At 46.8% G+C, this 212103-nt stretch overlaps 8 protein-coding genes and 3 long non-coding RNA genes across 17 annotated transcripts; 8 read left to right on the top strand and 3 right to left on the bottom strand.

The window, feature by feature from the left end:
• Positions 1-648: 648 nt before the first annotated feature.
• LOC113428899 (uncharacterized) lies at positions 649-6799 on the top strand. Its single transcript, XR_015748408.1, has 3 exons — positions 649-1049; positions 3251-3316; positions 6431-6799. It is a non-coding gene; the product is annotated as an uncharacterized LOC113428899 (long non-coding RNA).
• A 4761-nt stretch (positions 6800-11560) lies between these two features.
• On the top strand, positions 11561-18959 carry LOC113429890 (waprin-Phi3-like). Its single transcript, XM_026692393.2, has 3 exons — positions 11561-12228; positions 15176-15310; positions 18678-18959. The coding sequence occupies exons 1-3, from the start codon at positions 12132-12134 to the stop codon at positions 18686-18688; spliced, it is 243 nt and encodes an 80-aa protein (XP_026548178.2). The 5' UTR covers positions 11561-12131; the 3' UTR covers positions 18689-18959.
• A 19491-nt stretch (positions 18960-38450) lies between these two features.
• Positions 38451-81040, top strand: LOC113427911 (waprin-Phi1-like). Of its 3 annotated transcripts, XM_087959102.1 has the most exons (5): positions 68806-68980; positions 69262-69411; positions 77330-77497; positions 79568-79720; positions 80884-81040. In XM_087959102.1, exons 1-4 carry the CDS (start codon positions 68878-68880, stop codon positions 79717-79719), a joined length of 573 nt encoding a protein of 190 aa, XP_087815228.1. In that variant the 5' UTR covers positions 68806-68877; the 3' UTR covers position 79720; positions 80884-81040. The 3 variants fall into 3 exon arrangements, with proteins under 3 accessions (XP_087815229.1, XP_026546251.1, XP_087815228.1); XM_087959103.1 differs by lacking the exons at positions 68806-68980; positions 69262-69411 and adding an exon at positions 38451-38679; XM_026690466.2 differs by lacking the exon at positions 77330-77497 and having other exon boundaries at positions 68720-68980.
• Positions 81041-83943: 2903 nt separating this feature from the next.
• On the top strand, positions 83944-96029 carry LOC148131043 (uncharacterized). The gene is made up of 9 exons (XM_087959023.1): positions 83944-84010; positions 84373-84377; positions 84631-84904; positions 85383-85523; positions 85986-86129; positions 89620-89687; positions 90534-90774; positions 93991-94122; positions 94923-96029. Exons 1-9 carry the CDS (start codon positions 83944-83946, stop codon positions 95096-95098), a joined length of 1248 nt encoding a protein of 415 aa, XP_087815149.1. The 3' UTR covers positions 95099-96029.
• Positions 96030-105624: 9595 nt separating this feature from the next.
• Positions 105625-131418, top strand: LOC113427913 (papilin-like). The gene is made up of 12 exons (XM_087959095.1): positions 105625-105771; positions 110366-110461; positions 111370-111510; positions 111884-112018; positions 112862-113107; positions 119953-120120; positions 125486-125632; positions 126829-126993; positions 128312-128449; positions 128890-129066; positions 129639-129806; positions 131260-131418. Exons 1-12 carry the CDS (start codon positions 105702-105704, stop codon positions 131301-131303), a joined length of 1695 nt encoding a protein of 564 aa, XP_087815221.1. The 5' UTR covers positions 105625-105701; the 3' UTR covers positions 131304-131418.
• Positions 131419-136309: 4891 nt separating this feature from the next.
• Positions 136310-143156, top strand: LOC113431718 (actinia tenebrosa protease inhibitors-like). Its single transcript, XM_087959096.1, has 7 exons — positions 136310-136543; positions 138724-138891; positions 139725-139871; positions 141025-141192; positions 141961-142098; positions 142204-142386; positions 142956-143156. The coding sequence occupies exons 1-7, from the start codon at positions 136441-136443 to the stop codon at positions 143138-143140; spliced, it is 1092 nt and encodes a 363-aa protein (XP_087815222.1). The 5' UTR covers positions 136310-136440; the 3' UTR covers positions 143141-143156.
• Positions 143157-146675: 3519 nt separating this feature from the next.
• LOC113428486 (BPTI/Kunitz domain-containing protein-like) lies at positions 146676-154144 on the bottom strand. 2 transcript variants are annotated; one of them, XM_087959100.1, is made up of 5 exons: positions 153825-154135; positions 151119-151289; positions 149075-149242; positions 147279-147415; positions 146676-146822 (listed from the first exon to the last, which is right to left on the bottom strand). In XM_087959100.1, the coding sequence occupies exons 1-5, from the start codon at positions 153928-153930 to the stop codon at positions 146814-146816; spliced, it is 591 nt and encodes a 196-aa protein (XP_087815226.1). In that variant the 5' UTR covers positions 153931-154135; the 3' UTR covers positions 146676-146813. The 2 variants fall into 2 exon arrangements, with proteins under 2 accessions (XP_087815226.1, XP_087815224.1); XM_087959098.1 differs by lacking the exon at positions 146676-146822 and having other exon boundaries at positions 147166-147415; positions 153825-154144.
• Positions 154145-161225: 7081 nt separating this feature from the next.
• On the top strand, positions 161226-161846 carry LOC148131042 (uncharacterized). Its single transcript, XR_015748406.1, has 2 exons — positions 161226-161468; positions 161545-161846. It is a non-coding gene; the product is annotated as an uncharacterized LOC148131042 (long non-coding RNA).
• Positions 161365-170768, bottom strand: LOC113428350 (eppin-like). Of its 2 annotated transcripts, none has more exons than XM_087959107.1 (4): positions 170663-170768; positions 167789-167965; positions 163234-163404; positions 161365-161871 (listed from the first exon to the last, which is right to left on the bottom strand). In XM_087959107.1, exons 1-4 carry the CDS (start codon positions 170745-170747, stop codon positions 161867-161869), a joined length of 438 nt encoding a protein of 145 aa, XP_087815233.1. In that variant the 5' UTR covers positions 170748-170768; the 3' UTR covers positions 161365-161866. The 2 variants fall into 2 exon arrangements, with proteins under 2 accessions (XP_087815233.1, XP_087815232.1); XM_087959106.1 differs by having other exon boundaries at positions 161365-161844.
• LOC148131040 (kunitz-type serine protease inhibitor homolog dendrotoxin I-like) lies at positions 166855-191311 on the top strand. Of its 3 annotated transcripts, none has more exons than XM_087959113.1 (3): positions 166855-166919; positions 190206-190379; positions 190717-191311. In XM_087959113.1, the coding sequence occupies exons 2-3, from the start codon at positions 190301-190303 to the stop codon at positions 190887-190889; spliced, it is 252 nt and encodes an 83-aa protein (XP_087815239.1). In that variant the 5' UTR covers positions 166855-166919; positions 190206-190300; the 3' UTR covers positions 190890-191311. The 3 variants fall into 3 exon arrangements, 2 of the variants coding, with proteins under 2 accessions (XP_087815239.1, XP_087815238.1); XR_015748405.1 differs by lacking the exons at positions 166855-166919; positions 190206-190379; positions 190717-191311 and adding exons at positions 179618-179723; positions 180641-180828; positions 180897-181441; XM_087959112.1 differs by lacking the exon at positions 166855-166919 and adding an exon at positions 179630-179723.
• Positions 173461-179677, bottom strand: LOC148131041 (uncharacterized). The gene is made up of 3 exons (XR_015748407.1): positions 179555-179677; positions 174463-175083; positions 173461-173937 (listed from the first exon to the last, which is right to left on the bottom strand). It is a non-coding gene; the product is annotated as an uncharacterized LOC148131041 (long non-coding RNA).
• Positions 191312-212103: the final 20792 nt, after the last annotated feature.

The following is a 212103-nucleotide window of genomic DNA, read 5'->3' as shown; positions in this document are numbered from 1 at the left end:
CTTTGACATATAACAAGATCCTAAACTCAAGAATGATAAGCATCTTGAGACAAGGACAAGAAGAAGTTGAGAAAAGAAGAGCAGACATTATAGTAAAGTGGGCATGTAACTTTCACACGAAAGTTCCCATAAGTGGCATTTATGAAGGGCAGCAGTTAACCTTGATCTGGACAATACCTAACTGAGGTTCCATGTCCAAAGAATAAACAAATTCAAGGTGACCACTATTTTCACGTTGTCTAGATAGAACCCTACTTGTTCACAAGTAGCCTGTCTTTCTCTACGAAGGTTGAGAGCATAAAACAGGAAATAAAATCTATCTCAAAGTAGAAGAAATACTTGTAGAATAAACTTCAAACATCTGGGAACAGATGCTGAGGTTTCTTCTTTCACCGGAGAAAAGGGGTCTCTTACCATGCTTCTTCCATCCAGAGATTGGTGTCAGCTCAATCCAGAGGCTGAGGAGTCCCACTAGCAGGAGAAGGCTAGCAGAGGGCATCCTGACTCAGTCTGCTGGCCACCAGCGATCCCTCCCTTATAAGCCATGTTGGGGTGGGGGTGGAGTCCTTGGCAGCTGCAAGCAAAAGGGGGGAGGGAGGGAGGTTTACTCTCCCTGGAAGGGCAGAGCCAAAACTGAGGTGGACCTTCTTCATTTTCTAAATGTGTGGGGTGGAGCAGGAAAGATTTTGGAATCCGGTCAAACTGAGAGAGCAAAGCCTGAAGAGGTATATGTCTCCAGATCCCACCTATGCTCAAAGCATGGCCAACCCTCAGAAAGCCCATCCTGGGAGCAATTCCCCGAAGAAAACAAGGGGTCCAATTGATCCATCAAGGCCCTCTCACCATTTGTGTTGGGTCCAAACACCACCTTGATTGAGAACCCTTCTTCTCCTTCTTGTTCTTTTGATATTAATTAATTAGTTCATTAATTCATTGATATGCCTCCCCCAACTGAACCAAGTACCTCTGGTTTGCATGCAAGAAAGAAGAAAACCATAATCCATACAAAATGACGTCTCTCGTGAAAACGTTGAAGAGTAATAAACTAGGTAAGAAAACTCAGATCTTTGGTAGAAATATGGAGAAATTTTCTGATAGGGAGAGCAATTAATTAGTGGAACAGAGCTTCAGATATTGTGGGTGCTCCAACACTGGAGATTTTTAAGAGATTGGATAGCCATTTGTCTGAAATGGCCTAGGCCAGGGTCTTCTGCTTGAGCGGGGGGTTGACTAGAAGACCTTCAAGTTCCCTTCCAACTCTGTTACTTTTGGTAAGTCATCAACTGGGGCACTCAGTGTCCTTGAAGCATTTAGAGGTTTATCTGTGTCCTCGGGGCAACCTGAGTGGTGCTTCTGGTTCCTGTAGTCTGCATTCAAAGGGTGTTCATCCCAAATTGTATAGCTAAAAATCTGTAGAAAAAAGGGGGAAATACTTCTTTCAAAAGAAAAAACTAGGAAATCGAGTTCCAGCCTCCTGAAAAAGCAACTTTGGATGAGTGAGAATCTCTACAGAACAGAGTTAGAAGGGACCTTATTGGTCATCTAGAAGTCCAACCAAGCTGGAGACCCTGCAACATTTCTGACAGATGGCAGTCCAGTCTCTTCTTGAAAGTTTCCAGCGATGAAGCTCCCACAACTTCTGAAGGAAACATCTCTTCCATTGGTTTGGTTGTTCTTACTGTCAGGAAATTTCCCCTTATTTTTAGGTTGAATCATCCATCCATGGTGGAGATCCAAGGACTTGGTCCTTTCCCTCTCCACTGAAAGAGGTCAGCCACCAGTTTAGTATGAGGCATCAACAACATAGTGCTGACAATCATCTATCTCTTCCACAGAGAGGAGGAGGGGGTCAAGCTATTTTCCAAAGGACCTGAAGGCCAGACAAGGAATAATGGATGGAAACTGGACAAGGAGGGATTCAACCTGGAAATAAGGATAAATTTTCTGACAGTGAGAACAACCCACGGAACAGAAATTGCCTTTGGAAGTTGTGGGAGCTTCATCACTGGAAGCTGTCAAGAAGAGACTGGACTGCCATTTGTCATAAATAGTGTAGGGTCCTGTGCTTGGGTGGGGGGTTGGACTAGATGACCTACAAGGTCCCTTCCAACTCTGTTAATCTAATCTAATCTCTACCCTGAGCTGATGCCTGATTCTGGACACTATCAGGATCAAGACAAAGAAAAATAGGCTCAGATTTAACTTAGTCCAAATAGAACAGATGTTCATTCATCATTCATATCAATCGAACCAGGATAGCAGCTGGAGGAAAGAAAAAAAAATACAGAGGGAGGCCACAGGGAGGTATTCTTTCAAGTCTGGATTTCCCTTGGTAAGCTTCCACCTGTTGGTTCTTGTCTTGTCTTGCCCTCAGGCATTACAGAGAATAAATCACACTATCTGCTTTTCCCTTCATGTTTTGGAAGGCTCTATTATTATGTCTTGGCTCAACTTTCTCTGCTGTAGGCTAAACATACTAAGTTACTTTCACTGCTCTTGGAGAGAAGCAACCTAGAACTAAAAAGAAACTTCCTGGTGGTGAAAACAATTAACCAGTGGAACAGCTTGTGTTCAGAAGTTGTGTGTTGCTCCCGGCCTCCTTTTCGCTGTCAGAGGCCTTCAGGAGCTTCTTCTTCTAACCCTAACAGACCTCTGGATCGATCCAGAGCTTTGTTCTCAGCTCCAGAGGCCTTCAGGGAAGCCTGGCCAGCCTTGCCGGCTGCAGAAGAAATGGGCCGGCAAGGCAGGTGTCGGGGGCGAGTGCGAGGCCTGGCTACAACTGTCCAAAGGTAAGTAGTAGGGCAGCTCCACTCCTCCATCCCCACCCTCCATCCCCACCAATTTTACCTGTGCACCCTGGAGTGGGCAGGATCTTAATTAGGGCTTGTTTGGGGGGTAGGGCTTATGTTGGGAGTACATGTAAAAATCAAGCTATGACTTACTTTCAGGGTAGGTCGTATTTTGGGGGAAAACAGGGTAGAAGACATCCAAGATCCTTTGCTACTCTATTATTTTATGTTCTATGATTTAGCTGCAATCTCTTCACCATCTTTGTCACTCTTCTCTGCACTCTTCCTTTGTGTTCCTCTTGTATTGTGATAACCACAACTGGACACATGATCCCAGGGGTGGTCCCAGCAGTGGAGCCAAGAGGAAAATGTCTGCATTGACGACGATGATGATGGTGGGGGTGGTGATGATGATGATATCCATTCAGTCATGTCTGACTCTTGGCGATTTTCTTGGCCAGGTCTTTCCTCATCTTCTGATCTTGCCCTACTTCCTTGAGGCGTTTGCTGCTCTGTCAGCTTTGATGGTATGTAGACACCGAGTTCTTTGGTGGCCTGGTGGCCTTTTATCCCTAACTCTTCCCAACATAATTGCTTTCTCCAGTGAATTCCACCGCATGACATGGCCAAAATAAGTGAGACACAGTTTCATGATTTTGCTTTCCAGTGACAGGTCTGATGTTATGCCCTTCTGTGCTTGCTTGTTAGTCATCTTTACTGTCCAGGGAATATGCAGGCACCTTCTCCAGCACCACAACTCAAATGAGTCAATTTTCTTCCTGTCTTGATGTTTGAAGGTCCAAGTTTCCCAGCCATGGATAGCTAGGGGGAACACAATAGAGATCTTGGCACTAGGGCTGCTGTTGATGCATATCAAGATCACATTGGCTCTGGCAGTTGCTGCACACTGTTGACTCATATTTAATTAATGGCCTACCAAAACACTCAGATCCTTCTGAGTGTAATATTACTGATGAGTCAGGTACTACCTATCTTATACCTAAACATCTATTTTTTCATACTATTAATATGATTTATAACTGTAGCCTCCCATCTCGTACACATGACTCTGGGTGGCTTACTGTGATGACCCAAAGGGGTGTGGCACAAAGGCAACACAATTGGATAATCAATAAGAGTTCCTTTATTATCTCCAACTTTGACTCCAATGTCCAGGTTACCTTCTGGCTGGAGAAAAACTCTCCCTGCCTTTGACTGCAGAAAATTAAGTCCAAACAAGCCAAACTGAAGTAATTAGTTTGGCAGGGCAGGAACAAGAATTTCAGACTTGAAGACATGGCAAAACTCACATGGTTGGGAAGATGCCAGGAACAGAGATAAGCCACTACAACACAAGATAAAGTCACATTTGCTCCCAGAAGTTGCCACACGCAGCCTGTCTTTCTTTTAAACTGTCTTCCCAGCTATGGCTAATGAAGGGAATCAGGGCCCTTTCCTCCCCCATCAGCCATGCAACGCACATTGCTCTCCTCTCCGTTCCTCCCTGCGCACCCTAGGATGAAGTGGGCCTGGGTCTTCCTCTGAACTCCCTCTCCCTTGTTCTACCTCTTTCCTGCTCTGCCCAGCCTGACTTTGCCGTTCTCCAGCCTCCTCCACAGCCAACAAAGCCACACGCTTGCTCCCTTTCAGCTGTCCGGCTTCTTCCTTGGATTCAGACTCTGACAGGGGCATGACACTTACACAGAAAACCCGAAGTAGTGGAGAATCCTGGAGTTCTTGGGATTGAAACATGTTTCGTTAGGCCTGATGTTCAAGTTGGCCTTCTGAAATGTTAGCAATCCCTTCCACTTTGGGTCATCCAAACATTAATGTAAACACAGACGAGAGAGGGCTGTGATTCTCCCATTGTGGTCACCGGCTTCACCACTGTGAATGCCTCCATTGGGTAGCATCAACTCTAGTTCTCAACAGGGTTGTGAGACATAGAATAATAAGGTTGGAAGGGACCTCAGATATCAGCGGATCAGTGGATCTCAACCTGTGGCCACAAAAGATATTTAAAGGGTGTCTCTGGTGAAGAAAAGTTTAAGAACCATTGTTCTAATCCAATCTCCTGCCTATACCAGGAGACCCTCTTCTATTCTGGACAAATGGCTATCCAAGCTCTTCTTGGAAATCTCCAGTGATGGAGCACCCACGACTGCTGGAAGGAAGCCATTCCACTGATTAATTGTTCTCACTGTTCTCACTTCCCAGTGTGTGTATTTCGAATATCTGTGGATGTCTTCAAGCCCTTATCCTGCCTTGTCTCATCAATTGCTTCAGTGTGGTTTGTGTTGTTGTTTTTCTATTTATAATTTATATGTATGTTGAGTTTGAATGGAAGTTCTTCATTTCCCAACTGTTTGTGGGGGAGTTTTTTTCTCCAGTCAATGATAATTGGACCTTTGAAGCCAAGTTGAAAGAATTAAAGGGACTTCACCCGTTTTTGTGACTTTGTTGCTTTTGTATCCCACCCTGGGTCATCACAAGGACCTTGGTCAGAGGTCTTCGAACTTGGCCACTTTAACACTTGCAGACTTCAACTCCCAGAATTCTCCAGCCAGCCATATGGGCTAGAGAATTCTGGGAGTTGAAGTCCACAAGTCTTAAAGTGGCCAAGTTTGGGGACCCCTGACTTAGGTCAAAATCCCTGGACTCTTCTGGAAGAGCGGAGTGGAAGTTTTTGTTCTACTAAAGGAGAATATTTGTAGTTCAGGGTTGACATGAGGGGTTCTTGGCGCTCTCTGAGCTTGCTTGCTTTCCTGCAGACATTTCATTACCAGAACCAGGTAACATTAGAGGAAGTTGTCCCAAAGGTGCTTTTTTAAAGGGGGCAACTGGACTTTCTGGGAATGTTTTCTTTGAAGATGTTTTGCTTCTCATCCAAGAAGCTTCTTCAGCTGTTTGACTTCGTCTCTTACTTCATTTGGATAACCATGACCTGGATGACTGAGAATCTTCATAGGCATTACAGGAAGTTTTTTGGGGGGTCTAAAGCCATCTCACCTGGAGCAGGAGGCACTGAAGAGTTTCACTCGTGCCGTGGTCATCTTTTGACTGGGATCCCTGTAATTCTCCTAACATGAGGCTATCCTTGAAAACTTTCTGGGGTCAGGTTATGATAAAGGAACTGCATATTTAGTTTTAGATATCCTGACAGCAGCAAGGATTATATGAGCCAGCCGTGTGCAGCGGCAGCTAAAAAAACTAATGCAGTCCTAAGTTGCATTAACAGAGGGATACAATCAAGATCAACTCCACAAGCATAGCTGGCTGGAGAATTCTGGGAGTTGAAGTCCACAAGTCTTAAAGTGGCCAAGTTTGGAGACTTCTGACTTAGAGTCAGTATGTTCTTTCTTCTGCCCCCAAAGGAAATGGGCGACCGATTGTATGTGTTTGCCCAATATGTTTGCCAAAGCTGGACCCCCCCCCCCCGTGGCCTCCGTTTATGGGTCACACTTCCTGAGAGTCAACAGCATGACGACGACAACATTCCTTGCCTTTTTAATTTCTCACCAAACAGGGACATACCTCAAACAGGTACAAAATGCACCAGCTAGACAATAGTGAAGGAATGCGCTTAAGGAACAGTTGCAAATGGTTAAAAGTTAATATCCAACTTGTTTTTTTCACCCAAGAATGTAGGATGTGAACTTCAAGACCTTCTCCTGCTAGGAGGTCCAAGGGAAGAGTGGACCCAACAGGTGAGAGAAGACTATGGCTCTGTCTTCCAAGAGAAGGAGCAGCAGCAGCAGCCAGGAGTCCTTGGATGGTCAGCAGGGAGAGTTCCCAGGCTGCCCACATCTGGGGAAATGAACCCTCTGCTTGCTTCTTTAGGAACCCCGGTGTCAATCTCAAAGAAACTTTGGTATTTAGAATAGAATGGGATGGCATGGAATAAAATAGAGTAGAGTAGAATTGAATAGAATTAGAGAGAAGAGAAATAGAGGGGAGAGAAGAGAAGAGAACATACAGAATGGAATGGAATAGGATAGGATAGGATAGGATAGGATAGGATAGGAAAGGATAGGATAGAATGGGAATAGGGTAGGGTAGGGTAGAGTAGAGTAGAATAGAATTAGAATAGAATTAGAATAGAATTAGAGAGAAGAAAAATAGAGAGAAGGGAAGGGAAGGGAAGGGAAGGGAAGGGAAGGGAAGGGAAGAGAAGAGAAGAGAAGAGAAGAGAAGAGAAGAGAAGAGAAGAGAAGAGAGGAGAAGAGAAGAGAAAATACAGAATGGAATAGAATGGAATGGAATAGAATAGAATGGAATAGATAATAGGAATAGAATAGAATAGAATAGAACAGAATAGATATTAGAATAGAATAGAATAGAATAGAATAGAATAGAATAGAATAGAATAGAATAGAATAGAACAGAAATTAGAATAGAATAAGAATAGAATAGAAATAGAATAAGAATAGAATAGAAATAGAATAGAATAGAATCACAGAGTTGGAAGGGATCTTGGAGGTCTTCTAGTCCAACCCCCTGCTCAAGCAGGACCCCTATATCATTCCAGACAAATAGCAGTCCAATCCCTTCTTGAAAAACTCCAGTCATGGAGCTCCTACAACATCTGGTGGCAAGCAGTTCCACTGGTGAATTGTCCTCCCTGTTAGGAAGTTTCTCCTGAGTTCCAGGTTGCTTCTCTCCTTGATGAGTCTCCATCCATTGCTTCTTATCCTGCCCTCAGGTACTTGGGAGAATAGGTGGACCCCCTTTTGTCTCTGGCAGCCCCTCAAATACTGGAAGATGCTATCATGTCTCCCCTGGTCCTTCTCTTTACTAGACTAGACATACCCAGTCCCTGCAACCGTTCTTCATATGTTTTCGCCTCCAGTCCCCTAATCATCTTTGTTGCTCTTCTCTGCACTCTTTCTAGAGTCCCAACATCATTTTTACATCGTTTTTTTTTTTACATACATTAACCCTTCCCCGCCCATAGACCATGCGACTGATTCACAGTTGCTCTCTTACCCATTCCTCCCTGCATGCCCTTGGATGAAGACAGGATGGGCCTGGGTCTTCCTCTGAATGCCCATCCGGCTTGTGCCCTTCCCCAGTTTCCTCCACAACCACCAGAGCCACACGCCCACTCCCCGTCAGCTGTTCGACCTCCCGCTCGGAATCAGAATCCAACAGGGGCAGGACAGGCTGCCCGCAGCTCTTGGGAGCTCCATTTTGGGCTGCAGCAGCCTCCTGCAACCATCTGCCAGCGAAAACAGAGCCCCTTGAGTTTGACACCCCTGTCCTACAGTCTCCCTGTCAATCTTGAAAGAGTTGTCTCCCTGAGAGCACCGGTTCAGCTGAACCAAAACCAACATAAAACACTGCTCTTTTGGTGGGCAGCCTCGTGTCTGCTTTCAAGACACCACAAGCAGGTTTTCATCCATGGTTCCAAGGAGCTGATCTTCATCTTGAAGATATGAATCTCCTCTGTGGCCTTAATAAGAAAGGGGTGGGAAGAAACATTCAGGCAAAAAAAAACCTGAATGCACAGGTACAGCATAGGTGGTACCTGGCTCAATAGGAGTGAGAGGGATCTCGGAGTCCTAGTGGGCAACCATGTAAATATGAGCCAGCCATGTACAGGAGCTGCCCAAAAAGTCAACACGGTTCTAGGTTGCATCAACAGAGAGATAGAATCAAGATCATGGGAACTTCCGGTTTGTCGGCCGCGAGCGGCAGGGATTTGCGAAGCTGCGCGATCCCTGCCCCGCTAGCCGTTTTGGGGCTCCGACCCAGACGGAGTGCGGAGCTAGCTGCCCTGCAGGGGCAGCTGAAGGTAGGGGATCCGGAGAAGGGACTGGGGGTGTTGCAGACCCCCTTCCCGGCCGGCAGAACCCCCTTTTCCCAGGACAGTGCAGCGGCGGTCTGTAATGGCCGCCACAAAGAAGCTGGCAGCCGGGTAAGAATGCGCAGGAGGAAGTGGAGAAAGTGCTTGAGAGGAGAAAGTTTTTCTTGGCTCCTAGGACTCTAAGACATATTTAATAAAATTCCTGAAAAGTATGACTTTCTGAATAATACCTGCCAGAAGAGGAAAAAGCGGCTGTTTGAAGGTGCTGAAAGGATAGCTTTCCCTCTTTTTCTACGGAATAAATAACTGGATATTAAGAAACCTATTTTTTTAGGTGAAAATTGGTTTTAAGCGATGAGTGGGAAGAGAGAGGATTAAAAAGAAAATATTTGTATGCTAAGACTTTGTTGGAGCAGATGCCTTAAGGATTTGAAGACTAGAATATATTGTAATAAGATTTTAAACAGATTTGGACTTTCTTTCTCTTTGATTGATATTACCCCAGAAGGAGAAAGTGAGAACTCTGCCTTGGTTTGAACTGATTGATAACTTTGGGATTGTTTTATCTTTTTATTTTCTTTTGAATATTCTGGTTGTTGTAAGAAGAAAGAAGGAGAAAAGAAAAGAAAAGATTTATAATGGCTCTTTCTGTTGAGGAACTAAGAAAAAGAATATGAACAAGCAAAAAAAAAATGGTAAAGATGGTGTGGAAGAAGCTTTCCTTTTCTTAGAAATGGCGCTTACTAATTATCAACAAACATTACAACAGATGAAGACAGCAGAGGAACAAGAAAGAAAGGAAGGAGCCATCTTTAATGAATCTCAGAATTTGATCCAGAAAGAAGGAAGAGAGAAAGAAAAGAAAAGAAGAGAAAAGAAGAAAACTAAAGGACTTAAGGACTTAAGATCTAAAAAACATTTAAGAAAGGGAAAAATAAAGTGCAAAACCAATATGATGATAGTAAACAAAAGGGAAAAGGAATACGACAGAGAAGGGAAGCCGGTAAGGCAGAGACTAGAAGAAGGGGGTAGAAAGGTTTGTTGGGAGAAGAAAGAAAGGGAAAAGGTGGAGAAAAGCTACAATGTTTTGAAATTAAATGAAAAAAGGAATTTTTATGGATAATGGATAAAGTATAATTTTTTTAAAAAAAAAGATTTTGCAAGGTACATAAGATGAGATGGTAGTATTGCAATGGTTTAAGAGTTGACAAGAGATTAAAATGTTAAAATGTTTAAAAATGATTGGCTTTAAAACTTAATAATAGGAGAGGTTTAGAATATTGTTTTAATTAAAGAGTTTAATAAGATTATGGTATTGATGTTATTATAAAATTTTTATTATAGTATCTTTTTTTAATATTTGGATTTATTGTCTAATTATGCACTTAATTATGTTGGATGTATTAGTTAGATAGAATGTACCAAGCAAAATCTGATTGGGTATTAGATATTATTTTAAAGATTAATTTGATTAACTTAGGGGGAGATAGAAAGGCATCATACTCTGATTAATGATTTCAGGAGAAACTGATTTTTTTTTTTTTCATAAGGAATGAGACAAAGGGATGATAAAAAATGGACAAAAGATACAAATATAATGATTCAAACTAAGATGATTAATTAAGGTAGAATTAAGAAGTGTGAAATATGTGGAGAAGTTAATATAGAAGGCTTAGAATAGTAAATAAAATAAGTAATGATATGTAAGATGAGCATGAATATAATTGAAGTCCATGAAGAGAGAGACACCTGGGTCCAAGTTACTTTCCAAAAAGATTTTTTTATGTTTTGTGTGTTGTGTGTATATGTCTTTTGGGGGAGAATTAGTAAAAACTTGTAGAAATATAGAATGAGAATAATGGTAACTAAGTCAGAAAGAAACAGATGAAATAATAATAATGATATTGAATAAGAGTAAAGAGAAGTAAAGAGAAATTGAATAAGAGGTTTTGGTATGTTATATGGAAATGGTTTAAAACAGAATCATAATTTATCTGACTTGTTAAATTTACAATGGAAAAAGGTTTAAACATGTAATGAATAATGATAATTTGTGTGTTTTAAAAATTAATAAAACTTGTTTAAAAAAAAAAAAAGAATCAAGATCATGTGAAGTGTTAATTCCACTTTATAAGGCCTCGGTAAGGTCACACTTGGAATATTTGCGTCCAGTTTTGGTCACCACGATGTAAAAAAAGATGTGGAGAGTCTAGAAAGAGTGCAGAGAAGAGCAACAAAGAAGATTGGGGGACTGGAGGCTAAAACATATGAAGAACGGTTTCAGAAAGTGGATATAACTAGTTTGATGAAAAGAAGGTCTAGGAATGACATGATAGCAGTGTTTCAATATCTCAGGGGCTGCCCCAAAGAAGAGGGAGTCAAGCTTTTCTCCAAAGCCCCTGAAGGCAGGACAATAAGCAATGGGTGGAAACTAATCAAGGAGAGACGCAACCTGGAGCTAAGGAGGAATTTCCTGACAGTGAAAACGATTGATCAGCGGAACAGCTGGCCTCATGGAAGTTGCGAATGCTCCAACACTGGAAGTTTTTAAAAAGATGTTGGATAACCATTTGTCTGAAGAGGTGTAGGGTTTCCTGCCTGGGCAGGGGGTTGGACTAGAAGACCTCCAATGTCCCTTCTAACTCTGTTATTCTATTCTATTCTATTCTATTCTATTCTATTCTATTCTATTCTATTCTATTCTATTCTATTCTATTCTATTCATCTCTATTCTATTCTATTCTATTCTTTTCTATTCTATTCATCTCTATTCTATTCTATTCATCTCTATTCTATTCTATTCTATTCTATTCTATTCTATTCTATTCTATTCTATTCTATTCTATTCATCTCTGTTCTATTCTATTCTATTTTCCATTCATTTCTATTCTATTCTATTCTATTCTATTCTATTCTATTCTATTCTATTCTATTCTATTCTATTCTATTCTATTCCATTTTCTATTCATTTCTATTCTATTCTATTCTATTTTCTATTCATTTCTATTCTATTCTATCCTATTCTATTTTCTATTCCTTTAGAACAAAATATCTGAGGATGATCTTTGGCCCAGAAAGAGTGTAGTTCTCCAGAGTTGGAGGCCACCTCATCCCCACTTCATTTGGGGCACAACTCAACTGGTGCTGAAGGCCAGCACCAAACAGTCATGATCCAGTAGTGTAGGGGCTTCAACCCCTGTTGCAGTAACTGTAAATTTCCCCCTCTGTCTTACATCTCCTTGGGGTAGATAACTTTGACATGCAAAGCATGGAAAACCCAGACCAGTGCAAGACACAGAACAAGGAAGGTCAAGAGATTGACCAAGACCAGATTGACCAACAGAAAGTTCTACTCGGTTTCAGGCAAATATTTCCTCTTCTGGATACACCCCTTTCTTGCACACAACATGTCAGAAATCCATGTTAGGATGTTGCATCACCTGACCCTCCCTACAGAACAACCCCAGTCCAAGTGACTTTAGAAATATACAGCAGAGACAAAGAATTCTTGCTGCAAGTTGGACTAGAAGTGCATCATGAAACCTTGGATTCTTCTGTTCCTAGCTGGTCTCCTCATCCTTTCAACTCAACTGGCAACAGCAAAGTCCACCAAACAACTTTGTCCCCCAAAAGGTAAGCACCACAGCCTGAGGGTGCGTCCCACACTTCTGCTCAATCCAGGACTTTGAAACGCACTAAGAATACTTTTAGTTTGACTAACATGGGATTGCAATTGGTCCACCCAAAGCCAGGTTATTCATCTTTCTTTGCAGAAGGTAGGGTCTAGCCATTGCATACACTCTGGGTGGACAGAATCCCATTAATTAATTAAATCCATTAGAGCAACAAAGATGATTAGGGGACTGGAGGCTAAAAGATATGAAGAATGGTTGCAGGAACTCTGGGCATGACTAGTCTAGGGAAGAGAAGGACCAGGGGAGACATGATAGCAGTCTTCCAATATTTGAGGGGCTGCCACAGAGAGAAGGGGGGGTCAAACTATTCTCCAAGGTACACAAAGGCCAGACAAGGAATAATGGATGGAAACTGATCAAGGAGAGATTCAACCTAGAGATAAGGAGAAACTTTCTGACAGTGAGAACAATCCACCAATGGAACAGAAGTTGCTTTCAAAAGTTGTGGAAGCTTCATCCGTGGAAGCTTTCAAGAAGAGACTGGACTGCCATCTGTCAGAAATGGTGTAGGGTCTCCTGCTTTGATGGAGGTTTGGACTAGATGGTTTACAAGTTCCCTTCCAACTTGTTATTCTGTTAATTTTAGAGAAGGCAGACTTCAAATTTGCTTAACGGCCACCTGGATGGAAATCATGAAACCTTTGGTTGGTTCACAATGCAACTATTTTTTAATAGCAAGCACATTATCTGTATTGAGCAGGAACAAAGCGCAATAACTAGATGGTAGCAAAGGAAACTGATTAAGAAAGAGCCCAACATACTTCCTAGAATGTGAAGTTCATATTTAGTGTACGCTTCTCAATCAGGCGGTAGGACATGAAGCCAGAAACTGTCATATGAAATATCTTTGAATATTAGTAACTCAGGCTAGTAGTTGGGCTGTTGGTTTGCATTCCAATCTTGGCAATTTGGTTGCAAACGTTTTGTCACCATTCGAGGAGACATCATCAGTGTGCTTTGAATTGTGGTTTCTCTGTCAGGATGCCAGCCTTATATACCTTTTTATGTGATGCAAATTTTATGTGATGTACATTACTTACTTCAGAAGTATGTGAACAAACAACACTAATGCTAATTTGTATCACACGAAAAGTATTTAAAGGCTGGCATTCTGACAGACCAACCCAATTCAAAGCATGCTGACCATGTCTCCTTGAATGGTGATGAAACGTTTGCAACCAAATTGCCAAGATCGGAGCTCAGACCAACAAATGCCTCTTCCTTTCTTTGCAAGTATGCAGCCAATCTGGGTTCTTCAGACAATGTCTTTAGAAGTGTTTCCATAAAGACTGAGAGGAGAAAGTGCTGTGTGTATGTAGATGGTCTGGTGGTCCCCAGTTCAGGGTGGCTTTCATGATGCATGTCAACTTTTCAGGCCTAGCAAAGCAGGTTTATAGAAAATATGGGGTGTCTGTGGGACATGTGTTCAGATATTTAAACTTAGCAGTTGGAAGAGTGGAATTGTACAATGCATCACAGCACACCGTTGTGGTTAATTAGTTGAAGAGCACTGGCTCTGTCATGAGGCAATCTGTGATGCAACTGTTTGCTGTGGGTGTGGAGGGGGATGTTCCCTCCCCCCTTTTCTCCTGTGTGCTCTGTAATTTACCTCATGATGATTTTCTGTCAGAGTGTTTGCAGTGTGACACATACCAGGCAAGCAATCCATCTTCTTTACTCTGCATGGAGAACTGTAATGGAGACAGAACACAAGGAGAGAGAGAGAGAGACGCCCTCTCATGGCTGGCTATGTATATACAGTTTCTTAAAGTGGTAAAACCCTGTGGGACCCATCCTCAGTCTTAAAGCACCAATAACCATGCTGATTCATCCTCATTGCATCAGCCTTACAGCAGCTCTAAAATCTTCAATACCTTAACATTTTCCTTGGTTGATATACCTCATGATGTTCCTGTTAGCCTATCTTGTCTGTTGTAAATATTGATATAAGATGTATTTGTTTAAATAAAACTAAAAATTCATGTCAGAGTCCCTGATTTCACATGGACACCAGCTGCACAATTCCCTGAGAGCATGGTGGGAGGGAAAAAAACCAAGACGGTAGTAGCCAAGGGAGTTTCATTGAAGTTCAGCCTGTTGGCTTTCTCGACCATGTCTATGGAGGTTCTCAGAGGACACAGATTAAACCTCCAGGTGCTTCAATGTCCCTCTAAAAGGATGCAAATGACCAGCTGTCTGCAATGAGTATAAATCCTACCATTCCCCACCATCCTGTCTGAGCTGAAGAAGCTTCTTGGGTGAGAAGTGAAACATCTTCAAAAGAAAAAAAAGATGTCCAGTTGCCTCCTGAAAAAGCACCTTTGGGTTTTCTTGCAGGTGCCCCCTGCCCAGCTGATCATACAAGCAGTCAGGGATCTCCCTTCCGTTTGAAGGCAAAAGATTGAAAATGAGATGCACTCATGAAAGGAAAGTGTGCCTACCACGTCCAGACTGGGGTCCATTTTCTGGGACGAAGGAGCAAGGGCTCCTACGTGCACATACACACTACAGTCACGTGTAACATGCAATCATTTAGTTTGCATATGATGAAGACGTGACAAAGAGAAGTAAACATACACGCACACCCCACAAAATTACATGGGGGTAAAGCAGTGGCCTCATGACTGGACGTTCAGTCCAGCTATTTGGGTGATGGCCTCTGGCGTTGCTTCATGCAGATCTTCTAGGGAACCAGAGAGTCCCTATTGTGGACTGTCTTGCACAATGTAGTTAATTGTTTGCATAGTGGCACCACGTTTGCAACAAGGAGGCGGGGGTCCAACACCAAGCCATTAACTTTTAGCAGAGAAGCTGGCAGAGGGGCTGTTGAGCAGCACTGGCCATCCTTCTGGGCCAACCTCAGAGTTCATGTTCTCTTTTTCCAGTCAAGCCGGGCGAGTGTCCCAAGGTCAAAATTGGTCCTGACCATCCATGTAACCAAGACTGTGCCTGCGACTCTGAATGCGAAGGGAATAAGAAATGCTGCCCAGTCGGATGCGCCAGGGAGTGTTTCAGCCCAGGTGAGGGGAAGGCCCAGACTGCGAGACTTACTCTCTCTCTCTCTCTCTCTCTTTCCTTCCTTCCTGCCTTCCTTTCCTTCCTCCTTTCCTTCCTTCCTTGCTTTCTTCTTTCTGTTCTTTCCTTTTTTCTTTCTTTTTCATTCTTTTCTTCCTTTCATTCCTTCCTTTCATTCCTTTTTCTCTTTCCTTATTCCCTTCCTTCCTTTGATCCTTTCCTACTCTTTCTTTCCTTCCTTCCCTTCTTCCTTCCTATCTTCCTTCCTTCCATTCTTTCCTTCCTTCCTTTTCTTTCTTGCTCATCTTTCTTTCTTTCCTTTCTTTCCTTCTTTCCTTCTTTCCTTCTTTCCTTCCTTCCTTCCTTCCTTCCTTCCTTCCTTCCTTCCTTCCTTCCTTCCTTCCTTCTTCTTTCTTTCTCTTTCTTCCCCTGTCCTATCCTTTCTTTCCCATCTCGTTCTGAAGCCTTTCGTGACCCCTGAAGCTCCCTTTCCCTCCATTGTGGGGTTTCCTTCCTGGCAACAGCTGATGCCAGGGTTTGGCAGAGCCCACCTCCAGCCCACAAAAGAACTGGCAGCCACGGCCTTTCCCAAGAGTTCATCCTGTCCGCAAACACTCCCAGGTCACACAGCAGGTTCTCCTTCCTTTATTCTGATATTACATCTTTCTGAGCGGCTTCTCTCCCTCAGAGGGGAAATCTTCCTGCTCATCCAGGCCTTGCTCCTCCTGCAGGGCAACCGCTCCAGCTGCCCAGGGAATGTCCCAGGAAACACGAGGGGCATCCTTCACCTGTTTTCTTCCTGCATTGGAATGAGAATGAGTCTTGACACACACACCCCTCCCTCCCTTCTGCCTTCCAGGACCCAGAGAATAATCAGTGGGGTCTCTGGAAGGGTCCCTAACTCAAGGCAGGGCCTCTGCAGTGAAGACACTTTGGGACATAACGCAGTGGTCCCCAACCTTTTTTGTACCAGGGACCAGTTTCAAGCAGAAACACTTTTTCAAGGACCGGCGGGGGGGATTCTATTTTCCATTCCCAAAACTTTATGTTTACCCTACAACTAGCATTAAAGACACCTGACTGCAGTCTCTCTAGTTCTAGGTCTTGCCCAGCTGTGTAGCTACAAAATTTCATGCAGATGTTTCTCTTATCTCTGTTTGGTGAAAACAGGAATTGAATGAGGAGCATTTAGTCCGTGTGTTTTCCCTAGGAAGCTCCTGTAGTCCTTGTTTAGGGATCATTCAGAGCTATGATGAACCTCTAACATCCAGCCCAGGAAGAAACTGCTTCAAAGAAGCCGGGGGTGGTGGCTTTTCCTGTCGCCACACCTCCTCCGAGCGCCGTTCACCCCACCCCGCCCACCGCCGGCAGTTCAATCCAGTGCTCCGTTCTGCCTGCCTGCCTGCCTGCCTGCGTTTCTGGTTGTTTCGGAGCAGCCGGCTGATAAAAAGAGGTGAATAGTTATTATTCTCAGCGAAGCTGCTCGAATCAACCAGAAACAAAAGGCAGGCAGGCAGGCAAACGAGGAGCACTGGATTGAACCTGGATTGATTGGCGGCGGGGTGGGGGTGAACTGGGCTTTGGGGGGCTGCGGCGACAGGAAAAGCCACCCTGCCGGCTTCTTTGAAGCAGTTTCTTCCTGGGCTGGTGGAGCGAGAGGGCGACTGAGAGAGAACGAGGCGGGGGGAGGAACCGAAGCCGCTGAGCCGGAGAGCAGGACAGGCTTGGTTTGCTTCCTCCCTCCCCTTCTCTCCTTTGGGTTCTTGATCCCTGATCCCAGCAGCATTCACTGCCATTTTTATTTTATTTTTTATTTTTATTTCTTTGCGGCCCGGTACAGAGTGCTCCACGGACCGGGACCGGTCCACGGCCCGGTGGTTGGGGACCCCTGCCATAACGCACAGAACGGGAAGCTGTTTCTCAATCCAAGGACTCAAAGAGCTGCAGAGGCCTAGGGGGAACTTCTGGCTTGTCTCCTGGCGAGCAAAGGACATAGGAATGAATGATGAAACCTCATCCCAGGTGTGGCTCTGATATCCAGGAAGGCCCAGAGGAATGGGGGGGGCACAGGGGCCTATTTCATTCCTCAAAACCAGAAGGAGACCCTCAGGCTCTCAAAGACCAGAAAAACATGTCGTGATTATTCCAATTCAATTTCTTTCTTGTTCTGCACCTAGAGACAGAATCTTGCCGCCCTAAAGCAACCTGCTATCTACACCAAGGATATACTCTGAGAACTATTGAGGAGGGGCTGTCTTCATCCTCTTTCTCTCACACAGACTATCTGTTAGCTCTTACTCCTCTGCAATGCATTCTTCCCTCTTATGATCCCCCCTCCTTGCTATATTCCATCACATCATGTGTGAACTCCCAGAATTCCTTAGTCCACCCTCTCTCAGGCCCCGAGCCAAGAATAAGACAGGATGATTCTTCCAAGATGAGTATTGTTTCGCACCTATAGACAGAATATGGCCAGATTAAAGACTCCACTATCTGAATGCACGATATCCTCTGGGAACTATTCAAGAGAGGCTGTCTCCACCCTCTGTCTCTCACACAGACTATCCACTGTCTCTTACTCTTCTGGGGTGTCTCTCCCTCCTGGACTTGTCCCCCGCTGAATAAAAGGATAGAAAGGAATGAAGAAGCCCCAGGTGTGACTCTGGCATTCAGGAGAGTGAAGGAACTGGAGGGGCCACAGGGGCCCTTGTGGGAATAAACTTTGACTTGGGTATTGGGTAATGATTAGTCTAAGACCTTATACATACATGTCTGCCTAAAGGTCACTGAGATAAAGCAAGGAAATTAAAAGCAAACACTAGAAACAATTAAGCAACTTAGACAACTGTAAACAAGTCTGTGTACTATATCTAATTATTGTAATCCACATTGTGATTATGCTTACTATGTACTAAAATCTCAATAAAAGGGAGCACTGGAATTTACGCTGGGCTCCCATCCCGAGTACACACGCTTGTGTCTCATTCTTTCCATGGGAGACCATCACAGGCCCTATTGCTTTCCTCAAAGTCAGAAGGTCAGATACTCAGACTCCAAAACCCCAGACAGACAGGCAATAATTCTTCCAAGCACATTTCTTTCTTGTTCTGCACCTAGAGAGTGAATCTTGCCACGTTAAAGCCACCTGTTTATATAAAACCAAGGAACTATTGAGGAGAGGCTGCCTTCGCCCTCTTTCTCTCAGACTATCTGCTGCCACTTACTCTTTTGGGGTGGCCCCTCCCTCCCGGGACTCTGACCCAATGCATTCCATTCCGTGGCGCCTTCTGCTGACCGGGAAGACGCAGCTCCATTCCAGCCGAGATGCATCTTCTGTTCCTCCTTCTCAGCTCCCCTTTTCTCTTTCCTCAGGACCCCTCTGAGCCCCAAGACCTGATGGAGGAGCCAGCCGGAAGCAGCTATTCCATCCTCACATCCAACCCGGCCAGATAAAGTCTTCCTCCTGCGTGGCCCATTCCCCTTTGGCCTCCCTGACTGCTGACCACTTTCTCACGCTGGATAAAGTCCTTGCTCCAGAAAGGAGGCGTCCTCCATAAAGTCAGCATTGAAAATTCTGGTGTCTACTGGCCTTTTCTCAAAAAGTGAGAGCGGTTTGCAGCAAAGGAGGGGGAAGAAGACTGTGGGGTCCTTGATATTCTGAGTTTGGGTGTTTCCTTGCAAACCTTTCATGACAAAACTAGGGAACATCTTCAGTGCTAGAAGGGAGGGGGGGTTTGCAGATAAGAGGGGGAGAGAGGAGAGGAGGACTGTGGGGTCCTTGGTTGCATCGTTTTCAGTATGTTTCATTGCCCAGCAAGATAACATCATCAGTCTTAGAAGGTTGGTTAGTTTGGTAATGAATCATCTGCAAAAAAAAAATCTGCCAAGCTCAGAGACCACCAAGGATTCCACTATTCCTGAACTAATTCCTGAACTACAGATATTCCCTTCTATTAAATGCTTTCTTCTTCTTCTTCTTCTTCTTCTTCTTCTTCTTCTTCTTCTTCTTCTTCTTCTTCTTCTTCTTCTTCTTCTTCTTCTTCTTCTTCTTCTTCTTCCTCCTCCTCCTCCTCCTCCTCCTCCTCCTCCTCCTCCTCCTCCTCCTCCTCCTCCTCCTTCTTCTTCTTCTTCTTCTTCTTCTTCTTCTTCTTCTTCTTCTTCTTCTTCTTCTTCTTCTTCTTCTTCTTCTTCTCCTTCTTCTCCTCCTCCTCCTCCTCCTCCTCTTCTTCTTCTTCTTCTTCTTCTTCTTCTTCTTCTTCTTCTTCTTCTTCTTCTTCTTCTTCTTCTTCTTCCTTCTTCTTCCTTCTTCTTCTTCTCCTCCTCCTCCTCCTCCTCCCCTCCTCCTCCTCCTCCTCCTCTTCTTCTTCTTCTTCTTCTTCTTCTTCTTCTTCTTCTTCTTCTTCTTCTTCTTCTTCTTCTTCTTCTTCTTCCTCCTTCTCCTCCTCCTCCTCCTCCTCCTCCTCCTCTTCTTCCTCCTTCTTCTTCTTCTTCTTCTTCTTCTTCTTCTTCTTCTTCTTCTTCTTCTTCTTCTTCTTCTTCTTCTTCTTCCTTCTTCTTCTTCCTTCTCCTCCTCCTCCTCCTCCTCCTCCTCCTCCTCCTCTTCTCCTCCTTCTCCTTCTCCTTCTCCTTCTTCTCCTCCTCCTCCTCCTCCTCCTCCTTTTCTTTCAAGTGAGATTCTCAGTCATCCAGGTCATAGTTGTCCCAAAATTGCTTTTTACAAGAGGCAACTGAACTTTCTGGTTTCTTCAGCTCTGACTGGATGGAGGGGAATGGAATGATTCCATCCAGCCAGAGCTGAAGAAGCTTCTTGGATGAGAAGTGAAACTTCTTCAAATGAAAACCAGAAAGTCAGGTTGCCACTTGAAAAAGCACTTTTGGGATATTCTTTTGAAGCCTGCATAGAGTCTTTCTGAGTGGCAACAGTATTGTTAAAAACCAAGCACTGCATGTGAGGCAGGGGTACAGGTAGTTCTGGGACTTAAGAAGAATAGAATAGAATAGAATAGAATAGAATAGAATAGAATAGAATAGAATAGAATAGAATAGAATAGAATAGAATAGAATAATTTATTAATCTTTATTCTTTATATGCTAGTGTACATAAAAGAAAAGATACATTCGTCAAGAGTCAAGAATCATCAGGTCCAACACTTAATGAGAGTCATAGGGTACAATAAGCAATCAAATCATACTAGCAAACAGTCAATATAAACCTTAAGGATACAAGTGACAAAGTTACAGTCATACAGTCACAAGTGGAAGGGGATGTGTGATAGGGAGTGAAGAGAAGGTTAATAGTAGTGCAGATTTTGTAAATAGTTGGACAGTGTTGAGGGAATTATGTGTTTAGCAGAGTGATGGCATTGGGGGGGAAAAACCATCCTTGTGTCTAGTTGTTCTGGTGTGCAGGGCTCTATAGCGTCGTTTTGAGGGAAGGAGTTGAAGCAGTTTATGTCCGGGATGTGAGGAGTCTGTAGATATTTTCACAGCCCTCTTTTTGACTCCTGCAGGATACAGGTCCTCCATGGAAGGCAGGTGGGTAGCCATTGTTTTCTTCTGCAGTCCTAATTATCCTCTGAAGTCTGTGTCTGTCCTGTTGGGTTGCAGAACCAAACCAGACAGTTGTAGAGGTGCAGATGACAGACTCCATCATTCCTCTGTAGAACTGGATCAGCAACTCCTCGGGCAGTTTGAGCTTCCTGAGTTGGTGCAGAGAGAACATTCTCTGCTGTGCCTTAGGCCATGTCCTGCTGGATGGGACGTGTGGCAGTGAGACCTCACAGGCTCCCACCAAGACTGCTGCGAATGGGTCCAACCTCTTTTTTGAGGCCCATTCAGCAGGGAGACACACCATCTATCCAGCTTGCATCTTGCACGAACAGTTCAGATGTGAGAATGGCAGCTTGCCAGGAAGTTATCCCTTCCCCCATTTCCCACCTGCCAGTTGGAAATGCTAACGACCAGGTGACTGCAAGGAGCACAAATCCTTCCAGCGCCCACCTTCCAGCCAGAACTGAAGAAGCTTCTTGGATGAGAAGTGAAACGTCTTCAAGGGAAAACGAAGTCCAGCAGCTTTTTGGGGGAAAAAAAAAAAAAACCTTTGGGATTGCCTGTTTGAATTTAGCCAAGGCTTGGCTTATCCTCCCCTGCAGCCCAGAAACCCAGAGTGGCACAAGGTGAAGAGGGCAGGCCTGGCACCCTTGTGGAGGTTGGGCTGGCGAAGGGGACCTGCCTTCTCCCCAGTACACAATTGCACAATTCAGGGTGTGGCATCCTTTACTCCCATTTCCACTCCCCGCGGGGTGGAAAAATGCCATCTTCTCAGTCCAGCAGTTCTCACAGGGTGGGCTGGGTTGGGGTTGTCAGAACCTTTTCAGGAAATATAATATTCTGCCTTTTTTAATATTCTCCCCCCCCTCTCTCTCTCTCAAACACAAACACACACACACACACACACACACACACGGCTTCTGCAGAAAAGCGAGCAAGGGGCTGTTGTTTCTCGCAAGGAGCCGTTTGAGGAGAAAGCTCTCATTCCTCCGATTTGACGGCCGTTCTTCTGAAAATGGCTTTTCTTGTTCTCTTGCCGCCTTTTGTTGTCGTTGCTGTTGTTCTTGAATTGTGGCCAGCTGCCCGGAATCGTGACGGTCGGAGGGACGAGCAGATCAATCGAAACAATGACAATAACCCCCATTTCATTGTTTTGGTCGGGAAAGAAAAGGCAGCCGGAACGCAAAGAGTGCGTAAAAGCCCGGCGGAGCTCCAAAGGGGGAGGAGTGCTGGACGGCGCCGCGGAACCGACCGACCGGCCAGGGGGGTGGGGGTGGAGTGGGGGCTCCAAGGGGGATGGGGGGGCCCTGCAACCCGGGTTGGGGCAGACCCCGGGGGCGAGGGAAGAAGCAGGGCCGGCCGGGATCCCACAGCCCCTCCGCCGCAGCGCCAAGGCGAGCGGGTGCCGCGTCCCTCCCCCGCGGGCGGAGACTTCGGTCAGAAATGGTGTAGTAGGGACTCCAGCTTGGATGGGGGGTTGGACTAGATGTCCTCCAAGGTCCCTTCCAACTCTATTAATCGGAATCAACCTTCCCCGACCAGAGGCGGGCGGATTTCCCCACCCCATCTCCCCCTCCCTAAGGAGTTCCTCCTTCTCTTCCCCCTTTTCTCTCCCCCCACGAGGGGAGACCCGTCGAGAGGCTCCAACCCGGCGCGACGAAGGGATGCCGGGCCGCTCGTACCCGCAGCTGGGCGACCCTCACCCCGCGGCGGGCCAGCATTTCGGAGCAGGGGTTCTTGACCGCCTCCAGGGTGGGAACAAATGTCCCGCTCCTCCCCCTCCTTCCCCCCGCCCCTAGAGCCACACGGGGGAGGGAGGGGCTGCTGGAGAGGTCCACCTACAGAGGGGCGGCGGGGGCGACGGGTTGAGGGTGCCCGAGGAAAGGAGGTCGTTCCCCGCAGGGTCGGGGGCTTGCAATACCGGGGAGGGAGGAGGGCGGGGTCCTGGCGAGGGGAAGGGTCTCCACCAGCGCGGAGCCTTCCCGGTTCTGGGAAGAGAAGGCTGGGGACTGCGGGAGACCCATTTTAACAGATTAACAGAGTTGGAAGAGACCTTGGAGGTCATCCAGTCCAACCTCCCCGCCCACGCAGGAGACCCTACTACACCATTTCTGACCGAGGGCAGTCCAGTCTCTTCTTGGAAACCTCCAGGGATGAAGCTCCCACAACTTCTGGAGGCAACTCCTGCTCATTTTTTGAGGGGTTTCCCCCAAGGAATCCCAAGCCTCTTTTGAAAAAACAGGGAACTGGGGGGGAAGGGGGGGCAAGATGCCCAGACAAACTGCAGGTAGTCCTCAACTTACAACAATTCATTTAGTGGCCATTCAAAGTTAAAAATGAAAAAAGCGACTGGCAGCGTGGCCTTGGTCGGGGGATCAAAATTCAGCCGCTTGCAACTGGTTTCACAGTTATGATGGTTACAACATCCCGGGGGGGGACGCGATCCCCTTTTGCGACCTTCAGACCAATAAACGGGGAAGCCAGATTCCCTTAGTAACCAGATTACTTTTGGGAAGTGCAGCCCTTCACTTAAGAAAGGGGGTCAACGGGTCGTTCCGATTCATGGAATAACCGTGGGGCTAACTCTCGCAACTGCAAGGGATTCACTTAAAAACTACGGCGAGGAAGTTTGTAAAAACGGGGCAAAACTCATTTAATGACCATCTCGGAAATGTTGGGCTCAATTCAGAGGTGGTCTTCAGCCGGTTCGGACCAGTCCTGGAGAACCGGTAGCAGAAATGTTGAGTCCTTCGGAGAACCGGCCAACCCCACCTCTTCTCTGCCTCCCATGGAGTCCCAGCTGATCGGCTGGGTCTCCTTGGGTTACCCTGCACAGGAGAACGGAGCTGGAAAGCAGGTTAGTGGGGTGGGGAGGGAAGGGGGATTTTGCAGTATATCTTTCCCCTGCCATGCCCACCAAGCCATACCCACAGAACCGGTAGTTTAAAAAAAATTGAGTCCCACCACTGGCTCAATTGTGGTTGTAAACTGAGGACGACCTGTGCATGGAAGCAAAACCTCTGCATTGGTGCAGCCCAAGTCAGACTCTGGTGGAGCCAGGAAAGAGGAATTGGGGAGGGAGGGATGGTTCAGGGGTAGATTGAGAGTTCAGGAACAGCTGCCAAGTTCTGATACTTGGGTTTATATTACACCAGCCCTTATGGGCACCCAGTGCCCCTCGGCTGTGCAGCTGAGAGCGACCAATGGCTTATCCCCCAGTTTCTGGCAATGCTACCCTCCTGTGTTTATTATTACAATCTTGATAAGCTGCTCTTTGTGTAAACATGGAAGCGGAACAGCTGCAGAGGTGACCTTCTGGGTTCTTGGTGGGGGTTTAGGTCTCCTCCCCCTCCTCCTCTTCCTCCTCCTCTCCTCTCTTGGAATTTGCCATGTTCTGTTTTCCTTGGGAATGCCCAGGCTTTGCTCTCGACCCCTTTCCCTCTCGGGTGCAAGAGAGACACACCTTTTGGCATCAGGTACACAAGGCTGTTTATACAGAAGCATCGCGTGCCAAAATCTTGGCTCCTGGCCGAGTCAGGGCTCCGGTTCTACCAGGCCCACCGTGCCCTCTCTGACCTCGGCCCCACATCACCTCTTCAAAGTAGCCAAGACACGAGAGAACTCCCATCACGCCAAGGTCAAAAACCAAGGGCCGTGTATGCGATTCCAGAGGTGGCATCGGCACTTTTGCAAGCCAGACTCGGCTGAAAGGAGGGGAAACTCCCAGAGTGAAAGCTCTGAGCCACAGACTTCCATGCCCACAGATGCCCTGTCAGCACCCTTTTGGCTTGGTGGGGTGTCGTAGAATGACCGTCATGGAAGAAAGTGCAGGTTCTGTCAATGGCTGGAGAATAAAAAATGGAAATTAGAAAAAAAATTAAAGAAGGCTAGCGAAAAATAGTAACACGTGAATAAGAATCAAATATGTTAAGAAGGAGATTGTTATAATAATTAGATACGTTATGTGTAGTAGTATGAAGTAAGAATAGAGCACTGATATTATAGTAATGAATATGTATGACTTGTAATGCTTATTGCACAAGATATTTGTACCCAGAAAACACACTGTTTAAACCAGGGGTCCTCAACCACCGGGCACTCTGTACCGGGCCGCAAAGAATTTTTTTTTTAAAAAAAAAATGGCGGCTTTCTTCGCCTTCGGTGAATGCTGCTGGGATCGGGGATCAAGGACACAAATGGGGGAAGGGGAGGGAGGAAGCAACCGAAGCCTGTCCTGCTCTCTGGCTCAGCGGCTTCAGTTTCCTCCCGCCTCGTTCCTCTCTCAGTCGCTCTCTCGCTGCTCCACCAGCCCAGGAAGAAACTGCTTCAAAGAAGCCGGGGGGGTGGCTTTTCCTGTCGCCGCAGCTCCTCCGAAGCACCCGGTCACCCCCACCCCGCCGGCCCGCGCGCGGTTCAATTCAGTGCCCCGTTCTGCCTGCCTGCCTGCCTTCTTCGTTTTGGAGCAGCTTCGGCTGATAAAAAGAGGCGAATAGTTATTATTCTCAGCCGAAGCTGCTCCCAAACAACCAGAAACTAAGGCAGGCAGGCAGGCAGGCAGAACGGAGCACTGGGTTGAACTGCGCGCGGGCGGGCGGGGTGGGGGTGAAACGGGCGCTTTGGAGGAGCTGCGCCGACAGGAAAAGCCACCCCCCCCGGCTTCTTTGAAGCAGTTTCTTCCTGGGCTGGTGGAGCAGCGAGAGAGCGACTGAGAGAGGAACGAGGCGGGAGGAAACCGAAGCCTCCCCCCGCCCCCCCCCCCCGTCCTTGAAAAAGTGTTTCTGCTTGAAACCGGTCCCTGGTACAAAAAAGGTTGGGGACCACTGGTTTAAACGGATGACAGATTGCTTGCATAAAATAAAATTTTAAAAAACTAAAAAAGAAGAAGAAAGCATAGGTAGGATCTATAGATATAGGTGCCTTGGGTGCAATCCCAAAATAGCTGGAACCAGGCTCAATAGCAGAAACTATGAGAGGGATCTTGGAGTCTTAGTGGACAACCAGCTAAATAGGAGCCAGCAGTGTGCAGCAGCAGCCAAAAAAGCCAATGCAATCCTAAGTTGTATTAAAAGAGGGATATAATAAAGATCAAGGGAGGTATTAATGCCACTCTATAAAGCCTTAGTAAGGCCACACCTAGAGTACTGCATCCAGTTTTGGTCACCACACCATAAAAAAAGATGTTGAGACTCTGGAAAGAGTGCAGAGAAGAGCAACCAGGATGATTGGGGGACTGGAGGCTAAAACATACAATGAACGCTTGCAGGAACTGGTCCTGGATAGTCTAGGGAAGAGAAGGACCAGGGGAGAAAGAAGAGCATCTTCTAATATTTGAGGGGCTGCCCCAGAGAGGAGGAGGGGGTCAAACTATTCTCCAAGGCACCCAAAGGCCAGACAAGGAACAATGGATGGAAACTGAACAAGCAGAGATTCCACCTGAAAATAAGGAGAAACTTTCTGAGAGGGAGAACAATCAACCAATGGAACAGAAGTAGCCCTCGGGAGTTGTGAGAGCTTCATCCCTGGAGGCTTTCAATAAGAGATTGAACTACCATCGGTCAGAAATGGCGTGTAGAGTCTCCTGCTTGGGTGGAGGGCTGGACTATATGACCTACAAGGTCCCTTCCAACTCTGTTAATCTGTTAAATCATGAGTGTTGCTCAAAGAGGGTTCAAGAGCTGGACCCAGGGGAGTGGAATCCTTCAGGAGCCTAGAGTAGCTCTCCAAGGTGCTATCAGCCCTTGGCTTCATCTCTTGACTTGTAGGCCTGCAGCTCCCCTGCCTGCCCCCTGCTCCCAACCTCACCAGTCTGCGCTGCACCTGGACAGGCGCAGCAGAATTCAGCTTTCCCTCTTGTCTTTGGGGATTCTCCATCATCCAGGCCATGGTGGTCCCAGAGATGCTTTTCAAAAGGCAACTGGACCTTCAGTTCTCTGAAGAAGCTTCTTGGATGAGATGCGAAATGTTCAGCCGCCTTCAGAAAAGCATCTTTGGGCAAGATTGCTCTCCTGGTACTTTACCTGAAGACCTCGTGGTTGTCTAGAAAGTGTGCAGAGAAGAGCTAAGATGATCAGGGGCTGCCACAAAGAAAGGGGGAGTCAAACTATTCTGCAAAGTACCTGAAAGCAGGACAAGAAGCAATGGATGGAAATGGATCAAGGAGAGAAGCAACCTGGAATTAAGGAGAAACTTCCTCACAGGGAAGACAATGAACCAGTGGAACAACCTGCCTCCAGAAGTTGTGGGTGCTCCAACAATGGAGGTTTTCAAAATGAGATTGGACACTCATTTATCCAGAATGATATAGGCCGGGTCTCTTGCTTGAGCAAGGAGCTGGACGAGAAGACCTCCAAAGTGCCTTCCAACTCTCTTGGACACTTGGCTACTCAACCTCTTGACCTTCCTCTGCAGGCTTTGCTTCTATGGAGACATCATCCATGCTCCGTGTTCTTCTCCCACTGGGACTGGAAATGCCTCTTCTCTTCATTTGGGACCCAGAGAGCCATCACGGTTAGCATTGCCCCAGAGACAGGACCTCCTGGAATCACTGTCAAAGTCCACGCAAGCAGATGTTAGAAGACCACACCAGCTTGTGACTTTGTTAAATGATTAACTTTATTTACTGAATGAGTTTACGTGGCCACCCAACTCAAACAACCTGATTCTGGGTGGTGCACAGCAAAGTAAACAATAACAAGGAACCAAGTGACTTCAGCAGAGTTTTATTAGCCAAGCACCATGAGAAAAAATCACCCTCTCCCTGTGCATTGCAATACTCGTTTGAGCATTGTTAACAAGCAATGTGTGTCATGCTAGAATTTTGCAAAGATTGACTTTAGGAGCCCATAAAATCCAATTATTTTGGCTTTACAAACCAGCCGTTTGGAATTTCTTTCTAAGCATAATCACGACGGAATCAGGGTTTAGAACAAAAGTCTCCAAACTTGGCAACTTTAAGACTTGTGGACTTTTAACTGTAGCTAGAATTGTATTTGCACAATATTGGAAAAGTGAAGAGATTCCTACTGATGAGAGGATGATCAGGAAAATATTAGAATGCGCAGAAATGAACCGACTAACCCTTGCAATGAAAGAGAAGGAGCAAGCGGAATGTATGATATGGGAATCCTTTTATCAGAGAATAAATATGAACATTAGAGACTAGCAAAAAGAAAATATATATATAAAACAAACTATTCTAAAAATATGAGTTCCAGGTATACTTGTAAGAGGAGAAACAGACAACTTGTGATCTTTGGAACTAAAATTATATTTATTATACTTACTAAGTTTTCATCAGCTTCTGCTGACATCGTCAGAGTATTAAATTACCATTACAGAGATCCATGCCTTTATATATCATTCATTAATTTAGCCCTCCAACTGCCTCCTACCTGTAATTAACTGTTGTTTTTGCTTCTCTCTCTCTCTCTCTCTCTCTCTCTCTGTGTGTGTGTGTGTGTGTGTGTATAATGAACTAAGAGTAGAGAACTAATACTAACATAATGATTATGGCTTGAATTTTAATTGCTATTGCACAAAATATTTATACCCAGATGGCAAACTGTTTAATGGATGATGGATTGTTCGTATTTAAAAAAAAATGTACAAAAAACCTCCCATCTGCCAGTTTTAATTCTGCCATCTTCCTGGTCTTTTATATGAGATTTATAAAGAATATATAAACCATGTTGGTTTTATTGCTGGGAAGCCAGTGCAGATACGCCTTATGAAGCCACGTTTCCTGGTAGGGCTGATCATAATTATCCATATTTCACACCTGCCATGCCAAATCTCACGTAGACTCATAAACTCTCTGTCCCACAACAAGCTGCGTTCCAAACCCAGCCTAAGGAAACATGAGGCCCAAAGAAAGTATTTTTTTTTTTCAGAATGGGAAGTTTGTTGTCTCCAACTTGCAACGTTTTCCTGCAACATACAAACTCAACCTCCTTTTGGGTCTTCGGTGTTGCGTGGAGACAGGCATGGCGTTGTGGTGCCTCCATGCCCTCTCCAGAATCTGGTTGTCCTTTCCTTGCCACATTTATCCAGGGTGATTCTCAATCCTCCAGGTCATTGTTGTCACAAAAGTGGACTTTCTTGGTTTGTTTGTTTTCTTGAAAACTTTTTGCTTCTCATCCAAAAATCCTTTTGCACTTCAGAACTGAAGAAGCTTCTTCGATGAGAAATTAAATGTTTACAAGGGGAAAAAAAAACCTGAGAAAGGTCATTTGCCTTTTGAAAAGCACTTTTGGGACATGCAGCTATGATGTCCATGTCAGGGTTCCAAGGAATAACAGATAACAGATAATCAGAGTTGGAAGGGACCTTGTAGGTCATCTAGTCCAACCCCCCCGCCCAAGCAGGAGACCCTACACCATTTCTGACAGATGGGAGTCCAGTCTCTTCTTCAAAGTTTCCAGGGATGAAGCTCCCACAACTTCTGAGAGCAAGGTATTCCTGAATAGATCCATTGTGAGCAAGAACTCCGAGGCAGGTAGATTCATCAAAGAAAACCTTTATTGGAAATATCAAATTGGCACATTTCTGGTGAAAACCAAATCTGAAGACTCCCACCGTTTTCACCTAATTAAAAGATGTGACCATAAACAAGGGACCCACTTTCATATGTGGTGGACCTGCCCCAAAGCTAAGAAATATTGGCACAAAATTAAGAATTGGCTAGAAGAAATTACGAAACAAAAGATCAAGATGAAACCTGAGATATTTTTATTGGGTATATTTGTTAGGGATATACACCCTAGCAGAATCTGCACGGCAGGCAGGCAGGCAGGCAAATATGTGAGATAAACGTTTTTGTAGCTTACACTCAGTAAAACAGATACACTGTGCTAGTTAAATAGTTTATTCCAGTAAGATTTATAGCATAGTCAAACAGTCCATATATCATACACTAGTTCAATCTGTCCGGGGATTATTCAGTTGCAAAGTCCAGTGTCGAAAAAGAGGTCATTAAACTTACAAATATCAGTCCAGTAATATATCTCCTCACAGTAGAGATATGAAGAAGTCAAACCTCTTTTCTTCTTTCAGCAACAGCAGAGAACACGCAGTTATCACACCATCAATCCATCATCGTCAGCAAGCAATCCAGTAAGCTAGCAATCAATCAAGTTCTCTTGCTCCCTCTTATGGCGATTTACAGCCGCACCCAAAATTACATGCTTTGGAGTTTAAAGTGACACACACTTAAACTCACTATCATAGTTTATATATATTATTTTACCCAAACTACGTTAGGTAACCATGTTATTCCTAACATACTCCCTTTTGGTAATATAATATAATATAATATAATATAATATAATATAATATAATATAATATAATATAATATAATATAATATAATATAATATAATATAATATAATATAATAATATAATATAATATTATATTATATATATATATATATATATATATATATATATATATATATATAGATAGATAGATAGATAGATAGATAGATAGATAGATAGATCGATCGATCTTTGGTTATTTGGGTTTTCTCCCGCGTAAGATTCAAAGTATCTAGGCAACGCTTGCGAGGTCCCACTCGCCATCTTCAGGCTGGTGCTTTGCTTAGTGCCAGTGCAAGCAGTATATATATATATATATATATATACACACACATACATACACAACCTTAAACCATAGTTGTCACAATTTTCTTTATGTTTGACTGAACCTTGGGCTTTTGTAAACTGATCAGCAAAATTTTCTTCAGTCATACAATATTCCAATCTTATTAAACCATTTTTTACAGATTGTCTTACATTCAGATATCTAAGGTCTGTATGCTTAGATCTCATTTTTACAGCAATATTTGTAGCCAACCGTATGGCTGCTTGATTGTCCTCATAAACTACAATGGAATCATTAACAGTCATTCCCATATCTATTAACAACTGTTTATACAGAATTAAATCAGTACATAATAAAGATAGACATGAAAATTCTGCTTCCATTGTGGACATACTTATGTGTTGCTGTCTAATTGACCTCCAACCAATCAGTGCTTTTCCTAATAGTATAGCCGTACCTGAAGTTGATTTCCTAGTGTTTATGTCTGTTGCAAAACTTGCATCAGCATATGCACTTAAAATCAGATCATCTTTTGGCTCCAAATACAATGCATAGTGCATTGTCCTTTTAAGATATCTTAATATACATTTTGTCGCTTGCCAGTGTTGTTCAGTGGGTTCAGCATTGAATCGTGCCAATTGATTAATGCCATAGGCAATGTCTGGCCTTGACCAATTACTAATGTACGATAAACTACCAATTAGTGATTGATAAATATTCTTATCAAATTTTGGACTTTGAGCATCAGTGTGGCCAAATTCCTGACTCATTGGAGTTTTAGCCGGTTTACAAAGTTCCATCTTGTATGTTTTTAATAATTGATAAATCTTATCCTCTTGAGATATCTTATAGCCACCTTTGGTTTTATTTATTGTCAATCCTAGATACTGTTTTATCTCTCCTAATTGCTTTAATTTTATCCTCTTACCTAATAATGATATTATTTCAGTAGTTTCATTATTATTTTTTGTAATTAAGGCAATATCATCTGTAAACAACAATAATAATGACACTATTCCATTTGTCTCTCTCTTAAATACACATGGATCAGCTAAACCTGCTTTAAACCCTATATTGTTTAACTCCTTAACAATATATTGGTTCCATTCGTAACCAGATTGTTTTAATCCATAGAGACTCTTTTTAAGCTTCCAACAGTCATTATTTGTTTTATCATCCTTAATTGCTACAGGTTTCTTTAAGTATATAGTGTGCTGCAATGGTGCATGCAGATAGGCAGTTTCTACATCTAAGTGATTTATAATATAATTCTTCTTAGCTGCCCACACTAAAGCTGCTCTCAAGGTTGTTGCTTTTAGACTCGGTGCAAATACTTCATCATAATCACATGCAGTTTGATTAAATCCTTGAGCTACCAACCTAACCTTATGCGTAACAGCCCCATTTGTACCTGTTTTTAATTTAAATATCCATTTACAGCCAATGGACTTTTCTCCTGGAGGTAATTTAACATTTTCATAAACTTCCATTTGTTTCAATGAATTTAATTCTTTCTCCATTGCTCTATGCCAATTTTCTTGTTCCTTTGCTGGATACATTCTAAGTTCTTCAACAGTAGTTGGAACTTTACTAACTTGGCAAACTACACTTGCTTGGTACCTGTCAGGTGGTCTGGTTTCACGTGATGATCGTCTAGGTATTACAGGGCTTACAGGTGGACTTTCATGTACTACCTGTTCCTGGTTATCTATTTCTTCCTGTTCACCTATTTCTTCCTGTTCTGGTCCTATGTGCTCTTCCTGTACTTCCTCTTTAATTGTACTCTTCTTATTACTGATATGTGATTTTGGTCTTTTGTAGGTTTCTATGATTACTTCCTTACTTGAATCTTGTTCCAGTTTTTCCCATCCTACATGTTCAAGGAATTGTGCACTAGCACTACAGTAAACTCTAGGTGTACCTTTTCCCCAGAATCTGTATGATTTGTGATTAGATTCATAACCTACAAAGAATAACTTTTTAGCCCTATGCTGCCCCTTATGTCTCAGTTGTGTAGGAATATGCACCCATGCTGGTGCCCCAAATGTGTGCATGTAGTTTAGGTCAGGTTTTCTACCATGCCACCGTGTGAATGGTAATTCACCTGTTGTTGAGTTAACAACATTATTCAATATATGATTACCACACATTATTGCTTCTCCCCACAAAGTTTCAGGTAATCCTGAATCCGACAACATAGTATGAGCCATTGCCTGTATTGTTTGGCCTCGTCTTTCTATAAAGGAATTATGTTGTGGCCTATATGGTGCAGACTTTTTATGTTCAACACCTGCCATCTTCAGTCTATTTTGGAATTTATTATTTATAAATTCCGTACCATTATCAGTTACAAGAGTTACTAGTTTCCTTTTAGTTTTTCTTTCTGCAAACTTCAACCAATTAAAGAAATTCTGATATGTTTCCGTTTTACTCTTCATTAAATAACAGAAACCATATCTAGAATAATGATCCATTATACTTAATATATAACGAGCACCTCCCACACTTGGTTTTTTAGGACCTATAATATCAGCAAATACGACCTCTAGAGGTTCCTTTTAAATCCATTAATTCTATTTGCTGGTATTACCTTACTTTTTTCTTGACTGCAAGCATTGCAGTGCAAATACTTACTGCAAGGCTTTAGTTTTATACCTTCAGACAGTTCAACCGTTTGTTTGAGCATTTTAAAATATATATGCCCTAAACGTCTGTGTAACAAATGTATGCATTCATCATGAGGTTTAACGTTATTATACACTGTGTTAACTACCTCTGACTGATTATCATTTAACACATACAATTCACCTTTTAAAGTTGCAGTCACTTTTTTACCTTCCTTTTCTATTATGCAGTTTTCTCCCCTAAAGGTAACTACATAACCTAGTTTAACCAAAACTCTAACTGAAAGCAAATGAAACTTAAGTTGTGGTACATATAACATTTTTACATTTTCTTTTATGCAAGAACAATGTGCAATACCTTCAGCTTTTGCTTTCATTTTCCAGCCATTAGCTAACGATATCTGCTGTGAACTCGTGGACATCTTAACAAATCTTTTCTTATCTTTCGTTATGCAGTGCGATGCTCCACTATCTACAACCCATAAATTATTATTCACAGTTTCATTGCTATACATGGCTAACTCTAAGCATTTTTCATCCTTTTGATGCCTTTTAGCATTCTGGCTGGCATTTTGGCTTTTTGCTTTCTTGCAGAATCTGGCCAAATGTCCTTTTCCTCCACAATTAAAACATTTTCTAATTGTATAGGCTGTCATAGATTCTTTATCTTCTTGTGGTTCCCTTCTGAGTTGATCCCTTTCAAGCCTTCTCCTGGCTTCTTCAATTAATCTGCCAGTAATGTCAGTTAATGTGAGGTTATCTTTTGGCAGTACTTCCAGTGAAATTACATAGTCGTCATAGCTCTCACCTAACAAAGACAAAATTATATAAACCTGATGGAGTTCTGTGAAGATAAGTTATTTTTCATGCAGTTCCTGAAAAATTCTCTTCATAGTGTTTAAATGAGTCAACATGTCTCCATTCTTTTGAAGATGTGTTCTGAACAGTTTCCGTGTAATTTTCCATGTGCTCCTACACTGTCTCGAACATAAATCCTCTTTAAATTCTCCCAACATTTCACAGCTGTTTCTTCTCGACGAATATGGACAAGCTGCTGGTCACAGAGTGTCAGTCCTATTATACATAGAGCTTGCTCATTTTTCAGTTTATATTCTTGTATTTTCTGGGCATCATCCTCATCTTCCAGATCCCAAGCATCTACTTCTGGTGGGTTTTGAATTATACTCCACAAACCTTCTCTGCATAGAAGTAGGCTGCATTTCATAGACCATGAAACATAGTTTGTTCCATCCAGTTTGGATATTTTGTAAATTGACTTCTGCTCCAACTGCTCCAACTACAGACCGGTCAGGTTACTGTCACACACTATGAAGATCTTGAACGCGTTCTCGATAAGCGCATTCGGGACATCGTCGACATCAGCGCCAACCAGGCCGGATTCATCAAGAACTGCGGCACCACCGATGCCATCTTCGGTGTGCGGATGCTGATGGAGGCTCACAGAGAGAAGAAAATCCGCCCACACCGCCTTCTTGGACTTGGAAAAGGCCTTGACCGAGTCCCGCACGATCTCATCTGGTACGCACTGCGAGATCACGGCGGCCCGAGCTACTCGTACAATGGGTCCAACTCCTATACAGATGTCACAAAAGCCATGTAAAAGCGGCAGCTGGGATATCAGAGGAGTTCAATATCACCGTCGGGCGTACACCAGGGCTCTGCTCTCTCACCACTGCTGTTAATTCTGGTGATGGACACAATTACACCCGACCTGCACACGCCCGCCCCATGGACACTGCTCTACGCCGATGATGTGTTCCTGGCCAACCTGCGCAAGGCTGAACTCGAGCACCTAGTCCAACAGTGGCACGACCGCCTCGAGCAGTTCGGGCTCCGGTTGAACCTAAAGAAGTCCGAATACCTGACCACTGACAACGAAACGACAGGCTCCATCCACGTGAACGGGCAGGAGCTACCGCGCGCCTCCACCTTCAAGTACCTGGGAACTACTCTTGGGGAAGAAGGCCTACTACAAACTGAGGTGGCAGCCAGGATCAACGCAGCGTGGGGCAAATGGAAGTCCGTCACGGGTGTCCTCTGTGACAAGAAGATGCCGATGCGCCTGAAGGCGAAAATCTATAACTCTGTGGTGCGCCCGTGGCCATATATGGCGCAGAGTGCTGGCCGACGACCAAAGAAGTCGAAAGCAGACTCCAGACAATGGAGATGCGAATGCTCCGATGGTCGGTAGGCCTCACCCTACTCGATCGCGTCAGGAATGAAGAAGTGCGCAGAGCGGTTCAACATCGTGCCCATCCCCACGGTCATGAGGCAGTCCCGGCTACGATGGTTCGGCCATGTGAGTCGCGCCAAGGAAGAATCCATCATCAAATCTGCGATGAAGGTGATTGCCGGAGGAGCGAGACCGCGTGGTAGACCTAAGCAACGCTGGATGGACACGATCAAGGCCGATCTAGAGATTGCGAAGGCAGACCCGACATACGTGGCAGACAGAGAGGCGTGGAAGCAGTACTCAAGGACATTAGCGGACCTCGCCAGAGCACGAGACAAAGCGCTGAAGAAAAAGAAGAAGAAGACTTGTGCCATCTTTTTCCAGTTTTTCCAATTGTCCAGTTTGGACAAACTTTGTAAATTGACTTGTGCCATCTTATTCTGGATATTAAACTATAATTAATAAAACACAGCTGTCTGTTTACAGTATTGTGTAACTACACAAACTCTCACTTTATATAAGCCTGTTATATCCTGGTTAGTCTGACTGTGCAGCCTGGGCCCATAACCAGTATTAGGGATATATACCCTAGCAGAATCTGCACAGCAGTCAGGCAGGCAGGCAAATATGTGAGATAAACGTTTTTGTAGCTTACACTCAGTAAAACGGATACACTGTGCTAGTTAAATAGTTTATTCCAGTAAGATTTATAGCATAGTCAAACAGTCCATATATCATACACTAGTTCAGTCCGTCTGGGGATTATTCAGTTGCAAAGTCCAGTGTCGAAAAAGAGGTCATTAAACTTACAAATATCAGTCCAGTAATATATCTCCTCACAGTAGAGATATGAAGAAGTCAAACCTCTTTTCTTCTTTCAGCAACAGCAGAGAACACGCAGTTATCACACCATCAATCCATCACCGTCAGCAAGCAATCCAGTAAGCTAGCAATCAATCAAGTTCTCTTGCTCCCTCTTATGGCGATTTACAGCCGCACCCAAAATTACATGCTTTGCAGTTTAAAGTGACACACACTTAAACTCACTATCATAGTTTATATATATTATTTTACCCAAACTACGTTAGGTAACCATGTTATTCCTAACAATATTAAGAGATAATATTTGTAAAAAATTCCAATACATAATGCTTCATATAATAACTGTGTCCAGAATTGCCTTTGCCCAGAACTGGAAACAAGACAATACTCCTGATATAATGATAATAAAAAAAGGTTTTAGAATGTGCAGAGATGGATAGGTTATCAGTGGAATTAAAGGGTTGAGAAGAAATGGAGATTTGGAATTTATGGTACAATTGGTTGGAAGGTGGATGCAAAGCGGATAGATGAAGGGTATGTAGAATTAGAATTCTTTATTGGCCAAGTGGACAGACAAGGAATTTGTCTTGGTGCAAATGCTCTCAGTGTACATAAAAGAAAAGATACATTCGTCAAGAGTCAAGAATCATCAGGTTCAACGCTTAATGATAGTCAGAGGGTACAATAAGCAATCAAATCATACTAGGAAACACGTAGAAGCTATAGTAAGTTGAGATGTATATTGTTTGTAAGCCTGTAAATATTTGGTTTATGGTTGAATGTAAAAACAAATATGTAATATATAGTAGCAATCTGCATAATTAGATAATATGTCAATGTGAGTGAATATCGATATTGAAATGCTGTAATGTGGAAATGTGTCTTTATAATGAAAATATGATTAACAAAGTTATTTTTAATTGAAAAAAAGTGAAAGTTTTCCCCCCAATCCCAAACAATCAGTCCCATGGCCCAATCACTGCAGTGCCCACTTGTCTGGTGACATCACTACTCCTTCCTCCAGCCAGATCTGAGAAAGTCCTTGGTTCCCAAGAAAAAGTATTTTGTTTTGACTATACAATCCCAGCTACGTCTAATCCCCCCTCCCTATCTCTCAACTCTAGTGTGGCAGCACTGACGGTCCAAGATGGCTTCGGACAGGACAGCTTCAGGGTGGACAGTCACCACACAGCAGGAGTGTGATTCAACTGGTGTAACAACTGGTTTGGTGAGCGCTACTGAGGGTTTGCTACTGACCTTCTGCAATCCTGCAATCTCCCTATGTGTTAAGCAGCTGACGCTTGAAATCCACAATCCGCTATGCCGCGCAAAGCAGCTAAGCTTGAAAACCAGGAAATAAAGCTCAGAATAGTTCTGGGGCAGGCAGGTGGGCCCAGCAGTTGATTGTCGGAGCGAACCAGTTCGCTCACAGATGATCATCAGAGCTACCAGTTTGGCTGAACTGGGCCAAACCAGTAGAATACCACCACTGGCCTGGAGGCTAAACCATACGATGAATAGTGGAGGGAACCAGGTATGTGATGGTGGTGAATATCTGTAGCTCGGGTGGATCTGTAGGTGCCACGTGAAACAGCTGAGATTGAAAACCAGGAAATGAAGCTCAGAATAGAGCTGGCCAGACGGGCCTTGGGCAGGGGGGTTGGACTAGAAAACCTCCAAGGTCCCTTCCAACCCTAGGACTCCATAATACACAAGTGTTGGGGTACTTGGGCATCTCAAGGCAAGATCTTTCCAAGAGGCAAGTTAGACATGGCTGCACCTCAGGTCTCTCAATTCAACCTGGATGCCAAGTGCCAGAATAAGAGGGGAGTTCGAAGGGGCCTCTGGAGGTCTTCTAGTCCAATTCTGAGAGTTGAAGTCCTCCAGGCTTAAAGTTGCCAAGGTTGGAGACCCCTGTCCTAGTCCAAACCCTGCTCATCTTTCAGACAAATGGTCCTCCAATCTCTTCTTAAAAGAAGAACAGAGAGGATTTTAGCCAGGAAAGCTCTCCAGGCTGGGCTCAGCCAGGGGAGATAATGTGAAGGTCACAAGTCCTCCCGGGGAACCATGCAGCCCCTGTTCTGGTCAGGAGTTCAGTTGGGGCAGGGAGGCTCCCGTGCTGCCCCAGGGATTCTCTGTAGACCGAGGAAGCAGGATGCGCCTCCTCGGTTCCTGCAACAAGCAGCCTGCCAGTGCCAGAACTTTATTGACACAAACTCTGCAAACCCATGGGGGGGGGGTTTAAGGAGGTGAGGGATGCAGATCACGCTTTGCTGCAGAAGGAGGTTGCGTGTCTGGAGCCTAAATGCCTCAGGCAAGGCTGCCAGCCCCACGCATGAAATGATTTGCTCCCGGGAGGGGGGGCCAAGCATGAGTCATTAGCAAAGCACATCTTGGCTTCGCCCCTCCCTCCCCTAATGCTCTCCCCCCATCTCCCCCACCCGCCAAAAGGAGCCCTTTATATGCCTGCCCTGCTAGCCTGGAAGGAGGTTTATTTCTTGAGCAGCACCATGCAGGCCAGATTCCTCCTCCTGTTCACAGTGATCCTGCTGGGGATGATGGGGCCTGTGATCTCCACTGAAAATGGTGAGCGCAGATTGCCAGAGGGATTGCGAGAGGCCTGGGTGGGGGGTGGGGGGGACAGGGATCTTGGACAAAACTGCAAAGAAGTCCTTTGCTAACGCAGGAGAATCTTTTCTCAGCTCAGGGTTGAACTGGTGGGACCCTCAGCGCTCTCTCAGCTTGGTTGTTTTCTTGCAGACGTTTCATGACCCAACTAGCAAACATCATTAGGGTTGGAAGGAGAGGGGGTTTGTGGAGAGGAGGAGGAGGGTTGCTTTTCTTTTTCCTTTTTTTTTTTTTTTTAAAAAAAACAAGTTTTATTTCAGTTTTCCACATTTTAAAAACGTCTCTTTTTAGTGAACAGCATGATTACAGATTTCCACATTAACGTACAAATATGAGCATAGTTGCATATTCAATTTTTATATTCAACTTCTTAACTTAACAATGCTTTTATACATTTTCTATTTTATTTTATTATTTCAAATGCTTGCCTCTTATTTAATTCACCAATGGTTTTCATATCTTCATTGTTATTGTACTTTAATACTTTTAAATGTCACATATGCATATTTCATTGCATTATTCTTATTACCGTGTTTCTCATAAAATAAGGCCAGGTCTTATTTGGTTTTTTTGGTTGTTTTTTTTAAAGATTTTATTGGTTTTTAAAAACAAACATAAACAAACAAAACATAAAAACATCAAGCCATCTTCCATATGTATACATACAGTGTGCTGGTTGGTTTACAAATTGTTTTGTGCTTCCATTTCGTAGTCTTCAATTACAATTACATATAATCTCATATTGTCAATCAAAAACTAAATACCTTAGTATCATTATTAATCAGTCATTTGACTATACTTTTATTCATTCATGTTTTACAAGATAACCATAATTTACTTAATTTATTGTATAACAATTCATATTATCATCCCAAATCTATCCTAAAATCATTTTGTAGTTATAATAAAAAAGAAGTATCATCTTTTATATTTATTATTTTCTAAAAATCTACATATTTCATTACTGTACTTTGTTATCTAACCATTTATAAAAAAGATCCCAAATTTTATAAAATTGTTTATCCTCTTGTTCTCTAATTTCAAATGTCAATCTACTCATTTCAGCACACTCCAATATTTTCTTAATAATTTCCTCCTGTGATGGTATCTTCTCATTTTTCCAGTTTTTAGCAAATACAATCCTAGCCGCTGTTAATACATTTACAATCAGGTATTTCAAGTCTTTACTATAAATTTCAGGTAAAATTCCCAATAAAAGTATCTCTGGTTTCAAGTCTATGTGTTTTTTCATCATTTTCTCCAACCACATGTGGATTTTAGTCCAGTATTTTTTGGCATCCGCACAAGTCCACCACATATGGTAAAATGAGCCAGGTGTCTGATGACATTTCCAGCATTTTTCGGATTTATTCTTGAACATTCTTGCTATTCTTGTCGGGGGGAAATGCCACCTGTAAAACATCTTATACAAATTTTTGTTATATGCTATTGACATTGTCATTTTATAATTTTGAGACCACAATTTTTGCCATTTCTCTAAATCAATCCCATATCCGAAATTCTTCCCCCAAGCAATCATTGTTTCTTTAACTTGTTCTTCTTCTAATTGAATTTCTAATAAATATCCATACAGTTTTTAAATCACCTTTTCATCAGTACCTGTCAAAATCTTATCTAAATCAGTCAATTTATCATAGAAAATGTTAGGAATAACATTGGTTACCTAACTTAATTTGGGTAAAATAATATATATAAACTATGTTAGTGAGTTTAAGTGTGTGTATCACTTTAACTGTAAAACATGTATTTTGGGTGCGGTTGTAAAATCACCATAAGAGGGAGCAAGAGAGCTCACTGTTTGCTGGCTTTTACTGGATTGCTGACAATGATGGATTGATGGTGATAACTACGTGTTTTCCCTGCTATTGCTGAGAGAAGAAAAGAAGGTTTGATTTTCTTCATATCTCTAACTGCAAAAGAGATATATTACTGGACTGATTACTTGTAAGTTTACTGACCTCTTTTCGACACTGGACTTTGCAACTGATTAATACCCGGATGGACTGAACTAGTGTATGATATATGGACTGTTTGACTATGCTATAATTATGACTGGAATAAAAACTATTTAACTGGCACAGTGTATCTGTTTTACTGAGTGTAAGCTACAACAACGTTTATCTCACATATCTGCCTGCCTGCCTGACTACCGTTGCACATTCTGCTAGGGTGTATATCCCTAACACTGGTTATGGGCCCAGGTGCACAGTCAGACTAACCAGGATATAACAGGCTTATTTAAAGTGAGTTATTGTAGTTACACAATACTGTAAACAGACAGCTGTGTTTTATTAATTATAGTTTAATATCCAGAAAAAGATGGCACAAGTCAATTTACAAAGTTTGTCTCTAATATCCAAACTGGATGGAACAAACTATGTTTCATGGTCTATGAAATGCAGCCTACTTCTACGCAGAGAAGGTTTGTGGAGTATAATTCAAGACCCACCAGAGGTAGATGCATGGGATCCGGAAGATGAGGATGATGCCCAGAAAATACAAGAATATAAACTGAAGAATGAGCAAGCTCTCTGTATAATAGGACTGACACTCTCTGACCAGCAGCTTGTCCATATTCGTGGAGAAGAAACAGCTGCGAAATGTTGGGAGAATTTAAAGAAGATTTATGTTCAAGACAGTGTAGGAGCACATATAAATCTTACAAGGAAACTGTTCAGAACACATCTTCAAAAGAATGGAGACATGCTAAATCATATAAACACAATGAAGAGAATTTTTCAGGAACTGCATGAAAAAGAACTTATCTTCACAGAACTGCATCAGGTTTATATAATTTTGTCTTCGTTAGATGAGAGTTATGATGACTATGTAACTTCACTTGAAGTATTGCCAAAAGATAACCTCACATTAACTGACATTACTGGCAGATTAATTGAAGAAGCCAGGAGAAGGCTTGAAAGGGATCAACTCAGAAGGGAACAACAACCACAAGAAGATAAAGAATCTACGACAGCCTATACAATTAGAAAATGTTTTAATTGTGGAGGAAAAGGACATTTGGCTAGATTCTGCAAGAAAGGAAAACGCAACAATGCCAGCCAGAATGCTAAAAGGCATCAAAAGAATGAAAAATGCTTAGAGTTAGCCATGTATAGCAACGAAACTGTGAATAATAATTTATGGGTTGTAGATAGTGGAGCATCGCACTGCATAACGAAAGATAAGAAAAGATTTGTTAAGATGTCCATGAGTTCACAGCAGATATCGTTAGCTAATGGATGGAAAATTAAAGCAAAAGGTGATGGTATTGCACATTGTTCTTGCATAAAAGAAAATGTAAGACTGTTATATGTACCACAACTTAAGTTTAATTTGCTTTTGGTTAGAGTTTTGGTTAAACTAGGTTATGTAGTTACCTTTAAGGGAGAAAACTGCATAATAGAAAAAGAAGGTAAAAAAGTGACTGCAACTTTAAAAGGTGAATTGTATGTGTTAAATGATAATTCATTAGAGGTAGCTAACACAGTTTATAATAATGTTAAACCTCATGATGAATGCATACATTTGTTACACAGACGTTTAGGGCATATAAATTTTAAAATGCTTAAACAAACGGTTGAACTGTCTGAAGGTATAAAACTAAAGCCTTGCAGTAAGTATTTGCACTGCAATGCTTGCAGTCAAGAAAAAAGCAAGGTAATACCAGCAAATAGAATAAATGGATTTAAGACAAAGGAACCTCTAGAGGTCGTATTTGCTGATATTATAGGTCCTAAAAAACCAAGTGTGGGAGGTGCTCGTTATATACTAAGTATAATGGATCATTATTCTAGATATAGATAAATTAGGTTATGTAATTACTTTTAAGGATAATAATTGCATAATTGAAAAAGATAACAAAAGGGTAACTGCAGCTTTAAATGGAACATTATATGTCTTAGATAATAGTAAGAAAGGGGAGGCACAAACTGTATTTAATAATATAAAACCTCATGATGAATGTATCCATTTATTGCATAGGCGTTTGGGGCATGTAAATTTTAAAATGCTAAAACGTACAGTTGAGTTATCTGAAGGAATAAGGTTAAAACCTTGTGATAAATATTTTGCGTTGTAATGTTTGCTGTGAAGATAAGAGCAAGGTATTGCCTGCAAATAGGCTAAATGGTTTCAAAACAAAAGAACCTTTAGAAGTGGTATTTGCAGACATCATAGGTCCAAAGAAACCCAGTATGGGGGTGCTAGATATATACTGAGCATTATGGACCATTATTCTAGATATGGGTTTTGCTATTTAATGAAAAGCAAAACTGAAACATATCAACATTTTTCAATTGGTTTAGGTTTGCTGAAAGAAAGTCTAAACGACAACTGATAACCCTGGTGACAGATAATGGTACGGAATTTATTAATAACAAATTCCAGAACAGACTTAAGATAGCTGGAATAGAGCATAAGAAGTCTGCTCCATACAGGCCAGAACATAACGCTTTTATTGAAAGAAGAGGCCAAACACTACAGGCAATGGTTAGAACAATGTTAAATGATTCTGGGTTACCTGATTCTTTGTGGGGGAGGCTACAATGTGTGCTAATAACATATTGAACAACGTTGTTAATACAACAACAGGTGAAATACCATTTACCAGGTGGCATGGCAGGAAACCTGACCTAAGTTACCTGCACACATTTGGTGCACCAGCATGGGTGCATATTCCTGCACAACTCAGAAAAAAAGGGCAACATAGAGCTAAACGATTTTTCTTCGTTGGTTATCAGGCAAACCATAGGGCATATAGATTTTGGGAGAAAGGCACATCTAAAGTGTTATGTAGTGCTAGTGCCCAATTTCTAGAACATGAAGGATGGGAGAAATTAGAACAGGATGCCAATAAAGATGTAATTATTGAATCCTATAGAAATCCCATTAGTTATCCCTGTAACTTTAAAAATAAAGTAAAGAGAAAATACAGGATGAAATAGTGCCCATAAAGGAAGAAACAGATTCAATAGCTGAACAGGATGAGGAAGATGAACAGGTAGTAGTTCAACAAAGTCCTCCTGTAAGCCCTGTAATTCCCAGAAGAACTACACGTGTATCTAGACCGCCTGATAGGTACCAGGCTAACACAGTGTGCCAGATTAATCAAGTTCCTAATTCTGTTGAAGAAATTAAAAAGTATCCTACTAAGGAAAAAGAAAGATGGTATGCAGCAATGAATAAGGAACTGAATTCATTAAGAGATATGAAGGTGTATGAAAATGCCAAATTACCTGTAGGTAAGAAATCCATTGGCTGCAAATGGATTTTTAAGGTAAAAACAGATAAAAATGGTAATTTAATCCATAAGGCAAGGTTAGTAGCCCAAGGTTTTAGGCAGAATGCTAATGACTACGATGAGGTGTTTTCACCTAGTCTTAAGGCAGCAACCTTGAGGGCAGCTTTAGTGTGGGCAGCTAGTAAAAACTATATAGTTAACCATCTAGATGTGGAAACTGCTTACTTGCACGCCCATTAAAACATACTATTTATATGAAAAACCTGTTGGTATTAAAAGTGAAAATAAGGATAATAATGATTGTTGGTTGTTAAAGAAAAGCCTCTATGGTCTAAAACAATCAGGCTATGAATGGAACCAGTATATTGTAAAGGAACTAGACAATATAGGATTTAAAGCTGGTTTAGCCGATCCATGTCTGTTTAAGAGGGAGACAAATGGGAAAGTATCATTATTATTACTATTCACAGATGACATTGCATTGATAACTGAAACTAATGATGAAGCAAATAAAATAATAGCATCATTAGGAAAGAGAATAAAGATCAAGCAATTAGGGAGATAAAGAAGTATCTCGGTTTGAATATAAAGAAAACACGGAAAGATTTTAAGATATCTCAGGAAGATAAGATAAGCAAATTGCTAAAAGATTACAAGATGGAGCTTTGTAAGCCAGCTAAGACTCCAATGAGTCAGGAGTTTAGCAACACTGATGAACAAAGCCCGGAGGTTGATAAGGTGATTTATCAATCTTTAATTGGTAGTTTGAGTTATATTAGTAATTGGTCTAGACCAGATATTTCGTACTGCGTGAATCAGTTGGCTAGATTCAATTCTGCACCATGTGAAAGACACTGGATTGCAGCTAAGAGGATATTAAGATATCTTAAAAAGACAATGAATTATTCATTGTATTTAGAACCAAAGGGTGATTTAATCCTGAGTGCTTATGCAGATGCTAGCTTTGCATCAGAAAGAGACACTAGAAAGTCGACTTCAGGAACAGCCATAATGCTGGGTAAGACATTAATAGGCTGGAAGTCAATAAGACAACAGCATATAAGTTTGTCTACTATGGAGGCAGAATTCTCCTGTTTATCACTGTTATGTACAGAATTAATAATGTATAAACAAATGTTAATTGATATAGGTATAACTGTAGATTATCCTATAATTATACATGAAGATAATCAGGCAGCAATTCAAATGGCCACAAATATTGGAGTAAAAACAAGGAGCAAGCATACAGATCTAAGATACCTAAACGTGAGACAATCTGTAAGAAGTAAGATGATTCAGCTAGAGTACTGTATGTCGGAGGACAATTTAGCTGATAATTTTACTAAAGCCCAAGGTGCCAGTAAGCACCAGGAGAGTTGTGAAAATTATGGGGTTAGATTGTAAGGTATTATATATTTTTTCACCCAAAAGGGGAGTATGTTAGGTATAACATTGATACCAAATATGGTTTGGGTGAATAAATATATAAAACTTAGATATCATGGTTTAAGTGCTTATCACTTTAAGCACAATGCAGCAGGCAATTAGCCGATTAAGGGTGCGGTTAGAAGTTACAATATAAGGAAGCATTAGAAGCTGGAAAACTAACTGTGTCTTACTGCGACTAACTGTGTCTTACTGCGACTAACTGTGTCTTACTGCGACTAATTGTGAGTGCCTGAGATGTTCCTGTCTGCTACTGTTTGCTGATTTACTGCGTAATTCTACTGTTCTACTGTTTGAACGTCTTGCTGAATATCCAGCGTTTGTTCCTCTGGAGAGAGGCACCGGAGGAGGAGAAGATATCTTTATCGGCTGATAAAGATATTGCAAGGACTCTTAACTTGGACTATAATAGTGAGTCTTACTGGATGGAAATACTGTGAATGACTTAATGGACTGAATGACAATGCTTTAAACTCTAAATGGATTAAAAACTATTTAAACTACAAACAGTGTTTGTGTTCAGTGTGTGTATACTCTGGGGCCCTTCCTGGCTTGACTACTGCTGCAATACTCTGCTAGGGGTTAATCCCCAAACACTAACAGTTTCTGTTATTTAATGAAGAGTAAAACGGAAACATATCAAAATTTCTTTAATTGGTTGAAGTTTGCAGAAAGAAAAACTGAAAGGAAACTAGTAACTCTTGTAACTGATAATGGTACGGAATTTATAAATAATAAATTCCAAAATAGACTGAAGATGGCAGGTGTTAAACATAAAAACTCTGCACCATATAGGCCACAACATAATTCCTTTATAGAAAGACGAGGCCAAACAATACAAGCAATGGCTCGTACTATGTTGTCGGATTCAGGATTACCTGAAACTTTGTGGGGAGAAGCAATAATGTGTGGTAATCATATATTGAATAATGTTGTTAACTCAACAACAGGTGAATTACCATTCACACGGTGGCGTGGTAGAAAACCTGACCTAAGCTACATGCACACATTTGGAGCACCAGCATGGGTGCATATTCCTACACAATTGAGACACAAGGGGCAGCATAGGGCTAAAAAGTTATTCTTTGTAGGTTATGAATCTAATCACAAATCATACAGATTCTGGGAAAAAGGTACACCTAGAGTTTACTGTAGTGCTAGTGCACAATTCCTAGAACATGTAGGATGGGAAAAACTGGAACAAGATTCAAGTAAGGAAGTAATCATAGAAACCTACAAAAGACCAAAATGGAAACAAGACAATAAGACAGATAACAAGACAGTAATAAGAAGAGTACAATTAAAGAGGAAGTACAGGAAGAGCACATAGGACCAGAACAGGAAGAAATAGATGAACAGGAAGAAATAGATAACCAGGAACAGGTAGAACATGAAAGTCCACCTGTAAGCCCTGTAATACCTAGATGGTCAACACGTGAAACCAGACCACCTGACAGGTACCAAGCAAGTGTAGTTTGCCAAGTTAGTAAAGTTCCAACTACTGTTGAAGAACTTAAAATGTATCCAGAAAAGGAACAGAAAAATTGGCAAAGATCAATGGAGAAAGAATTAAATTCATTAAAACAGATGGATGTTTATGAAAATGTAAAATTACCTCTAGGTGAAAAGTCCATTGGCTGTAAATGGATATTTAAATTGAAAACAGGTAAAAATGGGACTGTTACCCATAAGGCTAGGTTGGTAGCTCAAGGATTTAATCAAACTGCATGTGATTATGATGAAGTATTTGCACCGAGTCTAAAAGCAACAACCTTGAGAGCAGCTTTAGTGTGGGCAGCTAAGAAGAATTATATTATAAATCACTTAGATGTTGAAACTGCCTATCTGCATGCACCATTGCAGCACACTATATATTTAAAGAAACCTATAGGAATCAAGGATGATAAAAATAATAATGACTGTTGGAAGCTTTAAAAGAGTCTCTATGGATTAAAACAATCTAATATATTGTTAAGGAGTTAAACAATATAGGATTTAAAGCAGGTTTAGCTGATCCATGTGTATTTAAAAGAGAGAAAAATGGAATAGTGTCATTATTATTGTTGTTTACAGATGATATTGCTTTAATTACAAAAACTAATAATGAAGCTACTGAAATAATATCATTATTAGGTAAAAGGATAAAATTAAAGCAATTAGGAGAGATAAAACAGTATCTCGGATTGAAAATAAACAAAACCAAAAGTGGCTATAAGATATCTCAAGAAGATAAGATATATCAATTACTAAAAACATACAAAATGGAACTTTGTAAGCCGGCTAAAACTCCAATGAGTCAGGAATTTGGCCACATTGATGCTCAAAGTCCAAAATTCGATAAGACTATTTATCAATCATTAATTGGAAGTTTATCGTATATTAGTAATTGGTCAAGGCCTGATATTGCCTATGGCGTTAATCAATTGGCAAGATTCAACGCTGAACCCACTGAACAACACTGGCAAGCAATAAAACGAATATTAAGATATCTTAAAAGAACAATGCACTATGCATTGTATTTGGAGCCAAAAGATGATCTGATTTTAAGTGCATATGCTGATGCAAGTTTTGCAACAGACATAAACACTAGGAAATCAACTTCAGGTACGGCTATACTGTTAGGAAAAGCACTGATTGGTTGGAGGTCAATTAGACAGCAACACATAAGTATGTCCACAATGGAAGCAGAATTTTCATGTCTATCTTTATTATGTACTGATTTAATTCTGTATAAACAGTTGTTATTAGATATGGGAATGACTGTTAATGATTCTATTGTAATTTATGAGGACAATCAAGCAGCCATACGGTTGGCTACAAATATTGCTGTAAAAACAAGATCTAAGCATACAGATCTTAGATATCTGAATGTAAGACAATCTGTAAAAAATGGTTTAATAAGATTGGAATATTGCATGACTGAAGAAAATATTGCTGATCAGTTTACAAAAGCCCAAGGTGCAGTAAAACACAAAGAAAGTTGTGACAACTATGGTTTAAAGATGTAAATAGATATATATATATATTATTATATTACCCAAAAGGGGAGAATGTTAGGAATAACATAGGTTACCTAACTTAGTTTGGGTAAAATAATATATATAGACTATGATTGTGTGTGTCACTTTAAATGCAAAGCAAATGTAATTTTGGGTGCGGCTGTAAATCGCCATAAGAGGGAGCAAGAGAATCTTGCTAGTTTACTGATTGCTGGTTTACTGGATTCCTTGCTGACGATGATGGATTGTTAACTGCGTGTTCTACTGCTGTTGCTGAAGGAAGAAAAGAGTTTTGACTTCTTCATATCTCTACTGCGAAGAGATATATTAATGGACTGAACTTAGTGTATGATATATGGACTGTTTGACTATGCATATAAATCTTACTGGAATAAACTATTTAACTAGCACTGTGTATCTGTTTTACTGAGTGTAAACTACAACAACGTTTATCTCATATATTTGCCTGCCTGCCTGACTGCCGTTGCACATTCTGCTAGGGTGTATATCCCTAACAAGGGCACACTGCACTTTATTTAATTATCCAAGCCTCTTATTATAGCTCTCTTCTCCAAAGACTTATCACCTTTTTTCCCCCTACATTTCAACACCAGACTCCAGTTGTTAATAGAAACCCAGAAGAGCACCTGCAATAATACTCTCTCATGCTCTTCCCTCTATTTTATCAAATAGCAATGTCCTTGAAAAAGAGTCTCAGTTCTTTCTTTCTCAGCTTTGTTTGGTCAGAGGGAAAAAAAATATTTTCAAGCCTCTAGTTGGCAGTGTTACAAAGTTTCTTCGCTCTCACTTTCCCCCTCCTTTCCGAGCAGGATATAGTGAAAGTTGATAGGAAGAAAAAAAAAGATATTTTTTTTAAAAAGTGAATTAACTAAAGGGAGGCTCTAGCCTAAAATATTACAAAGTCAAAAAGGAGAAGAAGAAAAAAATAGATATGAACAAAAAAGCCAGTCCAGTTTCAAAATACAAGATCGTGTATAAAAAATCCAGCAATGAGAAAAAAACAAAACAAAACATTACTTTGACACTCCTGTTTAAAATCGCCGCTTAATCACTTCTGTCAAAACTTTTACAGATTCTTTCTTTCCCTTAGGGTGTCCTTTCAAATCTTAGAGTAAAAAAAAGTTCTCACCAAACCGGCACACTTTCTCTTTCTGCTCTCTTCCGTTTCGGAGCTGTCCCAACTTCAGCAGCTTTAATGGCTGCCTCTTTGCCGCTGGCAAGAAGAGCTTCTCCTGGATCTACCAGGGACTTTGCGGTATCCCTGGGATCAGCAGGATGCACTCTTCACTTTCACCATCTCTTCAGGATGGTTTAGGTCCAGTTGGATTGTCCAGGAGCAAAGATATTGGCAGCGATCTCTGACCTCCAAGATCACATGCCGTATCGTCACGACGCAAGCTCCGCCCTCCAGGCCAGGTCTTATTTGTTTTTGAGCCCTGAAAAAAAGGCTAGGACATCTTTTCAGGGGTGACTTAATATCCTCCCCCACACGCACCCCCACCTAGAGCGCCCCATGCGCACTCACCTCTCCATGAGGCTGCTTCTATCGGCCGAAGGAAGCTCCCCAAAGGCAGAGTCATCAGCTGCTTCTATCGGCCGGTAGAAGAGGCCTCAGGGTGAGTGCCCACGCGCACTCCCCTCACCACGAAGCCTTTTCTATTGGCCAATGGAAGCTCCCCAAAGGCAGAGTCACCAGCCGCTTCTGTTGGCTGGTAGAAGCAGCCTTGGGACGAGGGGAGTGTCCGATAGAAGTGGCTGGTGACTCTGCCTTCGGGAAGCTTCCATTGGCTTCCTCCTGTCAGGAGCACCCCGCTGGCAGCCATGCCTCACCCCGAAGCAGCTGGTGACTCTGCCTTTGGGGAGCTTCCATTAGCCGATAGAAATGGCCTCGTGGTCAGGGCAGTGCACGTGGGCACTCACCTCTAGGCCGCTTCTACCGGTCGATAGAAGTGGCTGGTGACTCTGCCTTTGGGGAGCTTCCATCGGCTGATAGAAATGGCCTCGTGGTGAGGGAGTTTTAATGGGGTGCTCCTGTCAGGAGCACCCCGCGGGCAGCCATGGCTCACCCCGAAGCAGCTGGTGACTCTGCCTTTGGGGAGCTTTCATCAGCCGATAGAAATGGCCTTGTGGCGAGGGGAGTGTGTGTGGGCACTCACCCTGAGGCCACTTCTACTGGCCGATAGAAGCGGCTGATGACTCTGCCTTTGGGGAGCTTCTATTGGCCGATATTCTATCAGTAGTAGATCAGGCTATTCTAGCCTAGGCTACCTACAGGGCGCTCCTAAAGGCAAGTTTTCTCCCCCCCTTCCCCCCATTTCTCTTTACCTCGTGTACTTCCAAGGAATGATGTGAGAAATGGCAGGGAAATGCATGGATTAAATAGGCCTAAATTTTGGGGGCAGGACTTAATTTCACCTCATGCCTAGAAATCATGCTGGGCCTTCCTATTAGTGGAGGCCGTATTGTTGGAGAATCACGGTACATCCTTTCATAAATTCTAATTTAATACAATCATTCTAAAGAATAGTTTCCCCCCTAAATTACCATTTCAAGTGTACCACCTCTAAGGTTTACATATTCATTAATTATCTCCCCTTTTAAATCCCATTAAACATTTAAACTTTTATTACCTGAAAAATTGAAATTAATAATCCCTTTAAAACTACATAGCATATATAAATCAGATTCTGCATGGTTTTCCCCTTCTTAATTTCATAAGACTTATTTAGAATTTCAAAAAAAAGTCATATTAATCTATTCATTTAATCCTGAACCCTGATGTTAATTCCATTTCAGCTCTCCTCCTATATCGTTTCAATTATTTCAATATATTTAATATACATATTCCGTTAATTATTCCATTCATCTTTATACATTTAATCAAAGGAGCCTACATTCCAATACTAGAAAATATCTACTCCATTACAACCCTTCTCATATTTCATTTCGATTATTTCAATATATTTAGTAAACATATTCCATCAATTATTCCATTCATCTCTATAGATATGAGGAAAGAGCTTGCATTCCAATACCAAAGAGTATCAGTTCTATTTTCCATCTTAATAATCTATATATCCATATTTCCTACAATATTCATAACTTTAAGTATATTTATGATACCCCCATCACCTTGCAGAATCCCCTTTTTGAATATTAATCAGCCATTTTCTCTGTGTCTTCTAAATAGACAATTTTTTTTTTATTTTTTTACAATTCCCATATTTCTTTGTTTCCAGATCCTGTTTCTTATCCCTTCTTTTCCCTTTCATTTTCCCCTTTATTCTTCCACTCCAGTTTTTATCCCCCTCCCTATTTATAGCTTCCTTCCACCCTTCAATTTTCTGCTGTTTCTTTTTATCTTTTTTAATTTGCAAATATTCCCCTTTTTATTTAACTTCTTACATCTCATATTTTTATTTCCCACTCTTTTCCTCCTTCTTTTCAGAATTTTTTTGTTTCTGATGATAGTTAAAAATGGCCTCTTCTGTAGTCAGCTCCACCTCCTCTTCCGTCTTTTGTCTTTGTTGTTCATATTCTGAAATCGCATTTTCCAAAAATTTTAAAGCAAAACCCAATGATTCACCTCATTCTTGTAAGGTTTCTTTCATATTTCTAAGTTCCATTTTTAATTCCAGAAGAGATATCGTCAGTTTACACACATTTCTGTCTAATAGTTTAATCCAAGTAGTGTCTATGAGGTTAGTTTCCAACAATCAGCTTTTATTTTATTCCTCTCAAATTTTTAGTTCACAGCTACCGTGTTTCTCCAACAATTCTCCCCCCACAATAGGAAGGGCCAACATATTTTCTAGGCGTAATGTGAAATTAAGCCCCTCACCCAAAATTTAGGCCTATTTAAACTGTGCATTCCCCACCATTTCTCACATCGCTTGAACTATATGAGGTGAAGATAAATGGGGGGGAAGGGCGGGGGGGGAAACTTGCCTTTAGGATCCCCCCACAGATAGCCTCAGTGGGCAGATTCACCTCTATCAGCCAATAGAAGCAACCCACAGGCAGAATCGCCTCACCACGAGGCCGCTTCTATTGGCCGATAGAAGCGCCTCAAGGGCAGAGTCACCAGCCGCTTCTATCAGCCGATAGAAGCGCCCTCATGGAGCGCCCTGTGGGCAGCCATGCCTCACCACAAGGCCGCTTCTATTGGCCGATAGAAGTGCCTCGAGGGCAGAGTCACCAGCCACTTCTATCGGCCGACAGAAGCAGCCTCATGGCAAGGCATGGCTACGCATCGGGTTCCCAACTGCAAACTCAACCACGCACATATACCATTGTCAGAGTAAATATCCCCCATTCCTAGATATTCCAGGACATTCAAAACCTTGAGAAGAAGGTAAGAGAAAGGTGGGCTGTTTAGTTCTCAGTTTTACGGACAGCAATCTCCACGTTCCCCCTCAAAGCACACTTTCCCCTTCAAAGACGCTAGTGGATGGCAAGGGGCACAAAGATCCCCCCCCCGATCTCCCTTTGAAACCAGTTGAAGCAATTGAGTAAACTGCGAGTTCCCTTAGTTGGCAGCCTAAGTGGAGGCGCCCAGAACTGCCCATTGCAGGTGATAGGTGGAATCAGCTTCTTTAGTGACCCTCCTGCGACCCATTCTGTCCAAGTGGTTGCAGTGGGAAACCGGGGGTGGGGGGAAATAGGGCTATCTGAGGGGACGAAGAAGAGCAGCTGGCTTGGGAAGCAGAAATGCAGCGGGAATCTTGAGATCGTCTGATATTTACTCTGACAACGGTATATGTACGCGATTGAGTTTGCAGTTGGGAACCTGATGTGTAGCCAATAGAAGCGGCTGGCGACTCTGCCCTCGGGATGCTTCTATCGGCTGACAGAAGCAGCCTCGTGGCGAGGTGGGTGCGTGTGGGGCACTCTAGGTGGGGGTGCGCATGGGGGGAGGAAATTAAGTCACCCCCCGAAAGACAGCCTAGCCGTTTTTTCGGGGCTCAAAAAAAAAAAAAAAAAGACCCAGCCTTATTTTGTGAGAAACACGGTAGTCCAATACCAAGTCCATGCCAAAATCAACAGTTAATCCCAGGGCAGAATCTTCATGCTTCTTTCTTTATTTCAATGTTTCAATTTTCCAAAGTTCTTGTTTTATTGTATCAATATTCCTTAGAGCTTTTAAGAAAGAGTCTTTTAAAAAAAACAAATTAAACTTAACCACTAGGTGGCACTCTTTATTATAACAAATCTTCACCTCCCTTTTTTTAAAAATTCATTTATTCAGAGCTTTTTTAAACCACAATCTTCCAAGAAAAAAATCAAATCCAATTGATATTAAGTTTTCCCTTTGACAGTCTCAAATTCAGCCTTATTAGTGCCTCTGTAACATCAGAGTATATTTATCCAAATTAGTTAAATGGTTTCTTCTTCCAGCTTCTACCTTTCTCGGTTCAAAGCCCCACTGCTGTCAAAAACAATTCACACCTCTTTTCTCCTTTCTCTTCCCCGCTTAAAATCCTTTCTTAAAGATTAGTCCTGGGGTACCTTCCATTTAATTATAGCATCCGGTTTCTGCTGCTGTCCGCTTCTTTCTCTTTCCTGCACAATCTTATTCCACTTAACTCTTCCCCTTCAGGGTGGCCATTTTAGACCACTGCTCCAGACGTCTTCGGGAGGGAGCATTTGCCACGCCAGGGAAGGGATTTGCAACTCCCCTCTACCCGGCTGATGGTCTCCCCTTCCTCCGCCGCCCCTACAAGGCAGCTCCTGCCCCAGATCTAGCCGATCAGGGCTCTCCAACGAAGAAGCACGGACCAAAGCCACGGACGATCGCAGTCAGCAGTCTGTCTTTGGGGAAGTCCAAATCGAAAGCCCAAGGGCTGCTTTTCTTGCAGACATTTCATGACCCAACTCGATAACATCATAAGTGATGTCTGATGATGATGATGATGATGATGTTACTTAGTTTGGGTAAGGAAACGTCTACAAGAAAATAACCAAGCTCTAACCCCTTTAGTAGCCCCTGGATCTGGGGCAGCCTGCTGCAAGCGATGAATGAAGGCCAGGGGGCTCCCCGCCATGCCTGGGCATGCTTGTTCTAGCACAGTCAACACCCTCCCCCATCCCATTCTGTCTCTGGATTTTGGGAGTCCCCAGAACATCTGGAGGACACCGGATGGAGGAAGGTGATGGAGAGTCAGAGTCACTGAAGTGCACGGCAGATGTCCCACCTCCCTCTGGGTGCAGGTGAGGCAGGGAGATTCCCAGTCTGGCATGAATGACCTGGTCTGGGGAAGGGGAAGGGGTTTCCTGTGCTTGACCCACAGCCAGAGGGCTCTGCAGAACATGATCAGAGAACAAGATGGTGCTAAGGAGGAGATCGAAGCTCCAGCTGTTTCTCGGGTGCCACTCTGACCACACCTTCATGACCATCACCTTGCAGAACTCTTTGCCCAGAGCGTCTGCTATCAGAGCTGGGGAATGGCCTGAAGAACAGAGTGGGGGAAAGAGTTACAGTGGGTGGTCAAAAGCCGAGGAGACCTGCGCTGCCCCATGGTCCCACTTGGTCAGGGGCACCTTCTCGTGGGCATAGGCTTCCATCATTCAGACGAGGAGCATCTGCCCCTGAGACCTTGGCGGTCTGGGTTCTTCTTGGCTGCTTGTTGGTGAGGCTTCTGGGTGTCCTCTTCTTCCTCTCCATCTCGGTCCCATTCCTGCTCCTCTGAGGGAATTGTTGCACCCAAGGGCAGATTGGAAGCCACCTGAGGACTGTAAAGTTGAGGGTGGGGCAGCAATGGCTGCAGAGTGATCTTTCTCTGTGTGGTCCCTTCCAGACCACCTTGGACCAAACCCTCATCCTTTCCATCCCTGGTGGCCAACAGCCACAGTGAGAACTTGAGTCCCACAGAGGATCTGAAGCTGCTGGCTTCATGGCAAGTGTGCACACAATTCTCATGTAGGATCTGGAGCAGTCTTTGTACCCATCACCTGCTCTCCTGATCCCTTCAACCAGCAGTCTCAGGGACTGGATCCTGATGATCTACCACCGCAGCCAGTCAAACCTCTGGGATCAACCTTCCACTGTTGCTCAGTCAGAAGTAAGGTAGCTGGGGAATCCTTCAACTTCCAGGATTCATCCGATCACTGGCAGATTGGCCAGAGGGAGGAGTGGCAGGGTGTGGAATGGCTTGGTGCTATGGCCACGGAGCTGTCCCGAGAGGAGTTGGGATCTTCTGGACTAGATGAGGCTCCGCTGGGCTGAGGTCCACCTCGGCCACTGTCAGAAGCCCTCCTGCAGAAAGGAGTTAGTGAGCCAAGACAATGAAAATGGATTTTTTCTCTGTACTAAATGTTGATCATATGAATATTCTTGTTGGGCATCTCATCCCTTCCACGTTGTCCTACTACAAATTAGGATTCAGACTCAGTATTTTCAAACTTCTGGGGGGCAACCAAGGCTGGAAGAACTTGAGCTGGTGGGTGCCAGGGGGATTTAAGCCCACTCCAAACAGGGAAGGAGCTGGGCACCCTGGGTTCTGGAACTCTAGAGAGTGGGTTCCTGCAGTATCTAGTCCAAAGGGAGTTATTGCTGGGGCCTCCCTGAGTTTCTCCTGTAGCTGGTTTGGGTCTACAGTTCTCTTGGGTGGCCAGCAGGAAGGAGAGCTGTGGTTCTTGCTTGCTTTGAAAGCCAAGGTGCACCATGAGTCTGTTCCCCTCCTTTTGTCCTCAGTGACCCCTCACCTCCCCAGCTGGCTCAGGAATGTGGTGGGACAGGAGCAGGAGGAGGGAGTGAAAGGGGGGGGAAACGGTCACCAGGTTCTTGTGAACATTAACTGTTGCCAGGTCAACAAACATTGAATCACTCCCTGGCAGGCCCAGGCTTCTTCCTGGTTTGATCACTCCAGGGTCTGAGCCCAGGACCGCCTCCAGACCCTCCCCAACCTCACAGGAAGAGTCAGTAGTCACTTAGAATCCTAGGGCTGGAAGGAACCTTGGAGGTCTTCTACTCCAACCCCTTGCCCAAGGTAGAGAGACCTTATACCATCCTACTCAGATGGTTCTCCAAGCTACTTCTGAAAACCTCCAGCGATGGAGCAACCATGACTTCTGGAGGCAAATTCTTCCACTGATTGTCCTCACTGTCAGGAAATTTCTCCCTATTTCTAGGTGTTCCTCTCCTTGATTCGTCTCCATCCATTGTTTCTTCTCATGCCTTCAGGTGTTTTCGGAGACTAGCTTGACTCCCTTTTCATTGGGGCAGCTCCTCAAATGTTGGAAAGCTGCTGTTGGGTCACCCCCTAGTTCTGTTCATTGGGTTAGACATACCTCATTCCAAGGTGGGTTTCTGAATGTTTCATTACCAGCACAGGTAACAGTGGAATTTAGGGGAAAATATCCCCCAATCCGAGCCCCCATTGCTCCAGCATGCTTAATCCATTCCCTCCCATCTGGCTACTGTGGGGTCCTTGGTGCTCTCAGAGTTTGATGGTTTTGACTCTCACCAGACATGACCTCCCCCTCACAAGACCCTCACCTGATGTGACCTCACCTTACACGAGTTACTGACCACACAAGGCCCTTATAAACAGGAGAACACCAACACTGACCTCCCCTAAACTCCACTGAAGATGTTACCTAGCTTGGAAACAAAACATTTGGAAACCCACCCCCACGAGCTCGGAGAACGAAACTCCGTCCTCATCTTCCACCTGAGCTACAGATATTCACCACCATCACACACCTGGTTCCTTCCACCGTTCATCATACAGTTTAGCCTCCAGGCCAGTGGTGTATTCTACCTGTTTGGCCCAGTTCGGCCAAACCGGTAGCTCCAATTATCATCTGTGAGCCAACCAGTTTGCTCTGACAATCAGCTGCTGGGCCCTCCCACCTGCCCCAGCTATATACTGACCTTTATTTCCTGCTTTTCGACCTCAGCTGCTTCGCGCGGCACAGCCGATTGCCGGGCGTCAGCTGTTGAAGTCACAGGGAAAAGTGTAGGATTGCAGGAGAAGGTTAGTAGCAAACCCTCTGCGCGTGCATGATGCACGCATTTGGTGGGTGGGTGTGCACGCAAAGTGCATGCGCAAAGCACGCCCACAGAAGAAGTGGTAAAAATTTTTGAAACCCACCAGTGTTCCAGGCCCCTGGTCATCTCTGCTGCTCTTCTCTGCACTCGTTTTTGACCAATGGCTGAGTTTGTGATGTCTCCATTGCATGGGCTTCTTCAGTGTGGCATCTGTAGCTGTTTTGGGGGCTTTGCCACTGCTTCTCACTGCTTCGCGCTTGCAGAGAGGCAAGTAAATTTATTACGGCTGGAGTTTTCCTTCTCTCCTGCGACCTTAGTTCCCTTTTTTAGCTCTTGTTGAAGGATTTCCAGGTGGGCTGAAGCTGCCAGTCTGTGCCAGCAAAGCCAAGGATCCTGGGTACCTAATGCCTGGCACCCTTCCCAAGGGAGGATGATTGTGGCACAGGAGCTGCAGTAGCAAACATATGGATGGGGGAGTCAGCCCCGCTGAATTCAGTGGGGTTTATGCTTGGGAGACTGGAAGGAAACCTTGGGCAGCTTGCTCTCCATTGAACGCTGGGGTCCAAACCTCTCCAGGCTCCCTCCTGGTCACCATTCATTCTCTGCCCCCTCCTCTTTTTTTCCATATGTTAAATGCTTTGTTACTGTCGTTTACAAAACACCCACTGAATCTTTTCCCCAAAGATCCCTTTAATTTGATTTGGATGGGCAGTGGATGGATGGATGGATGGATGGATGGATGGATGGAAGTTCCCTTTGTTTTGGCTTACGTTATTGGATGGATGGATGGATGGATGGATGGATGGATGGAAGTTCCCTTTGTTTTGGCTTACGTTATTGGATGGATGGATGGATGGATGGATGGATGGATGGATGGATGGATAGATGGATGGATGGATGGATGGATGAATGGATGATGGATGGAAGTTCCCTTTGTTTTGGCTTACGTTATTGGATGGATGGATGGATGGATGGATGGATGGATGGATGGATGGAAGTTCCCTTTGTTTTGGCTTACGTTATTGGATGGATGGATGGATGGATGGATGGATGGATGGATGGATGAATGGATGGATGGAAGTTCCCTTTGTTTTGGCTTACGTTATTGGATGGATGGATGGATGGATGGAAGTTCCTTTGTTTTGCTACGTTATTGGATGGATGGATGGATGGATGGATGGATGGATGGATGGATGGATGGAAGTTCCCTTTGTTTTGGCTTACGTTATTGGATGGATGGATGGATGGATGGATGGATGGATGGATAGATGGATGGACAGACAGACAGACATGCAGTAGTCCAGCCTGAGGGATGACTGTGGACTTTCAGAATTCTGGCAAGCCCTGTACAAACCCCTCATTTTTCCATAGCTACCAAAATCTGGCAGGGATCAGAAGCCCTTAGCTTTGGGTCTAGAAAAGGGACCCAGGATGGATTCTCTAAAGGCAGGAGAAAGTTTTGTGGATGGATCGCCCTGGACTTACAGCCATTCACTTAGCAACTGTTCAACGTGATGACAGCACCGGAAAAAAAATGGACTTGCAACCGATCTACAGACTCGTGGCCATTGCAGAATCCCTAGGGTCATGTGATCAAAATGTAGTCGCTTGGCAACCGGCATGTATTTAGGATGGTTCTGGCATCCCCAGGGTCACATGACCGCTAGTTGTAATCTTCCCTGGGGGTGAAGGGAGGGAAGGGAGCACAAAGAAAGTCAGAGGGGACGTCAGAGACACAAACAACAACCCCATGCGATTCACTTGGGAACCGCAATTTAAAAAATGGTCATAAAAAATGGGTGTGACTCAATTAAAAACCAGAGCGCTTAGCAATGGACATTCAGATCTCAATTATAGTCATAGGTCCAGGACTCTCTGTGCTGGGCAGGAATCCACACATTGTGCAAACTCAGCCTCTAGGCAGAGACGTAGCTTCACACTCTAGGCTGAGGTCTCTGTTGGAGGAGGTCCAGGCACTCTCTGCCAGCTGCTCTATTTAATCAATCAATCAGAAATAGCACTGGAAGGGACCCTGGGGGTCTTCTAGTCCAACCCCCTGCTCAAGCAGGAGACTATTTGAGACAAGTGTTGCGGCCTGTTAACCACCGGCCCTTCCAGCAGCCGAATCAGAGGAGGAGGAGGAGGAGGTGGTGTGGGAGTCAGGGTTAGCATCAAGGCAACCTGGGAGCTCCGAGGGGGAAGAAGGCATGGAGCTGGCCGAGAGAGAGAGACAGAGGCGGAACCTGGGCCAACCATCAGATGGAAAGTCAACAGCCCCCAGGTCTGGAAGTGGCTGATGGGGAAGAGGAGGAACAGCCGGGTCCAGTGTCTGACTCGCAGCTGCACAGAAGGCAGAGGAGAGGAGAGCAGTGGAAATCTATGGGCTGGACCTTGGGATGGAAGAGCCAGGTCTGGAGGTGGCTGATGAGGAAGAGGAGGAACAGCTGCGTCCAGTGCCTGACACTCAGATGCACAGAAGGCTGAGGAGAGGAGAGCAATGGAAATCTATGGGCCGGTCCTCAGGACAGAAGAGCCACTGCTGCTAGCAAAGCCCCACCCTGGCTCTGGGGATCAAAGGCAGGGGGCAGAGATGAATGGATGTGGCAGACAACTGTTCATCTCCCGGCCTGATGGACTTGTTAGCCCGCATTGAGAGAGAAAGTTTTTGCTGGGGCTGTTGGCGCTCCTAATAAAGGAATCTTTGAGTTCACTTCAGGGGGCTTGTCATGTTTGGGCAGCTGGTTCAGAACAATAAGTGACTGTCTAGTCTCTTCTTACGAACCTCTACTGTTGGAGTATCCACAGCTTCTGGAGGCAAGTTGTTCTACTGGTTAATTGTCCTCACTGTTAAGGAAATTTCTCCTTAATTCCAGGTTGCTTCTCTCCTTGATGACTTTCCTTCTGTTGCTTCTTCTTCTCCCTTCAGGTGCTTTGGAAAATAAGTTGACCCCCCTCTTCTTTGTGGTAACCCCTCAAATACTGGAAGACTGCTGTCATGTCACCCCTAGTCTTTCTTTTCTCTGGACTGGCCATGCCCAGTTCCTTATTATTCTGTCTTCAGAATTTTAGTTCTAAAACTGGGAGCTGGGAAGACAGCATATGTGAGCTCCCAAGTCCCCCCAAAAAGCTAGATTAACATCTCAGGAGCAGAGTGACTGGAAGACACCTGTCAAGAATGAAGTTCAATGCGCAAGAAGTCCTTCCAGAAAGTTCTTGGCTTGTTTGCTAATCACTTTCTCCTTCCAATGGTTGTGGGAAAGCACAAGAGAATCGGCTGACCTTGACTAGATCCTAACTGATAAAGAAAGTTGAATTAGGAAGTGAATCATCGGCGGAATGTGCCTGGTCACGCTGGAGGTTTTGATGTTAAAAAGGAACATAAATCTAAATGTAAGTCTCTTGGCTTGGAAACAAGGTGGATTTTCAGAAGCTCAAAGCAAGGATAAGAGAGCCAGTGGGGAGAAGAATGCAGAAGAACAGAGGGACCTTGGAGGTCTTCTAGTCCAACCCATTTCTCACGCAGGAGACCCTAGAGCATGGGTGTCCAATCTTGGAACTTTAAGACTGGTGGACTTCAATTTCCAGAATTCCCCGGCCAGCTGTGGAATTGAAGTCCACCAGTCTTAAAGTTGTCTGATTTAGAGACTCCTCTACTGAGTTCAAAATAAATAAATAAGGAAACCAGCTGCTCCACAAAGAAGTTTAAATCTACCAGAAATCAACAATTTCAGCTTTTTGGGCTGAGTCTTCTCCTACAAGAGGAAATTGTTAAAGCAGGATGATGGGACAGGACTGAAGTTTGAGAGCAGAAATATTTAGGTAGTGATAGAAGAGAACATGTGCAGCTCAGGGTTGAACTGTGGGGTCCTTGGTGCTGTCTGAGCTTGGTGGTTTTCTTGGAGATGTTTCCTTACTTAACTACGAAAGTGCTAGAAGGGAGTGGAGTTTGTGGAGAGGAAGGAGGAGGAGGAATGGGGAGGGAGCTTGGTGGTTTCTTGGAGATGTTTCATTACCCAACTAGGGAACATAATCAGTGCTAGAAGGACTGGGTTTGCAGAGAGGAGGGGAGGAGGAGGAGGACTATGGGGTCCTGATGCTCTCTGAGCTGGTGGTTTCCTTGCAGATGTTTCATGCCCAACTAGAGAACATCATCAGTGATAGAGGAGTGGGATTTGTGAAAGGGAGGGGATTGATGTTCTCTAAGCTTGGTGGTTTCTGAGATGCTTCATTACCCAACTAGGAACATCATCAGTGCTAGAAGGGACTGGGGTTTGCAGAAGGAGGAGGAGGAGGAGGAGGAGGAGGTGTCCCTGATGCTCTTGAGCTTGGTGGTTTCTTGCAGATGTTTCATTACCCAACTAGGGAACATCATCAGTGCTAGAAGGGAGTGGGATTTGTAGAAAGGGAGAGGAGGAGGACTTGATGTTCTCTAAGCTTGGTGGTTTCCTTGGAGATGCTTCATTACCCAACTAGGGAACATCATCAGTGCTAGAAGGGAGTGGGGTTTGCAGAGAGGAGGAGGAGGAGGAGGAGGACTATGGGGTCCCTGATGCTCTCTGAGCTTGGTGGTTTCCTTGCAGATGTTTCATGACCCAACTAGAGAACATCATCAGTGATAGAAGGGAGTGGGATTTGTAGAAAGGGAGAGGAGGAGGACTTGATGTTCTCTAAGCTTGGTGGTTTCCTTGGAGATGCTTCATTACCCAACTAGAGAACATCATCAGTGCTAGAAGGGAGTGGGGTTTGCAGAGAGAGGAGGAGGAGGAGGAGGAGGACTATGGGGTCCCTGATGCTCTCTGAGCTTGGTGGTTTTTCTTGCAGATGTTTCATGACCCAACTAGAGAACATCATCAGTGATAGAAGGGAGTGGGATTTGTGGAAAGGAAGAGGAGGAGTTGATGCTCTCTAAGCTTGGTGGTTTCCTTGCAGAGGTTTCATGACCCAACTAGGGAACATCATCAGTGCTAGAAGGAGCACAGTGCTAGAAGGGAGGGGGTTTGTAGAGAGGAGAAGGAAGAGGAGGAGGAGGTGGAGGTGGAAAAAGGGGAAGGAAAAAGGAGAAGGAGGACTGTGGGGTTCTTGGTGTTCTCTTAGCTTGGTGGTTTTCGTAGAGAGTTTCACGACCCAACTAGGGGACATCATCAGTGTTAGAAGGGAGTGGAGTTTGCAAGGAGGAGACCGTGGGTTCTTGGTGCTCTCTATGTGATTTTCTTGCATAACTTCCATTATGAAACTAGTGACATGGAAATATCTGCAAGAAAACCACCAAGCTCAGAGAGTGCCAAGGCCCTCGTGTTAAATTCAGAGGGAATTTGACTCTCTTGAAAGGGACAAATTGCTTTCTCAGTTCCAGAAAGATCGTTGACAGCATGGCTGAATTTTTACGGGTTATCTCTGAGTCTGGGTGAAGTGTCCAAGAACTGGAGGAGATTTTACCCATTGCTCCTGCTTTAAGTTGGGTGGAGGAGGAACCCAAGACCGGTCAGCCTGGAAATGATGCTTGCCAAGAGGCTAGAGAAAGTCATAAAGAGACAGTTGGGCAATCAGCTTGAAAACCCTAGAAGCACAGATTGTGAAGAATAAATCTTGATAGATTAACTTCTCTTCTCCTTCAGTCTACTAACTTCCTTAATAATATTGTGGCGGTAATATAAGCAGAATAGATATTGATATCAGAAAAAGAATCCACAAAGTAAATCTTACTCAAAGTGTACTCAGCAGTAGTTTCTTATCCATGGTTGCTTAGGCACAAGGGGAAGCCCCAGGCTTTACAGATTTACAGAGTTGCAAGGGACCTTGTAGGTCATCTAATCCACCCCTCCACCCAAGCAAGAGACCCTTCTACACCATTTCTGACAAATGGCAGTCCAGTCTCTTCTTGAAATCCTCCAGGGATGAAGCTCCCACAACTTCTAAATGCAACTTCTGTTCCATCGGTTGATTGCTCCCACTGTCAGAAAATGTCTCCTTATTTCCAGGTTCTCCTTGGTCAGTTTCCATCCATTATTTCTTGTCTGGCCTTCGGGTGCCTTGGAGAATAGCTTGAGTCCTTCCTCCTCTCTATTGCAGCCCCTCAAATATTGGAGGACTGCTCTCCTGTCTCCCCTGGTCCTCGTCTTCACTAGACTAGCCAGGCCCAGTTCCTGTAACCGTTCTTCATATGTTTTAGCCTCCAGTTCCCTAATCACCCTGGTTGCTCTTCTCTGCACTCTTTCAAGAGTATCAATATCTTTTTTTATAGTGTGGTGACCAAAACTGGATGCAGGACTCTAGGCGTGGCCTTACTAAGGCTTTATAGAGTGGTATTAGTACCTCCCTTGATCTCGATTGTCTCCCTCTCTTAATGCAACTTAGGATTGCATTGTGTTTTTTTTTTGGATGCTGCTGCACATGGCTGGCTCCTATTTAGCTGGCTGCCCACTAAGACTCCAAGTTCCCTCTCCCAGTTCCTGCTATTGAGCCTGGTTTCACCCAGTCTAGATGTGTCCTTTGGGTTTTTCTTGCCCAAGTGTAAAACTTTACTTTTCTCTACACTGAATTTCATTTTGTTGATTGTGTGGCTGTCATTCTGACTTTGTCTCGGGCGGAGAGATCCACTGGACAAGGACACAATCCTCTTGAGGGGGCTTCGGTGGATCTCTCAACTGCAGCCTCTGGGGCCCTCCCCTTTCTCTCCAGCCTCTCCCCTTTCAGCCCCCTCCCTCCCCAGGGCCCAGACTGTGCTGGGCGAGTTGCGTAAGGCCACTTCTGCAGGGCAGGGCAGGGCAGGGAGCTCTCCAAACAAAGCGGCACATTCAGATCTTGCCACATTGTTGACTCCAGGGCTGCCAAGCGACCTTTCGCGCACCCACAGGAGTTGCCAAGCCCATCAGCCACAGCAAGCACAGGGGAAGCCCAAAACCCTGAGGGTGCAAATTACTCAGGAGTCAGGAGGGGGTCAGGCCAGATCAGCCCCATGTAAATTGCATCTATCCATGGCTTTGAATCAGCCTGGCTGGGCTGCTGCATGTCCGCTTACCTGGGGCGGGGGGGCTTAGAGGGGGCTTCCCAAACATGCAGAGGGTCCCCTCTTTGCCTCCCAGAATCCTAAACAAGGGTGCTGGGGGGGGGGGTTGAGATCCTGATTTTCTACCAAACAGAGCACAGTGTAGAAGCGATTCAAAAGTAGAAAAAGTTTTTCTTTATATATATATTTAATATAAAGGTTTTTGTGCCATAGTATTTAGGGTAAGAAACACATGTAACAGATAACAGATAATCAGAGTTGGAAGGGACCTTATAGGTCATCTAGTCCAACCCCCTGCCCAAGCAGGAGACCCTACACCAGTGGTGGCTAACCTTTTTGGGCTCCCGTGCCAAAAATTGTGCACGCGCTTGCATGCTCGTGCTCATGTGCCAGCACTCAGAAGGCAATGTGCGCTCCCCCACGCCCCCTACGCATGCACGCACGATCCCACCCACCCACCCTGCCACCCCCTTACCTGCACTGCACCTCACAGCTGATTTTTGGCTAGTTTGAGTCCTTTTTCAGCCTCCCAGACATTACAGGAAGGCTTCTGCAGGCTTCTGCAAGCTTTGCAGGCCAAAAACTAGGCCCATTTCTTCACTTCCGGTATTTCCGGAAAAACAGGAAGTGACGAAATGGGCCTAGTTTTGGGCCTGCAGAAGCCTGCAGAAGACTTCCTCAAGCCTCCGGGAGGTCGAAAAAGGTGTGCCAGCACAAATGGCTCTACGTGCCACGTGTGGCACATGTGTCATAGGTTCACCATGACGGCCCTACACCATTTCTGACAAATGGCAGTCCATTCTCTTCTTGAAACCTGTAATCCTACTCAAATACATCATGGTTTTGATTGTATTGCTTTAGATGTTCTGTTGCTCTAAATAGCCACCTGATAGCTTTCTGATATCTTTGCCAGCAACCATGGAACAATTTCGTTTTGAGCAGTTTGAAATTAACTATTCCAATCAGATTGGCAAACCTTGCAAGCAGCTTTTATAATTAAGCTTTCTCTGGGCACCAGACCTGTAGTTGGCATATATTCTGTTGTACGTTAAACTTGAGAACAAGCTACCACGTGGCTGGAACTTGCTATTTTTGGAAGAAGTGTATTACCTCATGTTTATGTATTGCACTGCTCAGTATATGCAGCTTTGGAAATCAATAAATTATTTGGATGTTGGGGCGGAAAAAAAGTAGAAAAAGTAATACCAAGTGCAGGCAGTCCTTGAGTTCCGACTTACAATAGAGCCCAAATTTCCATTGCTAAGTGAGACCACTGTTCAAGTGAGTTTTGCCTCATTTTATGACCTTTCTTGCCACCATTGTTAAGGGAATCCCTGCAATCTGATCTTAGTATATGTGCTGCCGAAAAGCACATGTAAAAATCCTGATACTCATATAGGCTGACGATGCTGCTATAATCTCACAAGTGCCCATAAGGACTGAAGAGAGAAACTGCAACAACATCAGGATACTGTAGACAGAATTAAGTGTGTCCTTAGAGGGAAAAGGGAAAAGGTTCCCCTCGCACCTATGTGCTAGTCATTTCCGGCTCTAGGGGGCGGTGCTCATCTCTGTTACAAAGCCAAAGAGCCAGCGCTGTCCGAAGACGTCTCCGTGGTCATGTGGCCGGCATGACTAAATGCCTTCGGAGGCGCACGCAGCGCTGTTCCCTTCCCACCAAAGGGGTCCCTATTTTTCTACTTGCATTTTTTACATGCTTTCTAATTGCTAGGTTGGAAGAAGCTGCTGGGACAAGGAACGGGAGCTCACTCTGTGACGCGGCACTGGGGATTCGAACCGCCAAACTGCTGACCTTTCTGATCACTGCATCCATTGTAGACACGCTCAGGTGACCGCCAGGATGCTGCGACACCCGTCAGTGTGCGAGGACCAGCCATAGGTCCCTTTATTCAGGGCCATCTATTCTATTCTAATTTAGGGGACTGAAGGTTAAAACATGTGAAGAACAGTTGCAGAAATCGGCTATGTGAGGGACGTGGTGGCTCAGTGACTAAGGCGCTGAGCTTGTCCATCTGAAAGGTTGGCAGTTTGGCGGTTCGAATCCCTAGCACCACGTAACGGAGTGAACTCCTGTCACTCGTCCCGGCTTCTGCCAACCTAGCAGTTCGAAAGCATGTAAAAAAATGCAAGTAGAAAAATAGGGACCCCTTTGGTGGGAAGGGAACCGCTGGCCACATGACCATGGAGATGTCTTCGGACAGCGCTGGCTCTTCTTCAGCTTTGTAACGGAGATGAGCACCGCCCCCTAGAGCCGGAAACGACTAGCACATATGTGCTAAGGGAAGAACCTTTACCTAATCTAGGGGTGACATGACGTTAGTCTTGTGATGTTTGAGGGACTGCCACAGATAAAAGGGGGTCAACCTCTTCTCCAAAGCCCCTGAAGGCAGGACAAGAAGCAACGGATGGAAACTGATCAAGGAGAAAAGCAACCTGGAATTAAGGAGGAATTTCCTGACAGTGAGAAGAATTCACCAGTGGGACAACTTGCCTCCAGAAGTTGTGGATGCTCCACCACTGGAGGCTTTGAAGAAGAAGCCATTTGTCTGAAATCATATTCGGGTTCCTGCTTGAGCAGGGATTGGACTCCAAGGCCCACTACCAACTCTGTTGTCCTGTTCTTCAGTAATCACAGAGTGTGGTGAGCTGTTACCCTTTGTTGAGGATGCTGCATTAGTCTAGACACTGCTCATCTTTGCCAGATCTATGAAAGTCAGCCGCCACTCCACAAGTGTGCCAAGACAATTGTTTATCTGGCTGTTCCCACCACTTGGGTGTCCAAGATCAAGGACTGTGGCTAAGAGAAGATGTGGCCTTCCTGCACTGCGCCCATCTCAGATTTTCTGCCGACCACAAGGCATTCTGTCTCTCAGGATTTCATTTCATCCAAGACACCTTCACCAACTTACTTGTAGGTGAGAAGGAAGAACAGGACTCACCCAAGTGGCATTTCAAATCTTCAAGTGATCTCTTTCCAGCATTTGGGGTCTAGGCTAAAGGATCCAGATATCACAGAAAGCAAAATATCTCCCCTGCATTGATTTCTGGAGGCAAACCGAGAAGATGGCCCAAATCCATTTATGATACCTGTGGTTGAATCCAGCCCAAAGCTCCTTTCCTGCACTGACTCATTCCCTTTCTGTGCTCCTCCTTGTATCTCCAGAGGCTTCTGGAAAGTCCACCAGCAAACGTGAGCCCAGCATCCTTCTTGTCCTGGAGTCTGAAGCATAGGAAGATCACCGTGGTCATTCCAAGCCAAAATCTTCTACACTGTGGTCTCCTTGCTGAACCAGAGAGTGTCAAGATAGGATGGAGTGAAGATCTTCTCCACTCTCTGCTGGCATGACATGTTCATCACCCAAGGTCTTCTTAAGCCTTTCCTGTAAAATGAGAGGTCCATAGACACGTCCTCCCACCTTTTAGGTGCACCAATATTTCACTTGACCCCTTGAGCACCTTCTCCATTGTGTGGACACCAAGAGCAGCCTTTCATCCTCCTGGCCAGGGGTGGGATTCTACCAGTTCGCACCTATTTGCTAGAACTGGTTGTTAACATTCTAAGCAGTTTGGAGAACCGTTTGTTAGAAGAAATTACTGGTCTAATCCTGTAAGGAAGACAGGAAGGAAACATTCTGGTGTTGCTTGCAGAAACTGCCTCTCCGTTAACCCTTGTGAAGATCCGTGCCTCAATGTGAGTGATATTGAGTTGGCCACACCCAGCCAATAACATGACCACCAAGTGACGCCCACCAAATAAGCCATGCCCACAGAACCGGTTGTTACAAAATTTGAATCCCACCCCTGCACCTGGCCCATTTTTCCTGCTATCTCACTGGCCTCTCTGAGGTGCCCTACCCAAGAGCTCATTACAGGAAGCCACCAGCCCCCATTGCCAGCAGCCAGCAGCCACAACGCATGGGAAACTCCTTGGAGCCTGTGATGTGGCCAAAGGCTCTGCCCAGTTGCATCACCTCAGGGCCCGGAGCCACCCCAGGCATTGACTGGGGCTCCTGCTTCTCCTCTGGAAAGCCCCAGGCAGGCTGAGCACGGCCCATGCCGGGAGGCTGCAGGATCCACCAAGGCTGAGGAATCCGAGAGCTGATGCCCAGCAGGTGGAGCGAACTCTCCTGGCACGTCTGAATCACCTGGTTGGTCGACCGGTCAGTTCCAGCCTGCGTTCAGAACTGGCAGCTTCCTGGTTTTTGCATGGGGTGGGGGGTGGGGGAAGGAGAACCAGCTGCGACACCTGATTCCTTGCAGTTGCACAAGAGCTGAGAGCTGCTTGCTCACCCGGGTGCTGTCTTTTCCCTCCCCTCCCTCCACCCTCCCCCTCTGCCAGCCACACCTGGGAGAGCTTAAAGCTTGGCCTGAGGCAGGCCGGATCCCACAGCTTCCTTCGGCCACAGCCACTATGACACCCAGGAGAGGCAGCTGCCCCCTCCTCCTCTTCTCCCTGGTGGGTCTCCTCATGACCTGTGCTCAGGAGCCTGGCGTGGCTGGACAGAACACTACAGGTGGGTGGAAGGGCCTCCCCAGGAGAAGGAAGAAGGAGGCCTCCTTCTCTGCCCCCTGGCCCCCGAGCAGGCTCGGCACAGGCCTGCTTCCTCCAGGGATGGGAGGGTGGGCTGGGGGGAGATTCCATGGGGCACCCGGGTGGACCGAGGGCCCTCTCCCGCTCTAGCCCCTCTTCTGGGGGCATCTGGGTGGCAGCAGTGGAGGGGGAGAGAAATGCCCACCAGCCCTGGCAAGGGAGCTCCGTCACCAGGTGGCACCCACGGCTCAACCTCTCTTCCAGAGGTCGCAGAGAAAGCTGGCATCTGTCCCCAGGCAGAATTGGAGAGGCCCGATGGGAACTGCACGGAGGAGTGCCAATCTGATGCCCGCTGCGAGGGGAACCAGAAGTGCTGCCGGACAGGATGTGGGACTTCCTGCCGGATCCCAGACGGTATTCCCAGGCGGCTCTTGACGGTTCCAGCTGCTTTTCAGCTGGTCAAAATCACCCCTCTTCTGCCTTTGCACAAAACGCTGAATCACAGGCTAGCAATTGGCCAGAATTTGTGCAAGGGGTTAAGACACACACACACCCACACCCACACTTGCTCGGGAGCATAGAAAAACTTCACCGCAGGGACTGCAGGGACATGATCTGGGGAGGAAGTGGAGTCTGGCACTGATCTGGAGGAGGGCATCCTGATCATGCCAACTTAGGAAACTCCTTTAGCTCATTTAGCACTGTGGGCAGCCCCCGTGGGGATGCTGTGGCTCATGGGACCACTGCTCCTCTTGCATTTCTGCCCTTAGTGTCATCTCCAAGAGGCTGGGTTTGCTGGCTGCCATCATGGGGTCCAGGAGCTCTTGATCTCTTGAATCGGTCGGTCTCCAAGGCATTCTGGGCAGCCCCTGCTCCCGAAGACCTTTTCCAAAAATTGGCCAAGTGGAAGGTCCATGGGTTGAGCCACCTGCTGTTCCTGGAGCTTCTCCTGAGCAGCTGGCTCTGAGTGGCTCCATTGGGCTCTCAAGAAAGAGAGGATCAAAGGGGACCACCTGGATCTCTTGAAGATCTTCTCCCTTGAAACAAAGATTTGGGACTGGAGGGGTCAAGAGAAGGGAACAGATTTGTGCTTGATGGGCATTTGCATTTGATGTGGGGGAAGGGACGTTCTCTAGGGCAGGACTCGTTGTGGGTGGCAGAACTGGCATGCCATGAAAGGGGGGAGGAAATGCCCCAGCTACCATATGGATAACTTCTAAGGCTTTCAATAACTGACCTCAGTTTAGTTGTTGTTATGAGGGGTCCCTGGTGCTCTCTGAGCTTGATGGTTTTCTTGCAGACGTTTCATGACCCAACTAGGGAACATCATCAGTGCTAGAAGGGAGTGGGATTTGTGGAAAGGAAGAGGAGGAGGACTTGATGCTCTCTGAGCTTGGTGGTTTTCTTGAGGATGTTTCATGACCCAAATAGGGAACATCATCAGTGCTAGAAGGGAGTGGGATTTGCAGAGAGAAGGAGGAGGAGGAGGAGGAAGAGGAGGAGGAGGAGGAGGAGGAGGAGGAGGAGGAGGAGGAGGAGGAGGAGGAGGAGGAGGAGGAGGAGGAGGAAAGCAGGAGGAGGAGGAGGAGGAGGAGGAGGAGGAGGAGGAGGAGGAGGAAGAAAGCAGGAGGAGGAGGAGGAGGAGGAGGACTAGAGGGTCCTTGGTTCTCTCTGAGCTTTGTGGTTTTCTGGCAGATGTTTCATGACCCAACTAGGGAACATCATCAGTGATAGAAGGGAGTGTGGTTTGTGGAAAGGAGGAGGAAGAGGAGGACTGTGGGATCCTTGGAGTTCTCTGAGCTTGTTTATTTTCATGACCCAACTAGGGAACATCATCAGTGCTTTATTGGTTAGTTGTTATTTAGTTGTTTAGTTACAGATAGTCCTTATAATGCGTCACAAAGCAAGGGCACGCAAGAGGTGCCAGTTAGGAGGGGAATTCCAGCGACCCAGTTGTAAGCCTCATTCAGCATCACCCTGACTTCAAACAGTTAATGAATGAAGGATTGTAAATCAAGGACCATTCGTTCTTTAGAACCGTGATACAGCCCTCAATCTTATAACCATTGTTGGCTGCTTCCCAATGAATGTTAAAGGTATTTAGCTATTTTCTGCATGTTTATCCTGCTTCCTCGCAATGGTGACATCTCAGAATTCCCCACCTCTTTACACAAAGGAAGCTTTGCCCTCCAACTCACCCACTGTAGAGGGAGGGAGATGGGCTTGCAGGAGCATCTCCCAGGCAGCTCCTGTAGGGGGCATGCGCAGCGCTGTATTAACCACTAAACGTCAATATGTACAAAGCAGGAGGGGCACCAAGATTTGTCAGTGCTTAGGGCACCAGTGAGCTTTAATCTGCCACTGGGCACATGGGTGAGGCCCTGCCACCCTTGTGTCGATCCCAGGCAGAGGAGCAGGCCCCTGCTGGAAATGACCAGGTTCTGCTGACCACTGGACCCTTCTTACTCAGGGAGAGTGGTTGTGAAGCCTTCATGGTCCTCAGCTGCTGGTCAGGTGCCCTGCTATAGGACACACCCTCCCCTTTCCCCAGACAGACTTCCTGGCAAGGGTGAAACTATGCTGGCTCCTTGCCAACTGGAAGGGACCTTGGAGATCATCTAGTCCAGGGGTCACCAACCTTTTGGACCTCAGGGACCGCCAAACTCATAATTTTAGATCCCAGGGACCACTAACCGGTTCTGTGGGCATGGCCTAATTTGTGGGTGTGGATTGGTTGGGCACGGCTTGTATGTAAATATTATAAATATTTATATAAATATTGAATTTTCTATTTAAAAAGAGCAACTTTTACCCAAAACCAGGCAAAGCAGGCAGGCAGATTGAGTTGCTCACATTCATTCAGAAATCTATCTGCCATCGGCTAGCTCAGTCTGTCACATAAAATTTGCCAGTAAGCAAACTCACAAAATTAACTCACAACACACCATGTATGTAAATATTGAATTTTTTATTAAAAAAAAAAACAATTTTTACCCAAAATCAATCAAAGCAGGCAGATTGAGTTGCTTACAGAATCATTCAGTGATCTATCTATCTGCCATCGGCTAGCTCAGTCTCTCAAATTTGCTTGCCATGAGTCTGCACTGAATTTGCTTGCAAGCAAACCTTCAGTCCTAAGGGAGGTTCGGCTGTACTTAAAAGCAGAGCTGAAAATCTAAAGACTAGCTAGAAAGCAAGAAATCCAACCATTTCCTGCTTCCTAGCTAATCTAAATCTCCCGGCACAGCAGAACAGATGATGGTCGGAAAAAGGAAAAATAGCAATTTAGCAGGCAAGTTTGCTGGGTAAGGAGTGAGTGGGCAAGGAGGGTTCCCGGGGGCCATGTGGGTAGTGCAGCCTTGTGTTTCTGTGCAGCCTGGATTAATTGCTTTGGGGGGGTGCTCTTGGGGTGAGATTTCTCTGCAGCCCACCAAAATTTTCTCAAGGCCCACCAGTGGGCTGCGGCCCACCAGTTGGCGACCACTGGTCTAGTCCAACCCTTTGCTCAAGCAGGAGACCCTAGACCATCCCAGATAAATGGCTGTCCAGTCTTTTCTTTAAAAAAAAAACACCAATGTTGGAGCACCCACAACGTCTGAAGGCAGAGAATTCCACAGATTGATTGTCCTCACTGTTCGGAAGCTTCTCCTGAATTCTAGGTCAGTGAGGGCTAACCTTTTCGTCATTGTGTGCATAATGCAATGCGCACGTAACACACACACACACCCCATGCCCCCTGCTCATGTGTGCTCGACACCCCTTGCACCGGGGTGGGATTCTACCAGTTTGCACCTATTCGCTAGAACGGGTTGTTAACATTCTAAGCAGTTCGGAGAACCGGTTGTTAGAAGAAATTACTGGGCTAATCCTGTAAGGAAGGCAGGGAGGAAACATTCTGGTGTTGCTGACAGAAACTGCCTCTCTGTTAACCCTTATCTCTGGGACTTCTCTGGAGATTTTTTTCCCTCCTTTGCTGGTACTTTGCTTTTGTGGAGTGACCATTCAAAGTTACAATGGCACTGAAAAAAGTGACTTATGACCATTTTTCACACTGTTGCAGCATCCCCACAGTCACGCGAAGCCAGGCGAGGAGATGCGTGCCTCGATGTGAGTGATGTTGAGTTGGCCATGCCCAGCCAGTCACATGACCACCAAGCCACATCCACCCAGTCACATGACCACCAAGCCATGCCCACCACCTAAGACACACCCACAGAACCAGTTGTTAAAAAAATTGAATCCCATCCCTGCTCCTGTGTGCACTGGGCGTCGCGCATGCACGGCAGATACCTGATGATCAGCTGGCTGGTGGGAGGCGTTCACGCATGCACAGTGGACCTGATCCAAGGTGATGGCTTGCGTGCCAGCAGAGATGGCTCTATAGTGCCACTTCCGGCATGTATGCCACAGGTTCACCATCATGGTTCTAGGTTGCTTCTCTCTTTGATTAGTTTCCAACTTTTGTTTCTTTTCTTACCTTCTGGTGCTTTGGAAAATAAGTTGGTTTCTTTTTGGCAGCCGGTCAAATCCTGGAAGGCTGCTATCCTGTCCCCCTTACTCCTTCTTTTCTCTAGACTGGCCAAACCCAAATCCTGCAAGTCTTTTTTCATGTGTTTTAGTCTCCAGGCCTTTAATCCTCTCAGTGGCTCTTCTTTGCCCCTTTTACAAAGTCTCAACGTCTTTTTTTGTAATGTGGTGACCAAAACTGGATACAGTATTCTAGGTGTGGCTTTACTAAGGCTTTAGGAAGCAGTACTAAGACTTTACGGGGTTTTGATTCGATGCCTCTGTTTATACAACCCAGGATTGTGTTAGCTTTTCTGGCTGCTCCCACACATGGCTGGCTCATGTTTAAGGGATCGTCCACTAGGACTCCAAGGTCCCTCTCACAGTTCCTGTTTTTGAGCCAGGTTTTGCCTAATCTGATACCTTTGGTTTTTCCTGCCTAGGTGTAAAATCTTGCATATCTCCACATTAAGCTTCATGTTGTTGGCTAGGGCCCATTTTTCAAGTGTGTGTGTGTGTGTGTGTGTGTGTGTGTGTGTGTGCGTGTGTACATGTGAATGCATGTGTTTGTTTGTGGTTGTCTGTGTGTCTGTGTGAAGTTTTACCTGCAATGAATGCACAACTTTAAAAACAGGCAGAACTCTGATTATGTTGTTGCCTTCTTGTGTGTTTGGACTGTGCTCTGCAAGTCCCCTGGTAGATCCCTGTCTGGGATCCTTTGATTTGGGATCCTGTGCTGAGCACCAGGTTGCTCTCCATGGCCCCGAGCCAACGGACTCTCTCGCATTGATTTCCATTCGTGGTATTTTCTGAATCTAATTTGAACTAAATAATAGTCTTGGGCTAGTTTCCCAGCTCCCGATGTTCCAGCCGTTGCTGTACCCCACCCCAGAAGTGATATATATATATACGTCCATATGTTGCTGAGCTTTACCCCACACTCTGCTTCTTCTCCCCAAGCTTCCCCCTCTGCCCCCCTTCTCTTCCCCCAGCCTCCTTCCCATCCTGGAGCTGCTTCTCCACAGACCTAGCTTGGCATTAGGGGTGTGGGTGGCCCAGGAGCTCCTGGCATGCTTTCTCCAAGATTGGAGGCTTCTCTGGAATTGGGCTAACTCTCTCTTCTTTGCAGAATTGCGAGGCTCTTCCTGGGACACTGTGTGCTTTCTCTGGCACACAGAGAGGACTTCCCTGGCCAAAAAAAAAAAAGCCTGCCATCCTTTCCCAGCTGAGTCAGAGCTGAACTGAGGGCAACAGAGCTTCTGGATTGTCTCCAGGCGTGTGTTTTTCCTGGGCGGGTTCCTCCGGTCTGGTTTCATCTGCATTCCTTACCATAAGAACAAGGGGGGGGGGCATGGCTGAGGGGGGGAGGAAGGAGGTTCAGAGGAGCCTGGCAGGATGACGGTAGTGCCAGGACTGGGGTGGGGAGTGGTCTAACCTGGAAAAGGCTGGTCTCCTCTTCCAGCTGCAGCCCTTGAGTCCTTCTAGGAAGTTGGCCAGGAAGAAAACCATCCACGGTTGGACTTCTTCTTCAAGGAGCAAAGGTGATGAATATAGCTCATCCCCTGTCAGGTGCCAAGAATCAGGGCCCCCAGGTTAAGTTCCTGTGAAGCTGATTTATTCCTCACTACGTGAATCTAATCATCTAACGGTCAGCACTAAATTGGCGCTAGATAAGAATCAACAGAATTCAAGAAGGGTTTGACTTAGATCATTTATGGAAGCATAAGGATTCCAGGCTGGTTCCTCTCTTGACTCCACCCCTGTTTCAATCTGTCCTTTTTCCTACATCCCAAGAGTAGCTAACCAAATCCAGCCACCGAGATGGGGGATGATCCCTTGAAGATGTCTCAGCTTGTAGGGAGATGACTGAGGACTCGGCTTCTTGGGGCAAGTCAACTTCCCTTGGTCCTGTAGCTTCTTCTGTGTAGACAGCAATGTTCCTGAGCATATCTGGATATTCTACGTCACGGTCCTTATATCGTGCCAGAGCAGTTTTGCCTTTGGATGCCAGGCCTTGCTTGTATTTCAGCAAGCAAAGGACAAGACTCTTGAAAATCTTCCCCGATGGCCCTTTGGAAGTTCTGGGAAGGGGCAGAAGCCTCAGTGTTCTTCTAGAATGGAGATGTTTCTTCATGCAGGGGCTGAGATGTGGTTGGCACTTCTCCGGCATCTTCTATGAATTCTTTGGAGAAGGAGATCCATTCTCATCCCTGAATGATAACGGACAGTGTGGTGGGCCTGGATGAGCAAACAGCAACTGTGTCCTGCTTGAATTCAGCCCATCTCTTTCCATTGAGACCCGTACAGCCTTCAAACCCTGACTCCAGATGTTACCAGTGGTGCCTGGGGTGTGAGGCACCGTTGGGTATCCTCAGCATCTGTTGATGACGTGTCCCTCCGAACCAAAGACTGACATCTTCGAGAGTTTCCATGTCGTGTTAAAATGAATGAGGGAGAGAACAAAAATCTTCCAAGGGAGAGCCCATTGGGCCAATCTCTCCTCACCCACAACCCTCAAAGGGAGACATTCACAGAAGAAGGAGGGGAACTGCTCTCACGCAGGGCCCCCAACCCAACAGTGTTCAAGGAGGATGCCTGTCAGCTGTCCGATGAATAGATCCAATAAAAGCAGGTATATTCAGGAACTCTAAAATACTCAAAGTGCATCATTCCGACACGGAAGAAAGCAAACCCAACTCTAAATTTTCTCGCGCAACCCTGTAAAGCTAAACGTAAGTTTCATCCCCTCCTCCCAGGGAATCGGTCCCATTGTCCAGTTAGGAATGGGCCTGTTGTTTCGATAACAGTCCACGTCTTGGCAGACGCCTCCAGAAGCGTCCTTGGCTCTCACGGTTGGAGATTGTAGCCTCCGTATCCCGTCTCACCCTTCCTTTCCCCCAAGATCTTTGGCAACTTGAAAAGCAATAATGGTCACCAAGAAGCTGAAGCATTTTTCAGTCTTGACAATGCCACGAGCAACAGTTACAAAAGCCGCCCAAGAAGTCTTATGAGATCAGGACGGACCTGCTGCCCCTCCCCCCACCGGTGGGAACCACTGAGGTTTCTCTCCCATATCAAGGCCACACCCTGATTGAAAGGGGTCCAATTAATCTGGGGGTCCAGGACAGCCGAATCAGGAGAGCTGGTGACACTAAGGCCAGGAGATCTTTGGTATAAGTAAGTCTGCTGAAATGATGGAGAACCTTTTGGGCTCAATGTATCAAAAAAAAATTGAAAAATGCCTAACTTGACACACCTATGCCTATGCACACACACACACACACACACACACACACACACACACACACACGGGAAACATATTTTTTTACATACAGGTAGTCCTCAACTTACAGGAATTCATTTAATGACCATTCAAAGTTTCAATGGTGCTGAAAAAGTGACTTATTTTTTTTCCCTTTTTCACCCTTATGACCATTGCTGCATCCCCATGGTCACATGATCAAAATTCAGGCGCTTGGCAACTGACTCATATTTATGACAGTTGTACTGTCCGTGGGGAAGGGGGGTGTTATGTGATCAACCGTTGAAACCTTCTGACAAGCAAAGTCAAGGGGGAAGCCGCACTCACTTAACAACGGTGTTACTAACTGAATAACTGCAGTGATTCACTTTAATAACCGCATCAAGAAAGATTGCAACACGGGGCAAAGTTCACTTAACAAACGTCCCGCTTAGCAGCAGAAATGTTGGGCTCAGTTGAGGTCGTAAGCCGAAGGCTACCTGTATTCATTCATTTATTTATTTTTAAATACAGCCCTATTGTGTATGTGAGCCTCAGGATCTGCTGTGTGCCACTTCCCTTCAGGCGCTGTTATTTCTGTGAAAGACCCTTGCAGCCCATCCGTGCCCACTCCAGGTGGAACGGGGTTTACCTTACTGGAGCTGCTTCGAAAACAGCTTTTCTATGAGAGCTGCAACACGTTAAAACTGCTAAAGAGGATAGAGATGATGAAATTAGCCAAGCGGATGAAAGGTGAGTGGCTCCAGAGGCCACAGAGGGCACGGCGCTCCCTCCTGCAGCTTCTGGTGGGCACTCTGCCTTCTTCTCCAGCAGCCTCCGCAGCCTCTGAAAACCACGTGAGAAGAGGGCATGCTTTCAAGGACAGTTGTTGGGGGCCATGAATGCTCATCCCAAGGCGTTGTGTCGTGTCACCTGGGACACACGTGCCATAGTGCGTCAGCCGTGTCCCTTCCTGAGATGGGAAAATTCACTGGGGCCGTCTCACCATGGCCAAACCAGTGTGGCAATCGGGCCACGGCCATCTCAACGCGGCCAACTCTCCCCACAGGACAACTTGCCATGGGAGAATTCCATGCAGGATAACTCCACACGATAAATGTCCCCAAAACGGAAATAATGTAGAAGAAACAGGGGCGGGGAAACATTTATCACATTGAGTTACCCCACGTGGATTGTCCCGTGGTGAGTTATCCTGCAGTGAGTTGGCCGTGGTGAAATGTCCATCCGGAGTTGAGCACGACAAAATGGCCACAGGGAGTTGGCTGCAGCAAGTTGACCCCTCTGAGCAGCCCAGATTGGGTGACGCTTCTCCACCCCTTAACGTCTTGCTTCTGTTCTTGCTTCCGCCCACACGAGGTGCCTCCTGAAGCCTATCTGGAGTTGTGCCACAAGCAGCTGTTTGCAGGGCACTCTGAGGATGCCAGCAGCTGCTTGTGCTGGGTGTTCTGTTTTGGTTTCCGGCGCCTGTCCAGCTGAAACTAACAAGGTTTGAAAACTCTACATGGCTCAGAGCCAGTTGTTTAAGGGGGCCCCTCCCCCCAATCTGGACATTGTCCAGAGTTGCAGACGAGGCCTGGAGTTTCTGCTGCAGAGCTTGAAGCAGGCTGGGCTGCCTTGAGTCCAGGTAGCCTTCTTGCCAGAATGGTAAGAAATCACCAAGTTGCCCTCAGTCTCACTTTTAAACAATTTGTGGGGTTGGGGAGTTGGGGGGGCTGTTTAAGGCATGGCATACCCAGTGCCCAGACTAGGGCCAGACTGCACGATTTCTCAGCCTCTGGAGCACACAACAAAATAGCGGCTGCAGAGAGCAGGTGTGGATGAGCTGGGGGTCAGACCCCAAATGTGCTTCTTGCAGTGTCAAAATGGGGGTGGGGGCACCTAGAAATCCCTCTTGGTTGTTCTGCTCTTGCAGCTCCTGCCCTGCTTTGTGAAGACCGTTCAAATGAAGAGGCTCCTGGTTCTTCCTGGCTGGGACTTCGAAGGACCCTCCAGGGCTTCTCTCGAAACAGTGGGTTCAAGACAGGGGTGGGCAGCTTGGGGGGGGGGCTCGCAGGGGCTCAGGAGAGCCCCCAGCTAAGACTCTGCAGGGCTCAGAGAGCCCCCAATAACTCAGAAAGACAAGCAGCAAGGGAAAGCTCTTAATAGGCTTAATTGAACTTCTGGGCATTCAGCCAAAGCATTTCACACCTTGTAAAAGTGTGGCAAGCTAGATAAACAATCCACTCAGCGCTTATGAGGGAGAAACATTGAGAAAATCAGACAGCACAGCCACAAGCCTCCGAGGGGATTAATTCCAAAATAATAAAAATCAGCTAACTCCCCAGAAACTCCACTAAGACTCCCAAGATCCCTCTCACAGTCACTGCTGTTAAGCCTGGTTTCACCCGGTCTTTTATTTAAGTATTAAATGCACAAAATAATAAACAACATTTGGGTACATTATCTTTCTTTAGGTAATTAGGGCAAAGAAGCGGTCGAGTTGGCCACACCCAGCCAGCCACATGACCACCTAGCCATGCCCACCCGATCACATGACCACCTGATCACAGGACCACCCGATCATATGACCACCTTGCCATACCCACCCAGCCAGTCATTAGGGCAGAGAGCCCCTTGCTAAAAAATTTGAAGCCCACCCCTGGTTCGGGACCACCACCCCCAGGCTGTGCCTACAAGCAGCAAATCCCCCTAGAGCAGGGCCAATAGATACTCCCCCAGGGCTTTTGCAGGCCCCCTCTGATTTCTGTGATGTCCCCCCAGCAAGGACTCCCCAACTCACGCGTTGCTCTTCTCTCTTTGCAGAGAAAGCCGGGTCCTGCCCAAATGTGAACGTGCCCATCCCACCTCTGGGCATTTGCAGAACCACGTGTCAAACAGATTCGAACTGTCCAAACATCAAGAAATGCTGCAAAAATGGCTGCGGGTTCATGACTTGTTCAACGCCCGAACCCTGAGGTGAGCATCTTCGGTTCGTGGGACACCCACGGAAGGGGGAATGTCTTGGGGTGCAAAGGGCCCCCTTGCCAGAGAGCAGAAAAAGCCCCCCCTGGCTCAGCAGAAGCCCCTCTCCCCAGACAGGGGAGGGAACACCAACCCAGAGCCTGGACCCACCACCAAGGTGCAAGATGGAGTACAGAGCAGAGGTGGTGAATTCAGCCGGTTCTGAGCAGTTCTGGAGAACCGGTAGTGGAAAGTTTGAGTAGTTCGGAGAACCGGCAAATCCCACCTCTGACTGGCCCCGCCAACTCCATCTATTCTCTGCCTCCCGTTGAGTCCCAGCTGGACAGGAGAAGGAAGCTGGAAAGCAGGTCAGTGGGGTGGGGAATGCCACGCCCACCCAGCCACACCCACAGAACCAGTAGTAAAAAAAAAATTTGAATCCAACCACTGGTACAGAGAGAAGCAAACCCTCACAAGGAAAAAGAGGTCCAGGAAAGGAGACAATCTGGAGAAAAGAAAGAGTAGGAGTGGCATGATAGAAGTATTCAAGTATTTGAGAGGCTGCCCCAAAGAAGAGGGGGTTAACTTATTTTCCAAAGCACCTGAAGGCAAGACAAGAAAAAAAAGAGTCTCAGAATTAATAGAATAACAGGGTTGGAAAGGACCTTAGAGGTCTTCTAGTCCAGCCCCCTTCTACAGCAGGAGACCCTATACCTATACCATTACAGGACTGTCCAGTCTCTTCTTTAAAACCTCCAGTGATGGAGTGCCCATGACTTCTGGAGATAAGTTCTTCCACTGGTTAATTATGAAATTTCTCCTTAATTTCAGGCGGTTTCTCTCCTTGATTAGTTTCTATCCGTTGTTTCTTGTCCTGCCTTCTGGTGCTTGGGAAAATAGCTTGACCCGCCCGCTCCCCCTTCTCTGTGGCAGCCCTTCAAATATTGGAACACAGCTCTCCTTTCCTCTCTGGTCCTTCTCTTCCCTAGACTAGCCAGGCCCAGTTCCTGCAACCGTTCTTCATACGTTTGAGCCTCCAGTCCCCTCATCTTCCTGGTTGCTCTTCTCTGTACTTTTTCCAGGGTCTCAACCTCTTTTCTTATAGTGTGGTGACCAAAACTGGATGCGGGACTCTAGGTGTGGCCTTACTAAGGGTTTATTTCTCCTTTGTTCTGCAGATACAGCTCAGGCTGGGGAATCCAATGCATTCACAGGACTGGACTCTGAAGAAATGGCCGTGATACCCGTGACCTCCTTCCTGCCCAGGCCCACCCAGGCCTCTATGCTGGAGACCCTCCAAGCCTCCCTCTTTTTCAGTAAAGCTCTCATCTCTCACAGCAGCCTCTGAGTCTTCTTGTTTTGTGCCAACTGCTTGGCTAACCTTCCCTTTGGCAGCAGGGGCCCCTTCTCTGCTTAGCTCTGGCCGGGGAGGCAGAACAAGGGGGACCTTCCCCTGGTGTCTCAGCCACAGAGTCAGCAACTCTATTGACTTCTGCCCAAGATACAAGAATCTCCTTGATGCCTGCCTGCCATTGGAAACACCAGATAAGGTTTCATGGAACTCAGAGAGGCTCTTGTGGCCGCACAAAGACTCCAAACTAGATCCCCGCTTCGCCTCTCCTTCCAGCCTGTCTGGCTGTTTCACAAAACCTGGCCATCCCTTCCACCCCCCAAACTTTTCCCTTTTGAAATTGAAGGTTGTAGTCCAAAATGTCTCAAATGTAAGAGGAAAAAGTCAAGCTGGCTGTTTGACGGGCCCCTCTGGTTGATTCAGGGAGCCTCCAGCTGTGATGGAAGCAAGCGTGGCAGCTGATAAAGGAAGGGCAAGTAGAGGCTACGGATGCCTCTCTCAATCTCTTCATCCTTAGGGATGAAGTATCCTTCATGATAGGCGCACCTAGCAGTTTGAAAGCATGCAAATGCGAGTAGATAAATGGGTACCACTTCGGTCGGAAAATAACAGCGTTCCATGTGCCTTTGGCATAAAGTCATGTAGGCCACATGATCACTGAAGTGTCTTTGGGTGACGCTGGTTTCTTGGCCAAGAAATGGAGATGAGCATCCAACTGGGCAGGGACACCTTTACCTTTACTTTTATGTTTTTTCTCTAGTCTTGTACATCACCCAGACTTGGAAGGCCAATATTTTAAACAACTGCATCAAAATCCACCCAAGAGTGGTTGGAGGACACTAGAAGATGCTATGTCTCCAGTGGGCATCCTGCCAAGATTTTCTTTTTTATGACTACAAAAACAAAAACAAACCCTCTGAATGTTCTCCTTTCATGCACCACCAGGGGGCAGCACGTGACCAGTTTTCTCTTTCCTTGAGACTCATCAGACATCTGTAGCCAAATATTAGATTTAAATCCTCACCTGGGACCCCCGTGCTTAGGGGCACTCACACTTTTAAAAAAATATAATCGTATGAAACTTATCAAAGTATAAAATACACATAAAAATGAAAATGAAGAGATCCCTTTGCTTTAGGGAGCAGGCCGTAGAGACCAAAGATACTGGAAAAGATAATAAAAAAACAGATCTGCCAACATCTAGAAACAAGTAAAGTAATAACTAGCAGTCAGCACGGGTTTGTTTAGAACAGATCTTGCCAAACCAATCTTATTTCATTCTTCAACATGGTGACTAAATTAGTAGACCAGCAAAATACTGTGGACATAATATATTTAGATTTCAGCAAGGCACTCGACAAAGTAGACCACAACCTACTTCTTAGTAAGCTAGAAAAAAGTGGAATAGATAGCACCACCACTAGATGGACTCGCAAACTGACTGGCAAACCGTACTCAACGAGTAGTCAGTCCTTAGTGGGTCTAAGTCTACCTGGAGGGAAGGAAGCAGTGGGGTGCCACAAGGTTCAGTCTTAGGCCCAGGACTCTTCAATATCTTCATTAACTACTTAGATGAGAGAATAGAAGGGGAACTTCTATTCTATTCTATTCTATTCTATTCTATTCTATTCTATTCTATTCTATTCTGTTCTGTTCTATTCTGTTCTGTTCTGTTCTATTCTTATTCCATTCCATATATTCTATTCTATTCTATTCTATTCTAATTCCATTCCATTCCATTTCATATATTCTATTCTATTCTATTCTATTCTATTCTATTCTATTCTATTCTATTCTATTCTATTCTATTCTATTCTGTTCTATTCTTATTCCATTCCATTCCATATTTTCTATTTTATTCTATTCTATTCTATTCTATTCTATTCTATTCTATTCTATTCCATTCCATTCTATTCTAATTCCATTCCATTCCATATTTTCTATTCTATTCTATTCTATTCTATTCTATTCTATTCTATTCTATTCCATTCCATTCCATTCCATTCCATTCCATTCCATTCTATTCTATTCTATTCTATTCTATTCTATTCTATTCCTATTCCCATTCCATTCTATTCTATTCCTATTCCTATTCCTATTCCTATTCCTATTCCTATTCCTATTCCTATTCCCATTCCATTCTCCTTAGTTCTAGGTTGGATGTCTCCCTGATCAGTTTCCATCCGTGGCATCTTGCCTTCTGGTGCTTTGGAGAATAAGCTGACCTCCACCCTTCCTTGTGGCATCCTCCCTATCCCGTCATCCATGGTCCTATGTTCTCTACATCCAGTTCTTGCAACCGTTCATCATGAGGTTTAACCTCCAGTCCCCAAATCACCTTTGTTGCTCTGCTCTGGGCTTTCTGCCCGAAGTGATGCCAAGCGGCTGGGGAATGGCAGCCTGGCACAAACCAAGGCTCCTCACAGCAGGAACTGCCCTCTGAATGTCTCGTTGCACCCAAGCAATGGAGTTCCGGCCTGCTGCTGTGGGCGCCGCACGGACTCCCTGGGCGAGCCCTCGCCCAGGATGCCAGTTCCCTCCGCAGAAAGGGGCAGCGCTGCCCGTGGGAGGCAGGTCAGAGGCCCGATACCAAGAAGAGTGGCAGGGACACGCCGGCCTCCAGCACGGGGACCTGGTGGCTCTGCTCCCATCCGGATGAAAGTGCCATCCATCACTTCTGCCCAGGGAGATGCCAACCAAGCCCTGGAGGAGGGCAGTGTGTCAATGCTGGCGCTGCTCCTCTGGGTGGGAAACTCCGGAGCCCTGGCTGATGGAGAGAACTGCGGGGGGGGGACCCAGCCCCACCCCCATTGTCCGGCCAGGTATATAGGGCAGTCAAGGTGGGCTGGCTTGGCATCTTCCAAGCCTCTTCTACATCTACAACACCATGAAGTCTCCGTCCTTCTGGCTCCTCCTGGGGATGGTCACATCCACGGCTGAGCAAGGGAGGGGAGGTGAGTGGGTGCCTTTGCAGCTCTCCAGTTGGTGGTCAGGCCCAGCCGAGAGGGTGGTCCTCGTACTCCAGACCCTGAAGGCCCTCCCCAGGGGCATGGCACCTAATGGGGCTCTGAGCCTGATTGCCATGCCAAGGAACCAGCAGTTTCTGTGAAAGGAGTTCCTGGGTGTGGCACCTCCCTGGACGTGGTAACTGAAGGGGGGGACCCCAGAGGAAAGATGGCACTGGGAAGACAGAGCGGTGGGGTCTCTGGCAAAGAATCTACAGCAGGGGTGGGATGCCGCTGGTATAACAACCGGTTTGGTGAGTGAGCACTTTCAAACGCCCCCTTTTTCAGCTAAAACTTCCCTTCTGCTGCAGCTGCGGTGAGTAAAAACAGCCGATTCGCAGCAATCCACTGTGCCATGCAAATCAGCTGGGGTGAAAAACAAGGGAATACAGGACAGACGGACCGCAGGGGTGGTTGGGTGGGGCCAACTAATTGCCAGAACTACCGGTTCGCCTGAACTGGTCCATACCGGCTAAATCCCACGCCTGATTGACAGGAATCCCTACCCCAAAGCAAGAAGCCAAGTCTTTGGCATCGGTGCCCTCCAAAGCCTTTGGGGGAACTCCTAGGGCAGCAGGGGTGCTGCTGCTCTTCCCAGCCTTGGCACCCCCGTTCCACCAGGCCTGACCCCTCTCTGCCTCCCCTTCACAGCTGCCAAGGGAGCAACCCCGGGCCCCTTCTGGTCTCAGGAGTCGGTCCCAGGAAAAGCTGGCCGGTGCCCAGCGGGAAGTGCCCATCAGCCCCTGCCCTCCAAGCTGTACTGCCTCTCCGACGCCTCCTGTCCGGGGCACGAGAAGTGCTGCATCCTGGGCCGGATGAGGATCTGCGTGCAGCCTGCGTTGGGTAGGAGGGCTGCAAGGGAGGGAGGGGCTGCCTTGTGACTCACCCCCACAGGGCCCCCTTGCCAGCCTGGTTTTGAAGGCCGAGTAGAAATGGTTTGGGAGGAGAGGGCAGTGCAAACCGAGTTGGGCTCCCCGCGTGAGGGGGGGGTCAGGGTCTCAGTCGGCCATGCAAACGCTGCCTGTTTCTTATGTTCATCTCACTTTGTGGCTGCCATCCTGCCTGCTTTGGCCGTACCTGTGAACCAGGCTGGTCACATTGTGAAGGGGATGCACCACTCTGGGCCTCTTGAAGGGTGGGGGGAGGGCTTCTGACCCCATTGGCAAAAGGACTCGGTCTCTCTCTGCCCAATGCCGGGCCAGGCCAGCCTCTCCCGGGGCTGGGGGCAGGAACAAACAGAGCCCAGGGCGCTGGGGTGCAACCTGCATCCCAGTCTAGGACAGGCCAATAGGAACCTTCTCGTCTACCCCTTCTCTTACAGTGAACCCCGGCTACTGCCCCACAGCCTGCCCCACAGCCCTGGAGCCCTGCCGGGTTTATTGCCTGGATGATGCCGCCTGTGGCCCCGGGGAGAAATGCTGCCTCCAGGAGTGCCAGCTGCGTTGCGTGGTGGCAGAGCAAGGTGAGGGGGCTTGCCAGTGGTGGGGTTCAAAAAAAATTACTACCGGTTCTGTGGGCATGGGTTGGTGGGAGTGGAAGGGGAAGAATATACTGCAAAATCCCCCTTCCCTTCTCTCCCCACCCCACTAACCTGCTTTCCAGCTCTGTTCTCCTATGCAGGGCAGCCGATCAGCTGGGACTCAATGGGAGGCAGAGACTGGTGCGGCCAGTCGGAGGTGGCATTGACCAGTTCTCCAAATGACTCAAAATTTCTGCTACCGGTTCTGCAGAACCGGTCAGAACCGGGTGAATTCACCACCTCTGGGGCTTACCCTGGCTGGGGAGAGGGAGGGTCTCCTGGGGGAGGGGGGCGAGGGAGAGGGGCAGCTGCTGTACCAGCTAGCTCAGGGTCAAGACCCGTAGGGCAGGCACCCACCCTGGGCCAGCTCTGCTCATCCCTGGCATCTTCCTGTCTCTGCTGCAGCCCGACCAGGCCTGTGCCCGAGGAGGAGGGTGCTGCCCAGCGGGAACCCCTGCCCAAACCAATGTGAGGACGACAGAGGCTGCTCCCTGGGCCAGAAATGCTGCTTCAACGGCTGCGGCCTGGAGTGCCTGCAACCCAGAACAGGTAGCACCCCACTGAGAATCAACCCCTTCTCATTTTTTTTTAATGAATAAAAGTTTTGTAATATTTTTACAAATACAAACGATTCATCTTCCATTTAACAGTGTGTCATCTGGGTGCAGATCTCTTGTGTGACAATAATCGAAATAGCTACCATATTCGTTACATCGATATCAGTTCTCCGTTGTTATCTTATTAGTCATCTACATAATATCTGTTACACTATAACCACGATGGCGAACCTAGGGCACACGTGCTACAGGTGGCACGCAGAGCCATTTGTGCAGGCACACGAACCCCAGCCAAACCTACCTGCACGGCGCATGCGCGCGCCTCCTAGCTGACTTTCCAACCCTTTTGAGGCTGTTTTCGCCCTCCCGGAGGCTCGAGGGAAGCCTCTGCGGCCTCAGGAGGCTGAAAAATGGGCCTTCCGGAAATGCCAGAACAGCCAAAATGGGCCCATTTTCAGCCTCCGGGAGGGCAAAAATGGCCTCAAATGGGCCGAAAATCAGCTGGGAGGCTCACGCATGTGCAGTGCAGGTCAGGGGGCTGGGGGTATTGTGCACTCATGCGCAGGGAAGGTGGGGCACATTGTATTGTGGGTTGCACACGCGTGTTTTCGCATACCGCAACAAAAAGGTTCGCCAACACTGTACTATAACAACAACATGTTTAGATCTTCACTTGTTATTAGCGTGTATAATATATCTATCATTATAACAATCCTCTTCTTACCATGTTTAATTCTATTAAGATATTTTCCTGGAAATGGAAGACAAATTGTTTGTACTTATAAAAAAAAAAACAACCTTCTATTGATGAAAAAAAGAAAAGAACCAACCCTCCCTCCCCTCCCCGCCTTCCTGACCTTGGCACCTGAGACAATGGCCCCACCTGACTTTTGGGGGGGACTCAAAACCAAAGAGAGAGAGAGAGAGAGAGAGAGAGAGAGAGAGAGAGAGAGAGAGAGAGAGAGAGACTGCCAACGTTTTGCAAAGAAACGCCCCTTGGCAAGCCAAGCAGAAAGTACTCCTTGCCTCAGGGGAATTCTTTGCAAGGGATTTGGGTCTTGCAAAGGGGCATTTGGGCCTCTGCCCTCTGCCAAGAACACAAAGGCACCCTGGGAGGGGAAAGATTTTGAGCAAGTGGAAGTGTTTCTTTTATGTTTTTTCCTTCACCACCCCCCAAGCATTTTTATTAGGTTATGAAGTATTATCAAATACAAAATACAAAAGTAAACAAAAGAAAAATGAGGAGGGAAGATTTAAAACCTGAGAAGTTTCTGTTGGGGATTATACCTGAAACTTATAGTAAAGAGCATGCATATTTAATTACTCATGTATTAACTGCAGCTAGAATCATATTTGCATGAAATTGGAAAAGCGAAGAGATTCTGATAGAAGAAAATGTGATTAGGAAAATATTAGAATATGCAGAAATAAATAGGCTAACACTACTAATTAAAGAGAAGGAACAAACTGAATATTATATGATATGGGAATTATTTTATCAATGGCTGGAGAATAAAAATGGAAATTAGAAAAATTAAAGAAGACTAGCGGCAAATAGTAACAAGTGAATAAGAATCAAATACGTTAAGAAGGGGATTGTTATAATAATTAGATATATTATGTATTAGATCGCGGGAAAAAGAGACTGGAGACCAGTGTGACTTTTCAGCTCTTTATTTCAATGTGTAGATCTGTGCTAGATCTTGGAGCCACGGCAGCCCTTTTTATCAGGATTTCCCGCGGCTCGCAAGCAATGACAGTTCTTTTAATCTCCCGCGATCGGCCGTGCCAATCACGGGCAATTCTTAGCGAAGCAATGGTAACAGGGCATTTGAACCAATCATCATACAGTGTCTCTTGACCAATCAGAAAAGGGTATTCCAAGTATGCTAATATAGAACACCCCTCCCCTCTTGGTCCAGTCCAACCTACGTAACATAGTCCCGTAAGTAGGTGGGGCTCTTCGTGTTCCTACTTGACCTGCGCAGCTCAGTTGTGTTGTTGCCTTCGGCGGGTTTGGACGGTACCGCTGTTTCTCCCGTCCTCCTCGGTGGAACCTCCTGGAAGGGTGAGTCAGGCCTGCTGCTGCTGCTCCCACCCGGTCTACCCGGGTCAGTCGAGTCGGTGGCTCCGCCACTCCTGCCTGGTCTTTCCGGGCTGGTTGAGCTGGCTTGGCTGTTTCTTCCAGGAGAGGCTTCGTGTTGGTAATCCGCTGTCGGTTCCCTTCTGCTGGAGTCATCTGCCGGTAAGTAGTGTTGGTTTATTTTTGGGCCTATTGGTGTTGGTGGGGGGTGTTCAGTTTGTTGTTGTGTTACCGGAGGGTTTTCTCCTCCCTTTTGGTTAATGTTTGGGGATTCTCCCCCCCCCCTCTGGTTTTTTTATTATCCTCTATTTGGTGTGGTTTTTGTGTGTGTGGTGCATCTGCGTTGTCAGTGTTTCTTTCGGCTGTTCTCGACCTCAGTTGCTCAATGTGCCTTTTCCAGTTTCTTTCTTCCGTTTCCAGCCGGTACGACCGGGGGCCCGTTACCTGGGTTATTCTGGCTGGTATCCAGAGTGGGTCCCCCGTAAAATTCTTTGCATATACTAAATCTCCTGGTGTAAATATGTGGTATTTACTGGAAGAATCTGGTGGTTTTTCGGAGTTGTATGTTGGGTGCAATCTGTCTAATTGTGATCGTAGTTTCCTGCCCATCAGGAGTTCTGCTGGGCTTTTGTTTGTTGATGTGCTGGGTGCTATGTGTTGTATTGTCAGCATTTTATTTATTTTGTCTTGTATGTCCCCTGTGTCCATTTTTTCTAATGTGTCTTTTGTGTACCTAACTATGCATTCCGCCCTACCATTCGCCGCCGGGTGAGTGGGCGCTGTTAAGGCATGCCGTATGCCTCGTTCGGCTAGGAATTTTTCGAATGATAACGCCGTGAATTGCGGCCCGTCGTCTGAAACTAGCAAGTCCGGTAATCCATGGTGGCGAACAGTTTTGTTAATTGTTTGATGATGGCCTCTGTTGTTGTGGATTGCATGACGCTGACCTCCAGCCAATTTGAGTATGCGTCAACAGTTATTAAAAATGTATGTCCCTTTGTAGGTCCCGCAAAACCTATATGGACTCGTGACCAGGGGCCCCTAGGTGTCTCCCACTCGAGGGAAGGAGCGCAAGGGGGATTAGGCCTGGATTTCTGGCATTTTCCGCATGTTGCCACCCATGCCTCAATGTCTTTGTCCATCCCTGGCCACCAGACGTAACTCCTGGCCAAGGATTTCATTTTGACGATCCCCAGGTGTGCCTCATGTAACATGTCCAACACCCTTGTTTGTATTTTTTCCGGAATTACAACTCTGTCCCCCCACAGTATGCATCCCTTTAGAATTGACAGTTCGGTTTGTCGGTTGCAGAAAGGTTTAAACGTCTCGCCGCCCTCGGTTTCCGGCCACCCTCTTCCTACCCAATTTAAAACCCGCGCTAATTGTCTGTCTTTTGCAGTCTCTTTTGCAATGTCCGACGCGGTCATGGGTAGGTTGGGTAATGTCTCTATTTGTAATATGGACGTGGTCGGTGCCAGGTCGTCTTCCAGGTCAGGTAGGGGGGAATGGCTCAGGGTGTCAGCGTGCGATATGCTTTTCCCTGGCTGGTGGATTAGCTGGTAGTTGTACACGGCCAGGAACTCGGACCACCTTGTCATCCATGGTGACAATATGTTTCGGGTGGCCTTGTTCCCTGCCAGTATTCCCAGGACTGGTTTGTGATCGGTGATGAGGGAGAAAGTCCTACCGTACAGGTATTCATGGAACTGCTTTACTCTGGTGATCGCTGCTAGTGCCTCCCTGTCCAGCTGGCTGTAGTTCCTCTCTGCCCTGGACAATCTCTTGGAGTAGAATGCGATTGGTGCTTCTCTCCCGTCCGGTAGTGTGTGGCTCAGGATGGCTCCGACGCCGAATGGAGATGCGTCGCAGGTCACGGTCAGCGGTAGGGTTTTGCTGTATTGTATAAGGACCGATTCTGATGTCAGAAGGTCTTTTACTCTTTGAAATGCTGTTTCTTTCCGCTTGCCCCAGGACCAGGTGGCAGTCTTGTCTAACAGTCTATGTAGAGGCTCCGCTGTTGTTGCCTTCTGTGGCAAGAAAACATTATAAAAGTTAATAAGTCCTAGGAATGCCTGTAGTTCAGTTTTGTTCTGTGTTCTGGGGGCTTCTTTGATGGCTTTAATTTTTTTCTCGGTGGGGTGGATCCCCTTCTTGTCAATTAGGTACCCCAGGAATTCCACTTTCTCGGTGCATAGCTGGCACTTTTCTTTTTTTACCTTGAGTCCTGCCTCTTTAAATTTTTGCAGGACTTTTCTGAGGCGGCTTTCCAATTGGCTTTTGTCTTTGGCAGATACCAGCACGTCATCAAAATAGGGCACCACCCCTTTTATTCCTTGTAACAACCATTCCATCAAACTCTGGAACACTCCTGGGGCCACACTGACTCCGAATTGGAGCCTTTTGCAACAGAATACCCCCCTGTGGGTCACAATGGTTTGTGCCTCGGCTGTTTCGGGATCGACTGGCAGTTGCTGGTATGCCTGCGCCAGATTGAGCTTTGCGAAGACCTTTCCTCCCCCAACGAGTGCAGAAGGTGCTGTACCACTGGCACGGGGTATGCACTCTGCTGTAATGCGTGGTTGAGGGTGGCCTTATAGTCTCCACAGATTCTCACAGACCCATCTGGCTTGATTGGGGTTACTATTGGGGTTTCCCACCATGTATGGTCTATTTGTTCCAGGACCCCTTGTGCGATGAGCTTGTTCAATTGCTCATCGATCTTTGGTTTGAGTGCAAAAGGGACCCGCCTAGGCTTTAGATGGATCGGGGCTATGTTGGGGTTCAAATTAAATGAAATAGGGGACCCACGGTACTTGCCTAGCTTCCCGTCGAATACTTCCTGGAAGTCCCGCATTAGGTTCTCCTCCCAGTCCGTCTCGGTGACGCGGTGGATGCCTGTCACTTCGATCCCCAATGGCGCGAACTATTCAAGCCCCAGTAGGCTTGGGCGGTCTCTATCCACAATGGTTAGTGGGAGTATTTCTGCGTGCCCTTTAAAAGTTATGTGAAAGTGTCCGATTCCGACTATGGGGATCCTGTTCCCCTGGTAGTCCTTTAGGATCAGTCTTTGGTTTTCTAGCTCCCGTCTGCGTATGCTGGGTACTAGATGCTTTATGGTGTCCCAGGATACCATAGATAGGTAGGATCCGGAATCCACCTCCATGTTACACTGCTGGCCCTCAATGCCGACCTTCACATGTACCTTGTGGGCATCGGTTGCACTCGAGTGCCCGATGGTGACTGTCTGGTGGGTTTCTTCCCTCCGGCAGTTTTCGCTGAGCCACTTGCTTCTGCCTTCATGGCTCCAACGGCTTTCTGCGTGCCTGTCTCTGGTCCTGGGGGGGTGGGTGCTGTCATGTCGCCTCGGGCTGTAATTCTTTTTATTTTGGCAGACCCTAGCGATGTGTCCCCGTTTTTCACAGTGCTGGCAAATGGTGTCTAGGAACCATCACTCTGAATGGGGGTGGTCTCCTCTGCACCTGGCGCACTGAAACCCCAACTTACGACCTCTCCGCTCCCGTCTGTCTCGTTCCGATTGGAGTCTGTGGATTTCTTCCTCCTCATCGTCGGTCTCGGAAAGGGAATCGACGTCCTCATGGTGTGCGGTCGTGGTGGTGGCTTTTTGGCTTACCTCCGATCTCTTTTCCGGGGGCGGGCTTGCTTCTGTCGGTGTTTGCTGGGCAACTGCATTCATTTGCCGCATTGTGGCTGCTGACTTCTTCGTGGCTTCGGCTGCGATGGCCTCAGCGATGGCTTCGGTGACCGTGATGTCTGGTCGGGTCATCAACCGGCTCTGGAGTGTGGAGTCTCTTAGTCCGAGAATCACACGGTCCCTCATGGCCTCGCCCATATTGGAGAACCCACACGCACCTCCGATGTTCCTCAGAGCCACTACGAAGTCTCCGATGCTTTCCCCTTCTTTCTGGTCCTGTTTATAAAACTCGTGCCGCCGGATGAGGTTGGGGACGGCCGGTGCATAATGGTTCCATAGTAGCCGGTCTAGGTCTGGCCATGCCATCTCTTTCACGTCCCGAGGCTTGGCCAATGCCTTGGCCATTTTGAACACTGCGGGCCCGCAGTGTGTCAGAAACACGGATCTCTTCCTCTGGTCAGTTGCGTCCTGCAGGTTGTTGCTTTCGAGGAACATGAGGAACCAATCGATGTATGATTCCCAGTCCTCTGCGGTTTGGTCGAATGGTGTGGGTGGCGAGTTGCTGCCGGCCATCTCGTCGGTTGGTCAGTCTTGGTTGCCACGTGCTCGACTAATCTCCTTTGTCTCAGAATCCCACCTTCGTCGCCAGTGTTAGATCGCAGGAAAAAGAGACTGGAGACCAGTGTGACTTTTCAGCTCTTTATTTCAATGTATAGATCTGTGCTAGATCTTGGAGCCGCGGCAGCCCTTTTTATCGGGATTTCCCGCGACTCGCAACCAATGACAGTTCTTTGAATCTCCCGCGATCGGCCGTGCCAATCACGGGCAATTCTTAGCGAACCAATGGTAACAGGGCATTTGAACCAATCATCGTACAGTGTCTGTTGACCAATCAGAAAAGGGTATTCCAAGTATGCTAATATGGAACATTATGTATAATGGTATGAAGTAAGAATAGAGTATTAATACCAAAGTAATGAATATGTATAAACTGTAATTGTTATTGCACAAGATATTTGTACCCAAACAACATACTGTTTAAATGGAAGATGGATTGTTTGTATAAAATAAAATTTAAAAATTACAAAAAAAAAAAAAATGAAGAGGGAAGAGAAAGGGGGAGAGAGAAGCAAAGAAAGGAAACAAAAAAGAAGCATTGACTTCTGACTCTCTCTGTTACAGTAAAGTAAAAGCTAGCATCAAATCACAGTTTTTTGCTTTTCCATAATAATATGAAGAAGTCATTTCTATAAAGATCTATCAGTCTAATCACCCACTTCTGCACCCCAAGGTCACGGCTGGCCCTGCCCCTCATCCCCTCATTTTTTTTTCCTTGAAGTGTCAGATCCACATTTATTTTCCTCCACAACTTCACACCAGATCAGGGTTCCTTAGGCATCACCATTTTAAGATTAGATTAGATTAACAGAAGGGACCTTGTAGGTCATCTAGTCCAACCCACCACCACCCCACCCAAGCAGGAGACCCTACACCATTTCTGACAGAGGGCAGCCCAGTCTCTTCTTGAAAGCCTCCAGGGATGAAGCTCCCACAACTTAGGAAGGCAACTTCTGTTCCATGGGTTGATGGTTCTCGCTGTCAGAAAGTTTCTCCTTATTTCCAGATTGAATGTCTTCTTGCTCAGTTTCCATCCATTATTCCTTGTCTGTCCTTCAGATGCTTTAGAAAATAGCTTGACCCCCTCCTCCTCTCTGTGGCAGCCCCTCAAATATTGGAAGGCTGCTCTCCTGTCTCCCCGGATCCTTCTCTTCCCTAAACCAGCCAGGCCCAGTTCCTGCAATTCCATTCTTCATATGTTTGAGCCTCCAGTCCCCTCATCATCCTGGTTGCTCCTCTCTGCACTCTTTCCAGAGTCTCAACATCTTTTTTATAATATAGTGACCAAAACTGGATGCAGGACTCTAGGTGTGGCCTTACTCAGGTTTTATAGAGTGGTATTAGTAAGTCCCTTGATCTTGATTTTATCCCTTTGTTAATGCAATTTAGGATTGCCTTGGCTTTTTGGGCTGCCACCGTACATTGTTGGCTCATATTTAGCTGGTTGTCCACTAAGAATGAATTGTGTCCTCGAAGTATCTCTCTTTTTTTCTCCCCCAGAAGGTCCCGGTGTTTGCACAGACCCACCAAGACACAAATGCCAAGATCTCTGCAGAGATGACTCTGATTGTGCAAAGGAGGAGAAATGCCACCCCACAGCTTGTGGCTTCCAGTGCCGTGGGCCTCCTCCAGGTATATTCCTAACTTTAATTACACAAGCCTCCCAAGGACCTCCCTCCAAGTCTAAGAAAGTGAAGGGGAAGGCACCTAGAGGGCATGGACAGCGCAGTCCTTGATTTCTCCAAGGATGTTTCAGAAGAGCATAATGTTCTTGAAGAACGGACATAAAGTTCTTGAAGGAAGTTCAGAAGAGCATAATGCTCTTGAAGGATTAACATAAAGTTCTTGAAGGAAGTTCAGAAGAGCATAATGCTCTCGAAGGATTAACATAAAGTTCTTGAAGGAAGTTCAGAAGAGTATAATGCTCTTGAAGGATTAACATAAAGTTCCTGAAGGAAGTTCAGAAGAGCATAATGCTCTTGAAGGATTCACATAAAGTTCTTGAAGGAAGTTCAGAAGAGCATAATGCTCTTGAAGGATTAACATAAAGTTCCTGAAGGAAGTTCAGAAGAGCATAATGCTCTTGAAGGATTCACATAAAGTTCTTGAAGGAAGTTCAGAAGAGCATAATGCTCTTGAAGGATTAACATAAAGTTCTTGAAGGAAGTTCAGAAGAGCATAATGCTCTTGAAGGATTAACATAAAGTTCCTGAAGGAAGTTCAGAAGAGCATAATGCTCTTGAAGGATTAACATAAAGTTCTTGAAGGAAGTTCAGAAGAGCATAATGCTCTTGAAGGATGAAGCAAGTAGGAGGGGAGGAGAGGAGAGGGAGGGAAGGGGGCTGGATAGGATCTGAGGCAGAAGGGTAGCCTAGGTGCTTGTTAGGCGGTTGGGGGAGAGGCAGGGGCCTCAGGCTACTCTCTGGTTGCAGGGAAGCCTGGAGTGTGTCCCTTGCTGTTGCGGGGGTCCCTGGGACCATGCCTGGAAAAGACGCAGAGGACCTGCACCCATGACTTTGACTGTGAGGAAGCCCAAAAGTGCTGTTCAAACGGCTGCACGATGGTCTGCAAGGAGCCAGGAGAAGGCCAGCTGGCCAACTGGGGGTAGAGAAACCCTGAATTCCCCCCCTCCTCCCTCTCTTTCTCCATTCCTCCCTCTGTTCCGGCATCTCCCCCAAAGCCTCCCCATCTTGACACTCTTCCAAGACGGGTTTCGCCAGTGGGCCCAGAGACCCTAGGGGGACACGGAGCCCATCAAGTGGTCGGTTCGATCCTTGTCACCAGCGGTCGAGGGGGGTTCGTGGGGTGGGGGCTTGTAGTTTGGGGTTTTACCTCTGTAAGCTGCCTGGTCACCATGAGGGAGCTGGGCAGCCAAAGAAACAAAGAAACAAACAAATACTGGAATGGAATGGATAGATAGATTTTATATCTACCTATATAAAAGCGGAATACCACTCACGCATCATCAACATCTCCAGAACCGTCAAGCCTACAAACTTGAAATTGGGCCCATAGGTTCCTCTTGGCTTCTAGGTGGCTCATTAAGAAAGGATTTTTCGAAATGACCATCAGAGCATCTAGAGTATTTCCTACATTATTATTATTATTATTATTATTATTATTATTATTATTATTATTATTATTATTATTATTATTATTATTATTATTATTATTACTCTCTGATGCTAAGGAGTTCTACTCCCTCTCCCCACCTGAAAAGAAATCTCTTCCAACTGCAAAACACAAGCAGAGGAGTTTCAGTTTCAGTTTTACAGCACCAAGCAACTTTAGTACACAACAGTTGAGCTAAGCCACACCCAGGCTCCTTGCTGTCTCCTTGCTCACACAGCAAATACTGCTTCAGTTTCCAAATAGCCCTCAACTCTCTCACACACTGACAGGACACTAGCCACTGAATACCAATGGATACTGATAGGCAGGGGCAGATTTTTTTCCCCCTTATTTTGCTCCCCCAAAAAATAAGCCTGACCACATTGTTTTATAATGAAGCACAGGTATCGAGCTTACACACACACACACACACACACACACACATCTATATGGAAAGCCTCCGGAGCCTGGGGATTGACTAGGCCATGCCAGCCATGGCCCACCCAGCAATTGGGCAGAGGACCGGTTGCTGAAACATTTGGATCCCACCCCTGGAGGTACCCACAGAGGATGATGTAATTTTAAAAAAATTAGATTGGCAGAGATGGATAGATTGACATTAAAAAGAAAAGAAAAACAAGATCCAGAGTATTTCCGAACGTGGGACTTCTTTTATAAATGGTTGGGCAGCAGAGGTAGAAATTAAGAGTGGGAAAAGTATTGTGGTATAAAAATAAATTGATCCAGACAATATGCTGTTCATTAAGCACGTGTGTATGTAATGTGAAAATATATAGATAAACTGTTAAAAAAGAAGACGAAGAAGTATTGGAACAGGTCACAGAATTTATAAAGAAGGCACAAGTAACACAATAAAACAAGAGCAACGAATGAGAAAAAGGCACATTTTCTACCTTACAGCTTGGTCAGGAAGTCCAGTTGCCTCTTGAAAATGCACCTTTTTATTTATTTATTTTTATTGATTTTATTTGGTTTGTCAGTTGCTTACAAGATAACAGGTATAAGTAAAAACATAGTTATGAATACATGGATACATATAAGAAAAATAAAAGAAACAATAGGACGGGGACGGTAGGCACGATTGGTGCGCTTATGCCCCCTTTGGGACAGTTCATATCACTAGATTAAAACAGGGGTGGGGTAGGTGGTGATGTTGTAGGACCCAGGCAGTGAATTGGGGCACCCCATCATGTTAAGCCACAAAATGGGTGATGCATGATGATGTTTGTGGAGATTCTCCATCATCCACGTCTTGGTTGTCCCAGAGATGCTTTTTCAAACAGAAACTGGACTAGGTTTTTCCTTGAAGATCTTTTGCTTCTCATCCAAGAAGAACTGAACTGAAGAAGCTTCTTAAATGAGAAGGGAATCATCTTCAAGGAGAAAAGGTAGTCCAGCTGCCTTTTGAAAACATGAGACCTGTGAATTATTAACTCGGGTTTTGGATTCGCTTGTGGCATGAAATCATCCACAGGGACAAGGGATGATCTGCACTCTTGGAATTCCACTTTAATTGCAACATGATTGGCCTCAGGTCTTTCTGGAAACCTTCTGAAGACTCCCGGAGGAATCAATCACGTCCCCCAAAATAAGGAGGGCCAATGCACTTCCCATCTCCAAGAAGTGAAAGGAGAAGGGCCAGGGGGACTATAGACCTGTCACCTTGATGTCTACACTAGTCCAACTCTATGAACGGATTATTATGCAACATCTTTTCTTTTTATTAAAAAAAAAATTATTTTTGAAACAAACAAACACAGACAAAACATAAAAAACATAAAAACATCTTCCAGTGATACACATCTACAGTGTGTCAGTTGGTTACAGATCTTTTGTGCTATCCTTTCATAGTCTTCACTTACAATTTGTATAGATTCTCACATTATCAATCCAACATATATTTATACATTATCAATGATGAATCGTTCATTTTATACAAAATATTCTAAATTTTATATGAATTTATATTATGCATTCATCCAATGGTTACATATTTTTATATTATATTCTATATCATTCTACTAGTCTTATATTATGAAATTTCCTAATATTTTTCATTACCATGTCTTTTTGTCTAACCATTGATAAAATAAATCCCATATCTTGTAAAATTGTTTATCTTCTTGTTCGCTAATTTCAAATGTCAATTTACTCATTTTAGCACAATCCATGATTTTCTTTATAACTTCCTCCTGCATAGGTATTTTTTCATTTTTCCAATTCTTAGCAAATACAATTGTAGCTGCTGTTAAGACATTTACAATCAAATATTTCAATTCTTTATTATATATTTCCGGTATAATTTCCAATAAAAATATCTCTGGTTTAAAGGATGTGTTGCTTTGTCATTTTTTCCAACCATGTGTGGATTTTCGTCCAATATCTTTTTGCATCCAATATTATGCAACATCTTATCAGCTTGGGCAGATAGGTGACAAATAAGGGAAGTCAACATGCGGTAGTGTCAAAGAGGTTGTGTCAGACTGAACTTGATCTCCCTCCTAATGGGTTACTAGATTAGAGAACTGTTGTATGCAATGGATTTTTGCACAGCCTCCAACAGAACAGCGTTGCTTTTCTGCTGAATAAAATGATATTTTTTTTAGCTTAGATCGGGGAGGGGTGTGTGTGTCTCCAAATCTGGCAACTTTGAGACTTATAGTCTTCAACTCCCAGAATTCCTCGGCCTTTCTTCTTCTTGTGCCATATCTGTCATTGGACGTTGGCAATCCTATTTTGATCAACAGCCCCACCAAAAAGGGCTTCTGAATTTTGTCCAAAACGGTCCCTTAGATTTTGAAGCCACGATGTTCTTCTTCTGCCTGGATCTCGTTTGCCTCCTGTCTTTCCCTGGAGGATGAAGTGAAGGAGGTGGTATTTTTCCAAAATAGTCTAACTCTCGCTTTTTTATGCTCTGGGACGGCTGGGGTGAAGAAGCTGAAAGATCCCTATCAAATCTGCAGATGAGCCCGAGGCAGGAAGGGACCAAAGGAAGCTTTGGAATACGACGAGGCACATCCCGAAAAACAAATGGCTCTGATATTCCTAGATGCACAGAAGGCATTTGATAACGTGAACTGGCGATTCATGTTATTACTGCTGGAACAGATGGACTTTGCTAGAAAATTTATTCAAGCAATAGAAGCTATATATCATAAGCAGACGGCAAAGGTAATGATAGAGGGAGAACTGACAGAATCTATCAATATAAGAAAAGGAACAAGACAAGGGTGCCCACTATCACCTCTGTTGTTTGTGTTAACTTTGGAAGTGCTAAATAGAAATATTAGAGATGAAAAGAGTATAAAAGGGATGAAAATTAAAAAGGAAGAATTTAAGTTGCAAGCATTTGCAGATGATCTGGTTTTTATCTTAGAAGACCCACTAGAAACAGCATCTAAATTGATAGAAAAGATACAGGCATATGGCAAGGTGGCTGGTTTGAAAATAAATAAAGATAAGACAAAGATCTTGACAAAGAATATGCTATCAAGACAAAGGGAAGAATTGGCAGACCTATTGAAAGTTCAGGTCACAAATAAGATCAAGTACTTGGGGATATACTTGACAGCAAGATGCAGTACACTAAAAGAGAATAATTATATCAAACTTAAACAGCAGATAGCGCTAGATTTGGCGAAATGGGAAAATTTACAACTGTCATTAATAGGGAGAATACCAACAATCAAGATGAATATATTACCCAGAAATTTATATTTGTTTCAAACAATTCCAATTAGGCTTGGAAAAGACTATTTTGAAGATTTAAATAAAATTGTGTTGAAATTTATATGGCAAGGCAAGAAAGCGAGAATAAAGTTAAAATTTTTGCAAGATGCTAGAATAAGAGGAGGACTTGGTTTGCCTAATTGGGAGTTGTATTACCAAGCTACAAATTTGATGTGGGTTAAGGAATGGATAACATTAAGAAATAGTAGATTGTTGACATTAGAAGGACATGACCTGCTCCCTTCCCCCCACTCAACCCTACTTCGGGACAGAGGAAAGAGCACACCGGAAACGTGGGTTGGCATTTCCAACACGCATTTCTCCAGCGCTCTTTAAAAAAAAGAAAGATTGTAAACATATGTAATTATAAACCCTCATTCCATTCCAGTTCAATTCTATCATTAATAATCATTAAAATCTTAACATCTTTAACACTTTTCAATTAAATATCATACTTCCTTAAAAACACATATAATCTCCATAATTAATTTTTCCCTTATTTCTCTTTACATATGTTTTATAAATCATTAAATATACCTTTTGTTACATTTATTTATTGACAAGCATTCCACTGAATTACGATAGCTATTTTATCAGACATTTTAATCATACATTGTTTCATATTTTCTAAAATTATTTCTGTTTCTAATATAACCATACTATCTTTTTTTTTTAAACAAATTTTATTAGTTTTTAAAGACAAACAAAACATAAACCTTGTAAACATTAAACCTCTTTCCCTTATAAATTTTTACAAGGCAGATTACCTATCTTAATTACCATTCTGTATCTTCTTTATAACTTCTCCCCGCTTTCCACTCTTCTTAATTCTATTTTGTTTATTATCTTAATTTAAATCATTATATTTCTATCCTTTGTCCATTGTTTTCCAATTGTCTATTTATCTCATTCCCCATAATAAAATAAAAGAATTTCTCCTGAAATCACAAATCAAAGTATGATGCCTTTCCATCGCACCTCTAAATTAACATTTAAGGTAACTCCAAGTTCCCTATCTGATTCTGCTTAGTACATACTACTTACAAAAAAGAAAATAGCAAATCCATAACATAATTATATATATAATTAAACATTAAATCTCATAACATTCCAATTATCTATTTTAAAAACAAATATTACAATAATATATTCATACTAACATCCACACAATAGTCAATTAAAATCTATATTTAAACTAAGTATTTTAAACCTTCCTTTTAATATTTTATTAAATCTTAAATTCTACCATTATTAAACCTTTAATATTTTAGTCTTTACTCAAGTCTTATAAAATTATAATTTTCTACTTCTAATACAAATACAACAATACTATCTTATGTACCTTGCAGAATCCTTTTAAAACAAAATTATATTACCCTTTATCCCTAAAAAACCATTTCTTTTTCACATCTTGTTTCATACCCTCATGGCCTTTTCCCCCTTCTTCCTCGCTGTCTTATCCCATCTGGTCTTTTTACCCCCTTAACTTTCCCTCTCTGTTGTATTTCTCTTTCCTTTTGCTTTCTAGCCTTATATTGATTTTGCATCTTATTTTTCTCTTTCTTAGCTATTTTTTTAAGTCTTATATCCTTCTTTTTTTCCTCTCTTTCTCCTTCCTTTCTTAAGCAACTCTGTGGGTTTGTTAAAGATGGCTTCTTCTTCTTCTTCCATCAGTTGTTGTATTTGCTGATAAGTAGCAAGCGCCATTTCTAAAAAGCAAAAAATTTCTCCCACATCGTCTTTCTTTATTTTGCCATATTCCTCTCTCAGTTCATCAGCAGATAAAGTCATTGTAAATCCTCTTCTTCTTCTTCTTAAAACAGCCAAAGATATTTCCCAGCTTAAAACAATTCCCAAAGTCCCAAAATCACCAAACAATCCAAACAAAGCACAAAGTTCTTCCCTTCTTCCTGGGTTAAAATCAGTTGCAAAGGGAAAAAAAGGCCAGTCTATATTTTAAATTCCTAACTTCCAATCTCTAGAATCTTCCAGGCATCTCCTTCAACAAAATCTTAGTATAAATTTTCCTTTTGTCCTCTCCTTCCCATTTATAACAAGAAGCTTTGAATTTTTACCTTTTATAGAATAGTAGTATTTTCAGCATTCATTTGTTAGTTCCATGTGGAAGGAGAGTAAACTTTCACTTTGAACACTTTCACTGCCGCTTGCAAATCTCTTCTGGAAACAAAGTATCTTTCGGAAAAAAAACAAAATCTTAGATTTCAGGTTATTAAATGTATCTTCTAGTCCCAGTTCAGCCAAAAAAACTTTCGCTTCAAAAATTTCTCCTTCTTCCTCCAGCACGATCTTGTCCAGTTGCTGGCTTCTTTGTGACGGCCATTGCTGACCGCCGCTGGACCGACTTGAGAAAGGAGGTTGTGCCGGGTGGGGAAGGGGTCTGCGAACACCCCAACCCCTGTCCGGATCCTCCTGTCTTCGGTTGCCTCTACGGGCAACCTTATCCTCCAAACCCGTCTGGGTCGGAGGAACCAAGAACGGCTAGCGGCGGGATCGCGGGGATCGCGAAACCCGCCGCTTCCGAAGCCTGGCAAAACCGGAAGTTCAAATATAACCATACTATCTTATGTACCTTTGCAGAATCCCTTTTTCCATTAAATTTTCACCCATTATCTCTAAATAGGCCCTGTTTCTCTATATTTTGCTTCTGTCCTTTATAACTTCTTTTCCTTTCTTTCTTCTCTCTCATCTTCTCCCTCCCCTTTTTACCCCCTTGTCTCTCTACTTCTAATTCTCTCTTCTGCATTTCCCTCTTCTGTTGCTTTCTGATTTTATACTTATTTTTCACTCTTTTTTTTTTTTTTGGAGTTGTTTTTCCCAATCTTAAACTTTCCATTCTCTTTCCCCCCTTTCCTTTTTTCCCCTGATCTAAGTTTACTTGTTCATTAAAGATGGCTTCTTCTTTGTCACAATCTCCTTGTTCTGCAGGCATTTCTTGTTGTTTCTCATAATTCCAAATCTCCATTTCTAAAAACTGAAATACAAAGCCAAAAGAACCTCTCCCTTCTTGTGCATCTTCTTTGTACTTTTTAAGTTCCATTTTCAGTTCTTCTAAAAGTGGAGCCATTTTAAACAGTTTTAAACAACCACCCGATTGATTTTAGTCATTCAAATACAATAACCAAGAATCCAGAAATCATCAAGTAATCCAGATAGTCCCGAGTTATATCTTCTTATTTCTTTTTTGACTTTCTCTTCCTGGGGTTTTTGTTGCGATATTTCAGTTAGAATGTATCTTTTGGAAGTCTTGTTGAGATTTTGCTGTAAGTTCTTTTTATTCCAGGCAGTCTCCTCCCTTCCAGATCCTGCCCTTTTATTCTTTTTCTCTCCTTTCCTGTTTTCAAAAGCTTTTGATTATCCAGAAATCTTTATTATCCCCTTGACTTTTTATTTTCAGCATTAAATGCCTATTGATGTCAAAGTGGATTTTTTCCCAATTTCTTGCTTAACTCTCTTAGCTGTCAGTATAGGAAAAGGAGAAGAAAAAAAAACCAAACCTTTTCCCTTGTCTTTCTCCTTTGCAGCTTAAAAATCTTCTTAGGAAACAATGTTATTGGTTTTTTTTAATAGTTTCAATTCCAGGGTACCTTATTTGTTGCTTTTGCTGTTTGACCCAGTCAACCAAAACTTTCTCTTCTTATCTTCCTCCTGCACATTCTTTCCCAGTCAAGTTCTTCTTTGTGGTGGCCATTTCTGACCACCGCTGCAACCGCCTTCGGGAAAGGGAGTAATGGCCAGCTGGGGAGGAGAGATGCGGCTCTCCTCAACCCTGCAGGCAGTCTCCCCCCTCTTCACCACCTCTACGGGGTGGCTTAGCCCCGAAGCCAGCCGGCTCGGGGCGCTCCAGCGGCGAGCACAGATCGAAGACTCGCAGAGACGAGGTTTCGGTCTGTCGCTGAAGAAGCTCAAACTGGAAGTCCGCTGTTTTGGATTTTCTTACCCCAAAATCATGAAGAGGGACTTTAACTTTGTGATAGGTACTCAACAGAATAACAGAATTGGAAGGGACCTTGGAGGTCTTCTAGTCCAACGCCCTGTTCAAGCAGGAGATCACATATAATTTTCAGACAAGTAGTTACCCAGTCTCTTTTTGAAGGCCTCCAGTGCTGGAGCACCTACAACTTTCAGGAGAAAAGCAATTCCATTGATTAATCATCCTCACTGTCTGGAAATTTCTTAGTTTTAGGTCGCTTCTCTCCTTGATTGGTTTGTTCTCGTACCTTCATGTACTTTGGAGATTAGGTTGATCCCTTGTTCTTTGTGGCAGCCCCTCAAATATTGGAAGAGTTCTATCATGTCAGGGCAAGAAACAACGGAAGGAAACTCATCAAGGAGAGAAGCAACCTAGAACTCAGGAGAAACTTCCAAATAGTGAGGACAATTAACCAGTGGAACAATTTGCCTCCAGAGATTGTGAATGCTCCAACACTGGAGGTTTCTAAGAAGAGACTGGGCAACCATTTGTCTGAAGTGGTGTAGGGTTTCCTGCCTAGTCAGGGGGTTGCACTAGAAGACCTCCAAGGTTCCTTCCAGCGCTGATATTCTGTTATTCTGCTAAGGCCAAGGGTCTTCAAACTTGGCAAGTTTAAGACTGGTGGACTTCAACTCCCAGAATTCCTGAGCTAACATGACAGAAGAAGGAATTCTGGGAGTTGAAGTCCACCAGTCTTAAAGCAGTCAAGTTTGAAGACCCCTGTGCTAAGCTCACCAGAATCTGCTTTTGGTGAGGACAAAGGGAAGGAAACAGAGGCTGGGTTGTGACTGGCAGCCTGGTTGTGTAAACAAGTCTTCCGTCTACCTCCTGCAGTTGGCTTGAAGATGTGGAGTGGGGGTGGGGTGCGTGAGAGAAGAGGGTGTCTCACATTTTGGGAAAGAGTTGATGTCCCAAGTAAGACACTCCAATTAACTCCGACGAAAGAGCTGCTAGCAGAATCTGTCATTTGACACAACTGTTTTGGAGGAGGAAAGAGGTGTGACTGTTGTGCTTAAGAGCCTGCTGAGAGAATAAGCAGTTGGTTCCACATGGAATGGGTGCCAAGCTGCCCTTCCCTCAGTGGGGTTTCTCACAGGCTGGATGCCAGCCAGGTTGGCTCAGCTTCCAGGAGGCTGAGAAGGCTCCGATGGGTATCCAAGGTTGTTCAGAAATCTACTCTCAGCCGAAGAAGGAATAACAGAGTTGGAAGGGATCTTTGAGATCTTCTAGTCCAACCCTCTGTTCAGGCAGGAAACCCTATAGCAATTCAGACAAGCAGCTGTCCAATCTGTTCTTAAATCCTCCAGTGGTGGATTGCCCGCAACTTCTGATGGCAAGCTGTTCCACTGATTAATTGTCCTCACCGTTTGGAAATTCCTCCTCAACTCCAAGTTGCCTCTCTCCTTTATTAGTTTCCATCTGTTGCTTCTTGTCCTGCCTTCTGGGGCTTTGGAGAATAAGTTGACCCCTTCTTCTTTGGGGCAATCCCTGAGATATCAAAACACTGCTATCATGTCCCCCTTACTCCTTATAACCTGATTATGCAATGCATTATGACGTGGTGTTCACCTTACCTTGATTCTGTCCCTCTAGGATTGTGTTGGCTTTTTTTGACAGCTGCTACACACAGCTGGCTCGTATTTAAGTGATCGTCCACTAGGACTCTGAGATCTCTCTCACAGTTACTGCTATTTCTACCACTTATGCATTTCTACCACCTGTGCATTTGGGTTTTTTTTTTTTTTGTTTAAATGTAGAATTTTATACCAATTTTATCACCAAGCTCAGAGAACACTGAGGACCCCTTCTCCTCCACTTCTAGCACTGATGATGTTACCTAGTTTGGTAATGAAACGCCTGCAAGAAAAGCACCAAGCTCAGAGAACACACGGAGCCCAGTGGAAATCTTTGTCTTAGAGGAGCCCCTGGGTTCCCCCCCCACCAAGGATTTGGAGCTGGTCACAGCACTCCGGGCAGTCTGTGGCTTCCCTGCTGCCTTACAAGCCTCCCCGGTTGTCTCCCCATCAGCACATTTGCATGGAAGGCAGCCACAATTCATGGCCTTGCAAAATATTGGCTCTCCGGAGTGGGCAGAGCTGCCTGCTGCCAAGAATGAAGTGGGGAGATCTACGTGGCAGGAATACTCCCCTACGTGGTCTTCCTCCAGGGGTCAACCTGACATGCCCCACAATCTTTGGGGAATATAAGATAAGCCTGTGGACACAACAAGGAATCCTGGGACTTGGCACCAGCAGGGCGAAGAAAAGCAGACTCAGCAGATCTGGCTTTGGCCTCGGAGGCTGAGGGGCGGATATATTGCCAGCTCTGTCACATAGGCTGGACCAGTAGAACTTCAACCATGAAGGCCCCACTGGTCTGCTTCCTGCTCCTGGCGGTTTCTTTTGCTACGGCAACTGAATGGGATACTGGTGAGTGCAGATTCTTTTCTTCACTGAGGGAGTAGTATTGGAGAGGCACAAGGCAACACCCCCATTCCCTTAAACCTCCATCCCAGTAACCTGGGAATTCAATGATCCATTCTGGGAAGAGTTGCAGAGAAGAGCAACCAAGGTGATTAGGGGACTGGAGGCTAAAACATACAAGGAACGGCTGAAGGAACTGGGTCTAGCTAGTCTAGGGAAGAGAAGGACTTGGGGGGGGGGGACAGGATAGCAGTGTCCCAGTATTTGAGGGGCTGCCCCAAAGAAAAAAGGAGTCAAGCTATTTTCCAAAGCCCCAGAAGGCAGGACAAGAAGCAATGGGTGGAAACTAATCAAGGAGAGAAGCAACTTGGAACTAAGGAGGAATTTCCTAACAATTAGAACAATTAATCAGTGTGGGAGAGCTTGCCTCCAGAAGTTGTGGAGGTTTTTAAGAAGAGGTTGGGTAACCATTTGTCTGTGATGGTACAGGGTCTCCTGCCTAAGCAGGGGGTTGGACTAGAAGACCTCTAAGGTCCCTTCCAACTCTACTACTCTAACTAATTATTATTATTAATATAGCTCCTTAAGCAGCCCAGAAGGTCTCTTTTGGGCAGAAGCAGCCCAGGTGACCAACGCTTGCTCCACATTTGTGGAAGAACTTCCTCCTCCCACAGAATACAGAATGCTGGAAGGGACCTTGGAGGTCTTCTAGTCGAGCAGGAGACCCTACAGACGGAGGCTTCCAGAGGACCTTGGTTCCTCTGACAAGTAAGAGTTTAGACCAGGGGTCGCCAACCGGTAGGCCACGGCCCACTGGTGGTCCATGAGAAAATTGTGGTGGGCCGCAGAGAAATGTCCCCCCAAAGCAATTAATCCAGGCTGCGCCCTGGCTTATGGCCCGCCCACCCGCTGGCTCCCACCCTTCGGCCGAGCGCAAACCTGCAAAAAGCAGCTCAGCCCTGGCCGGGCAGGACGAGGTGATGGTGCTGTTGCAGCAAGAGGGGGCTGGCAGCACAGGCAGGCTGAAGCGGCTATGGAGATGGCCGGAAGGTGCAGGAATGCTGCGCTACTTGCATATACATAGTTATGAATACATGAAGTGGGTACATATAAGAAAAATAAAAGAAACAATGGGACAGGGACGGTAGGAACATTGGTGCGCTTATGCCCGCCCCCTACAGGCCCCTTAGGAAAGGGGTGACTTCCGAAGGCCAAAGGGTCAGGGCTGCTCTCCCCCCTCAGCAAGCCAGGCCTGGAGGAACATGAAGAATTATGGGCGAGCGCTGGAGAAATGCGTGTTGGAAATGCCAACCCACGTTTCCAGTGTGTCCCTCCTCTGTCCCGAAGTAGGGTTGAGTGGGGGAGAGGGAGCAGGGGGAGGGAAGGAGAAGCCCGGCTGGCTTTCCTTTGGCATGGAGCAGAAGGGGGAGGGTGGGAAACCAAATGCATACACCAAAAGAGCGCAGAGGAAGACGGGCTCCTAATAACCAGCCTGTTTGTGCAGGCAAGAGCTTGAGCTTTTCTGGGCTCGACTCCCACCCCCCGGCCTCCACACAGGGAGGGGCCCTTCTCTGCTTGGAAGCGGAGGGAGAAACATGGAGCTTAGCCTCAGGGGGTCCTCTTCTTGTGTGGAGGCTGGTGGGGTGTTGCCTGGTTATTAGGAGCCCATTTACGATTTGGTTATAATTAAATAAGCATTTTTATATTATATCTATATCTATACATATACATATACATATATCTATAGCTATAGCTAGCTATAGCTATATCTATCTATATGCAGGTCTTGGCGTGTTCAGATCTTTTGCTGTGTAAGATTGAGAGTATCTTGGTGACATTTTGATGAGGTCTCACTCTCCATCTTCAGGCTGGTGCTTTCGGCTTCATGCTTGTGAGAGCAAAATAAGCACAAAATAAGTTCGCACAAGCACGAAGCCGAAAGCACCAGCCTGAAGATGGAGAGTGAGACCTCATCAAAATGTCGCCAAGATACTCTCAATCTTACACGGGAAAAGACCTGAACACGCCAAGACCTGCATACCTGTAGCCGTGAAAATCTAGAAAAATATCTATCTATCTATCTATCTATCTATCTATCTATCTATCTATCTATCTATCTATCTATAGAGATAGAGATAGAGATAGAGATAGAGATAGAGATAGAGATAGAGATACTGCTGTCCAGACAGTTTAGAGTTAATGGGATTTGGGATAATTAGTTAGGAATTGTGAGCTGTCCCCTTAAGGGAATGCATCATGGTAAATGTAGTTAAGGTATCCTGGAAAATGTAATCCATGTCATGTGGTCACATCTGTAACCCTGATTGGTCACTGAATTAACCCTTGTTGGGTTGGGGGAGGTTTCTTCACCCTTGCCTGAACACATAGCCTCGTGGTTGCAGCTACCCCCTGCCTCTACTACTATGGGATGAAATATGGAATAGAAAGATTACTATCATTTTACACTACGATTTCAACTATGCAAAGAATTGGACATTAGATGCATCTCGACATAACTGTGAGTCACCTTGAGGATACCTAATATAATCCAATAAAATAAACTTTGTATGGAAGAATTTGTAGAGTTATTCTACCTGTCTTTATATTCAGCAAGTGAATCAAAAGACAGAATAGTAAAATGATAGTAATCTTTCTATTCCATATTTCATCAGAATAGAATAGATATAGATATAGATATATAAAATTGATATTTAATATAAAAAATAAAAATTTTATATTAAATATGTTATCTTGTTTTAAAAAAATTGTATTAGTGGTCCTCAGGATTTAAAAGTATGAGTTTGGTGGTCCCTGAGGTCGAAAAGGTTGGCGACCCCTGGTTTGGACGCTTGACAGCCCAACAGAACTAAGGTCCTTGTTGGATCAGACCATCCAGTCCAGTTCTTGAGCCCCAGGGAACCTTCTGAATGTATCTCAGATTGGGGTTAAGAAACCTGCTTCCACCCCCATTAGATAGCCTGGCCCTGCATGATCAATAGCTACTAATCATCAATCTACCATTCTCTTCCGTCACATCAGTGTTGACATCCATCTCCACAACGTGTGAGAGAGAGAACTCTTTAGCCTAAGAAGGCCACACAAAGCGGCATCTCCACCATTAGGTCCTACCTACTGATCCATTGGGTCCCAGGAGGAGACAGGGGGGTGGAATTTCCATTCATTTGATAGACCTATAATATTTGGGGGGCTTCCTCGCCTCTTCTTCTAACTGCAAAACCTGGTGGGATCATCCCTTATTCTCAGATGTGGAACAGACAGGAAGAACCAGTGGGATTCATGGTCACAAATGGGAAGTTGGCCACCAGCTCCATTGAGTTATGGAGCGAAGTCCCAAAAGTGCTTTTTGCAAAAGGCAACTGGACTTTCTTGGATATATTTTTTTTTTTGCTTTGAAAAAATGTTTTGCTTCTCATCCAAGAAGCTTCTTCAGGTGAACTGAAGAAGCTTCTTGGATGAGAAGTGAAATGTTTTCAAGGAAAAAAAGAATGTCCAGTTTGCCTTTTGGAAAAAGCAACATTGGGACAGCCATGATGTGGATGATGGAGAATCTCCGTAGACATTGTGGACTGAAGAAACAGAAAGTCCTAGTGTGTATTAATGGCTAGGGGAGACAGGCTGCTAGTTACACCTTGGCCTTGGAGAACCAGTTGCTGGGAACAATGAAGGGAAGCCAGGCCATCTGGTGAGCTCTGCTCCTTCCCTGGAAACCCAGCCCTCCCCTCCTCGTGCTGTGGGACAGTGATCCCCAACCTTTCTTATGCCACGGCCCGGTATCCCCAACCTTTTTATGGGCGGCCCGGTACGGCATTAGCTGGGCGCCGCCATCTTTTTGATGAAAAGTGCTTCCGGTGAGCTTTCTACCTGGAAAAGCTCACCGGAAGCACTTTTCATCAAAAAGATGGCGGCGCCAGCAAACCAGCTGCCCGGTAGGACTTGTTCCACAGACCGGCCGGTCCGCGGACTGGTGGTTGGGGACCCCTGCTGTGGGAGACTGGGCAGAGAGTGGGATGGGCTGCTTTGCTCTGCTGGGTGGGAAATCAACCCAAGAAGCAGGACAGGGAGGGACCGACCATGTGGAGCTCTCGCCTCACAATCAGGAGGCTGTGAGTTGGATCCTAGGTAGGGGCTAATATTTGGAATAGACTCTCCTGATCGAGCAGGGGGTTGGACTAGATGACCTCCGAGGTCCCTTCCAACTCTGCTATTCTATGATTTCTATGGTTTTGTGAGGCTCCTGGTTCTGCTCCTTTGGTTCCTCAGCTGGAGGGGCCCTTGTAGAACAAAGGGCCTGGGACAAGGTGAGATACTTGTTGGTGGAGGGAATGAAAATAATGGCAGCATGGATACACACACACACACACACACACACACACACACACACACCTTTTCCTATATCTCACTGGTTCTTCCAATAGTCCTCCCTCATCAGAGCCATCTTTTGGAAGAGGAAGACCAACTTTGGCCTTGGGGATTGGCAGTTTTGTCCAGTTGGTGGAACAGCTTTTAACAGGCCACCCTGGGAACAGTAGAGCACAAACTCCAGAGGATGAAGGTCTCATGTTTTGTCCTCTCCTTCCAGATGGCATTATTCTCCAAGCAAAGGGACAAGTGGAGCAGCAGAACCCAGAACCACCAACAGATGACACCTCTGGGAGGAAGCAACAGGGGGGAACTGGTAAGAGCTTCGGTCAATTTGCTTGCGATCTTTATCTTCCTTTATTCCCACAGCTGTTTCCACTGCAGGAGCAAGCCAGCCCACTTCTCTCTGTGTCTCTGTCTCTGACCCTCTCACTCCCTCTCCCCCTGAGGGGTCCTTGGTGCTCTCTGAGCCTCGGGTTATTTTCTTGCAGACGCTAGATGACCTGGCTAGGTAACATCATCACCATTCTCTTTGGGTTGGTGGAGACAAGAGGAGGAGGAGGAGGAGGAGGAGGAGGAGGAGGAGGAGGAGGAGGAGGAGGAGGAGGAGGAGGAGGAGGAGGAGGAGGAGGAGGAGGAGGAGGAGGAGGAGGAGGAGGACTGTGGTGTCCTTGGTGCTCTCTGAGCCTCGGGTTATTTTCTTGCAGACGCTAGATGACCTGGCTAGGTAACATCATCACCATTCTCTTTGGGTTGGTGGAGACAGCAGGAGGAGGAGGAGGAGGAGGAGGAGGAGGAGGAGGAGGAGGAGGAGGAGGAGGAGGAGGAGGGAGGAGGAGGAGGAGGAGGAGGAGGAGGAGGAGGAGGAGGACTGTGGTGTCCTTGGTGCTCTCTGAGCCTCGGGTTATTTTCTTGCAGACGCTAGATGACCTGGCTAGGTAACATCATCACCATTCTCTTTGGGTTGGTGGAGACAGCAGGAGGAGGAGGGAGGAGGAGGAGGAGGAGGAGGAGGAGGAGGAGGAGGAGGAGGAGGAGGAGGAGGAGGAGGAGGAGGAGGAGGAGGACTGTGGTGTCCTTGATGCTCTCTGAGCTTGGTGGACTTTTGAAGATGTTTCATAACTCAACTAGGGAACATTATCAGTGCTAGAAGGAAGGGGGTTTGGGAGGAGAAGAGCTCTGGTTTGCCCAAAGCTGACTGAGATTGCTTTCCTTTCTCTTCAGGTCCTCCCTCATATGGCCAGTGCCCACCTACAATTACAATTGTTCCCCAGGACTACTACTGCCAGCTGGGCGGCCCCTGCCCAGGGGATGAAAAATGCTGCCAGATTGGGAGAATGACGAAATGTATTCTTCCAAAAGGAGGTGGGTGAGCTCCTGCCCAATTTGGGGCAAGGTGGATGGAGGGTTGAGGGGGGTGGGTTGGCAGTTTTGGAAGTGGAAGGAGGAGAATCCAGGAGGAGTCATGTCCCAAGATCTGATTCTGCTCTTGCCAGGGCTCTCCTTCCTGGGAAAGGGCAGAGTGCCACTCTTCCGGTGCTGCGGTGCCCTTCTAAAGACTCCAGAGATAGGATTGTAGCACCCATTCTGGTGCCACCTCTACCCATGGCAATTGGCTGGGATCGCAGTTGTGCCCACTAGGCAACTTGAGGGCCCCGTTGAGACCCACCTGATGGAGATGCCAGGACACCCTTCTTGGCCTGAGGGGACCACTCCATGCCCACTTTTTCTCTTCCAGTGCACCACCGTTACTGCCCCAGGCCTGAAGACCAGCCCGTCTACAATAAGCTCTGTGCAGGAGACTACCAGTGTGGATGGCATGAGAAATGCTGCAGTACGGAAGGTCATAAGAAGTGCGTTGTGGCTATGGCAGGTAGAGTCTCCGCAGGACACTTGTCCCCTCTTCCCTGGAGGGCCACAGGTGGTTCTCTCACAGTGACCCTGCAAAAATGAGGGTCCTCCAACTTTGGGGGTACCATCACGCATTGGGAATTCAAAGAAAATGGCTGCTTTGGGGAAAGACTTGACCAATGTTGAAATGGCTGCCAAATGGAGAGAAAACTCACCCAGGATACTTCCTGCTACTCTTCTGGTGGGGTAGACTTGTGACCCATCAAGCCTCACCCCAGGCTCAGTTGCTATGGAAACCCCTGAACTCACCTGGGAATGAGGAGAAGGAGGAGGCTGCCCCTTGGCTGTGCAAGATCCACCTTCCTCTTTAATTTCAGTCCATGGGTGAGGGAGGGAAAGGAGACGCAGAGTCCTTAGAAGCAACCCTGAATGGGTATCCAAGGGGGCCCTGCTTCTGACGGGCTGAGCACCTGAGTGCAACCCCTTCCCCTTTGCTGCACCCCCTCCAATCCTAGCCTGGTTGCTTCATTCCCTCCCATCTGGCTACCATGAGGTCCTTGGTGATCTCAGAGCTTGGTGGATTTGACCCTCACCTGACGTGACCCTCCCATCCCAAGACCCACTGAATGCTGACACTGACCTCCCCTGAACTCCGTTGAAGACGTCACCTAGCCTGCTAACGAAATGTTCAGGAACCAAACCACGAGCTTAGAGGATGAACCTCTGTCCTCATCTGGGTGCTTTTCCCGCAGATGTTTCATTACCATACTAGGTAACATCATCCGCGTCTGCGCAGAAAACCCCAAGCCCAGGGGCCCCACAGTTCCACTCTGAGCCACAAATACTCTCTCCTGCCGGCCTCCAGGTGTCGCTGGCGTTTGCCCCAAGAAGCGTCTTCCACGGGGCCCCACCCCCATGGAACACAGGTGCCTCAATGACCGCGAATGCGACTCTGGGAAGAAGTGTTGCTTGGAGGAGCATGGCCTGAACTGTGTATACCCTGAAGGACTCCACCGGAGCCAGAACCAGAACCAGAACCACAACCACAACCACAACCACAACCAGAACCACAACCAGAACCAGGACCAGAACCAGAACCAGGATCAGACAGGTGAGGAAGAGCTTGGCAAGACCCCACAAGGCAACCACTAGGTTTCTTGCTGTCCAACAGCTTCTCCAACGGTCTTCAGCCAGTACACACACACACACACACACCCCTGGGTGGCCACTGTCTTCTCCCCATCATCTCCTCACCACCTTGTTCCCAAGTCAGGCTTTGGGCATCCCTGTGGTTGTGGTGTTGCAGTCCTTTGTCAACCTTTCCCTGACCCAGTCCAGAGACAACTGCAAGACCAGCCCCCTGGGCCATTTCTCCTCTTAGAATAAGAGAGTTGGAAGGGACCTTGGAGGTCTTCTAGTGAAGTCCAACCTCCTGCTCAGGCAGAAAGCCCTATGGCATGTCAGACAGATGGTTACCCGACATCTTAAAATCTTCCAGTGTTGGAGCATTTACAACTTCTGGAGGCAAGTTGTTCCACTGATTAATTGTTCTCACTGTCAGGAAATTCCTCCTTAGTTGTAAGTTGCTTCTCTCCTTGATTAGTTTCCATCCATTGCTTCTTGTCCAGCTTTCAGGTGCTTTGGAGGATACCTTGACCCCCTCTTCTTTAGGGCAGCCTCTCTCAAATATTGGAAGACGGCTATCATGTCAGACTAGACCTACCCAATCCCTGCAACCGTTCATCGTATGTTTTAGCCTCCAGCCCCCTAACCATCTTTGTTGCTCTTCTCTGCACCTTTTTTAGAGTCTCAACATCTTTTTTATACTGTGGTGACCAAAAGTGGATGCAGGATTCCAGGTGTGGCCTTACCAAGGCTTCATAGAGCAGTATTAACCCTTCACATCTTGGAGGGAAGCCCGGGATTCAGGCAGGAGAGAGCTCAGCAGGAATCCCCCACGGATCAACCCAGGTCACACCAGGTTCAGATGACCAAAGGAGCCCACCAGCTCCACAGCTGGGAAACAGAAACCAGTCTGTGGGGCTCAGCTATTCCAGTCTTGGGTCCTGCTGCATGGCCCGTAGGGGCTCCTTCAACACTAGATCCGGAGATAATATGCACCGCAAAAGCAGACTGTGAAGCTCTTGGGCCTTTTTTGCGCCCAAGGTCCAGGTTGACCCTATCTCTATGTCCCTCCTTGCCTAACCTTCCAGATGCCCCATCAGAGATTCCATTATATATATATTGGACTATATATAATGGAATCTCTGGTGGGGTATCTGGAAGGTAGGCAAGGAGGGACACAGAAATGGGGTCAACTTATTCTCCAAAGCATCAGGAGCAAGACAAGAAACAACGGATGGAAACCAGTCAAGGAAAGAAGCAACCTGGAACTAAAGATAAACTTCTTGAGAGGGAGAACGATTAACCAGTGGGACTGTTTGCCTCCAGAAGGTGTGAATGCTCCAACACTGGAGGCTTTTAAGAAGAGACCGGACAGCCATTTGTCTGGAACAGTATAAGGTTCCTACTTCAGCAGGGGGTTGGACTAGAAGAAATCTAAGGCCCCTTCCAACCCTGTTATCCTATTACAGGTAGTCCATCGCTTGTAACAATTCATTTCGTGACTGCTCAAAGTTACAACAGCATGGAAAAAAGTGACTTATGGCCATTTTTCACAGTGACGTCGTTTGCAGCAGGTCATGTGATCAAAATTCAGACACGTGGAAACCGGTTCATATTTATGACCGTTGCTGTGCCCCAAGGTCACATCATTCCCCTTTGCGACCTTCTGACAAGCCAAGTCAGTGGGGAAGGCAGACTCACTGTGTGCAACTCCCACTTAACAACAGCAGTGGTTCACCTAGCAATGGCGGCAAGGAAGCTCGTAAAATGGAGCAACTTAAGAAATGTCTCACTTAACAACAGAAGTGTTGGGACCCGTTGTGGTTGTATTCCGTTATGAGACAAAGCAAGAAAGTGGAGCCCACAGGCTCAAGAAACACGCAGAGATGGAGAGGGAGGTTGGTTGCTCTTCTCTGCACTCTTTTTAGAGTCTCAACATCTTTTTTGTAATGTGGTGTCCAGAACCGGACGCAGGATGCCAGGCGTGGCCTTACTAAAGGTTTATAAAGCGGTTCTTATAAGTGACTAGCTGATAACCCGGCGTTGCCTGGGTTTTTATTTATCTCAGTCCTGTATTAGACAGGAAAAGGAATGAAGTATGTCTCGTGTCAGATCAGAGGGGGGGCCCTTGTGGAGTACTGTGAAGCCGTTACCATGGCAACTCCACTGTGCTGTACAGTAAAAGCCATTTTAAGGCACAACAGGCTGTGTCTTAACAGAACTTGAATCCAAAATGCACACTATCACTGTCAAAAATACTGTGATTTGATACTATAGATATATATACTTCATTCCTTTCCATTTCAGTGGCCGAGGTGTTCAAGAATCATGCTGGAACAAACACACACACAGATACACCCACCCACCCACCAAGGGGTGTTAGGAGTGTCTTACCTCCATAATATTTTGTTCCAGAGAGTAAGTCATCTGTGTAACAAGCTTTGGTTGAAATTGCTTGAGGTGTTCCAGAGTTATGCTGGAACACACACACACAAAGAGAGAGAGAGAGAGAGAGAGAGAGAGAGAGAGAGACCCATCCACACCCACACCCACATTTGCACAAAAGTGCAACTTGACATCCATGGATGTTTGAGCAGCCCGAGCAGGGGAGAGAGGCGGGCTCTGCTTTCTGGGGAGGGGGACACCGGGGGTCCTAACAACTCTCCAAAGCCAATTCTTTGAAGAACAGAGTTGGAAAAATGTCTCCGGAGATTTCCAGTCATCCAGGTCTCAAAGGTACTTTTTTCTTCAAAAAGCAACTGGATTGTTTTTTCCAGGAGGAGGAGGAGGAGGAGGAGGAGGAGGAGGAGGAGGAGGAGGAGGGAGGAGGAGGAGGAGGAGGGAGGGGAGGAGAGGAGGAGGAGAGGAGGAGGAGGAGGAGGTGGAGGAGGAAATGTTTTGCTTCTCACCCAGAGTTAAGATTGGCTGGAAAGAAGAGAAAGACCAGGGGAGACGGGAGATCAGCCTTCCAATATTTGTGGGGATGCCCCAGAGAGGAGGAGGAAGGGGTCAAGCTATTCTCCAAAGCACCTTTGAAGGCCAGACAAGGAATAATGGATGGAAACTGTTCAAAGAGAGATTCAACCTGGAAATAAGGAGGAACTTTCTGACAGGGAGAACAATCAACCCATGGAACAGAAGTTGCCTTCAGAGGTTGTGGGAGCTTCATCACTTGAGACTTTCAAGAAGAGACTGGACTAAATAGGAATAGAATAGAATAGAATAGAATAGAATAGAATAGAATAGAATAGAATAGAATAGAATAGAATAGAATAGAATAGAAATAGAAATAGAAATAGAAATAGAAATAGAATAGAATAGAATAGAATAGAATAGAATAGAATAATAATTAGAATAGAATAAATAGAACAGAATAGAATAGAATAGAATAGAATAGAATAGAATAGAATAGAATAGAATAGAATAGAATAGAATAGAATAGAATAGAAATAGAAATAGAAATAGAAATAGAATAGAATAGAATAGAATAATAATAGAATAGAATAAATAGAACAGAACAGAACAGAACAGAATAGAATAGAATAGAATAGAATAGAATAGAATAGAATAAGGGAATAGAATAGAATAGAATAAATAGAACAGAACAGAACAGAACAGAACAGAATAGAATAGAATAGAATAGAATAGAATAGAACAGAATAAGGGAATAGAATAGAATAGAATAGAACAGAATAGAATAAGGGAATAGAATAGAATAGAATAGAATAGAATAGAATAGAATAGAATAGAATAGAACAGAACACAACAGAATAGAAACAGAATACAGTAGAATAGAATAGAATAGAATAGAATAGAATAGAATAGAATAGAATAATAATAGAATAATAATAGAACAGAATAGAAATAGAAATAGAATAGAATAGAATAGAATAATAATTAGAATAGAATAAATAGAACAGAACAGAACAGAACAGAACAGAACAGAATAGAATAGAATAGAATAGAACAGAACAGAACACAACAGAATAGAATAAGGGAATAGAATAGAATAGAATAGAATAGAATAGAATAGAATAGAACAGAACACAACAGAATAGAAACAGAATACAGTAGAATAGAATAGAATAGAATAGAATAGAATAGAATAGAATAGAATAGAATAGAATAGAACAGAACAGAACAGAATTGAATAAGGGAATAGAATAGAATAGAATAGAATAGAATAGAATAGAATAGAATAGAATAGAATAGAATAGAATAGAATAGAACACAACAGAATAGAAACAGAATACAGTAGAATAGAATAGAATAGAATAGAATAGAACAGAACAGAATAGAATAAGGGAATAGAATAGAATAGAATAGAATAGAATAGAATAGAACAGAACACAACAGAATAGAAACAGAATAGAGTAGAATAGAATAGAATAGAATAGAATAGAATAGAATAGAATAGAATAGAATAGAATATAGAAATAGAATAGAATAGAATAGAATAGAATAGAATAGAATAGAATAGAATAGAATAGAATAATAATAGAATAATAATAGAACAGAATAGAAATAGAAATAGAATAGAATAGAATAGAATAATAATTAGAATAGAATAAATAGAACAGAACAGAACAGAACAGAATAGAATAGAATAGAACAGAACAGAACAGAGTAGAATAGAATAAGGGATTAGAATAGAATAGAATAGAATAGAATAGAATAGAACAGAACAGAACAGAATAGAAACAGAATACAGTAGAATAGAATAGAATAGAATAGAATAGAATAGAATAGAATAGAACAGAACAGAACAGAATTGAATAAGGGAATAGAATAGAATAGAATAGAATAGAATAGAATAGAATAGAATAGAACACAACAGAATAGAAACAGAATACAGTAGAATAGAATAGAATAGAATAGAACAGAACAGAATAGAATAAGGGAATAGAATAGAGTAGAATAGAATAGAATAGAATAGAATAGAACAGAACACAACAGAATAGAAACAGAATAGAGTAGAATAGAATAGAATAGAATAGAATAGAATAGAATAGAATAGAATAGAATAGAATAGAATAGAATAGAATATAGAAATAGAATAGAATAGAATAGAATAGAACAGAACACAACAGAATAGAAACAGAATAGAGTAGAGTAGAGTAGAATAGAATAGAATAGAATAGAATAGAATAGAATAGAATAGAATAGAATAGAAATAGAAATAGAATAGAATAGAATAGAATAATAATTAGAATAGAATAAATAGAACAGAACAGAACAGAACAGAATAGAATAGAATAGAATAGAATAGAACAGAACAGAACAGAATAGAATAAGGGAATAGAATAGAATAGAACAGAATAGAATAAGGGAATAGAATAGAATAGAATAGAATAGAATAGAATAGAACAGAACACAACAGAATAGAAACAGAATACAGTAGAATAGAATAGAATAGAATAGAATAGAATAGAATAGAATAGAATAGAACAGAACAGAACAGAATTGAATAAGGGAATAAAATAGAATAGAATAGAATAGAATAGAATAGAATAGAATAGAATAGAATAGAACACAACAGAATAGAAACAGAATACAGTAGAATAGAATAGAATAGAATAGAATAGAATAGAATAGAATAGAATAGAATAGAATAGAATAGAATAGAACAGAACAGAATAGAATAAGGGAATAGAATAGAATAGAATAGAATAGAATAGAATAGAATAGAATAGAATAGAATAGAATAGAATAGAATAGAATAGAATAGAATAGAATAGAATAGAATAGAATAGAACAGAACACAACAGAATAGAAACAGAATAGAGTAGAATAGAATAGAATAGAATAGAATAGAATAGAATAGAATAGAGAAATAGAATAGAATAGAATAGAACACAACACAACAGAATAGAAACAGAATAGAGTAGAATAGAATAGAATAGAATAGAATAGAATAGAATAGAATAGAATAGAATAGAATGGAATGGAATGGAATGGAACGGAACGGAACGGAACGGAACAGAACAGAACAAACAGAACAGAACAGAACAGAACAGAATAGAATTCTTTATTGGCCAAGTGTGATTGGACACACAGGGAATTTGTCTTGGTGCAAATGCTCTCAGTGGACATAAAAGACCATTTTAAGCTGTGTGGATTTCACCTTCCAGGGTGGCCTTCAACCGCCAACAGGGCTGGCTGAGGAATTCGGGGAACTGAAGTCCACATATCTTAAAGCTGACAAGATGGAGAAACACTGCAGGGGCTCCTGTTCAGCAAGCTGGGTCTCCCCCACCAGAGGTCTTCTCCGGCTTCCCAGCCAAGCTAGGCTAGATGCCAGCTAGTGGCCAGCCAGGCATCCCTTGGGCTTCTGAGAGTCAGGTCCAGTGGTGGGATTCAATTTTTTTTACTACTGGTTCTGTGGGCGTGGCTTGGTGGACGTGGCAGGGGAAGGATATACTGCAAAATCCCCATTTCCTCCCCACCCCACTGACCTGCTTTCCAGCTCCATTCTCCTGTGCAGGGCAACCAAAGGAGACCCAGCCCATCAGCTGGGACTCAATGGGAGGCAGAGAAGAGATGGGGTTGGCGGGGCCAGTCAGAGGTGACATTGGCTGGTTCTCCAAACTACTCCAAATTTCCGCTACCGGCTCTCCAGAACCGGTCTGAACTGGCTTAATTCACCACCTCTGGTCATGTCCCCCCCAAGACAGAGATGCATGAAGGCCCCAACTGGCAAAAGGGCACCACAGGGCGGGTGACAGGGTCCGTTCCACAATGGCTGAAGTCTCCTGCCCTCCTGGGCCCCCTTGAGAGGTGGGGCACCCAGGCGCAAACTTTTAAGTCTCGGCCATCTGCTCTGTTTCTCAGATATCTGCCAGCTGCCGGAAGTAAAGGGCCTTTGCAGAGGATATATTCCTCGCTGGTTCTACAACAAGCAGATGAGAAGATGCGAACGTTCGTTCTACGGAGGCTGCGGTGGGAACTCCAACAATTTCAAGACCCTGCAAGAATGTGAGCACCGCTGTGTCCTTCCAGGTGAGGCCCAGTCAGAGGGGAGGGGTGGTCCGGTCTGAGGGAGGAACATGATGAGCTGTAGGCCAGATGGGTTTTGCTAGCAGGCTATGATGGGAGAAGAAAAAGGAATGGGGGGGGAGAGAGAGAGAAGGAAAGAAGGAACGAAGGGATTGAGGGAGGGAGGGAGGGAGGGAGGGAGGAAGGGAAGGAGGGAGATGGAGGGACGGATGGACGGATGGAATGGGAAGGGAGGGAGGGAGGAAATGAGAAGAGAATGGAAGAAGGAAGGAAGGAAGAAGGGGAGAGAGGGAGTGAAGGAATAGGAAAGGAGGAAGGGAAGGAAGGAAATGAGAAGGAAATAAGAAGAGAATGAGAAGAAAGGAAAGAAGGAAGGAAGAAGGCTGGAAGAGAGGGAGGGAATGAAATGAGAAGGAGGAGGGAAGGAAGGAAGGAGAAAGAAAGGAAGAAAGGTGGAAGAGAAGAGAAGGAAATGAGAAGAGAATGAGAAGGAAGGAAGGGAGGAAGGAAGGAAGGAAGGAGACTGAAAAAGGAGAAATGATGAAGGAAAGGAGGAACAGGGTATCGTCACTCACAATACTACAAAGGCTACTGTCTTTTTTAAAAAAACAAGTTTTATTAATTCTTCAAGACATACAATACATAAATACACAAAAACACAAAACATAAAAGCATAAAAATCTCTTTTCTGAAAGTTGCTTAGTCCCGGGTTATAACTCTTGGTACAGACACAAATTCAAATTCATATTCCTTTTATATACCATTTCATATCTTATTAACATTTCAATTTTCTATATAACTTCTCCTCTCTTTTAAATTTTCTCAATTTTATTTTATTTATCTCCTCTCAATTCAGATCATAATATTTATTATTCTTTGTCTGTTCTATTTCCAGCCATCCATTTATTTTTCTTCTTTAAAAAAGAAGAAAAACTTCTCCTGTACACTATATGGAGTATGATGCCTTTATCTCTCTCCCTATATTTATAATACTTAATATAAAACACGTAACTTACATTGGGATTCTGTCTGGTACATTCTAAAATTATACTATGTTATAGAAAATGATACAAATCTATTCATTAGTATTGATATTCATTTATATCTTGAACGTTTAACACATTACTTTTCAATTAAATCACATACTTTTATGGGAGCCCTATTTTCCATAGTTATTCCCCCTCTACATCACATATTATAGCTCATTATTTCATTACGATGTTCCTCCTTCTTCTACTTCAAATCTCTCATTTCACAAAAAATTCGCTAATATACCATAGTCTGATCATTAATATTAACAATCATTTATATCTTAAACATTTTATCCATTTCAATTAAATATCATGCCTTTGTGGGAACAGTTATGCTTTCCAAAAATTATTACCCCCCCAGATCGCAATCTTAAATCATATTTCATTGCAGTACTCCTTTTTCTTAACAAAAATTTCACTAGTTTATGTTAAATATTTTATCACATTTTAAATTACATATTATTTCCAATTTTCTATGGTTATTTCTAAATACAAATATAAAAATACAGTCTTATGTACCTTTCTAGAATCCCTTTATCAATAAAGTTTATCCATTATCTCTAAAAAACTTTTGCTTCTTAACATCTTGCTCCCCACCATTAGGGCTTCTCATCCCTTCCTTTTTCCCTTGCTTCTTCTTCTCCTTGTCCTCTTTAACCCCTTGTCTCTCCACCTCCCTTTTATTCTGTTTTCCCCTTTCTGTTGTTTCCTAACATAATGTCCCTTTTTCACCTTATTCTTCTCTTTTGGGTTGTTTTTCCAGATCTTAGAGTCCTCTTTTCCTTTTCTCTTTCTTTTTCCCTTCTCCAACCAAAGTCATTTGTTCATCAAAGATGGCTTCTTCTTTGTCCCCTTCATCCTGTTGTTCATTCTGCTTCACATAAGTATAAAAATTGAAAAATAGTGCCAAGACCATCTTTCCTTCTTGTTTTTCTTTTTCATATTTTTGATATACGAGTTTCAATCCAACCACAAGTGATGCCATTGTGTAGAGAAAAGTTTTTCCAGACAACCACCCAGATGTTTTAATCAGAAATAATTCTCAAAAGTTCCAAATTCACGGGGCTTCCGGTTTGTCGGCCGCGAGCGGCAGGGATTTGCGAAGCTGCGCGATCCCTGCCGCGCTAGCCGTTTTTGGGGCTCCGACCCAGCCGGGTGCGGAGCTAGGCTGCCCTGCAGGGGCAGCTGAAGGTAGGGGATCCGGAGAAGGGACTGGGGGGTGTTGCAGACCCCTCCTGGCCGGCAGAACCCCCTTTTCCCAGGACGGTGCAGCGGCGGTCCGTAATGGCCGCCACAAAGAAGCTGGCAGCCGGGTAAGAATGCGCAGGAGGAAGTGGAGAAAGTGATTGAGAGGAGAAAGTTTTTCTTGGCTCCTAGGACTCTAAGACATATTTAATAAAATTCCTGAAAAGTATGACTTTCTGAATAATACCTGCCAGAAGAGGAAAAAAGCGGCTGCTTGAAGGTGCTGAAAGGATAGCTTTCCCTCTTTTCCTACGGAATAAATAACTGGATATTAAGAAACCTATTTTTAGGTGGAAATTGGTTTTAAGCGATGAGTGGGAGAGAGAGGATTAAAAAGAAAATATTTGTATGCTAAGATTTGTTGGAGCAGATGCCTTAAGGATTTGAAGACTAGAATATATTGTAACAAGACTTTAAACAGATTATGGACTTTCTTTCTCTTTGATTGATATCACCCCAGAAGGAGAAAGTGAGAACTCTGCCTTGGTTTGGACTGATTGATAACTTTGGGACTGTTCTATCTTTTTTATTTTCTTTTGAATATTCTGGTTGTTGTAAGAAGAAAGAAGGAGAAAAGAAAAGAAGATTTATAATGGCTCTTTCTGTTGAGGAACTAAGAAATGGTGTGGAAGAAGCTTTCCTTTTCTTAGAAATGGCGCTTACCAATTATCAACAAAAATTACAACAGATGAAGACAGCAGAGGAACAAGAAAGAAAGGAAGGAGCCATCTTTAATGAATCTCAGAATTTGATCCAGAAAAAGGAAGAGAGAAAGAAAAGAAAAGAAGAGAAAAGAAGAAAACTAAAGGATTTAAGGACTTAAGATCTAAAAAACATTTAAGAAAGGGAAAAATAAAGTGCAAAACCAATATGATGATTGTAAACAAAGGGGAAAAGAAATACGACAGAGAAGGGAAGCCGGTAAGGCAGAGGCTAGAAGAAGGGGGTAGAAAGGTTTGTTGGGAAAAGAAAGAAAGGAAAAGGTGGAGAAAAGCTACAACGTTTTGAAATTAAATGGAAAAAAGGAATTTTTTATGGATAATGGATAAAGTATAATTTTTTTTAAAAAAAAAGATTTTGCAAGGTACATAAGATGAGATGGTAGTATTGCAATGGTTTAAGAGTTGATAAGAGATTAAAATGTTAAAATGTTTAAAAATGATTGGTTTTAAAACTTAATAATAGGAGAGGTTTAGAATATTGTTTTAATTAAAGAGTTTAATAAAATTATGGTATTGATGTTATTATAAAATTTTTATTATAGTATTTCTTTTTAATATTTGGATTTATTCTCTAATTATGCACTTAATTGTGTTGGATGTATTAGTTAGATAGAATGTACCAAGCAAAATCTGATTGGGTATTAGATAGTATTTTAAAGATTAATTTGATTAACTTAGGGGAGATAGAAAGGCATCATACTCTGATTAATGATTTCAGGAGAAACTGATTTTCTTTTTTTTTCATAAGGGATGAGACAAAGGGATGATAAAAATGGACAAAAGATACAAATATAATGATTTAAACTAAGATGATTAATTAAGGTAGAATTAAGAAGTGTGAAATATGTGGAGAAGTTAATATAGAAGGCTTAGAATGGTAAATAAAATAAGTAATGATATGTAAGATGAGCATGAATATAATTGAAGTCCATGAAGAGAGAGACACCTGGGTCCAAGTTACTTTCAAAAAGATATTTTTTTATGTTTTGTGTGTTGTGTGTATATGTCTTTTTGGGGAGAGAATTGGTAAAAACTTGTAGAAATATAGAATGAGAATAATGGTAACTAAGTCAGAAAGAAACAGATGAAATAATAATAATGATATTGAATAAGAGTAAAGAGAAGTAAAGAGAAATTGAATAAGAGGTTTTGGTATATTATATGGAAATGGTTTAAAACAGAATCATAATTTATCTGACTTGTTAAATTTACAAGGAAAAAGGTTTAAACATGTAATGAATAATGATAATTTGTGTGTTTTAAAAATTAATAAAACTTGTTTTAAAAAAAAAAAAAAAAAAAGTTCCAAATTCACCAAACAATCCAAACAGGCTGTTTCTTTTAAATACCTTCTTCTTCTTCACTTTCTCTTTCTGGAGTTAAAGTTTAATCACAAAGTTCCCTTTCAAATATATTTTTGGAAGTCTTATTGATGTTTAGTAACTCTTTAAAATTCTAGGCAATCTTCTCCTTATTTTCAAATTTTGCTCCAATTTTTCCCCTCTCCCTTCCCACTCACAGCCAAAAGGATTTTTCCCTCCACTGTCACTTTAGGAAGGAGAGTGGAACAAAGAAAAAACTTTCCCTTTTAAAATATTCGCAGCTTGTAACTCTCACTAGAGACAATGCATACTTAGCAGCCTTCAAGATTCCAGGTCACTTTCTCTTGTCTTGTCCCAGTTAGAAGCAGCTTTCACTATTCTTCCGACTTTCTCCCTCCTGCACCTGCTTGTCCGGCTGCAGATTTCTTCGTGGCGGCTATTGCTGACCGCCGTTCCTCTGCCTCGGGAAAAGGGGTTTAGCCGGCTGGGGAGGGGTCTGCGACACCCCAAACCCCTTTCTGGATCCCCCTGTCTTCAGCTGCCTCTACGGGCAGCTATATCCCCCAGATCCAAACGGATCGGGGGAACCTTTGCGGCGAATGCAGCAGGGATCGCGTGGTGTCGCAAATCCCTGCCGCCGCCGAAAGCTTGCAAACCGGAAGTCCCACTACAAAGGCTACTGTCTGTCAATCAGTCATAGACTGCAATTCAGGAGACTCCAAAGAGAATTGAGAGGGACAGATGGACAAGTCCACTGCTCAGCAGAGGAGGGAGGGAAGGGCAGAGTGGATCTCCTTCTGTTTTTCCAACTCATCTTGAGTTGTTTACTCGATTCTGTATCTAGCGATAGAATTCTACCTAGCTTCTATGAGAATATATTACTTTTTTTTCCCTGAAAAAAAAAAAGCTAGAAAAAGCTGTTTGAGTGAGCCTTACAAAGGCCCTGCTGAATTCATGGGTAATTTTCAAAGAGAACAGAAATGCTCCCACTTTACTGATAGAATCCCATCTCCCCCCCTCCACCCCACTCCCCCCAAAACCCTTGCAGATGTCAACAAGCAGGGCACGTGCCCTGCCATCATTCAAAGTGAGGACGCTCCTTGTGGCAGGTTCTGCTCTGATGATGCCAGCTGCCCAAGCATCCAGCGCTGCTGTGACACGCCCTGTGGGAAGAAATGTAAAATCCCACAAGAAAGTAAGCCGTATTCCTGGACTGGGAGGGGAGACGGCAGGGGGGGGAGGGCAGAAGGAGGGCACACGGGTGGAAGCTGCCAGAGGAGGGCTGTTGGATGCCAACCTGCACTGAGACAGCCTCCGTTGGGTAGATTTTATCTTTTTATTTATTTATTCATTTATTTTGTCAAACATCTATGAGAAAACAAGCAAAAGTATGAACATAACATATAAACATATAAGTATAAACAGGTGTAAGTATATACACAATAATTGATTACGAATAAATGGGAACAGTAGGACGATAGGCACACTGGTGCGCTTATGCACGCTCCCTTACAGGCCTCTTAGGAATGGGGTGAGGTCCACGGTAGACAGTTTGAGGTTGAAGCTGTGAGGGGTTGAGGCTGTGACAAGAGTCAGGTAGTGAGTTCCAGGTGTTGACCCCTCTGTTGCTGAAGTCGTATTTTCTGCAATCGCGTTTGGAGCGGTTTACCTTGAGTTTCTATCTACAGTTTGCCCTTGTGTTATTGTGGTTGAAGTTGAAGTAGTCATTGACAGGTAGGACATTGTAGCAGACAATTTTGTGTACTAAGCTTAGGTCAGACTGTAGGTGGCGTAGTGCTAAGTTGTCTAGGTCCAACATTTCAAGCCTGGTGGCATCAGGTATTCTATTGCGAGCAGAGGAGTAGAGGACTCAAGGCTTCTCTACACAGTGGAGCATTTAGTGGGCCGGGGAGTGCTGGGAAGGGTTCCCCTGCCACCTGGTGTGGCCTGACTAGAGAAGACCCTTCAGGGTTGCCCGGCTGCACCGGACATGGCAAAAGACCTCCAACTCTTTGAGGGGTGTGAATGAGGTTGGAGGACTTTTGCTGTGCAGCTTGTTTGCAAAATCTCCCTCTTCCTCGCCACCACGGATGCCTCCTGTCACACTGAGGAAGGTCCTGCAACATTTGGATGGGGCCTCTTCTTCTACTAGGGCAGGGGTCCCCAACCCCCAGGCTGTGGTCCACTAGCCGGCCTTGAGCCTTTCAGAACCAGGCCGCAGAGGTGGTGGGCGAGTGCATGCGGGCTTGCCCGTTGCACACGTAAAACCATCCACACACATCCACACACTCCGCAGGTCCGCAAAGCTGAAAAAGTTGGGGAACTGTGTCCTTAAGGTTTGAGTCCCACTCCGAATGCTCTCTTCATTCTGTGTCCCCCATTTCTCCCTAGATCGCCCAGGATACTGCCCGGTGCTGCTCCTCCCACCCAGCAGAGCGGACGTTTGCTTCCAGAACTGCACCAAAGACAGGGACTGTAACCACAACATTGTTAACCTTCCTTGGAAGAAGTGCTGCAATTTTGCGGGCAGGAAGATATGCGTGGATGCTGTGGAAGGTGCTACTCCTTCCTTCCTTCCTTCCTTCCTTCCTTCCTTCCTTTCCTTTCTTTCTCTCTCTCTCTCTTTCTCTCTTTCTTTCTTTTTTTTCTGCTGGTTCACTCCGTCCTTCCCTCCCTCCTCTGCTGAGCAGTGGACTTGTCCGTCTGTCCCTCTCAGTTCTCTCTTTGAAGTCTCATGCATTGCAGTCTACGACAGACCAGCAGACTGTAGCTTTTATAGTATTGTGAGTGACAATATCCTTTCCCTCCTTCACCATTTCTCCTATCTCAGCCCCTTTCCTTCCCTCCCTCCCCCTTCTTTCTTTCTTTCCTCATCCCTCTCTCCCACTCTTCCTTCCTTCCTTCTTTCCTGTCCTTCTTCCTGTCTGTCTTTTTCTTTGTCTCTCACTCTGTGTCTATCTCTACCCACCCCAACACAACCACCACACACACACACACACCAATGACAGATGGCAGGATGCCCAATCCCACAATGACATCCTGTCTGTATGGTATGGTCTATCCACACCATACTTTTCAGCTCATTCCTAAATTAAATTAAACCTATTTCCTCCACATGCACAACACCTGTATCTGTCCTAAAGGGTGTGCATCAAATGTGAAGCCAAAAAGGTTCTTGCACAAGTTTAGCATTAACCAAGGGATGCGTTGCTTGGCCTTTTCCTGTCCTGGTATGGCATTCTCTGGCCTATTCCAGGACCGAGCCCTGCACTGGACTGTGGGAGGGAGGGGGGGTCTGGCCTGGACTGACAGCAGCAGAGAAAGGGCAAGGCTGCATCAGAGAGACACCTCTGCCATCTGAACCCTGCCTGTGGGTGAATGTAGTCTGAATTCCCAGAAGGGAGGGGCTGTATTAGAGAGAGCAAAAGAGGAAGGAAAATCTAGATAATTTGGTCAAGAAGTTTAATATAACTCCTTCCTAGAGATTCACATAGTATTATGAGCCGCAGTGTTGCAGTGGTTAGAGTGCAGTACTGCAGGCTACTTCTGCTGACTTCCGGCTGCCTACAGTTTGGCAGATCTAATCTCACCAGGCTCAAGGTTGACTCAGCCTTCCATCTTTCTGAGGGGGGTAAAATGAGGACCCAGATTGTTGGGGGCAAGAGGTTGACTTTATCAAACTCAGAGAGGGCTGTAAAAGTACTGTGAAGTGGTATAGAAGTCTAAGTGCTATTGCTATGATCTATAATATGCAAGTGGTTGCTTTAGTCTGGCAAGATTCCGTCTGAGGTAAGGAACACCAAAGAAAACTGCGCCAAAGTAACTGTATGTGTCTTGATTAGTTCTTGGGATCTGACACTCCCTCTCATTCTAGAACACCCCGGCGTGTGTCCCAGGAGGGTCAAACTGCCGACCTTGGTTCCCTGCAACAGCACCTGCAGTGATGACCGTGACTGCAACCTGACTGAGAAGTGTTGCTACACCGGCTGCGGCAAAGGTTGCCTGCCTTCAGGTGTGTCCAAGCCTCTTTCTCCCACCTGTTTCCTTCCCACTCTGTCCTCCACCTGAGCACCAGGCAGCAGGGAGAGTTTGCAGCAGAAATTCAAATCCAGAAAACACACACAGATGATTGATTCAGCAGGATTCATTAACTTCTTTATATACATAATAACATTTGAAGTAAATTTTACAATACCAATAGTAGATTCCTCCAGCGTGGAAAAGGTTACAAGCAAAAACACAACCGGCAGCTTCAGAGTTCAGAACAAGAGTGGTTTCACTTTAGAGCTGAGAGCACAGAGCTAAGCCACGCCCAGATTCCTTCCTCTCTCAGCCCCCAATTCAGCTCCCATTGGCTGATGTTGTGACCCATGTCTCTGCCAGTTCGTGAATATTCTGACAGAGCCCCTGAGCCAGAGCCCACACAAACTCCCTTTTTTCACTCTCTTGCAGTCCGCAGTGACCAGTGCCAGTTACCTCTGCAACAGGACAGCTGCAAAAAGAAGTTGCAGCGCTACCACTATGATGGAGACAAGAAGAAGTGTGTCTTGTTCATGGGCTGTGGGGACAATCACAAGAACTTTCAGACCAGGGAGCTGTGTGAAAAGGCCTGTGGGGAAATCAGCAAAGGTACAGAGGATGAGTGTTGCATTGAGGTCCCTGCTGTGGTCAGGCTGGAAAGCCAACACTTCCCTCCCCTCTGAGTCAGCCCAACAAGAAACATCATCCAAGGTCCCTTTGGAGACATTCTCCAGGCCCCCTTTCTGTCTGTGGACTCATCTGCCTCTTATCCAACCATTGTTTCATCGGCAGCTTTTCCTTCTGTCCCCCAAGGCCATTCCCACAGACCACTACAGATGCCAGCCTTTCTGGCTCTCATTCTGGGGGCCCTTTTCCATATGACCCATTCAGTCCCACACAAGATCAAATCTTAGGTCTTTGGGTCCATCTAAGGCACGGGTGTCAAACTCACCTTATCACATTGTGGTCACATGACATATCATGACGTTTTTCCCCTTTGTGGAGCTGGGGTGGGCGTGGCTCTGAGTGAGGCATCCGGCCCATCAACCAACAGTTTGACACCCCCGATCTAAGGCTTTCAGGGAAAAGGGACACAACCCATTAAAGGAAGGAAAATATGCTTTCTCTGTCTGTCTCAATGCCCTGCTTCCTTTTCTCTTGTTCTCATGCCCTCCCTACAGAGGTTTGCAAACTGCCAGCAGACCCAGGTCGTTGTTTAGCATATTCAGAACAATATTACTATAACTGGAACACCAAGAAATGTGAAACATTTGTTTATGGAAGGTGTAATGGCAACGGCAATCGCTTCTCCACAAAACTGGAGTGCCAAATGGTCTGTGGTGAATTCGGTAAGGACCAGGAATGAACGTGACCTTGTGTATACACAAACATGCTGCGTCTGTGAAAAGCAGCCCTAACCCCAGTCTGGGCGTTAATCATTTCTCCTAGTGTGTCAGCTGCATTTTCCTCCAGTTCAGGAGGCAGCCATTCTCATTGTCCTTAGAGTCCTGAGATTGGCCTTCCAACTTCACTGGGGGACTGACTGTCCAATGGCCTCTCTGCGTTGTGTAGAAACTCAGTCCTTGTGGTTACCTGGATGACCACAAAAGCAGAAACTCTCCTGCTCGCACTCAGCTCTTTCCCCATTCTGCACAAGGGCTGATGTGACACAACAACCAAATGGTGGTGAGGGTGGAGACATCCTAAGTCTCTCTGCTCGGGTCCTCTGCAAAATGAGTCTTGTGAAATAATTGTCAAGAGAATGGCTGTGACTATACGATTGAAACCCCTTTCCCTTTTTTTAACTCGTATCACACACATGAAAGTATGGCATGTAGAAAGAAGTCAGGTGAGACACCTAGGTAGAAAGGAGGAAGTCTATTGGGAGTTTTGCAGTGATAATTCAGCACCAGAAAAATAAACACAGATGGCCGATGCTTCATTTAACATCTTTATGAACATAAGTAGATTTTACAAACCAGTTGTAGATTTCTCCAACAGGGAGCAAACTCAAACGGAAACATGTAGCAAGTTCAGAGCAGAGCTCCAGTCTTCAGCAAGCAAGCAAGTTAGTTTCATCTTCAATAGACCGACTCAGAGCTCAACTTAGCTGCAGAGTTGCAGAGCTTAACATAGAGCCATGCCTAGGCCACTTCTAGTTTCAGTTTCCAGCCTAGGCCACTTCAGCCTAGGCCACTTCTAGTTTCAGTTTCCAAAACAATCCTCATTGGCTGATTTAGTTTCTATGCCTATTCATTGGTTGACCTTGTTACCAAGCTCTATTCCAGTTCACGAATATACTAACAAAGTCCTGCTACAGGGCCACTACTGGTACTGGGGATCTTCCTGGCTGGTGACGCTCCGAAGAGGAGGAGAGCAACATGGGTTGTGGAGTGGGGAAAACTCCAGGATAAGCAAAACCCAGAATAAGCTGCGTGAGGGTTTGGCCCAGGGGAGCTTTTCCACAATGTTACTATCATAACAAACCTTGAACTTGTGAAACATTGATTTATGGATTGTGCCATGGCAGCAATAATCATGTCTCCACTTTCCCACCCGCTGAAGGGCCAGTGGGCAGCCAGGGGGAAAGGCCCAGCCTGGGGAGGAGGAAGAAGCAGGGGGGGCCACTCTGGGAGGCCGGTGGTCTCGCCTGTCTCTGGGACGCAGCCTGTGAATTGATGGTTGCCCAAATACGCCCACCAGGCCCTCCAGGCAGGAGATCCAGGCAGGAGGCCAAGCCGCCTCTGCTCTGCTCAGCCAGGAGCCCCTTGCCCACCTTCCACTCCTCTTTTTTCCTTACAGGGCAACAGCAACAGCAGCAGCAAGAGCAAGATCCCAAAGAATGAGTCCCTCTTTAGCATCCCTGCGTGGAAGCATGTGCTTGGGAGCGGACACCACCGCCCCAGCTGCATTCCTGTTTGCGCTTGCCTTCTCAGGAATAAAGACGCGGCTTTTCCTGCATACTCAGCGTGTGGTTCTTGAGTGGGAGATCAACACCCCTGCCTGGCGTGGGCTCTGTGGGAAACCAAGCCTTTGCTTGTCCAAGAGATTTGGGGGGACCTTCTCATCCCACCCCACTTGTGCCCGCCGAAGCGACATGCTCTGGGCCCCATCAGCCAGAGCGTTCCAGCTTCCTTCTGCCATTGCGCCTGAACAGGGGCCTCCAACCTTGGCAACTTTAAGACTTGTGGAGACTGGCTGAGGAACTCTGGGAGTTGAAGTCCACACGCCTTAAAGTTGCCAAGGTTGGAGAGCCCCTGCTCTGGAACATCTTGCACCCACCCCCACAAGTAAGGTCATGTCCAACCATCCTGACATTTCATAAGAGCCTAAAGATCTGGCTGTCCCAATTGACCTGGGGCTCCAATGGATGGGATGGAGCCCCCACAACTTCTGGTGGCAAGCTGTTCCTCTGGTTAATTGTTCTCACTGTCAGGGAGTTTCTCCCGAGTTCCAGGTTGCTTCTCTCCTTGATCAGTTTCCAAGCCTTGTTTCTTGTCCTGCCTCAGGTGGAGAATAGGTGGACCCCACCCCCTCTTCCTTATGAGAGCCCCTCAAATATTGGACCACTGCTATCATGTATGCCTCTTCTGAATCAATCATTTCATCAGAATAGAGCTGGAAGAAGGGACCTTAGAGGTCTTCTAGTCCAGCCCTTTGCCCAAGGCAGGAGACTCTATACCATTTCAGACAAGGGGCTGTCCAATCTCTTCTTTAAAAGCCTCCAGTGTTGGAGCACCCACGACTTCGGAAGGAAAGTCGTTCCACTGATTGTTCTCACTGTCAGAAACCTTTCTCCTTAATCCCAGGTTGGTTGTCCATCCGTTACTTCTTGTCCTGCCTTCAGGTGCATTAGGAGAGAATTCCAGCCACGCATCCCATGCAGGCCCCATTTAGACTGAACGTTGACCTCTTTCTGCCACTTGCCAACGGTCATGGTGCACGCTGGAGGCCAAGGAGGCCACTCGTCCCTTCAGCCTTAGCCCCTCGCCCCTTAGCGATAGGCAGGGGGCCAGGAGATGGCGCAGCAGCAGCAGGTCCCACTTCCCACCCAGATCCAGTTTGGGCCAAGAAGACAATGAACCTGAGGCAGACTTTCTCTCGCCTGGCACAGATCCACCAGGTGCATGGAATGCAACAAGGCGGGGCAGATTCCTCATCAGGTTGTAACACAAATGGTACCATTTTGCATACCTACCTCTGACATTAGGAAAGTGACATGGAAGCCAAGATTTGCGTTGCGATCTTGGAATGCAAATTTATGATGATTCACAGCAGATGTTTTTCCACTTTGGCAGCTTTAAGATGCTGGCTGAGGAATTGTGGGAATTGAAGTCCATTCTTTTTAAAACTGCTAAGCTGGGGAAAGTCTGGGTTTAAGACGAAGGTTGTGGAAAGGGACACCAATGACTGATACCCCCCCAAGGAAGAGCGAGGCTGGACTGGCATCTAACACGCCTATTATAGGACCCTCAGACAAATACAAGGGAGCGAAAATATTTCTTTTTCAAATTGTTGTCACCTTTTTGGTATTTTGTGAGGTACATTCCCATCTAAAGTCTCAAAAATCCCAAGGGGAAGGAAATATTTCTCAATCACTCATAACATCTCCCATTGGCCTTGGAAAATGCCATGGAGCATTTATGTCTGTTTCTCCCAGTCTGGTGTTTCCCAACACCCATGATTCCCAGCCAGCACAAGGTTGTGGCTGAGAATGTTGTGCCTCATGGTGCTGAGACCCTGCAGAGACCAAGTGAGGTTCCACCTTATATGGAAAGAAGAAGAAGAAGAAGGGCGTCTTTCACCTCTTGCTTGGGGTTGGTTGAAGCTGCTTGGTGGCCTTCTCGTTGTGTCTTCAGATAGGACAAGAAGCCCCCAGATCTCCCCTTCCAGGGAGTCCTTGTCTACTTTCTGCCTGCTCTTCCTCTTTTTGAGGTCCATGCACCTTCAGGAAGCAAAAGAGAGGTTCACCTCCTGCCCCTCCTCAAAGGAGAAGTTCCCACCCCTTCACTTTTGAACTTGGAGAAGATAGATGTTCCTCCACCACCACCACTTCCTTCCTAGTATTCTCTGGAAAGGGGACTTGGTCCATCCCCTACAGCTCAGGGCTCTTCACCCAGGTTGGTCTGTGCTGGATATTGCCAGTCCAGGGGATTCAGCCCAATCCTAACCTCACACCAACCTTCTAGTCTGACCATTGCAATATGCACACTGGGTGGAGTTCAATCATTTATTTGTTTGTTTGCTTGTTTGTAAAACTTGTACAAGATAACAAGTATAGGTTTGAACATAAACCTGAACAAAGGAAGTGAATACAAATGGGACAGTAAGACAAGAGACGGTGGTGTGCTTATTTAAGCCCCCTTTACAGACTTTTGAGGAATGGGGTGAGGTCCATGGTAGACAGTTTGAGGTTGAAGCTGTGAGGGGTTGAGGCTGTAACAACAGAGTCAGGTACAGCATTCCAGGTGTTGACCACTCTGTTGCTGAAGTCGTATTTTCTGCAATCGAGTTTGAAGCGGTTTACCTTGAGTTTGTATTGATTGTTTGCCCGTGTGTTATTGTGGTTGAAGCTGAAGAAGTCGTTGACAGGCAAGAAGCTGTGGCAGACAATTTTGTGTACTATGCTTAGATTGGAAGGCAGGCAGCGCAGTTCCAGATTATCCAGGCCCAAAATTTTGATCCTGGAGGCGTAGGGAATTCTATTGTGAGTAGAGGAGTGGATAATTTTTCTCGAGAAATACCTCTGAACCCGCTCAATTGTGTCAATGTCCGATATACAGTGCAGGTTCCAGGCGGATGAGCTGTATTCAAGAATTGGTCTGGCAAAGGTTTTGTATGCCCTAGTTAACAATTCAATGTTATTGGAGAAGAAGCTTCACAAAATAAGGTTAACAACTTTTAATGCCTTTTTGGCTATACTGTTACAGTGAGCTCTGGGGCTTAGATCGTTTGAGATAAGTACTCCTAAGTCCTTGACAAAGTGAGGATCATCTACAAGATCGCTTCCACCCAACTTGTATTTGGTGTTCTGATTTTTATTGCCAATGTGTAGGACAGAGCATTTATTAGTTGAGATTTGGAGTTGCCAATTGCGCGACCATTCTGACACATAGTCAAGGTCGCTTTGTAAGGCAGCAGCATTGTCGGTGGTGTTAAATAGTTTTGCATCATTGGCAAAGAGGACGCAGCTGCTTTTAATGTTGTCACATAGGTCATTGATGTAAAGCAGAAAGAGTGTGGGTCCGAAGACACTGCCTTGGGGGAGACTGCTATTAACTGGTGCTGGATTTGATAGGGCCTTCCCTATTTTTACCATTTGTTGCCTGTTTGACAGGAACATGGCTATCCACTTGTGCAGGGACCCGGAGATGCCATAAGAACTAAGTTTCAGCAGTAGTTTGTCGTGCACCACTGAATCAAAGGCTTTGCAGAAGTCAATGTAAATTTTGTCTATTGCTTTACCCTGGTCAATATGTATGGTCCAAATGTTTCTGCAATGTAGGAGATGCAGATTACAGGACAACATTTTCCTGAAACCAAACTGCTTGTTAGAAAGCAAGTTGTTTGTCTCTAAGTGGAGGGTGATGGACGGGTTTATAATTAATTCCATGACTTTACAGGTGATGCAACACAGTGAAATTGGTCTGTAATTTTCTAGTAGGCTGGGGTCTCCCTTTTTAAAGATAGGTATGACCGTGGCTAATGACCATAAGTTGGGCAGGGAGTTGGTTCTGAAAGATACCTCATAGATTGTGCATAGAGGTTCACCTAGGGCAATGGCAAGCTTTTTCAAGAAGTAGGCACATAATCCATCAGAGCCAATAGGTAGAGATGGCTTTAGGTTGCGTAGTGCTGTTTCAACGTTATCTACTTCAAAATCAATATGTAGTAAGTTGTTACAATTTGCTGTGGTGCAACTAGGAAATGGGGGGAAGCAGCCATTGCTGTCAACAAAGACTGAACTGAAGAATGTATTAAAGAGGTTGGCCTTTAGAGTTTCATTGTTCCCGTCTTCCCCGTTAGGCCCTTTTAGGGATGGGATAGATTTCGAGTCTTTAAGTTTGGCATTAACGAAATTAAAAAAGGCTTGGGAAGAGTTCAAGTTTAACAGCCCTCCCTCCTGTTTGCAATGGTGATTGGTACATTTGGCCTTTATCTGGTGGCATAAGGCTTTGTAGCAGTTTTTTAAGTTAGCTACATATCATTATGCAAGGTTGTTGAATTCGCTTTTGAACTTCGAGAACATGGGGGTTCTTCCGTGATGTGGTGGAATCACCAGAGGAAGGAAGGGGGGGCAGTTAAAAGGGGTGCAGTTAAGAGCCATGGCAGGATGGGGTCGCTCCGTGGGAGGAAATATCATAGACCAAACTAGTAAAGCTTTATCTACCAGATCTTGAAGGAATGCAGCCACCAGAGAGAGATTCTCGTAAAATAGGTGACCAACAATAAAGAAACTGCCCGGGGCTCTTGAACCAGGCCAATCTCTTTCAGAGGCAGCCAGTTCAGGGGGCTCACCCCAATCTCAATCTCAATCTGTCTACCATGGACCCCACCCCATTCCTAAGAGGTCCTTAAAGGGGACGTGCATAACCGCACCAGCGTGCCTACCATCCCTGTTCTACTGTCCCCATTCATCTGTATTTACGTCCTTTGTTCTTGTTTATGCTCGTACCTATGCTTGTTATCTTGTACACGTTCGACAAACAAACAAATAAATACAATAAAATAAATAAATCTCTTGTCCTTCTAACCTGTTGCAAGATGCACCCTGGGTGGAGTTAGACGTCCCTCCTCTGGGGGAAGTTTTCCTTGTGGAAATTGCCTCTGGCTCTGGCACGGCTTTCTCAGCTTTCCTGCCTCCAGGAAGCCTTGCGTTGGGAAAATCCCACAACCTGAGGTTAAACCGCCCTCATCCCTCGGCGACTTTCATTCTCTCCTTCCTCTGCCTCAGCCGAGACACCTGCTCCTTCCTGAGAGACCATGTGGGCCAGGGTCCTTCTCCTGGGGATGCTCCTCTCCTTCCCTGCTGACCTCGATGCTGCTGGAGGTGATGGGGGTCAAGAGAGCCAGATGCCCCTGAACAGTGAGTACCCCCCCCCCAGCAAAGCCCTGCTGGAGAATGGAGCTGAGAAGCCGATCTGGCTGGGCTGGGGCTCCTTTCTCCTCTGGGGTGGGTTTTGGGCAAATCCTCCCCTCCCCTTTCCTCTCCTCCACCATAACCTGGAATCCGTGGCTCCTTAAGCAGTCAGAAAGCACTTTTGAGTCAGGTGCAATCCAGGTGCTTCAAAGCTTGTTCCCCTTTGTCAAAAAGCTGTCCAGAGGACCATGCTTCCTTGGACAACTAAGAGTTTAGATGGTTGACAGCACAATAAGGTCCCTGTTGGATCTGACCAATGGCCCATCCGGTCCAACTTTCATCCCAAAGAACCCTCTGAATGTATCTCAGATAGGGATTAGATAGGCTGCACGATCAATTGCTACTAATAATCAATGCAATGTTCTCTTCCATGACTTGCTTTTTTGTCACATCAATGTTGACAGACATCTCTACAACTTGTGAGAGAGAACTCTTTAGCCTAAGAAGGCCACACAAAGAGGCATCTCCACCACGGGGTCCTATCTACTGATCCATTGGGTTCTAGCATAATCATGGAGGGGATGTTCTGCTTCTTCACTCATTTTAGAGACCTGTCATATCACCTCTTCTCCTAACTCCAGAACCTGGTGGGATCAACCATTATTCTCAAATGTGGTGTGGACAGAAAAAAAAACTCTGCAGTGGAACTCATGACCACAAAATGGGAAGTTAGTCACTAGCTCCGTTGACTTGTGGAATGAAGAAACAGAAAAGGCTGCAGCAATAGCTAGGAGAGACAGACTGCTAATTACACGTTGGCCTTGAAAGAACAGCTGCTGAGGAACACTTAAGGGAGGATTGATGGTGGGCTTCGCAGAGATATTTGGGGAGCCCCTGTGGGCTCTCTCCTTCCCCCTGCAATGTCAGCCCTCCCCTCCACTATGTTATGTGAGACTGGGCAGGGCGTGGGCTGGGCTGCTCCACTTTGCACAACTGCAAACCCAACCAAAAGGCAGGGCAGGAAGGAACCAACCGACCATGACTTTATGGCAGGGGTCTCCAAACTTGGCAACTTTAAGACTTGTGGACTTCAACTGAAAGCTGGAGAATTCTGGGAGTTGAAGTCCACAAGTCTTAAAATTGCCAAGTTTGGAGGCCTCTGCTTTACGGGGTGCTTGGTTCTGCTTCTTCTGTTCCTCAGCTGGAGGGGGAATTGTTAGAGCAAAGGATCTGGGGAAACGTGAGGTACTTGCTGGAGGAGGGGATGAAAAGAATAGCAGTGTGAACACACACACACACACACACACACACACACACACGTTCCTATGTCTCATTGGTTCTCCAAAGGATCCACCCTCGTCAGATGCACCTTGGGGAAGAGAAATAGATTGTAGGGAGAGAAAGTCTGCGGTAGATGTGATAGGCAGGACTCCAATGAATTAGGAATTCCTCCATCAGATTCCTCTGCTTTCCAGCCAAGGAATGCCAGCCAGATGTCTCCTGGGCTTCTGAGAATCATGTTCCGTGATGGTATGCTACCGATTTGGCCCAGTTGGGTCGAACCGGTAGTACAAAAAAAAAGCTCTGACAATCAGCTGAGAGGAGAAAGGAGAGAAAAGCGCAGGATCGGCCCTCCCACCTGCCCCTGCGCCTTTCTCTTCTTTATCCTCTCAGGTGATCGGCACTGCAGGCCTCAGCACTTGTGCACGATTACCAAACCGTTAGCGCAACAGGTAGGATCCCACTGCTGGTCATGTTCTCTGCAGGACAGAGCTGCGTGCAGCCACCAACTGGTAAAAGAGCAAGCCAGGAATGGGTGTCAGATCTGTTCCACAATCGCCATGTCCTTCTGCCCTTCAGCATACCAGTGGTGGTATGCTACCGGTTTGGCCTGGTTTGGGCGAACTGGTAGTAAAAGTCACTACCGCTTCAGCCTAACTGGTAATTTAAAAAAAGCCTCCAATTAGCTGAGAGGACAAAAGACCGAAAAGCGCATGGAGGGGTGGGTGGGGGTTTTGCTCCTAGCTTTTTGTTTCTTCATCCTCTCAGCTGGTTGGCTTATTGGGATGCGCATGTTAGGGGTGCGCGCATGCATCCACCAAACTGGTATTGACTAAGGTAGGATCCCACTTGAGAGGTGGGGCATCCAGTGGAAACTGTGCTTGGCTTTCTACTCTGTTTTCCAGGAAACTGCGAGCTCCCGCCAGACAAAGGTCCCTGTGACAATTTAGAACTCCGCTGGTTCCACAACTCAAAGTCCAAGAGATGCGAACGTTTCTTCTATGGAGGCTGCTATGGGAACGCTAACAACTACAAGGATATCAACGAATGTGACCGCTGCTGTGTTTCCCCAGGTGAGGGGAGGGTCTGGTCAGAGGGAGGACCATTGGCTCTAGGCCAGGTGGCCTTTGTCTAGCAAAGCTATCTTGGGAGAAGAAAGAAAAGAAAAGAAAAGAAAAGAAAAGAAAAGAAAAGAAAAGGAAAAGAAAAGCAGAAAAGAAAAGAAAGGCAATGAGAAGAGACAGAAGAAAAGAGAAAGGAATGAGAAGAAGGAAGGGAAGGAAGGAGGGAGGGAGGGAGGAAGGGGACTGAAAAAGGAGAAATGGTGAAGGAAAGGAGGAACAGGGTATTGTCACTCACAATACTACAATGGCTACCGTCTGTCAATCAGTTGTAGACTGCAATTCAAGAGACTTCAAAGAGAGAACTGAGAGGGACAGATGGACAGGACCATTTGTCCATTTATTCATATTTATTTATTCTGTATATACTTATACCATTGCTCAGGAGAGGAGGAAGGGAAGGACAGAGCGAACCAGCAGCGATTCCTTTTCTGTAGTACACTTGACTTTGGATGCATAATTAGGTTGGTTAGGCTTATGGTTACGGCTAGCAGTTCTTGACTAGTTACCTGGGAATAGTTTAGCACTCTTGCACTTGAGGAGGTGGTCAGGATCCTAGGCCCATGATCACTACCACCTGTTTTAGAACCATCTCCCTCCTGGCTTGTGAAAGGTTCCCAGAAGGAGACGTGTGGATGGGTTCCTTATTTTGAGAGGGCTGATGGATCCTAGCCAAAGCTTTGCTGAATTCATGGATAATATTCCAAGAGAACAAAACGGTTCCCACTTGACTGATAGGAATCCCATCTCTCCCCCCTCTCAAAAAAAAAAAAACAACCTTGCAGGTATCAACAAGCCTGGTGAGTGTCCCGCCATCCTTCCAAATAATCACCTATTTTGTGACAGACTCTGCTCCAGCGATGCCAGCTGCCCGGGCACTCAGCGCTGCTGTCCAACTTCTTGTGGGCAGCAATGTCAACTCCCAGAAGGAGGTAAGTCTGGTGCCAGGACTGGGAGGGAGGCGAGGGGCCAGGAATGGAGGGGGGAGGACGCCTGCTAAGCCTGGCATGAAGGGTGGCAGAGCTGTGCCAGAGTGGAAAGTTTCTTGCCCTGCCATGAAATACCACTGAAATAGCTTCATCCTTGGAGGCCTACAAGATTTGAACTGTCCAAGAAACAGAATAGTTAACTCCCTGTAGGGCAATTCGCCCTAGGACAACTCAAAGCAAGATAACTTATAATATTACGAATAATAATAATATCAATAATGTTACTAATACAATATTAAGAGAAGAAGGGGTCTACAATACATCCTCTTGCATTGTTGTCCGACGGTGAATTGTCCAATGGCAAGTGGGCCACGGAGAATTCTCCTAGACTGCCCCCAGGAAACCTTTGCCCTGAGAGTTCAGCCCAGCAGTAGTGAGCCTCCCCGAGGTTGAAGGAGGGAAGAAGGAGGCCAGCAAGCCAGCATCAGAATTAGAATCAGAATAGAGCTGGAAGGGACCTTGGAGGTCTTCTAGTCCATCCCCCTGCTCATTTCAGACAAGTGACTGCCCAGTCTCTTCTTAAAGACCTCCAGTGATAAAGCCCCCGCAACTTCTGAAGGCAAGCTATTTATATATATTGCTATCCAGCTCAAGCCTATATTTATTTTATTTCTATCTCACATTTCAGTACCAATCTTCCGATATTTCCCAAAAGTCTGACTAGTTTTAAAGATGGGCAGATATCACTTGCATAAAGCTGTGCCACTTCCTTTCCTTTAACCAACATGTGTTTTAGAACTCTCTTCGAGCATGGTAATTAAGGGGACCGACCTATCTGAACAGAAAGTTTAACCACTGAGCTTCCAGCGAAGGAGGATTCCAGTGCCAGTCTCAGTTGGCTAGATCACCTTCAGTTGCCCCCTAGCCAGAGAAGACCCCACCCCCCATGGCACAGTGGCAGAAGCCATTCCAGCAGCTTCATGGGGTCAGGCAAAATTCCCCCCCGGTTACTAATTGCCAACCCCACTGCCTACAACGCCCCTGCCAGGCTGCGGAAAGTGCTACAGCATTTGGAGAGGACCTCTTCTACTAGGGTGTGAGCTCCATCCGGTGACTGAATATCCTTTTCTGTTCGGTGTCTCCCTTTTCTCCCTAGATACTTCAGGATATTGCCCACTGGTGATTCATCCACCCAGCAGCAGAAATGGCCCTCTTTGCTACACGGACTGCAACAGTGACTGGGAATGCAACGCTGGTTTTCCCCTTCCCCAGAAGAAGTGCTGCCCATTTGGGGACAGGAAGCTGTGTGTGGAGGCCGTGGAAGGTACATCCCTTTTCTCTCTCTCCTCCCCCCCCCCCAACAGCCCCCACCATCCATGCAGCAGGGTCTGATAGGCAGAGTGCACAAGCCCATAATATCACCTAAGGTCTGTTCACATCGTCAGCTGGTTCCTAAATTCACCAATTTCCTGCACAGGTGCAATACATGCGTCGTAAAGGGAAGAAATGTGTAGGGTGTGCACCCACTGTTAAACCACAAAGCTGCCCACACAAACTTAACATTAACCAAGCTGAGCACAGTGGCAGACTGTATATCCTCAGCCTTTCCCTTTCTTGGCATAGTTCACATGGTGAGCCTTCCCAGATCCCCAGTGCTCCTCATCTTCCAAACTACCAGGCCCAGGCCCTGCATTGAGGTGGGCGCAGAAGGGGGTTCATGTCTAACTTGAGAGCAGCTGCACCAGAGAGATTGTGACCATTTCAAGCTTGACAGTGTCTGCCATCCAATCCCAGGCACTGAGGAACTGCCTCCCATCTCTCCCTGTGGTGGAATGCAGTCTGGATTCCTAGAAGGGAGGGGCTGCATTTCAGAAAGGAAAGAGCAGCACAATGTAGACAGTTGGATCATGAGGCAGAGACTTCACAGAGCTCCTTCCTAGAGATTCCCAGAGATTATTGTCTGTAATATGCAAATAGTTGCTTCAGTCTGGCAAGATTCCGTCTGTAGGTGAGGAACAGTAAAGGAAACTACTCAGAAGTAACTCTACGTATCCTGATTGGTTCTTGTGTCTGTCACTCCCGCACATTCTAGAACACCCTGGTGTGTGTCCCAGGAGAGTCGAAGTGTTCCCCTTTGTTCCCTGCAACAACACCTGCGGTGATGACCGTGACTGCCGCCTGACCGAGAAGTGCTGCTTCACCGGCTGCAGCCGAGGCTGCCTGCCTTCAGGTGTGTCCAAGCCTCCTTCTTCCACCTGTTTCCTTCCCCCTCTGTCCTCTGCCTGAGCCCCTGAGCCAGAGGCCAAGCAAGCTCCCTTCTCTCCCTCTCTCACAGTGCGAAGTGACCGGTGCCAGTTGCCTCGAGACCAGGGCAGCTGCTCAAAGGAGTTGCAACACTTCTACTATGATCCGGAGGAGAAGAAGTGCATCTCATTTGTCTACCGTGGCTGTGAGGGCAACAGCAACAACTTTCAGACCAGGGAGCTGTGTGAAGAGGCCTGTGGGAAAATCAGCAAAGGTACAGAGGATGAGTGTTGCATTGAGGTCCCTGCTGTGGTCAGGCTGGAAAGCCAACACTTCCCTCCCCTCTGAGTGAGTTAGCCCAACAAGAAACATCATCCAAGGTCCCTTTGGAGACATTCTCCAGGCCCCCTTTCCGTCTGTGGACTCATCTGCCTCTTGTCCAACCATTGTTTCATCGGCAGCTTTTCCTTCTGTCCCCCAAGGCCATTCCCACAGACCACTACAGATGCCAGCCTTTCTGGCTCTCATTCTGGGGGCCCTTTTCCATATGACCCATTCAGTCCCACACAAGATCAAATCTTAGGTCTTTGGGTCCATCTAAGGCACGGGTGTCAAACTCACCTTATCACATTGTGGTCACATGACATATCATGACGTTTTTCCCCTTTGTGGAGCTGGGGTGGGCGTGGCTCTGAGTGAGGCATCCGGCCCATCAACCACCAGTTTGACACCCCCGATCTAAGGCTTTCAGGGAAAAGGGACACAACCCATTAAAGGAAGGAAAATATGCTTTCTCTGTCTGTCTCACTTTCCTTCTCTCCTGTACTCATTCTTTCCCTACAGAGGTTTGCAAACTGCCAGCAGACCCAGGTCGTTGTTTAGCATATTCAAAACAATATTACTACAACTGGAATACCAAGAAATGTGAAACATTTGTTTATGGAAGGTGTAATGGCAACGGCAATCGCTTCTGCACAAAACTGGAGTGCCAAATGGTCTGTGGTGAATTCGGTAAGGACCAGGAATGAACATGACCTTGTGTATACGCAAACATGCTGCGTCTGTGAAAAGCAGCCCTAACCCCCGTCTGGGCGTTAATCATTTCTCCTAGTGTGTCAGCTGCATTTTCCTCCAGTTCAGGAGGCAGCCATTCTCATTGTCCTTAGAGTCCTGAGATTGGGCTTCCAACTTCACTTGGGGACTGACTGTCCCAATGGCCTCTCTGTGTTGTGTAAAAACTCAGTCCTTGTGGTTACCTGGATGACCACAAAAGCAGAAACTCTCCTGCTCGCACTCAGCTCTTTCCCCATTCTGCACAAGGGCTGATGTGACACAACAACCAAAGGGTGGTGAGGGTGGAGACATCCCAAGTCTCTCTGCTCGGGTCCTCTGCAAAACGAGCCTTGTGAAATAACAGCATCACGGGGTGGGATTGTGAAGAAAGTGGCTGTGGATTGAAACCCCCTCCCCTTTAAAAACTTGCATCACACACTTGACAACAGAAGGCAGATGAAACACCTAGGTAGGCAGGAGGAAGTCCTACTACGGGCCCACTACTGGTACTGGGGGTCTTCCTGGCTGGTGACGCTCCGAAGAGGAGGAGATCAACATGGGTTGTAGAGTGGGGAAAACTCCAGGATAAGCAAAACCCAGAATAAGCTGCGTGAGGGTTTGGCCCAGGGGAGCTTTTCCACAATGTTACTATCATAACAAACCTTGAAGTTGTGAAACATTGATTTATGGATTGTGCCATGGCAGCAATAATCATGTCTCCGCTTTCCCACCCGCTGAAGGGCCAGTGGGCAGCCAGGGGGAAAGGCCCAGCCTGGGGAGGAGGAAGAAGCAGGGGGGGCCACTCTGGGAGGCCGGTGGTCTCGCCTGTCTCTGGGACGCAGCCTGTGAATTGATGGTTGCCCAAATACGCCCACCAGGCCCTCCAGGCAGGAGATCCAGGCAGGAGGCCAAGCCCCCTCTGCTCTGCTCAGCCAGGGCTTGGGGAACAGGAGCCCCTTGCCCACCTTCCACTCCTCTTTTTTCCTCACAGGGCAAATGCCTGAGGCTCTGCTGCATCCCCATTGAGGCGCCACTGCTGTGCTCCCAAAATGGCTGACCAGACTCCCTCCGGTGGTTGTTCCCTCCCCTCCCCAGAATAAAGGCATGGCTTTCCCTGCATACTCTGAGTGTGGTGGTTCTTGACGGGGAGATCAACAACCCCGGGCTAGACTGGATTGTGCCGTAAACGAAGAGCAACCCAGGACGTTCAGTGCTCTCGCCTGGAGCCAGACCGTGATGGTTGCAGGTTTCTATTTGCCCTGCAAACATGGCAAAATAAGCAGCTATGGCTCCCGCAAGGCAGCTTCCCTCCTGCTCAATCCTTCCTCTTTCTGGGTTCTCATTGGGGACCTCTGGAGCTGGGTTTGACCCAGGGATGCAGGCTTCTCCATGCCGCCGAATTGCAGTAAAGTGGAAGAAACCAGCAAGGAAGAATTCCAGCAATTCTTAGGTCCCAGATGCAAGCCCCCTTTGTAATAGAATCCTATTCCTGCACCTCTTTCTCCCGCCTGCCCAATGTCAGCGCTTAGGGGCCAGTCTCTTCCAAGGGAACCACCGTTTCCACCTTTCTCTTCTTTTCATGATGGATGGATCTGGCATCAGCCTGTTTGCTGCTGCGTTTGGTCAGTTGATGAACTGCTGGCAAGAGGGGCCCCTTCCAGCAGGGGTGAGGAGGAGGAGGAGGGAAAAGGAATAACGGCATAATGGAAGGGACCTTGGAGGTCTTCTAGCCCAACCCCCTGCTCAAACAGGAGACTCTACACTGTTCTGGACCAACAGCTGTCTGGCCTCTTCTTCAAAGCCTCTAGTGATGGAGCACCCACAGCCTTTGGGGACAAGCAGTTCCACTGGTCAGTTGGAGGGGAGGGAGGAGGAGGAGGGAAGAGGACTTGGCTTGATAGCAGCGTCCCAATATTGGAGGGGATGCCCCAAAGAAGAGGGGGCCCACCCACTCTCCAAGGCCACTGAGGGCGGCAGGACAAGAAGCGACGGACGGACACCCATCCAGGAGAGAAGCAGCCTGGGACTAAGGGGAGACCTCCTGACAGGGAGGATCAGAATTTGCCCCCAGACATTGTAGGGGCTCCGTCACTGGAGGCTTCCAAGGGGAGGCTGGACAGCCGGTTGTCCAAAATGGTCTAGCGTTTCTTGCCTGAGCACGGGGTTGGGCTAGAAGACCTCTGAGGTGCCTTGCAACTCTGTGCTTCTGCTGTTCTGTTATTCTGAGGAGGGGGAAATGGGCAGCCAACATCTCTGGCAGACCCTCCCTCAGCCTCCCTTCTTCCACCAGTTCACTCGAGGGCAGCGTTCCCCCCCCTGCTGGTTTGCCTCCTTGGGAGGCAGGGAGACGATGGGGAAAACCCTTGGGCAGAGGAAGGGCGGGTCAGGAGGCAGAGTCTGGACTGCCCTTCCCCTTCTTCCACCAGGGGTTGGGGGTGCCCTGGACCGATCCGGAGAAATCCCAAACCCCTCACCCCTCTGAACGTGGTCAGAGCGTCCTTGGGTCACGAGGAGGGACCCGGGAGGTCTTCTAGCCCAACCCCAGCCCAGGGCAGAGGTCCTCGGAGCATCGGCCACCAACCTCCAGAGACGGAGGCAGGGAGGCTGAGAGCATCGAGGTTTCATCCAGGGGAAACGCAGCGAGGCAGCTGCCCCCGAGACGGACAGTCCGGACGGAGGATGGTTACGAGGTCAGGAAACGAAACTCTGAGTGAGGGCGAAAGATCTTTTATTGGGGTGGGGTCACCTCCATCAGAGGGGGGGCAAGAAGATGAGCAGGCAGCCGGAAGACCAAAGGCCCCTCAGATCACGGGTGGCAAACTCAATTCCATTGAGGGCCGCATCAGGGCTGGGATTGGCCTCAGGGGGCTGGGTGGGTGTGGCTGACTGGTGGGTGTGGCTGACTGGGTGGGTGTGGCCAGCTTGACGCCACTCCCCAAACTACTGGCACGTTTCCTCTTCACATTGGGTAGACCGGGCTGTATCTACGCTGACCTGATCTTCGCACTGGGTAGACCAGGATGGCCCCCCAGGCCAGATCTGACCACATCATGGGCCTTGAGTTTGGGACCCCTGGAGGTGGGGGGTGAGAAGGAGGAGGAGAAGGAGGGAATGAGAGAGCAAGGGAGGCGGAGTGAGGAGTGAGTGAGGAGGAGCAGCAGCAAAGAGGGAGTGAGAGGAAGAGGAGTGAGAGAATAAGGGAGAGTGGAGGAGGAATAAGAAGGGAGGAAGAGGAGGAGAAGGAGGGAGTGAGGAGGGAGGACTAGGAGGAGCAGGGAGGAAGGAGGAGGAAGAAAGGAGGAAGAGGAGGAAAAGAAGGGAGGGAGGGAAGAGGAGAAGAAGGGAGGGAGGGAGGAGGAACAGGGAGGGAGGGAGGAAGAAGAGGAGGAGGGAGGGATTGAGGAAGGAGAGAGGGAGGGGCGAGGAAGAGGAGCCAGGAGGGAAGGAGGAGGAACAAGGAGGGAGGGAGAGGGGAGGAGGGTGGAGAGAGGGAGGGAGGAGGAAGAGGAACAAGGAGGGGAAGAGGAGGAGCAGGGAGGGAGGGAGGAGGAGGAAGGGGAGGGAGGTTTTCAGCATAGCTAGGTCTTCACTTTGGGATGGATCCAAGAACGGCCATCCCCAGAGCCGGACCTTCTTCCTGGGGGCGGATCAGCGCTCCTGTTGAAGGAAAGGAGAGACACTCAGCTTGGGAAGCAGCCAAGAGACCCCTCCCCAGAGGGGGGCAGAGTCTGGTTCCCCCCCACTCCCAGCTCACAGGCCCTGAGCTTGTCCGAGTGGCAGGAGGCCCCGTCCATCAAGGAAGGAGGGGGTGGGAACATCCGCCTCACCTCAGGGATTCTTCCATAAGGGGTTTCACAATCCCCTCCCCCCACCCCAGGCTCCTGCTCTTGTGGTCGAGGGGACCCCCGGCCAACCCCTGCCCCCACCTGGCCACAATTAGGACAGGCCTTCAAGGCGCAGAGGGTCCTTCCTGGGAAGGTTTCCTGGAAAAAGTGGGGTGCTCAGGTACCATCTGACAGCAATGGGGGCAGGGGGCACCAAAGAGCATTACTTCCACATTCTCGGTCTCCATCTCCTCTCCCCCTCCCCCCATTCCAGAAATGGGAGTCGTACCTCCTCAACTCCTCTTCGGCAGGCAAAGCCACAGCCAGTGGGGCAGCAGAGGTAGCCTTTTGCACAGCTGGCATCTGAGTAGCATTGCATAATACAGGCGCCAATTTTAGGGGGCTTTGGACAGCGCCTTCCTGATCCTGCAAGAAAGGCGGCTGCTGAGCAACAGAGTGGGAAGGAACCTTAGCACTTATATACCGCTTTACAGCACTTTCCACCATCCCTAAGCGGTCCACAGAGTCAGCCTGTTGCCCCCAACAATTTTGCATCCTCTTTTGACCCCCCTCGGAAGGACGGAAAGCTGAGTCAACCTGGAGCAGGTGGGATTCGATCGGCCAAATTGCAGGCAGCCGTCAGTCAGCAGAAGTAGCCTGCAGTACTGCACTCTAACCACTGCGCCACTAAGGCTCATATTGGAGGTCTTGTAATCCAGGGGCCTCTAACCGTGGCAACTTTAAGACTTTAAGCTGGCTGAGGAACTCTGGGAGTTGAAGTCCACAAGTGCTAAAGTTGCCAAGGTTGGAGACCCCTGTTCTGCTCCAACCTCTGCTCAAGCAAGAGACCCTATACCATGGGCTGCATTTGGCCCACAGTTTGGAAGGATCCAGCTGCAGGGCTGTCCTGTCCACCCAATGCAAAGAGGGAAGATTGGCCCTGTCTACCCATTGCGAAGAAGCAAGATCAGCCCAGCAGAGCTACGGCCCAGTCTACTCAACGTGAATAGGAAACATGCCAGCCAGCACTTTGGGGAGTGGCATCAAGCTGGCCACGCCCACCTAGTCGGCCACACCTACCTGGCCCCCTAAGGTCAACCCCAGCCCTGATGAAATTGAGTTTGACAGCCCCTCCCTACCCCATTTCAGACCGAGGGCAGCCCAGCCTCTTTTCGGAAGCCTCCAGGGATGGAGCTCCCACAACTAACAAAGGCAACTTCTGTTCCAGGGGCGGATTGTTCACTGTCAATTTCATTGAGGGCCGCATCAGGGCTGGGGTTGACCTCGGGGGGCTTTCTCGCTTAGCAACAGGAATTGGGCCACAATTGTGGTTGTAAATCCCACACTACTTTTAAAGACAGAAAACTCCGGGAGGTGGTGTTGTGGTTCATTGGCAGCCGGTGCAGACGGCTGAGTTTCAGAGAGCGAGGACTCGGATGAGGGGCCTGCGTGTGATGCAGGGATGGGGCCAGGACCATCAGGGAGTGGAGTGCTGCCTTCAGAGATTGTGGAGGCTGGCAGCAGTGAGGAAGAGGCCCCCAAGGAGCCTGTGCCCAGTGAGCATGCGCACAGGGCTGCTCGAAGGAAAGAGCAGCTGCAGCAGCACGGGCGACTCAGGAGTAAGGCTGCAAGGTGATGGCCCCTCCCCTAAGAGATGAAAGCTAGCTGAGAAACCAAAGTTGTTTGCAGGAAGCAAAGAAGTTTTTGTACTCAAGCCTTGTGGACGTTTAGACTCTCTTAGTTTGTGTTTGGAGACTCTTTGTGTTTGAAGTATTTCTTAGTAACTTTATCTAGTGTTCCTTGGCAGCCTTGTGCAATCTTGGCAAGGCTTGTTCTTATCAGAGACAATTAGTTTGAAGCAGCCTTTTAACTGTGAAGGAACAGAATTCGTCAAGAATCATTAAAAGGTTTTGCTGTTGCCTCCATTTCGTGTTTGTTTCCTTGGAACAAGGTTTGGGTCAGAGATTCTGCGTACGGAGGAGCCCTCTTCCCTCTACTGGGCACAGTTGGCTTTTTCTCTGGGTCTGCTTCCCTTTCTGGCTTCTGCTGGGGACCAAAGCCCCTTGGGGGTCCCCCCCGCCTTACCTCGTGGGGCACAGAACTGGGTGCAGGTGTCCTCATCCCAAAAGTTGTTGGCGTTTCCTCTGCTGCTTTTGTACAGGAAACTCTCGCACGCCTTGGAGACGGTGTTGTAGAAGAAGCGGGACTGAAAGGCATCGCCAAACCCAGAATCACTCGGCAGTTGGCAGATATCTGGAGGGAGGCAGAAGCTTCTGAGCATTGATCTTTTAAGGGTTTTTCCCCCCCTCATCCCAATATCTCTTCTCGAAATGTTGCTGGCCAAAAACCAGCTGTTAATTCAGCAAATGGTGGTAAAGTGAGATTAGTATCTCAAGAACTCAAGATCTGCAGCTTGCATCAATATCTTAGAATTGGCACGGGGGTCAACGTAAGTACAACATTAGGAGTGGCATAGTGCCCTAGAACAGTGGTGGCTAACATTTTGGGGCTCCTGTGCCAAAAATTGTGCATGTGCTTGAGTGTTCATGCTCTTGTGCCAGCACCCAGAAGGCAATGCACGCCCCCCTCCGCCTGCGCATGTGCACACAATCCCCCCACTGCCCCCTTACCTGCACTGTGCCACCCAGCTGATTTTTGGCCCGTTTGAGCCTTTTTCGGCCTCCCAGAGGCTCAAAGAAAGCTTCTGCAGCCTTTGCAGGCCGAAAAATAGGCCCACTTCATCACTTCCGGTATACAGGAAGTGGCGAAACAGGCCTATTTTTCAGCCTGCAGAGGCTGCAGAAGCTTTCTTTGAGCCTCTGGGAGGCTGAAAATCAGCTGGGTGGCGCACACATGCGCAGTGAGGTCAGTTTGCCTGCAACTCACATGCTGGCACAAATGCCATAGGTTCGCCATCACGGCCCTAGAAGTGGAGCTCTTGCCTCACCATCAGGAGGCTGTGAGTTCGATCCTAGGTAGAGGCAGATATTTGTCTTCCTGGGCACACTGAGAATATATCTGCTGAAGAAAACTCCGCTTTGGTGACAGGAAGGGCATCGGGCCATTAAACAATCTGTTAGCTCCATTCCGTTGCCCAGACTCCACCCGTCTAGGAATTATGGGTCATTAAAAGAAGAAGAACACAAGTACTATATTAGTACAAACCCCCCCTACACCTTTTACAACCCTTAACTTCATTAACTTGACCCAGCAGTAAAGATGCTGGGCTTGTCAACCTTACGATGTATGATCTATGAGTTTTCCCTTTGTTGTTCACATGGACACTGTGAGCTTCTGCACCAGAGACAAATTCCTTGTTTGTCTAATCACATTTGGACAATAATTCTGTTTTATTCTACAAAAGCAACCCATTTTTGTGCCTTCTGGGCCTCAGGGAAGCCTCGTGGGGGGCGTTTTTCCTCCCAGGAAGCTTCCCTGGGGCCCAGGAAGACAAAAACTGGAGCAGGGTCACAGTTCTCCCCACCCCTGCCCACTCCCCTGCCCCCCATTGGCCTCCTGAGCCTCAGGGGAGCCTCCTGGGTGAAGCAGTAAGATAGCGAGGGGGGGTCCTGGTGCAGCTGATCATTGGAACAGCTGATGGTTGGGAGGGAAATAAAGGAAATGCCTTAAGGAGCGACTGGGTGGGGGAGAATGCAGTCAGCGATGTCAGGCATGCGTGTCATAAGGACTGACTGGGCAGGGAGGGGAGGGGAGGGCGGAGAGGGGCGGGGCCAGCCGGGGGCGCGATTTGCTGGTTCACCGAACTGTGCAGAATCTTAACAACCGGTTCCATAGAACCGGTCCAAACCGGAAGAATCCCAGCCCTGATTCTATTCTATTCTAGTCCACCCCAATCCACTCCATTCCTCTCGTCTATTCTAATTTTCTATTCTATTCTGTTCTGTTCTGTTCTGTTCTGTTCCTGTTCCTGTTCTTGTTCTGTTCTGTTTCATATTTTCTATTCTATTCTATTCTGTTCCGTTCTGTTCCATTTTTATTTTATTCTAATTTTGTTCGGTTCTCTGAACAGAGAGAGCTTTGACATGCAGAAGAGTGTGAAAATTGACCCAAGAGCCCCAATCCCCTCCTGGCTCAGCCTTCTCCCCACCCACCCACCCCCCTTGCTCACCACGGCTGGCACAGGCCTGCAGGCATTCTAGCTGTGTTGCAAAGTTGTTTCTGTCGCCTTCGCAGCCTTGATGGACAAACTTTTCACACACGCCCGCCTGGGAGTTGTAGAAGACCCGGATGGAGGACTCGTTGCTGCATTTACGATGGCCTGGAGGCACCTGGCAGAAACCTGGAGGCCCCAGAGGGGTTGCGGGGAAGGGGGTCAGTTTTGGAAGAATTGGGGGAAAGAGAATAGAAGGAGGAAGGTGGGTTAGACACGTTCACCAGCTTTGAGTTGTGCGTAAAAAAATAAAATAAAGGGAGGATATAAATCATGAAATGAATTTATAAATATTTATAAATAACTATTTTTATATACATGTGCTCTGATTACTGTCACCTCCTCCACCTGGAGGCATTGGGAAGGCCTTGTGTGCCTGCTCCCGGGAGAGACACTTAGCAGGAGAAGAGGGGTGTGTGTGTGTGAATGCTGCAAAGCCTCCTTCACCAACTCCTGGAGCAGGGGAAGGCCAGCAACTCAACCAATCAGTATAGAGTTGGAAGGGACCTTGGAGGTCTTCTAGTCCAACCCCCTGCTGAAGTAGGAGGCTCTGTGTAGAATTTCAGGCAAGTGGCTGTCCAGCCTCTTCTTAAAAGCCTGCAGTGATGAAGCCCCTCCAACCTCTGTTCCACTGGGTTAATTGTCCTCCCTCCTTGGTTACTTTCCACCCATTGTTTCTTGCCTTGCCTTCTGATGCCTTTGAAAATAAGTTGACCCCCCCCCCCCGTTTTCTTTGTGTGAGTGGAAGACTGTTATCATGTCACTCCTAGTCCTTGTTTTCTCTGGACTGGCCATACGCAATTCCTGCAACCGTTCTTCATATGTTTTTGCCTCCAGGCCTTTAAACATTTTAGTTGCTCTTCTCTGCTCGTCTCAACTTTGGGAAGGGGGTCATCCTGAGGATCCCCACATCTGGATCCTGGGCTTTGATCCCTGGCACTGGGCCACAAGGGAACAAGCCAACACTGGAGGAGGAGGGGTCCTCCAGCCTTGCCTGTCTCACTGAGAAAAGGTTTCGGTCCAAGGAGAAGTCGCCTTCACAGCTGACGTTAGAGGAATGGAAGGACGGAACAAAAAGAAAAGATATCCAGTATTTTTGTGTTGGCTTAGAAAATGCAATAAATCATTGCAAGTTATTCACAAATGGCAGAAACTTTAAAAAAGTAAATGAATCTCTCGGTGAGATGTTTACTAAAGGTGGGAAAATGGGTGTATAAATTCCCAGTAGGTCACACCACCACATTCTTTGGGTTCCCTCATGAACAAGGACATGTATCCCCAGAAGCCACCCCAAGAATGTGGGGTGCCTGGAAAAAGTCCTAATCCATGCCACAAGAAGCGGGTCCTTCTTTTTTTAAAAAAAAAAAATTGCAAAATATTTTATTAGCAGCAAGAAGGTGTCCCACCATCTAAATAACACCAAAGTCCCAAGGATTCTCTTACAAAAAACAATGCCTATTTATGTAACACACTAAGCCCAAACCAAGTAAAACACATTTCGGCTTAGCAGAAGGCATGAACTTAAGCAATAGGTGGGATGACTTAGTGAGATCCCCACAAGCCTAGCTAAGCCAGCAGTTGTCCCAGTCAAGGGAAAGGAAATACAAAAATCCTTCACTTTATGAATTCAACTCCATATTTGCTGAAATATGCAACCCTGCCTGGACAATGGGAAGAATCGCTTTTCATCGTGGTTCCTAGAGGTGACGTGAAGATTCCCATCGCCAGCAATTCTGACCCAAAATACTGAGTGATGAGAATTGATATGCTGACTCCACTCACTGATATATAACTTTGAAACCAAGGCAGACTCCCTTCCCCAAAAAGTGGGGCACAAGACGTGAAGGTGATCCGGAAAGCTGCTTTGCTAAGCTGGTTTCCTCTCAGCTGGTAAGGAAATAATGTAAGTTCAAACTGTCCTGTCCTTAGTATGCCCTGAACATGCACGCAGAGCAGGTCTGTGCTATGTGATTGAAGCGGGTCCCTCTTCAAGGTCATGGATGCGGATTTCCCCTTCCCCAAAGGCATAAGAGCAAACTCCAACCAGCCAGGAGGGTGGCAGAGGACACCTGGGGTAGGGTCTGCAAGGTGTGCCAGCTGGAAAAGAGGTTTGGGAAGGAGAGGGTCTCACTCTGCAGGAGGCCAAGAGCCGAGCTGACCGCTTGATTCCTGCCTTGAGAGGGGGAGGATGCCCCTGCAGGAAAGGAAGGGCGCCGGAGCCTGAAACCCACCCCAGGGGAGCATCACCAGGGGAGACAGGAGATCAGCCATCCGATATTTGAGGGGCTGCCCCAGAAAGAAAGGGGTCAAGCTATTTTCTAAAGCACCTTTGAAGGCCAGACAAGGAATAATGGATGGAAACTGATCCAGGAGAGATTCAACCTGGAAATAAGGAGGAACTTTCTGACAGGGAGAACCATCTACCGATGGAACGGAAGTTATGGGAGCTTCATCCCTGGAGGCTTTCAAGAAGAAACTGGACTTCCATCTGTCAGAAAGGGTATAGTAGGATCTCCTACTTGGGCAGAAGGTTGGACCAGATGACCTATGTGGTCCCTTCCAACTCTGTTAATCTGTAATCCCAGAAGAGAAAATAGTCCCAGCCCAGCCAAACCAGCTTCTCAGGTCCATCTCCCACCAGGGGTCTCCTGTGGCTCCACTCACTGTTCAGAGGTCTCTGGCTCTCTTCATCACCATCTCCACTACTGGCAGCCTGGAGGTCAGCCGAGAAGGAGAGGAGCACCCCAACGAGAAGAAGCCTGGGCCACATGGTCTCTCAGGAGGAAGGAGGTCTCTTGGCTGAAGCAGTAGGAGTATATAAAGCCGGAGAAAGGGGCCGGGGGCAGGCAGGTTGGTGGGACTTTCCCAATGCAGTTCTTCCTCTGGACCAGAAAGTCAACCTCAGAAGGAGGAAGGGCACAGTTGTGGTTTCCAGGAATGCAACAACCTTGTGTAATGATTGAACTCCACCCAGTGTGCATATTGCAATGGTCAGGCTAGAAGGATGGGGTGAGGTTGGGGTTGGGCTGAATCCCCTGGATTGGCAACATCCAACACAGACCAGCCTGGCTCAAGAGCCCTGAGCTGTAGGGGATGGACCGAGTCCCTTTTCCAGAGGAGACCAGGAAGGGAGTGGTGGTCATAGTGGAACATCTAGGTCAGAGGTCTCCAAACTTGGCAACTTTAAGACTTATGTCAACTAAAAAGATGCCCCTCTGGTCTTTTTAGCTGCCAGCAAAAGGAAGTGGGGGGAAACAAGGCATTCTTGAAAGGCCTAGAGATCAACTCAGCAAAGCTGTCGGAGCATAAGAAGGTTATTGGAGAACATGATGGAGGACTCTTGGAGACTGACGTGTCCTACTGGAGAAGTCGCATCCAGGCGGTGGGGGAAAGACCAGGGTCAAGGGGGAAATGTGCGATGTGATTTAGTACCGGCTGCACCCAGCCACGCGCCAACATGGCAGTTTTTAATAAACCAATTTACTTTTTCTGAGATGCGGCTAGAGACTTTTGATTTGAATGAGGGGGATTTGTTGGAGCCCTGAGAGCCAGCTGGAACTATAAACATTCAACGTTCTGGCATACCTGATCCCCAGCCTCCTCAATTGCTCCCGACATCTGGGGTTCTTGGAGAGGAAGTCAGGTTAAAGAAAGCCTTTTAGAAGCAGCCCAGCTACAAACAGAAGCAGAAAACGTAATCACAGGCGAAGCTGAGAGGTCTGAGCAGATAAAGGAAAGAAATCTCCCCCAGGTTAAAAAGGGAGGAAGGGCCCTGAGTGAGCTGACAAGAGTAGGGGAACAAGCCAGAGTCCCAAAACTCCTGTCTTGGGAGGGGGAAATTTGTTGGGGACCCAGACCAGCTAGCTCTATTCCTTGACTCAGCTGAGATCCACCTAGAGCATTATGGACACCTCTACCCCTCCCCTAGAGCCATGGGGAAGGCCATTTCTGAGGGGCTGGAGGGAGAAGCAAGAGGATGGCTAGCACAAGAGAAGGGCCCCCCAACTGCATGACGCAGACGACTTCCTATGACTGCTAGATGTGCCAGATTTGCTAGAGGCAAAGCTGGCTGAGGAATTCTGGGAGTTGAAGCCCACAAGTTTAAAGTTGCCAAGTTTGGGGACCCCTGACCTATATTCTCCAAGTTCAAACGTGAAGGGGGTGGGAGCTTCTCCTTTGGGGTGGGGCAGGAGGAGAACCTCTCTTTTGCTCCAAGAAGGCGCATGGACCTCAAAAAGAGGAAGATTAAGCAAAAGGTAGGTAAATTCTCACGGGGAGGGGGAAGACTGGGGGCTTCTTGTTCTGGTCAAAGAGACAAGGTGGAGGCCACCAAGCCCCTTCAGCCAAGCAGGAGGTGAAGGGATCATTTCTTCTTCATCTTTCCATCCAAGGTGGAAACACCCCCCCCCTTGGTCTCTGCAGGGTCTCATCACCAGGAGGGCACAAGATTCCCAGCCATAACCTTGTGCTGGCTGGGAATTCTGGGTATTAGGACTGGAGGAACCCAGTATCATCGTTCATGGTACCTTCCACATGGTCAATGGGAGATATCCTGCTAAAGCAGGGGTTCCACCCCCTGGGGGGCAGTGGGATGCCTTAGGGCAGGGGTCCCCAACCACCGGTCCGTGGACCGGTACCGGTCCGCAGAACAACTCCTACCGGGCCGCTGGCTTGCTGGGCGCCGCCATCTTTTTTTGATGAAAAAGTGCTTCCGGTGAGCTTTTCCGGTAGAAAGCTCACCGGAAGCACTTTTTCATCAAAAGATGGCGGCGCCCAGCTGATGCCGGTACCGGGCCGCGGCGCCCAGCTGATGCCGGTACCGGGCCGCGGCGTCAAAAAGGTTGGGGATCACTGCCTTAGGGGGCGCTAAGAGGCAAGGGGGCACTGGAGGTGGGCCCCACGCAGGACACAATTCAAGGGTGGGATTCTATCGATTCATTACTGTTCCCGGTAGTTTGGAGAACCAGTAAAACGGGCCCCTTGCTGGCCCTGCTCCTCTCCGCCCGCTCCTCCATTCCCTGCCTAGTCAGTCCTTATTGGGCATGCGCGACATCGTGTGCATGCGCAACAATCGCTGACAGCCACAGCGGTGCATTGGAGAAGCAGAGCAACCAAAGCCGGAGGTCGGTAATTTTCGCTGCAAAAAGCATCGAGACGCCATGTGGTTTTTTTTTGGTGCAGCTGCAGTGCAGCCGCACCAAAAAAAAACATGTGGGGGCTGCAGGCATTCATGACAAGGGTGAGGTGGGCTGGCAGGGAGCCCAGCAACAACAATGGCTCAGCCCTGGCTTTCCTTTCCTGGCAGCCAGCCACAGGACGAAGGTAAAGTCACAGCCGTGGGACAATGAAAGAGGCAGTTGTGGGGGAGGAAACAGGGAGGTTAAGGGCCGCAGCCTCTGATACAGGAAACAGGGTGATGCAGGATTAGCCCAGGCCTTTGACAGAAAATAGGTAGATAGGTTAAGGAAGGGATAGAGAGAAAGGGAACAAGAGAGAGGGAATGAGAGAGAGAGAGAGAAAGAGAGAGGGAAAGGGAGAGAGGGAAAGAGAGAAAGAGAGAGAGAAAAGAAAGAGAGGGAAAAGAGAGAAAGAGAAAGTGAGAGAGAGAAAAGAAAGAGAGAGAGGGGGAAAGAGAGAGGGGGAAAGAGAGAGAAAGAGAGAAGGAAAGAGAGAGAAAAAGAGGGAAAGAGAGAAGGAACAGACAAAGTAAAGAAAGAAAAAGGGAGAGCGAAAGGAAGAGAAAGGAAGAAAAGGAATAGATAAAGAAAGAGAGGGGGATGGAAGGAAGGGACAGAAAGAAAGAGAGAGGGAAAGAGAGAGAGAATGAGAGAGAAGAAAGAAAGAGGGAGGGAGGAGAAAGTGAATTGGATGTGGAGGGGAGGGAAAGAGAGAGAAAGAGACAGAGAGAGAGAAGGAAGAGACAAGAAAGAAAAGAAAGAGAAAACAGAAAGAAAAAGGAAGGAAAAGGATAGACAAAGAAAGGGGGAATGGAAGGAAGGGACAGAAAGAAAGAAAAAGAAAGAAAGAAAGAAAGAAAGAAAGAAAGAAAGAAAGAAAGAAAGAAAGAAAGAAAGAAAGAAAGAAAGAAAGAAAGAGAGAGAGGGAGGGAGGGAGGGAGGGAGGGAGGGAGGGAGGGAGGGAGGGAGGGAGGGAGAAAGTTAATTAGATATCTAGTCCAACCACCTGCTCCAGCAGGGTTAGAAGGGAGTGTGTGTATGTTTGTGTGTGTGTGTGTGTGTGCATGGCTGTCAAATTTCAAAAACAGGTCAAATAGCTCTGGGGAGGTCAGTCACAAATTAGAACACTTACTAAGCAACCGGCCATTAAGCAAGGACCACTTATATTTGGTTTGCCAGTCACATGACCACCATACCATGCCCATCCGGTCATGTGACCACCAAGCCACAGCAAGCCAGCAAGCCACGCCCACCCAATCAAATGACCACCAAGCCACGCCCACAAATTAGGCCATGCCCACAGAAGTAGTTGTTAAGAAATTTGAATCCCACCCCTGGGTGGGGGGCACTGAGGATGGATTTGTAGCACCAGGGGGCAGTGGACTGAAAAAGTTTGGGAGAGTGGACTGGAATGGACTAGAATAGAATAGAATAGAATAGAATAGAATAGAATAGAATAGAATAGAATAGAATAGAATAGAATCAGGGCTGGGATTCTTCCGGTTTGGACTGGTTCTATGGAACCGGTTGTTAAGATTCTGCGCAGTTCAGAGAATCAGCAAATCGTGCCCCCGGCTGGCCCCTCCCCTCTCCGCCCTCCCCTCCCCTCCCTGCCCAGTCAGTCCTTATAACGCATGCCTGACATCGGTGACTGCATTCTCCCCCACCCAGTCGCTCCTTAAGATATTTCCTTTATTTCCCTCCCGGCCATCAGCTGTTCCAATGATCAGCTGCACCAGGACCCCCCCTCGCTATCTTACTGCTTCACCCAGGAGGCTCCCCTGAGGCTCAGGAGGCCAATGGGGGGCAGGGGAGTGGGCAGGGGTGGGGAGAACTGCGACCCTGATCCAGTTTTTGTCTCCCTGGGCCCCAGGGAAGCTTCCTGGGAGGAAAAACGCCCCCCACGAGGCTTCCCTGAGGCCCAGAAGGCACAAAAATGGGGTGCTTTTGTAGAATAAAACAGAATTATTGGTCAAATGTGATTAGACAAGCAAGGAATTTGTCTCTGGTGCAGAAGCTCACAGTGACCATGTGAACAACAAAGGGAAAACTCATATACATCGTAAGGATGACAAGCCCAGCATCTTTACTGCTGGGTCAAGTTAATGAAGTTAAGGGTTGTAAAAGGTGTAGGGGGGTTGTACTAATATAGTACTTGTGTTCTTCTTCTTTTAATGACCCATAATTCTTAGACGGGTGGAGTCTGGGCAACGGAATGGAGCTAACAGATTGTTTAATGGCCCGATGCCCTTCCTGTCACCAAAGCGGAGTTTTCTTCAGCAGATATATTCTCAGTGTGCCCAGGAAGAGAAATATCTGCCTCTACCTAGGATCGAACTCACAGCCTCCTGATGCTGAGGCAAGAGCTCCACCTCTAGGGCCGTGATGGCGAACCTATGGCATTTGTGCCAGTACGCGAGCCACTGGCAAACTGACCTCACTGCGCATGTGTGCACCACCCAGCTGATTTTCAGCCTCCCAGAGGCTCAAAGAAAGCTTCTGCAGCCTCTGCAGGATGAAAAACAGGCCTGTTTAGTCACTTCTTGTATACCGGAAGTGATGAAGTGGGCCTATTTTTCGCCCTGCAAAGGCTGCAGAAGCTTTCTTTGAGCCTCTGGGAGGCCGAAAAAGGCCTCAAATGGGCTGAAAATCAGCTGGGTGGCACAGTGCAGGTAAGGGGGCAGTGGGGGGATTGTGTGCACATGCGCAGGCGGAGGTGGGCGTGCATTGCCTTCTGGGTGCTGGCACACGAGTATGAGCACGCAAGCGTGTGCACAATTTTTGGCACAGGAGACCCAAAAAAGTTAGCCGCCATTACTCCAGGGCGCTGTGACAGTCCTAATGTTGTACTTATGTTGACCTCTGTGCTAATTCTAAGATATTAATGCGAGCTGCAGATCTTGAGATTTAGCCTCCTAATCTGGCTTTTCCTTGGCAACTTTAGCGCTTGTGGACTTCAACTCCCAGAGTTCCTCAGCCAGCTTAAAGTCTTAAAGTTGCCACGGTTGGAGGCCCCTGGATTACAAGACCTCCAATAGGAGCCTCGGTGGCGCAATGGTTCGAGTGCAGTACTGCAGGCTACCTCTGCTGACTGACGGCTGCCTGCAATTTGGCCGATCGAATCCCACCAGGCTCCAGGTTGACTCAGCTTTCCCTCCTTCCGAGGGGGGTCAAAAGAGGATGCAAAATTGTGGGGGCAAGAGGCTGACTCTGTGAACCGCTTAGGGAGGGTGGAAAAGCGCTGTAAAGCAGTATATAAGTGCTAAGGTCCCTTCCCACTCTGTTGCTCAGCAGCCGCCTTTCTTGCAGGACCACGAAGGCGTTGTCCAAACTCCAATGAAGTTGGCATCTGTATTGTGCAATGCCATTCAGATGACGACTGTGCAAAAGGCTACCTCTGCTGCCCCACCGGCTGTGGCCGTTGAAGAGGTACGACTCCCATTTCTGGAATGGGGGGAGGGGGAGAGGAGATGGAGACCGAGAATGTGGAAGTAATGTCTGAGGTCCTCTTTGCTGTCCCCTCCCCTCAGGCCAACCCCAGCCCTGATGCGGCCCTCAAGGGAATTGAGTTTGCCACCCGTGATCTGAGGGGCCTTTGGTCTTCCGGCTGCCTGCTCATCTTCTTGCCCCCCCCCTCTGATGGAGGTGACCCCACCCCAATAAAAGATCTTTCGCCCTCACTCAGAGTTTCGTTTCCTGACCTCGTAACCATCCTCCATCCGGACCGTCCGTCTCGGGGGCAGCTGCCTCGCTGCGTTTCCCCTGGATGAAACCTCGATGCTCTCAGCCTCCCTGCCTCCATCTCTGGAGGTTGGTGGCCGATGCTCCGAGGACCTCTGCCCTGGGCTGGGGTTGGGCTAGAAGACCTCCCGGGTCCCTCCTCGTGACCCAAGGATGCTCTGACCACGTTCAGAGGGGTGAGGGGTTTGGGCTTTCTCCAGATCGGTCCAGGGCACCCCCGACCCCTGGTGGAAGAAGGGGAAGGGCAGTCCAGACTCTGCCTCCTGACCCGCCCTTCCTCTGCCCAAGGGTTTCCCCATCGTCTCCCTGCCTCCCAAGAAGGCAAACCAGCAGGGGGGGGGACGCTGCCCTCAAGTGAACTGGTGGAAGAAGGGAGGCTGAGGGAGGGTCTGCCAGAGATGTTGGCTGCCCATTTCCCCCTCCTCAGAATAACGGAACAGCGGAAGAACAGAGTTGCAAGGCACCTCAGAGGTCTTCTAGCCCAACCCCGTGCTCAGGCAAGAAACGCTAGACCATTTTGGACAACCGGCTGTCCAGCCTCCCCTTGGAAGCCTCCAGTGACGGAGCCCCTACAATTTCTGGGGGCAACTTCTGGTCCTCCCTGTCAGGAGGTCTCCCCTTAGTCCCAGGCTGCTTCTCTCCTGGATGGGTGTCCGTCCGTCGCTTCTTGTCCTGCCGCCCTCAGGGGCCTTGGAGAGTGGGTGGGCCCCCTCTTCTTTGGGGCATCCCCTCCAATATTGGGATGCTGCTATCAAGCCAAGTCCTCTTCCCTCCTCCTCCTCCCTCCCCTCCAACTGACCAGTGGAACTGCTTGTCCCCAAAGGCTGTGGGTGCTCCATCACTAGAGGCTTTGAAGAAGAGGCCGGACAGCTGTTGGTCCAGAACAGTGTAGAGTCTCCTGTTTGAGCAGGGGGTTGGGCTAGAAGACCTCCAAGGTCCCTTCCATTATGCCGTTATTCCTTTTCCCTCCTCCTCCTCCCTCCCCCCGCCTCACCCCTGCTGGAAGGGGTCCCTCTTACCAGCAGCCCATCAACTGACCAAACACAAAACAAACTCTTCCATACCCATTTGGTAGAGTTTCAGTGTCTTTAATGTTTTCTTTCATTATGTACAAGCAGAACCCTATAGTGAACATTTTGGGGTTGAATTGATTAATTGGTTGGTTGTTTGGTTGGTGGTTGGTTGGTTGGTTGGTTGGTTGGTTGGTTGGTTGGTTGGTTGGTTGGTTGGTTGGTTGGTTGGTTGGTTGGTTGGTTGGTTGGTTGGTTGGTTGGTTGGTTGGTTGGTTGGTTGGTTGGTTGGTTGGTTGGTTGGTTGGTGGATGGTTGGTTGGTTGGTTGGTTGGTTGGTGGTTGGTTGGTTGGTTGGTGGTTGGTTGGTTGGTTGGTTGGTTGGTTGGTTGGTTGGTTGGTGGTTGGTTGATTTTGGTTGGTTGGTTGGTTGGTGGTTGGTTGGAGGGGGAAGAGAAGACCAGCCTATCTCAACACCCACAGAAAGGGACGTAGCCAGGGGAAGGACATAGGCAAGGGACACACCAACCAGCTGCAACCCAGGGAGTGGGACGGGGTGTCCTTTGGGGGCAACTGCACAGATATACAACACAGATTGTATGAAGGGGGGGATGCAGGCAAGGCAACCTCAACCACACGGAGGCATCAGCCTCATCCCATCTCGGTGGCAGACTCAGGGCTCCAGGAAAGCAGCTGAGTCGGGAGTCCATTCTGATGATTTTCCCATCTCTGTTCCAGCCAACAGTCAGGCGCTCCCTGGAAACAGAAGGATGGTGGGTCAGACTAAGGGGACAATGGAGACAAGCCCAGATTTTGGCAATGAGTCATCAAGAAACACAAGAAGGTTGCATCTTCGCTTTAAAATAGCAAGGGAGTTACCCATTGGGCTACAACTCTAAACCAGAGATGACCCTAGACCAGGAGTGTCCAACCTTGGCAATTTTAAGATTTCAACTCCCAGAATTCCCCCAGCCAGCAAAAAATGTCAACATCCCAGAAGTTGAAAGTAATTCAAATCATCCATGTCTTCCCCAACTGAAAGGTGGCCTCAAAAGGAAAGGCTGTGTAGCTCCAGAGAAGACCTGGAGGACCATCATTGATGTCCTCTGCTAGGCCCATGATAAGTAAGCAGTGGGGTGCCACAAGGTTCCGTCTTAGGCCCAGGACTCTTCAATATCCTCATAAACAACTTAGATGAGGGAATAGAAGGGGAACTTACCAAATTTGCAGATGATACTAAGCTGGCAGGAATAGCTAACACCCAAGAAGACAGGCTCAAGATCCAGATGGATCTTGACAGACTAGAACACTGAGCCGTATCTAATAAAATGAAATTCAATGTAGAGAAAAGTAAAGTCCTACACTTAGGCAAAAAAAAACCGAAGGACACATCTAGACTGGGTGAAACCAGGCTCAATAGCAGGAAATGTGAGAAGGATCTTGGAGTCTGAGTGGACAACCAGCTAAACAGGAGCCAGCCGTGTGCAGCAGCATCCAAAAAAGCCAATGCAATCCTAAATTTATTAACAGAGGGATACAATCAAGATAAAGGGAAGTAGTAATATCACTCTACAAAGCCTTAGTAAGGCCACACCTAGAGTACTGCGTCCAGTTTTGGTCACCACATTATAAAAACGATGTTGGGACTCTAGAAAAAGTACAGAGAAGAGCAACCAGGATGATGAGGGGACTGGAGGCTAAAATGTATGAAGAATGGTTGCAGGAACTGGGCCTGGCTAGTCTAGGGAAGAGAAGGACTGGGGAGATATGATAACAGGGTTCCCATTTTTGAGGGGCTGCCCCAAAGAAGAGGGGGTCAAACTATTCTCCAAAGCACCTGAAGGCCAGACAAGGAACAATGGATGGAAACTGAACAAGGAGAGTTTCAACCTGAAAATAAGGAGAAACTTTCTGAGAGGGAGAACTATCAACCAATGGAACAGAAGTTGCCTTCAGAGGTTGTGGGAGCTTCATCCCTGGAGGCTTCCAAGAAGAGACTGTACTTTCATCTGTCAGAAATGGTGTAGTAGGGTCTCCTGCTTGGGCAGGGGATTGGACTAGATGACCTACAAGGTCCCTTCCAACTCTGTTAATCTGTACCTGTACCTAATAGTTGCTTTCGGCCGGCGAGAGGTTAGTACTCACCTTTGGTTAATCTGCAGGTTCTGTGACACTCGTCTTCGGATTCAAAATTGTTCTTGTTGCCCCCACAGCCGCCGTAGATGAACGGCTCACATTTATGAGTGGAAACATTGTAGAAGAAGCGTGGGAACATTGCCTTGCAGATGCCACAGACGGAGGGCAGCTGGCAAACATCTGCAACAGCCAAGGAGACCCAAGATGAGACAGGAGACAAAGGGAAATCATCTCTACAAGTCCGCTAAGGAGCAGAAATAGCCCTAGAAAGCTACCTGATCTTTAGAAACTCGTTTTGGATTCATGGAACCTGCAGCGAGTTACAGAAAATGAAAAAAGAACATGCAATACATGAGAGCAGGGCTCTCCAACCTTGGCAACTTTAAGACTTGTGGACTTCAATTCCCAGAGTCAAAGTCCACAAGTCTTAAAGTTGCCAAGGTTGGAGAGCCCTGCATTAGGGAGTTTTCCACGGAGGCTGTGGTCAGTGGCACCATCTTGAGGCCAATCCGTCCCTCCATGGCCATTGAATTGAATTGAATTGGGTACTTTATTTCAGGGGTCTCCAACCTTGGCCACTTTAAGCCTGGAGGACTTCAACTCCCAGAATTCCCCAGCAAGATTGGAGACCCCTCCTTTATTTGATCAAGTGTGATTAGACACATAAGGAATGTCTCTGGTGAAGAAGCTCTCAGTGTCCATGCAAAGCAACTGAATAAAAATAATCATAATCCCAAGAAGAGGGGAGAGTAAGAAAGAATGCAAGTCATCGACAGGAGACCCACCTTCTCAGAAAGGGGTGGGTGGGGGTTGAGATGTTTGGGAGAAGGTTTGGCTGTTCCCAGCCCTCAGTAGGGTGGGATGTGTTGACATCTGAGGTCCCAAAGGGGCTTTTCCAAGAGGCAACTGGACTTTCTTGTTTTTTTCTTTGAAGACTATTCTTTGAAGACTTCTTCAGAGCTGAAGAAGTTTCTTGGACGAGAAGTGAAGTGTCTTCAAAGAAAAAACCAGAAAGTTCAGTTGCCTCCTGGAAAAATGCATCTTTGGGACAACCATGACCTGGATGGCGGAGAATCTCCACAGACATCAATACCTGAGACTATGAAAATGGTGCATCACCCTCCCTTGCACAAAGCCAGTCCTATCTTTGGGTGACATGGTGGCCTCATGTCCTCAAGGTGGCAGATGTCAGGTCTCCCAGGAACTCAGCAAGGTACATCGAGGAGAAACTTCCTAACTGTGAGGACAATTAACCAGTGGGACCAATTGCCTTCAGACATTGTGGGTGCTCCATCACTGGAAGCTTTAAGAAGAGACTGAAGTCACTTGTCTGAAATGGTTTGAGCAGGGGGCTGGACTAGAAGACCTCCAAGGTCCCTTCCAACTCTATTCTGATTCTGAGTTGCTTCCAAGTAGTTTCCTTTACGGTTCCTCGCCTACAGACAGAATCTTGCCAGACTAAAGGAACGATTTGCATATTATAGATAATCCTCTGGGACTCTCTAGGGAGGGGCCCTCTTAACTTCCTTCCTCCCAACCTTCCTCCCTCTGGAACGCAGCTCCAGACCTACACTCTGCTTGCTTGGCAGACTTCCTAGCACTTGGCCAGGGGCGCAGGGGGCCCAACTTTCAGGGGTCCATCACACAGTTGAGGAAACCAAGTGTCTGGGGCCCCACAGCTCGTTCCCACTTGAGAGTTCGCAGTACCTGGTCAGTTGTTAGACAAGAGACAACCCCTAGTGTCCATGAAGCCACAGGCAGGGGAATGCAAGCTGCAATGCCTTTTTACCCCACAAACTCTCTGGCTTTGCTGGCCAGGACCTGCACCGTTCCAGACAAACAGTTGTCCAATCTCTTCTTCAAAGCCTCCAGTGGTGGAGCATCCACAACTTCTGGAGACAAGTCGTTCCACTGGTTAATTGTCCTCACTGTTTTGGAAGTTTCTCCTTAATTGCAGGTGGCTTCTCTCCTTGGTTAGTTTCCATCCGTTGCTTCTTGTCCTGCCCTCAGACGCTCTGGAGAATAGCTTGATCTCTTCTTCTCCACAATAGCCCCTCAAATATTGGAAGGCTCCCATCAAGTCACCCCTAATCCTTCTCTTCATTAGGCTGGCTAGACATACCAGACATGCACCAAGACAAATTCCTTGCGTGTCCAATCACACGTGGCCAATAAAGAATTCCTATGCTGTTCTTTACCCATTTCTTGCAACCATTCTCCATATGTTTTAGCCCCCAGAGCCTTTCTCATTTTGGTAGTGATAAGCCTGATGTTTATACAGAATAACAGAGTTCAAAGGGACCTTGGAGGTCCTCTAGTCCAACCCCCTACTCAAGCAGGAGATCCTTTACCATTCCAGACAAACAGTTGTCCAATCTCTTCTTCAAAGCCTCCAGTGGTGAAGCATCCACAACCTCTGAAGGCAACTTCCCTTCCACTGGTTAATTGCTCTCCCTGTCAGGAAATTCCCCCTTAGTTCCAAGTGGCTTCTCTCCTCGATTAGTTTCCACCCGTTGCTTCTTGTCTTGACTTCTGGGGCTTTGGAGAATAGCTTGACTCCCTCTTCTCTGGGGCAGCCCCTCAAGTACTGGGACACTGCTATCCTGCCACCCCTGGTCCTTCTTTTCTCGGGACTCTCGGAAGGCAGAGAGAGGGAAAGAGGAAGGAGTGAAGGAACGAGTAAGTGAGGGATAAACAGAACTGCAGAGCCGCCAAGCAAAGCCAGAAGCCAAGCAGGCTGGGCAGCTCCCTGAGGCGTGGGGGGAGGGGACGGAGGCTGGAACGAATGAAACCTCCAGAGGTCTGTGTCCTCCCCTCCCCTGAGGAATGCCACGCTGGCCACGTGCCTCTGCTTAGTCAGGAGCCCCACCCTGGGGATGACACACTGGGGAGATTCCCTTCCAGCCCTTAAGCCCAGAAACTGGAAGGCATGTCAGGCATGCGAGAGAGGAGTGTTGGGGGTGGAGCAGGTATCAGCATTTGCACCATCCCTCCAAGTCCTCCCTCTTCACCCTAAGGCAGGCGAGGAAGTTGCCACGATCCGGAGGAGGGTGGACTTCAAGCGCTTGGAAAGGGCCGCGTTTCTGCAGGAGAGCTGGCCCTGGGCACTGCAGGCTTTGCAAAAGGCAACGGGACCTCCCTGGGGTTTTGGTTTCCTTGAAAAACTTTTTTTTTTTTTTTTTGCTTTTCATCCAAGAATCTGGAGGTTTTTCAAAAGAGACTGGACATCCGTTCGTCCAGGATAGGGGCCGGGTTCTAGAACAGTGGACTAGGGGCTGGACTAGAACAGTGGTCCCCACCCTTTGGGGCTTGGCAAACTGGCTGGGGAGAAGGGGGGGAACTGGGCCGTGTGAGTGACAGGCCGGAGCACGTGGGCACACACACAGCCCTTACACAAGTGGCAGGCCAGCCGAGTCATGCGCAAGTACTCGCCAGCCTGCTGCTTGTGCAAGTTGATCTGGGCGTGCATGCGCCCTCTGGCCAGCCACTCACACAGCCCAATTTCAAACAGGTCACCGTCTGGTAGTGGGCCACAATGGGGGGGTGGACTAGAAGATCTCTAAGCTCCCTTCCTACTCTGTTATTCTGTTAAGAAGCTTCTTCGGTTCTAACTTCAGAATTCACAGAAGCCAGGGACTCCGGACACTTCCTGTACCATGAAGGAAGCCCGCTTCTTCCTCAACCGTCAGCACCAGGTGAGCAGAGATTAACTCCGAGATGAATATCAGACCAACAGTCAAGAAGGAATCAGCACCCCGATCAAGGAACTGCCAAACACGTCAATAGTAAACAAGCCAAACAAAGAACTGCTAAGAGCATGGCAGGGCAAGCTACTGGAATATAAACTGAAAGCAAACCTCACTCCTTAGTAGCACTGATGTTGTTACCTAGCTGGGTCATGAAATGTCTGCGAGAAAACCACCAAGCTCAAAGAGCACCAAGAACTCCAAATCCTCCTCCTCCTCCCCCTCCTCTTCCTCCTCCTCCCCACAAACCAAATTCTCCTCCAGCACTGATGATGTTCCCTAGTTGGGTCATGAAACAACTGTAAGAAAACAACCCAGCTCAGAGAGCACCAAGATCCCCACAGTCCTCCTCCTCCTCTTCCTCTTTCTCTCTCCAAACCTCCTTCCTTCTAGCACTGATGATGTTCCCTAACTGGGTCATGAAATGTCTGTGAGAAAACAACCCAGCTCAGAGAGCACCAGGTCCCCACAGTCGTCATTGTCCTCCTCCTCCCCTCCCTCTCCCCCTCCTCCTCCCCCTCCCCCTCCCCCTCCTCCTTCTCCTCCCCCCACAAACTCCATTCTCCTCTAGCACTGATGATGTTCCCTAACTGGGTCATGAAACATCTGCAAGAAAACAGCCAAGCTCAGAGAGTCCCAAGGGCCCCTCTGTTTCTTCTACCAAAAATGAATGTGAGGAGAGGAAGAGCCCCTCCAAGCATATCCTGGCTGGGAGGTCTCCAAAGAAAGAGAGGCTGGGCAGGGGGCTTCTTAGACTGCCGTCCCTCCTCAACAGACAGGAAGAAACAGGCAAACGGCAGGCGGAGTGGGCAACTCACCCGTAATGGCTTCCTCGCAGATGTAGCCACAGTCTCCCGGGCAGCATTTCTGAGTGCCTGGGCACTGGTCATCCCTGGCGCAGGTGGAGCAGGACGCGTTCCTCTGGCAGGCACTGCAGTCCTGGGTGTCAAAGACGTCTCCCAAGGGGGGCGTGTTGTAGCAGTAGCCCTCCTTATCTGTCAAGAACGAAGGAGAAGTGAAGCCCAGGGAGAGGACAACGGGGAGGAGGGGGCTCTATTTGGGGAGGAAAGACTCAGAGGGCTAATTTGGAAGTGCTTTGGCCAGAAATCTCTCACTTTCATCTAGATTTCTCCAAGTCCTCTGGTCAATGAGAAGACAGATCCAGTCGATCCAGAAGTCAGTTGAGTAGGGATGGGTGCATTGGTGGATTGATGGACTGATGGACTGATGGGTTGATGGGTTGATGGGTTGATGGATTGATGGATTGATGGGTTGATGGGTTGATGGGTTGATGGATTGATGGATTGATGGGTTGATGGATTAATGGGTTGATGGGTTAATGGGTTGATGGATTGATGGGTCAATGGATTATGGGTTGATGGATTAATGGGTTGATGAATTGATGGGTTGATTGATGGATGGATTAATGGGTTGATGGTTTGATCAATTGATGGATTGATGGGTTGATGGATTGATGGGTCAAAAGATTATGGGTTGATGGATTAATGGGTTGATGAATTGATGGGTTGATGGATTGAAGGGTTGATGGACTGATGGATTGATGGATTGATGATTCATTTATCATTTGGTGACTGAACGTATATGTGGGTGGGTGGATGTTGTACCATCAAGTCTTTGTCAATTGTTAGCAGTTACACAATTCGCTGAATACGGAGCCTGTCCTAAACTTTGATATAGGCACCTGAATATTTGGGTGAAAGCTCCTGGGGGTCTCTAGAAAGGTTCTTGGAGGTCCTGGGTTTCAACCCCCCTCCCCCAAGTCTTAAGATACCTCATAGGACCGGTGGGAAAGAATAAAGAAGGGAGGGAAGGAGGGGAACCTCCCACTCTTGAACCCCAGAAGAAGGTCAGGATTCCACAGGGCAACCAGAGTTGCTGTATGAGGAAGATGGGCAGTTTCTAAATATATTATATAAAATCTCTCTCTCTCTCTCTCTCTCTCTCTCTCTCTCTCTCTCTCTCTCTCTCTCTCTCTCTCCCTCCCTCCCTCCCTCCCTCCTCCTCCCTCCCTCCCTCTCTCTCTCTCTCTCTCCATATCTATATCTTTTATTACTATCCCTGACTGTCTGTCTCTCTATCTATTGTCTGTCTATCTATTATCTAGTTAGCTATCTATCTATCTCTATTGTCTATTCATTCACCCATTTGCCTATCCGTATCTGTCTATTATCTCTATCACATATATTATCTCTGTGTCTGTTTATCTGGCTGTCTATCTGGCTGGCTGTCTAGCTATCTCTTCTATATCTAGCTATCTATTTCTAGCTAGCTAACTACCTACCTACCTACCTACCTACCTATCTATCAACTATCTATCTCTTTTCCAAGGACTGCATCCTTGAGTAGCATCTGGTATTGCTGGAATGAACAATGTCCACAAAAATAGACAAATAATCTCTGCCCACCACAATCAACTCCGGTCCAGGGTGAAGAGAAAGAACTGAGGTTTAGTCAAAAAATTACACACACAAACACAAAACAGGCTCCGCTTTCAATGCCCCTTCATTGTGTCTGCCATCCTAAAGCTTTGACCCCACCCTGAGGGCCCCCTTTGAAAAAAGAGGCCCATCCAGGGGTGGGTTTCTACCAGTTTTGTCCACCTCTGTAGAACTGGTAGCTTTGAAGAGCAGCAGACATAGAACCGGTTCTATGTCTGCTGATGTTTTTGCCCACCCGTCCACCCGGGCTCTTACCTGACCTTTATTTCCTGATTTTTCAACTTCAGCTGCCGTACGAGGCACAGCTTTAGTTAAAAAAGCAGGAAAAGAGGGCTGTTTCAAAGGCTGCTTCTCTGCACGCAGCAGCGCTACTCAGCTGTCCAGGCACCAAGCTGATGATGATTTACAGGTGCGCGACACAGCCATCGTAAATCGCTGAACCGATAATTAACCCTGTCGTATCCCACCCCTGGGCCCATCCAAAGGCCGATTCTTCCATTCCAGACCACCTCCAGGATCCACCCCAGGGAAAAGGGGACCCTTCAGCTCTCAGGGAATGTGGGGGCCCGGGAACCCCTACAAGGGGCTCAGTCACCATGTAGCCAGCTCTGGGCACAGCGGGTAAGATCAGGGCTGGGCTGCTGGAGGTTCGCTGGGGTTCAGGAGAGTCCCGAGCTAAGATTCTGTGCAGTTCGGAGAACCCCTAAATCCCACTCCTGGTTGGCCCAGCCCACCCAGCCCCTCCCTTCCCAGGAGTCCCCATGAGGCCTGTTTTGGAGGCAGGGAAGTGCAGGGCGTGCACGGAGGCTCAGGGAGGGTGAAAAATGGTCCGTTTCCAGCTTCCAGAGAGCCTCCGGAGCCTGGGGAGGCCGTTTTTGCCCTCCCAGAGGCTCGAGGAAAGCCTCCGGAGCCTGGGGAGGGCAAAAACGCACCCCACCACCGTGGTGCAAGAGGCCAACTAGGCCACACCCACCCTGGCCACACCTTCCCAGCAACCAGGCAGAAAACCCGTTGCTAAAATTTTTGAAACCCACCTCCGGATAAGAACCAGGGGAGGTTCTAAGGCTGCACCCGCTGTTCTACAGGTGTCCTGAGCCCCTGGGGGCATGGAAACCCACCTCCAAAGCTGTTTTGGCCTGCTGAAAGAGAGGCAGCCAGAATCAGTGCACTGAGGTGTGGGTGTGTACACCCAGGTTTGGAGACAAGGCCCTCCCATTGGCTGCCTGCACTCACCTTGGTCCTCTTTGCTGGTCAAGGAGGCCCCCTGGGCACCCAGGGCAAGCAGAGCCAGAGCAAAGAGGAGCCCCTGGGCCTTCATGGTGCGGCTGCTCCTGCGTCTGAGCCGCAGATCCCAGCTGGGCTGGATTTAAAGAGCCTGACAGGTGGGGCTACCTGGATGCCGATGGCTCTGACGGGAGCCTCTCCCAGCAGCTGTGTGGATTCCCCACTAAGCCCTGCCCAGACAGGTTCCCTGAATGTGGAGGAGGAGGGGTTGTCTCTGGGAGGATCCCACATGTGGGCAGCCATCTGGGCTGGAGGTGAGGTGCAGGCAAAGCACGGGGGTCCAAGCCAGGTGGACCCGTACCTCAACTCTGCCATTGCACCATGCATAGTGTTGGGTTGGAGGTCAGAAAAGGCAGCCAGATGACCCCTTGACTGCCAGGAGAAACCCAACTGGTGCAGGGCAGATAAAGAAAGCCAGGCAGCCCATCAGAGTCCTTCTTCTAGAGGGACAACTTCCATGAGCACCTTCGGCCCTCCTTCTCTGGGAAACCACCCCATCCTCAAGGATCCAGGGCTTTGCCAGAGCCGATGGCTGCATCCGGCATGGAAGATTGACCACTTCCTCCTTGAATCAAGCTGGGAGTCAACAGGAAGGGATTACACCTTGTCCAGAAGCCAATTCTTGATGACTTCCAAGAGCTTCTCCAACTGGTTGGTCTACACAAAGGCAACCATGAAGGAGACCAAATTACCTTTGTGCTTCCTGGTCCCGTCACCGCTTCCATCTCTTCCTGTCAGCAAAATTCATGAGTTGCAACTTCCAACCTGCTCACCTGCAATCCAATGTGCTCATCCCACCCGCTGCCACTCTTGCCTGGCCTCGGCCCTCAGGGGGGCACCGCCCCCCTTGGGAGCATCTCCATGAGCAACCCAAGGGACAGGATCAGAAGACCACGGCCCTCCCTCTTCCAAGCCATCAATCTACTGTGTTTCTCCAACAAGACGGCCGCCCCCAATAGGAAGTCCCAGCATGTTTTATAGGCATAAAATCAAATTAAGCCCCTCCCCCAAATTAAGGCCTATATTAAACATGCAAAATGGGGGGGAATAGCAGGGGGGCTTGCCATTAGGAAGTACTTTTGTTGCATACCCGGATATGGTGCTGCCTGCGTTGACTTCAGCGTTGGTGGGGCACTTCGTATCAGGAGACCTTCCGCCACTGTTGCTTTCCCTTCTCCCCGTGCCGCCGCGGTGTTTAGAGCAATGCCGTGGCATTTGACACAGCCACGCGCAGCCAGTCAGGGCTCCTCCTTGCAACCGGAGCCCGGCGGAGACACTCGGCTTCAGGCGCTCCTGTCACCGCCTTCCCTTCGCCTTCGAAGGCAAAGCCAATTCTTTTAAAAATGACACCCTACTACCGGTACGACAAAGCCTCCCCTGCCCGAGAGGGCAGCCCAGCCCCATGTGGGGAGGTGAATCTCCCAGGGCCACAGCGCAGGATCGGCCCACCCAGGGAGAAGCACCCAGTCACCATCCCTGGCACCGGGCAGGGAGGCAAGGTGACGGCAACGCTGCTTCCCTGGCCGGCGGATCCGGTGGAGAGACCCCGAAGCCATCCATCCTTTCCACCCCTCGCCCAGCCCGTCCCCATCCCCATGCATCTCCAAATGCGCCAGCAGCTCCAAACGCTGCAGCGGCACAGGCATCGGGCAGAGGCGCTCAATCGGCAGGGCTCAGCTCAGAGGAGGATGCGTCGCAGGCCATTGCCTTGCCTCCGTGTCCACGGATGGGTGGGTGCTTTCACTGCCTCGGGTGGCCTCTCCCGGTAGCCCCTTTGGGTTCAGGCTGGAGGGACTTGGGAAGTAAGCCAAGCTTGGGTTGGCCCGGCTCTTTTGCTTGGCAGATGGGCGCGCACCCGCGGCTCGCTTTTCTGGCTCTGCCCAGCCCGCATGGCTCTAGCACAGCCCTGCGGGATGAGTGGAGGGTCCAGCGGGGAGGCGCTCGCTGCCTTGGCAAGAGCTCCGCTGCTGGGCAGGAGGGCCCACCTGTCAGCTGCGCTGGGCGCCCCAGGCGAAGCTCTTCGCGCTCTGCCCGGCGCCAGGCAGGGATGGCGGCTGGGTGCTTCTCCCGGGGTGGGCCGAACCTGTACTGCAGCCCCGGGAGATTCGCCTCCAGACGTGGGGCTGGGCTGCCCTCTCGAGCAGGGGAGGCTTTGTCATACCGGTAGTAGGGTGTCGTTTTTAAAAGAATTGGCTTTGCCTTAAGGAGCACCTGAAGCCGAGTGTCTCCGCCAGGCTCCGGTTGCAGGGAGGAGCCCTGGCTGGCCGCGCGTGGCTGCGCCAAACACCACAGCGTTTCCTCCTGCTCTTCTCTGCACTCTTTCTAGAGTCTCAACACCTTTTTTCTATCTGTGCTTCTGTTTGTTTGTTTAAGGTCTTCCCTAAGCTTGTTGTGTAGCCATACAGGTACTCCTCGCCTTACAAGCGTTCGTTTAGTGACCATTCAAAGTTACAATGACACTGAAAAAAAAGTGACTTATGATCATTTTTCCCATTAGGGACCATTGCAGGATCAGGTGATCAAAATTTAGACAATTGGCAACTGACATGTACTTATGACGGTTGCAGGGTCACGAGTCAATGGGGACGTCAGATTCACTTAACAACTGGGTGACTAAGTTAACCACTGCAGTGATTCACCTAACATATGTGACAAGAAAGGTCGTAAAATGGGACAAAGGTCACTTCACCCCTGTCTCGCTTAGCAGCAGAGATTCTGGGCTCCATTGTGGTTGTAAGTCGAGGCCTGCCTATATTGGTTTCTGATCTCCACACTTTTGTTCTTCTCAATTGACCGTTTGGAATTATTCAGCATACCGAAGAACAGAGCTGAAAAGGGATCTCGGAAGTCTTCTAGTCCAACCCCCTGTTGAAGCAGGAAACCCTGTTTCTTGGGGTCTCCTTCTTTAGGAATTTCTTTTCCCCTGATTTTCTCTGGCCATGGAATCCTACTTATCAGTTACTCGGACTTTATTAAAATCCAAGAGGCATGTTTGATGACTAAAATATAGTTTTCTTCTCTTTAAGACAATTCCTCCAGCATTGCACCATTCCACAATCTTCCTGAAACTTCATTTCTCCATTAGACCAACGTATTGATTAGTATCAGATCAAGGAGAGCCGATCTTTCTGTGCTTCCATCAAATCAAATTTTATTTCTATGTTTTATTTGCTGCCCAACTCGTGGCAGGGCAACTGTGATCCACCAGACAAGTTGGGAATTTCCTGGAAGGACCACGCAAAGGATAAGGGGATTAAACTCTCCCATGGCTACAATTTATGGCAGCTGAGTCTGTAACAAATTACGAGGATGACAAAATGGGGACGGCTGTCATCACAAATGTCACAATTATGCACTTCCATCACAACTGATGTAAATATGACGCTCGTGGCAGTTGCACGGCTGCATCATCAACCATCTTAGCATTTGAGAACGTAAATAAATGTTAACATCATTTAACAAAGACCCAGGAAGGAGATTCCCGAAACAGAAACACAGATTTCTGTCACATTGCATAGATGTTTCTGCCCTAAGAATGCAAAGACTGTAATCTTTATTTTTTAAATTCTGAGCACTAACGAAAGCCATAAATTTTATGAGGCAATGTCCTTTTGTACTTTCAACAAGTGGCTTAAGCAACTCTAGTAACGCAACACTGCTCTCTCTCTCTCTCTCTCTCTTTCTCTCTCTTACCTAGTTCTGTAACCACCACCACCACCCCCGCTCCCTTCTAGCATTGATGACATTACCTGGTTTGGTAATGAAATACCTGCAAGAAAACAACCAAGCTCAGAATACACCAAGGACTCCACAGCTTTCCTCATCTTCCTCTTCTCTTCCTCTTCCTCCTCTCCACAAGCCCCCCTCTCTTCTAGCACTGATGATGTTCCAGGGTTGGGTCATAAAATGTCTACAAGAAAGCAACCAAGATCAGAGAGCCCCAAGGACCCCATAGTTCTCCTCCTACTTCCCCCTCCTTCCTCCTCCTTCCTCCTCCTCCCCCTCCTCCTCTCCACAAACCTCAGTCCCTTCTAGCACTGATGATGTTGCCTGGTTGGTAACATCTACAGTAAGTCCAGCCTTGAATTCTGTTGACTCATATCTGCCACCTTTGGCTGTTAGTAGCTGAGATTCTTGTAGAGACTGTTAGCTTGCAATAAACCCGTATTCCTTTGAATTGCCTTGGCTCCTGATTCCTTGGGCTCAGGTTTCCCTCTGCAAAGCCTCCTCTCCTCCTTGTCCCAACCTCAGCTGCTGAGAGGACCAGTCTACGTCTTCTTCCTGGGGTAGGAAAGCCTCTCTTTGTTGGCTGACTTCAGGGAATGCTCAGGACCACAGAACCCCTACATAATGTGGGGTTCCAACTCGAGCTGAGGATTGATTGATTGATTTTGTCAAGCGATTATTAGATAACAGGTATAAGTATAAACGTAGTTATGAATACATGGATACATATAAGAAAAATAAAAAGAAACAATGGGACAGGGACGGTAGGCACATTGGTGCGCTTATGCACGCCCCCTACAGACCTCTTAGGAAAGGGGTGAGCTCAATAGTAGACCGTCTAAGGTTAAAGTTTTGGGGTTTGGGGAAGAAACCACAGAGCCAGGTAGAGGATTCCAGACATTGACCCCTCTGTTATTGCTGAAGTCGTATTTCCTGCAGTCAAGTTTGGTGCGGTTGAGTTTGTATCTATTGTTTGCTCTTGTGTTGTTATGGTTGTAGCTGAAGTATTCATTGACAGGTAGGACATTGCAATGTATGATTTTATATACTATATTTAGATCGGACCAAAGGCGGTGTAGTTCTAGGTTTTCTAGGTCTGGAATTTCAAGTCTGGTGGCATAAGGTATTCTGCAATGAGTAGAGGAGCGGAGAACTCTTCTTGTGAAATGTTTTGTATGCTCTAGTTAGCAATACAATATTACCAGAGAAGAAGCTATGTAGGATTAGGTTAACAACTCTTAATGCCTTTTTGGTATGTAGTTACAGTGGGCTCTAGGACTTAGGTCATTAGAGATGAGTACTCCAAGGTCCTTGACAGAGTTTGGATCATCAACAAGGTCGTGACTATTCAGCCTGTATTTTATTTTCTGATATATATTTTTTGCCAATATGTAGGACAGCGCATTTATTTGTTGAGATTTGAAGTTGCCATTTATTCATAAATATGAAATCCAGACACCCATGAGGATAAATATTTTTTTTATTCCTGAAAGCCAAGAGGCCTAGGGGGCAGCTACAGAGACAATGGAGTACAGAAGGGTTGTTTTAAAGACAAGCTTGTCCTGGGTGTGGAAGTGTGTGTGTACTGACTGTAGGGTGAGGCTTGAGGGACGTGTGTGTGTGTGTGTGTGTGTGTGTGTGTAGGTACAAGACATCTCGATGTTTATTTTGGTGAACATGCCGTTCTGCTGGGAGACTGTTTTCATTAACTCTGTGTTTACAGGCCTTCTCCTTTGATATGTGGATTAGGTCTGGGTAACTTATTTGTGTGTGAAGGGGGCGGTTTAAGGAAATTTTAACTCAAAGATTTTTTCCCCCGTTGGCTATTTTTACTTAGCTTCAGCTTGACTGTCAATTATCTAGCGGAGATGCTGATTTTTCAGTCCATTGTGGATTTTGTTAATGTTTAAGGGAAGATGGAGACAGTATATTATGAGGTATAAAATATATATTTGGATATAAAACTTACCACAAGCCAGAGATGCAAGTTTGCTGGGGCTGGTGGAGAAAAGCGAAACTGACCAAGCTGGGAAGGGCTCACCTTCGAGCCGAACCTGAACTGACCGCAGGAACGACACCTCATGTGTTGCCTCAGTATTTGTCATCCCACAGTTTTGTTTAAGGTTGTGCAATCCCTTCTGGCACAAAAGGCGCAGCCATCATTGGGCCTCTGTTTGCATAACATTGTGTGGATGGTTTCTCACAGTCCCACAGTCTCAACTCTCTGTGGGTGGGGACTGAAGCAGTGCTTGCCACAAAATCTCGCCAAGTTATTTGGGCTTTAACAGATTAACAGAGTGGAAGGGACCTTGGAGGTCATCCAGTCCAGCCTGCCTGCCCGCCCGCCCAAACAGGAGACCCTGCACCATTTCTGACTGAGGGGAGTCCAGTCTCTTCTTGGAAGCCTCCAGGGATGAAGCTCCCACATGGGTTGATTGTTCTCAACAGTTTCTCCTTATTTCCAGGTTGAATAATCTCTCCTTGTTCAGTTTCCATCCATTCTTCCTTGTCTGGGCTTCAAAGGTGCTTTGGAGAATAGCTTGACCCCCTTCTTCCTCCTCTCTGGGGCAGCCCCTCAAATATTGGAAGATGCTCTCCTGTCTCCCCTGGTCCTTCTCTTCACTAGACTAGCCAGGCCCAGTTCCTGCAACCGTTCATCGTATGTTCATTGTATGTTCATTGTACGTTGCTTCCTTTTGGCCTGTGGTCTGCAGGGAAGGGGGAAGAGGTGTCTGGCTTGACTTCTAGGGCCTGGAGGGGGTGCTGCATCTGGGACCTTCAGGAAAAGAAGCCTATCAGAAGAATAATTTGTGGTTCCAACTGGAGCCAGGATTGCGCAAGAATAAATAAAAATGAAATCTGCGCAGCTTTGAGGAAAGGAGGAATATTTATTCCCAAACCCAAAGAGTTTTGCCTGGGGGGGTGGGGGGGCAGCTGCAAAGAAAACAGGGTAGAGGAGGGTTGTTTTACAGGGGACTTTCTCCTGGGGGTGGAAGTGGACGCTTGAGGGACATGGGCGTGCAAAAGTACATGCCATCTATGAAGTTTGTTCTACTGAACCTGAGACGGTGCCAGTAGCTGCGTCTGTGTGGGAAGCCACCTCTCTTGGAGGGGTGAGGAGATGTTGTGGAAGCTTCATCCCTAGCAGCTTTGAAGAAGAGACTGCGCTGCCTCTGTCAGAAACGGTGTGTAGGGTCTCCTGCTTGGGCCGGAGGTGTGTGTGTGTGTGTGTGGACTGGATGACCTCCAAGGTCCCCCTCCAACTCTGTTATGCTATTCTCCTGCAGCTGCTCTGGACCCCAGCTGCTTTGCTTAACTATCATTCCCCCAGCCATCTTCTCTTTTGTGGGAAGACGGTCAGAAGATGGTGACGCACAGTTAGAGGGCCCGTAAGGGTTCCAGTCCATGAGGGAAACAGGATTGATGTCACTGGCTGGTGAACCTCATTGTATCCTGAACAGGAGAAAATGCACTCCTTCTGGTCACATTGCCCACCCACCCAACCCCAGAGGTATTCAACATCTGGACCATCTGTGAGGGCAAAGAGTTGGATGTTACAGTGGATGAGTAGTGAAGATAGTTAGGAAGTCTATGGAGATTCTCCACCGTCCAGGTCATGGTTGCCCCAAAGATGCTTTCAAAAGGCAAGTGGATTTTTTTTTACGGGGGGGCGGCGGGGGGGAACAGTCCTTGAAAACATTTCATTTCCCATCCAAAGTTCTAATTAAATGGTGGAAGGATTTATATTATTTGCATTCGTCTGGTCACTAGCACTCTCGACCAGTGGTGGGATTCAGTTTTGTGGGTGTGGCTTGGTGGGCGTGGCATGACCTGGTGGGTGTGGCTTGGTGGGCGTGGCAGGGGAAGGATACTGTAAAATCTCCATTCCCTCCCCACTCCTGGGCGAAGGTTACCACTGGTTCTCTGAACTGCTCAAAATGTCTGCTACCGGTTCTCCAGAACTGGTCAGAACCTGCTGAATACCCGCCTCTCCTCTAGCCACGAAGACATCTGGACACTAAGCATGTCTAGCCTATCAAAGAGAAGGGCCAGGGGTGACATTAACAGATAAACAGAAATAACAGAGCTGGAAGGGACCTTGGAGGTCGTCTAGTCCAAGCCCCCCTTCTGCCCAAGCAGGAGACCCTGCACCATTTCTGACAGAGGGCCGCCCAATCTCTTCTTGAAAGCCCCCAGGGATGAAGCTCCCACCACTTCCGAAGGCAACTTCTGTTCTACTGGTTCATGGATGATAGCAGTCTTCCAATATTTGAGGGGCTGCCACAAAGAAGAGGGGGTCCCATCTGTTCTTCAAAACACCTGAAGGCAGGACAAGAAGCAAGGAGAGAACCAACTAAGGAGAAGCTAAGGAGAAATTGTGTGACAGGAAGAACAAGGAACCAGTGGAACATCTTGCCCCCAGAAGTCGTGGTTGCTCCATCACTGGAGGTTTTTTAAGAAGAAGCTGGGCAGCCGTTTGTCTGGAAAGGGGTAGGGTCTCCTCCTTGAGGAGCAGATTGGACTAGAAGACCTCCAAGGTCCCATTCCAGGCAGTGGTGGGATTCAAAAAAATTTAGTACCTGTTCTGTGGGCATGGCTTGGTGGGTGTGGCATGGCATGGCCTGGTGGGTATGGCTTGGTGGGCATGACAAGGATACTGTATTCCCTCCCCGCTCTTGGGGGAAGGATATACTGCAAAATCCCCCTTCCCTCCCCAGCCCACAGACCTGCTTTCCAGCTCCGTTCTCCTGGACAGGGCAACCCAAGGAGACCCAGCCAATCAGCTGGGGCTCAATGGGAGGCAGGGAAGAGATGGGGTTGGCGGGGCCAGTGAGAGGCGGTATTGGCCGGTTCTTCCGACGACTCAAAATGTCCACTACCGGTTCTCCAGAACCAGTCAGAACCTCTTGAATAGCACCTCTGCTTCCAGGCCTGGGATCCTAGGATCCCATGGACTCTTCTAGTGTGTGGGGTGACTACAGGCTCCTATTCTTTGTGCTTATATTATTCGGCACTCTGTTTGTTCTTACATAATGCTATAGCGTTCTTATTTTCATAGTGTTATTCTTTGCAGCAGGAGAACAAAGACAATAAAAGAGCTTTCTGTTTGCTCACCCGGTTCACTTGCTCGTTGGAAACCACCGCCTGGGTTAGATTCCTCCCACAGTCTCACCGCAGCCTCCGTTTACTCAACAGGAAGCATTTGCGATGGGCGATCGGCAGCTGTTGGGGTTAAATAATCCATCGAATTCCAAGCCAGGATTGTCTTCCAGCTCTTGCTCAGGTAGAATTATGAAACGAATAAACTCTCTTTTGTCGTCTGGCATTCCTCGAATTGCCTCACTGCACGAAAACCTCGCCCCTCTTTGTCCTCTCCGTACCACATTACTCTGCAAGGTGGGGCCAAAGCTCCTAGGTGCAGCTCCCGCCAAGTTGCGGCACCGGTTTAGGTCCTTCAGGTGACTTTGGATGCTGCAGCTCAGGTCTCAGCCGCGCTGGTGGATTTGGGCAGGAAGCAAACAAGCAACGTGGTGGATGAAATCAACAGAGGGAGGAGAACTACTCCCAGGAGCTGCGGTGGCATAACTGCAGGAGGAGGGCGAAGAGGTGGTCTAGGCCTTCCTGTCGGAGGAAATGGAGAATCCTAGCGCTAGAAGGGACTTTGGAGCAGGAGTGGGATCCTACCTTAGTCGCTGCCGGTTAGGCGGGTGGTGGTGCGTGCATGCATGTGTATGTGCACGCCCTTAAGGCACGCACTCCTCACATGCCAATCGGCTGAGGGGATGAAGAAACTCAAAGCTAGGAGCGACCCTCTCACCTTCTCATGTGCTTTTCGGTCTTTTATCCTCTTCTCCTTTCAGCTGAGTGGAGGCATTTTGTTTTACTACCAGGTCGGTTGAACCAATCCAAATCGACAGCATGCCACCCCTGCTTTGGAGGTCTTTAAGGCTTGTGGACTTCAACTCCCAGAATTCCCCAGCCAGCTGGCTGGGGAATTCTGGGAGTTGAAGTCCACAAGTCTTAAAGTTTCCAAAGTTGGAGATCCCCCTTCTAATCCAAACCCCAGCTCATGGCAGGAGCCTCTTACCATCCCAATCCGATGGTTGTCCAATCTATTTATGAAAACAGCCAGTGATGTAGCAGCCACAACATCTGGAGGCAACCTGTTCCATTGGTTAATTGTCCTCCTTTCTTCTCCAGGTGCCAGAGACAGTGTCAAGACTGGAATCAGGATTGTCTCTCCATTGGGAGAAGCCTTCAAATCCATGAGCTTCTAAGATAATATTGGCTCAATGTTCTAGTGCACTTTTCTGGGCAAAACTTTAAGACAGGTTTCCACATGCCTAAGGTGGGACTAGAACTCCCAACCTCCTGGTCATTGGCCCAAAGTCACCCAGCTGGATTATGTGGCTAAGGTGAGACTAGAATTCACCGTCTCCTGGTGATTTGTCCAAAGTCATCAAGCCGGCTTTCATGCGTAAGGCAGGACTAGAACTCACCGTCTCCTGATGATTGGCCCAAAGTCACGCAGCTGGATTCTGTGGCTAAGGCAGGACTAGAATTCTCCATCTCCTGGTCATTGGTCCAAAGTCACCCAACTGGCTTACATAGCTAAGATGATACTAGAATTCACAGTCTCCCGGTGATTTGACATCCAGCTGGCTTTCATCCTTAAGAACTCACCATCTCCTGGTTTCTAAGCCAGCCCCTTCACCACTAGACCAAAACTACCAGAAGGAGAGGCTCACTCACCAGGCGTCGTCTCTGGCTCCCTGGTTAGACCAGCCCTTGTTTTGATGGCCTTCAATGCAAAGCATGAAAAGTCATCATTCTAAGTCTTGCTGCATCTTTCGTGAGACTAATTTTACATTTTGACTCAGAGAGGGGGCCTTGCTGGTGCAATGGCCAGCTCCTGCCCCTGAAGGGTCCTCAAGTGCCCTCACCCCAAAGGTCCTGTCTTTGAGGGGCCAACAGGGGCCCCCAGCCAGCCAGGAGGCTACGAAAGGCCCTGTCCTGATCCTTTGCAAACTTGGAAGTCCTCTTCCTCCTCCTCCTCCTCCTCCCCACAACTCCCCGCTTCTATGATTATGTTCCCTAGTTGAGTAATGAATTGTCTGCAAGAAAACAGCCAAGCTCAGAGAGCTCCAAGAACCCCACAGTCCTCCTCTCCCTCCTCCTCCCCCTCCTCCTCCTTTTCTTCCTCCTCTCTGCAAACCCCACTCCCTCCTAGCACCGATGATGATCCCAAGTTGAGTAAGGAAATGCCTACAAGGAAACAAACTCAGCCATCACCAAGAATCCCATAGACTAAGCCAAGATGAGTAGTGTGGTCAGCGTGGAGGCCTTCCTGGCACCTCACCCCACCACCAGCCTTGCCCCACCCAACCAAGGCAACCTGCAGGGAATGCAGAGGTTACGGCTATCCCTGCTTTTTCCCCCCACTCCATCCGGTTTTGGTCACCACATTACGAAAAAGATGTTGAGATTTTGGGAAAAGCGCAAAGAAGAACAACTAGGATGATTAAAGGCTTGGAGGGGAGAAAAACATACGAAGAACGGTTGCGGGATTTGGGTACAGATGGCAAGAATAACAGAGTTGGAAGGGACCCTGGAGGTCTTCTAGTCCAGCCTCCTGTTCAGACAGGAAACTCTATACCATTTCAGACAAAGGACTGTCCAATCTCTTCTTAAAATCTTCCAATGTTGGAGCATCCTCAACTTCTTAATTGTTTGACCAGTCTAAAGAAAAGAAGAAGTAGAGGGGACATGATGACATCTTCCAGTACTCGAGGGGCTGCCACAAAAAAGAGGAAGGGGTCCAAACCCCCTGAAGCAGTGGATGGAAACTCATCAAGGAGAGAAGCAACCTGGAATTGACAGGGAGGACACTTAACCAGTGGAACAGAAGTTGCCTTCAGAAGTTGTGGGTGCTTTATCAATAGAGAATTTTTAAGAAGAGACTGGACAGTCAAATGGTCTAGGGCAGGGGTCCCCAAACTTGGCCACTTTAAGACTTGTGGACTTCAACTCCCAGAATTCTCCAGCCAGCCAAGCTTACTCTCTTGCAATCCCTTCCTCCGCAATCTCTCTCCACTTTAGGAGGTGAAGAGAGAGAAAAAAAGCAGGCATAGCTGGCTAGAGAATTCTGGGAGTTGAAGTCCATAAGTCTTAAAGTTGCCAAGTTTGGGGACCCCTGGGTATAGGGTCTCCTGCTTGAGCGGGGGGGGGGTTGGACTAGAAGACCTCCAAGGTCCCTTCCAGCTCTCTTCTGATTCCTTCCTCAGCCCCCAGCCGTTTCCTTTCCTTGGCCAAGGACACCCCGGCAAGGCTGAAGGAAGGACGGCGGTGTTGCATTTCTGCTGATGGAAGAAAACACAACACCAGGCCCCCTGCAGAAGCCGCCATCAAGGGAGGCCGGGATCAAGACGACAGGGCCAAGGCGCCACTTAAAGTGATATTTCCTCAGGTACACCACGGCAGCGGAAGGCACGGGGGGGGGGCGCTGCTGGGCTTTCCAGGATAGGGAAGGGAGGGAGAGGCAGCCAAGAGAGTAACGGAAGGGCAGAGTGGGAAGGGACCTCGGAGGTCTTCTAGTCCAACCCTGTGCCTGTGCCAGGTGTCCTTAGACTATTCCAGACAAAGGGCTCGCCAGGATCTTCTTTAAAGAGTTCCCGTGTTGGAGCACCCACAATTTCTGGAGGCAGGTCCTTCCTCTGACTAATGGTTCTAATTAGAAACCAAAGAGCAACAAAGGGAGCCGGGAAGGAAAGGGTGCAAGGCTTCGAGCTCATCCAGAATCGCTCCCACATGGCCCTCTTAGAAGCCGGGGCGTGGTGGGCTTTCTCTCTCTCTCTTCTCTCTCTTTTCTCTCTCTCTCTTCTCTCTCCTTCTCTCTCCCTATTCTCTCTCTCTCTTTTCTCTCTCTCTTTTCTCTCTTTTTCTCTTTCTTTCTCTCTCTTTCTCTCTCTTCTCTCTCTCTTTCTCTCTTTCTCCCTTCTCTCTCTTTTCTCTCTTTCTCTTTTCTCTCTCTTTCTCTCTTTTCTCTTTCTCTTCTCTCTCTCTCTCTTTTCTCTCTCTCTCTCTCTCTCTCTCTTTCCTTTCTCTCTCTCCTTTCTCTCTCTCTCTCTCTTTTCTCCCTCTCTCTTCTCTCTCTCTTTTCCCTTTCTCTCTCTCTCTTTCTCTCTCTCTCCCTCCATCCCTCCCTCTCTGTCTCTTTCTCTCCCTCTCTCCCCTCTCTCTTTCTTTCTCTCTTTCTCTCTGTCTCTGTCTCTCTCTCTTTCCCTCCATCCCCCTCTGTCTCTTTCTATCTATCTCTCTTTTTCTCTGGCTCTCCCTCCCTCCCTCCTTCCCTCTCTCTCTCTCTGTGTGTGTGTGTGTGTGTGTGTAGCCAATAGGTTTCTAGAGGTGTCCATTAGAGGTCGTCCTTCGGCTGTGACTACAATTGAGCCCAAAAGTTCTATTTGTAAGCATGCTGGTTGTTAAGTGAGTATGGTCCCATTTTGCAACCTTTCCTGCCACAGTTGCTAAGTGAATCGTGGCAGGTGTTCAGTTAGTGACTCCGGTTGTTCAGTGAATCTGGACTTTGCTTGTCAGAAGATCCCAAAAGGGAGAAATCATGTGACACCCCCCCAGGACAATGCGACCGTCATAAACACGAGTTGCCCAGCGCCTGAACTTGCATCACGTGACCGTGGGGAATGCTGCAATGGTCATAAGTGTGGGAAATGGTCACTTTTTTCAGTGCCATTGTGGCTTCGAATGGTCACTAAACAAGTGGCTGTGCATCTGGGACCCCAGCCCTGGTCTTGCCCTGGGAGCTTCTCTGCGCTCCAGATCCTGGTTGTCCCCAAGCACCTGAACTCTTTTGGGGGCTTTTTTCCTTTGAAATCGTGTCCCTTCTCATCCCAGCAGCTTCTTCGGCTCTGACTGGATGGGGCGGGGGAGGATTTGAAGAGTTGAGGCATCTTCTTGGATGGGAAGCGAAATGTCTTCAAAGAAAAGCCAAGAAACTCCAGTTGCCTCTTGGGGGAAAAATGCTCCTCTGGGACAACAACCATTTTCTTGAACGGTGCATGAAGGAAGCCAACCAAAGAAACGGCTTCCTTGGCTCCAGCCTAGCCTGGGATGGGGACGCAGCAATGATGGGAAGGCGACAGGGGTGGGATTCAAAAATTGGTTTTTACTCCCGGTTCTGTGGGCGTGGCTTGGTGGGCGTGGCAGGGGATAACAGATAACAGATAATCAGAGTTGGAAGGGACCTTGTAGGTCATCGAGTCCAACCCCCCACCCAAGCAGGAGACCCTACACCATTTCTGACCAATGGCAGTCCAGTCTCTTCTTGGAAACCTCCAGGGATGAAGCTCCCACAACTTCCGAGGGCAACTTCTGTTCCATGGGTTGATTGTTCTCACTGTCAGAAAGTTTATCCTTATTTCTAGGTTGAATCTCTCCTTGTTCAGTTTCCATCCATTCTTCCTTGTCTGGCCTTCAGGGGCTTTGAAGAATAGCTTGACCCCCTTCCTCCTCTCTGGGGCAGCCCCTCAAATATTGGAAGATCCTCTCCTGTCTCCCCTGGTCCTTCTCTTCACCAGACTAGCCAGGCCCAGTTCCTGTAACCGTTCATCGTATGTTTTAGCCTCCAGTTCTCCTAATTATCCTGGTTGCTCTTCTCTGTACTTTTTCTAGAGTCTCAGCACCTTTTTAATAGTGTGGTGACCGAAACTGGATGATACTGCAAAATCCCCCTTCCCTCCCCCACCCCACCAACCTGCTTTCCAGCTCCGTTCTCCTGTGCAGGGCAACCCAAGGAGACCCAGCCGATCAGCTGGGACTGGATGGGAGGCAGAGAAGAGATGGGGTTGGCGGGGCCATCAGAGGTGGGATTGGCCGGTTCTCCAAACTACTCAAAAGTTCCGCTGCTGGTTCTCCAGAACCGGTCAGAACTGGCTGAATACCCACCTCTGGAAGGCGAGAAAGTTTAATGTCTGTTTCTTCTCAATGGCTGGAGGAAACCAAGCCAAATCCCTTTGGGAGCAACTTCAAAGGAACTCTTTACATGCCCCGGCTCTTTTGATTTCATTGCTGAAGGAAGCCAAAGAGGGACTGGTTCAGAGGAGCCCTCTGGGATGGCTAGCCCGGGGTTCAAATCCCTTGGCTATGGGGCCTGCCTGGCTTTCTTCCCCAGACAAGGAAGTCCTGGAGTCACACACACACCCCACTGAGCGGCTCTTCCTCACAGATCGCCCCCTGGTGCCCAGAGACTGCAGTGACAATCTTGGGTGCTTTGCCCTCTGCTGCCCTCTGCTGCTGAGAATCCATAGGCTTTGGCTCCAATGAAGGAGAACAGTTGCAGCTTAGAGATGAAAGGAGGGGTCCTTGTTGCTCTCTGAGCTTGGTGGTTTCTTTTGAGATGTTTTATTACTCAACTACATAACCTCATCAGTGCTGGAGGAGGAGGAGGAGGAGGAGGAGGAGGAGGAGGAGGAGGAGGAGGAGGAGGAGGAGGAGGAGGAGGAGGAGGAGGAGGAGGAGGAGGAAAAAGGATGAAGACGACTGTGGGGTCCTTGTTGCTCTCTGAGCTTGGTGGTTTCCTTTGAGATGTTTTATTACTCAACTAGATAACCTCATCAGTGCTGGAAAGGAGAAGGAGGAAGATGACGATGACGATGAGGTCTTTGGTGTTTTCTGAGCTTGGTGGTTTTCTTGCAAATTTTTAATTACTCAGCTAGGTTATATCATCAGTGCTGGAGAGGAGGAGGAGGAGGAGGAGGAGGAGGAGGAGGAGGAGGAGGAGGAGGAGGAGGAGGAGGAGGAGGAGGAGGAGGAGGAGGAGGAAAAAGGATGAAGACGACTGTGGGCTCCTTGTTGCTCTCTGAGCTTGGTGGTTTCCTTTCAGATGTTTTATTACTCAACTAGATAACCTCATCAGTGCTGGAAAGGAGAAGGAGGAAGATGACGATGACGATGAGGTCTTTGGTGTTTTCTGAGCTTGGTGGTTTTCTTGCAAATTTTTAATTACTCAGCTAGGTTATATCATCAGTGCTGGAGAGGAGGAGGAGGAGGAGGAGGAGGAGGAGGAGGAGGAGGAGGAGGAGGAGGAGGAGGAAAAGGATGAAGACGACTGTGGGGTCCTTGGTGCTCTCTGAGCTTGGTGGTTTCTTTTCAGTTTTTATTTTATTTATTTATTTTATTTTGTCAAGCGATTATAAGATAACAGGTATAAGTATAAACATAGTTATGAATACAAGAAATAGATACATATAAGAGAAATAAGAGAAACAATGGGACAGGGACGGTAGGCACGTTGGTGCGCTTATGCAGGCCCCCTTACAGACCTCTTAGGAAAGGGGTGAGGTCAATAGTAGACCGTCTAAGGTTAAAAGTTTTGGGGGTTTATTATTCAACTAGATAACATCATCAGTGCTGGAAGGGAGGGGAAGGAGATTAGGGGATTGGAGGCTAGAACATAGGAAGAACTGTTGCAGGAATTAGATATGTCTAGTTTAATGAGAAGAGTGACTAGGAATGACATGATCGCAATGTGCTAGTGTCTGAGGGGCTACCACAGAGGAGAAGGGGTCACCCTATTCTCCAAAGCCCCAGAAGGCAGGACAAGAAGCAACAGATAGAAGTTAACCAAGGAGAGAAGCAACCTAGGACTGAAGGCCTGTGGAGATTCTCTGTCCTCCGGGTGACGGTTGTCTCAAAGGTGCTTTTTCAAGAGGCAGCTGGACTTTCTGGTTTTTCTTTGAAGACGTTTTGTTCTTCTTTGAAGAAGCTCTGCTGAAGAAGCTCCTTGGATGAGAAGCAAAATGTCTTCAAAGAAAAACCAGAAAGTCCAGCTGCCTCTTGGAAAAAAAGTACCTTTGGGACAACTTTTAAAATGAAGGAGGAATTTCCTGACAGGGAGAGCAATTAACCAGCGGAAGGGAAGTTGCCCCCAGAAGTTGTGGCTGCTCCATCACTGGAGGTTTTCAAGAAGAGATTGGACAGCCTTAGTCTAAATGGAAAAGGGACTCCTGCCTGAGCAGGGGGTTGGACTAGAAGACCTCCCAGGTCCCTTCCAACTCTCATTCCTTCAAAGGAACCTAGCCTACTCCTTGATCAGCACAGTCTGCCCGAGAAAGTGGGCGAGCACCCAGGTGCCAAGAGGCGCCAGCTGCGGAGCGGAGGGCAGGCGCCTTGGGACACCACGTACAGCAGAAGCTTTGAGAGCGCAAGTCCATCCCTGACCTGTTTGATGGGCCTTCAGCCCATCACCCCCCCCCGTGGATTGACGCCTTGTTCGGCTGGGGGGGGGAGCTTCATTGCTCCAGCTCGTTCTCTTGCAACCCAGAGTTACTCTCAGCCAGCCTGCCTTCCAGAAGATCCGCCAATCTGGAAGTTTGCTGAGGCTCCGCAAGACTTTCCCCAGGTAATACTTCTATCTCCCAACTTGAATATTTGCCTCCAAAAGGAGGCAGACGGTCCCCCTTTATGCAGGGATTTCCCCCGCCTGGGCTTGGTTGTGTTTTTCCTTGCAGAGGATTCATTACTCAAACTAGGTAACATCATCAGTACTCATGACCACCTCTGATGTTCCCTACTTTGGGTCATGAAATGTCTGCAAGAAAACCATAAACAGAAGGACAGAATCAATATCACGTGAAGTGTTAATTTCACTTTATTAAGGCCTTGGTAAGGCCACACTTGGAATACGGCATTCAGTAAAATGTAAAAAGGATGTTGGGACTCTAGAAAGAGTGCAGAGAAGAGCAACAAAGAAGATTAGGCTAAAACATATGAAGAACGGTTGCGGGAACTGGGTATTACTAGTTTGATGAAAAGAAGGACTAGGGGTGACATGATAGCAGCCTTCCAAAATCTCAGGGGCTGCCCCAAAGAAGAGGGAGTCAAGCTATTCTCCAGAGCACCTGAAGGCAGGACAAGAAGCAACAGATGGAAACTAGTCAAGGAGAGAAGCAACTTAGAACTAAGAAGAAATTTCCTGACAGACAGAACAATTAACCAGTGGAACAACCTGCCTCCAGAAGTTGTGGAGCTCCAACACTGGAAGTTTTTAAAAGGATGTTGGATAACCATTTGTCTGAAGTGATGTAGGGTTTCCTGCCTAGGCAGGGGGTTGGACTAGAAAACCTCCAAGGTCCCTTCCAACTCTGTTATTCTATTCTAGTCTAAAAACAACTGAGCACCAAGGACCCCACGCTCCTCCTCCTCCTCCTCCTCCCCTTCCTCGTCCTCCCTACTAGACCTGATGATGTTACCTAGTTGGGTAATGAAATGTTTGAAAGAAAACCACCAAGCTCAGAGAGCACCAAGGACCCCACAGGCCTCTTCCTCCTCCTCCTCCTCCCTTCTAGTACTGATGATATTCCCTAGTTGGGTAATGAAACATCACCAGGGACTGGGAGTTCTAGACCTGCCTTAGGTGCTGAATGTTGCATTTGCCTTCGTTAGAAGTATTTGCATTATTTTCAGGCCAATTTTCAGTTGTGTCTTTCTTGTTCCTGATTTCTGGGGTGTTAGACATTCTCCTCTTTTGGGTCACCCACAGATTGATCGACATCCCATCCATTAAAATGATTGATAAAAAAAAAACACACACTGTGGGACCATTTGTCTATGTTTGTTTCCTCCTTTCAAAGAATCAGGTGTTTAGCCCTCCCCCCCCCCCAAGCCTTTGATCCTCCACCAGGAACAGGAAGTGTGTGCAGTGCCTGAGTTTCTTCCCTTGGCAAAGGGCCATTTTTACCCGCGATGGACAAGATGTTCTTTTCACTCCCAAGCTAATCAGTTCAAAGACTCCAGAGTCGTCCTACTCTGAGATGCCGTGACCTCTGAATTTAAGCCGTTTCACAGGCAACCTGGAGGGAAGTTTCATTCCCCTGAAGTGGCGTCAGTACTTCTCCACTGTCAAAACCCCAAAGAGGGAATTTTGATCCGGAATATCACTGAAACAGGACTGCAAAAAGCACGGCCAACGGTTTAGATGTTGAGAATTGAACGTTTCCTGTTCGGTTAAGATGCCTTTGCTGAATGCTGAGGAACTTTGGTTTCACTAGAAGAGAATATTTGCACAAACCAGAGGTGATGAATTCATCCGGTTCTGACTGGTTCTGGAGAACCGGTAGCAGAAATTTTGAGTCGTTTGGAGAACCGGCCGATCCCACCTCTGACTGGGCCCGCCAACTCCATCTCTTCTCTGCCTCCCATTGAGTCCCAGCTGATCGGCTGCGTCTCCTTTGGTTGCCCTGCACAGGAGAAGGGAGCTGGAAAGCAGGTTGGTGGGGTGGGGAGAGAAGGGGGATCTCCAAAAATACTTGTAGCTGTGCACAGAGGCTGTTACCTACTTTAGTCATGAAACATCTGCAAGAAAACAACCAAGCTCAGAGAGAGCCAAGTACCCCATAGTTCTCCTGAATTGGGATAGGAAATCCTGCTTGAGAAGGGGGCTGGACTATAAAATCTCCAAGGTCCCTTCCAGCTGGATTCTGATTCTGATTTTGATTCCTCCTCCTCCTCTTCCTCCACTGCAGAGACCCCACTCCCAGATGTTTGGTAATGAAACACCTGTAAGAAGATTGCCACATTCAGAGAGCACCAAGGACCCTATAGCTCTCCTCCTCCTCCTCCTCCTCCTCTTCCTCCTCCTCTTCCTCCACTGCAGAGACCCCACTCCCAGGTGTCTGTTAATGAAACACCTGTAAGAAGATTGCCACATTCAGAGAGCACCCAGGAGCTCACAATTCTGTTTTTTTTGTCCTAGGAATTATTGAGTTTAGCCATCGCGTTGTGCGCTCAACCCTTGCTTGGTGACTGAACCTTAGCCTGAGCAAGATTTCGATTCTGTTCCTTGTACTCATGACGTCCGTGGCCATGCTCCTTCTCTGGGTTTCCCTGGTCCTCTGGGCTAAGCTCTGCATGACCTCTGGAGACCTTGGTGAGTGAGGTCAACTGAAGGGGAAGTGAAAAAAGGCTAGGGGGTTTCAGCCTCCCTCCTTCCTTTCTTTTCCCAGCTTTCGAACCCAGGGCTCCCTTGTTCTACCTACTGGGATTCCAATTTTTTTACTACCGGTTCCGTGGGCAAAGCTTCGTGGTCATGGCTTGGCTTGGTGGGCATGGAAGGGGAAGGAGACTGTAAAATCTCCAGTCAGGGGTGGTATTTGCTGGTTCTCCCAACTACTCGAAATTTCCGCTACCGGTTTTCCAGAACGGGTCAGAACCAGCTGAATACCCACCTCTGCTACTTTCTCCTCCTTCCTGCTTTATGTGTCCAGGAATCTGCATCCTCCCTCCTGACGGAGGCCTCTGCTACAACCTGCGAGAACGGTGGTACTTCGACTACGAGAAGAAGACCTGCCTGCCCTTCTCCTGGACTGGATGCGGAGGAAATGAGAACAATTTCGAGAGTTGGCCTGAATGCCAGAAAGCCTGCAGCCGCTACGGATAAGTGAGGGAGCTGATCCCACCTGGGCTGAGCAGAGGCTGTGGGATCAGACCGTCTAGCAGGGAGTCCTCACTTCAGCTACTTTAAGGCGTGTGGACTTCAACTCCCAGCATTCCCCTGGCAGCAAAGCTGTAACATGTAACCTGCCAATCATAACCATCAAAGACCAGCTTTGATTTAGAACGTATCCATTTGGTTGCAATGTTCCTTAACACATTTCTTAATTGTTAATTTTTTGTTTCATTTGTGAACTTCTGGAATGTCTTTTTGATCCAGCAGAATTAGCACCGTTGATGGTCCCAATTCACTCTACATCTGTTCCCCGACCTTGATCTATATGAGCATATGGAGGGAGGGAGGGATGAAGAATAAATTTATGGATGTGATGACCCAGGGCGTGGCATAAAGGCAACACAGCCAGAGAACAGGTATGAGTCTCTTTATTTGCTCCAACTTGCCTTCAACGTCCCGTTTACTCTCCGGCCTGGAGGAAAGCTCTCCCACAAACCTGCAACAGCCTTTGGCTGCTGACACTCCAGTCCAAACTTTGTAAGCAGACTGACTTCAATCAATCATTCCAGCAGGGCAAGATAATGAATCCAAGAAGAATCATGGTAATAATTCTGGCAAGGCAAGATAAGCACAGCAATAATTCAAAGTCAGGAAGAAGCCAGGAATGCAGGCCACAACTCTCAATGCTAGATGAATTTAGCATTTGTTCCCGGAAAATGCCCCTCCCAACTCCCTCCCCAGGTGTGCCTTGTGAAGGGAATCGGGGCCCTTTCCTCCCCCGTAAGTTATGCAACCCACGTTGCTCCCTTCTCCGTTCCTCCCTGTGTGCCCTAGGATGAAGAGGGGATGGGCCTGCATCTTCATCTGAACCCCCTCTCCCTTGTCCTCCCTCTTCCCTGCTCTGCCCAGCCTGACTTTGCCCTTCCCCAGTTTCCTCCACAGCCAATGGAGCCACACTCCCGCTCCCTGTCAGCTGTTCGTCTTCCCCCTCAAATTCAGACTTCAATGGGGGCATGACAACGGATGGCTGGAGAAAGAGAGAGAGAGGGATGGATGGATGGAGAGAGGTAAATAGAGATAAAGGGGTGGATGGGTGGATGGAGAACTGAAAAGGTGGAGAGAGGTAGATGGAGAGGGAGGATAGATAAATGGATGGATGGATGGATGGATGGATGGATAGAGAGAGGTGGGTGGGTGGGAGGATGAATGGATGGATGGTTGATGAAAAGAGAGAGAGATGTGTTAGGAATAACATAGGTTACCTAACGTGGTTTGGGTAAAATAATATATATATAGACTATGATTGTGAGTTTAAGTGTGTGTCACTTTAACTCCAAAGCATGTAATTTTGGGTGCGGTTGTAAAATCGCCATAAGAGGGAGCAAGAGAACTTGATTGATTGCTGGCTTACTGGATTGCTTGCTGACGATGATGGATTGTTAACTGCGTGTTCTCTACTGTTGCTGAAGGAAGACAAGAGGTTTGACTTCTTCATATCTCTACTGCAAAGAGATATATTGCTGGACTGATATTTGTAAGTTTAATGACCTCTTTTTCGACACTGGACTTTGCAACTGAATAACCCCCGGATGGACTGAACTAGTGTATGATATATGGACTGTTTGACTATGCTATAAATCTTACTGGAATAAACTATTTAACTAGCACATTGTATCTGTTTTACTGAGTGTAAGCTACAATAACGTTTGTCTCACATATTTGCCTGCCTGCCTGACTGCCGTGCAGGTTCTGCTAGGGTGTATATCCCTAATAAGATGGCTAAATGGAAAGAAATGGGATGGATGGATGGAGAGAGAGAGAGTTATACACACAAAAAAGGGCTCATCTTCTAGAACTGAATCCTTGTGGAGGGAAGAAGAGGCCATAACCCCCACCCACTTTAAAAGATACAGCAATTGCACCTCTTCCCTCTGAACTCTTTTCATTGGTCAACTTGCTTCTTCTTTTGTAGATGGATCTTGTGGCCACCAGAAGGAAAATCTGCCCTTAGTTGCCACACTTTTCCTTTTGGGGGGCCACCAGAAGGAAAGCCCTGGGTGGATTCTGCTCATTGCTAGGTCTTGGATGGACAGGAGGAACACCAAAATCCCTCATCCAATATTCCTAACATGATCATAAGAGATTCTCTTGGCCCCCAAAACGCCCGAGATGACCCCAAGGAGAGTCTGCTGGTTTTGATTCTGGGGTGAAGATTCCCACACCAGAGAACCTGACCATCCCCACCTTGAAAAAAACTCTTCCAGGTCATCAGTGGGAGAAAAGGGTGGCAGACGTGGTCTTTCCTCCACACCCCTCCCCCACTGTTCTTCCAAGAGCCAAACTTGGGGAGGTTCTTCAAACCATCTTGCCCACTGAATGTTTCCTTGTCCTTCCACAAGAGGTTGGGAGCCCAGCGTGGACTCCAGAGGCCTCTGGGATCCAACCGTTGATTCTGACACTCAACCTTTTTTCACAGGCTAAACTGGACAATGGCACGAGAATGTCCTTTGGGAAAGAATCATGGGTGGAAACACCCAGCAGAGGCAGAATCCCATTCCTGGCATTGGGGAGATCTCTCTCCCTGGGGCAGAGGTCCCCAAACTTGGCAACTTTAAGACTGGTGGACTTCAACTCCCAGAATTCCACAACCAGCAAAGCTTAGAGTTGTCTTAAAGTTGCCAAGTTTGGAGACCTCTGCCCTAGGGCTAATCTAGAGGTTGTGTCAGCCAAATAAATAATATACAGCATTACACAATGGGACCTGTGTTTGTGATGAGAAGCTCATGAAATCATGATGACCAAAAGTGTGAATGAAATAATATTAGGAAAGGTTTCAGGGGGGAAAAGCCAGAAAATCAGAGTTGGAAGGGACCCTGGAGATCTTCTAGTCCAACCACTTGCTGTAGCAAAAGACCCTATACCATTTCAGGCAAATGGCTCTCCAATCTCCTTTCAAAACCCTCCCATGATGGAGCACCCACAACTTACGGAGGGTACCCTTCCACTGTTTAATTCTTCTCACTGTCAGGAAATTTCTCCTTAGTTCTAGGTTGATTCTCTCCTTGATGAGTTTCCATCTGTTGCTTCTTGTCCTGCCTTCTGCGGCTCTGGAGAATAGATTGACCCCTCCTCTTCTTTGGGGTAGCCCCTGAAATACTGGAAGACCATTGTGCTGGTTAGACAGCATATAGGTAGTTTAGGAATGAGAGTTGCCCCCTTAAGGGAAAGCTTCATGGGAAATGTAGTTAATGCCTCTTGGGAGATGTAGTTCATGTCATGTGGTCACATCTGTAATCCTGATTGGTCACTGGATTGACCTCTGGTTGGGCTGAGGGAGTTTCTGGGCGTTCTTACTTGGACCCCAGCATCATCGTGCTGGAGTCTTCCTTTGGTATAACGCTCTGGGATGGAGATAACCATCTTTTCACACTATGGAGGCAACTATTAAGGCAAAGATTGGACATTAGATGAATCTCAACATAATTGTGAGTTGTACCTTGAGGATACCTGATATAATCCAATAAATGAACTTTGCATGGAAGCCTTTGTAGTGTTGGACTGCTTGTCCCAGGGACTTTAGGGTCATAAAAGTATTGCCTGGGACATGAAAACTATCATATCACCCCTAGTCCTTCTTTTCACAAGACTAAACACACCCAAATCCTGCAGCCATTCATTGTACGGTTTAGCCTCCAACCCCCTAATGATCTTGGTTGCTCTTCTCTGCTTCTCTTCTCTTTCTAAAGTTTCAAACCTTTCAGTATTGGGAACCGGGGGGGGGGAGGGGGGTTAGATCCAAGAGGCAGAGACCAATCCTTTGAGTTTCAGTGGAGGGAACTGCAAAGTCTTACACTGGGTGGGAAAAATCAAAAAGCAGGATTGGGTGAGACCATCCTGGCCAAAAGAATCTTTTTTTTTTTAAATTGTATTGATTTTTAAAAACAAACATAAACAAACAAAACATAGAACATAAAAACATAAAACATCTTTTTTGAAAGTAGCCTGATCCCGGGTTACATCTCTTCGTGCAGACACAAATTCAAATTCATGCTCATTTTTATATTCCATTCCATATCTTATTACCATTCTACGTTTTCTATAGAACTTCTCTTCTCTTTCAACTTTCTTAATGTTATTTTATTTATTTCATCTCAATTCAAATCATCATACTTATATTCTTTGTCTGTCCTGTTTCAGCTGTCTATTATCTTTTCTCATTAAGCAAAATTTCTCCTGTGATCACTGATTGGAGTATGACGCCTTTATATCTTTCCCCTAAAATTATAACACTTAATATAATGCATAACTTCTGTTCGGATTCTGCTTGGTACATTCTAAAACTATACAATGTAGTTTAAAAAAAGAAAAAATTATAAATATATAGCAAAATTAAAACAACAATCCATACCAATTCAATTCTATCATTAATATTAATATTCATTTAAATCTTGAACATTTTACACATTACTTTTCAAATAAGTATCATACTCCTATGGAAACACTTATAAACTTTCCATAATTACTTCCCTCCCACTTCACTTATATTTTATAAAACGTTGAGTAGTTAAAATGTTCCCATTCCTTCCTAGTTCAATTCTCTCATTTATTTCATTTCATTTATTTTGTTCACAAAAGTTTCACTAAATTACACTATTTTATTCCACTTTTTAATCATATATTGTTTCCAATTTTCTAACATTATTTCTATTACAAATATAACAATACAATCTTATGTACCTTTACAGAATCCCTTTTTCAGTTAAATTTCACCCATTATCTCTGAATAAATCCTGTTTCTTTACATCTTGCTCCAGACCTTTGTAACTTCTCTTCCCTTCCTTCTTCCCTTTCTTCTCTCTCCCCTTTTTACCCCCCTGTCTCTCAACCTCCATTTCCCTCTTCTGTATTCCCCTTTTCTGTTGCTTTCCAACATTATATCCCCTTTTCACATTATATTTCCCTTTTTTGGCTCTTTTTTTAGGTCTTAGATTCTCCATTCTCTTTCCCCCTTTCTCTTTTCTTCCCCAGATAGAATTACTTGTTCATTAAAAATGGCTTCTTCTTTGTCCCAATCTTCTTGTTGCGCAGTCTTTTCTTGTTGTTTCTTGTAAACACCAATCACCATTTCTAAGAATTGAAAAATGGAACCAAAGGAGCCCTTCCCTTCTTGTTCCTCTTCTTTATATTTTTTAAATTCAATTTTCAGTTCATCCAGTTCATTCAGTTTATCCAGAGGTGATGCCATTGTAGAATTGTTTTGTTTTTTTTAAACAACCACCCAATTGTTTTTAGTCATTCAAATATGATTTCCAAAAGTCCAAAAGTCACCAAACAATCCAAATACACACAAGCTGTTTCTTTTAACACTTTCTTCTTTTTTTCACTTTCTCTTCTTGGGGTTACTATTTAGTTGCAAAGTTCCAGTTAAAATGTATCCTTTAGAAGCCTTGTTAAGATTTAACTTTAAATTCTTTTGAATTCCAAGCAGTCTCGTCCTTCCAAGTCCTGCCCTTATTCTTTTCCTCTCCCTTCCCACTTATAGCAAAAAAATGATTTTTTAGTGTTCAGAAATCTTTATTGTCCCTTTGGCATTTAATTATATTTCCAGTTTAATTACCTGTTGATGCCAAAGTGGATTTTTCCGATTTCTTTATTCAGATCTTCTCATTGTCAGCGTGAGGAAGGAGAGTGAAGAAAAAAAAACTTTCCCTTTTAACTTTCATTCGCTGCTTCCGACTCTTCTTTGGGAGCGATGTATCTTTTGCAAAATTTAAATTCCAGGGTACCTTAATTGTTACTTTTTGTCCCGGTCAGCCAAAAACTTTCACTTCTTAACTTCCTCCTGCACTTTCTTTTCCGGCTGAGTGCTTCTTTGAGGTGGCCATTTCTGATCACCGCTCTTACTGCCTTCAGGAAAGGGAGTTTAGCCAGCTGAGGAGGAGAGATGCAGCTCCCCTTGACCCTGCTGGGTCTCCCCGTCTTCACCATGGGGTGGCTTAGCCCCGAAGCCTGCTGGCTCGGGGCGCTCCAGCAGCGAGCCTAGGCGGAAACCACGCACGATCGTGGATTCCTGCCTGCCGCCGAAGCTCTGCAACCGGAAGTTTCCCGCCAAAAGAATCTTTGTGTCTCGATGGAATCAAGTTGAGCCAGCAACAAGACACCACCACGGAAAAACAAATGTCCTTCTAGGTCACCTCAACAGAATGACCATGTGAAGATCAAAAGACTGTCTGTGGAGATTCTCAGTCGTCCAGGTCATGGTTATATCCAAGATCCCTCTCCCAGTTATTACTATCAAGCATGGTTTCACCCAGTCTGTATGTGTCCTTTGGGTTTTTCTTGCCTAAGTGTAGGACTTTACTTTTCTCTACATTGAATTTCATTTTGTTAGATACGGCCCAGGGTTCTAGTCTGTCAAGATCCAGATGGATCTTGAGCCTATCTTCTTGGGTGTTAGCTATTCCTGCCAGCTTAGTGTCACCTGCAAATTTGGTAAATTCCCCGTCTATTCCCTCATTTAGTATTTAGTATTTATTTGATTTGTCAATCGCTTACAGGCATAAGAATAAATATAGTTTTGAATATATGAGATAGATACTTATAAGAAAAATAAAAGAAGCAATAGGACAGGGACGGTAGGCATGATTGATGCACTTATGCACACCCCCTACAGGCCTCTTAGGAAAGGGGTGAGGTCAATAGTAGGCAATCTAAGGTTAAAGTTCAGGTTAAGGTTGGGGTTAAAGTCGTTAATGAAGATATTGAAGAGTCCTGGGCCTAAGACAGAACCTTGTAGCACCCCATTGCTTCCTTCCCTCCATGTAGACTTAGACCCATTAAGGGCTACTCCTTGAGTACGGCTTGTCAGCCAGTTGCGAGTCCATCTAGTGGTGGTGCTATCTATTCCACGTTTTTCTAGCTTACTAAGAAGTAGGTTGTGGTCTACTTTGTGGAACGCCTTGCTGAAATCTAAATATATTATGTCCACAGTATTTCGCTGGTCTACTAATTTAGTCACTGTGTTGAAGAATTTCATCTAGGCCTGGGGGGAAATTTCCTAAGATGAGGGCTGTTCAGCAAGGGACCAGTTGTGTCAGCGTGACTTCCAGGCCTTCAGTATGGTGCTGATAAGAACTTGATCCCTGAATTCGTGACCTTTACAAAGGATCTTTCTTGCCCCCATCAAAATATGAGTTACCAAGTAATTCAGGCAAGGGAAAATGCATTTAAGCGGGGGGGGGGGGTCCATTTATAGGCCACAGAAACAAATGATGCATGCCCTCGGTCTGTGTGATACGTCAGAGAGCAGCGATCAAACAGTTAAGGACTCTGAGTATACTTGAGACTTGAACAATAGGAGAGTTAACATTCCACAGGGGGCAAATTTATGGGTTATCTTAACTCTTTCCCAGCTGATGTTCGTCTCTTTCTTAAAACTAGCAAATGTATCCAAAATATGCTCTCTATTGTTTAGTGCTCAAAAGACAAGTTTTTGTGTCCCAAACCGTTGGCTCTTGCCAAAAAGAAAAACAAACAGGTTTTGTTGAATTTATAACACAAGCCTAAACTTAAATGTGTCTCAAAGCAAAATGAGAACTAGCCAGAAAAACATACCAGTGCCAATGTCACCTTTTAAAATGCTTAGTGAAGCCTAGAATTCGAGGTAAGATCGGGGATGGTGGCCTCTCCTTGAGCTGTTCAGTGGTGCCACTACCGGTTCTGAGGGGGTGGCTTGGTGGGCGTGGCAGGGGAAGGATACTGCAAAATCTCCAGTCGGAGGTGGTGGTATTTACGGGTTTTCCGAATTACTCAAAATCTCCGCTACCGGTCAGAACCTGCTGAATACCCACCTCTGGAGTTGTTGGAGAAGCCATCATGCTGCTTACTCTGGAAGGGGCATAACCCACCCCTCCCCCGATGCATTCTGTGCATGCTCTTTCAGAGCCCACTCCTCATTTTGTTTCGCCACACCCCTCTTAAGCACCCCTTCCACTGCATTCAACTTAAAAGCCAGTGAAGGGCTGTAGAATACCCTTCCTTCCTTCCTTTCTTCCATCTCTCTCTTTCTCTCTTTATTTTCCTTCCTTCATTTCTCTTCTCTCTTTCATATTTTCTTTCATTTTTTTCCTTCCTTTCTTCCTTTCTCTTATTTCCCTTTCTTTCATATTTTCTTTCCTTTTTTCCTTTCTTCCTTCATTTCTCTTCTTTATCATGTTTTCCTTCCTTTTTTCCTTCCTTCCTTCATTTCTCTTCTTTCTCTCTCTATCATTTTTCCTTCCTTCTTTCCTTCTTTCTTTCCTTCTTTCCTTTCTTTCTCCCATCCATTCTTCCTTTCTACTTTTCTTCTTTTCTTTCTGGAATGGGCTTCATTTTCTGCAACTGGCTTCTGCTGCCCACATCCGGGGAATCAAGGGCCCACTGTCCTTGAAAAGAAAGCGGGAAGAGGCCACAAGTCAAGAATTTCCCCACCATCTTGCAGAGGGAGCAGGAAATTGGTCTGATTTAAGCATGGTATATAAAATCATACATTGCAATGTCCTACCTGTCAATGAATACTTCAGCTTCAACCATAACAACACAAGAGCACACAATAGATACAAACTCAAGGTTAACTGCACCAAACTTGATTGCAGGAAATACGACTTCAGCAATAGAGTGGTCAATGTCTGGAATACTCTACCCGACTCTGTAGTTTCTTCCCCAAACCCCCAAAACTTTAACCTTAGACTGTCTACTGTTGACCTCACCCCTTTCCTAAGAGGCCTGTAGGGGGCGTGCATAAGCGCACCAACGTGCCTACCGTCCCTGTCCTATTGTTTCTCTTATTCTTCTTTTATTTTTCTTATATGTACCCATTTCATGTATTCACAACTATGTATACACTTATACTTATTATCTTGTAAACAATTGGCAAATCAAATAAATAAATAAATAAATAAATAAATAAATAAATAAATAAATATCGGACAAGGAAACATTCGGCAAATTCCACTCTGCGGGCACCAAAAATAATCTCCACCTTTCAGGGCAGGAAGTCTCCCTGGCGTGAAGGGCAGCAAGGTGGGAGGGACAGGATCAGAAAGGGACAGCTAATTCTGTGGTCAAAGCCACAGAAGCTGGAGGGGAGCCAACCAGCCATTCCCTTTAGACTGGAAGATCTTGTCTCCATCCCAGACAAGACCGTTTGCCGGGTGGGTCGGGTGGATTAGGGCAGAGCCTCACCCCGTCTCTTGTGGGCCCTGGCCAAGAGCTTGTCAGAATGGCACCTAGCCAAGCCTTGCGGGCAACTGGGCCTCCCCTGATTTGGTTCAAGAGTCTTGGCTGAACACAGCTGGGAAGTGAGCCCCAGGCAGAGGGAGGGTGGGGGAGGCTGCAGGTGCCCCCTTCACCTCACCTGACATGAGAGCAGCCTTCCAGTATTTGAGGGGCTGCCACAAAGGGGAGGAGGGTCAACTTATTCTCCAAAGCTGCAGCAGAAGGTGAGTTTCGGAGCTGAAAATGGGTGGTTTTCACACGCTCACCGAACCGGTTGTTACACCGGTTGAATCCCACCCCTGCTTGTACGGATCTTTCTTCCACTTCCCAGACCCCTTTTGCCAGGAGCGAGGCCTGGCCCTGGGCACCCATCCACCTCGAAGCAGCCCCTGAGAGGGGCAGGGACCCCATCCGTCATGCCAGAATCCAAAAAACAGAGTTGGCACACCCTTGTGGCCAACCGTCCAGAGAGGTGCCTACTTAGCCTGGCACAATCGCAGTCAAACAGGGATTGGACTAGAGCAGGGGTCCCCAACCTTGGCCACTTTAAGACTCGTGGACTTCAACCCCCAGAATTCCTTAGCCAGCCAGGAATGATAGAGTTGGAAGAGACCAGAAGGGCCATCTAAGTCAGGGGTCTCCAACCTGGGTCACTGTAAGACTTGTGGACTTCAACTCCCAGATTTCCTCAGCCAGCGGAATTCTGGGAGTTGAAGTCCACAAGTCTTAAAGTGGCCAAGGGGGGAGACTCCTGGACTAGAAGACCTCCAAAGGTCCCTTCCAACTCTGTTTTTCTGTGTTCCGTGTTCAGGAAGAGCTGCTGGCAGCTGCTTCAGGAAAGCTGGCCAAACATTGACTCAGCCACAAGGCAGCGGTCTGCCAGCCGGTCCCCTCGGGCTGTTTCCTGGCTGGGGAGGCCGTTCCTTATCCCCAGGAGCACAGACGCAAGGGCTGAGTCACAGCCTGGCAGCTTCAGCCCTGATGCGGGCAAGGCGAAGGCAGCACCCCTGGGGGCCAGACCAGAATGGCCTTGGGAGACCTAAGCAGGAGGAAGCGATGCGGAGAGAGACTGTCTAGAACATGACATGTGGTGAAGAAACAGGGACGCATTTCCCTGAGTCACGCTCGGCCAGAAGCTGCCACCTCAGCACCAGTTGCCAGTGTGACGCCAGCAAGTGTCTGTGGTCTGAGGATAATCTTCCCTTAGCACCATTTTTATTCATCAGTCAATTGGAATACAGTTAGAAGGGACCTTGGAGGTCTTCTAGTCCAGCCCCCTGCTCAAGCAGGAGACCCTAGACCAGTGATGGCAAACCTTTTCAGCACCGAGTGCCCAAACTGGAACATGCATGCATGTGTGCGTGTTGGAGTGCTGGAAACCTGAAGACCAGCTGGGCGCAGACCTGTTTTTCAGGTTGTTTTTGGCCATTTTCCAGGCCATTTTTCAAGCCATTTTGGGGGCCAAAACCAGCCTGAAAAATGGCCTAAAAATGGCCCCCAAACAACCTATAAATGGCCTGAAAATGGCCTGTTTTGGGGGCATTTTGGGGGCTGTTTTCTGGTGCTCCAGCGCCCATGAAGACCACCTGGCCAGGAACCAGAAGAGCAGCTAGCAACGGTGCTCATGACCACAGAGAGGGCTCTGCGTGTCACCTCTGGCACGCATGCCATAGGATCGCCATCACGGCCCTAGACCATTCCAGACAAGTGGCTGTCCAGTCTCTTCTTCAAAGCCTCCAGTGATGGAGCATCCACAACTTCTGAAGGCATGAATTGTCCTCCCTGTTAGGAAATTTCTCCTTAATTGCAGGATTAGTTTCCACCCGTTGTTTCTTGTCCTGCCTTCAGGTGCTTTAGAAAATAAGTTGACCCCTTCCTCCTCTTTGTGGCAGCCCCTCAAATACTGGAATACGTCTATCCTGTCTCCCCTAGTCCTTTGTCTCTCTAGAGTGGCCAAACCCGAATCCTGCAACCACTCTTCGTATGTTTTTGTCTCCTTAATCATCTTTATTTTTTTATTTTTTTTTATTTATTTGATTTGCCAATTGTTTACAAGATAATAAGTATAAGTGTATACATAGTTGTGAATACATGAAATGGGTACATATAAGAAAAATAAAAGAAGAATAAGAGAAACAATAGGACAGGGACGGTAGGCACGTTGGTGCGCTTATGCACGCCCCCTACAGACCTCTTAGGAAAGGGGTGAGGTCAATAGTAGACAGTCTAAGGTTAAAGTTTTTGGGGTTTGGGGAAGAAACTACAGAGTCGGGTAGAGTATTCCAGACATTGACCACTCTATTGCTGAAGTCATATTTCCTGCAATCAAGTTTGGTGCGGTTAACTTTGAGTTTGTATCTATTGTGTGCTCTTGTGTTATCTTAGTTGCTCTTCTTGGCACTTTTTCCAAAGTCTCCTGGTGAGGTACTGGGGGGTGCTTAAAAGCTTGGGAACCAGTCTGAATTTTCAATATTTCCACATAAATAGGACTTAAGGCGTGAACCTTCCATCCAGACCACCAGAATGTAACCAGGCCTGTCAAACTGGCAGCCTGTGGGCCAGATGAGTCACGCCCACCCCACCTCCACAAAGGCAAAAAAAACCAATATGTCATCGTGATATGTCATGATACATCACGTGATGTTTGGGCCAGTCTGTCACCAGCATCCCCCAGACCAAAAGTCTGTAGAGATTCTCAGCCATCCAGGTTGTGGTTGTGTTATCCCCAAAACTGGGCTCTTACTTGGTGTCGAAGCCAACAAGTCACCGGACACAAGGTGTGGTACAATATACTTTTTATTTTGGTACCAAGATATAAGGACCCTGGCTCAAAAGCTAACCAAGGGCCTCGATGAGAATCTTACTGTAATTCTTGGCCAAAGGGTGGTCCGTTACACCCCTTTGCCCTTCCCCTCATAATGCATGCATAACAGATAACATTGATTGGTAATTTGGCCCCCTACATAACTAAATGTTGCATCACCTGCTTTTCACCCCAGGTCATGGGTATCTTGCAAAGTGTCCTAGTTTTATGTGCCAGCTATGTGGCTTTTGGGGTTTTTTTTTATAAGCAAGCTATTCTTGTTCCTGATATCCTGGCTTGTGGTTTAAGGCAGGGTCCCCAACCACAGGTCCGCGGACCGGGACCAGTCCGCGGAACAAGTCCCTACCATAACCAAATGTTGCATCACCTGCGCGCCATTTATTTTGATTTATTTTGCTTCCGGTGAGCTTTTGCCAAGCTCACAAGTTTCATCAAAATAGATGGCGTATACATAGTTGTGATACATGAAATGGGTACATATAAGCCATTAAAAGAATACCGGAAACAATAGCTCAGGGACGGTAGCGCATGTTGGTGCGCTTGATGAAAAGTGCCCCGGTGAGGTCACCCCAGGAAGCACTTTTCATCAAAAAAGTGGCGTTTTATGTGCCAGCTGATGCCGGCTTACCGGGCTTTTTTTATAAAAATTCTTGTTGGGGATCACTGGTTTAAGGTGTTAACTTCTGCCTTGCTAAGAATGTGCAGTTCCAACCTCTTTCCTGTAGCAGAGCAGCTCAAAGGAACACCCCCACTCCCCGAGACCCCCTCCTTCCACAGAGAAGAGTAAAAGCAGTTTAAATCTTTGTCTGAGGCAGCACCCCGCCCCCACCCCACGACCCCCACCCCTCCCTCTGTAGAGAGAGAGAGAAGACAGGAAGGAGCCAGGCTGCTTAAGGTGCAGAAATGAAGACCAAAGAAAATGTTTTTATCAGAATTCATACTCCTCTCTCTCATGTCCATTCCATCCATACCTGGGTCCTATCTCCACATATGACCCTTCCTCTGATCCCCAGGGCCTCCTCTGTACATACATCCCATCATCTGATCCTTCAGTTCTCCCAAAGGTGCTTTTTTCAGGAGGCAACTTGACTTTCTGGTTTTTTCTTTTCTTTTGAAGACATTTCACTTCTCATCTAAGAAGCTCCTTCAGCTCTGACTGGATGGTGGGGAAGGGAAGGACTACAAGAACCAGGAGCACCACTCAAGTGACCCTGAGGACACAGATAAACCTGCAAGTGCTCCAACGACCCTCTAAAACACTGTTCTCCAAACTTGGCAACTTTAAGTGGTGGACAGCAAAGCTGGCTGAGGAATTCTGGGAGTTGAAGTCCACAAGCCTTAAAGTTGCCAAGTTTGGAGACCTCTGCTCTAAAAGGATGCAAATGACCAGCTGTCTGCAAGGAGCATAAATCCTTCCATTCACCACCATCCAGTCAGAACTGAAGAAGCTTCTTGGACGAGGAGCAAAAGGTCTTCAAGGAAGTCCAGATGCCTCCTGAAAAAAGCACCTTTCGGACAACTATGATCTGGAGGACCGAGAATCTCTACAGACTTCTGGCCTGGGTGATGCTGGTGACCGACTGGCCCAAATACGTTCAATGGGTCTCCCCAAGATCCTTCCTGTGAGGTGGGGAGGCTGTAGGGTGGCCAAGGCTGAGGGACAAGTCCAACTTTCCCCCCATTGCTTAAGAATGCTGTGCAAAGGTCCATGTTGCCGACAGTTACGACACCCAATATCTAAAGGCCCAACCGATGATTAGCTTGGAATGTAGAAGATTATGCCTTGGAATGAAAGGGAAGTCAAGGATAAAGTACAAAAACTAACCTATGGGCAGAAAGAAAAATGAGAACACCAAGTAGCAGTCAGGAGCCCTGAGGAAAACTCCTTAGTTGCACAACACCTAGAAAGGCGTAAGTGGAATTTCAACTGGGAATCAGTCACCATCCTAGAGCAAGTAAGACTAAAACTGCTGGAGAATTCTTGGAAGCACCCGGACAAATCGGCCATCAATAGGCACACAGGGTCAAACAACACCTACACAGTATCCAGAAGAGACAACCCAAAGCTTAAAAAAACTAAAACATTTTCCCTCGCCAGCAATCCAAACCCAAATAAGCAGAGAGTGACATCAAGATCACTCCTAGGCGAACCATCAAACAGCCAACAGCTTAATCAAGGAATCACCCAAAACTGCTGGGATATAACCAGAGGGCAACCCCCAATCCCTCACTTTGCCTGAAATAGCACAGGGTTTCCTGCCTGAGCAGGGGGTTGGACTAGAAGACCTCCAAGGTCCCTCCCAACTCTTGTTATTCTGTTCTCATTTCATTGTAGCACGGATGCTGTTACCTGTAGGAAAATGATCAAGCTCAGAGAGCACCGAGGACTTGCAGGAATTCTCTACATTTTTAGACCTAGCTTGGTCTAGGATGGGGACTGACTCCCTGGGCTCAGCAGGGGAAGCTCCGTCTCCAGACAGAGTCAGGTTCGAGAGGAGGGGGATGAAACAGAGAAGGCCCTGCCACCTGCAGAGACCCCTAGTTCAGCTTCTCACCCTCCTGGCCATGGAAAAGGAGCCCCTGGAAATGGCATCAGGCTGGCATAAGAGCCTCCAGGTTTCACCAAGGGGGTAACTCAAGCAAAGCCAGGCTGCTGCCCCCAAAGGTGTGCGATCCAAATCAGGGGTGGGATGGAGGAGGAAGAAGGAAGCACCACCAGGGATTTGAGTGAAAGGGGGGTCATTTATGGGGTGGGGGGTCATCTTCATCAGAGGGGTGGGGAGCAAGAAGCCAGTGATCAGGAACAGTCAGAGCGGCAAAGACCCCTCAGACAGAGGAGGGACGGGGAGGGAGGGAGGAGGAGCAAGGAGGGATTGAGGGTGGAGGAGGAGAGAGGGAGGGAGGAAGAAGAAGAGGAGGAGGGAGGGATTGAGGAAGGAGAGAGGGAGGGACAAGGAAGAGGAGCCAGGAGGGGAGGAGGAGGAGCAAGGAGGGAGGGAGGGAGGAGGAAGAAGAGATGGAAGGAGGGATTGAGGGAGGAGGAGGAGGAAGAAAAAGAGAGAGGAGGAGGAGGGAGGGAGGGAGGAAGAAGAAGAGGACGAGGGAGGGATTGAGGAAGGAGAGAGGGAGGAGGGAGGAGGAGGAGGAGGGAGGGAGGGAGGAGGGATGAGGAGGAGAGCAAGGAGGGAGGGAGGGAGGAGGAAGAAGAGATGGAAGGAGGGATTGAGGGAGGAGAAGGAGGAAGGAAGGAAGAAGAAGAGGAGGGAGGGATTGAGGAAGGAGAGAGGGAGGGATGAGGAAGAGGAGCCAGGAGGGGAGGAGGCGGAGCAAGGAGGGAAGGAGGGAGGAGGAAGAAGAGATGGAAGGAGGGATTGAGGGAGGAGGAGGAGGAAGGAAGGAGAGAGGAGGAGGAGGAGGAGGAGGAGGGTGGAGAGAGGGAGGGAGGAGGAAAAGAACAAGGAGTGGAGGAGGAGCACGGAGGGAGGGAGGGAGGAGGAGGGAGGGGAGGGAGGCTTTCAGCATAGCTAGGTCTTCACTTTGGGTTGGATCCAAGAACGGCCACCCCAGAGCCGGACCTTCTCCCTGGGGCAGATCAGCGCCTGTTGAAGGAAAGGAGAGACACTCAGCTTGGGAAGCAGCCAAGAGACCCCTCCCCAGAGGGGGGCAGAGTCTGGTCCCCCACACCCCAGCTCACAGGCCCTGAGCTTGTCCGGAGTGGCAGGAGGCCCCGTCCATCAAGGAAGGAGGGGTGGGAACATCCGCCTCACCTCAGGGGCTTCACCACCACCCCCAGGCTCTGCTCTTGCTCTCCAGGGGATCCCAGGCTGACATCTGCCCCCGCCCCCACCTTGCCACCATCAGGAAAGGCCTTCAATGAACGGGGAGTCCTTCCTGGCGCCCAGGGAATGGTGGGCCCTCTCCTAGCCTTCAACAGCAATGGGAGAGGCTCAAAGGAGACCCCAGCCGTTCACTTCCATGTCCTCTGTGTCCCCCCATCTAGCCCCTCCGAGTTCCTGAAAGGGGAGACCTACCGCCAAGACCGTGCCCGGAAGACAAAGCCACAGCCAGTGGGGCAGCACTGCCTCCCTCCTGCACAGTCGTTATTGGACTGGCATTGAGTAACACAGATGCCGTGTCTTCCATGCCCTGAACCGCCGCCTGGTGGGCCCGCAGAAGTGAGAGGAAGCCGCCGTGGGGTCTCTTAATGGCCTCCTGTGTGTCCTGCCCCTGTTGGAATCTGATTCGAGGTCAGAGCAGCTGACAGGGAGTGGGAGTGAGGCTCCGGTGGCTGTGGAGGAAACGGGGGGAGGGCATAGGCTGGGCATTCAGAGGAATACCCAGGGCCACCCCCTCTTCATCCTAGGGCACGCAGGGAGGAACGGAAAAGGGAGCAACATGGGTTACAGGGGAGGAAAGGGCCCTGATTCCCTTCATTAGCTGCAGCTGGGAGAACAGGATTTTAAAAGGGTGTTTGCGCACAGCTCCTTGCTGGAAGCAAAGTGTGCATTATCTTTGTTTGTCAAGTCCTGAGTTCTGGCATCCTCCCAACTGTGTGTGTTTCATTATCTTTTGAAGTCTGCAATTCCTTATCCCGGCCTGTCTCGTTAATTGCTGCAGCTGTGGTTTGTGTTGGTTTTTATTTATAATTTATATGTACTTTGGGTTCACTGAATTTCTTCCCTTTAAAAACTGTTCTTGGGAGAGTTTTTTCTCCAGCCGATGATAACTGGACATTGGGGGCCAAGTTGGAGGAATTAAAGGGACTTTACCTACTTGTGTGACTTTGTCGCTTTTGTGCCACGCCCCTTTGGGTCCTCACCCTGAAACCAGAAGCACTTCTTCCATGGGGGGGGGGCAGTTGGCATCCCTGTTGCACTGGGGGCAGCCCCCTCCTCCCCCTCCTCTTCCGAGGTCCGCAGGGGACCAGGGCAAGTGCTGCCAGTAGCCAGGTCAGTTGGACAAGGAAGGGGGACCCGTCTGGACAGGCCTGCAAGTTGGGAAGACAGTCACCGCTTGCTCTGCACAGCCGGTTCCTCCGACACCCCGATCCTTGACGGTGCACCCCCTGAGCAGTGGTGGGATTCAAAAATTTTCACTACTGGTTCTATGGGCGTGGCTTGGTGGGCGTGGCTTGGCGGGCTTGGCAGGGGAAGGATATACTGGAAAATCCCCCTTCCCTCCCCACCCCACTGACCTGCTTTCCAGCTACGTTCTCCTCTGCAGGGCCACCAGCCGATCAGCTGGGACTCGATGGGAGGCAGAGAAGAGGCGGGGTTGGTGGGGCCAGTCAGAGGCGGGATTGGCCGGTTCTCTGAACTACTCAAAATTTCTGCTACTCCAGAACTGCCCCTGAGTCTCAACTCACCCTCCAAGCTGAGACTGGAGGAAAAAGCCTTGTGAACTGAGCCTCCCTGCCCCAGATGCCAAACCAGAAGACCACTTTCGTGTCCTTCTCCCTGGGCCCCTCCAGGAGAGCCTCTTGCCCCACGGAGGAAGGGTGGGCTGTAGACACGTGGGAGGGGGCTTTCCTGCTGCTAGCCTGCCCTGGGCACCCTCCCTCTGGCAGACATGCCCAGATCTTCATCCTGCCCTGGAACCTGCAGGCCCTTTGGGTCCCTTTGGGTCAAGGAGAAGGACACCATCCCACGGAGAGCAGAAGGGCTGGAGGAATGGAGGGGAAAACCCAACTACCCTGTAGGCTGGGCAGGGCCGAGGGAACCCCAGAGGGCACCCAGGCTTACCTCTGGCCCCAGTGGGTGTAAGCCTAGCTGAGAGGACCAGGAGCCCGAGGAGGAGGGCACTGATGCCACCAGTGCCCGTGGCGGTGCTGCCAGCCATGTGGGCACCCAGTCTGAGCTATGCCAGCCTCCCAGGCAGAAGAGGAGAACTGGAAAGACGTTGCCCACACAGCAGCTGGCAGCCCCAGGGTTGTGCAAGGAGAGCACCGTTAGGACGGTGGGCAAGAACCGGTTTTCCTGCTGCAATCGGCTGAGCTGAGTTCAAATTGGCCAATTTCTGCCTGTTGCCCTCCCCCACCCGCCAGTCAAGGAAGCCCTTCTCCCCCATTGCCACCCTCATCCCCCCACCCCAGAATGGGCTTCTGCAGTCAAGGAAGGGCGTCTTCGGGGCCAGGGCAGGGCTGCTACCAGCCCCAAATCGTGGCAAAGAATCCATCCGTTCAGCCTCCGTGGAGTTCGTGTCTTCATTACTGTTTCAACGTTAAACAATACTTTGACATTCCCACGGGCTGCAAGCCAGCCAGGAGAGGCAAAGAGTCCGCTGTCCTTCCCATGTGTTACACAATTCCTCTCCATCAGAATTGCTGCAACTTCCACTTTCCCAACCTTTTTTTTCCTTTTAGTGAGTAGTGAGCCTTTACTGATCCATCACTGATGAGGTTCCCTAGTTTGAGTCATGAAACATCTGCAAAAAAACGGCCAAGTTCAGAAAGCACCAAGGACCCCACCACCCTCCTCCTCCTCCCCCAAAGCCCCTCTCCCTTCTAGCGCCAAGCTCAGAGAGCACCAAGGATCTGAAGAGAAAGTCTATATTTACCCAAACCCGTACATAGCATCCATAGACACCTGCTGTCTACATACATAAAGATATACCTGCACCTTTCCGCCCCCAAGATCCCAAGTCAAGAGGGAGGAGCCCAGTTAAGAAGTCCAGCCCAGGGTCCCAAGAGACCGACCCCAGAAGGAACCGGCTGGGCTTTGCGGGGAAGGAGGTGGGCAGAGGGGATGCAGCTCCAGCTGGCAAAGTCTCATCCCAGATGCACGGAGAGGCTTCGGCTGCTGAAAGGCCCAGAGATGGGATCTCGCTTGCTCTGGGGGTCCAACTCCAGGAGAATCTCCCATCCTTGGGATCTTCTATTCTGCAGGAAAAGCCAGGGTGTGTCCCACACCCCCTCCAGGCAGGGCCACTATTTGCCCCGTGATGTGTGGAAGTGATGGGCAATGCCCTGGGAAGCAGAAGTGTTGCCATTATGGTTGCCTGTGGCACTGCATGGAACCTAAGTAAAGTAAGTTGCCTGCATTGTCCCTTGTGTAGTTTGCTTAGACCAAAGGGATGGCTGTGTGGTGTGTGTCTCCTAGGCTGAGACATGGTCTGAGCACATGAAGGTTTCTCTGGGGTCTTTCAAGCTCTCCTGGTGTCCATCAAAGGGGGAGCTGATGTTTTAAAAAAAAGGAAAGTGCCCTGATGCTCAAATAGAATTCAAATATCAAATATCTTCATTAACGACTGAGATGAGGGAATAGAAGGGGAACTTACCAAATTTGCAGATGATACTAAGCTGGCAGGAATAGCTGACACCCAAGAAGATAGGCTCAAGATTCAGATGGATCTTGACAGACTAGAACACTGGGCCATATCTAACAAAATGAAATTCAGTGTAGAGAAAAGTAAAGTCCTACACTTGGGCAAGAAAAACCCAAAGGACACATATAGACTGGGTGAAACCAGGCTCAATAGCAGGAACTGGGAGAGGGATCCTGGAGTCTTAGTGGACAACCAGCTAAATAGGAGCCAGCCGTGTGCAGCAGCAGCCAAAAAAGCCAATGCAATCCTAAGTTGTATTAACAGAGGGATACAGTCGAGATCAAGGAAAGTACTAATGCCACTCTACAAAGCCTTAGTAAGGCCACACCTAGAGTACTGCATCCAGTTTTGGTCACCACACTATAAAAAAGATGTGGAGACTCTGGAAAGAGTGCAGAGAAGAGCAACCAGGATGTTGAGGGGACTGGAGGCTCAAACATACGATGAACGGTTGCAGGAACTGGGCCTGGCTATGATGACGGGACTGGAGGCTCAAGCTGTTCTCCAAAGCACCCGAAGGCAGGACAAGAAGCAAGGGAGGGAAACTCATCAAGGAGAGAAGCAACCTGGAATTAAGGAGAAATTTCATGACAGGGAGGACAATTAACCAGTGGAACTGCTTGCCTCCAGAAGTTGTGGGTGCTTCATCCCTGGAGGCTTTTAAGAAGAGACTGGACAGACACTTGTCTGAAATAGTATAGGATCTCCTGCTTGCTTAGGGGGCTGGACTAGAAGACCTCTAAGGTCCCTTCCTGTTCTGTTCCAATTGAATTGCCATGCTGTGCTTAATAAATTTGGCCATTTGTTCCTGCTCATAACCAGAGCCCTGGGTGACCTCAACTGGAACACTTCTGTGGACCATGTTACGGACAAACCCAAAACTAAACTTTTTAATCCTGCCCGAGAGGAGAGAATTCCACCACCAACTGAATTTAGGGAACATAATGAGGATCGTTCTGATGAGGAGAATGAAGCTGAAGATGATCATTCAGGTTTGTGATTGGGAGTCCTTGGCAGAAGATGCGTGAACACGCAACCGGGGGTGGGATTCTACTGGTTAACACCTATTCGGTAGAACCAGTTGCTAACACTCTAAGCAGTTCGGAAAACCGGCTGTTAGAAGAAATTACTGGCCTAATCCTGTAAGGAAGGCAGGAAGGAAACATTCTGGTGTTGCTTACAGAAATTGCTTCTCTGTTAACCCTTATTACATTCTTGGCAGGACTAGACTTCCTGTCTCAGGAACCTCTCTGGAGTTGTTGTTTTTTTCCTCCTTTGCTGGTACTTTGCTTGTGTGGAGTGACCAAAGTTACAATGGCACTGAAAAAAGTGACTTATGGCTGTTTTTCACACTTACAACTGTTGCAGCATCCCCACAGTCATGAGAGGCCAGGCGAGGAGATGCGTGCCTCGATGTGAGTGATATTGAGTTGGCCACGCCCACCAACTAAGCCATGCCCACAGAACAGGTTGTCAAAAAAAATTGAATCCCACCCCTGCACGCAACCCAGCAGGAGGAGATGTCACTGGAAGGCAAAATCACCAAGCTGCATCTCGCTTCTTTTGGCCACGTCTGCTGGGGGAATTCACAGGAGAAAGCCATTATGGTTGGAAGAGTCAGCAGTAAAAGGAAGCCAGGCCATCAAAGAACATGGTGGCCAGACACCATCAATGCTGACACCACCTGAAGCAGAGAAGGACTGAAGGAAGATGGAGAGAAACCACCTGGCCCAGTGAAGCACCAAGAGTTGGAGACAACTGGATGGGTATCATCATCATCATCATCATCATCTGTTCCATCCA

This window comes from Notechis scutatus, chromosome 3 (assembly GCF_049901735.1).
Source record: "Notechis scutatus isolate UNSWTSFEM ecotype Mainland chromosome 3, rNotScu1.2, whole genome shotgun sequence".
Lineage (NCBI taxonomy): Eukaryota > Metazoa > Chordata > Lepidosauria > Squamata > Elapidae > Notechis > Notechis scutatus.
This window is presented reverse-complemented; position numbering and strand designations above follow the sequence as displayed.

Coding starts and splice junctions, on each gene's coding strand:
- LOC113429890 (XM_026692393.2), top strand. CDS start 12,132: ATGAAACCTTGGATTCTTCTGTTCCTAGCTGGTCTCCTCATCCTTTCA. Junction 12,229..15,175: donor ACAACTTTGTCCCCCAAAAG/GTAAGCACCACA, acceptor CTCTTTTTCCAG/TCAAGCCGGGCGAGTGTCCC.
- LOC113427911 (XM_087959102.1), top strand. CDS start 68,878: ATGACACCCAGGAGAGGCAGCTGCCCCCTCCTCCTCTTCTCCCTGGTG. Junction 69,412..77,329: donor TTCCTGCCGGATCCCAGACG/GTATTCCCAGGC, acceptor ACTTCCCTTCAG/GCGCTGTTATTTCTGTGAAA. Junction 77,498..79,567: donor ATTAGCCAAGCGGATGAAAG/GTGAGTGGCTCC, acceptor CTCTCTTTGCAG/AGAAAGCCGGGTCCTGCCCA.
- LOC148131043 (XM_087959023.1), top strand. CDS start 83,944: ATGAAGTCTCCGTCCTTCTGGCTCCTCCTGGGGATGGTCACATCCACG. Junction 85,524..85,985: donor TTGCGTGGTGGCAGAGCAAG/GTGAGGGGGCTT, acceptor TCTCTGCTGCAG/CCCGACCAGGCCTGTGCCCG. Junction 86,130..89,619: donor GTGCCTGCAACCCAGAACAG/GTAGCACCCCAC, acceptor TGTCTTTTGCAG/TCTCTTTTGCAATGTCCGAC.
- LOC113427913 (XM_087959095.1), top strand. CDS start 105,702: ATGAAGGCCCCACTGGTCTGCTTCCTGCTCCTGGCGGTTTCTTTTGCT. Junction 120,121..125,485: donor GCACCGCTGTGTCCTTCCAG/GTGAGGCCCAGT, acceptor AAACCCTTGCAG/ATGTCAACAAGCAGGGCACG. Junction 125,633..126,828: donor ATGTAAAATCCCACAAGAAA/GTAAGCCGTATT, acceptor ATTTCTCCCTAG/ATCGCCCAGGATACTGCCCG.
- LOC113431718 (XM_087959096.1), top strand. CDS start 136,441: ATGTGGGCCAGGGTCCTTCTCCTGGGGATGCTCCTCTCCTTCCCTGCT. Junction 136,544..138,723: donor GAGCCAGATGCCCCTGAACA/GTGAGTACCCCC, acceptor TCTGTTTTCCAG/GAAACTGCGAGCTCCCGCCA. Junction 139,872..141,024: donor ATGTCAACTCCCAGAAGGAG/GTAAGTCTGGTG, acceptor TTTTCTCCCTAG/ATACTTCAGGATATTGCCCA.
- LOC113428486 (XM_087959098.1), bottom strand. CDS start 153,930: ATGTGGCCCAGGCTTCTTCTCGTTGGGGTGCTCCTCTCCTTCTCGGCT. Junction 149,243..151,118: donor GCAGGCCTGTGCCAGCCGTG/GTGAGCAAGGGG, acceptor GCCTCCCTCCAG/ATATCTGCCAACTGCCGAGT. Junction 147,416..149,074: donor CCAGTTCTGTGCCCCACGAG/GTAAGGCGGGGG, acceptor CCTTTCTTGCAG/GATCAGGAAGGCGCTGTCCA.
- LOC113428350 (XM_087959106.1), bottom strand. CDS start 170,747: ATGAAGGCCCAGGGGCTCCTCTTTGCTCTGGCTCTGCTTGCCCTGGGT. Junction 167,966..170,662: donor GACCAGCAAAGAGGACCAAG/GTGAGTGCAGGC, acceptor CGTTCTTGACAG/ATAAGGAGGGCTACTGCTAC. Junction 163,405..167,788: donor CTGCGAGGAAGCCATTACGG/GTGAGTTGCCCA, acceptor TGGCTGTTGCAG/ATGTTTGCCAGCTGCCCTCC.
- LOC148131040 (XM_087959113.1), top strand. CDS start 190,301: ATGACGTCCGTGGCCATGCTCCTTCTCTGGGTTTCCCTGGTCCTCTGG. Junction 190,380..190,716: donor CATGACCTCTGGAGACCTTG/GTGAGTGAGGTC, acceptor TTATGTGTCCAG/GAATCTGCATCCTCCCTCCT.